The 244,803-nt window shown below is 44.5% G+C and overlaps 11 protein-coding genes across 26 annotated transcripts; 5 read left to right on the forward strand and 6 right to left on the reverse strand.

Moving 5' to 3' along the window:
* Window positions 1–7,143: 7,143 nt before the first annotated feature.
* Window positions 7,144–12,350, forward strand: FAM3D (FAM3 metabolism regulating signaling molecule D). The gene is made up of 10 exons (XM_064723995.1): window positions 7,144–7,274; window positions 7,935–7,996; window positions 8,736–8,843; window positions 9,198–9,218; window positions 9,693–9,816; window positions 10,059–10,117; window positions 10,472–10,522; window positions 11,470–11,554; window positions 11,697–11,823; window positions 12,027–12,350. Exons 2-10 carry the CDS (start codon window positions 7,984–7,986, stop codon window positions 12,114–12,116), a joined length of 678 nt encoding a protein of 225 aa, XP_064580065.1. The 5' UTR covers window positions 7,144–7,274; window positions 7,935–7,983; the 3' UTR covers window positions 12,117–12,350.
* A 3,287-nt stretch (window positions 12,351–15,637) lies between these two features.
* Window positions 15,638–43,374, forward strand: FAM107A (family with sequence similarity 107 member A). 2 transcript variants are annotated; one of them, XM_064724154.1, is made up of 5 exons: window positions 15,638–16,007; window positions 27,035–27,098; window positions 36,438–36,612; window positions 39,624–39,780; window positions 40,184–43,374. In XM_064724154.1, the coding sequence occupies exons 1-5, from the start codon at window positions 15,984–15,986 to the stop codon at window positions 40,289–40,291; spliced, it is 528 nt and encodes a 175-aa protein (XP_064580224.1). In that variant the 5' UTR covers window positions 15,638–15,983; the 3' UTR covers window positions 40,292–43,374. The 2 variants fall into 2 exon arrangements, with proteins under 2 accessions (XP_064580224.1, XP_064580225.1); XM_064724155.1 differs by lacking the exons at window positions 15,638–16,007; window positions 27,035–27,098 and adding an exon at window positions 27,893–28,386.
* Window positions 43,375–46,332: 2,958 nt separating this feature from the next.
* ACOX2 (acyl-CoA oxidase 2) lies at window positions 46,333–63,678 on the forward strand. Its single transcript, XM_064724134.1, has 15 exons — window positions 46,333–46,471; window positions 47,144–47,426; window positions 48,608–48,770; window positions 51,348–51,499; window positions 51,760–51,867; window positions 52,546–52,665; window positions 53,142–53,257; window positions 53,655–53,827; window positions 54,886–55,048; window positions 55,697–55,887; window positions 57,023–57,184; window positions 58,146–58,251; window positions 60,193–60,410; window positions 62,108–62,237; window positions 62,951–63,678. The coding sequence occupies exons 2-15, from the start codon at window positions 47,267–47,269 to the stop codon at window positions 63,011–63,013; spliced, it is 2,025 nt and encodes a 674-aa protein (XP_064580204.1). The 5' UTR covers window positions 46,333–46,471; window positions 47,144–47,266; the 3' UTR covers window positions 63,014–63,678.
* A 955-nt stretch (window positions 63,679–64,633) lies between these two features.
* KCTD6 (potassium channel tetramerization domain containing 6) lies at window positions 64,634–72,614 on the reverse strand. 4 transcript variants are annotated; one of them, XM_064724076.1, is made up of 3 exons: window positions 72,481–72,614; window positions 67,243–67,351; window positions 64,634–66,036 (listed from the first exon to the last, which is right to left on the reverse strand). In XM_064724076.1, the coding sequence occupies exons 2-3, from the start codon at window positions 67,267–67,269 to the stop codon at window positions 65,350–65,352; spliced, it is 714 nt and encodes a 237-aa protein (XP_064580146.1). In that variant the 5' UTR covers window positions 67,270–67,351; window positions 72,481–72,614; the 3' UTR covers window positions 64,634–65,349. The 4 variants fall into 4 exon arrangements, with proteins under 4 accessions (XP_064580146.1, XP_064580149.1, XP_064580147.1 ...); XM_064724079.1 differs by lacking the exon at window positions 72,481–72,614 and adding an exon at window positions 69,201–69,266; XM_064724077.1 differs by lacking the exon at window positions 72,481–72,614 and adding an exon at window positions 67,931–68,227.
* A 293-nt stretch (window positions 72,615–72,907) lies between these two features.
* PDHB (pyruvate dehydrogenase E1 subunit beta) lies at window positions 72,908–78,151 on the forward strand. Its single transcript, XM_064724497.1, has 9 exons — window positions 72,908–73,062; window positions 73,202–73,309; window positions 73,381–73,443; window positions 73,531–73,566; window positions 73,652–73,937; window positions 74,839–74,949; window positions 75,561–75,652; window positions 76,280–76,421; window positions 76,717–78,151. The coding sequence occupies exons 1-9, from the start codon at window positions 72,925–72,927 to the stop codon at window positions 76,860–76,862; spliced, it is 1,122 nt and encodes a 373-aa protein (XP_064580567.1). The 5' UTR covers window positions 72,908–72,924; the 3' UTR covers window positions 76,863–78,151.
* Window positions 78,152–78,635: 484 nt separating this feature from the next.
* On the reverse strand, window positions 78,636–110,962 carry PXK (PX domain containing serine/threonine kinase like). 9 transcript variants are annotated; one of them, XM_064724490.1, is made up of 19 exons: window positions 110,767–110,962; window positions 102,572–102,622; window positions 101,863–101,910; window positions 97,551–97,737; window positions 95,589–95,666; window positions 95,354–95,427; window positions 94,445–94,519; window positions 93,523–93,627; window positions 93,265–93,366; window positions 92,464–92,625; window positions 91,051–91,168; window positions 90,533–90,611; window positions 88,395–88,443; window positions 87,573–87,650; window positions 87,072–87,158; window positions 86,400–86,469; window positions 85,466–85,525; window positions 81,866–81,947; window positions 78,840–78,976 (listed from the first exon to the last, which is right to left on the reverse strand). In XM_064724490.1, exons 1-18 carry the CDS (start codon window positions 110,866–110,868, stop codon window positions 81,892–81,894), a joined length of 1,581 nt encoding a protein of 526 aa, XP_064580560.1. In that variant the 5' UTR covers window positions 110,869–110,962; the 3' UTR covers window positions 78,840–78,976; window positions 81,866–81,891. The 9 variants fall into 9 exon arrangements, with proteins under 9 accessions (XP_064580558.1, XP_064580557.1, XP_064580566.1 ...); XM_064724489.1 differs by having other exon boundaries at window positions 85,466–85,528; XM_064724493.1 differs by lacking the exon at window positions 81,866–81,947 and adding an exon at window positions 82,219–82,253 and having other exon boundaries at window positions 78,875–78,976.
* A 1,493-nt stretch (window positions 110,963–112,455) lies between these two features.
* On the reverse strand, window positions 112,456–116,198 carry RPP14 (ribonuclease P/MRP subunit p14). Its single transcript, XM_064723859.1, has 5 exons — window positions 116,071–116,198; window positions 115,872–115,956; window positions 115,106–115,182; window positions 114,432–114,510; window positions 112,456–113,807 (listed from the first exon to the last, which is right to left on the reverse strand). Exons 1-5 carry the CDS (start codon window positions 116,139–116,141, stop codon window positions 113,751–113,753), a joined length of 369 nt encoding a protein of 122 aa, XP_064579929.1. The 5' UTR covers window positions 116,142–116,198; the 3' UTR covers window positions 112,456–113,750.
* HTD2 (hydroxyacyl-thioester dehydratase type 2) lies at window positions 113,201–113,728 on the reverse strand. The gene has a single exon (XM_064723858.1). The coding sequence runs from the start codon at window positions 113,726–113,728 to the stop codon at window positions 113,201–113,203; it is 528 nt and encodes a 175-aa protein (XP_064579928.1).
* Window positions 116,199–121,316: 5,118 nt separating the features above from the next.
* Window positions 121,317–177,578, reverse strand: PRKAR2A (protein kinase cAMP-dependent type II regulatory subunit alpha). Its single transcript, XM_064723984.1, has 11 exons — window positions 177,105–177,578; window positions 153,284–153,319; window positions 136,996–137,048; window positions 135,327–135,410; window positions 134,045–134,151; window positions 130,464–130,617; window positions 127,342–127,443; window positions 125,523–125,597; window positions 123,051–123,116; window positions 122,180–122,318; window positions 121,317–121,680 (listed from the first exon to the last, which is right to left on the reverse strand). Exons 1-11 carry the CDS (start codon window positions 177,352–177,354, stop codon window positions 121,547–121,549), a joined length of 1,200 nt encoding a protein of 399 aa, XP_064580054.1. The 5' UTR covers window positions 177,355–177,578; the 3' UTR covers window positions 121,317–121,546.
* Window positions 177,579–199,890: 22,312 nt separating this feature from the next.
* SLC25A20 (solute carrier family 25 member 20) lies at window positions 199,891–210,999 on the reverse strand. The gene is made up of 9 exons (XM_064724522.1): window positions 210,865–210,999; window positions 210,116–210,208; window positions 208,112–208,239; window positions 205,938–206,028; window positions 204,898–205,015; window positions 203,664–203,736; window positions 202,980–203,089; window positions 201,553–201,677; window positions 199,891–201,062 (listed from the first exon to the last, which is right to left on the reverse strand). The coding sequence occupies exons 1-9, from the start codon at window positions 210,967–210,969 to the stop codon at window positions 201,000–201,002; spliced, it is 906 nt and encodes a 301-aa protein (XP_064580592.1). The 5' UTR covers window positions 210,970–210,999; the 3' UTR covers window positions 199,891–200,999.
* On the forward strand, window positions 210,852–242,757 carry ARIH2 (ariadne RBR E3 ubiquitin protein ligase 2). 4 transcript variants are annotated; one of them, XM_064724518.1, is made up of 15 exons: window positions 210,852–210,989; window positions 215,048–215,395; window positions 227,832–227,899; window positions 229,572–229,635; window positions 232,244–232,391; window positions 232,887–233,008; window positions 233,900–234,009; window positions 234,827–234,944; window positions 236,446–236,496; window positions 236,597–236,618; window positions 238,087–238,238; window positions 239,326–239,469; window positions 239,824–239,892; window positions 240,815–240,898; window positions 241,371–241,854. In XM_064724518.1, the coding sequence occupies exons 2-15, from the start codon at window positions 215,147–215,149 to the stop codon at window positions 241,440–241,442; spliced, it is 1,473 nt and encodes a 490-aa protein (XP_064580588.1). In that variant the 5' UTR covers window positions 210,852–210,989; window positions 215,048–215,146; the 3' UTR covers window positions 241,443–241,854. The 4 variants fall into 4 exon arrangements, with proteins under 4 accessions (XP_064580588.1, XP_064580589.1, XP_064580587.1 ...); XM_064724517.1 differs by lacking the exon at window positions 210,852–210,989 and adding an exon at window positions 211,299–211,371 and having other exon boundaries at window positions 241,371–242,757; XM_064724519.1 differs by lacking the exons at window positions 210,852–210,989; window positions 239,824–239,892 and adding an exon at window positions 211,233–211,371 and having other exon boundaries at window positions 241,371–241,574.
* Window positions 242,758–244,803: the final 2,046 nt, after the last annotated feature.

Consider the following 244,803-nt stretch of genomic DNA (forward strand, 5'->3'; position numbering starts at 1 on the left):
TTTTGGTGAAGAAATTGTTCCTAATATCCAATCTAGTACTCCCCCATACAGCTTGAGTTCACTTCCTCTTGTCCTGTTGCTCATTACCTGGGAGGAGAGACTGACCCCCACCTGGGAACAATCTTCTTTCAGGGGGCTTTTGGGAGCAGTAAGGACCTTCCTGAGTCTCCTTCCCTGTGGGCTGAGCCCCCCAGGTCCAGCTTAGCCCCCCAGCACATCTCTCTGGGCTGAGCCCCCCAGGTCCAGCTTGGCACCCCAGCACATCTGTGAGTGCAGCACATGCCTGGTGGCATTCAGCCACTCACCACCCCTCAGTTTGTACCAGGGGCAAAGCAAAAAGTCCCAAAGGCCTTGTGCCATCGACAAACAGCAGATTCTTGCCCCTCTCATCATTAATTGAGCAAGCCAGCACAGCAGAGCTGGCATTACGCTCTGCTACCCTTTGTAATGAAATCACTGCTGGGCGCAAGAAACAAATTCAGCGATATGATACTAATAGGGTTAGAAATTTCCCATGCAAATATTAATAATTTATATCTACATGCCTTTTTTTTTTTTTTAATACTGCTTTCAGTCTGTAGCAAGGGAGTGCTGAGGTCTACCAGCCTCTTGTCTGGGGAAGGTGCAGGTGTTAACCTGGAGACAGAGGCCCCCAACACGATTTCACCAGGGGCTCAAATTAGCATTTGGAATCATGTCCTGGCCTATTTCAAAAAGGAGACAATCCTTAAACAGGAGCACTTCTTTCATGGACCAACGAGCACCAGGAGATGGATGTTGAGCCTTGGTGTGCCCAGGGCCCTTCCCACAGACATCTTTGCAACCCCTGCACCAAGAGCCAGAGCTGCTGATGCCCCTGCAGGAGCCCAGGGTGCAGTGAGCTGTGGCCCAGCTGCCACAGAACACACCAAGCAGCCACCAGAATCTTGAGGTAGCTGGCAGCAAAAGGAGCAACCTTTGTGGTACAAAGTCAGAGGGATTTAGGGACTAAGGAGACGACATTTTATTTTAGAAGTAGGGAAGGATTTGTGTTGAATGTCCTTTTTTTCAGTATTAAAAAATGTCTCTGAAAGGAAGGGCAGTGACTGGGAACCTGCAGGGCTGAAAGAGAAGCTAATTCCCTCAGACAAGCATAATTGCTTCAATTCAGAATGGTAAAAATGTGGAATTAGGAATAATCAATGGCTGTTTATGATCTGTGTCTATACTGTGAATTCAGCTAATACGGAGTAATTACGCCGCGCTAATTCCTGGTATTTGTCATCGCTCTGTTGCAGAGGAGTCCTGCAGAACAATAAAAGCAGATTGGCTGTGCTGGGCGCACAGACCAGGGGCTGGGCACGGCACGGGATAATTTCTGTATATTCTGGTTTAATATAACAGCGGCTGTGAGTTCCCTGGTTCCCTTTCCGCGCAGCAACGCAGCCGGGGCTGGGCGCTGGGATGCGCTGCACAACAGCACCCCCGGCAGCCGGCACACCGACCATCCATCCCTGCCGGCCACACAGCTCCTGCTGCCTCGCCCTCCTGCCCGGGATTGTTATTTCAGCCCTCTTTAAACTCTGTCCTCACGCAACCCCTCCCATCCGGCAGCAGGGAGCCGTGCCGGATGCTCGGTGACCCGCGGCACCGGGGATGTGTCACGGTGTGCCGGCATGATTCACTCGCTGTGTGCCCGGTGGAACAGCGCCGGTCCCGAGCTCTGCAGCAGGGCCAGAGCAGAGGCGAGCCCAGGGCGGGATTGCTCGGGGCAGGGTGAACAATCCCGCAGGTGGGAGGTGTGCCTGCAGGGACAGCCCTCCCTCTCACCCATGTGGCATGCGGGACTGCGGGCGGTGTTTAACACAAACACAGGAGGTACAGAGCGTTTCCTTGCCGAGGAGCTACACGTAACACCTGCTGGGCAGGAGCAAGCTGAAACCAAACACCCACTGTGCTTATCAGTGGCCAAACCTTTCCTAAAACAACTTGTCAACACTTTGTCCCAGTGAGCTCACTCCTGAAAAGCAGCTTTTCCTGGCACAGCAGAGCCCAACCAGGGATCTCTGGAGGAAACCTCCTTCCACATCCTGGGAGGGACAGTCCTGCAGCCACTTTCTTGGCACCAGTGTCCCAATGCTCCCACCACTCACTGAGGGTCAATGCACCCAGTGTTGGCACATGGAGCGAGGAGGAGGAGGAGGAGAGCAGCTCCTCACTCACCAGCTCGCTCCTGCTGGTCTACCAGAGTGCTGATCACAGTGCAGTGAGTTTGCACCACTGATTATTCATTCCCCAGTCTGGCAGCTTCTTGATACCACATCTATTATTTTTTTCGGGATTCCTCTTTTTCTATATCGTGCAGAACCCCTTGGGGAAGCCTGTGAATGAGGCTTGGTGCATTTAAATTGCACTGCACCAGTAAATTATTTGCTGAGTCAAAACTAAGCTGTTGCCCCACTCCCACTTGACACATTCCCTAATGTTAGGTGGGATTTAAAAGCCCATTTTTGCTGTGCGCCACAGTGGATGGGCAAAACCTGGGCTGCCACAGGATACAGAGATGGGACGTGAGGGCTCCCCACACCAGGGTGTGCTACAAGGAAAGCCCACAGCTCCCCATCCTTTCCTGTGGTTTCAGGGAAACATCTTGGATGAAATGTTCAGTTCCAGAGAGCAGAAGCATTTCACACACAATTTCATTGTTGGAAGTTCGTGGCTCTGCTGATGGTTTTTGCTCAGTTCTTCTGCAAGCAGCAGAAATGGCTCCATCTCCATGGAGGATTTGGCCTCAGGTCCCTTGAAGGAGGAGGGAAGCTCAGCATGGACCAGGCTCCATGGAACACTCCCCAGGGTGTTACAGTCCCCGTGCCCTGGGGCTGCTCCTGCAGGGCAGCAAGCAGGGGACACAGCAGGGACAGCGCTGGGCACTCCATGGCTTGGGGCACTTTGTTATTGAGCTGAGCTGGTTATTGCCAGCAGCTAAACAAACCAATAGGAGGGATATTTCCCCTGAGAGGCAGAAGGTTTTTGATTTAGACTGTGCTGTTTAAGCTCAGACTCTCACCACAGCTAGAATTTCCTTCCGAGGGCAATAATTATCCCAAGGCAGAGCCCAGGCTTTTCTGTGTGTTTGCTTTTCTGCTTCCTGTCTGGAACCCTGTTTGATTTAGAGGCTGTGATTTCCCCCAGAGTTCAGCTCCTCCTGCACCTCTTGCCCAGCACTGAGGACCAGAACTGGGGGGAAGCAAAGAAAAGCTGAGGGCACAGCTTTATACAGAGATCACCTTCAGGTTTTACACTAATTATCAGGAAACAGCAATGGTCCCACAGGGGCTCTGCTCCAGCCCTGTGCAAGCTGCAGTCCCAAAGGCAGCACTGTTTCTGCCAGCCCCACGACTCCTCCACTGGTTCTTGGATGAAAATTGCTTTAAAAGCTCCAAGAGAAGACGTTTGGTTCTTCTAAGTGGTAAGAATGGAAAAGAAAAAGGAAAGAAGGAATGGAAACACTTCTGTTCTTGGCTGCCAGGTAAATGAAGTGCAACTTTGGAAAAAATAGGGTCTCCCTAGTGCTAACTTCAGGAGTGATTCTTTCCTTCAGAACCATAATAACAACAATGATAAATGATTAAAAAGAAAACAGCCTAAATCTATACCTTGAGTTAACTCAGGACTCCTTTTGAGCTTGGGACTGTTGCTGGATAAATAAATGCTTATTTGGAAAAGGAACCTCCAGCTTCCTACAAATGACAGGCAGAGAAGCAGAACTCAGGGCCAGCCACACACCTGCAGCACAGCTGGGGGGAAATCCCGACAGATCAGGTTGTTCTGGTTTTATATAACTTTGGGGAACACCACTCCTGGCTTCATGCCCCCTGTTCCCATTGCAGCACCCCCGCCAGCCCAGTGTGCTGCTTCGGGGAAAGAGCAGAAAGTCAGGCTGCCCACCCTGGGAGAGGTTCCCAAAAAGGCGAGGGCCAAAGGGAAGCAAACCTGCGCAGGAAGCGCTGCTGGCCGCAGCAGTGAGTGAGTGCTCTGTTCTCCCTGCCGCGGGGAGATAAGGGGATAAGGAGATAAGGAGATCAGGCTCGGGGAGGTGCCAGGAGGGCTGGGCAGGCTGGGCAGGTGCCGAGCACATGGAGCCCCGGCTGGCCGGGACGTGCCAGCGCGCCCGGAGCCCGCCCGGACACTGAGCGGTGCGTGGGCTTGGCCCGTCCCCTTGTCCCCTGGAGCATCACTGAATAACGTGCTTGTCCTTGGACTTGCTGGCAGGTTAGGGGGCTGTCTGGGGGAGGTTTTAGTTGTTCTTCATCTCGTAGGAGAAGGGAGAGAAGGTGAAGGGGAAGCCCTGGGCATCCTTTCCGTGGGGCACAGCTGGGCTGGGTCATGGGCTGAGCTGAGATGGGCTGGAGTCAGCTCTGTGCTGTGCTGTGCTGTGCTGTGCTGTGCCGTGCTGTGCTGTGCCGTGCTGTGCCGTGCTGTGCTGTGCTGTGCTGGCCAGACCATCGTGGCCATGGATGAGTTTGCAGGGTGCTCACTCTGCAAATGTGGGGCTCGTCCAAGGTCAGGCTCCTGCTCAGGGCATTGTCTGTTTTCTCCTGCCCTGCTGAAAGGGTTGGTGTAGGGACCAGGTCTTGCTGCCCACACAGTGCCCGTTACTGAATTACCAGTTACAGAATTACTTCCTTTAATAAACTGATGGCATCATCTGGAATTCTGATAAACCAGGCTAGGTGGAAGGGTAGGAGGACGCAAGGTACCAAGAGCTTTCTGGTAGAAAGCAGCAAAACACCCCAGATAACTGAGGGCTCGTGCCAGGGCCAGTTCTGCCATGAGATGCCCTCTCCAGCCATTTGGTGGATGCAGAAGCTGGCCAAGCATTTTCATAAGCAAGAAAATTTATAAAGCTCTCTAGCAAACAGCAGCCTCCTATTGATCAACTCAGCAAAGTTCAGTCAGACTGATTCCTTTTGAGGCTGGCAATGGCACTGCAGCATCCTCCATTCCTGTGGTGATAAACCCTGAACACAGGGGGGATGTGCTCCCACCCTGCCAGTCCCTCCTGTGCACCCTGCATTCAGCTGTGCAGGAAATCCCTGGATTTTGGATGGGGCAAAACTTGACTCAGGGGCTGTGGGCATCTGGCAGTCACCCTTTTGGGGTTGCATCCCCACTCTGCACCAAAATGGTTTTGTTCACAGTCAGGGACCTGTTGGGAGAGAGACGGACCCGTGAGGCTCAAAAGCAGGGAGGAAAAAGAAGGAAGAAGAAAAGGCAGAATTTTGTGGGGAAGAGCAGTGAAGTTTTCCTGCAGCACCGAGGGAGAACAGGAACACTGGCCGGGTGCATCCGGGAAGGGCTCCCCGGGAGGGCAGGGGTCTGTCTGTGTGTCTGTCTGTCCGTCTGTTCCCCAGCAGCAGTGACTCAGCTCCGCCAAGCGGCGCTTCAGGCCAGAGCAGGCTGGGGTGGAGCTTTTCCTTTTCAACACTGAGAGCCGCTGTAACAATATTTGTCCAAGAACTTTCTTGTTCCCGAAATGTTTTTTTTAAGCAAACAAGTTTGAGGCTTTATTAGACAAATAACTCTGTTTAACACCTATCACAATTCCTTCTTTTCTCCCTCTCCTGCCAGCAGCTCTCTGGCAGATGCCAGAACACAGGTGCCTTTTATTCTGGCACAACGCGAGAAAGAAAAAAAGAATTATCGATGCAAACAATTAAAAAATAATATAATAGAAGTCCCAGGACAGGACCACTCTCTTGTAATGCAATCAGGCTCTAGGAATTTCAGCACCCAGGGACTCCACCCAATAAATTTTATCTGGGATTAAGGTGAAGATAAACAGCCCAAAGAAATATATTACTTCCCTAAAGCACTGGCATTTATTGTTTTATTTTTCCATTTCTCTTCCTCTGCGATGAAATCAATATGTGCAAAGAATAAAACCACAGCTTTGGTGAGGGGGAGGGCTGTGCAATGGGCCCCAGCGAGGCCAGTGTTCACTGCAGGACTGGGCACCCAACAGGGAAGGTTTTGCAAACCCAGTGGAGTTTTTCTCCACTCTATGTTCAAATCCCACCCCAGCTCTGAATCCTCACCAGATCCAGGCTCTGCTCAGTGGGCAGAGCACTTGTGGGGAAAACAGCAAGCTCCCAAGGCAAACCAATACCAATTTTGAAGTCTCCACAACTTGCCAAGGGGGATTGTGAGAAGTGGCCCCAAGTGGATTGTGATGGGGCCCCATTTCCCAGCCCCATCAACAGATCAGGCATGGGATGGGGAGCCAAAAATGGGAAGAGGGTCCCTGTGTTCATAAACTTCATGCTGAAAGGAGCAAATGGGAAGAACCTTGTGCTGCCCCTCCAGATCCAGCCACAGGCAATGTTTGTCCTCTAAAACCTTTAAACTGTCCTTTTTCAGGTCTGTGGATCTTATACCATGGGCTGGCTCATGCCAGCTCAGACACAAGCCCTGAAATCCATTCCAGAGTGGCTGTGCTGAGGGCTGGGGTGTGGGGAGGGCTTGTGGCATCACAGACCCCCTGTCACCTCCCTTGGGGACAGATTCCTGCTCACAGCCAGCCTTGTTCTGGGGGGAGCAGCTGCAGAGAGAGGGGAGATGCTGCTGGGAATCCAGAGTGCCCAGCTCATACACAAACCAAACCACTTTGTCTGGGTACAAGGGGGACACAAATCCCTCCCAAGGCTCCCCTTAATGCAGGTGGGCCAGTCTCCTTGGGGAGCTGGGAGCAGCTTTGGCAGACTGTCCTTGCTGCAGTGTCACAGCAGGTCTGGGGACAGCAGGGGAGTGACACAGGGAGGAATGCCAGGCTCCAGAAACCTCAGCTGAAACTGATGGGACTGCCTAAAAACCCCAGACAGTGATGCTGCAACCACCCCTGGGTGTAGGGAACCACAGGGAGGCTCTCCTCGGGGCACTGAGGGGGGACACAGCTCCATCCACAGCCAGGGTCAACAACACAGCCAGCCCTGGGAGGGGACCCACAGCAGGGCTGGGCAGGAGGAAAAGCTCTTCTCTCCTTCCTTGTGACGCAGCAGCCTGAAATCCACGTCCAGCCCAGCCCTGCTACAGCCCGCTGCTCCTATTTACCCTTCAAACAGGAAGAGCAACTCTCAGCACAGCTCATTGACAAATTCGCTGTCAAACATTACTGAAGGGCTGCTTTAGTTGCTCGTGAACTCTCAGCACCCATCTCACAAGTGACATTTCGGCACAGGGCTCCAGCATTGCCAGGACAGAGGTTCAGCAGACTGCAGCAGCCCCGAATTGCACAGGTAGGAGCCGTCCCAGCCCTGGGGAGCCCAGTGAGGGGTGGCAGAGCCTGTCCCATCGGTCAGGGTGGCACTGGGACAGAGGACAGAGGGCAGCAGGTGGATTCTCCAGGGTAGGAAACAGTTCATGCTCCAAATGACAACCCCTCCCTGTCCCCGGGGTGAAGACTCTCCAGGTGGAAATATTCCTGGGTTTCAGTCAAGTGTCCACCAAGCTGGCTGCTCTCCTCAGCACAGTGGTGCTGCCCTTCCTCTCTTCTCCTTTGGATCTTAAGGAAGACAGGCTTGTTCCCAGCTTGTCCTCAGCATTTTGCAGTGCCCAATATTTGAAATCTACCCTGCATCATCCCGGAAGAAAATGTGATTGAAAGTGTCCTCATTGCTACCAGCAGAACAGAAAAGGCTGCTCCAGGGCATGAACGGGGAGCACAGGGGGCAGCAGACCCGGGGAGGGTTCAGAGGCTCCAGAAGGAAGCTCAGGCAGTGCAGCTGCTCCAGGATCTAATCAGGGTGGGACCTTCTGCGCGGTAGGAATTTGCATTTCTTTGATGACGTTCTCACTATTGCAAATGTGACTGAACATAGCAATCACCTTCTCACCTAGAACGTGCCTGGCTTTGGTGGGTCACAGGCACTCTTTAAGGCATTGCCTTCTTTCCTCAGGGTGACCTGTGGCTGTCAGTCCTTCCCAGCTGTGCTCCTGCCCACCACCATGCGGGTAACAAGTAAGGAGGGACACATTTACTTTTCTCTGGGTTTCTGTGGTTCTTTATGTCTCCTTCTCATTTGCATGGTGCCTTCCAGGCCCAGCAGCCTGCCCTTCCCCTGCCAGGGACATGGGAAAGGGCCTTTGTGTAAGCATCAGGTTTTTACAAGATTTGTGTCTATTTCAGCCTGTTGTATTTTTCCCAGTGAAACCTTCTGTGACTGGGAAGAGATGGCTATTGAGACGTTCCTGGTTCCATAAGAGCCATTCAGCTGCAATAAAAGTACATTTTTCTGCTCTCTTTCCATGCAGGACTGGAACGTTTTGCTCTGATGAGCGCTGCTTTAAAGCCAAATGCCAATCACAGTTGTACCAGCAGCTGCTCTGCTGTAGCTAGTGACTAATTGGGGGATAGCAGCCTTCCCAGCACTGGGAACATAAGAAATATTTGGATTTACACAGCCTTCTGAGTAATTATCAGATTTACTTTAACATAGAGAGAAATATGAATAGTGCCTCCCAGCAGAACAGAAATGCCTATCTGAGCACCACCACATACCCTGGAGATGGTAATTAAGAGATCAGAATCCATTTGGAGGGTGAGGGATTGTGAGCTGCCTTCCCACACCGTGCAGGCACTGGCTGTGACCCTGTGCCTGCTAACCTGGGGACACACGGATCAAATCCAAATAAACCAGAGGGATGATGTGGTGCCTGCCCCTCCTGCAGCTCTCACCCTGCCCCTCTCGCACTCCCAGGTGTGGTCCGGGCCGTGCTGGTGCTCCTCACCCTGCTGGGCACCTGGTTCCTCATGCAGACCTACTTCCAGCACAGCTGGAGAGCCATCAGCCTGCGCAGCTGGCTCGGTGAGGCACGGGGGGCTCCAGAGGGACGGTGGGAGAGGCTCCAGGGTGGGAGCCAGCCCCAGAGCTGGGCACAGCTGCCCTGAGCACTGCGATTTGCAGCCTCTGGATGAGCCTTCAGCCACGAGCTCTGACCATCAGGGCAGGGAGGGGACAGTGTGTGGTGTCGTGTGGTGTGTGGTATGTGGTGTGTGTGGTGTGTGTGGTGTGGTGTGATGTACTGTGTGGTGTGGTGGGAAGCTGCACTGGGGTGGGTGGGTCCAGGGATGCCTGCAGCCATGGGAAGCAGTTTTACAGAGCTGGTGCCTGGACAGCTGCTCCTTCAGGGTGTCTAATCCTCCTGCTTGATACCCACAGGTGCCCCGAAGAAGCCCAGCAGTGAGTATTGCTCTCGACTTCATCACACAACTCCAGGGTTCAGGGCGATGGTGGAAGCCTGGGATCTCCTTCAAGAGCCCCTTCCCTGAGGCAAAAATCCCCCTCTCCCAAACACAGGGGATTTTGTTACTGCACACAGCAGTGGGTCTTTGGCAGGCCCCAGCCTTGGCCAAGAATGGGAAACTTTGGGCAGAAAAGCCCCAAGGCCTTGCCTGGGACACCAGCTCTGAATGGTCCCAGCACACAGCATGTGTCACACCTGGAGCAGCACCTGGCCTTGGCACCATAAACCCCAAACAAGAAGCTGGTCCCAGCCCCAGGACAAGCCTCCTTCATGGAATAAATTGGCCCAGGTGTTGCCCCCTTGGTGGGCCAGTACATCCCAGTCCAGCCCCTCTCAGCCCCCCAGGGACACAGCCAGTGTCCCCCCATGGGGACAAAGCCATGACCTTCAGCTCCACTCCTCCCTCACAGGTGAGAAGCTGCCCCGGCACAAGTGTGGGAACCAGAGGAGCTGCCCCCAGAATCATTTTGCCTTCAAGATCATCAGTGGTGCTGCAAATGTGGTGGGACCCTCGATCTGCTTTGAAGACTTGGTGTAAGCAGCACATGGCAGGGACAAGGCAGCCCTGGCCTCCAAGAGGGCAAGTTTGGCCTCTGCCAAGCACATCAATGGCCATCACAGTGTATTTGTGGTTTAAAAAAATTTAAATAGATTTCTTTGCTCCCACTTTTGGTTACTTTGCTATCTACAGCAACTGCATCCCACCACAGTTTCAGTGGTGTCAGCATCTCCAGGGCATCCCTGCACTCACTGGTGCTCTCTGCTCTCCTTTCCAGCCTCATGAGCAGCGTGAAAAACAACATTGGCAGAGGCCTGAACATTGCACTGGTGAATGGTGAGTCAGAAGGCACTGACCCCCTTCTCCCCACTGCCAGGGTCCTTCCTTCCCCAGGAAAGTACAGGCCACTGAAAACCCTGTCCCAGGCACTGAGGCTGAGCCCAAAGCACATCAACCTGGTGGTGCTTGGGGAGCACAGCCACAATCATGGTGCACTGCCAGTGAGAAGGGAACAGACCCACTTGGGTTGTGCACAACCAGCTCCACAAACTCCACCAAGCAGCACAGTCACCATTGCAGCAGTCACAACACACTGAGGGAACAGCAAAGCAGTTTGCTCATGGCCAGGCAAGGCCCAGAGCCACCCCAGGGCAAACTCACTGTGCTCTGTTTTCAATTTTAACCTTTCAGGAACAACTGGGAAGCTCCTGAAAACCGATGCCTTTGACATGTACACTGGAGGTAAGCTCAGTCACCCTGCCCCTGGGTAGCTCACACCAGCCCTGCTGGCTGCTGCAGCTGCTTCTCTGCCATTTATTTAATGATAAAGTCAAGTGGGCTTTGACCAGTCTGGGTGGTAAAAGCCCAGCTTCCCCTGAGGCCATCAAGCCTGGAGTCCTCACAACGTTTCCACATCCAAGATTGGCTTCTCACTCCTTTTACAAGCATGTAGTAGCCTGGAAAACATGATTTCACTCACCTGAATTAACCAAGGCACTTGAGACTTGAGAAAAGTACTTTCTGAGATCAGGATACACTAATCCTGATACTTTGCAACCTGTAACTCAGTTTTGGCACACTGGTGGCTGAGCAGCTGCTCATTCCCCTGCCTTTCACAGCAGGATAAAGGAGGGAGCTCAGGGAGACAGGGCCCCCTCAATCATTCCGTGGGTTTGCAACCTGCTCTTGGTAACTCTGGTTTTAAGGAGAATCACCAATATAATGAGATCTCCAGCCAAGTTTGTGAGTGAGATGCTCGGGGAAGAAAGCAGCAGTCAGCTCGTGTGCCACTAGATGGGGCCTTGGATTCAAGCATCCCACAGACACGGGATGAGGAGAAATTCCCCCGGTCCAGCCAGAGGCACCATGGCAGGGAAGGCAGCTCTGAGGCCAGGCAGGTTCATTTCTTGTGCTGGGAGGTAAATTTACACAGCTGGATTTTGAAGTTAGCAACCAGAATTTAGGAGGAATTTCCACCCTGCAGTTGTCCCAAAAGAAGGACATCAGTCCTGTGCAGTGCAGGAGAGCCCAGGAGGGAACACAGGATGGGGAATGCATTGTTTGGGAGCCCCCCATTCCCCCAAATCCTGGCTAGCACCAGCACAGTCAGGTTATTTGCCAGCAGCCCAGAGGAGGCTCCCCCAGCTACCATGCAGAAGTACCTCCTAAATCCCTTTTTTCTCTCTCAGATGTTACCAAGCTGCAGACCTTCCTCCAAGGGATCAAGCGTGGCACCCTTGTGCTCACAGCAAGCTACGACGATGCTGCCACAAAGTGAGTTTGCTCACGGAAGCAACACCAGGCTCCCCAAAAACAAACAGCTGGGGCAGCTGGGCATGCTGCTGCCACCAACAGAGAGGGGGAAAGAGTGGACACCCAGCTGGCAGCACAGTGACACCTCTTTTCCCTCTGTCAGGATGAATGCCAGAGTGCGGGCGTATTTCACGGAGCTGGGCAGCAGCCACGTGGGCACGCTGGGCTTCAGGGACAACTGGGTGTTCCTGGGAGCAAAGGGGCTGATGAACAAGAGCCCCTTTGAAAAGGTACATGGCCCTCCCCTGCCAGGAGCTCTGCAGGCTCCATCCTCTTCATGGCACCCCCCGAGCTGCACCTCACCCACCTGTGTGCAGAAGACAAGGAGCAGTGGTATTATCCCCACACCAAACCCAGCTGCAGCTTCTGCCACCTGGCAGACTTGCACTGCTCCAACCTCCTCATTCATCCTCTCTCTCTCTTTTTCCTGCAGCACATTAAAAATGATAGAGAGACAAATAAATACGAGGGCTGGCCTGAGCTGTTGGAGATGGAGGGCTGTGCCCCCAGGAAGATGGACTAGCCCCAAGCTCCAGCCTGCCATGAAGGGCAGCCTCACCAGTCACACAGGGACACCAGCCCCATCCTGGGGACTGCAGCCTCTCCACTGCCAGGTCACAGAGTCCAGCAGCTCACAGGAACTGGCTGTGTCACAGCAGGAGCTGTGCAGGCCTGGGAGAGGAGCTGTACAAGTGCCTGCAGAGCTGAGCAGACACGTGGCCAGGCTGCAGCCAAGCCATCCTAATCTATGGGTCAGTTTCGGGTATTTTATTTTTCTATCTTTTAACTAAAAAAATTTGTAGAAGTTTTTGTAAATTTCTTAAATGAGATTTCTAATTACAAAACACTACCTTCTCCTTTCCATTTTCAAGCATAATCAACACTTTCCCCCACAGGCAGAGCATGCCAGTCCTGTGCCACCAGTCGAGCATCACCCATCCCACAGCCCTGCTCACAGGAGCTCCCTCTCCCCACATGGCACTGGGTAAAGTCATCCCTAGGGATGCTCAGACTTTGGTGGTTTCGCCTTGGAGCTCTTGCCAATGTCCTACAGCACAATAAGGCCAAAAATTCACAGGGATAACACGCAGCAATGAAGGTTAATATTTGCAGACCAAAGTATCATTCCTGGGTGTTACAAACTAGTTTAAACCCAGAAGAGCAAGGAAAACTAAGACTCTGTGTATAAAACAGAAGGAGCTTTGAAGGTTCAAAATATTCCCGAAAACAAGATAAAAACAAACAAGATTAAATGTTGATGCCAAAAAATTGATATATTTTGATTTAATAGTAAGAGAGGCAGAGAGACAAAAAGTCGGGAAAAGTTAGAAAATGCTAGGATTACTTTTAAAAGCAGAGGACAGGTCACCACCTCACTCTGCTGCCTTGGTTACTGCTGAGACAGGGTGGGGGGAGTGGAGCAGGTTTTGCACTGGTTTTTTCTGCTGTTTGAAGAGTCTCATCTGCCCTCCCCGATCCCTGGAGCAGTTTGGCTGCGATGTGGCCGCCCATCCTCGGGATGCAGGACCCCTGCCTGGTCTCTGCAGCCAAACCTTGGTCTGCTCCTGGTGCTCCCTCCCTGCCAGGGGGCACAGGAGCAGGGCAGGGGTCCCACAGCTCCCTCCTGACCTCGGTCCAGGGCTGCAGGATCTCCCCAAGCAGCCAGTGTCAACTCCTGGAGGCCTCAGGGTGTGGTGGAGGTGGGGGAAAGGCAAAGGTCAGGGATTCTGCCCCTCTCTTTCCCCTCCACATTCTGCACCAGTTTTGCCTTCCTTTTTATGGGCCTCAAGGCAGGTTACTCACAGTTCATCCCACCCGTAGTTTTCAAGTGTTTAAAAGTGATTATGATAAGCAGACATAATGACAGAGCAGTTTTTGAAGCCATTCTCTTTTTATCATGTTCTTACACTGGGTTAAATCCAGGCTAAATCCTCTGCGGTACATCCCCATCAAAGGTCACGATAATGCTAGGGATGTGCCAACCTCGAGATGGATGGATGGAGGGATGGATGATGGATGGATGGATGGATGGATGGATGGATGGATGGATGGATGGATGGATGGATGGATGATGATGGATGCATGATGGGTGTGCAGGTTTCTCGGGCAGCTGAAGTTGTGCAGCACAACCAATAGGTGGGAGCCTTTTACCGGCAGAGCCAGAGCCAGCAGCGCTCCTGAGCGCTCCAGCGCGCCCGGGTCAGGCACCACCGGAGCTGCAGCCCAGCCTGGGGCAGCCTCTCCTCAGGGAGAGGAAAGATCCCTGCCCAAAGGCGGGCAGGAAAGCCCCGCAGTGCCCCTGGAACAGCCCCCAGGCTCTGCCCAGCACCGAGCAGGTCCTGGGAGCAGCTGCCCACCTCCTGCTCCTGCCCAGAGGCATCAGCCAAGCACGGTCTGTCCCCAACCCCTCCCGAGCCCGGCACTGCTGGGATCAGATCAGCTGCACTGGGTTTATCTGCCATCAGAGGCAGGGATGAATTTGCATCACGTACAGACTTTAATTTCCGATGACTGTATCTGGTTTTTCCCCATTCTCTGAAGCAGACCAGCAGTTTTGCAAAACATGAGGATGGAGTGTTTCTCCTGGAGCATTTGAAGGATAACAGACTGTGCTGCACAGCATTGTCTGCTTCCCACAGCCCCTGCACAGCTCCTAGCAGGCAGTTCACAGGGTTATGGGAGCCCTTGGGTCACCCCAGGGGAGCAGAAGTGAGGAAACAAGGCAGGACAAGGCCAGGAAAGGCACAGCCTGAAGAATGAAACCCTGGATCCAACACTCAACACCACCCATCAATTGGTTTTCCCTAAACAAGGAAAAATCCCCACATAAACAGTGCCAACACCTCCAGGAACTTCCAAAGGCAGAACTGAAACAAAACCGCAAAACAGCCATCACAGAGAAATCCCCGAAGAGGTGTAGTATTTTATCCCAGTTTATCCTCCCATGCTCTTAGCACACACCTGATGGCACTGAGGGAAACCTGTGCCATAAATCGATCCCTAAATCTGCTGCAACAACAGCAGTTAATCCCAGGAGCTGAATCATCCCTACCCGTGGCACAGCAAGAAATAACACAGACACAACAGCCCTGCCGAGCTGCCAGCATAAATATGCCAACTATTTTAAGCCCCTCAAAGGATCTAGATTCACTCACAAACCAAACTGAAAACAGCCCAAGAGTTGTAAAGGTGGCTCCACTGGGTAAACCAGAGCACAGCATCAACTACAGCCCCAAAAAACAACCAGCCCCATTCAGCTGCAGGAAACTCTTTCTACCCTTTCTCAATGCACATTAGAGATCTGGTTTAAAGCCAAAATCAAGGAAATTTATGGTTCAACATGCTATAGGCAGTTAAAACTAGCTCTGAATCCATCACAGAGCAGTTACTAAGGTACATCACTATTTTCAAGAAATAGGGAGAGCTAAAAGTGCAATTCCTGTGCAGGGACCTTCAGTAGCAGCCAGTGTTTTGAAGAGCCATTCCTGCCAAATTCCCTGTGTCCTGATAAATAAATCAGAGTTTTTTCAATATCCAGACACTGAGAGGCAGGGAATAAATATGAATTCATGAGTCAAATTGAACTTGCTAATTTCTTTAAAAGGATCTGAAAAGGACAGTGGGTGTAGGGACAGCAATCTCCAAATGAGGTTTTGCAGTGCTGTGGCATTTTGAAAGCTGTGTTACTGCAGGGACAGGCGCCTACCTGGCTGCTCTGCACTGTGCCACATCCCCAGAATCTTCACCAAACACGAGCCTGAGCCACCCAGATTCCCTTCAGGTCACCGGGGCTCACAGGAGGCACCGAGGCTGCAGCAGCAAACAGGCAGCCTGGGGTGCCTGTGAGAGCAAAGTTTGCAAAATCCAGGGCTGCAACAAGAGCCAAGAGCAGGATACAGACAGGCAGCAGAGGGATAATCCTCCTTTATTTTTTGGGGTCCATTTGGGCAGAGCACCACAGGAGTCTCTAGGAAAGATGCCACAGGCAAGGACCTGCGGGTGCCGGGCCGCAGCTGGGCGAATCCGCATCCTGTGACATCTTGCCCTGTCAAGTGCAATTACCGTAATCTTCCACAGCCTCTCAAAATACGGATCCCGGCTTAGAAACCGGGCATCCACAGCATGAAAGCTGCCTTTGTGCCCGGGCAGAGCCTGGGTGCGAGCCAGCCGTTAGGTGCATGAAGAAAATGAGTTCTCCACGTGCTGGAAGAAGGGAGGAAAAGCGAGCTTTCCCAGCCGAGCCCGCCACAGCCGGCCTGGAACTGACGCCGGTGTTCCCGCAGCAGCCGCGGAGGGCCCGGGAGCAGCGGGGCCGCCGGTGTCCCCGGCAGTGACGGGGCCGGGCCCGCGGGGAGCGCCGGGGCCGCGGCCGGGCCGGAGCCATCGCGCCATGGGGGCCTCGCACGGCAAAAAGGTAACAGGGCACCGGGGCGGCTCTGCTCGGGCTGCGGCGCTGGCGTGGGCTGGGATGTGGGGTGGAGAAGGCACCCCCGGCTCACGTGGGGCTCCATTCGCCCCGTGCGTGCCGCTGGCAGCCCGGGATTAAGGGACGGACCCGCTCCCACTCGTCAGGGCCGGATTAAGTAATTCCAGCTAATGGGCTCAGCCCCGGGGCCTGCCGGGGCTTTCGGGACAGCCAGGAGGGGATCAGAGCATTCATTGCAAGCATGGCTTCAGGGCAGACAAAGTTTGTGGTTCTCTGGAGAGAAGTGTCAGATTTGTTCTGAATGCCTGCGGCAGCCTCTGGGATGTCTCCTGAGATGCAGGGCACAGCAAGCCCTGAGTGTTTCTTGGCCTGGGAAGAATTGGTGCCAGCTCCCTTCCAGGACAGGGAGGGGCTGGGCCGGGTCCCACAGCACCAATGTGTATCCCAAATCCCCAGGGGAGAGAGGTCAAACAGCTCCAAACTGAAACAGTTCTATGGAGTCAGAGCCCTGCAGAGTGGCTGGAGATGGTCCTGGTCTCACAGCACCAACCGCGTATCCCTGTCCTCCAAATCCCCAGGGGAGAGAGGTCAAACAGCTCCAAATGGAAACAGTTTTATGGAGTCAGAGCCCTGCAGAGTGGCTGGAGATGGTCCTGGTCTCACAGCACCAACCGCGTATCCCTGTCCTCCAAATCCCCAGGGGAGAGAGGTCAAACAGCTCCAAATGGAAACAGTTTTATGGAGTCAGAGCCCTGCAGAGTGCCTGGAGATGGTTGTGCTGAGGATGTTGCATGTCATTTTGCTTCCATGGCTGGTGACATTAGTGCCTAGAGATGCATCATCCCCGCTCAGTTGCAATGCCCTGTCTGGAAAAGGACTTCCATAGCTCATCTCCCAGCTCTAAGAGAAACATATTTGTGCACCACACTAGGTAATAACTTCACTGGAATGGGGACAGCAGTGACCCTTTGCCCCAGCAGGGACCCTTCACGCTCAGCTGAGCATGACTGTGGCTTTCAGAGGTACAGGCACAAAGTACCTTTCAGAATTTTGCCAACTTGCTGGACTTTCTTCCAAAACCAAAGCTAGGCACCCTTGCAGGGCAAGTATGTGAAAAAGCAGCCCAGTGGCCAGTGAGACCAACACCCAGAAGGAAAATCAGAGCTGAAGTGGGACTGGTAAACATTTATCTGTTTTTCTGGGCTCTGACAAGTGCCAGGTGCAGGAGGTGCTGCTCCCAGCCAGCCCCTGGCTGCTCCAGCTCCCATCCCAGGCACCGAGGCCAGGCTGGCTCTGGCACTAACAGGAGCCCTGGCTGTTCCCGTGGCTCAGGACCACCACACACCCAGGAGGAGCCATGCTCTGCCCACAGCTAATCCCCAGCCCCTGCTCACGTGGCCCTGACCTTCAGGCCCCAGCACATTTGCAGAGGCATTACTGGAAGCAGGGAATAAGCTGGTTAGGTCAGGCTTGGCTCAGTGCCACCCAGCTAAGCCCCGCTGCATACAAAGCAGCCCCTGCCTGCCTCCTGACCACCAGACCAGACTGCTTTTGGACAGCTTTCCCCACTGTTCCCTCTCTCTAAAACACCAGGATCCTACCACAGCCCAGCACTGAATGGCCTGGCTTTGAAACGCTGCTGGGAGCTCGGGCTCTGCAGCTTCCTGGCAGCTCCTAAAAGCTGAGGCAGTTTTACTTTCATGGGTACCAAAAGGTCAGAGATGTCTCTCCCATTTCAGCCTCCCAAATGTTGCCTGGCTTGACAAAAGCCTGTGCCACTGCCCAGCTGGCACCAAGCAGGGATGTCTGACTGGCAGCTCCTGCTCCTCTACCCTTGGGCTGATGCTGATGGGAGATGAAAACAAGACAACTCTTTCTGCTGCCTTTCCAGGGTGGGTGTGAACAGCAGGATCCAGCTCTCCTGAAGAGCAGCATGAGTCCAAGTGCCAGGAAAGCTCCCCTTCCCCCAGCCCTTGCAGGACCAGGGCTCAGGGACCTGAGGCACAGCTCAGGGCTCAGGGAGCTGCCAGGGCTGAGCCCATCTGTCAGCAGCAGCCCAGAAGGACTCACAAGGAGCACAGAGCAGGGCTCAGCCCCCTGGCCAGCACAGCCTGCATTAGCAGTCTCAGCTGCACCTCTTTCAGGCTTAGTCCAGAGCAGCACTCCAAGGGGATTACAGTAGTGGATTGTGGAGTGCAAGGCAATCCCCAGCTCCACAACAAAGGGACCGGAAAGGCTGCCAGCATGAATCCAGGGACATTTTTCCTTTAAAAGGCTGCATCTAGTCCCAAAAGCCCTTGTTCTCCTATCACCAGTGTTCTGTGGGCCCAAGCCAACAGCAGGGCTCCAGCAAGACACAGATTTTTGCTGGGCTGCCCTTCTCTTGAAGGGAAGGCAAGGACTTTGCCACAGGCTGGTTCGTGCGTGCTGCAGAGCTGGTGCTGATTGTGTGATGAGCTGGTGATGGTTCCCTGCTGATTCCTCTGCTCTGCAGGGCTTCTGCCCCACTGGTGTGGTTGACATCCCTCTAACCTCAGCAAACATCCTTCAAATAATCTGCTAGCACAGCCTCACCAGCAGCAGATCCCCAGGGTGCCAGGGCAGATGCCCCAGACCCTGTGGCAGAGGAGGAGGTTGTTCCCAGGCACCTGCACCTCTCCACTTGTTTTCTCCACGTTTTCTCAAGGCAGAGTTTGCATAGTGGCTGTTTCCCCAGGGAAAGTTCTCTGTCCCCAAATTCCCAAGAGTGTCAGTTTACACTAATGTCAGATGAGCCTGGATTAGCCCTGCTGCTGAGCAGGGAGCTTTGCTCTGTGGCTGGTTTAGAACAACAAGAGGCAGCACGCCAGTGCCAGGGAGAGAGGCTCTGCTTGTTCAGGCAAACCACAGCACCTGGCTGCCCATGCTGAAAACAGGGCTTTGAAAACACTCTTTAAAACTCCTCCATCTGAGCAGGACAGGACAAGCACTTCTGGGAGCTGCTGCTGGGATTTCCCCACAACCACGATTCACCCCACTAGTGAGGGATCCCCACAGTGTGGCCAGAGAAGTGTTTTAGCCTGTGCCACAGAAGGACAAATAGATCTCAAACAGACAGCACCTTGTGACACCCCAAGAAGTCCCATGGTCCAGCAGCCCCTCAGCTGGGAGGAGATATTTCTCCAAGGCAGTGAGCTGGGACACCTGTGCTCCATCACACTGCACAGAGCAGCAGGCACAGGGGGATTTTCCTGCCTCTCCCTGACAAGTATTTCAGTAAGCTGGTAGCCAGTGTTCCTGCCAGCTCTTTGAAAGCGTCCCTGTGCCTGGGCAGCACAAGATCCCTCTGAGGGACCAACCCTGCCTGCTGTGACACTGCAGCCCTGGCCATCCCCCCCAACAGCCAGGGCTCCCATCAGCAAGAGGGGCTGCAGGTGCCAAGGCCCCTGAGCAGAGCAAATCCCACTGACAGCCACAGAATGCCAAAGGCTGTGTGGTGGCACTGGCCCCAGGAGCAACCCAAAAACCAGATGGCAACCAAGAACCACAATGTGTCAGCGTCCTTGAGCATTGTGCTTCCTGGGGAGAAGGGTTTGCATGTGCTGCCTGCAACAAGCCTTGCTTAGGGGGCAGGGATGAGAGCCACAGAGGCACAGCAGTGAAGTCCCACAGTGCCTCAGGAGTGGGGACATTAGTGATAAAAAATCCATTTCTGGGCAAAAATAACACACACCCAGAAAATAATGGCTCTGCACCATGAGACAGCAAACATCTCTAAGTCCTCTCATCTGTCTGACACAGCACAGTCCAGAGTGGGAGAGCTGGGCCAGGGCTAGGCCCAAAACCTTCACAGAAGCCACCTAAAGTGACTTTATCCTGCCTCTTGCCTTCACTTTCTTCAACCCTTTAAGGTCCCACAGGTAACACATGGGGACTCTACTTAGAGACACTGCTCTGGGTTTTTGCACCTTTTAAAGTGAATAACGTAGCATCCCAGCTCTCAAAAGTCAAACTCATTACTCATGCAGTGGGGCTGCTCCAGCTCCTAGAATGAGATCACAGCTTGATTTCTTACTTCTCCATCCCAAGCACGCAGACAGCACCAGCAAACCAGCTCCAACACCTAACATCACCCACTGCCTGCCTCCAAACAGGCTGGCATTCTGGTCCTGAGAGAGCTCAAATGGGCTCAGTGAGACAGGGAGCTCACTTGGACACAGCTAGCCCAGGCTGAAACTCTGCCTTCATGCATGACAAGCTGGACAAGGGTTTGATCCATGGGTGGGGGTGATGGACAGGACACAGAGGAGTGTGCTGCCAGGCCCTCCAGGGCAAGGGCAGAGTTGTCCAGCACTGGGGCTGCAAGGGAGTCATGGAGAGGGCTCAGACTGAAGGGAGGTGCACAATGTGCTCATGGAGAGACCAAGAGCAGCAATGCATGGGAAATGCTGCAGCTGGCTCTGGGATGGCTCAACAGTCCTCAAATAAAAATGGATTAAAGTAATTAAAGGCTTCACTGGTTCACTCTGCTCCTGGGGGGTTAAGTGGCATCTGCTGCCTCCTCCTGAACCCTGCATTAACAGGGATGCTTCATGTCTTCCTCCTCTGCCTCTTCCATTTGCAGCCCATGGTGGCATTTGCAGCCTGGCAGGTGGCCTCTCATCCCAGACAGCAGCCAAACCTCCTCCCTTTTGGCCCCTTCCCCTGGGCTCTCCTCCACAAGGACCCAGCTGGCACTGCAGGGATCAGACCCCACTCTGCTTTGACCATTTGCTACCAGCACTGCCTGGGGCTGCTGGGGCATTTCTGCCCTTGCTTTTCACAAATTCCACTTTTCCAAGGTAAGGACCAATTGAAGTGACCCTGGGCAGGTGAAGAGCCCAACAAGGGGGTGTCATAAGAGCACAGTTCTGATGGCAGCCCTATCCTTGGCCCCTAACATATGGTCCCTAGTTGAGAAATGGAGCGATGATGCCACTGCAGCCTGGCAGCCCTAGGACAGCATGACACTGTGCCAGAAATAAACACTCTTCCTATTAATCATGTGGCATAAGCCTCACTTTTTGCAAAACAACATTCTTCAAGCATTTTAGAGTGTCTTAATGGTCTCTCTGCAGCATGACAACAATTCACTCCAAAGCTGTTGGAGCCCTTTTGTGCCAGTGACTGATGTTCTTCCTGTGCAATCAGCAGCATCCCCAGAAATAGTGGAGCAGTCCTTCAAATCAGCAGTGGTATCACATCTCCAGCACAGGGCAAGAATAAGCTCCTGAGACACATCAAAAACAGTTCATCCATTGCAGCAACAACTTTTAACCACTGCTGACAACACTGAGGTGGGCAATACAGGAATTTCCAGCAGTGAACAGGGCTACAATTTGGCTTTGTCCTGGTATGCAGAGGTGGTGTGTGCTCTGCACTTTGCAAGGGACCAGATTAAAAAGCACTGAACTGAAGTGAAGATGTCCTTGGGGACCAAGGCAGAACAGCTGGTCGATCGGTGTGTGCTCTGCCCTGCTTTGTGCCAAGAGCCTCTTGGTGCCCTTCTCAGTGGGATGTCAGGCTTCACAGTCAGCTCCAGTGCTGACAAATGAGCCTTGTGCAGGGGCTGCTGTGGGGCTGAGCCCTGCCACTGATTGCTCTCATTAATCTGCAGGAAATTTTCTGCTGAGCTCTGTGTGTCACATTCCACCTCCCCAGCCGTGTGCAGGGAGCAGGGTTAGCTCAGCCATGGTGGGAAGTTCCAGCAGGCTCCCTGCCCCAGGGCTGGCAGCTCCAGCAAGCCTCCCTCCCCATGCTGCTGCCTCCCTGCTTTAGTTGTTTGGGTTTTTTTTCCTTTTTTTGTTGACAGTCAGTGAGATGGGACTCGATTTGCCAGCTTTCACACCACAGGAGGGCTGTGCTTGCCTTCTGGGGCCACAGGGATTTGGGAGGGGGAATGACATTGGTGAAAAAGGCAGGCAGGGGTCAGCACAGCACTCATCTGTGTCAAATTGTGTGTTCTTTATGAATAAAATAACACCAAGCACTATCTGAAGCATTTACAATTTTCTACTCCACTAGGCAGCAAAGTGGCCACCTGGCTGCTGCTCCCAGTCACTGGCACAGGAGCTGAGGAGTGTCAGCCTGACCCCACAGGCAGACCAAGAGCCTGATCCCCTTCTGCAAGCCTAAATTTACAAATTCCTGTGGTCAAAATATCCTTGAGGTTGCTGGCTGCTCTCGTGAGAGTGGCCACACGCATCTGCCCTCAGCTCACATCCACCCAAGAAAAGCTGCAGACTTGTAGAGGTCAAAAGACCAGTAATGAAATCTTACACCAATAACTTGATATTTCTTAGAGTCCTTTGCAATATGATAGTGAAATCAGCTATGGTTGTGGCCAGGGACCAGGAGTAACACAAGCCCAGCTTGGTTTGAAAAGCCAGCTCCCTCTGGGCAGGTGTGCATGGAGGGCTGGACACGGGCACAGGACAGGGATGGGGCTGGGCTGAGGCACACACTGGATGCTGTGGTGGCTCCCAGACCCCTTCCATGACAAGGGCAGTGCTGTGGCAGCAGATTTTATAGCTGCTGGCTCAGGAATGCTGGGATGTGCCTGGACACTGACTCCTGGGAGCTGCCCCTCCCAACTGCAGAACCTGCCAAAGCAGCAGTGTCCCACAGTGAGCTGGGAGCACAGGAATGTGCACAGTCAAGCTCCCTGCCAAGGAGGAACCTCCCAAACCCAGCGCTGCTCTCAAGAGACAGGAACCTGCAGTTTCTCACAAGAATCCTGAGAGCAGCTTCACCCTGACCACCACCAGCAAGGCACAACCAGTCTGCAAGCTCCAGAGGGAGCAGGGTGTCACACTGCCTTTCCTAGCCCTGCCTTTCCTAGCCCTTGAGAAATTTTGAAAATTCATCCAAACTGCAGCGCTTCCTTTGGCCTTCAGGGAATTAGCAGCAGTGTGAGGCATCGGGTTGTGCTGCTGGTTTTTCTGTGTTTCTCCTTACCAAAAACACAGTGTCATCCCAGCAAACATGAGCCCCAGCTTGCTGAATCAAATCAGCCTCAGCACCTCACATGGCAGGACTCTGCAGCAAAACAATGGAGCTGACAGATTTTTGTGCACTGACATCACAGATGGGAAAAAGTCTTACTAATCCTCCAAAGTTCCTTCCAATGGATGACTTCATTGATGTCTCTGGATCAGTTCCAGCTGCTGCAAATGAGTAGAGATAGACCAAAATTCAGCAATAGCACAGGAGATTTGGGCAGGATCAGCTCAGGTGGCATCTCAGAGTCCAGGGGCATGTACAAGATGTTTTCATACAGAGCATTGAAAACAGCACAAGGTATTTGGGGCTAATCAAAAGTAATGGTAGAGAACAGTTTAGTTAACCTCTAAGTCACATATTTTGTGGCTTCATCACAAACAGAAATGCTGGTTTCGATCTCCCAGGCATCAATGAACCTTGTTCCAGGTCATGACAACTTCTTTCAAATTCTCTGACTTCAGCAATAAGACTATTTTAATCAATGGATGTGGTCATTAATTGCACACCAATGTCAGGAGCTGTCACAGCACCTTAGGGACAAAGTACCTTTCTCTGAGTCCATCTACTCCTAAACAGCTTGAGCAACATCTAACCCTGTTAATGGTGTCTCTCTCACAAACCAGACCTGTGGGTTGTGACCTGAAGTCACATCAGCCCAAGTGACATTTTGCCCACTTTTATTCCTCTTTATCACCCTGATCAGATTGCAACAATTTCTTACCTAATTCATTAGCTCAGACTTTGGCTACAGTGCAATACAAATGCTCTGATACTGCCTCTTAATGGCAGCTGTATTGATCTGAGCCTGCCTGAAGCCATTCTCATCACCCTCTCCATGGCTGGCACTCTGACCGTGCTGATGGCTCTTTTCCCTGCTTTGTCAGAGCACAGAGTCCAAAATTACTGTCAGCTCTGCTACAAGTAAACACCGCAGCACCCACACGTGGGACAAATAACACTGATTAATGGTTTATTCAAATTGGCTGGCTTTAAGCTCCAGTGGGAGCATTGCAGTCCCCTAGTGGGGAGCCAGGGAGGAGGGCTGGGGTTAGAGCAGGTGGTTCAAAGCAGCCCATGCTTGTGATATTGCCTCCAGAGATTTACAGCTTTGCTGTGCATCCGAGTCAAGGCCAGGAACAGTCCTGCCAGGATATAGAGGTGCCCAGGATGTTTGGGAGTAACACAGAGTAGTGCATATAAAGCACGGAACTACTTGCTATTTATACCTTGTGTTGTTGTTTGTGGGATTTAACCCACTTAATCAGCAGGCTAATTCCAGCTGAAACAGTGGCTGTCCTCACTGACACGGTCAGAGCAGGATGGGGATCCCAGGCAGGAGGAGCTGCCTGCAGGTCCCTTCAGCAATGTCTCCAGGACTGTCCTGCTCAGCTGCACAGGGGCACAGTGTTACTGTCTGACGCTAGATTTTATTACTGCTTCTTACTCCTGGCAAGATGCAGTCACACTGCACACAGAAGTGGTTTTCACATGGAAATAGAAGGGTTTGGAAATAGCAGGCATTTTGTGCCCATTTACTGCAACACAAACTCCCCATCTGAGCCCTCACTGTGACAAATTAAAGCCGCTGACTGTAACACCTGTCCCTCAGCTGTCTGGGGACTCGGTGCCATACCCTGCTTTGCCCCATAGGGAGCAGGCAAAAGTCTCCATCACCTGGGCAATCATTAACTGCCCTGGAGAGCTGGGGAGGTGCAAGGAGAAGCTGCCCTGCTCTGCAAATACACTAATGGCTCAAGTAGAGATTAGCAGGAGTGTGTTACCAACCAACCTGTGCCAAGAGGTGACAGGGTACCCAGCATGGCCTGACCAGCCTACACATCCCCTGCCTTTGGCTTTGCACCACCAAGGTCACCAGCATAGTGCAACCAGCATGACTTGTGAGGCTGTACTGGGATTGCACAGAGTTTGTGCTGGAAGCTGGTGCCACAGGGTGGGAGGGCAGGCTGGGCTGCACAGCCAGTCCCTAGCACCACCAGCAGCACCTCAGCCCAAATCAAGCATTAACTCAGCAGAGCAAATGTTTAACCAGCCTGCAGGGCCTCCCTGCAGCAGGAGGTGAAACGCTGTCTGCCTCCGAGTCCAGCCTGGGTGACTTGAGCAGAGCAAAGTTTTGTCTGCACACTGGGAGCCTGACCTGGCTGGCAGTGATGCTGCCATCCCAACCCTGCTGAGAGTGGAGATTTAATAAAGATCCAGGCAGAGCTTTTGCGCTGTCTCTCACAGCTGCAGCCAGGCTCCTCAGCAGGCACACACCGTTACTGTCACTGTCACTGCACTCCTATCAGTGGGCAGCACTGCACATCCAGGCAGGGCCAGGGTTGCTGTTGGGAACTGGCCTGACACATCTGGGGTTTTTTAATACACAGGAGACATGTCCACACCAGAAAGCTGCTGGTGCCACAGCAATTGGTTTAAGAGATGATAGCCAGCAGCCAACATCACTAACACAAAACTCAGCAGCTAGAAGTCCATCTAATGAACAGCCCTGGTAACAAGAACCTGGCTGTGGGCTCCTCCAGAACCATTTTCCTGTTTCCAGTATTTATTAATAACCATACAGCCACCCACCAGTGACACTCCAGGTGCAGCACTATTTTCTCTTTACATGCACACTGAACGAGAAAACCATGTTATTCCTCCAGCATCCCAAGTCCATTGGGATGAGCCCTCTGTGCCACACGTGTCAGAGAGTTGTTCCAGAGCTATCCCAGAGCCATGCCAGAACTGCCTGGTGTGCCAGCTGCTGACTCAGGGACACCCTGGGCTCGCTCCTCTGGGGTGATGCTCCCAAAGATCCCCCACAAACCCCTGCAGCATTCCCAGCCACATGGGGCCATCCCATACACAGGAGATGGGTGATGCTGGAATGAGCTCCCCGTGTCACCTTCTCCTAGGACACGGAGCCACTTCCTAAGGCACACAGGGCAGCTGGTGAATGATGCAACTCATTGTCTGCAGAGCCACTCCAGATAAATCTCAGCCAGCAATCAACCACCCCCACAAAGTAACCTTCATGGAGCTACAGGGGCAGCACAAAGGCTTTTTGTTAATCTCAAAGGCACAAGAGCACAGGGGGAGTTCTAACTAATTTTGATAGCAAAGAGAGCTGTTCTGCAGGGAGCTCCAAGAAAAAGAGCTCTGCCATGAAAAGTCCCTTGGCTCAGGAGAGGAGCCCAGATGTGCAAGCTGGTCAGGCACCAGGGTGCATCAGAAATATATCCAGAAAATTTAGCTGGCCTTTTTCTGATTTTACTCAGTTAAAAGCAGATGTTGATGGATCACAGCCCTTTTCCACTCCCACATCCACCAATCATAATCACGCTTCCTTGGGAGCTCAAAACAGGCTTAAATCAACGCTCTTTTCCCCCTTTGACACATCTCCAGTGAACTCAAACCTGAAACTTGTTCAAAGGTGACCCAAGGGGAAGAGCACAGATGTGTATCCATTTCCTTTTCCATTCAAATTGAGCCAAATGGTAATTTTGGAGTGTGCAATGAGCAGCCAGGCCATGGGACAATGCATGATGTGAGGGGAGTCATGGGCCATGAAGATCTTGTGGGGGCTCACACGGGCTGTGAGAACACAGCTTGAGCAGAAAAACTGCACAACCTCCCCACTTAAAGGCCTCTCCTTCGCCACAGCCTTGGTTTAGGTGCAAAAGCTGTGTGGGGTCTTTCAAACTCTGCCTGTGAGTAATCCACAGCTGGACTGGTCAGACTGACAGCACTCACAAGCACACAGGCACACCACACACACTGGAGTAAGGACCAGCCTGCCTCTCCTGTCCTGCATCTGAGGCCCCATGTCAATTAAACTGAGCAGCTCCTGGTCAGGAGGTTAAAAATAATCATGATTTTTTTTTTTTTTAAGTCTCTGGTGGCAAAGGACTGGCAACTTCTCCTATGTTTCATTTCCTGTGATAGAGCAATACCTGTACAGTCTTTTCTCATTTCTCTCTTGTCTTTTCTTCCAGAAAGAATATTCCCTTCAGTCCAAGGGCCCAGGTGGAAGCAAGAAGCCAGGGAGTGGCAGTTCAGGTGAGTGCCAGCAGCCCATGCTGACCCTCAAAGAGCTTTGGAGGCAAACTGGGAGGGGCTGGGGCTTCAGCTCACCCGTGGTGCTGCTGAGCCCTTGGCTGGGATGGGGGAAAGCGCTGGGATTGTGGAGAGGTGCAAACTGTGGAAAGGTGCCAGTGAAAGAGCACCCCTGTGTTGGTGAGAACCCGACTTCTTCACAGGGCCAGGAGTGTCAGGCCAGGACATGGCCTGGACAATGCACCCTCAGGTGCCACAGAGTGTGAAGGTCACTGGGCACCCCAGTGGTGCCCCCCAGCCTTCCCTATCCCCTTCCTCTGTGTGAAAATGGTTTTGCTTCATCCCTGACCCTCCTGGGCCTGGGACACTAAAACCTACTGAAGAGCCAAAAGGAGTTGCTGGAGTGGTTTAACCCTTTCTTCTCCTCCACCTTGGCAGCCTTTGGTTTCCCAAGCTGTGTCAGTTCAGGGACAGCCACCGTGGCACCTTCCAGCCATGGTGATGATGGAGACAAGAAGCCCAGGCAGGGGCTGCCTCTAACAGCATCAGACCTGGGGCAGCTGCTGTGGCATCACAGGAACTCTGATGCCACCAGGACCCCGTGGCCCCGTGTAGGGGCTGCTTGTCCCTGTCTCAGCCCTTTCCCCCGGGCCGTGCAGCGCTTGGTGGATGGCAGGGTGTTGCAACATGCCAGGGAATAATCACGATAGCTGGAGCGGTTGCCCTGGTGCCGGCTTGGCTGTTGCAGTGGTTGCTAAAGAGAGTGGGCGTGCGGCTTCCTCTGGGGCGATCTGATTTCTCCAGGAGTGGTTAAGGCACGCTGAGGAGAAGCCGTCCTCGGTGGAGCAGGGACACGAGCAGGGACACGACCTCTCCTCCAGCAGCAGAGGCAGCGGCTGTGCCGAGCGGCAGCTCGGTGCCCGGGCACGCACAGAGCTCTTTGCTCTGCGGAGGGAAAGGATCAGCGCCTCCACCTGCGCTGGCAAAGCACCTTCGGACAGCGAGGAGCCGAGGGGAGAAGTTCTCAGGGCGGCACCGAGGAGCGAGCAAGGCCGGCGGCTGCTGCCAGCCGAGCTCGGGAGGTCCCGGAGGGTGACAGGAGCAGCAGGGAGGGACCAGCTGCCACCTCCGCGTCACCTCGTGTCCCTGCTGCCAGCGCACGGGCCCGGCAGGAGCGGCCAAAGGCACACGGGTGACTGCCGGGGCAGCAGCAGCAGCAGCAGCTCCATGTCGTGGGGCACAGGGCAGCACCTGCCCCCCGGGCTGCCCCGGGCCTCGCTGCGCAAATCAGGTAAGGGCCGGGCCCCGGGGATCCCCGCTTCTCCTGCACTCCCTCCTATGGGGACGGGCTGCTTCACCCCCTGGGATTGCTCTGCACTGCGTACACAGCTGACTTGGGACCCGGCTTTAATTTTATTGGCGATATCATGCTACTTTAGTACTTCTGTAGCTGTTTGAGAAGCTGCCCTTCTGTTTCTGCCTTTCCATATCTCACAAGTTCTCTTAGAATACCCATCCTGCAATTCAGACCTTTCTGGAGAGGCACTGGGCTGGAGAAGGGACTAATGCAATCCCTACAAATCAACATGGGAGGATATTTTCTCTATTTAACAAAATACCTTTGAACTAACTTGAAGCATTCATTACTGATTGATGTGCATCTCTGTCATTGGCAGGCAAATGTGCAGAGCAAATATTTGGTGAGATATTAAAACTAAGTTTATCATTGTCAAGGGGGACTGCTAAGCATCTGCCACTGTCAAACAAAACTAAACCAGTGCTCCACACGCTGCTTGTAAAAGGCATGGGACGTCTTGGTGATTGCTAACAGAGTAGGATCCCAGCCTTGCTATCTTTGCTTATCACAGTCCAAGGTAATTAAAGGAAATAATTAACCAGCACACCCAGTCCTGCCTGCCAGCAGAGAGGCACTTGCGGCTGCCTGACAATAACAAGCATTTCCAACTAGTAATTTCTACATGCCAGAATGCTGGGCAAGCCTCAGACCTGGTGGGATTTCTCTCTTCTAAACCCATGTGCATGAATGCAAAGTTCAGCAGATGCTGATGGTGACATTCAGAGTCCTTTACCTTTGTGATGGCCGGTGACAATGTGTGAGCAATCTGTGCTCCCTTAGGCAAGTGCAGAGCTGGTGCAAATGGGGACCCAGCCCTGGGGGCTGCGGTGCTGGCAGGGGCTCAGCAAGGGCAAGCAGGACTGGGGAAAAACTGGGGAGATGGGGATAAACTGTGGAGCCTGGCTACACCAGTGAGAGAACACTGGCTGTACTGGAGGGGAGCACTGGCTGTACAGGTGAGCAGCCCCATCCCCAGCATGTGCTCAGCAGAGACACACAGGTAGGAGCAGTGGTGACACGTGGCAGCAGGGCTGGGAGCTGCAGGGATGTGTCCCCCAGCCCTGTTCTACATTTCCATCAGGGTTTTCTCTGCTTTTCTGACCTTGTGACCCCGTGGGGTTTATTTCTGACCGTCAAGGCTGAGTGGAGACAAGGGGACCTGGGGTGTGAGCGCCTGCTGCCCCGAGGCAGCCACTTGATAGCTGGGAACTGCTTCCCACAGCAGCCACATCGAGTTACACTCACCCTATTGCATTATAAATACCAGAATTAGCCTTGCTTAATTATTTAAAACTATAGATTAAAAGCAGACAAAGGCTCTTTGACTCCTTCCCAGAGCACACCTATCATTTATCAGAGGCACGGTCGCCTGGTGACAAGCTCAGGGGAGCGTGCCAGCTCCATTGGTATGAGGAGCTCTGGCACAGCTGGAGCCAGAGGAGAGGAAAATCACAGTGAGGGTGGGAGCTGCTGCCATCACACCCAGGGAGGGTAATGTTTAACATCTGCCAATCTTTGGGCTCACATTATTACTATTATTATCATTATCATTATTATCATTATTAATATCACCCTCCTCCATCTCCAGGGCAGTAAGCCACAGCAGTCATTAGGCTGCTGTGAATTACAGGTATTTTGTTCCAGGCTGTTGTAACAGCAGCACACGGATTACTGGGGTGATAAAGGCACATTTTGTGGGTGTCCAAGCACTGTGAGCCTCCCCATCAAGCTGCCCCCACATCCAGGTACCTCCCTCTGCCCTGAAGCCACCAACCATGCAAAAAGGGCTTCCTAAACAAGTGCCCAACTTTGAGGCCAAACCTCCTGTCCCCCTGGCAAATGATCCTCTGCAATGCAGGTGCACATTGATCATCAGACAAAGCTTTGGGGCTTTCAGGGACTGACATGAAATTCTTTCCCCTTTTGCTAACCCTAGCTATTCTGTATTTCTAAAATACATTTAATTAACCAGAAAAATCATGCACATAGCAAGTGCCGTCAATTGAAGAATCCAAAACCAACGACAAACTTTCAGCTTCATTCTTTGTAGGACTTAACATATAGCATGACCTTTTCTGCCATTACTTTCTCACAAGAAAGCTGTAGAGCCAAACTCCAGCTGCACATCAGACACTGGAAATGCATTGACAGAATGTTCATACTCTAAAATGAAAAAAAAAGTTAAGTTCTGGTTAACAGAGAAGCATGCAAGAGTTTAAAGTAACAGAAGCTGGTTTAAAGATCCCACACACCTCCACCTGCAGATGCAAACTCTTGTGGGGAGTGAGGGCAGGCCCTGCTCCTCTCAGCCTTTCCAAGAGGGGTGAGGGACAGTACTCTCGCCCTGAGGAAAGGAGGGTTCCCAGGAACTGGATGCTGTTGGGATCTGGGGCCCAGAAAAGTGATGGTTTCCCCCCGTAATTGCAGTTAAAAGTGTCAGAAACCTGCATTAGCCCCCAGGCTCAGGCTACTTGTGTAAATAGCTTTAAACTCGCTCTGCTGGCCCACACTGCTGTGTTGGTTTTGCAGCTGCCTGGCTTGCAGGACGTGTATGACCAGCTGCTGTCAGCAGCCCTTCATTAATCTCTTGGTTCTTTAAAAAAGACTCATCCATAAATAAATCCTGGGCATCGAGAAAACCAGAGGTTTTTCCCTGTAACCACAGTTGTAAGTGATCATTTCTGCTCAGGAAGAGGTCTCCTGGATCAGTGGTTTTACAAACCCAAATCCAGGGCTCTGACCCTGGACATCCTGAGGTTTTAGCCCAGCCTTGTCCCTTCTACCAAGTGACAGGGTCTCACAAGGTTACAGCAGCAATGTCCCCTGAGAACAGATCCCATTCCCAGAATAATGCTTTCTCACTGTTTTTACATGGGTGGCATTACACAAAGGCCCATTATCTGCCCAGAAATGGATGCCAATCCAATATTTTTAACAAAAGCAGTTTGGTCATCATCTGGCCCTATTGAGAAAACTCTTCTGAGATGCTCTAGTTCAGTTCTCAAATGACACAGACAGCAGAAATAAAACACTGTGAACCACATTTGCTTTCTAGATTTCAGCTAAAGTTGAACACTGACCTGTGCTACAGAAAGCAGCACTGACAGCTTTGCAATCTTTAAGGATGCAGGTGGCATGGAAAGGGCTGAGGGATGGGCAGGGGAAAAACGAGATGTCACAGGGGGCAGGATGTCAGGAGACCTTGGCAAAACACAAGTCAGGCATTTCACATAGAAACCTGCAAAAAGCAGCTGCTGTCCTGTACAGGTGCAAGTTGACAGGTGCTGGGCAGGACCCCAGATCTCCACTCTGCAGCTTCCTAAATCCAACAGCTATGGATTAACTCCATTTCCAACCTGTTTCATTTTTCCCTTGTAAAGAACAGCTGTAGCCATGCAGGCAGCCTAAGCAGAGCTGCATCCCTCAGGTTACCTGCCCTTTCCAGGACTGTTAATCCCTTTAACATTCCTGGGGATTACTTCCATCCCACAGGAAGGTGGCACAGGCTGCCAGCAGCAGTGCACAGCCCTGACACAGAGAGGCTCACACAGCAATCCACCACCAGGAGACAAATTGCTTAATCCTAAATAAATGCTCTGTGAAGGGCATCTCCTCCTTGTGAGGGAATACCAAAAAGCAGCAGCAGCCAAAGGAGGCATAGCCCAGCTCCAGCTGTGGCCAAACCCTCATGTCCAATGCCTGTCCTTGGGCATGAGCCAGTCCTCTCCCTCCTCCTCTTCCTCCTCTTCTCCAGGAGCAGGCTAAAACCTTGCTCCTTGTTCTGGGGGGCTGCACTAAAACCACTCAGCACCTCAAGCCACACACCCTGTTTTACACTCCTAGTAGAGCATATTTCATACAAATTTGCAGCATTCATGCTTTCAAAAGTATTTACTGCTGCACCAAAGCTGCCTGATATCCTGTTTCCCAGAAAGATTCTGGCTGAGCATAGTCAGAAGTGGAAAAAATTTGTCCCAGGATTGCAGAGTGATGATTTTATTGCACCTCTCCCAGGAACTGGGGGATTTATAAGTGCTTCCAGGTGGTCTGAGCAGGAATTTGGGCTTTGCTTTAGGTCAGAACAGAACAAGATATTAAAATGTAACTTTTCTCCTCCAGTCAGTCCTACACCCTGGGGCAGGAGGGTATCTGCTCTCTGGGGCACCTCAAAGATGCTGAAAATTCTCTGTGTGGTCTCCTGAAAAACTAATGGAGACTGGAGGCTCATTTCACACTATGGTTGAGAGAGGAGAGAGGAGAGATGTGTGATGGCCAAGTACCTGCCAGGGGCCCTGGCATCCTCATCCTGGCAGTCTTGCTTTTTTCTAAAGAAAAGCAGCTGGAAACACACATTCCCTAGAAAGCCTCGAGCTTCTAGAAATGAGGAAAGGGAAAATACCTAAAAGTAAGCAAAAGCCTGAGTTGTTGTTGCAAACAGAGTTACTTTTTATAAGCAACACTCCAAAGCAGACTCATTTAAAAGGTCACATTGTCTTTCTCAGGCAGCAGGGGGTATTAACATCCACGTGTGGTTTTTTGTTTGTATCTTGCAAAGAACAAAATAAAAATGTCCAACACTTTTTGCTGATTTATGATGCTGGCCAGGAGGTGCCAGGGCAGAGCCTTGTTCATTGATCTGCAGCTGAATCATGCAAAAACAGACATCCTGCTGTAAATCCACTGCAGAGACCTGGCTTGATTTACACCTCCAGCACCATAAATAATGACAAAAAGCAGCCTGATAGCACTCTGTCTGTGTTACATGGACATGCATTACCTCAGGTCTCAGAGATGATAGATCTACTCCCTGACAAACATTTTGCACTGGCTCCTATTTGCCGACCTGCAGGAGAAAGGATGCCCCATCCTTACCCTCAGCATGGCCCCAAGCTGTGCTCCAGACATGCCAGTATTTTTATATTCTCATTTTTCTTTTTCTGCTCAGTGTAAATGAAGACATTTCTTGAATTGTTCAGGCTGAGGGCTTCTGAAGGTTTAAATTCTTGTAGAGAGGTTCAAGGCTCCTTCCAGTCCCAGTCAGGGCTTTGACTTTGTCCCCAGGGCAGCAGTACAGACACCCACGGGAAGCCAAACCCTCGAGGTGGGTTTCTGCACACTCCTAGGTACATTTAGTGACATGAAAACCAAGCACAGAGGTACCTGCTGTGTCCTGGCCCCCACAGTTTATTGAGGCAAACTGCACTCCTCATGAGGACTTTCACATGCTGATTCAACAGAACCAGCCCAGAAAAAGCTTCCAGTCCATTTCAGTTCCTCCCACTCCTTCCTTCCCAGTTTTTCTCTTAATTTGTACTAGTTTAAGGGGAAAGTTCTCTATCTGCCTTCAGGAAATAGGTTGATAAATTGCTCTTTCAGTCATGCAGTGTTAGATTACTGCAATCTGGAAATAACCACATTAGCCCATCCAAAACCTCCAGGCTCACCACAGTGCTCCCTCAAAATGCTGCATAAGACAGAAGGGGGGCCCTTCCCTGATGATCCTGGGTGTCTGGGGAAACACCACAAGCCCAGACTGAAGGACTGGATGACACCATTCCATATGTATGCATTGCTGGGTGCTGGACCTGTGTGGATGTGGGGAAAAAAATCTGCTCAAGCAAATCTCCAAGGATCTGGGTCTGGGGGTAGGGAAGAAGGGACTCCTAGTCCTGAGTGGCAAAAGGAAAACCATCCATCATGGAGGCAGGGGAAAACAGCATTTAATAAATAGCAGTGCTGCACCAGTGCCCCAAGAGCTAGCACAGCTTAGCAACAGGACCCAAGAGCTAATTGGTCCAGAGGAAAATACCAAAGTCACTTGAGTTTCAGCCATTTACACACTCAGGTGGGTCCTTCAGGCTTGGTTGGCTGCATAATCCTTCCATGCTGGCTACTCATGACATTGTCCCGTAGCAGAGCACATCAAGTGGATTTGAGATGGACAAATCCAGGAGGGACATGTCCCAGCCCTTCTCCAGACAGGCATCAGGACTTGGTACCAACACACAAGCAACTGTGGGCATCTGTGTCACTGGAGGCAGCTCTGGACTACACAGCAACAGCAGGGAAGGGCAGTGGAATGACAAGGTGACATTGAGCCCAGTCTATTAGCGCAGCTTCCAAAACCTGTGTTTCCATTAAAAACACCTGGCATTTTATTGAAGTTACTCCATGGAGACACCTTTTTGTTTGAAAAATGAAGACATAGCTTTGCCATTTGAAATAGGAGGTTAACCACTTCATTCATGCCACAACAAACCTTTGTTTTTGTATGTTCTTTCCTTCCTTGTCTTTTCTCTGCCTCTTCTGTGGAGAAAGGAAAAAAAGAAAAAAAAGAGAGAGAGAAATACAAGAAAAAAATGAAGCCATTTTACCCCAGTGAAAATCTGATATGTTTTCTCATTGTTCCAAACCTGGCTTTCATCTAACAAAAATTAGCCATGAAATTGCACTGCCTTAACCCTTCTTCAGGCCCTGCATCTCTCTGGAAGGCAAAGCTGAGCTCCCAGTTTCAGCCTGGGGAGTCCAGCCCTGCAAGGGTTTGAGTCAGCCTGGCACTTGCCACCAAACATCAAAGCACACCACCTTCCCTTCTGCCAGCAGTGATGTGTGATCCTAGAGAAAATAATGTGATACAAAAAATCACTGGTTGCAGCTTCCAAGCACCCTCTAAATATTCACCGAACTATTCACCCCAATTACACTCCTGTAATGGGCTCTGATTTGTTTGCCTTTGTTCCCAAAGCAGTAGGGCACTGGCCACATTAACATTCAATGAGAAGTTGTTTGATATTGAATCTTTTCTTCAGCAGTATTATTCCTTACACAATTTTGTTTGATTGCAATCCACTTCACATTTTTAAGTGCTTACTGACTGTGAAAGAATGACCTAGCCTGCTTTCTCTTGGCTTTTTTTATTGATTTCTCTTTTAAAAAGGTTTTGTTCCTTTTATACATGAGATTGAAATACAAGAAAGAGGCAACATTACTGAACAACTGTTTTTCTTCCAGCTCCATCAACCCATATAACTTCACAGTAGGCCTCAAAAAATGCTGTAATAATGAGACACTTAAATACATGAAGCTGCCTACACCCTTTTCCTGGGACTTTTTTGGGTTTTGCTGGTAAACTTCCAAATTGTTCAAATGAATAGTCAGGAATAAATTGCTCTTTCTGAGCACCTGATTAGACCATACACTGAGTAATTGGAGGCAGACCTACTGTGCTCCTCATTTAAAGACGCAGCCCACCACATGCAGTTTGACTTATAACTTGTGCTTTGCACTCACTCTGTATAGGAGTTTTTTGTAAAGAGAAAATGTAAAGAAATTGGAAAACACTAGCAGTGAGCATGCCCTGTGATTTGCCTGAAATCCAAGCTGCCATTCCTTCCAAAACAGTGGGCTCTTGTTCTTACATCCAGAACATACAAATTATTGCAGCATGATCACAGGCTGCATGGGCGAAGGATGCTTTTCTTGGCACTGGACTCAATCCTGATTAATAGGTCAGCAGGATATCAGTAAAATCTTTCCTTGACAAGAGGTTTCAGATACAGCAGGACTTCCTCATGCTAGTGTTTCAGAAACCCCTTAAATCCCACAGCATCCCCTTGTGCTATGGGACCAACAGCCCCATCCAGAACGCCCAAAGCAGCAGTCTACACCCATGGCTGCTTCCAGTTTTACTTAGATCTATCTTGCATTAATTAATCCTTGGCACTAAATTCTTGCAGCCACTGAAGTGAGTGGCTGGCAAGTAATTTAAGTGATCTAATTAATTTGAGTCTCATCAACAACACGAAGGGAGTATTTTTTAAAACCTTTAAAAATCCCACGCCAGCAGATGAAGGCACGTGCACTGTGACACTGACATGGTGTCAAGCATCCAGGACAAACAGCAGCTCCTCTCCTCTGTCTTTCCTGGGGTTCTCACACCAAGCAGGGTGAGACTTCTCATGCAAACACCTCATTTTTTCTTCCAGCATCGATGTACACGGAAATACAGCGGGAGCGACCAGATGGTGGGAATATCCTGACTCACCCAGACTACATAGATGGAAACCCAGACCTCATCAAACCTAAAAAGCTCCTAAATCCTGTAAAAGCCTCGAAAAGCCATCAAGAGCTGCACAGGGAGCTGCTGATGAACCACAAAAGGTAAGGGGAGGTTGCAGCCTGCCACTGGAGCAGCCCAAGAGGTGCTGTGCTGTCAGAGGAGCTGAGGCTCAGGAGCCAGTGACAGAGTGCAAGCTGGAACAGAGGATAAATCCCTTCACTTGCAAACACAGTGTCCTCTCCTCTTTGGCTGCATCCTTTCCTCTTTTCTCTGATGTGACCATTTCTTTTACAAAAATAGAACAAAAAGCCCCCACTCTGCCATCGTGAAGCATTGGCTGGCACCTTTTAGAGTCACAAGCACTGGAAGATGCAAGGCACCCCTTTTTGGTGTCCCTTGGAGGTTTTCTGGTTTTTCTATCTCTGTCACTGATCTGCCAAGTCCCCAGCAGTGCACAGCATTCCTGTGCACTTGAAGGTCAATCCAAAGGCAGGAAGAGGTGCAGGCTGGATGCAGCCACTGAAAGCTGAGGTAGCAGCATGGTGAGATCATCTGCACAAGGCTACTCAGCAACTCCCTAAATATCAAATGGGGAAAGACAGGCTAGAATTCATATTCCTGACTTCCTACCCCATCACCCCAATTTAACTCTTTGGGGGTACAGATACAACATCAGGAAAAGCATACCAATGATCAAGAGCCTACAAAGCCTACAACTACATCATTCCATTGTGGCAACTGTCTGAACATCAGTGCAATAAAATCATATTTGGCTCAGAGGCTTTTAAGCACAACAAAAAATCTGCTGGCTTTTTATTGACGTTTTCTGAACACCCTGAAATACCTTGACACAATAGCTCTTTGGCTGCCTAATTAAAAGGAGCACAGCCTCTGTTCTAAAGGACTGCAGCCATCACAAGAAGCAGACACGGATATTAATTCAGTGAACAATCAAGCCTGCCAGCAGGGTGCATTAATCAATACTGGCACTGGCTGGGCTTGGGTTTGATTTGATTTTCCCAGAATCAGAAGAATTACAGGGACCTTTCTCAGATGTCACTATACCAGCCGGATATTTTTAAAAGCCTCTGGCGTAAGAGTGACCATCTCCTCCCTAGTGATACTGCCCAGTTTAAAGAGTCACCTACCAGCACTGTCTGACCTCACAGAGCATTGTTCCAGTCTAACCATGATGGAACAAAGGAACAAGGAACCCCTGCAATGGAAGCAGCAGAGAGGAATGGCAGTGAGGGAGGTGCAGACCCTGCAGCACCAGATCACAGTGGCAAACACAAAGTACATCATCTCTTTGTGTTCCAGCTCTGTGCCTGCCACGGTGTCACAGCCATGTGGCACCTGTCCTGGGAGGAGGCAGCTCCAGCACAGGCATCCTGCACCACCTACTCATGTGGCCCCTTCAAGCATCAGTTTAAACCTGTTCTGGCTGTGACCTCCCATGTATTTTTCAGCAAATATGTGAAACAAACCCTACTGCAGAAAGTAATCCATTGTTGCTGGTTTCTTGTCACTCTTAAATCTACCAGTTTTGCTTCCTGCTAAATATTACCATTGAGGGAGAGAGAAGGAATTATGACCTGCTCCTGTTTCTGCTTTGGTTGGTTTTCCCCCTCAAGCAGCAGGGAGAAGCAACTGAAATCAGCAGCTTGTGTAACAAAATCCTTATCTTACTCAACACCTCTGGGCACTAACACAGGCTGATTAAATCAAATAGTAACAAATCTACAGGCAACATTACAAGCTGTGTCTCCAGCAAGCCAAAGCAGGTTTTCCTTCTCTCAAGCCTTGGGAAAAGCAATTTTGCAGCATCCAAATTGTTCCTGCTTCAAAAAGCATGATGAAAGCTCTGGGGCCAAGGCTATGGCTGCCTTCATTGATGTTGCTGTGAACTTTGTCATTAAGCAAAAAAAAGAAATTACAATGGGAAGTATCATCAAAAGTGGTACTGGAAGGATGCAAACACTGGGTCCAGCCATGCTGCACCTGGAGAGGGTGGTTTCTCTCTCCTGCCTGCCAGTTCAGCTTCTCACGATGTGAGGTGCCACCTCAGCACCTGCTATCCTGCCAAGAAATCCACAGCCCACAGGGTTTGATGCCTCTACTTTCCAACAGCCTTGGCCAAAACCAGCCAGCCTTCTGGTGCTGAGGAGGAGCTTTACATGAACAGCACTCCCAGCCCAGGGCATCCTGGGCAAGCCCTTAGCACAGGCATGGGGAGGTGCCCTCCTCTCTCAACACAGACCTGCGCCCACAGGAACACCAAACATCCCATAACTGCTTCAGGTATGGCAATATCCAAAGTGTGAGGTTTCTGAAATTTGTTCAGGCAACACCTTCCATCTCTTTGCCACACATTTATGCCCTGCCTGCATGGCCCTGCTGTGTTTCATTTGCTGTGATCCCACCCCTCACAGAACAGGGGCTCACCTGAGATGCATCAGGTGGCCAAAGGAAAGTCAGGCACTGTGCCATCAGCAAATCCTCCGGCTCCCAGAAGGAAAGGACACTTCATTTTGGCCTCTTGATCCACAACTATCCATGTCAGCAGGGGGATCGCCGGCCCTCAGCTCCGAAGCAAAGCTTCAGATGAAGCAAAGCTTCAGAGCTTCAGATGGGAAGCGCGGGGAGGAAGGAGCCGCCAGGACAATTACTGCAGCCCAATGACTACCCCTGCTGGTGGGAAAAGAATCGTCATTATTGCACATGTTCTCAGCGCCGCTGAATCTACACCTGGCACGCTAAAACCAGTAACAGCAGGAGCCTATGGAAGGTCCCTTTTCCACACCCGACACAGAAAGCTGTGGTACCCCCGTGCAATGGGAGCAGCTGAACTTCCAGCACCAAACGGGCCATACACGAACAGCAACATGTGCTCACCCCAAACAGGCAGCCCAAGGAACCATCAAACACCCACAAAACTTATGGATGGATTTGTGGGTCAGGGCTGGGTCATAGATCTCCCATGGATCTCATGGAACACAGGTCTCCTGTGTTTCCACTTAGGACCAATACAAGTTTTGGCGTGCCAGGCTGGCAGTGGTTACACCCCAGGGGTAGATGCTCTGGCTCTCATTTATCTGCTTTTTATCTGCAGAGGTTTGGGTGTGGACAGCAAGCCAGAGCTGCAGCGAGTGCTCGAGCACCGCCGGCGAGACCTGCTCATCAAACAGAAGAAGGAAGAGGAAGAGGCAAAGAAATTGCAATCTCCTTTTGAAAAAGAGCTATTAAAGAGGCACCAGAGGCTGGATCAGGTAGAACTGAGCTCTCAGCCATCCTTGGCTTAACCCAACCACCTGACACAAGGCACAGGGCAGATGGGTGGGGTGAGGCTTAACCCAAGGTATAGCACTGCTACCCCTCCATACAATGTACATCTTCCTCTGCTGCCCCACACAGCTGCAGCACTCCCATCCCCACAGTGGGATCTACCACTTCACCCAGGACCCCATTGCACACCACTCACCCTGGGTCTCCTCTGGGTCCCACACAGTGTCCATGGGGTTTTTTCCCAGTTCAAAGCATCCTAAACTGCATGGGGCAATAATAAACTGCTTTGGGCAATAATAACTGGACCCAGCAGTAATGAAACCTTGTGTTTTAATGTAGCTGATGCCCTTTTGTCCTTTCATGTGCACAAAGAATTCTTTCTTACAGCTGGAGAAGGAGCAGGAGAAGCAGGAAGACCATGCACCAGAATTCATTAAAGTCAAGGAAAACCTGAGAAGAACATCAACGGTGACAGGGGATGAGAAAGCAGCATAGCTTCTGCCAAAACCCAACAGGATCCTGCCAAGGCCAATACCCCCACTGAAATCTCTGTACATGGTGGACATTCCCAGCCACAACATTGGGGCTTCTTGCAGTTATTAACACTTGCACCAGTAGAAGGCACAGAAAAGGTTTTCCCAGACCAGAGGGAATCACTGTGGGAAAAGTGCAGTATTTACCAAAGTACTCACACAAGTGGATGCAGAGAGAATGGTGTTATTTCCCCCCCAGACTGTGGGTGCACACTAACCACCAGCTAACTCTTGGTTAACTCTAGAGACACAGTGAATATTTCAAACAGGGAAGTCCATGTAGGAACAGCTTGGGGGACTCCTGCTTCTCTGTGGAGGCAGGTTTGCCAGGCACAAGGGGACAAGAGGGCAGCTGCAGCTCTGGAAAGCCTCCTAGAAACCTGGTAACTAAAAGGGACAATCTGTGTATTACTGAGAACAGCCCAAGTGACCGTAGTGGCTTTCCCAAGGGTCACTGGCTTTGCACCAGTGTGCCAGTCAAGCTGTGTGTCTGTACCATCAGAAATACCAACCTCTGTGTGCCCTTACCAGAGCAGCACAGGCAGGTGCAGCTGTACTTCACAAGCACCTTTAGACACCATTTCAGCCATTTCAAAGGGGCTTTTTAGGCAGTTCCATGATCAGGCAGAAAATACATTGGGCTGTTCCATCAACTCCCCAGGTGGAAGGCAAATTCTCTGTGCAGAAAGCAAAGGCTGAGTGTTCCCAGCACAGGTGTCCATGGAACTGTGCAGTGACCAGGCAGCAGATCCCTGTGGATGCAGACAGACAGACAGACAGACAGAAACAGCTTCTTGCCCCTGCACTTCTGAGCTTCATCCTCTCTCCCAGCAGCTGGGCATGTGCTACCATAGGGACCCACCAGAAATGCCCTGTGATGGAGAGGGAGTGATGTGGTCATGTCCCACAGTGCCAGGCTGTCCTGTTAACCACCCCGCATGCAGCTGGTACCTGTGGGCACCAGGGAGTACAGGGCATGTAGGTCCTGATGCAAAACCCCTTGTCAGTGCTTCTCATCCCCTTTTCCAGAGGTCAGAGCTGCCTCATTGCAGTTGCCACTTTACAAAGCGTCTTCTTGCTGCTGGTATAGGCAAGCTGAGGTGGATGGTGCATCTGCACCAGGTTTGGACAGAGCCTGTCACACTTACAGGGCACCTGGGATATCCACACCTAGAGCTAGAAGTGTGCTTTCAGGAATATCTCAGCTTCTTGCTTCTCACACCCCTGATACAAAGCCTGAACAGCAAAACTCACCACCTGCCTTTGGACACTGGCTCCTGAACAGCCTCAGCAGAACTCGTCAGCTGGGCAGGTAATACCTGGGTAATCAACATTTATTATCCACATCTTCAGTGGATCTCTATGTAACTTAAGGGAAACTGGGCATTTATACATATTTATAAAAAAAGTTACTAACCCATTCTCTAGTCTCCTGGTGCAGTGGGATGTTTCATTTCAGAGGGCTGTGCTTAACCTGGCAGCTTGAGTAAAACATCTGAGCCACATCACATGTCAAGAGCAGTAACACAGCTATGGAGCTTCTGTGACAGACTGGCCTGTAAAAGCCCTCAACTCAGCCTCAATCCTTGAGCATCCCATCCCATGGCACTGACTCTGCTGTAGTTTTTAAGGGCCTTGCTCATATGCTTGTTCAAAACATGATTTTATTTCAGAAATCCAGTGCATATTGTTACTATGGGCCAAACAAAATTTGAAAGGATATATTAACAGCCTTTCCAACTGTGAAGCTTTTTATACAGGTTATGATTAAAACCATAAGAAAGAAGCAGCATCCAGTATTTTTTCACAGGGGAAAAAAAGCCAAATTTCTCCAAGGACAAAAAACTGTTGCTAAGGATGCTTGTATATAGCTGTAAACAGTGCTGCATGATACTCCATAGGTAACATCAGTGTAAGTAACTAGCCAGAATTACTCTGCTGTGGTTTTGTGAGGAGTTATAGCACAGATTAAGTAACCTTGATCAAAGAGCTCCAAAAAATTCAGCAAATTAATTTGTAATTTTGCCACGGATGGAAATGCACTCCAGGAGAGGCAATCTGTCGCTCCATATGCACCAGTGAAATCCATGGTATCAGCTCACCCTGCCTGGGACAGGGGCATTTATGCAAGTCCTTGGGTGGGAGCCATCCAGTAAGGTCAGCAGTGAAGAGGCAGAAAGGATTTTGCTGCTCTTCTTAAGTATTCAAATATTACCTGGAGGGGAAAAATAAATCAAGGTGTCTCCCTTTGTCCACCAAGCACAGAGAGGGGCTGCACACAACACAGCCATTGTGGCTGGAGGTGTCTGGGTCATTTCCAGCAGATGTCCCAAAGGGCGAGGGAGGACTGGGTCACACTGTCCTAACTCAGGCTGGGCTAGCAGAGTCACCAGAAATCCTCCCAGCAGTGGGGAGACAGCAGAAAGCCCCGACCCAGCTGCCCACCAGGACCCACGGGCTGTGAGCTGGGACACAGCAGGGACAGCCAGCACGGGCAGTGCCCTGGGGCACACAGCAGGGCAGGCAGAGCTTCAGCCCTGACCAGAGCTCCAGGCACATGGGAAATGATCCTTTCCCTGCTGAAGTACTGCCTTAAACATCACAGCATTTTCCAGCACAGCTCTGCTCACGCCTCTGAACTGATAACCCCCAGCTGGGCTCAGACCCAGAGCCTGTACAGCTTTCACCAATGCTCTTGAGCTTCATGGAACAGCAGTGAGGAGATGGCACCCTAAAAAAATCAGTGTAGGTATCACCAGGAAGATTTTGGGCTATCTTTGTGTCTCTATTTCTTTTGCATTATTTTGTTCCCTATGCATCTAAAGCACATTCTGAATAAAACTGGTGTATCCAGAAGGTACAGATTATCAGAGTATTGATGGAAGACAGTTTTTTGCACTGTGTATGTTGGTTATGTGGTATATAGTCTGTATTCTGTGTTGGTGTTTATAAATTTATATTAAACTATATGTCATGCACTTCTGCTGAATTAACTCACTGTTTAATGTGGACACTTCTGAAGAAATAAACTAAATTATGATTGTATATTTTGCTCTTTTCCACAAGGAACTGAAAAAGCTCCAAGGATACAAACAGACAACAGCCAAATAAACTAAATGAACATAAAAAACAGTGAAGTCTGACACCAATTCCTTTATTAATGTTGTGTTAACTCACTCATCAATGAGCTCTTTGCATCATCTGCACCCAACACTGCTCATCCCCAGACATCTTCTCAATTTGATAAAAGTATAGGGGCACACAAATTGTGAATCAGGCTTTGTGCATGAAATTCCAATCTGATTTCTAACTGACTGTGGATGCCCACCTGCCTGGCAGGGTAAAATCCACACAAAGCCAAGGAAACACATCCTTGGATTTAATTTAACAACATGTTTTTGAACTGACAAGTAATCCTTACACTAGTGAGCCTATTTAATTATTTTTAAACATTTTTAAAGTTGCTTTAGCAGCAACCAAAGACCACAGGTTTAGGAGATAAGAAAAAGAGATGATGCTTCACATGTGCAGGTCACACACGCCATGGTTCCTGAGAGCCAGGACTAAAACTGAATGCAGTGAAGCAATGAAAAGGACTTTTCTGTCTCATTAGCAACATCCTTATCAACACAGATGCCAACATCCCACTCAGAACAGGGCAGAGGTGGGGCTTGGATGCATTTCTCTGATACCAGGTATCTGCTGGGGTTGCCACACTGGGAGGTGCTCCCTGTGGCACTGGTGTGGCCAGTCAGCTCCTCAGTGGGGGTGAGATCTCCTCCAAACCTGTTCTTCAGCTCAGGTTTACAAAACATCTTCCCACCTCTTTGATGCTGACAACAACAGCTCCATTGCTACCCTACCATGGCAGGTTGTGTACTTCATTTCCTGGCATAAACCTTTCAAAGCAAATCTTCTCTACACCTTTGGTTAGACATGAGACCAGGGCACTCGTGCAGGACTTTGTAAAATGCTTTATCAACCTTCCCCAGCCCCAGCAGTGAGGTTTCAATGGGCTGTGCCCCAAAACTCCTGACAGTGATCACACACCTCCTTCCATGCATGGATGCCAATGGTAGCTGTTCATTGTGACAGTTTCTCTTCTGTGGAAGAGAGTAAGAACCAATCACTTCTGCTCTTTAAAGATAAAAACCTTTTAGCTATGCTCTAACTGCTCCATTGCCTGGGATTTCTCTTACTGTCAGAGTTTTCAATACCAGCTTTGCTCTTCATCCAGGTCATGCTGAGATCTCTTCTCCTATGCACTCATTCCTGAAGTGCTCCTAGATAATTTGCTGCAGTGAAATTTCCTGTCAAGGAACATTTACATTTTACTGCCTGATTTACTCCTCATGACTGCCTCAGAAATGGGAAGTTCTGGTTTCCTTCCTCAAGCCAGTGGTACCCTCAGACTGGCCCTGGCTGAACACCCCTTCCCAGGAATTCGCCTCTGCCTATCCTAGGTGTTTCTCCATACTTAGATCATTTCCCAAAATGATCTAAAACTGCCATGGACTGGACTTTGTGTTGGTGAAAGCATTATATGAAATCTTGAATTCGTCATGATACTGGTGAGATCCAGCGTAATGAAAATGGGCAAAAATGCAGAATTATCAGCAACATAATAATGAGAGAGTGTTCCAACACACCATGACCAGGTGCTCTTGTGGGTTTTGTTGGTTCTCATCATAGCCCATGGGATCTCTGGGCTTCCACAGGCACTCGGAGCTGAGCTGGGTGTGCTGCTCTGGTGGGTCTCCAGCTCAGACCTCACTAACACAGACTGGCAATGACCGACTCAGGCAGCACCTGAGCCTGCCCAAATATAAACCTGCATGAACATCAGGCTGCAAAAAGATTCAGGGACAGGCTTTTTCCAATCTGTCATCCCACACCCTCCCTTCAGGAGAGCCAGACCCACCCGCTGAATTACAAACAGCAGTCAAGAAGCACAAAGCCGAGCACTTCAGACTCCAGCAGAAGGAAATGTAAGAACAAATGGAAAAATCCCACAGAGCACTTCAGAAGGATGTACTGCCTCCCCACTACTCATGACCCCGAGTCACTGTGGGACAGACACTGTGCAGTACAGAGCAGAAACTGGCACATCCCTAGGACACCCTGTCGCTCTGGGAGTGGGATGGAGCCACATGGCATCTTTAATGCACCAGAGTGATCCCGAACACACCGTCCACTGCCCGAGAGCCACTCACTGCATTGCAGCTGGCTGCTCTCATTGCCTGCTGCTCCTCGTGGCTGCTGGGCTTGCTTCAGCAAACTCAGCTCCAAGCTTAAAATTATCCTTACCCAAAACTACATGTGATGTCCCCACATTTGCTTAACTTCCCATGTTAAAGCAAGCCTTCTGTAATGTGAACCCCAGGCGTTGTACCCCGCTCATTCCCTGACAAAGCAGTTTCCAGCGTGCATCTCAGCGACAGCACAGGCCCATGGATGGGCCGTGCCCAGGGGGGATCCTCTGCTGGATTCCTCTCCTCAGGCTCACCCAGCTGTAGCCATGGTCAGAGGGGTGTGAGAGATGTGAGCTCCCATCTCCTGCCCAGCAGGGACAGGCTAAGTACAGCCGGAGGTGAGGGAGCCCATCCCGTGTCAGACTCCCTCGGGCCCCGGCATTCAGTACAGCCGGAGGTGAGGGAGCCCATCCCGTGTCAGGCTCCCTCGGGCCCCCGGCACAGCCCCGCACCCCGGCCCTGCACCCCGAGCTGCGGGAAGGGCTGAGGGCAGTGTCCTGACACAGCTGGGGAAACGCTGAGCACGTCAAACCCCCAGCAAGGAGCAGCGCCAGCCCCAAGCGTGCTGCTCTCCACCCGGAGCAGGCTAGGAAAACAATAAACCAAATTAAAAACACCAGAAAAAGGGCAGGGTGTCCATTCGGGGACAGAGCTGGAAGAGCAATCTCCAAGGCGCCAGCTGCCCTTAGCGGACACAAGCAGCCCCGTTTGGAAGCGCGGAGCCCTCCGAGCGCTGTGGGATTTTCCTGCCTGCAGAGGTCAGCGCTCCCCGGAACACCCGCGGCCCGCGGCGCCGGCTCCGGGGACAAGGTCCCCGCACAGGGCTCGGCAGCCGCGGCCCAGGCAGGAGGCAGCAGCCGGACGGCTCCACGGAGGACGCCTGAGACGAGGTACGTGGGGGACTGCGTTTGCACGGAGAGAAAGGAATCCCGTTTTCCTCCCGGAGGCGCACGGAAGAGGAAGCTGAGGCCGAGGCGGCCCCGGTGCCCAGCCCCGCGCTCCAGTGACGGCTCAAGGGCAGTCCCCGGTTACCCCGGCCGTGGGTGCCCGCCGCGCTGCCCCGGGGCTTTTCTCCCTGCACCAAGACACCTTGGACTAAAGACCTGAATATCAGAAAAAGCAGGAATTAATAACACATTTGCAGTGTTTTCCAGAGTTTGTATTTCTTAAAGTAATCTGATGCTTGGAAAGGCAGCAGCCTTTTCGAAGGAAAAATCTGATTTGTTTTCTACTCACTACGGTTTTGTTTTTACTAGTGTCCTGCAACTACCAGTCTCACTAACATGGGTTAGGGGTTGAGCCCCAAGGACAGAGGCAGCACAGGCAAGGCCACCAGTGCCTGTGAGTCCTGGGCCAGAAACTCCTGTAAACATTAACACATAGCAGTGGGATATTGCAGCATTAACTTTTCATGGAATACTGGGGACAGACTGGGAAAAGAAAAATATTTTATGTTGTAAAAGATGCCATGAAACCTGCAATTTGAGTTCCTGGAAGTGCCATAAATCTCCACTGTCTACTGCAATGAGGTGTGCCTAAATACTCACACAACCCTTGTGCAGGTGCAACAACTTGGCCAACCTACAAAACCATCCTCGCTGTGCCAACGCCTCCATCAGGCATCCAGTGACGGGTGGCAGTGCCAGAGGAGCCCTGTCCCTTTGCAGAGCAGCGCAGGCTCCGGGATGGCTCTGCTGGAGACCAGCAAGCACTCTCAGGGCTCGGTGCTCGGCAGCGTGAACCCCGACCTCGGCAGCGAGCGGCAGACGGCCTCCTTCTGCGTGGAGAGGCTCACGGCCCTGCTGGACGGCGGCGCCGAGCAGACACGGATTCGGAGGGCAGTGGGTGAGTGACCCTCAGACAGGCCCCTGCTGGGGGCTGGCACAGGCCATGCCTGTGTCCTGCTGCTCTGCTGCTCCTTTGCAGCACAGTGGGGTTTGTGCTCCTGGGCATTTGCTTATCCCCCATCTCTTTAAAAAGTGGGAGTGTGGAGCTGGAGTCTTCTCTTCATGTAAATCAATGCAACTCCTCCGCAGCCACTCCTGCTGTCTGAAGCGTTTCCTCCTGCCTGCTCCCATCCCCTGTCTCTGGCAAGACTGGTTAAACTGGAATACAAGAACTGGGGGTCGGGGATCCATGTGTGAGGGCAATGCGTGCAGGGGTTGGTGCTGCTGTGCAGAAATGCACATCACGTGTGAACCACAGCCAGCTCTCCTCCTTGGCACATTGGGCTCATCCAGGTGGGGAATTTCATGCGTGGGTTGGCTCAACCAGGCTGAGCTGCTCTCACTCGTGATGGGTGTGCCAAAAAATGACTGTTGCTCAGGAGAAATAGAGGGAAAAAACTCTCACTGTTGTCTCTGTAACTGCATCCATATTACACTTACCAGAGAAAAACAACACAGCCACTGGGATTGGCCTCTTCACAGTGCCACTGGAGTTCAGTATAACCTTCCACATCAATAGACTCAAGATTTTAAGGCAAAATGGACAAGGGGAGTGTTCAAGCTGACACAGAAATAGTGACTATGAGTTGTTTTCTAACAGTGCAATGGGCTGGTAACATCCCGAGCAGGACACCCAGCAGGCTCCAGCCATAATCCACCCTCTGGCTAGTGCAGCTCACCACAGCCTGGTCAAAATGCAGCTCACCACAGCCCTCACTGCCCTCACAGCAGTTGGAGGCAGAGGGATCCTTGGCATCTTCTGCCAGAAGTCACCTCTCCCACCCTGACCAGGGAGGGTGCCTTACCCTGCAGGGTCCCCATTTCCACTGAACCACCATTTCCCTCTCTCAGGCTCACTCAGTTCCCCTTGTGCTTCCCCAAACCTGCTGCTTTTCAGAGTTAGATGTGACAGCCATGGCAGCCAGAACTGGCAAAACAAAACCTGCCTGCAAGCACCCTAAAAATCACAGCATCAGTATCCATGAGTCCAGTCCTGCCTGCTCTTCCTGAACATGGCTTAAGGCACTGCCTGCACTTCCCCAGCCCCAGGAGAACCAACTGTTCTGTGTTGCTTTGCAGTGGAAGCCATCGAATCTGACCCTATATTTAGCAGAGAAAATCAGTATTTCCAGACCCAGAATGAGAGGTACGAAGCAGCAGTCAGGAAGGCTGTTCATCTCCAGAAAAAGATGCACGAGATGGGATGGACTGAGAATGGACCTGAATATAAGTACATTTACAGGTGATTTCTTTTTTTTTTCTATGTACAACTAATTTTTTGTTAAATAATCAGCTTTAGCAAATGCTGGGAAAGGCTAACAGCTGACAGATTAGGTTTGGATAAAAATGTGCTGCAGGTTTTTAATTCAGCATCACACTTGGGAAAAGAGAAAATGGGGGTACATGACTGGGAACTTCTCAGAGAGCAGCACATGGGTACAGTGTGATAGATCACAGCAGTTCACAACCACAACATGAGATTTCCACTTCAACAACCTCATTACTTGTGCTGCAGCTCACATACCATCCCTTAGACATTTTTAAATGTATAACTAGAATTGGAAGTGGTGCTGTTTCAGTTACATTACTGACTTCTAAATAAATTAAAGATTACATTTTGTGTATCTAAGAAACACATATTTTATTAAAGGAAAAAAAAGGAAAAAACCCACCTTAGTTTTTAGGTAAATGAGAATAAAGTATTTTCACAGTCCTTTCCTTTAAAAGTTTTCTCAACACTTCATGTGGGGTTGAGCTCCACATTTCCATGGCTTGCCCCTCCTTTCCCCTTTGCTCAGTCAGTTCCTGGCTGGCTGTTGCCCAGGGCACGCTGTCTGCTTGGTGGGGTCACATTCCCAGTAGGAAGGTGCAAGTTCAGAAGTGTCACTCTGAAGGGCAAAGCCTGTCCCTTACACAGCACTGCTGACACCCAGAGCCAATTTTTGGCATTTCATAGACTCATAGCACAGTTAGATTTGGAAAGGACATTTAAAGGTCATCTAGTCCATCTAGCCTTCTGCAATGAGCAACAACATCTTCAGCTAGATCAGGTTGCTCAGTGCCCTGTTCAGCCTGACCTGGAATGTTTACAGAGAGGGGGCATCCACCAGCTCTCTGGGCAACCTGTGCCACTGTTTCGCCACGCTCACTGAAAATGAGCTCTTCATTATGTCTAGTCTAAATCTGCCTTCTTTTAGTTCAAAACCATCACCCCTTGCCCTGTGGTAGCAGCCCTGCTAAAAAGTTGACCCCATCATATGAAAGATGATAATTTTTTATGCTGAGCTCTTCACCACTTACAGCAAGCACAACTAATGAAGGGGGAAATGTGCCATGAAGAGCTCTTGGACCTGATCATTATATTCCCATTAAAAAGCAGCTCTCCACTGCTCCCTCAGAATAAAAAACATCCCGCCCAGCTGTGCTTTTATCAGGCCCCCTGATGGCAAAGGCTGCAGCAGGACCAGCCCTGAGCTGTCCCATTTGCTGGATGCGGAGCAGAGCTGTCTGGCAGGGCAGCTCTTGCCTGATGGAGCTGCAGGTGAGCACCAAGCTCCTATGACAGAACCCTGGCTCCCAGTGCCAGGCACAGTGAATCACTCACACAATTTAAAATCCAGCTTTTCAAATCGCAGCTAAAGGAACATTATTTCTGGCCAGGCTGCCAAGGATTCATTAAGTCATTTTCTGTTAATCAAAGCAATTTTCCTTTAACTTCTTTGTTCATATTTCCCCCCCACACTGTTTCAGCATGATTAATTCTCTCTCAGGGCCAGTATAAAAGAAAGGTCAGAGTCATTTGTTAACAACAGAAGGTATCTATGTGAAAGGAGATGCTCTCTAGAGCATTGCAGTAAAGCAATGTGCTAACATCCACTCAGCTGCTGAGAACAGCACAGGCACTCACTTGCACATGTACCTGTGTCTGTGAGGTGATTCAGCCATGATCTGAGGAATCCCAGGAAGAGGGATATAGTTATATTCCTCATGTTTTCTTATTATTTCTCACACACTAAAAAAGCTTAAATAAATTTCTCATTTGCACCATGGAAATCACTGTACCCAAGTTCCCATACACAGTTTCTGGAATAGTGCTTTTTAATGTATGCAGATGGTGATGGTGAAGGACCAGGGGTTACTTGGATGTATTTTCATTTTTCTACAAGACAATAACATCTGAATTTGGGACAAATCTCCATGAACCCAGTATTGTTCACTGACTGCAAAAGGCAGCAAACAAACAGCAAAAAGCACAACAACAAACCAAACATACCATGGTATTTCTCCAGAATGGGAATGGGAAGGTTCAGGAGATCCAGGTCCCAGATACCTACATGAGTAATTCAGTCTAATATGCCTCACAGGAAATTGCTAGGGTTTGGGGTTTTTCAAGTAGGGTGCTGTTTTGTGCTTTCTTTTTAGTTCAGCTTCAAAATCTGACTTAAATAATCAAGAAAAAAAAATCCTCTGAAGTAAAATAGAAATATGAAATGCTCACAGAGTGTCAGGAGCTCTGGAGCTGGGTTGTGCTTTTAGCTCAGCATCTGCTACTCAGAACAGATAATTCCTTCAAGACCAAGTGAAATGAGCAAGCAACACATATGCAAACTCTGTTATGAAAAAAAGAGACAAAAGCAGCTTGGAAGGGCACTCTTCCTGCAACACTGTGCTGATGCTGGGTGCTGGGCAAGGTATGACAAGGCAGAAAGCAGAAGGCAGCAGGTGGTACTGTCTGGTGACCACTGCAGTGCCACTGCCTCATTCATCACATGCCTGGGACTCCATGCCCTGAAACGCTGCCCTTGTGCCTTCTCTGCAGGGCCCTGTCAGGAGATGTCGCGTTCCTCCTTCACCGCGTCTTCATGAGAAGCATTTCAGTGCTGGGCTCGGACAGACAGGTTGCCAAGTGGATTCCTCTCGCCACCCAGCACAAGCTCATTGGGAGCTACGCCCAGACTGAACTGGGGCACGGTAAGGCTGCAGGGAAAACAGCTTTTCTCTATGACACAAGCCTGCAGCCCAGATTCCCATGGGAATTTGACTCCACACTGTCCATCCTTTACTGGGACAGGGGTAGTTGGGTTCTCGTTCATGGTTCTCATCAGAAGGGTAACCACAAAACCCTGACAGTACCCACAGCCAGCTTCCAGGGATCCTTTGCTCTCTCCATCCCTGTGATATACCAGGAAATAGATACATAGATAGATACTTTTTTATTTCTTTTTTTAAAGGCACTTATCTTCAGGGTTTGGAAACAACAGCAGTCTTTGATACTGCTACTCAGGAGTTTATACTGAACACACCAAAGATCTCTGCCATGAAGTGGTGGCCTGGAGACAGTAAGTACCACACAAAATATCTTGGTTTTTGCCTCCTTCAGTTACTCCATCTACCCTGGTTAAGTTCTGTGTTTGAGGGTCCAGGTGCTAGCAGAAGACTTCAATAAAAGATACTCACATGGACAAGCAAGTAAGAGAAAGGAGGTTGTCCAAGTTCAAACACCACAAAGGAGCCACCATCATCTACAAAAACCTTTGGGTTGCAGGCTGAAGAACTTCACTCAGGAAAGCTTTTACTCTGTAGGAATAAATCTTCTCTTCTTTTTAAATAATACTCAGACAACCAAAAACTGCAGGGAGGTCATCACATAAAGGATTCGAGTCATCAGACAGTCTCAGCATAAAGGATTCAAGTGTGAAATTCTTTGCTCCCTTCAGGAAGGTATTTCACAGAAAATAACTGGAGTCACTGCAACAGCCACAGCACTTCCCACTCTCACCACTACTATTAGCTCAAACTGTTTATTTTTTCTCATATTCTGTTACAAAACTGTTAATCCAAGCCTCATGGGCAGCAAGAGGCAGAATGATGGTGCAACTTCTGAGAGCTAAGAGCAGGCTGATTTAGGTTGTGCTGACCCATACCTAAGACCCAACACATAATTAGTACTCATCTCTCTTAACTGTGTTTGTGTTGTACCTTGTCTTGAGGGAATGGGGCTGTTTTTCTTCTCACAGTGGGAAGATCAGCCACCCACACAGTGGTCTTTGCCCAGCTGTACATCCATGGGAAGTGCTATGGCATCCATCCCTTCATCGTGCAGATACGCAGCCTTCAGGACCATTCCCTCTGCCCAGGTAAATAACCCCAGACACTGCAGCACTTGTGCACGTGCTCTGCCTATTTTGCCCTTAAATGTTTTCTAAAACATTGGGCCCAGGGCAAGTTATAATTGCCAAAACCAAGCCAAGAGAGATAGCCAAGGTGCAGTTATCATTAACCCCAACCTTTTGATCTGAAGGGAAATTTAACATATCTTCAGCCATATCCAGACCTAGCCCTTGACATAACCAGAAGCCTGGGCTGCTCTGAGCACCTCTGCATTAACACCTCAGTTCTGACCCCAGCCAGCACAGATCCATCCATCAATGGATCATGGAAACAAACTACTACAAGGCATTCTAATGCCTGTTTCACCCCTCGGGCAAGATCACCCCTGCTGGGGAAGAAGCAGAGCTGACCGTGCCCTTCTTTAGAGGTCCCCATCCTGACACAAAATGGGAAGGAAAAAGTTCAAGTGGAAGCAAGCAGGCTGTGTTTTCTCCTGCTGCAGGCGTAACTGCAGGAGATATCGGTCCCAAAATGAATTTTGAGCACATTGACAACGGCTACCTCCTGCTGAAGAACGTGCGCGTCCCCAGGGAGAACATGCTGAGCAAGTTTTGCGAGGTATGTGTGGACTCACATCACAAACTTGCTGTCAGACTCTCATTCCACAGCCAGAGAGACAACAGGGACCTGTCTAAATTTGGGACAAAAATCTTCCTTTGAGTGTCAGCAAGTCTCTGAGGTTTTACCAAGGGCACAAGGTACCTGAATCCTAAATGAAAATCAGCGTCAAGAATTCCACATTGAGAAGCTGGGGATCATGGGGCAGGCAGAACATACCTCTGCCACAAACAGTAAGAGTTTGTCTCTTCAAATGGATGTATTTCATCCATCATCCATAAAAGCATTGTTTACATTCAGTGAAGGATTTTTATATCCATTTTATTCCATGCATAGCAATTACACATCCACAGTAGTACTGACTATGGCAGCACCTGACAGCCTCTCTCTACCCTAGGTTCGACCAGATGGCACCTATGTAAGACAGGGCTCCCAGCAGATCAATTATTTCACGATGACGTCCGTGCGCATTTCCCTCATTTCAGACGAGGTTCTGACTCCCCTCCAGAAGGCGTGCACCATCGCCATCCGCTACTCCGTGGTTCGCCGCCAGTCCAAGCTAAAGCCTGGGTAATGCCACACATCCCACTGGGAAGGAGACTGTACCCTGACAGTTCCCCCACACCAATCTGTATTTCTTCTCTTCATCTTATCTTCCAGGCCATCACTGGCTGATTTCCTGGCCCAGACAGGGCATGATAAACATGCTTCCCCAGTATTTACATTAACGAGCTTCAGTCAAAGTACAAGAGAATGTTTACAGTTTTTTCCAAGATAAGTTTCATACTTTGAATAGGTCAGTGGCTCACACAGGCAACTTATTCTAACTGGCCTTCCCCTGTAATCCCATAACTGAGCAGAATCCAGACAAAATGGACAAGTTGCTGAATTCTTATTCCATAGTGCCCTACTAATGAATGCGACATTAAAATACCTTCCAACATCCAGAAATCTAATATTCAAACTTTAATCACTGAATTGTATTCAGTGTTGAATCCCCATTATTTTTAAAGAAGTATGTTAATTTGAATGGATTACAAAGATTTCCATTCAAATATCCTTTCAAAAGCAGAAAGATCCTAGTGATAACACAGTTCGGTTCAAACACAAACCAAACAGAAGAGCACAGCAGAATGAACTATTGTAATAACCAATTCCAGTGATTGAAGTCCTAAATGTACCAACCACAGAAGTGATAAAGAACATCCAAAAACAGCTCAGAAAACTTAAAATAATTCAGACTCAAATATTTTCAGGGAAATATTTCTATGCCACAAAGATTCCATTTAAAAAGGCAAAGTTTATCAGGTGCAATGCCACTGCCTTTTCTGGAGCACCTAACAACTTGCTGTCCTTGAAGGCCTCACTCTCATCCTCTCCTGCAGTCTCTGTTGCCCTCTGTACTGACTGACCACACAGAGCCTTTTCTACACTGCTAGGCTTTTTAGGGGTTGTTTCTCCAACAGCTCAGCAAGCTGGACAGATTTGCTGCCACACTGTCAGCTCAGTCTTGTGCACACACTGCTTCTTGGTAATGAAAAACGCCATTTTCATTCTGCAGCAGGTGAAGTAACAGTAGCTATGCCCATGTCCACACTCCCCCTGCTTCATCAGCTGTCTTCCAACAGGGAACAAGAAGCAAAAATCCTTGACTACCAGACTCAGCAAGAGAAACTGCTGCCCCAGCTGGCAGCAGCCTATGCCTTTCATTTCACCAATGACTACCTGCAGGAGCTATTCGACAAGGGGTACAGAGAGATCCAGAGGAAGAACTTTGACATGCTGCCAGAGGTGAGCTGGAGCAGGATTAACTCATACAGAACTTCTGTTCCCTAAATGTTCAAGGATTGTAGCAAATTGGACGAGCATTCCTCTCACCACTAGAGAACTGGAGAAAGAGGAAGCACTAATTGCTCCAATGACGTGTCCCAGATCTGCAACCAGTCAGCAGCAGCATTCACTGTACCACCCCAAACTTTTTGTTTTGGGAACCATTGCAGAGTGAAAAGTCCTTGAAAAGCATGTCCAGAACCTCGTTCCAAGTAGCTGGTGGCACAAAGTGTTATTACACAACTTCAGCTCCAGCGCGCATGCTCGTACATCTGAGCCAAAACCAAAAATGGGACTTTTTAAACAGAACAGAATATTTTGCAATTAAGTGCTTGAAATGAAAACACATTCTGAACAAAGGTGGCAAAAGCCAGAACTGGCTGAGAGAAATCCAAAAATGCATAAACTGACTACAGTGTGCCCAGCAGGAGCATGTGCAGCATCCCAGAGAGACACCAAAGGTCAGGCTCAGGGAACTGGGTGCTACCAGCATTCAAAGGGGAACCTGACAGGGATTTCATGCCCAGATATTGCACAAAATTAAAAAAAAGGAACTTATTCTGAGGATTCCACTGGTAATACTCTGCTTTTTTTCTCCTTCTTTAACAGCTCCATGCATTATCTTCAGGTTTTAAAGCCATGATCACTCAGCACTGCACAGCAGGAGTGGAGATCTGTCTCCGAGCCTGTGGGGGCCATGGCTACTCCCTGCTGAGTGGACTGCCTTCCTTGTATACCAAAATACTTGCTTCTTGTATTTATGAAGGGGAAAACACCATTTTGCTCCTGCAAACTGCCAGGTAACAATTCAAATATGTTCATCTAAAAGCCTGCCCCCTCATTTATTCAGCCTTTACCACTTCTTCTCCAAAACCAGTAAAACCAGCTACTCCTTTCTCACAGCACCATCTAAAAATACAGCTCAGGATATAAACTATTCATGCCTTCAGTCTAACAAGCATGGAAGTGTGTGGGAACTGGATTATCTCTTCTATTTTTGGTTTGGGGACGTATGCAGGTGCTGTTCTGCATAACCTCATTTTCCTCTTTGCCTGGTAGCACAGCAAAGGTATTGCTGTCAAAGTTTTGTGGGTAATTTTTTAAGCAACCAATGTGACAAATGGTGCCATGTAATGCAATATTGGTAAAGTGGGGTTGATTCAGAGGAAGCAAAGTTGTTGGATGCTGAAAGTGGCTGAGTCATGCTCCAAGAACATCACATTCCTCCAAACACACAGACTCATGATTATCAAGAGTAGATGAAATACAGAAGAAACTACAGCTGCTTGAACTTTTAATAATGTTGGTTTTTACTAGAAAGTGAAAACCAGGGCACTTCCAAGGGTTAGAGCACCACATAGCTCTGTGCTGCCATGCAGACATTTCTGCACTCATTACTCCTTTTTGCAAGATCAACAGCAAAGTCAAGAGAAATGCTGTAACCTTTTAATTCCAGACCTGGTCAGTCTAGCCCATAGCAGAGGTACCAAAAAACTAAGGGAGTGGGGAATGCTCCTTGTAAACTCTCTGCAAGGGTCTCATGTGTTAACATAATGTGACTGTGTGTTGGGGATCACAGAGGGTAAGACCAAATCACCATTAAAGCTCCAGAGCACTGAGACTCAGGTTGCAAAGTTGATAATGTATTTTAATCACTACACTGCTGAGACTGCCAATAGCCACAGCAAGTTTCTGCTGAAAAAAATATCATTATGGATTGCTGTACTATTTAATAAGGCAGACAGACTCACCACAGCTCAGGTTACTGTGAGTAACACACAAAACCAAAGGTCATTACTCGTTCAAGTCCATTCTGGGGCACTCATGGGATGGGTCACACCTTGCTGCTCCTCACCTGAGCCCACTTTACTTTTTGCATGTCTGTTTGCTGCAAGATCAGCACCATGCCCTGCTCTGACTGTTACCTCTTCCCAGGTTCCTGATTAAGTGCTTCATGGCAGCCAGTGCTGGCCAGCCTGTGCCACCATCTGTCACTTATCTGGCTGCAGTGAAACATGGGAAGTGTCCAGCCAAGAACAAGTTGGATTTTCTCAGTCCAGATATTTACACTGAGGCCTATCAACACGTGGCAGTCAGGTCAGTACAGAGGATGGGACACAGAATTTCTCTCTTTGACATCAGAAATGTGTTAAGAGCTCGGCTTCTTCCTTGCTTTAAAGGGAGGTAAAATAAAATAAGTTAAACTATGTTTGGTGCCATCTGTTCCTGAAAAGGAAAGGAAGGCTACACAGGGTTAACAGCCATGTCAGATGTTCAGTATGAAGCTTCCACACTCAGAAGTTTTTAAGCTATGTGCTACCAAACAACTACATTTCACAGAGTTGGTGGCACTATTAAAGTAAATCCCAGACCACATCACTGAGTTGCCATCCAGTAAAATATTTATTGGACCCTGGGAAATTCTATTGGAATCTTAAAATTTCACATACCTGAGAAATCTATGTTTATTTTCAGTTTACACCACAGCAAGAACAGAGCCCCTCATTCTGTCTGTAGCCTTTTAACTACACACATTCAGCAACTCAACATAAACAAAAATCATAACATGAGTGGTCTCAGAATTATGTACACAGTTATGGGCTGTATAGGTGCCACCTCTGAAAGTCAGGGAAAAAGACAACCCTGCTGTCATTGAAACCAGTGTAAAAACAGCCACTCATCAAAAAGCTTCCTCAATGGGAACAGGATTTGAATCCCTGTGTAGAAAAGGAGAAATATAATGTGACAGCAGTCCAGTATTACTGTTTGTTTTGCAAACTCTCCTTACACACAAACAACCCAAGAAAGGCTCAGCCAAACCCCTGGTAAATTACCCTGGAAGCTGAGAAGGCAGAAATCCTTCAGGACCAGGGTGGTCTGGGTTCTTCTCACAATTTATACTTAGATTTTGCATAATCTAAGTTCATTCCTACTGAGTGTGGGTAACTCCAGATGTCAGAAATGCCAGTTTGCACTTCAGTCACACACAACTCCTGAGTGCAAATTCATGCATGTGGGATGCACATACAAGATGCTTTGTGCTTTTTCCATTTTCCAGGCTCACAAGCAGCACAGCAGCAAAACTACAGGACTTGATCCAGTCTGGAGTCAAAAAGCATGATGCATGGAACCAGTGCACAGTGCAGCTGGTGCAGGCTGCAAAGGTTAGCAAAATTTATCTGCTTATCTGATGTTTGTCTTTATGAAACAATATGCAACAGAAATAGCATGATTAGCTTAAAGCCTCAGAGCTGTTTATTGTTTCCTGTTGGCATCTAAGAGACACCACAAACACTGTCACTGTGGTCTGCATGGTGGAAAAGTTGTATTAAGAAGCAATTCCTTACCTGAAAAATGTGCTGTCTGTATAGGCCAGGTAGAAAAAGACTAGGAGAAATGAAAGGGGGAAAAATACATTCACAATTATGCTGCCACTACTGGCAGAATCAGACCTCCCATATCCTGCAACAAAACCCCATCTCCAGCCCACACTCATCTTTTTATAAGAATCCAGCGTTTCTGGTGCCCAGAGGGGTCTTCCTAAAGCCACTCCACTGCAAGCTGGTGGAGTCACAGCAAAGGATGAAACATGCCTGGTACTTCTTCCATCTGCTGGATAGACAACTGCAGGGAAAAGAGTGAAAACCAGTGATAAGTGCACTGTTAACTACTGCTGAAAGATAAATCAAATTTATCTTTCAGCAGTAGTAGATGCTGAAAGAGATGCTTTCAGCTGAAGTAGCATTGGGACAGCAGCATTTGTTCCTTAAAACAAGGGTGAATTAATACAGAATTGAGCAGAAAAGAGGGGAGAAAAGCCCTAAATATTAATGAAAACAAAATCTGTTGATAGTGCTGTATCTCCAAAAACCAAATTTCTTTTTAATATGCAATTAAAGTGCAATTCTGCTACAGTTATGGTGAAGGCCTTCCCTTCCCATCCACAACTTATTTTTAACACCATTTAGCATCCCATGCACAAATTTTAACGTTAACTATTTCTGAAGAGCCTAACATAAGCAGAGGGCTGGCTGTGGTATCATCAGTGCTGCTGCTAAACTCTTCAGAAAATGGGATCCAGGCCCTCAAAGTCTCTTAAGTATTTTAGGGACAGGAAAAGTCTCTGAACCCTTGAATTTTCCCCATAACTTTAATATTTTGATATACTGCTGCCTTCTTGGGGCAATTCTGTATTTACTTCTTATTCTATACCTCCCCTGGAGATTTGCCCACACATCTGGCATGGCAGCTCTCTGAACTGACCCCTGCCAGCTCTCAGCTGAGTGGCTCAGACACTGGGCAGACTCCACTCAGGTTACTTGTTTGAGTTAATTGCTTGAGTGCCCACTCAGGGCCACTCAGCTTCTCAGGCAGGTTCTGCACTCCACACTGGCCTCCACCTCTGCTGCTTCACCAGGAAAAGCAGCAGTGCAGGTGTGCCATGCTTACACCTGCAGCTGGAAGGGAACTGAGCAGTGGGGGAGTGAGCCCACACAGATCCCAGCACCAACAGCCACCCCCAGCAGTGTCAGTGTAGCCAGAATCAGCCTAATTAATTCATCTCTGCACCTCTGATAATACTCTAATATTCTGTTGTGGGTCAGACATTCTGCTGGGGTGTGACCCCAAAATTACCAGTTTACTTACAACTACAAAAGTGGAAGGTAAATCTGGTTGTTCTTCTGACAATGGTGTTTCCAGAGCTGAAGCCTTGCAGACACTGATCCCAAAGTACCATGAGAAGTTTTCTCCTATTGATGTACAACCAACATTCACTTACAACACAAGCACATTCCAAAGTGTTTCCTTCACAGAAACTCTTTGGGATATTGATCAGAACTATTTAGAATAAGTATCAGCATGATTTCTGAAAGAGTTTTCTGGAGTTTACAAATACCATGGTGTTGACTGTTTACACATTCTGAATTCTGCTGTTGCTGTAAGCCATGAATGTGAAAGGCCTGGTCACCCAGCAAACAAAGGATACAGACTGGAGAAGTGCCAGGGAAATGAAAAGGTTTTATATTCTTTGCAAGAACATTTGAGTCATTTGGCCTACTAAAGTGTTTGAGGTGCATTCACTGTTGATTGCATTTGTTTTCCAGGCTCACTGCCACTACATTGCAGTGAAAAACTTTGCAGAAACTGTGGAAAAACTCGAGACCAAGGCTGGCATCCAGAAGATTATGAAACATCTCTGTGACCTCTTTGCACTGCACGGGATCTTCTCAAACACAGGGGCCTTCCTGCATGATGGATACACATCTGCAGCTCAAATGGACATGGTCACAGCTGCCTACCTGGACCTCCTGGCTGTCATTCGGTGAGCTGCTCTGGCAGGACACACACAGCTCTCCAGTTTATCCCTGGGCTGGATATAAAAGGGTGCTGCTGTACCTATGGCAACATCTCCACAGTCAATTCACCTCATTCAGTGTTTATTTCCAGTGCCTGGCAGTACTAGAAATTGATTGAAACATCTACTCAGAGCTTGTTTTCGTGGCAAAACAGACCCCAGTGTCCTCTGCAGTCTTTAAAGTTCTGTAACATAAAGTCTTAAATTATAAATGAAGAAGTCATGAACACTTTCTACCATCTGCAGTAGAGTGAAAGCAGGAAAATATGTAGTCAGAGCACACTGGCAGGAGGCAGCCACAGCAACCCATCACACATTGCAAAATGTGCTCAAGCCACAGCTAATACAGCCTCCTCTGTTGCCATGGCTGAGCTGCAACTGGTACCCAAACAATCCTGCCTACAACTACTTCAGATGCATCTGCTCTACACCATTTATTACCAACTCTGTGAATTCTGAGTTAAGGTTTTCACTTACCACAGCACTCACAGAGGCTTTTTGACAAAGGGTTCAGCTGTTTGTTTAGAACATAGTTACTTATGGTGCAGAGGAGTTGCTACTGTATCTAAAATTCTACCTAAACCACCGGGAAAGAAACAAGAACACACTATAAGCAAGGGCTGAGCCAAACAACAAAGGTTTTCAGACCTGATAACAGAATCTGAATTAAGTGATAAGTTTAATATAACATTTTCAAAAGCCTAACATGTTGTCTTTGGAATTCATTGCAATTTCTGTGTTAGTCCATGCCTTTTTAACAGGATTCAATAATGGAGTATTTACATATTTACAGTTAGTAGAAAGGATATAACCACTTCCTGGTCTGTAGCAAAAACCCAGCCTTTCCCAAACCCTTTCAGCTCTTCCCCAAAAGGAGGTGGAAGATAGAAATGCTGACATTTGAGCAAACCACTTTGCATCCTGGTACCTCAGGTGTGAGGTGCAGCCAGCACAACTTCTAACACCCAAGGATGATGGAAGGATGAGGAAAAAGAAACCATCTCCTGCTTAAGAGGTGCTGCCTGTGCTCTGGTGTCCATACTGGCCCCTGGGCTAGATGGGCCCTTGGATGGGTCAGGGTTGTTTTGCTGTTACAGATAGGAATAGAAGAGCTCAGCACCTCATGATGAGATAATGGAAATACTGAAAGGTGGATGAAGGTTGAAGATCAGCAAAGCAACTTCACATCAATCCAGTAGGAATCTTATTCCATTTATAAGACACACATACAGCATAAGAAAAATGAAAGAAAGACAAAAATCAAAAGAACAAACTGGCAGAGACTACTGAGAAAAAATCTGACATGTGTCCTGAGTTAGGGATGAAGCCCAGGTGATGGAGCCAGGGTGAAGACCCTGCAAACACCCACTCAGCAGTGCAGACAACTCAGGGCATCAGTAGAACATCACAGAATCCCAAAATTATTAGGGTTGAAAGGGACCTCTGGAGATCATCTAGTCCAATCTCCCTGTCAGGCAGGGTCACCTAGAGATGTCTCTGAGGAATCAGAACATGCAGGATCCCCCCCCAGTAAAGATAAGAGGAAAACTGGCACGAGCTTTCCAGCAGACACCTGAAAACTGCCAAGTTTATCTTTGATTTATTTTCCCATCTTGCAAAGCAGCACCTGTCAGTAACAGGAATGTCACTCCTGTGCTCTGCAGGAAGGATGCTGTGCCACTGGTGGACGCCTTTGACTTCACAGACAAGAGCCTGAACTCTGCCCTGGGCAGCTACGACGGGCAGGTTTACCAGCGCCTCTACGAGTGGGCTCAGAAGTCACCCACCAACCAGGTAGGGATGAACTACAGCTGGGCACCTCCAGCAGCCAGGGCAGAAACTGCTTCTCTTCTAACAAAGCAATACAGACAGGAGACAAGAGCTTTTAATTCCTCTTTGTATCACATGGTACAGAATAAGCTAAAATTAAAGTCTGTTTACATATTATGGAACAGCACTGAATGCAGGGTATTTTCTATACACTAATGCTTTCTACTGGTGCAAAACTTGGGGTTTTAAATATGTTTAACCAGAAAGGGTATGTGTTAAACAAGGCAATTTGATCCTTCATGGTCTTTAGCACTTTCCTTTCTCAATTCATCCATACTGTGGAATAATGTTAAAATTTTGTGTGATGTAAATATGTATTGCTCTGTTTGAAAACTCATTTGGCCTTGAGTGGGGTTTTTACTGTGGTAATTGGTATCCCTTTGAAATTCCACACTTGAACACAAAATTTGCCTTCAGCAAACATTCAAGTCCAAGCATATTTTCTGAGGTTAAATAGTATGCTGTCCCCTTTGGGAGGAGTGTGGTGTGCTGGTTATGAAGGACAGCACATATTATAGGAAAAAAGATCTTGCACATAGTTGAAGCAGCTGCTGGTTTGTTGGTTGTTTTTTAAGTAGTGCAGCTTTATGTGTTACAGAGATTGTTCTTAAGAAAAAAACCCAGCCTTTCCCTTCTTAATTGCCATTAATTCCCTTCCACATTCTCTTTCTGAACAGATGAGCCCAGCCTACGAGAGGTATTTGAAGCCACTTCTGCACAACACGCTATCGAAATTATGAAGAACATGTTCAAAGTGAAGGGGACACATTTCCTCCTGTTCTTTGTGCAGCAGTACATTTATGAAGCATCAGTAATGACTAATCAGAATTAATAATCAGTTGCTTACTTGCAGTTACAACAAGTATGAAAGATTCTCAGCCAGCCATTTGCAATTAGACAGATGCCAACAGCGCTGAGTGGTACCTGCTGCTGTGAGACAATCTAGAGGAATGGTCCAGGGTTCACTGTTTTCTATCCTCAAGTGCCTTGACAGCATCAAAACTCTCTGACTTTCTTATTCTCTTTCTAAATCCACTATATGATGATTGAGGGAAAAAAACCCCACCACACTGTGAACCCTCTCTCAGTGTGTTGTATCTATATAGTGCCTTCAGAAAACCCAAACCAACCAACTTTACTGAAAAATCCAGGGTGAAATCGTGATTGTTTGTTTTTAGGAACAAGTTGTTCTCTTTCATCAGAAACTATATTAGAAAATGCATCTGTTTTGATAATTAAAATAGCTCTTGATTTGCTCAGTACTGGAATATTCCTGCCTAATGAAAATGCAGACAAAGCTGATGCCAGCTCCAGTCTGCAGAATTCACCTTCCCATTAATACAGCTGCTCGTTTCTATAAATCTTGAGCTCCAATAAAGTCTATTATTTGGAATACTGCTTCTCTAATTATTATACTTCATAATTATGGAAAGGGCAAGCTGATCCAGGCCAGTCATTAATCTGCTCATAAATTAAGTGTTGCAAAGAACATCTTGTGATTATAATTCAATGCCAGTTTACACAAATATTTCTTACCACGTGTTGCAAGAAAGAAACAACTTTTCCTGAGCTTCATCAGTTCTGCTTCTCTTCCCTCCTTCTTAGCAAGAATAAAGCTCTCACTGCTGCCTCTTATTACATAAGTCAAAAACCTGCAATGTATGAACAGGAAGAGACAAAATATGACAGAGAAATGCCCCCAAGACAGCCTTCAGAACCAGATATGGGATGGAAAGCTTCCCACCTACTTGGGACAAGAACTTCATGGGAGAACAGGATCCACTCCATGAAACAGATACCAACTCCCTTACTCCCAGCTGCAATCAAGTTAGATCATAACCAGAAATTCTATTAATTACTATGACAAAGGGACCAGGATAAGTAGAAATGTCTGTTTGAAAATGAGTTAAGCCACAGAATTTGAGTGCTGTGACTTGAACATCACTAGAAAAAGCATTCTTCAGTAAGAATTTATTTATAAAGTCACTACACAAAGTGCTGACAAACCAGGCAACTCTGTTAGCAGCTACAAGTATTATGCTCTGTGTTCCCTCCATCCCTATCCCTTTAGCCAGTACAAATATTTGCCATCTTTCTATCAATCTAAAGCAGTTTTCAGAACACAAGCTTTGTCTTGTGTCTAATGAAGACATTTGAATCAACTCATTAACATAATCAACTAATTCCATAAAAAGGAACAAGTTACATCATTAGTGGAAGAATTGAGGGCCCTACCAGAACACCCCAACTACTCCACAGCACAAAAAATCAGGATTTGGGTGGGAGGTTTTTTGTTTGGTTGGGTTTGGGTTTTTTAAGTATGACAATTCTAAAAGACAAAAAGAAAATACAAAACAGTATTCTGTATTTCACATTTTTATTAGCTTCTTCTGGCAGGCATTACACTTGGGAATAATATTGCACCAGGCATTAAAAATATGAATTCTACCACAGGGACATTTTGCATTTAGAATCCAATATAAATATTTGTAATCATATTTCCATGGCTACAGATAATATTTGGTTGCTTGATTTATATGCATAGAAAGAAACAGTTGTCATAACTGTAAGAAACTGTACTTATCAAGTACTTTTAAAGGGTGGGATTTGTTTTCCTAGAATATTACAATACTGTTTATTGATTTAGAAACTAAATTAGTCTACACAATAGCAGCTTCTCCCCAAACTGCATTTTAAAATCTTTTTTGTTTCTTGCTCTCAGTGTCATAGCATTAGATGGATTAGAAACCATTTAAACAAGAGGTAATTTTAGCACTTTGAGTCGAGTCAGAGAATTGTGTTAATGACACAAAATACCCTATTGTACTGATTCTTCGGACTCCCTCTTTCAAACAAAAAGGTGTCTTGACTGAACAGGCACATGCACGGTTTTTTTTCTGAACTGGACAAAAGAACAGAGCTGCTAGAGAATGAAACTCCTCCAGTCCTCACTGATAAACAATAAATAGTCGTATAAAAAAAGCCCATATTGTTGCTTTAGTCAAAATCCAGACTCTCTTGGGTTCACTGTCCAATGAAGTTGCTCATCACTGAAGTGGCTCCTGTGGAGTCAGAATCAGTCATCTGTTTTCCGTGCCAGTCTGCAGAAAGTCCAGTTGTGCTCCACTGTGTTCTCGTTGGCACGCTCGCTCATGTGGTGCACGCGGGTGTTCCTGATGGTGAAGCCCTGCTTGGTGATGTACTCCATGAGGTGCACGCGCAGCGACACTTCCTGGTGGTAATCGCACGGCCCGAAGGTGAAGGACACCTGGCAGTCCCTGGTGTCCATCATGTGCTTGTTCCACTTCGTGAAGTGGTTTGAAATGCCTTCCAGCAGCGCGTGGACCTTGGTGGTGATGGTGAGCTGCGTGATGATCACAGCCACCGGGTTGGAGTACTTGGAAAGCTTGCGGGTGCTGGACAGCTCCACCACCTCCTCAAAGGTATCCACAGGATACAGCGGCTTGGGGTCATTGAGACACTGGATCAAGGGCTCAATCTGATAGAAGTCTGCTTCCTTCCGGAGCAGGTCAAACTCCTTGAAGTCCAGTGGCAAAGTGAGCTCTGAGGTCCTTAAAAAGTTAAGAACATAACGGAAAAGTGGTCCATCTCTGTCAATAAAGTAATTGCCCTGAGAGTCCCTGGCAGTGGGGAAGTCTCCCCTGAACATGGCCCCGAGCATTGAGTCAGGATATCTCGTTAGAGTTGTGAGGGAGGTCGTGTACATGTGTCCACCCACATTTAGCGTGACTGGATCAGTCATCTAGAAAGAGAGAAATTGCAGAGTTTATCAAGCCCCAACAAGAAGATTCGATCACCTTGCTGACACACAGAGCAAATACTGCTGGAAAACTGGGAGAATCACACTTCTCCTGTTCAGTGCCTCTAAGGGCTGCTCAAACCTGAACAAATCCAAGGCACCTAGCAACAAGGCACAACTGGCAACTCGACAGGATGATACTTAGCATGCAGAATGCACATTTCCACAATGCTTTAGAAATTTTAACAACTGAGCTACTGTCGCAGGATCAAGTTTAGCATTCGGGCAGCAAGTTTTTTCCTATTCTACAGATGGGGAAATGAGAACAGAGAAATTTCCTGAAGAACAAGTTAGTCAGAATGAGGCCCAGCAATGTTCCTTACTTTCACAAGCTGTCTCTCATTCTAGAACAAAACCAAAACCAAAAAAAAAAAAGGAAAGAAAAAAATCAGCCAAACAAACGTTAAGCCTCTTTTTATCCCTCAAAAGAGGAAGACAATGCAGGTTTAAACACAGGACCAAGAGCTCACTATCAAAATAATCCACACTTTGACTCAGAGGCTTCATTAAACAGGCAAGGAGAAAAAAAACTTTCAGCTTTTAACTCCAAAAAGAAATATTTATTAACAAATTAGCGTGCTGCATAGAAGTGGAGAGCAGAGCACAAACCAGTCTGCATCAGATTCCAGATAGCACATGAGGAAGCAAGAGAGAAAGGAACATAAATCCCATCTGGCCATCAACTCTAACAACCAGGACTGCAGCCAGCCAGAGAAAAGAGACATATGCATGGCAGCAGAATGAGAAGGGGAGGAAAATAAGATGTGCTTGTCTAGTTTGAGATAAGGTTTACAAGGAAAAATGCTTTTCTCGATAAATAAAATGACAGACGTCCTTAAAATAATAAGCAAAAAGCATAAACTATTTTCAGCTTTTGTGTTAGGAAAATGATAACAGTGAGCTCAAGGCATCAGTTCAGTCCTGGCTGATTGTGCCCAGCAAATGTGAACCTGGGCACTCCCCACAAAGTGCACAGGAGCTGTTCAGCACTCCAGGGAAGGTGTGTAAGCTGTTGTACAGCTGTTCTAACAGGCATCATTTCCCTTCTTTTGTGATTGAAGCTCTGGATCTATGAAGGCAGATCTGGAAGGACTGTGGCTGCAAGACCCTGGAAGCCCAGCGAGGTGCACAGTGCACACCTGCACTCACCATATATCCCCAGTCTCCATTATCCATCTGTTCACGTGCTTGAGCTGTGGGATTCCAAGTTTAACAGGAGGCTGCTGAAAGGATACACAGTTCCTCTCCTCTTATCTCCCTGCAGGAAAAAGCACACACAAACACAGAACAAAACATGGCAGACCATCAGTACCTACAAGAACACCAAGGGGAATGCTTTCCAATCAAAGGCAGGCTCTCTGCCAGGAAAGCATTCAGCTACAAAGTCACATTAGCAGGAGAATCTGCAAACCCTCCTTTCCCTCCTTCTCCCATCACATTACCCACAGGACTGCCTCTGGAGCACACACAGCCACTCCACCAGTTGCCTGAACATCCCAGGTTTCTTGAATAACAAGCAATGTGCCTCTGAGGGCAATACATGTTCACAAGCAACCTTTCACCTGGGAAACTGTGAGTACTTTGAAAGACAGATGTCATTTTCCCAATTAAAAAAGTTTATTTAGCCACCTCTGAGGTCACACATGTGATCTGTTAATATTAGTCAACATTCCCATGCTCCAGTTTCAAACTGCTCAGAAAAATAAATCAAGCATGAAACACTTGAATAAAAAAACCCTCACTGCAGAATTAATAATTCAGTAGTGGAGAACTGCAACTGATAGCAAGAACATTAATCTACAGACAAAGAGTATGAAAGGACTTCCCAGACACCTACTCTCAAAAGCAATCTCTGTAGGGACAAGCCAGAGGACATCTAACATGCTGTCAACACACTCCAACAAAAGCAATTTGAGAAGAGATTCATGCTGTGACTTCCCAGAAGATGCTGAACTGTTGACTTGCATAACAAGGAGACTGTCCACAGGAGCACAAGGCAAATCCCCAGCCAGGCTGTGCAGCTCAGGAAGGGGGAAGTGAATGACCTCAGAGTCCAGTGTTGATGTGCCAAAGGTGGCCTGTCAACCTTGTCAAGCGATGGAAGGACAGGGAAGCCAGTCATCAGCCAGCCTTTATCCCTGCCCAGAGCTGCCTCTCTGCTAGAACTGCTGAAAATTTAGGTCAGCCTGTTTTAAGTAGGGTACAGCTTCTCAGCTTTGTTTATTTTTACATCTTAAAAAGACCACACAGTTCCCAAGACTTCTGGTCCCATCCTCTTTACTAACAAACTTCAACACGCAGCCACCCAGCTAAAGGCAGCACAAAGATTTAGCCAAGCCAGAGCCCCACACTGCAGAACTACTCATTGTTCACAGTTAATTCCCAACCAAATAAAGATACCTTGCCCTTCTCATGCCTAGGAAATGAGGTGGGCTTCACTCACCACAGAACAAGGCAGCACATCCCACCTCTCTGTGCCCTGCTGCCCTGCCCAAATCCACAGCCTGGGCAAAACAGTGCCAGCAGGTCCTGGGGACCCAGCAGCACAAGCACAGCCCCAGCTGCATCTCAGGTGGATTAAAGAGTAAAAAAAACAAACTCAGTATATGAAAATAGTGAGGTCAGACAACAGAAGACTAAGGAATACTAAGATACAGAACAAGTCATACCAGGATCCTATTTTTACAAATTAGAGACAGAGTATGCCTCAAGAGAGGACATTAAAGCACATCCCCCAGCAGCAGATAAACCTGGAACACCAGCTCTTTTGCCAACATCTCTAATTATTTTTTTTAACTGCTCACAAATCAAGAACTCAGTTCTTTCAGGGTTTTGCTGTTTGTTTTTTTGTTTCATTTTGTTTTGTTTTTTTGGGGGGATTTTGGGTTTGGGGTTTTGTTTGTTTGTTTGTTTGGGGGGGTTGTTTGGTTTGGTTTTTGCAGGTTTTTTTTTAATTGTCACTCAAGTACAGTTTGTACACTTTGAGCAATAGACCAGACCTTTTAAATTCTAGCACCTGAAGGTGTTATTCTGCTCAAGTACAAGATGAGGATAACATGCAGAGGCATTAAAATCATATGAGACTGGTACAGATTTCTGATACCCACTTGAAAGTGAAGTGATGCAGCCAGCCAGAAACCGCTCCAGTAATCATGACAGAAGAGATCTGCAGTCTTAATAAAATTAACTCAAATTAGACATCCAGAATATTTCAAAGGCAGAGATGTCCATCAGTTATTTTAACTAGGGAATATGATGCTATTTTGGTCAGCATGTAAGTCCAGTACAGATGAATCAAGACTTCATCAGGGAAAGAAAGAGATGACACTGCAAGCCGGTGCAAAGGCATGATTTAATCTTTGATCACAGCACTGCTGTGTAACACCAGAGTGAAAAATTTACAAGAGCAATTATCTGGAACAAACCTAACCCTAAACACAGAAGGGGCATGGAGAAATCTCTGTGACCTTTGTGTAAGGACCCAGAGCCACAAGGCACACACAGACCTCGCTGGCAAACCAGTGCTGGAGCGAGATGTGCCACACAAAAGGAGATACCAGGAGCCCATCCTAAAAAGCCTGAGAGTGATCCCAACTCTTCACTACCTCCCTCATCAGCCTGGGAGCTCTGAATTTACAGACAACTTCACAGGTGAAAGTTTGGGTACCACCTGAGCTAAGGACTCACCAACCACACCACAGCAAGGCTGAGGATGGACACCCTTCATGACATGTGCCCTTTCAATGATGCTTTAAATCCTCCTGAACGGGACACAGTGATCACCAGGGGGTGGGCAGACACTCCATCCACCCCCAGCACAGGCAGCCTCCAGCCAGCTCTGTCCTTGTGTCACACACCAATGGACTGCACGCAGGGACAAGCTTGCCAACACAGCCACTCCTGTCCAGACAGCAAATTACAGATGACACACAGCCATATCCCAAGGCAGCCTACATTTGATAACCACAGAAGAATATTTGAAGTGAAATTCAGTCAGACAAATTGCTGACACAGTTCAGCCAAACGGGATGTCCCTCTCTGGTGGGAGCAGAAGTGCAGGGACGGTGTCAGACCACAGTCCTGCTGTGGTGACACTGCTGTGCCTGCAGGGAGGGGACACACAGCAGGGACACGGTCACTGGGGCTGCTGCCACAGCCCAGCACAGCCACAGCTGGAATGGCACAGTGAGAAGCAAGAAAAGCACTCAGGTCATCACTTTACACTCGACACACCAAACTGGATACCTGCATTTATAAAATGCTCGCTCTTATTTCATTTGTTATGACTCAGAGGATTACAGGGCTGTTTATCAGCAGCACTGCTGCAACAGGTAGTGCTACTAACTCCAGCAGGGCTTCTCCCAGAACACAGCTGCAAACCAGTTTGCAAGCTGAAATTCAAAGAAAGCATTTAAGAGTCAGATGAACGTCTGCACCTGTGAAAACACACACACAGACAGACACACAGACACACACACTCAGGCCAGGGATGCCAGCAGCCCTGCCAGGCATTCATCCACACTGCTGGCACTACAGGCTCCCGCCACTCCTGGAGAGAGCCCTGCAATGGTGCAACATGCAGTTACTCAAAGGAGGAGCAGAAATACACCAAGATGTTGTAAGTCAAGAGGCACAGACCACCTGATTTGCTCTGAATGTTCCTCACCTAGTTTTTCAAATAAGAATTAAGGGATTTACTCCTGGCAATAATCTTTCATGGGCAGTTTGGTATCAATATTACAGCACAGGCTGTTTAACCTCAAGAGTTACTTTTGATTCCTATGTCAATAGAGAGATGGAAGGAATTCTAAGCAATGGCAACTTAAAAAATGAAAAAAAAACAAGGTAAGACTCTGACATACACTTGGCATTTCAGCTACTCACCCCCTTTGTGAGCTCCCTGTCTCTCACACTTAGATCTCACAAGATGAGAAGGAACTCCATCCACCAGCACAGTTTTGCTGTACAGGGACAACCTCTCTCTTTCCCAGGCAGTCAGAAAATTTGAAAGGCAAGTTCTTACTGTAAATTACTGGTGACTCACCTGAACTGACAAACACTGAGCAGCACCAGTGCTGACTGCTCTCCACCAAACTACAGTGAGCTGATGGTCTGCAGAGCACCCCCTGAGCCCCAGCTCTGTGCCACCCCAACCAGGGGAGTGAGGAGGAACCTTCTCAAAACAACCAGTTACCAAATCTTCTGGCAGATCAGCTTCACTAAAGAAAGCACCTACTGCCATCTACACATGTCAAGTTTATCATGACTAATGCAGTTTATTAGAAGTTAACTTAGCTTTTGCTTTTCTTGGGTTGTTCTATACTAATACTCAGTCTTTACCTCAGGCAGGACGGAAAAACGCTCACGCTAGCCACTCAACATTTTCACTCCTTTATGTTTAATAGCTTCACTATAAATTCCAAGCTCCTAAAGTTTCCATCCCTTCCCCAAGGAGCTCTATGACATCCTGTTTTAAGCCCTGATTCCAAACCTGTATTTCAATTGCTTCTTGTTGGAAGAGCCCACATCCCAGTACGACTTTGCTCCTCCTATAAGAGACCCAAAGGAGGACTCTCACATGCAGCCTGGTCCTGCTGAAGCAACCCAGGGCACTCAGGCTTCCAGGACCTGTGATAATAATTGGGGTTTATCCATGTACTTTGTTTCTGTGATATTAACCAGTGCTTTTCCATTGAGGAAACTGAACATGTCTCTGAACAGTTCTGGCGGGGGGCAGGTGTCAGACACACGGAGCATCCCTGCACACAGCTGGGGCTTGGCACACACACGGACCAAGGAGTGACAGCCACACGGGACAGAAACCCCCGGGGAGCGCAGAGCGGGGTCCAGGGCTGCAGCAGGAGCCGGGAAGTGCCCGTTTCCATCCCAGCAGAGCCAACGAGACGGTGGTAGAAGAACTCTCTCCCGGATCACCGTGATTCAGCAAAGATGCTGGGGATTAACCCCTTGTGCCTCTCCCCGCAAGTGACCCGCGAGCCCACGGCCTGACCCCCGCCCAGAACGGAGCCCCAGCGCTGCTCCTCTCCCGCGGAGGAAGCGGGACCCGCTCCCCTCCCGGTACCGAGCAAAGCCCCGGTCCGGAGCCTCCCTGCCAGGGCTCAGCGCCGGCACCCACCGGGCATCCCCCGCGCCCGACCGGGAACGGGACCCGTAACACCCCCCGGTCCCATCCCCATTCCAACTCGGGGCCTCTGCTCTCGGTGCCCGGCCGGGCACGGCCCCGGGAGCCCGGCACGGCACCGGCACCTGCCCCGCTCCCGCCGTGACGCGCTGCCCTCCGCGGCCGCGGCCCCCGCCCCGCACCGCCCCCCGAGCCGGGGCAGCCCCGGGCCCGGCCCCGCGCCCCCCGCCCGCCCCGGCACTCACGGGCGCAGCTCTCGGCGCTGAGGCGGAGCCCGGCGGCAGCAGCGGCGGCGGGGACCGTGCCCGAGCCCGGAGCGGAGCCGCCGGCGCGGGCGGGGACGGCGCGGGGGAGTGTCCCGGCGGGCCCCGCCCCGGCGGTCGGTGACGGGGCGGGGCGGACGGGCGCGCCCGGGACGCGCGTTCCCGCCGCCCAGGGGCCGCCCGGCGGTTCCGGCCCGTCCCCGCGGGCGCGTCCCCGCGGGGCTGCGCGCGCCCGGCCGGGGCCGCGGGCGGGGCGTTCGGGCGCGCGCCACGCGCGGCCCCGCGGGGGTCCCCGCACGGCGCCGGTGCCGGAAGTGGCGCAAGAAAGCCGCGCGCTCCTCGCCGCCGCCCGCGCGCCGCGGAACCTCTCGCGAGAGCCGCGGGGAGGCGGGGCCGGGCGGCCCAGGGCGAGAGGACACGGGCAAGATGGCGGCGGCTGCGGCGGCCCTGCGGCACCTGGCGCTGGGCGCCCGCCTCGTCCCGCACGGCAGCGGCCCCCGGGCCCCGCTGCAGCGGCTGCAGCAGCGCAGGGGCCTCCGCCTGTCCGCGCCCGCCGCCATACAGGTAGCGGGGAGGGCTGCCCCCTCAGGGAAGGGTCCGGCCCCGGGCGGGCGGGCGTTGAGGTGACTGTGCCGCCGGGCTGAGGTGACTCCGGCGTGTGAGGAGCCGGTCCCCGCTCAGCCCGCCCGCCGCTGTCTCGCAGGTGACGGTGCGGGACGCGCTGAACCAGGCGCTGGATGAGGAGCTGGAGCGGGACGAGCGCGTCTTCCTGCTGGGCGAGGAGGTGGCACAGTACGATGGCGCCTACAAGGTATGTGGGAGACGCTGGCGGCCCGGGAAGGGACTTCAGGCGGGCCCTGACTCCTTGCTCCTACCCTGCAGATCTCCAGGGGTCTCTGGAAGAAGTACGGTGACAAAAGGGTGATCGACACCCCGATATCTGAGGTGAGGCTGCCTTCTCTCCTACCCTGGTGATCCATCCCTCCATCAGCTGCTCCCTGGTCCTTATCCCTTGGTTTCCTTCTCTTTCAGATGGGCTTTGCAGGAATCGCTGTCGGTGCTGCTATGGTTTGTACATTTGCATTCCTCTACTTCTGCTTTTAAAAATTGAACCGTTTTTATGTCAAAACCCACATTTCAATACACTTAATAGGCAGGGTTGAGACCGGTGTGCGAATTCATGACGTTCAACTTCTCGATGCAAGCGATCGATCAGGTGATCAACTCTGCTGCCAAGACCTGTTACATGTCTGCGGGCTCCATCGCCGTGCCCATCGTGTTCCGCGGCCCCAACGGCGCCTCGGCGGGCGTGGCCGCGCAGCACTCGCAGTGCTTCGCCGCCTGGTACGGCCACTGCCCCGGCCTCAAAGTCGTCAGCCCCTGGAGCTCCGAGGATGCCAAAGGGCTGCTGAAAGCATCCATCCGGGATGACAATCCAGGTGGGCACGAGCAGCTCATAGCAGTACCTCCCACTGGAGGAATGGCTGGTTTTACCCACAAAACAAAGATTGGTTAAACCCTGGAGCACTCAAGGTTGGCTTACTGCAGTTTTAGGGTATGTAAAAAGACACAGAGGGATTTGTGCTTTTATCTTTCGCTCTGAGGAGAGGCTGACACAGGCCAGGGCTGGGTTAAGGGATGTTGGCTGTGTCTGGTTTGGAGAGCACTCTGAGCATGCAGAAAGGCTTCTGTAAAAGAGCTGAAATAATCCTGAACCTTTTCACTATGTGATGGGAAACAATACCTGATTTTTCCTTACTAGCTGCCACATAACAGTGCCCTGCCATGCTAACAGCAGACTGATTTTGTGCTGCTGCCAGGTGCTCAGTTTTAGTGCTAATTTGGTATCAGCCTGGAAACCTGGGAGTATTTGCAAATCTGTCACAAAGGGGTTAAAAAGGGTGAAGATGAGTTAGGAGAATTATTATATTACATTACATTCCTGCATTTATGGTGCCTATGTAACTCCATTTTACAGATCATGAAATTCAAATTATAAATTCAGAATGTCCTTATTCAAGAGCAGGGCAACTTTTGACTTTATTTTTTCACAAACAGTAATTAAAAATATGAGACCTTTCTAAAACTAGTGATTGTGCTGTCATGTACCAAAAGTAAAATGGCTCACCTCATTGCAGAGTAGTTGTAGAAGTTTTTTAAATAATTCATTATTGAAGGAAAAACTTAGATTTACTCTTTTTTTTTTAATTCCTTCTGCAAACAGTTCTCACTCCCTTGTTGCCTGGGTGGGTTTGCTGTCTTGAGCTGCAGCACTGTTAATGGTCAGTGCAGGCCTGTGCCTGCAGCTGTGCACACTAACCCAAGTCTGTTTCCTTCTAGTTGTGATGCTGGAAAGTGAATTACTCTATGGTGTTCCCTTTGAAATGTCTGAACAGGCACAGTCAAAGGAGTTTGTTGTTCCCATTGGGAAAGCTAAAATAGAAAAGCAAGGTAAGCTGAGAATGCATTTGTTTCCTTATTAATTGACATGCTTGGAGCCTTTTCTTAACCTCTCATGTATTCAGGGTACAGAGAAGTATTTCAAATGTTAAGTATTCAAATGTTCTTTTATCCACTGTTGTGGTTTCATGTTCTGTTGCCCTTACAAGGAAATATGACCTGATTGTCCATATCTCAGCTTAAACCATACCCTTCCAAAGGATTCCATAAAGGATTTGTTCTGTAGTACAGATTGGGTAGGTGATGGCTGAAACTGCTTTTTCCTCACCTAAGTATGTGATTTTGGTCAAAAATGCAAAAAGAGATCACTGTAGTGTTTCTGCCCACTTTTTCATAATTTACCTCTGAATTATATGAATATTTGAATAGGATAATCTGAAAACTCTTTTAAATACCTCTTCAGTTCCCTGAATTGAAGGGCAAAATTTGTGTCTTAACGTGGTCCTTCCTCTCTTCATACTATGCCTGGGCTCAGTATTTCAAATAAATCTAAGAACCTAAAATTTACAAGTGAATCCTAATACTACCTTGAAAGGAACCTGAGGTCTAGAAAAAAGCTTTAAATCTCAAGAGGCTTTTTCTTACTCTTGTTTCTGTTGTAGGAACTCATGTTACATTAGTGGCACACTCAAGACCTGTTGGCCATTGTTTGGAAGCAGCTGCTGTACTTTCTAAAGAAGGTGTAGAGTGTGAGGTGAGTGAGGTTTGGGTTACTTTTCGCTTTCTCTAAAGTAGGGGAAAAAGTAGCATCTACTTGTTCAAGTTCTGCAAAACTTCAGTGTATTACCTACAACAGTCTTAATACTTGCAAGTGCCCTAACAGCATGTGCTGTTCACGTTTCTGAGTTAGAAATTAATTATTAAGTCTTGTCTTTGGAGTCAGAAGAGCTGGAAGTGCTGAGGGGCCCTGTACCTGTACCCAGGCAGTGGTGAGTGACAGGCTCAGGGCACAGCTCTCAGAGCACAGCTCAGGGCACACAGTCAGGGCACAGATCTCAGGCTCAGGCACGGGCACAGGGCACAGCTCTCGGGCTCAGAGCACAGCTCAGGCTCAGGGCACAGCTCTCAGGGCACACACTCAGGGCACAGCTCAGGGCTCTCAGAGCACAGCTCAGGCTCAGGGCACACACTCAGAGCACAGCTCAGGCTCAGGGCACAGCTCCCAGGCTCAGGGCACAGCTCAGGGCTCAGAGCACAGCTCCAGCTCTCAGAGCACAGCTCAGGCTCAGGGCACAGCTCTCAGGCTCAGGGCACAGCTCCAGCTCTCAGAGCACAGCTCAGGCTCAGGGCACTGCCAGGCTCACACCCTCCCTTTCCCCAGGTGATAAACCTGCGAACCATTCGGCCGATGGACATAGAGACGGTGGAAGCCAGCGTGGTCAAGACAAACCATCTGGTCACTGTAGAAGGAGGTTGGCCCCAGTTTGGAGTTGGAGCTGAAATCTGTGCCAGGATCATGGAAGGTACTGAGTTTCACAGCACACTGATCTCATTCCCTACTCTAAATGCTGATTATTCTTGATGAAGCCAGGCAAAAGCAGAGTTAGAGGTTACATCAGGGGAGTGGAGCTGTCTTACTCTGGAGATTTTCACAGGGTGGGTGACCAAACCCCAGAGTGCATGAACACAAGCCAGAACACTGCTTTCTGGAGTATTAGAGCTACAGGAACAACATTGTTTACAAATAGAGTAAGATTCAGCAATTGAATCAAGATAAAAGCATAGTACTTGGCAACCTGACACTGTCTTCTGTTTCAGGGCCTGCCTTTAACTACCTGGATGCTCCAGCTGTGCGTGTCACCGGTGCTGATGTCCCCATGCCTTATGCAAAAATCTTAGAGGATAACAGCATACCTCAAGTGAAGGATATAGTATTTGCAGTGAAAAAAACTTTGAATATATAAGTTGTAAATAGATGTTTTAAAATCCTGCTCTACAAGGCATTCTTGGTGTTGGGCATGTTGTATGCATAATATCTGTTGTATAAGCTCCATGATCTTTTGTACAGTGGGGAAAGTATAGTGACCTCCCAAAATATTTATATGGGGTTACCCCCCCAAGCCACACTTTCTGTCTGCAACCATGTGGTAATGCTTGTTTGTTCAACAGTACAGCTGGCTCAGTGCTGCTGTTTGTGGAGAAACCCTGTTGTAAACTCAGCATGAGGGGAAATCCTCTGCTTTTGCTTGGCTTGTAAGTGCCAGAGGAGCTGTGTTGGAGCTGCTGCAGCAGTGAGTGAGGGCAGGAGCAGGCCTTGAATGCTGCACAGCTGCAGGAGCCTGTGGTTGCAGGGCTCATTGGAGAGCCATGATCAGGCTGATCACTGGAGCCCAGCCCTCAGTGCAGCAGAGGCTGTGGCAGCCCAGGGCTGGGTTAGGAGATGCTGGCTGTGTCTGCTTTGAAGAGCACTCTGCACATGCAGAAAGGCTTCTGTACTAGAGCTCAAATAAAGATCCTGAACCTTTCCACGATGTGATGGGAAACAATACCAATTTTTCTTTACTACCTGCCACATAACAGTGATTAAAAAAATGCCGAGATGCTTTGCTTTTACTATTCAAGTTTTTTGTGTTTTTTTTTTTTTTTTTTTAAACTCCTCATCTGGGCTGACAGCAGCACACTCTTCCTACAGCTCTTGCAATGCAAAATGAGTTTATCCAGCTGCACTGAGCCCAAGCAGCAGGTCTGTGGAGTGTGTATGAAGAGCTGGGACACATTCAGAGCAGCCTTTGGAGATGCCAGGGAGCTCTGCCAGGCCTCCCTCAGCAGCTCCTGGTACAGAGGGAAAGCTGCCTGGAGGGGCCTGTGCAGCAGGGGCTGCTCTGCCCCTCGGCTCAATGGGGGAGAGGATCTTCTGTAAGGCAGAAGAGTTGGGTCCTGTTTCTGCAGAGCCAGGAACACTCCCCAGGGTATTTCCTGTAGCAGAGGTGCTGCTCAGTTCTTGGGAGGTCTGGCTTGGAGGTTAAATCCCACTGGAACATACCCACCACATGCTGCTGAAGGAATTCCATTAACATTTTAATAAAAATGAATATCACAGGTTACATGAAACTTTGTACAGACATTCTCTGCATAGTAACAAACACTGATGTACTTGAATTTAAAAAAATGGATTATCTATAATCCTTTAAAGTGCAATTTGTTTAAGGTTTTAAATCAAAAAGGATCTTGCAATAAAGTTTAAATGATAGAATTAACTTGAAGTAACTTTTCATTTAATTAAATCAACAATAACATCCCAGTGCCCTATAACCTCACACTTCAACTGCTTCCTCATTTAAAAACACTTTCCCCTAGAGTTGCAGGTAGGATGTCCATTTAAACAAGCTTCATGAGACAGCATTTTAACTCCACCAGCAAAACATGGTGGGAATAAGATTTAATTCTCCAGTTCCCTCACCTGTGCAGTATGTTTCAAGGGTTGGATTATGTAAAAAATTGTTGACTCCATGCAGCAAGAATTAAGATGAGTTACAAGTGCGTGAAAAGAGTTGAAAAACTGAGCAGACTAAAACTACATTCCTGTAATTTGAAAAATGGGGTGGAATGGAGCTAGGAAAAATGCATTAATTTACCATCATCAAGGTCATTCCTATTTCAGATTTTTTGTTCAGCTACAGAGGAGTTGCTGTTCCCCTGCAGCTGTAGCTGTAGCACCCAGTTCCTGCAGCCAAGTAAAGACCGGAGTGCCCATCCCGGCGGGGCACAGCAGCTCGGGCAGGCAGTGCTGGAACCGGGGCGAGGGGAGCTGCACTGCTGCTGCTGCTCAGGAGGGGACAGGGAATTGAATCCTGCCGTGACCGGCGGCCTCAGCTGATCCTGGGGGCGCTGTGGTCGCACGTCTGTGTTTTCTTCAGGGTTCCTTTCTGGAAGTTCTGGATGGAGCTGAGCAGGGCTCCTCGGCTGGCGCTGACCTCGGGCCGGGCCGGGGGCGCCTCCGCGCTCCCCTCTGAGCCCGGGGGCGGAGCTGCTGGCGGCGGGGGCGGCGGCGGCGGGGCTGGCGGGATGGACGATGCTCCTGGGACATTCGGGAGAGAAGGTGGAGTTTGGTTATGCCAGGCAGGTCCTGCCCCAGGGGCTGCGTGGCTGGACTTGCTCAGTCCTGCACCAGTCCCATCATCCCTCGAATGCCAGTGAGTGTGAAGAACAGAACAGATGGAAAATGCCAAAGTGATCCAATCCCTCTATCTGCAGGTGAGATGTCATGGCATCTGAGACACCTCTGAAATGAAGTCTGAAGGACCTCAGGACTCAGATGCAAAACATGACTCATGTGTGATCTTGCACCAAGGAAAACAGGGATCACTGAACGGGATTTCCCAGTTTCAGCTGCTCCTACTTGTCCCTAGTGAGGCTGTTCATGTTCTGTGGGACATGAACAGCAACAAGGGCTGGAAGCAAATTTTAATTCCTGTTCTTACTTACATAACTCACTTTACAATCCTATGAATGAAGAACCACATCCCTGTAATATCCGTGATGACCATTTCGCTTGGCCAGATTATACCTCATTTTTAGAGTACTAACTGCAGATAGAGTTTTCTGGAAGTGTTTTACACTTCCAAAGTTCTGTTTGACTTTCTCCAAATATGTTGTAACACATGGTTGTTTTGACAGACTGAATGAATCACAACACTGTCACACACACCTCCAGCCTGCCTCTCCTGTTCCCACCTTTGTACTCTGTCCCTGCCACATCCACTTTCTGCTTCTCATCCAACCTCAGCCTGCACGTCCTGACTCCCTGGGGAGCCAGAGCCCACAGTGGAACGTGCAGCTGCCCCAGCAGTGAGGCCTGCAGGGAGCTGTTCCTGGCACTCCAGAGCCAGGCAAGTGGATTCCCTCATTCACCCAGGCACTCTCCCAACACCCTGATCTTGTGCAGCCCTGCTGCTACACCAGTCAAATAACAATGGGCCATCTTGTCCCATGTTCTGGAAGGAGTAGGGACATAAAGATTAATATCCTGGTACTGCTCAGCAGCGAATTTGAACTCTAATCTAGATCATGACTTATGCCATAGGAAGACTGAAGAGACAAATGGCACCTAGTAACACTTCCTTCCAGTAGCTCTGACCTACAAAGAGGAATATGCTGGTAAATGGCAAGAACTGTGATACTGGGCAAGGAAAACAACATGAAGGCAACCAAGAGACTGTTGTCCCTGAAGTGAACAAATATCAAGTAGAAGTGAGCAAATATCAAGTAATTATGTAACATTATGCCACTCAGACTCAAAAGGGATTTGATGAAGGATAAAGCTCAGCTACAATAAAAAAGCAGACAAAAGTTCTCTGTGCTCCATTTGTCTGTCAATTCCTCATCAACAATTGTTTTTAGGCTAACAAGCAACAGTAAAAACAGAACTGCTGTTATTAAAACAAGCAGTTATACTAGATGAAAGACATAATTCAAAACTCCCTCATTTTCTATCTGTACCAGTCTTTGAAGAAAGACTTTTCCCATATGACAGCAAGCTCAAAATGCAGAGTATTCACATAAAGCATCCAATTTTGGCAGTGTACATTAATGTGTGCTGTGACTGTAGCACTTCCAGCTCTGCAGGAGAAATTCTCATTGGCACAAAAGCCTTCTGTGAAAACAAAGCATTGAAGTACACATTGAGCTCATCTTCACTCTCTTCCCTTCCAGAGGAAATACTCAAGTCCTAATAGAAACACCAGAGATCAACTGAAACAATTTAACCTGCCTGTTGTATGTGAATCAACTGCTTTCTGAGGGAACCAAAACTTCACAGGATGGCAGCACAAGCTGAAATAAATTGCATAGTGGGCCTTCTAACTTATACAAATCTGCTTTTTACACTTGCCAAAGATGTACATCAATTTACTGTTAGAAATACTGACTAAACATTCCCAGCACTAGAGTCCTGTTTCTCTTGTGGATGGATGCCAGGAAAGAAAAACTTGGCACTTGTCCAAAGGAAGAATAAGACCCAAGAGCAGTCCAAGAACTCATTTAGTGGTTGAAGTGGTCAGAGCAGGACTGGTGCACCAACCTAACTCCAAACAGATCATGCAAACTGCTGTGAAAGCACCAAGAGCAGCTCATCACAGAAGAAATGCATCAAAGAGATGCAAGAACTGCAGAGAACAAAGACAAGATTTTGTCTGGAATTGCAAGGTGAGGCTGAAAGAGACTATGCAAGGAGTTGTACAAGATGCAATAGGGAATGACCACAAAAGCAGTGGGCAGGAATACAAATACAATGGTAATGTGGTGAAAGAAGGCACATGTTCAACACACAGAGGGCAAAAAGGACACAAAATGCTTGGATCACTAAGTATTAGTAGGCCAATATTCCACATGCTATCTTCAAATTTTGGTCTGGTTATTTTACAAGAGTAGCAAAGTCAGGGTTGTAGGGGCAGAGAGCACCTTTCTTCCTGGAAATGTGTTAAATTCCTCAGGACTCACTATTACTGAAATTGAGCTGTAGTTGAACTCTTGGGAGACTGCTAACAGAGAATTACACCCTTACACTTGAGCTCTGCTGTGAGACATAAATACACTCAGGGTTCAGAATGACATCTGGCCAGCTATGAGCATTATATATTGAACCTGTTAATTAAGAAATCTTCAAAAATCTTCAAATCCATTCACTTCAGTCAGGTAACCAACACCAAGCTGCCCTTCCCTTCTTGACACGAGTGGTGCAAAGAAATCTGAGTTCACACACATGCATTCATACACATTTACATCTACAGAGGAAATTGTTCTGCCCTACAGTGAAATCTTTTCCTGTATTTACTAGAAAAAACATTTGAAACAAGTGCTTAGCTATCACCAGGCCTTTCCACTACATACATTGAAGGATGCTGCCTGCAAACACACATTTTATTCATTCATGCAGTTGTAAGAATAAAACACTCAAACAAGAACTTACCAAGGGTTTTTACAGGGACATTTTTGTTAAAAGAGTGTGTTAAAAGGAATAGGAAGTAAATCAGATGCTGTAAACTTGATGCCTGAATTGAAACAAAAACTTAATTATGAATTTAAAGTGACAGCAATTGTGCAAACAGCATTAAAAACTTGGCTGAGAATGGGATGTGAACAAAGAAAATAATTTTAGTGATAGTTTTTAAAGATGCTGTATTTCATTAAAATAATCTGTAAGAACATTCAGATTTTTTTTTCTTCTATTCCCTCCCAATACTAAGCAACTTCAAGATTTGCATCCAACTTTCCCATTGAGAAACAGAGCATCTTTAAAGAGATAAATCAGCATTAGCTTACTTTTCCGAAAATTCACGTTCAAAATGATGCATGCTCTATTGAAGACAGCAGAGAAAGAGAGAGGACACAAGTTAATCATCCAGTTCTCGTGTCAAAGTAAGAAAAACAGACACTGTTAGCTGAAAAGTTAGTACAGAAGTCAATACATTCTTACTCACTGACAAATATGAGGACAGCAGATTGACTATTTCATATTACATTTACAATACTTCACTCAATTCTGAAAAATGAACAACAATTTTCCATGCTCTAGGCATTATTATACTTGATAACAAATACAACATCCATGCTTTCAGTTGCACATGCCATAATTCAAGTTCCACAGGATTAAAGTGCATTTAGAGAGATTTAGAAAGAAATCTGCAGGAAGATTGGCCACAGAAGACAAAATCCATTCAGTTCAAGAAACACTTCCTGCTGTACCAACACCTGTATTCACACCTGTGGTCAGAGACACCCAGGAAAAGCATTTCCTAAAGCATTCCACCTGTTTTACAGGAAGTGAGGGGCAGGAAAGATGCACCATAAGGGTGCCAATGAAACACATGTCATACTGAAGGATTCAGAACAACTGGCAAAGAAAAAGATTGTTAAATACAATTCTTTCACTATTCCTGCAGGGAAGTCCAGAGAAGCAAAAGTGACACCCTCCAAATTTGTCTCTGTTGAAAGAGATCTTGCTGCATCTTATGGGCTTATTTGATTTAGAAAATATTCAGTGAAATTTTAAATAGCCCATACCACACTGTTCTGCTCCCTTCTGATCCTAGCCACTGCTCACAGCCACAAAGAAAATGAACAGATTTTCACAGCAGGAGCAAAGAATTGGGAGGGGGGAAGAACCACACCAGGAGAATGTCAGAAACACAGGATGTTACATTAGAGTCACTTGCATGATCTAACTATGTATTTCAAATGTTCTTTAGCCAAGTACCTGCAGCACCACCAGCCCAGAACATTCTCACCAGTGAGAACAGCCAAATCTCCAGAGGCACCTTTCCCCTCATGCTCTGTCCTGCAGCTGCCATCACACAGCAGAACCCAACCATGGTTTTATTCCTGGTTTCCATCCACTCTCCCAAGCTCTCTGCTGCAAGCCAAGCCTCACAAAGCCTTTGTTCAGAGACAAAGAACCTCTCAACACGTGAGAAACCCCTGCAGGAGGTTCCTTCCCCAGGGTTCCTTCCCCAGGGCAGGCCAGCCTGGAGCCTTCCCCTCTGGTCAGTGCCTCTCTCTTCACACACCACACTCTGCATGAACAGTTACAGGCCAGGATGGGAGCAAAGCTTCTCTTGAGGGCACTTTTCCTCACCAGCCTTAGCTCTGTCATGGTATTGTATCAGCAGGATGCTCTGAGAGGCCCCAGTTCTAACACAGCCATTCCAAACCAGACAGACAGACTGAAAGCCTCAATGCCTTTTTGAGAATCATCTCACCACACTGACACCCACGAGCAGTTTTGGTACAGAGGTAAATATCCTTAGTAATACAAGGAAATCAGAAGAGAGAAATGCAAGCTGCAGATGCATCACTTGTCACAAACAGAGTCCTACCATGGGACCAGTGTGTCTCTCCTCAAGGCAGCAAAAGCAGACTTGCCCAGAACAGCTAAAACTTCAACACTGCTGGTGAAAAAAAATCTAGTTTTCTCTCAGAATTAATATCTGGAACTTCTTCTATGAATTCTGCTCACAAAAGCATTCCTGAAAATGTGACACTTGGCTTTACACCTCATAAACAGCAGCCAGCCATCAGCTCACTAAAGCAAGCCCCAGTGTGAGGACAGGCAGGGCCACCAGCACCTTGTCACACAGGGGGGACCCCCACGAGTCACCAGGAGCACACTGGCACAAGATGACCAACAAACACACTGTGACAATATGCCTTGAACTGAGACAAGTTTTGAGCACAAACCTGAGCTATTTTGACCCATATCTGCACATAAACCTGCATCTCATACTTAAAACTTGAGAAAGCTTTCAACCAAGTTCCAGCAAGTCTGAGTCAGAACATAACTAAAGAGTAGTTTCATAGGGGAAAAATGCTTTCTAAATATCTGTCCATTTTGGAGCCACATTTCAGCTACTTCCTTATGGAAGCCCTGGCAGAGCTGGCAACAAATTCTCCAGATCACAGTCAGTGCAATAGCAGTGTTACTGTGCAACACAGTAACAGCCATTATCTTGCTTAGGCTGACTGGGAAAGTTAGCTCCTACAATACACACTTCCCATGCCCTCAGCTTGAAGGAGAAATTACTAATTTGAGTTTCAGCATGACTGATTTGAATTACATCACACAGACTGCAGTGTCCTTTGAAAGACTATCCCCAGCAAAGACAAATTTGATTGCATTGCTTTGGTTAATGAGTTGTGCTGTGGAGAAAGTTCCTGGGACTAGAAATCCTATGGCAAGAGTCACCATAAAAAATGGTGACTTCCCCTCTGGAAATGCATTCTGTTAACATCTTTTGTTATTAATATTGGCCAGTGCTCCTCTTCCAGACATTCAGATTGAAGCATATCCACTACTGCTCAATATTCAGATTTGTAATTAAACTTTCAGAGCATTTCTATTGCCCACTCAAGCAGATTCTTCACCACTTCCCACCCCTGTCTTAAACATTAGCAAAACTCTCTGCACAGAAAGTGCAAACTGAAAAACAGAACTGTCCAAAAATAATAAAGATACTATTTTTAACCCAAATCAGTCCTGTTTCTAGATTTGTTTCTACAAACTCTACTGGGTTATCAATGGAGTGTAGCAGAACTGAGGAGATTTATGAAGCTTAAGCCACCGAATCTGTCACACCTAAAATTCCTGAAAATAAATCACAGCAGTACAGGAACAAAAAGAACAAAGAAACAAGGGATGAACGAGCAGTATTTCAGAGTCAGCAGACCATTAACACCAGAACAAATGCATACTGCAACATGAGGCCCAGAAAATGCCTGGAAATTTGCAATGTGGGTAGGCCTGGAGTAACACAGACTTGAAAGCAAGCAGGTCCACCCTGGGTAAATCATATCATGTGTATCTCAGAAAGGTTATAGTTACAAAAAGGTTCTCTGTGACCCTCAAAAGAGAGCACAAGCCCACACTCAGGCTGCCACAAGGTAACTGACATCTCCATGTTCCATCCTTGAAAACCATCACCTCCTGATCATCCTTGGGAATAACACCACTGAGGGCAGAGGGGAGTAAAAACAACATAAAAAAGATAAAAACTGTAATGATTGTTGAACATACCTGCTGTGGAGGGCGGAGTGGGGGATGATGGAGATGTTAAAGGAGAACTGGCCCCAGAGCCTGCTGAATAAAACAACAGTCAGGTAACTACAGCTGTGGCATGGCAGCTCAACACAGACAAGGCAGAGTGCTGGGAGCAGGCCAAGTTTATTGACTGAAAATCCAGTCCTGCTTCCACACCTTGGGAAATGCACCCACTCATAGCAACAGTGGCTCTACAGTGCAGAGTATGAGAGAAGCCCCAAAGGCATAGGAAATGCAGCCAGCATTTCTCAGTGGGAACATTTCTGCTGCTCAGGCTGTTGGGTACAGCACACAAATTCTGTTCACCCTAAGAGCTGTGCCAATGCATGGGTGGCACCCCATCTCCCCTAAGAGAGGATTTTCAGTCAGTGCTGTACTCCACAACAAGCTGCTTTTGGACACATTTTAGCCAAGCAAATCAACTCTGGCAATGTGTTTGATCCATAGTACCAACCACATCTTTTAACTAAATGAAAATTTGTCAAAGGCTCTGTTGTTTTAAAATTTGGCACTGAAGCAGCAATTTAGCACATAATTTTCTCATTCATCTTAACACCTTACTATGTAACACAGATCACCAGAGAGTCTCCCTGAAGATTGCATTATTTGATGGTCCGAGTAATGGATGTTGTTGTTATTTAACTCAAATATCAAACAGAATGAAGAGACTGATCAATTTTTTGAGGAATGGGTCACAGAAGAGAGGAGATATTACTTTAAATTTGTCAACTGAAAATATAACATCAAGAATTTTTTTAAGCCCTCCATTTATTTATTATTAAATACCCTAAACAGTGGTACCAGACTTTGTAAAGTGTTGGTAATCCCAAATCTTTCAGACAGAAGATGACAGGAATAACAGAAAACCTGACACAGCTGTGCAGAAGCAAATCCCCCTCTCTGTAGTTACCTGAGTTATTTGAGTTGCTGTATTTGGCTGAGTGTTCTTCCCCACTTTCATTGGCAGAACGTTTTGACTTCTATAAAAGGGAGCAGAGGAAATGGAAGATAGGAATGAATAATCACTTCCTATGAAAGGTAAGGACTGAACTGACACACAGATCTGTAACAGCCCCCCACGGTCTCACACAATGCCTTTCAGTGCTCAGCATCCCCTCCCCACAGCCAGCACACCCTGATGTGGTTACAGGAGCTGCAAGGCTGCTCCGAGCTCAAACATCTCCAGCCAGGCCCAGGGAGCTGCAGTGCCCTCCGACCACAAGGGAAAGGAAGGAAACTGGCACACACACCCCTCCCAGGAAAAAGGAGGAACAGACAGTGCTGCAGGCCCCAACCCCTCCCCAGGGCACAGCAGCTCCTCTGCGTCTGAGCTGCTAACCAAGACAGGTTGGTTCAGCAACATCAAACAGGCTGCACCAATGTGCAAGTCAGCTACCACTGCAATTTAAACTTTTTAGTAAACCTATTCCTTAGCTAAAGAAGTGAAAACAACCAGGAAGTAGTGCAGAAAAACACAGGAAGGACTAGAGTCATGTACATATGGATAAACCTGTGCATGGTAAACATTACAAAAACAAACACATCTTTTTCTGTGGGAGAAACCTATTTAAAGATTGCTTACTTTTCGTGCCAAGATCTTCCTTTTCTTTTTTTCTTCTTCAGAGCCATGATGAGATTGAGCTCTTGTCAGCCTTCTGTGCTGGTGAATCTGCAAAATTAAAGAAAAAACAGAAAAAGACCATAGTAAGATCTCAAATGTTTGAAAACAACGTTTGAGCTACAAGAAAACACATTGTAGTCACTTTGTGAATGTTTGGATTCCCTTTTTCATTTCTAGTTTTTCCTTTACTGTTTCTGGTAGAGGATGGAGACTTGTACTGAAGTTAAAATGATTCTCTAACTTGGGAGCCACTACCTGTGAAACTGCAACTCTTAAAACAGTGAAATGCCATACAGTCAACAGCTGTTATACAACTCCTGATATTGCATTTTTGGGAAAGCAAATCTGCTGGTGAAAATATTTATTATTCAAAATCACTTTTGAGTGAAACTCACTTTCTGCATGTAAAAATGATAAGAGGAAATTAAATGTCTGTAGGAAATAAGGAAATGTAGACATTACCAATTTCTGTTCCTCTGTTAATCGCTTTTCTATGCATTCCTTGGAGATTTTCAATGCCTCTTTTAGCTTAGTAGGAATCTAGTACAGAATGGGGAACAAAATCATAGCACAAAATGTGATAAAGGAAAGCACAACTTCACTGATCAAAACCCACCATCCATCCAATGACATTTCTCATCTAAAGCCCCAAGATGTGACACTACTCCTTTAGTGAAGCAGAAAAGAAGACTCTAGATGAATGTTTTTCTACTCAAATCTACCTACAGATCAGCAGGGACAAAGAAACACCAAACCCTGGCAGTGATACTCTAAAAGCAAGGACAGATAACTACTTTGAGGCTGCAGTCACATCTCCAAATTTCTCTGAGGCTGACAACACAAGACTCAGGGCACAAATCCCCAGGAGAAGCCCCTGGGGCAGCTCCCCAGTGGGACCAGAAGTGGTCCCTGAGTGCTGGAGCTGGCAGCAAGGTGCTGAAGGGCTCAGAATTAGCAGAATTAGCTCTCACAGGGGCTGGCCATGGCTGTGACGTGGCATCTCCTCTCACTGCAAGGGACCTGCAGGCCCAGAGCCTCTGCTCAGACAGAGCATCACCACCAGCCAAAGGGGCTCCAGCTCAGCAGCTGCCCCTGAACACCCCTGGGTCACATCCAAGGGGTGGCACAACATTCTCATAGGGTGGCAAAGGAATCCAAACACTGATGGCAGCAGCCACAGAGGCAAATCAAGCCAGATCTCCTCAGCCCCCTCTGTCAATTAATATGCAGCAACCCACATCCTGGCACTTCCACAAACATCAGCAAATCAGTGTTCAACTCTACCTTAAACTGTGGCTTCTCAGAGTTTGTTAGCAGGACATCACTGAATAATCTGTGAGTTGATAAAAAAAAATAAAAAAGAGGAATATTATTCCCAAGAGACAGGCAAAGCCAGAACAAGAATTCTATTTGTACTGTCCACTTTAACCCCTCTTTCTCCTTTTGCTTCTCTGTCCTCAACCCTTGGTCACAGATTTCTAGGTACTGCTTCTTATTTTCTAAGCATTGCTGTAAGATTAGCAGCACCCAATCCTCAGAATGTAGCCACTACTTATGGCTGAGAAAACTGGTTTGTGTGAGCTATTCTGAAAGTGGATAGAACAGGTACAGCTATCAAAGGCAGAGAAAGGTTCCCCCAAAAAGAGAATACCTTTTCCTTAAAAGAATATAGATTTTTTTATTTAAAAAAAATCCATGGACTTTATTTTAAATTTCACCAAAACAAAATCATAGCTCTTGTTAAAAAAAAACTTCTCTTAGCAAACCCTTGTCTTAGAATTAACAAGGAACATGTGAAAGATCAAGTGAACTTAACATTTGAAATATCTGAATTCTTGCCTGTCCTCTACAAAAGGCAATTAAAGCAAATATTGTAATATTTTCTCTCCCCTCTATGGTATCAGCAGAAACACAATAAATGATTAATCCTTTTCCATCCAAAACAAAGACACTAGAGGGCAATGGTAGTCTGAAAATAAACTGGTTAGCCCATTTCAAGATACTCTGTCCTGGAGAACATAGTAGAAAATTGTCACAGAGAGACCTCAATCCTGGCTCCAAAATAAATATTTCTGAGTTGCTGTTCACTATGGAAAATTATCACAGGCTTATGGTAGAGAAAATGAATTCACATCTAGAATCAAGTTAATTCAGGAGAATGAAAAACTTAGAAATAAAGCAAATTTTAAAGTACTTCAAAAATCCATGAAAGTTCATCCTTGTTTACAGGACTTTCTGACCCTTTCAGATTACATGTTTTTATGGTTATAATAAATATATATTTCAATTATATTAATTGCTTTAAATTACATTAATTGCATTGCATATCTATGTAGAAGACTTTTGTAAAGAGTATTGGTATGAAGGGAATGTAGTCTAACATCTTCCATATCAAATGCAGCTGGGCATAGATTGTTTATTCAACATCTTGAAACATCTGAATATTTCTGTATTCACAGAGCTTTCCTATAGTTTTTCTACCCTGCTTGCATTGTTCTCTCCACCTCACACCATAAAAAGCAGAGGAGGGGAGGGGAAGAAGGAATTGAAGGCTGCAGTGACTCTTCCCAAGCAAGGAATCTGAACCTCAGAGCAGGCTCCCAATGCACTGCAATCTGTGCTGTGAGAGCAGACCCACATTTAGGTATGGACAATCTGCCCCAGCTACAGCATCTCACACTGAGAAATAACAAAAGAACCTCCCACCAGAACTGTGGTTCCATGCTGAGCATGCTGCTGGCATGTCCCAATATGGGGACAGCAATTTCCCTGGAATGCTGTGCCCTAAGTGCAGGCAGGGTGGCACTGCAGGCTGGTGTGGTCCCCACTCAGTGGCACAATGACAGCGCTCCCTTTCTGCATCCTGGCCTTGCCCCCCTGCACTGCATCACTGAAAGGCAGCCTGTAAGGACATTTATTCTGTCTATGCTTCAGAGAATCCCCAAGCCAGCCCTGCAAGAAACCAGAGAGAAATCCATTCTACATTTCAGACCCAGAGCAGCTCTAAATGTCACTGCCGAGCAAAGCAAGAGACATATTTCACCAGTGCTAAGTGAACTGACAGCAGAACCTTCTGAAGTAGGCCTGAAGGCAACATGCAAAAAGACTCCTTATTCTAAATCATTTAAATCAATCTGTACATGATCTCAATCATGCCTGCATTACTTTAATGGCTGGATTAATTCAAACCATGCTAAATAAAGTGCATAAGTAACAGCTCCAACACACCGAGAGACAAAGAAATGTTAAACACACATATTAACAAGGGGTGGGCTCTATAAAGTCTATCAAGCTTCACTTGGGATACATCCCTCAGAAGAAGGAGCAAACCTTTCTAAAGAGGAACAAGAGCAGAAAGTTTCTTCCTCCTGAAATAATTAAAAACACTTCTATGAGTATAAAACAAGTCGAGCAGGACTTACGGCATCTGTAAGAGCCGTGAGACAGTTGGCATCCCATTCTTCAGAGCTTCACAAGTCAGAATGGACTCCAACACTGACACTGCCAAAGAAAGAACAAGAATGAACACATTTTTGCACAGCAGGACAGCAAATGATTTAGAATGGACGTTTGGCACGGCTTGTGATGCTCCCCTAAGTATTGCATCAAGCAAGCAGTGATGAAGCTCTGTGGCATGTGGTTTTTATTATAGCATTACTATTACACATAGAAGCTTTTCAAGAATGTTAGACATGAGGCAAGGGAACCCAGGCATCTCATTACTTGCTAAACACTGCTTTGTCACTCAGCTAAAAAAGTTTTACTCATGCACTAGATATATTTGATGAAGAACACATTTTCTATTTGACCAAATTGCTAATTCTTTCTGGGCACAGGGTGCAAAGATCTCAGGCTGCTATTTCACAGCCCTTCAGCTTAGGTAAAATCTAAGAGTGCACCCAGGCAGCTGTGACTGAGATGTTCTGCACTGCATACTAACCAACAAACACTGATGGAGCAGGGGGGAAGCTCTCCACTGGAATGGTGTCTGGAGGTCTTCCATAGGTCATTTCATACAGTAAGTGTCCAAAGCAATGAACATCAACACCCTCTAAAGTCTGTGGGAGAGCAAAAAAATGAAACCACAACTCGTTAGTTTTTCACAACTGGTTAACCCAGTGATCTGGCATGTGAAGACAGAAAAGAGGAACCAGTAAGGCAGCTCCTAACCACAACCATTTCCCTGCATAACTGTAGCTCAGATGAAATCTTCATGCCACAAGCTACAGCAGCCTCTGTTGCCTTTCTGTACAAGATGGTACAAATGGGAGAGCAGTGTAGCCATGTTCTGTAAGAAGGTGTGAAGCAGTAAACTCTTCACAAAGCACTTTAGAGATCTACACACCCAAGAAGTCCCAACCAAGCACACTTTCCTGGCTAAGTCAAACAGCAAAGAATGAGATTCATAAAACAACCAGCTGTCACTTTACAGGGAAGTAGATAAAAAGATGGGAAAAAAATGCATACCAAACAAACCCAGGAGAGTCTCTGTTGCTCCTCCTTAGGTTTGTGCAAGCTGTACATACATGCTGAGCTCCCAGACAGCATATTTCCAGGATTTCTGAATCATGTTTAAAAAGAAGAGGTTCCTCTTACTGTAAGAGGCTTTGATGGCACTAACAGATTTGGACTAACCATGAACTTGTGACCATTTCTTTGACAACACAGTAGAACTTGTTTAGCAAGGTCAGCAAGCAGCTCTCTCGTGATGCTGCACAGAATTTACTACAATGAGAGCCTAAAGGCAGGGAATGATGTTGCTGCAACAGGACAAATTTGTTTTCATATTTTTGCAGTTAGATAAATATTTTGCTTTGCAAGCCTGCAGTCAAACAGACACCCCTCAAACAAATAAAAATAACCTTTTCTATTTGGATAGCTAGAATCTGCAAGCATCTGATCAATTTTCACAGTCTCCACCAAAGATAAGGCTGATTACTGCTCCCAGCTAACCACAAGTAAATAGCTGTGCTCAATGTACAGACACAGAAGTGAAACTGTAGTAGACAATATGCAAATTCCTATGAAATACAAACCAGGGTGAAAAGAGATCTTAAAACAATTGCACTTCACCTCTACATGTGCTGGCACTGTTTTCATAAAAACTCTCACCTGCACTCCCCCTCTACCTGCCCACCTTTGGCCTCAGCCTCACTCCAGTGTGCTGCAACAGAGCTGCGGTGCAGCCAGACAGGGATTTGGGGGAAGCAGAAAAGCAATTTGATGGAGCAAAGCTCAGATTAAAAAAAAGGGGCTTGAGAGAGGATTTTTCATTCTAGTCAGTTCTCCACAAACAAAGGTTGAGAACAAAGATTTGCATAAGAGTCAGATGAATTCCTTGTCTGAGCCTTACATTAATTTTCCGAAACTGGGAAAAGTAGGATCGATAAAACGATGGGAGTCCCAACAAGGAATTTTCTAGATCCAGTAACTTGCAGGTATCCCCATCCAGCATCACATTGGCAGAGTGAAGATGGCCATAAGGAAATCCTTTCTCATGGAGGAATTTTAATACCTGAAAAAAATGGAATAGAGAAGACTATCACAAGATGCTCTGATGATCTCAAGATTGTAAAATCATCAACTTAAATGCTCCAATACTAAATACATAATAAATAAGGCCCTCATTTGGAATGCTCACTCAACTTGATCTTCTATCTACATCCTCTTTGGCTGACTATTCATTCCCATTTCACTGGTAGCACTTTTCACAAAACAAATATTTGATGCTGATCCTCAAAGCAGGCTTATGGACACCTCCCAAAGAGATCTGGAAACTAAAATTTAAAATTCTACTGAATATGACAGTTTGAGTTAAAAAAAAATAAAAACACACTAACAACTATGAATTTACTGTACATGTTCTGCAGGCTATGAGTTACTTCTTTCCCTTTTTACACAAGGAACAGACTGTATTACCACCTCTCTTCCATTTAAGCTCCACACTTACCAACTGTATTTTTTGGAGGGGGTCATAAATGGTCTCACACAAATATATCTAAATTCAACTCAGCAAATATCAATTTACATTTAGCTTTAAGTCCGCTTATATAAAGCTTGTATACTCAGAAATTTGTCCATTTTCTGTAGTTAGACCAGTTGGACTCCAAATTAATAAATCAAAAAAGCTGGTAAATAAAGAAAAACAAATTACCTCTAATATTTGCCTTCCATATGTTTTTATTTGCTGAAGTTCAAGACCTTGAATTTTTTTAGGATTGCAATACTTCTTCAGGAATGGGTCTTTTGGCTTTGCCTTTAAAAGAAACACACAAATCAAGTACCACACCCAAAAAAGTTATTACTTGTCTTAGCTTGCTTAGTAATTGATGGCAAACACTTTATAAAAAACATTATGGTCATTCCAGCATAAGTTGTGCCATTTGACTTGGGGGTAGGGGGAAGATGTTACCTTATAAATAAGGTCCTTTAGTGTCCCTTTTTCACTGAATGGTCTAATAACCAGCGCTGAAGATTCGTTGGCAGTGGCAAAAGTGATTTTGTAAATATAGGGATGCTACCAAAAGAAGAAACTGAAGGTAAATTTTAGATGATGGATTTTTTTTTAAATCATTTGTGTTCAATTCATAAGAAAAGATCAGTCTGAATTGTATATTTAAAGTAGCAAATTGGATTCTGTCAGTGGCATGGAATAACTCAAGTTATTCAGTCTTAACCTGGAGTAAATGCTAAGAAAACTTCACAAAGACATTATTCAATTAACATACAAATTAAAAACAAAAAAAAAATTCAGCCAGTCTTTCACATGCTTAACATCCCTAACGAGAGACTCCAGAGACTCCTTTTGTAGTCAAATGCCAGTTTTTCAGGCAGAGATGTCTGCTGGATTTAAAATGTGGCATTTCACAGGAGCTTAAATTGTACACCCTCCACTGCAGCTCTACTAAGATGCTCCCACCTTGAGTCCAAAGAACTGAAAAAATAATGATACTTGTTCCACTGCCTCATCCACTGCTGCCTGAGAATATCCCAGCTCACAGGTTGGCAATTACACCTCACAGCACTATCCTAACAGCCTGAAGGTGTTGAGGAGATTAAATAAAAGCTCATGATCTCACAGCACTGCACAAGAAGAAAGAAATCAAATCAACCACAACACTGAATCTCCTGTAATAATCCTGCAGGATTATTACTTGTGCTGAGAACATGTTACCTCATAGTATATGAGAAATGCAATTAAAGGGTTTGCAATCCTTTAATAAAAGCAACTCTAAAATTACAAACTATGCCAACTAGGCTATATGTGCTTTTCCAAGATCAGTCCTTGACACACACTTTCAGGCTAGCACAATTTAAAAATCTTCAGTACTCACAGAACAGGAAGAAAGAAGTTTCACAGCATACTGTAAGTCTCTGTCAGACAAGTATTTATCAGGGCCAAGATCAGCCTGGAAGTAAACAGGAAAAGAATGGCATCATACTACATGGTGCATCCCATACAGAAAATGTGATCAATGTTCTACCCTGGCAAATCAGGACACAAGTTTGAAGGCAAATTTTGAAGAGCAAGCAAGAAAATTACACATACAAAATGAAACCTGAGGAGGCTGAGTAAGGCCATACAAACATCCTGACCATAAATTAGTATTACTGCCTCTTTCCTCCCACAGACCTGACATGCATTACTACCACTGAATGAACTTTGCCAACCCTAAACTGGGGGACTGTGTACATTAGGAACTGATAAGGCACCTTCTTCCTCTGCAGCAAGAAAAGCTTCCCTCCTCCCACTAGAGCCTCCAGGCTTTGGTGACCTCCACGCTCCAGTGAAGTGTCACAAACAGCTGTGCTCATACAACCAACAGGGCAGCACATTCAGCACAGGAGCAAGAGCAGCTGTCATTAAGGGAGCAATTCACGCCCTCCTCACCTATTAGTTTGTCAGTACAACTAAAGGTCTGAGTAGGAAAACCCATGACTTTAAAAAGTTCATCTCATTATTTTTAGTGAGCACATTTATATTATGACCAACAGCCACATCATGACAAGTAAAGAATCCTGAGGTGCAGGTTTGGGAACAAGTGACCAGGCACAGAAACTTCCAAACTGGATTTGCCACCAGAGGAAAGAAATACAGGAAATTCCACACCACACATCTACCTAAGGGCTCCCTCAAAGTCTGAGCTCTTCAATCTCTCTCCCCATCACTCAAACATGGTAGCCAAAATCAAATTTTGAGTGAAATTGAGAAAGACTTAAGAATGAAATTAAAGCATAGATACCCAGCTTAACACTAGCCGTTCCTTTGGTTGATTCTTAATTTTCATTAGGAAATATTTCTTACGTATTCGCCAACCTACAAAAAAAGTAAAGAAAAAAGTCAGCAGGGGCTTTAATTAAACACAGCTAAATCACACAGCTTACAGGCAGGACAAGGTCTGTAAGCAAAGACAGCATTGGAACCTCTCATAGTTGGGGAAACAATCAGAGAAGTTTTCATGACACATCCCTTCTTACCTATATCTTTTAATGGTTCAACTACTTCCCACTTTGGCTCTGATCGGAAGAACATTGAAACATGCTGTAAGGCAATTTCTGGAAAGAAAAACAGGAGACAGAGAGGGAGAAAAAGAAGAAAAAAATTTAATGTATTTAAGACTGTATAATGTAATTATCCACATATGAGGTAAGGTCCAATGCCAGAAGAAAGCCTTCAGGAATTTAGACTAAAAGTCAGCAAAATCAATTTGAAAGGAAATCAGATAAACACACAGAGGGCATTTGCATTTTTAACCTGATAACTCAAATCCAGAGAGAAAACAGAGAAAGCACTGCTTGGAAAACTTGGCTTCCCAATCTCCATTCTATCTGTACTGGATCTACATTTCCAAGTCTAAATCACAACTCAGATTTCCCACACTAGGTGTACACAACATTACAACATCAAATGTTTCTGCTGCATCTGTAAAAGTGCTTTTATCTCTTTGACATCCATCTACGTTGCTAAGCATAGTTTATGTAAACTCATTAGTTGTGTTTCACTAAAGGTTATTGTGCCCTTTTCTGTGCAGGCAGAGGTATTTGGCCAGCTACCATGAGTCTCCATCCATTTTGGGGGCCAAGGGGGAGGACACCCATCTGGTTAGTGAATTCTCCCACAGCTGGGAACACAACTGGTTTATTCATGAAGTGACTTGAGGGGAAATCTCAATGAGAAGTGAGGGGGAGAAAGGGAATCATGCCAAGGGAATCATGGTATAGAAACACAGCAAAAAGGTAAGGATGTGATGATCTCTCTGCATGGTATCTTCTTCCTTTAGAAATATGCTAGAAAAAAAGTGTAATAAATATCATCTCTCTGCTCCAGTATTTAAGAAATGAAAAACTGATGGTGTCTCTAAAGACCATAGGCAATGATGTGTGTCACCAGCTTCCCAACAACTTGCAGGAAAAAACAATCTTGATGAAAGTGCTCAAAATTAACACAGAAATCACAACACCTCCTTGAGAATTTAAACAGCTTGCTCAGCATTAGCCAGACAAACTGCATCCTTAAAGAGTCACTAATAATTTACAACTCTTGCACAGCTAATCATATTGGGAAATGTTCTTTACACTTTGAAGCTGAAGACACAAGAATGTTACATAAAGAGAGAGAAAATAGACAAGTGAAAAGGAAGCAGTGAGTTCCTGCTTCAGTAGGCTCTGCTTCTAAGAAAACAAGCTTTGCATTTTGCAAAGAGTTGGTTTGCCTATGAACTAAATTTGTGGAGTGGGTTTCATCACTAAGAGGAAGTTTTTTCAGTCTGTAAGACAAATATTTATTGATATCCAATGGCTGAAGCTGAAGTAAGACAAATTCAAAGAAGAAACAGTTAGTAATGAAGAAACTGATCACTGGGACATCATTTTAAGGAATGCATTGACTTTCCAGGATCTGTGGGAAGAGGGTATCTGGCTTAGTCTAGCCTTGAAAAAGTACTCAACCTAGCTCAAACAATTAGTTCTAAATTAGCTCATACCCAAACCAAGGGCAGGAGCTGGACAAGATAACCACAATTCTTGAAAGATTCAGTGTTCAGAAAATGGGCAGTTTTAACAGAACACTAAGCTAACAAACTTATTTCCACCTTACACTCTGACAGAAAAATTATCTCCCAAAAGCATCTCTTTTCATTTATTATGAATTATGAAAAGTAGATGTCATTCTCACAAACCTCCCTCCTCCAAGTTCTGCTTAAACAGATCTTGACCCTCTTCACTCCTCTGTGAAATAACTCAAATATTTATATTTGACAATCCCAGCAGGATCCATGCACAGAGCTGGAGAAGCCTTATCATAAATAATCACATGCACAGTAGGATAATTTTGAATATTGTTCCCCCCGTGCTTCAGTGTAGATGCTGGCCAGCATTCACACAAGATACACAGCACCCACTGAAGTCAAAGTGAAGCACAGATTTTTATTTTCTACTTACCAGTGTAATTTACAGAATAGCTGTTTGGGTCCAAGAATTTCTTTACCAGTTCACAGTTGGACAGTATGTGATGGGTGGTAATTACATCCAGGTAGGCCTGGAGGCCCTTCTGTCTTTCAGCAATGAATTCACGCTCCATATTTCCAATCAACTTTTTTGGAGGAAGAGGTAGACTTAGAGTTGAGATCTTAAAAAGAGAGCAAAAATTACTAACCTTGCTCTCAAAATAAAGGATATAAAACTAGCAATCCAGAAAGCAAAAGTTTCTCTGCAGCAAGCTAACTACTGGATAACTCTCTTTGTACTGTGTATGTACAAGCTTTTCTATTTTTCCTAAGCACTGTTATCAGAGTCAGATGACAGCTCACATCCCACTGTGAAGAGATTAGTAAATGGAACAACACTGAAAATACAAGGAGACAAAATTTTGCTAGTGAGTCATACATTTAAGATCACTACCCAAAACTTTCATATATTAAATAGCTACAATTTTCAGCCAGGTTCTTTTCATGATGTACTTCTAGCAAAGCACAAAAACAATTCACACCTGATCATTTTTTCTGGGTAAGATTTATGCTTTCTTATTTCATCAAGTGCAGATTAGTAACTTCCATCTGCCTCTATGTATCTGTAGGTAATGTTAAGCCTTACTAGTATTTTAAATATGTAATTTCAAATACAGAGCAGATTTCCTTTTTATCTTCTGAATTTGTTCCTGTACATTTTTTAAACATCTATACATCCTTCAACCCAGAAATAGCTGCAATCTACCAGGGGATGTACACTAATTGTATTATACTGACACAAGAGATCCAAAACTTAAGGGAAAAAATCAGAGAAATCCTTCAAAATAGGACAAAGAAAAAAATTCAAAGCCTTGTGTAACTCAGATCAAAGAGATGATCTTCAGTGTTTAGATTCAATTACGTCATGTGAATTGCCAGAATACCTTTTCTGTGCTGTTAACACATCGTTGTCCTGCAGATCAAAGCACCTGCCTTGGGTAAGCTGAATCTCCCTGGGAGTTATCTCTAAGAATTGTGTGTTGCAGGAATCAATTACACCAGATGCAATAACCTCATTTCTAAAGCAAACAGTTCACCAGGGAGAAGACTGGGACTTCTGGTGTTTGAACAACTTTCATTTTAACTAGTGGAAAAAGTAACAGATTAGCTCAACAAACTGCGGCAGAAGGAGCATCCCCCTTCCTTTCCACCTCCTTCATTTGAACACAGGAGTTGTCCTCTGATAACTTTAGCACTTCTCCTACTTCTCGTTTTCTGACTTCAAATTATGGACTGGAAAAGAACTATAACTATGTCTGAATTACAGAAACTATTAATAAAAACCAGGAAAAAACTAAAAGCAACCATATATCACTTACAGCCAGTAATTCACCAAATTAGTTTTAGCACCAGAGGCAAACAGAACTCTCTTTTGGCAGACCACTCCTTTCAATTAAAAACTGAGTTTCTAAACAAGAACTGAGTCCTTTTCTAGAATCATTCACTTAAAATGCATGCAAAATCATCACCTTTACCTAGACCTGACAGCTAGCTACCATCAGAGAGAAACCGACTCTAATTCACATGTTTTCCAACCACTATAATTTGTTTTAAAATTTATAAATCAGACTTCTACTATTTTTCAACACAAAGTAACATTCAGGCCCAGGTTTTTGCAGCTATCTGCCAAAACACACAGCACAGCACAGCAAGAGCACTCGAGCACAGAGGAGCACCTCACTGAGGGCCTGACCTTGCAAAGACCTCACAAGCCTTCAGACACCACTTCTCAGCTCACCACTGGAGCCAGGATGGGAAGAACCTGGGAATTAACATTCTTATCTTCAAACCACAGCCTGCTCAGGAATGTCTGTTCAAAGGCTGCAATAAAATGCTTCACAAAAGCCAGATATCTTGCTGTGAATTCCAGTACTTCCAGTACCAGCACTTCACTTGACAAAACAGAAGAATGATCTCCACTGAGCTCTGTCAAATAAGTCAAGAGGAAGAAATGCAGAACTGACTGGGAGAAGCTTTTCAATCTGGTACAATTGAGAGTTCAGGGAACCTTTCTTGAAATTTTCTGATACAAATCAGTTACCTATCTATATTTCATTTTTTTTCCAAGCTGTTTGGCAGGACAGCATTCCCTAACCTAGACAATTTTTAAATTATCAATTCTTACTATAGGTAGTTCTAGATTAAGAACAGAAAAATTGCATCCCAACTCAACTGCAGCTGTGCTCAAACACATCCACACAGACAGAGAAGTCACGTATGCCACAAGAACTTGGAGAACTTCTTTACACCCAAAAGAAGTTCCATCGGTTCTTCCAGCAGATCTTTAGCTTTGAAGGAAAAAGATTAGGGTTTGGTATCTTCTTATTTGTTTTGAGTTTTGTTTGTTTACTCTAATTTCAATATTCACAAGATGAGAGCTTAAAGAGTTTTGAAACATGTCACGGGACCTGAATACTGTGATGGAATATTGTTGTTTAGAGTTTTGGATGGAAACATCTGAGAAGTGTTGTGTTGTCTTAATGGATGAGGAAAGTTCAGCTCCACCATCACAAAGAATAATTTGTAAAAAACTCTGAAACAGTGGGAGAAAAGAGTCACTGGAGGAGACCAAATGCTAAAGCACATGGCCTGCTAATTTAACTACCCTCTCATATCCTCCCATTAAAGTTAGAGGTACATTTTGATAATTCTTTTTAATGTTTTCCAGTCATCCAAGCAGCTGATGTTTTTGTCCTGGATCTTAGTTTCTCTTGTTTCAAATTTCCCTTTTGTCCCACTCTGCAAAGTTGCTCTCAGATCATTTCCTGGACCCTCCACTTTTACCATTCACCTCTATTTCAGATAACAAGGCTTTCCCTTTCTAAACTCCATCACACATAACCTATTTACCTTCACTTAATAGATTTTCCACATAGGCCTAACTTTGCAGAACCTGTCATTTCTGGATTTTAAGTCTTAAAAGTCCATTGCCTCCTCTACTAAAGCTGCCTCATTTGAAAGGTAAATGAGAAGGCAACAAATCCTTTTCCTGCCTTAACACATTCTGTTCCCCCATGGTTAAGAGCAGCTTGTTATAGGTGGCTGCAAAATGAACTCTTCCTTCTTTTTAAACCTTTCACAAAATTTTTTCTCTGTGATTTCTATCAAAACTATGGTTGGATCACAATGACCCCAAGCTACTCTGATGACCAGTACCAACTCAACTCCCTGTGTTCCCATGGGTCTTTGTCTAATTTTAGATCTTGGATGTCTCTGGTGCAGGAGACACCTCTGTATTGCATTTTTTCAGCACATCACAGAGCAGGTTTCTAGGTCATGATAAAAGTTCCTACGTGCTACTGCAGATTTAACAGAATAATTCCACAAGGCAATAATAGGAATAATTCCACAAGGCAGCCAGGCTGCATCTGTTGAATTATGACTGATTTGCCCCAATCCACCTGCAGCAGAGGCAGCAGTCACAGTGGGCTCTCAGAGCACACAAATCAACATCCTTGCAGGGTTTTGCTCACGAGGTTCATCAAGCAGAGAGTTGATTTGATTTGGGGAGGAGGGAGGAAGTGGAAGCAGCATTAAGCCCTTGAATTCTCGAAACACTTAACAAGGAAAAAATTTTAAAGTCACAAAAATCTATCCTCAAATCATATCGTTCACTTTTTATCCTCTTTGCCCAGTATGGAAATCTCAAGTAATGAGTTTGTCCCCTGTAGATGTTAATCACTGCTGCTTCCCCCCTGTTCCCAAACACACTCACACTTCTGCTTTTTCCCACACAAACTAAAAAGAAAGAATTGTCCTAAAAAGCAGAGGAAAACACACAGTAAGTCCAGTGTCTGACCAAGGAACACTCCTCAGTGACACAGAAAACCATCACATGAGAAGCAGCATCTGGTAGTGCTTTTAGAGGAATATAAATAATGAGACACATAGCACTTCAATGCTGAATTTATAAGGTTGGTATGTGCCTTGGCTTTCTCCAAATCAAAGGAGGAACAAATAAAAACACATAAAACCGGAACAAGTCACAGGACTGAAGGGAAAGATTCAGTATCTGCCAACTTCTTCCATTTCTATATAAATTGATCCTGTTGATGTTAAAAGTCAAATTTTACAAGAGAAAACTTAAGGGTGAATAAGTACACATTCATGTTACATTTGAAGTCACAGTTTCTCTTTACAGCTAGGCAAATTCTTTTATTTCTTCACCACAATATATAAAAATATCACAATTCTGAATATATTCTTCTAATGACATTTTTTATTCATATATGAAGAGTGAAAATTACCTGCAGGCTATTATTCAACAAGTCAAAGTCACTATATCGCCTCACAATCTGTAAAATAAAACACAAAGTTCAGGAAACAAATTACTTTTTCCATTAGAATTTTACTCCTCAAAATTCCATCAGAGAAAATTAATTCCCATTTACGATCATCTTCTTTTGCAATTTTTTGTACAAATGCCTAACTGCTGGATTTATGACACATTGCCAGAGAGCAAAAAGGGGTCTTTAATCACAACTTGATCTGACAGAAAATGCATTTCTAAAAATTATCTTAAAACAGTACTTGTGAGCAAAGCTGTCTGCAAAAAAGGCATTTTTGCCATATTAGATGGAAAAACTTTTCACACTCGTCTTTATTACTTCTTGGTTTCATTGGTCTCATAAAAGCAGAGCTGTGATTTTAGCACTGAAAAGGCAAACTGGAATTTCAGATTTTAAAACTATGGTTGTACCAACACACAGTAGAAACACATGACAGGCATTTTTCCTGGAATATTCAGAAGAGCAGCAGACAACATTGCCTTCTGTAGCTGGCAGCAATACTGTTTTTCTCTTAGTTTTGACCAAAAGAATTCAAGCACTTCATGTTCTCAATTTCAAATCAACATTTCTGTTTCCAGCTCAAATTTTAAAAGCTAGGAATAGGCAATTTTCAAACTTTTCCTAAAAAAAGAATCCTGGTCACATGAACTACAACTTAAGAAATTACCTGCCAGCTGTTTTCTGTTGAAACTCCTCTCTGGACACGGATTATGTATTCCTAATAAAAGGAAAAATCATTAGAAATGAGAACTAATGAGCTGAATTAAATTATAAGGTACTTCTTCAAATAAGACAAATTCAAATGCAGAAAATTCAGATCCAGCACCTTGGGGAAGGTCAGAGCTGGGTTTACTCAGACCATCCCTAACAGTTGCTCCGCTCTGCTTTCCCAGCATAGGAGACAAGGAGAGATCCAGGAGCTTGCACACCTGTGGAGCACTGCAGTGGTTTAATTTAATTTAGTTACAGAAAAAGACAGCAAACTGAAGATGCCACAAACCAAGACACATAACTGTTAAATTAGAACTGAAGTGTCTATTTTCAGAAAGTCAGCCTGACATGGTCCCTCGATATTCTTTCCTCTTAACCATTTGAAATCACAATTTTGGTATCTTCCTGCAAAACAAGAACCCAAATCCTCATAACTAGTAACATAAATCCACAGAGCTGATAACATTGAATCAGTGTAGTTATCTTTGAAAACTGTGTAACAGAAATCAATTAATGGGACACCTGGAAACCCATATTCACCAGTGACTTGGTTTTACTTGTTTTGTGACCATTGCTGCATTTTGGGAAGAGGCTACTTCACATACAGACAAAAAATTGCAGCAACTGCTTATTCATCAAGTCTCAAAGGAACATTGGCTGTTCCTCTGAAAAACCACACCAGTGATGATTCACCATGTGCAGTCATTCATCTTTTCTAGGATTTTGGAAGCAGCTGAGTTATTGCTCAATCCCTTGTAGCACTTGCTCTTATCCAGTGATGGTCATTTTCTATTGAGCACCAAGAGAGGCAGAACACAAATTCATTAAACAGCCATCAAAGCATCTTATTGCACACAACCACTCTGGTCAACACAGCTCTTCTGGAGACCCCCGTGATAAACAACTTGGGACACAGATCTTCTCACAGTAAGATTATATTTAAAAAATATATATATATTTGGGCCACAACTATTTTTCCCCACACTTACTTGAGCATTTTCCTATCCCATCCATATCTGCTTTTGTGGTCTAATGCACCAATGAAGTTTCTTTTTTATGTCACAGGGTTTGCAGGTGGAAAGAGAAGAGCAAACACAGTCCAGGTGTGGCCATTAGCTCTGTCTGTAAGGAAGAGCCAAGTCCCCACCACAGGCTCTCCATCAGCACTGACCATAATGAATTACTGTCCAACTCAGCACTGCCCTGTCAATACAACTAAGGAAAAAGCCTAAATGGTCTTCTGAGTTGGTTGAGGGCCTTTTCCCCCAAAGCTGGTAATGAGATTGAAAGTCAAAGAACAGCAATAGCAGAAAGGCCAGGATAAGAAATGCAATCCCATTCCCAGTATCTGCCATGGCTACACATAATCAGCAGAGCACAGGATGCTGAGTTCCAGTGAGCAGCTGACACTTCCTATTGCCTTCATGTGGCAACAAGCTTGTCCTGGGATTACAATTAGCACCACTGATATATGCTTCCCATAGGACCAGAGAAGAGCTTTCAACTCTTCAAGTCCAAATGCACAAAAGCCTTTATTTCTCTGCCAAATTCTAGTTTAGTTAGGGAAAAAAATTGAATTACAACAATCTTCTTCTGAGACAACCTGATAGTGGGACTGAGACTGTGCCCATAGGAAATAAATGAAAGCATAAGGAAAACAGAGGCACACTCAGGATCATTTCTGTTTAGCAGCATCATCAAATGTAGGAAAACAGGGTGGAAAAAAGAAAAAGCTAGTAATTACCAGAGTTCACTCCTGCAAACAATTTTAGGCATGCATCAGCAACCAGGCTCAGGGAGTCTATGTTAGCTACACTCACGTAGAAATTCCCATGGCATCTTTCACTCCTACATGAATAGCTCAGAATTTTTCCTATGACTCAGTTTACCAAATAACTTCAAAGGAGCCCTAACAGCTGCTGGTTGGGAAAGAAAGGTCTCAGCTTGCAGCAGAGAGATGACCTGCTGCTCTGTTTGCCCATGGGCAGCAAGGTCACTGTCAGCAGCAGCCTCCAACAGCACAGGCCACAGAACCACTCCTAAAACACAAACCACACCTCCACAGAACCATTCCTAAAACACAAACCACACCTCCAAAAAACCACTCCTAAAACACAAACCACACCTCCACAGAACCATTCCTAAAACACAAACCACACCTCCACAAAACCACTCCTAAAACACAAACCACACCTCCAAAAAACCATTCCAAAAACAGCTTCCCTGGCTCCCTCCACACAGGTATGGTTTGTAGATCCACTGCTCTTCCTATCAGTACTGCCAAACCACTTCATGACACAACCTTGAAATTCCTGCAGCAGCTCAAAATACTCCTTAAAAGAAGCCAAGCAAAGCAGTTTTACCTATGGGATCATTTCCTGGCTGCTTCAATTAGTCAAAAAAAGCTGAAATGGGTGCTGGGAAGAGGATGTCAGGAGCAGGGAAAGATGTGTGACCCCTGTTGCACACTGTCATTTCCTAAAATCTCTTCCTAGTACTACAGAGCTCTGGATAGAGTTTCTGAAAAGGAATATTTTCCAAATAACCACATGGATCAGTGACAACCACACTGCATTTCTCCAACCCTTTGCTGATAACATTTCACACTCACTGCGTGGGATTAATGTTGTCCTGAACTTACCCATTTTCAGGCAGAGCCAAGATTTACGTGGTTTGGTTTTTTGGGTTTCTTCCTCCCCAAAATTCATCACGATTAGTCCCTGGTGCTCCAGCACTTATTAAAACACTATCAACAGCAACTCAGAGCTACTCAGCAAAATTTTGTTAACATTCCTGGGTGAAAATTGCAAAGCAAAGCACTCCAAATGTTTACCAATTGCTCTTTATCACCATTCCTGGTTTTTGAAACAGGAAGCAAACAGGAAAGAAGGCTTTTGCAGAGACAAAATAGGAAAACAAAAGTGGTGAGTTAAGAGATTCTTATAATAAAATGTAGAGTCTCAACAATATTGGGAAATACATTCTGTTTTCCCAAGCAAATAGTCTAAATTTCCAGCTCAGGATAGTCAGTCTTTTTCCACAGATTTCTGCTTTACATCTGTTTAATCAACGGGCTTGAAAAGCCAACCATTATAAAGATCCAGGTCACCTTCAGGTCACATCAACTAAAAGTTTGAAAGGGCTTTATTTTATAAGCATTAAAGAGAGGAAAGCCTAATTAAGCATGAATACAATCCCTGCTTAAATAGGCTGGATTGAAACAATTTCTAGTAAGAAGCTCTTTTAAATGTTTATTTAGAAAATCTCCCATGTGAAAAGCAGCAACAACATCAGGAGAGCTGCTCAGCCTCAGAGGCCTCTCTGTTACAGGGCCCAGCACTTATTTGCTATTGCTCAAGTGCCATTGAGCCCATCTGAGGCAGGAGCAGCAGCAGTGGTTGGTGTTTCTCCACTTTTAAACAATTCAGGTGTGTGTGTCTGCTGCACCATTCACACTCTGTACCCTCTGTAGTAATGAGTCAGCCATTCAAGAAGTGAAAGCTATGAACTAGGACAACTGCAGGGAAAAAATAGGACACACATCTACATGGAATGAAACTTAGTGAACATGAAAAGCTTTGGAGAGAGATGAGAAATCACAGATTTTCAGCGCTCTGCATTACTGTGACCTTCACCAGAAAGGCAAATTACTCACTGTTTTTCAGGAAATACTCAGTAGCCAACAAAAATATTCTAATTGGGGTTTACTAAAGTACAATATGGAAACTAATATTTTGACTACAATGTTGACAGGACCTACAAATGCAATACTAATTTAGTAAGATCACCAGTGGAAACCATAAGTTTGGAATATTTAAAATTAAGTGTGATGAAAGAGCCATCTTTTGTAAGCTCAGGCTGGAGAAGAGGTGGGAGGTAATCGAGTTTACTGACTAAATCCAGGGGAGGAACTGCATTTCTGAAACCTCAAACAAGTGAACTAAGACAGTTCCCTGTGTAATGCCATGTCTATAAGTAACTTCATGTTTGTTTTTGTCCAAAGTGAATAAAGCCTTGAAAAGACTGAATTCCTTGTAAAGCAGATGTACAAAATCTTTTACAAGCTTTTAAACTAAACCCTACAGTCCTAGAAATATGTGGCTCCATTTTTCCATTTGGAACAATAAAGGAAAAATATAAATGCTTTTTCAATGTTTTTCTAATCTAGCAGCCATGAGTGTCAACATTCATCATTGCTTAAAGAAAACTAAAAACCCTGAAAGATTGTTAGGAGAGGGATTTATTTCAGCTGTTCATTTCCAAATGCCTTTAAGACAACAATGTACTGAATCAAAGCTGGCTGTTTCACTATTTCAATTTCAAAATATGAAACACAAGAAAAAGGAAAATTACTTCAGAAAAGAATTGAGAAATGTTCAGAAGAACATGTACAATTCACCAGTAGTTTTAGTGCTGAACAGACTTGCAGGTACAGTTCTTAATAAGGAAAATGTCAGATTTTCATGGAAGAAAATAGCATCCTATTTTAAGGCTTAGAAAGAAACCACTGTTAAATGGTGAACACACAGATGAAATATTGCAATATGAGGCAAGTTAAACAGCCAAAATTTATTAAAGCTTTAGTGAAATTGCCTCTGTTGTCAGAACACAACATTTGGCATCAAGATGAGACACTTGCAAATGGCTTAGTATATTGGATGTAATCCTGCTCCTATTGAAGTCAAGGAATGCAACAAAACTTCATTTTCTGCAGAAGGGTTGGTACCCAGACCTACAAAGGGACTGACTCACGGCTGTGGAAAGGTGCCCAACACGCCCCTGGGGTCACACAGTTACTCTCCCTGATGCACTGCTGGTGGCTGAAGCATACAAAGGAGACAAAATGAAACTGACTGGGCTTGCTCTTGTAGTTTCAAATCCCTTAGGTGAGGTGCCACTGGAAGGCACCTGTAATGTGTATTTCTTTTTGGCTTTCAAAATGAAAAGGACTCCATAAACACCACGCTATAGAATTAATTGTATTTAAGTGCACATTCCAACAAAACTCAGACTGTTTGTAACACACTTAACCAGGGAAACAACTTTTGCAAACATAGAAAGGGATCATTTTCCTCCTCCAATTATGATTGGAAATAAATACACGGAAAGAAAACCTCAGTGAAGAATTTCTTTGTTGCAATGCAAAACCACGGAGGTTATGTTCCAGCTCAGATGAACTAAGTCCAGTAAGAACTCCTGAGCTCTCTGACTTGCACGAAGCTTGCTGAGCCTGTGAGCCTATCAGATAATTTGGCACTTGGCTCCCTAACAATCTAAAAACCCATTTATGGGGTTGACATACTCTTACTAAGCAAAAAGTGCAAATCCTCAAAAGTCCATTTTCAATAGTAGCTTAACCCCTTCTGAGGTTTCTGGAGAATTCAGGTAAGAACATAGTGGTCTCAGGTTTTGTTTTCAGTTTTGTTTCTTTTAGTTTCACCTTCAGCCTCAGGAAACAGAAACTCAGCCTCTGCCAAGTACAGCCCTTGACTCAATGCTATGAAGTTTACACTTACCCAGTCTGTTGTACTAAATTTAAATTAACAGAAACTGCTTAGAACAATACACAAGCAAACTATTCATTAGACACAAGCTTTGGTCTTCTGTGTGATACTTCACCATGTCTACAGAGCTTTTCCTGAAATTCTTCACCTTTTCCTTAGCTGTTTTTTCAGAAGACTGGCTATTTTCAGCACCAACAGAAGGTTTACATAATTAGTAGTTCAGTTGCCATGTTAAAGTTGCACCTAAACTCAGCCTAAGCCATCTTCATATGAGTGCTTTTAGAAGCTATGATCTACAGGAAAAAAATTACAAACCCAAGTTTAAAACAACTCTTTCAACACTAAGCAACATTTTAAAATCTTAGTATATAATGCTGACAAGAGAATAAAAAAAAATTCATGGCTGCCTTTGCTTTAGAACAGGCCTAGTTCTCCAAACATTAGTTTGGGATAAAGGATTTTATAGATCTGCATCTTTTGAAGATACCACTTTAGGTGGAATGAAGAACAAAACTGAAAAGCATTCATTTAATGACAATCTATTTTCTTCTAGCTATAATTTAACAAAGTAAAATACAGTTTTGAGGCCCCACACAAACACTTCAACCCTTATTTCTTAAAAGGGCTTCATTTACACACTTCTTGAGAGACAAGGATTTATTTCTGCAGCTTATTTTGAATCAGGAAAGTTCAAATCAGGGACAGCATCACCCACCAATAAACAAGCTATTCACGCACCAGGGACATAAGATGAAGTATCTGAAATGACAGAATAGGCCACTTACATCAAATAAGAAACCAAGTCTCTGCTAATGGCTTCCTGTATTTTGTTATCCCACACTGGCTCTGTATAAACCATCTGTGCTGCACACACTTCAAGCCATCTTTCAGCTATCAACGGGCTTCTGCAGTAAAACAAACAATTACTAATAGATGTATCTTAGAGACAGATTTTAACTCAAAAGGCACGGTGCTCCAGCATTCTGTTATTAAGAAAAGATCAGAAGAAAACAGCAGAGAATTTTCCTACACAACTGTTAGTAACAGAATACAGAGATGAAAGACAGGGCTATCGCACTCCCTCACACAAGATGACACAAGGAGAGTCTGGATTGCAAAAGTTCTTCCAAGTGATCATTCTAAAAGAATCTTGTGACTTTTCCTTTTCCAACCAGAACCATGCAAACCAAAGGAAAGAACACAAAACGCTATTGTCATTTGCACTAAGGAAAAGGCATAATAAGGAAACAAGCTACTAATGAAACATAATCTGGTCTGCTGGGGAGTATTAGGAGTTACACAACTTCTCACAGGACTTGGCACACCCATCCTTCAGCTATTGAATCAGGTAAAAAGCATCACACTTGCCAGGAAATAAACCTCTTTAGTCTTACTTATAAGAAGAGGAGTTGCACCAATTGAGAGCCACAGCCTGTTGGATTCACAAGTCCTCTTAGACAATTTCTCATAGTTAACTTCTGTTCAGAGAAAGACTGGAACGTCAAGAAATGTGAGCTCCTCAGACAAAAAATAAACCACTTCTTAGTGTGAATTATTTATATGAAGAGTATGTAATAAGACAGTCTGTAAATTAGTGTATACCCCATGGTGAACATGCAGTTATTGTTGTTCAGGTTAAGGGTATGCAACAGATGCAGGAACCAGGAAGCAATCCACAATGCAGGCATCAGAGCTGGGTAAGGGACATAAGGAAACCCTCTCTCCATTTAAAGCAAGCTTCCCACTGGAGTACCTGCTGCTGAGCTACCTCTGGCCTCCTCTCCAGCATCCCTGCTCTCAGCTCATTACAGCCAGTTCTCTGATTCATGCTACTGCTTGGTCATACTATAATGAAACCCGGTTTTCAAAGTGGAAAATAACTGCAGACAGGACATTGTAGAATTTGCATTATTGCTGCATGCTCAAAGACAGTTCTTATGGAAGCACTGTGCATGTGTCCTAGGCATCCCAAAGAATTAATCCGTGACACCCAAGTCACGGCAGGGTTTGTTCTGCTGAGTGCCACCGCTCCCCGAGCTGGGGCTGCGGGGTCCCTGCGGTTCGCAGCCGCCGCTCGGCCCCACGGCAGGACCCGGAGGCGAACGCAGCCCGTTCACGTGTAACTCCATCACCGCCACCCGAACGCGGCGGGCAGAGCCCATCTCTGCTCCGCGGGCTGCACACCCCGGGGGCAGCAGGAATCACAGGAACGCACAGGCCCGCTCGGAGCGGCCGCGGGGCAGCCGAACCCCGCAGCGGCCGCCCCCGCAGAGCCCCCGGTCCTTCCCGGGGGTGCTGCCGGCTGTCCCCGGGAGCCCCGCGGGCAGAGAGGGGCCGAAGGAGCCGAGGCACCGCCGCTCCCCACCGCGGGGCTCCGGGGCGCTGGGACCCGCGCCGCCTCCCGCCCCGCTCCCGCTCGCCCCCAGCGCACCCCGCAGTGCCCCGCCGCAGCCGCCGCCTCCCGCCACCCCCGGCCCCGCAGCCGCGGGCTCGGCTCAGGCCCCCGCCCAGCCCCGCTCCCGCCGTGTCCCGGCCGGCCCCGCGCACCCCGAGCACCCCCCGGCGCCCCCCGTTACCGGCTCCCTCCATTCCCTCCCCCGCCCCGGCCGCTCCCGCCTGCCCCCGCGGCCCGGCCTGCCCCGCTCACCGTGTGCGAGTGCAGGCTCTGGCTCGCCTCGATCTGCGCTGTCAGCGGCACCGTGTCGTCCAGCAGCACCTTGCCGGCCGGCGGCTTCTCCATGAAAGCCATAGCGGAGCTGGGAGCGGAGAACCGGCGCCGCCAACCCGCTTCCCGGGGCAGCTCCCGGCGCGGCCGCCGCTGTCAACACGGCAGCGCCGCCGCCGCCGCGGGGCCTTAGCGCCGCCGCTGCCACCGCCCGCCGCAAGGGGGCGCCGCGGCCGCCGCTCCGCGCGGGTCCCGCCCCGGGAGCGCGGGACAGGGAGAGACGGGGGACAAGGAGGGATAGGGGACACGGAGAGACGGGGACACGGAGAGACGGGGGACAGGGAGAGATGGGGACAGGGAGAGAGGGGGGAAACACGGAGATGGGGGACACGGCGGGGATGGGGAACAGGACGGGATGGGGGACACGAGGAGGTTCGTCTCCGCGGGGAAAGGGGCTGGAGGGGAAGCCATGAGTGTAGTCGAGTCACCCCGCCACCCAAGCCTCCCGTGCCTGACAGCAGCAACAGCAGCTGCAGCCCCGGGGGAATCAGCCCCGAGACACGGCTGGTCCTCCCAAAGAGACCAGGAAAATTATTAGGGCACTTGCTGCTCTTCACCTCTCAGGGGGCTTTGTGTTAATAAAATAATCAGAATATACTGTATATTTTACTCAATTCCTAGAATTTAAGGTTTGGAGTTGATCTTTTGTGGGGTTTTGGTTTCTGGTTTGGTTGTTTGTCAAACACAATTTAAAGTTATTAACAATTGAATTCCTCAACATGACTGACTGCAGCAGCATAAGAAACTTTCTATTTGAATACTGCTTAGTGCTTGAGAACCTACAAGTTGGGCACCTGTCTGCATTTCCTCTTTTTACACCATACACAGGAATTACTCTCACTTAAGATGCTGTAAGACTGCAGAGCTGGGGTTTGTCATACACCTGGAGCAGGTGTCATGAGCAGATTCATCTCTCTGTCTTGCAGCTCCATGATGAGAGGAAAATGGGCTGTGTTGCTGTGGTTCAGCAGCCAGGCTGGAAGGCCAACCCCAACTCCCCAAACTACTGCTCCTGCAGTGACCCAGGAGGTCAGGCCCAGATCTGATTCATTTTGTTAATAGGCCTTAACAAGACAACTTCCACTTGGGAGAGGCAGGGGAAGGAGGGGCCTGCTTGGATGAAGTGCTTTGTCCAGCAAAACCAGTGACAGGCAGTGACCTGAGGCAGAAGGAAAGGAAACTTGAAGTGAAACAGTTCCTACACACAAGAGATAAGGAAACCTCTTCCTAATTACTGCTTCCAGGTTGCACACAGGCCAAACTCCAAGCTTTGGAAGGAGAAGGTATGGAGTCAAACACCTGACACATCACCCCTCCCTCTGCTCCAGTGACTAACACCTGGGGTTAGAGTGCAGCACACTCTGGCAGGGCAGCTGTTTTACCAGCAGCTTTTCACCACAGGCTGAGGAGAAACTCTCTTTTCTTAGCAGACAACTCCTGAGGTTATTTGCAGTCAAGGAAAGTTTCAAATGCATTTCTGCTGCAGAGAAGACAGGGGGATAACAGACACTTTGCCAGGAAGTTATATGAGCCACCAACTGACTCCTGATGGCCTCAATCCTTCCTAAAAGAAGTTCCTTAGTGTATAACAATCTTATGCCAGTACTAAAATAATTTAACCCAGATGATTTACTAATGAATTTGCCAGAAGTCTACTCTACCAAGGTACTTTTAGTGGACAAAGAGAAATCCATGTTCACACATTTAAGCAAAGAGAGAGAAGCCATACAGTTAGTACTCAAATCATCTGCCCTTGTTTGTCTTGCCCTCAGGAGCACAAATACAGTCAGTACAAGTTGTGACAATACATTTTTTTAAAGCCTTCTTCACTCTCTTTCTGGGAGGCACGTTTCAGAAGAAGCACCAGCTGGAGCTGCCATGCAGATTACAACACATCTTGCAGTACATGAGTGTCAGCACCTCCACTTCTGTTTCTTTTGAACACAGCACTGTCCCCTCCCCAGTGCTTGTTGGCAGTACAGCTGCTTTGTACAGAAGGAACAAGTTTTAACTGAACTTTGCTGGTGTGGACTGCAATTTTACCAGGAAGAACAGCCTCAGTGTGAGCCCCACCAGTCCAAACTTCCCACTGTGGCAGCACAAAGGCTTCTCTGAATGTGCCACTTTGTCACAGCAAGTGCCTGGTTCACCTTGGCAGAGAAACCCACCATGGTGAAAAAAGGAAAAGCTCTAATTTCAATGCAGTTCTAGTAAGGTTAAGTTTGTGCACTTTCAGACATTTTGAAAGGCTTTTGTTGCAAATTTACTGGTTTTGTGATTTCACATAAAAAGAGACTCAAAACTAAGTGTACATTGGTTCTGGCCTTTATGCTGAAGTTGCACATGATGAACAGCTCTAACTCTCTGGCACCATGACTTTCACCATCCCTTCCATAACAGTTTTCCCACTTTCTCTGACCTGACATGATACAGAAATGTGTGCAACAGAACCCTTCAGTCGTTGCACTTCTGCTGCAGCTGTGACTTCTTCACCAACATACAAAGGAGCTGGAAAACGAATCTCCTGGGAGAGAAATATACATCCTTGACCAGGCATTTTGGTGCCCAGAACTGCAGAAATAAGTCCATTGATCAGAACTCCATGGACAACGGTTCTCCCAAACCTAGACTTCTTTGCAAACTCTTCATTTAGATGCAAAGGATTTGTGTCACCTGTCAAATAAGAAAAAGTAACTACATCATTCTGTGTAAAAGCCTTGCTAAGTTCAGCTTTGTCTCCAACTTTTACGTGTAAGTTCTGAAATGCAGGATGTCCAAGCAGTGAGTTGATAAACATTGGCTTTGTCAAGGCTCTTTGTTGGAAAATCCCTCCAGAAATTCCACACCTGAAGGGCCACAACATTTCCAGGAACTTCTCCTGCATGCAGCTGAACCATCAATTGCCTTCAGTCCAAGACTAATTCTCTACTGTTGCCAGATAACGCAAGCAGAAACGGAGATGTCTGGTTTGGGGAAAGAAAAAACAAACAAAACTGAACAACTAAAGCCTTAAAAAAACCCACCATCAAGTGCTCTCAAAGTTAAAAATACTTCAATTTTCCTTTCACATGATAGATTAAAAACTTAGAGTTATGCCTGAGCAGACTTTTGTCTAGCCATGGCTTCAGAAACAAAGAATTCTCAGAACTCATTTTATTAAGCAGCATCCTCTGGAAAAAAACAAGCTCTGGAAATGCATGTTAAACGAGGTCAGTTGACAATAATCATTAGAAAGGCAGAAAGCGAACTAGGGAAAATAAAACCTGGACCAAGATGTGGGTCATGAACAGCACTTGCCAGAAATTATTTTCTTGCAGATTATTAATCACATCAGTACTTGTCACTGGAGTGAAATCGTGAAGTTATGAGACAGCCACTACTGTCACATTGTACAAGACTCATTTTAAGATGAGAACTGCTCAACCAGGGGCCCACAGACCTGCACTGAAAGGCACATCATTCCCAAAGCAAGGCAGTTTGGCATCTAGGCCATCTTTCTATGAGCAGGCAATAGGCTGAGGCAGCCTGCCAAGCTTGGAGCCAGAGCTGACACGTGGGGGAAGGCACCCAGCCCCACAGGGCTTTACCTGCAGCACCCGGAAGGCACACCTCCTGTTCTGGTAGAAGCCCAGCAAGGTGAGAGCACTCCACAGCTTGACAAGGCCACTAGATAAAAAGAAAACAAAACATATTAATGAAATTTGAGGTTTTCTGTTTTCCTGCAGCATAGACATCTCAAATAGAAAGTATGTTATGCAAAATGTAACAAACCCTTAACAGTTCAACAGTTGGTAATTTCACTAAAGAATTCTAGCAGCAAAACTGCATCTTGAAGGATTACTGCAGTGGCTGCAGTCTCTTGTCTTTGACACAGACTTATGTACTGCAACCTCAAGTTCACTTTACCAGAACTGTTCTTGTTCTCAGTGTGCATTTAAGTCCATTCTTCACCCAAATCACTTGCAGTTGTCATCACCATTTAGAGTAACCATTCTCATCTTTACTACAGAAAGAGATTTAAAGTCACTACCTCAGCAATGCTTACTTCCTGTCTTAAAGCCATTAAAATCATTTAATGTGGTTTAAAGCAGGAATAATGTACTGATGCACAAAGTTACGAAGACTCAGTAATTATTTTCTGCATGCTGTATGCAAATATCTGCAGGCTAGGCTTAATTCTTCACAAGCCATTCTTAGTTTAAGAGTTCTATTTTCTTGCAAAAAATATTTTCATGACATGGAAGCACAGACTGCACCTTACCTGCTAATGACTCTTAATATGGCAGACAGAGTTTTTTCCTCGTATGTTAAGACGTCAACAGGCAAAGCTGCTCCAACCTATGAAAACAAATGTTACTTAGTAACTATCACCCTATGTTCTTATCGTGGTTTATAAGCAACTGATTTCACCCCCAGCATGTAACATCATTAAAGGTGTTATAGTTACACTCAAATCTCATACAAGTGTTTCAGTCACATGACTGGATATTAAACAGCACCCTTCCTCTCGGAGTTCTTTAGAAACCACTTTTATTTCCACATTACAGCCAAGAGGTGATGTGACCTGCCTAAAGTCAGCCAGCAATAGAGTAAACAGAGCAAAACCAGTGCTGTGGGCTTTCCCATCCAAAAGCTGTTCCCTTCCCACAATTCCTTTTAAAGCCTCTGTCCAGCAAAAGCATCAATACCACAAATTCTAAAAACAAGTACCAAAGAGCGGTCTGAGCTGGAAGGGACCTTACAGAGTTCCCCCAGCTCCAGCCCGGCTGCCGGGTCAGCGGTCCCTTCCACTGGAGCAGGCTGCTCCGAGCCCGGTCCAACCCGACCCTGAGCGCTGCCAGGGATGGCTGCGGGCACCGAACCGAACCGCACAGCTCCACTGGCAGCGAGTCGGGAGAGCGGCTGCTAACCGGGCACCGGCGGGTCAAACCCGGCCCATCCACCCCTGGGCTGTTCCGGGACAGCACCCCGCTCCCGCAAGGCTCTCCCGGCCCGGGCCGGAGCCGCAGTCCCGGTACCGGTCCCACCTCTCCGTGCAGCTCCCTCAGCGCCGTCACCACGAGCTGCTTGAACTGCGCGGCGTTCGGCCGGGCCCCGCCGTCGGGCAGCTCCCTGCGGGAAGGAGAGCACAGGGGTCAGGAGGGGCCAGGAGAGCTCTGAGGGGGGCTCGGGGATCCCGGCTTGGGGGTCCCAGTTCTGCGGTCCCGGTTCGGGGGTGCTGCTCACAGGCGCACGCGCAGATAGTGATGCTCGGCCGCGCTCCGCAGCACGCGCCGCTCGAACGCGGCCGCCGCCATTCCCGGCCCCGCCAGACCGCGAGCGCCGCCCGCCCGCCCCTTCTACGGCAGCCGCGCGGGGTCACTGTCGCCATGGCAACCGCGCAGCGCCTCCGGTGTCGCCGTGGCCCGGCCCAGGCCCGCAGCCGCGCCCGTGGCACCAAACGCAGCCCTGCGGAAGGGAGGAGAGCCAGAGCAGTGTCTTGAGGCTGAGACGAATCTCTGGGAAGCGGCGGGAACAGACCAAGCTTTAACTTCGCGAAGGCAAACACGGAGCGCCGCAGCACAAACACACCCCTGCAGGCGGGCACGGAAACGCGGCTGCGCTGGGCCTCCGAGCTAAGGGGCTGTTCCCGAGACAACTTCGGGGAAAGTTTACAGACACTGAGGAGACTCTGCTGCCCCAGACTCAGATTTGCAGGGACACACAGCTGAAAGGAATTGGAAAGTGCACAGAACGATCCTGACAGCCTGTCTGCACTCACCAGTCAACAGCTAATTGAGATGATAAAATAACACAATTTTAGTAACTTGTACCTGTTCTAAAGATTGCCATTAAATGTATCCTTACCCCAGAAACAGCAGAAAGGATGGAAGTACCTTTGCTCTGCTGAAATAATTAAACATTATCCTCAAAAGAACCTCACAGAATCGTCCTTCTTTTACCAGAAGGTTTATCCGGGAATTAGCATTGACCCCAGCAGGGTAACACTGCAGAGCAGCCCAATGTACATCCAGCAGGCTTGAGTCAAGGCCCAGCTCACAGAACACCTTTTGCCTGCACCTTCACATGGCTCAGTCTGTGCAAAAGTCCTCATTATTCCAGCAGAGCTTTCTCAAGCCTAGCACCACAATCTACCTGAGCTCCGCTCCTGGACTGACTTAAAAATGGTACATAAACTGTACCAAACATACCAAACTGAACCAAACTCTGCCAAACATTCAGAAACCAAACTTCAGCAAACGCAAATATAATTTCACATGTACCAAAGTAATTTTTGGATTGTTAGTTAGTTTAAAGAAAAGGTAGTTTGCCACATAATGTTCAGTAGCTGTAAGTGTAGGCTAACAAGATACCTTCAGGAATACTGTGTTTCTCTGGGAACTGATCACCAGTTAGTGTAGTGCTCAATAAATCAGTTCCACAATAATTTTGCAAACCTATCAGAGCAGCCAGTTTTACTGGGACCAACACTACCTACAGTAGTTTGTATTACTTTTAAAATATTAGTAAAATTTCATCACCAAGCAGCAAAACTTGGGAGGTGAAGTGCTGTATAAAATGTATTTTTGTTACTGCAGTGGGGCAGGTGCTGCAAGAGGAACTCACTCAGGCACTCCCAGTGCATCCAGGGAGCTGCTGGAAGGCTGGGGCTGTGTCAGCTGCAGCGAGTCAATAACGAGCACACACAGGACTGTACAGGAAGGCTGGACACAACAGGTCAGTTTTTTATTAACCAAAAGTGAAGCTGAACCCCAGAGTGGTTTAACTTGTTAAAACCATATGTTTATATGGCAGATATTTTTTTTTCATGTTCAACACTACAGTGCAAGAATCAAACTTCGCAGCTGTTCATCCTTTGAGAATCAAGTAGTAAAATGAATTAAAATAAGGGTCCCTCAATGAATCAATTAAAAAAACCCATTTAACTCAAAAGAACAGACCAATTTTAAGAACTGTCTTATTAAATTCTCCCAAGTGAAAGACCTTTAAAAGCATTGGAGCCTTGAGGTAGCAACTTTATGCAGAATTTAATTCCCCTCCTGCCCCACAGAGGAAAATTAGTAGCGCATCATTAGCTCCAGCCAGCTAAGCTGTGTTGAGTGTCTCCTGTGAGGTGACTTTCTCTTGCCTCTTGAAAGAGCAGTGTAGTGCTGCAGAGCACCAGGAGGAAATCCACAGGGAAGGCCTCTTGAAATAAAATTTATGGTTTGAAAGAAGTTGAAATGATCAGCAACGACTGTAACAACAAAAATTATCTGAAGTGAAAAAACCCAACGTGTATTTTGGCAAGACTAGTTTACAAATACAAGTCAAGAACAAGAGTCTGCTTTCAGCAAAAGAAAGGAAGAATGGAAGTGACATTCAAAGGAGTTTCAGGGGTTTTTTGCCCTCTGTGCAAAATTGCACTTTGTTTTCAAAGTTTTATTTTAAGTTCTGCACTTTTGTTTCTAAGAAGGGAGCACTTCCACACTTTTTTGTTCTTTTACATTGTTAAACCTGTGCTGTGACATTAGACATAAATACCAAGTGCCAGGATATTTAACCACTGAAAGCCCCTCTCACTGACTTCACAACAATCACAAGAGCAGGGAATCACAAACAGGAGATGTCTTCCTCTGAGCCTCAAAAACATGATCCTCTGTGCCCACTTTGCTGCTGAGTTGTTTCATTAAAAACTAATCTCTCTTCACTGCCAATTTCAGAGACTCAGTGGCAGATTTACTGAACACTGAGTGGTAACAAAACACCTGGGCTTACAACATTGCAACAACTGCAATGAACGGAGTGCAAAGGAACGAGCTGAGATACAGGGGTGGGGCAGATGGTCACTAACAGGTGCTGTACTTGCTCCCTGGACTCAGTATCAGCACTTGCACATCGCCCACTTTTGCTCACGGCTGGTGCTCTAACCAGATTCCTGGCAATACTGAGTATCTTACTAAAGAAGCTTTCTTTCCACTACCTTCATGCTCCAAACCCGTGCAAACAGGTTGGTTAAACCAGACCAAACTAATCAGGCACATTGCACATTATAGCTCTTAAATGGATGAGCCTTCTTAGCAGCTCCTTTTCTTTCAGCTCAAAGCCAGCTGCCTCTCTACAGCACAGAATGATGCTGCACAGAGCCTGGGTGCAGGATGGCACTGCCCAGTCTGCCATTGCTCCAGGGAGCCCAGAGAAAGGTAAAACTTCAAAAGCTTGTTCTTGTTCACATGGGATCCCAATATTTTGATTTTATATTCTTGTCTTTTCCTTTGACTTTCAGAAGCCATCAAGTTCTGCCTTCGAGGCAGAAACATCTCAAGAATCTGAGATCAGCCTTGCCTGGGTTTTGGTTAAGCTTTGGAGCAACTGCCAGTGTTTGCCTGTGCTGAGGTTACAGCCCTGTCCTGCACAGAACCAAAGGCATTACAGAACCCATCTGTAAGGCAGCCCCACCTGCCAGGCTCCTCTGGATAAAGGAGAGGACATTCTGCCTGGGAGCAGCAAAGGCCAGCTGGTGATTATTCACAGCAAGTTTCTCTTTAGCTCACATGACAGTTTAGGCAACACAGAAATTCAGGCTGGTTTAGAGACCAGTTCCTGTTTGGTTCACAGCACAGTCATGAGCTGGCTTCAGAAACTCTCTTTGTCATGGAGCCCAAAGCATCCTAAAAGTTATATCTGCTATCACTGCAAGGAGCTGATGAGTTGGTGGGGTTTTTTTTCTTCTTTTTTTTTTTTTTTTTGTTGGCTTGGTTTGGGTTTTGTTTGGTTTTTTAAATTCTGTGATGAAAATAATTATTTTTGTCTTTGGTGTTAAACCTTGGAAGCATGAGTGAAGAGTACCTGCTGCTTCTTTGGCTGTAACTTATGACAAAAAAACAGCCCAGGAAAGCAAGTGAAATTCACTGTTCTAAAATACATGCAGTTAGAACAGCCACTAGACATCACGACCAGAACTTTAATAATATGGAAACACCAAGTTCAGTGGTGTCCATTACAAATCATTTGCATTATATAAAAATATGACTGCAATTACAGTAACTGGACAACAGTCATTCAAATTTATCAACTTTCCATCTTACTCATATTGCAGGAAATGGGAGGAGCTCATCCACTGTGGGGAAAAAACTGTCCAGAAATCATCTCAGAGTTGCTGCTAAGCATCTCATGCCTTAGAGAAATGTCCACTGTGATAACTAAAAAGCAGGAATTCAAGATTAGCATCCTTCCATTCTTGCTTACATGGCCATGAATAAAAAGAGCAAATTCTGTTACACTAGTATTCACTATTAAAAATTTATAACCCCATAAAACACCAATATGCTTTGCATGAGCTGTGGAAGAATGCAAACTCAAAGGGTCACTAGGTTTATTACCTCCAAATTCAATATCTTAATATATATAGTCTGTTTGAACACCATAAAAACATCCTTCTCATGGTCTGATTCTTATTTAGATAATACCCTGATAAAATCTCAGCCATATGCCAATTAAGGTCCTTAAAGCTATAGAAACAGAATCTACCTAATAAATGCTGCAAATTTAACAGGTATTTTAGATAAACATCATTAGCTTAGTTATCACCTAAACCAAAAAGACTCCTCAAACACACCAACTGCGTAGTTAGCAAAGACATTTGCTTTACAAAGTCAAATGTTGCCAACTTTTGAAAAGTTTAGCAAATCAACGTGGTATTTGGAAGCATTCAAGTGTCTAATGAAGTTAAAATACTGTGAAATGTTAGGACTAGGGGAAGCTCCTGTAAACAAGTACAGAAGTAGTCTTCATTTAAATTACAAAACATTCACCTCCTTAAAAAGCTTTAAAACTGACCCAGTCAACAACTGCACCCTGGGAAATGTAGCAGTATAAAGGATCTCTGTAAGCAAGAGAAGGTCATATATTGTTATCTCACCACCATAAAATGTACTCAGTGTCAGGAATAAGGAGCAAATTTGGGGAGATGACAATTATGACACTTTCAGGCCATTTGATCTGAACCACTGCACTTTGTTGGACAGCATAGAGTAAACCAATTTTCTTTGCTGCTCAGAAAACACTTAAAATACGTTTTCTGCATCTGGTTGCTAAGCAGACTCTCCCATGTCCCCAGCTCAGTTTACTTGGTTTAAAGAGTTCTCTGTATTTATTACCTGCTGCTTTCAGCAGGTGGACCAAAACTTCAGTGCCATCTCATTCATTGGCTCCATTGATACTTTAACTTCAAACCCAGATGCTACAATTAAAAGCAAATTTGACATTGTGTAAGGAAAGCATCAGATGAAGGTAATCAGCCCATAAAAGGCTTGTATTACACAGGCTGCCTCTGCAGAACAGGCAACCTCCCACTAGAGAATGTGAAGGGACAATTTACCCCAACAGTGACACCCAGAAGGAAGGAGGCTCCTATGTCTTGCACACTTTGGGTTTCGTATCAGGCACTTGAACTGTTGGACAGACGCCATTCTGAACCAAGTAAGTGAACATAGGGTTAGAATCATCTTTAATCTAGGTCTAATAATGAAGTATCAGCAGCAAAGTGGAGGCAGGGAGGAGTGAGCAATCCATCTGTGCTGAGACTTGTTTATGGTTTCTAAAATGCCCAAGAAAACAGCAGCAGTAACTGTTCCGTAGTGTCCGTTGTCCTTGTGAGTTGTGTTGCTGATAGGAGGCTTTTCTGTGTCTTGAACTAAGAAGGCATTGAGGTACCCTGTGCCTAATTCCCTGGATCCATCAGGTCCATGCTAGAGCCAAACATTGCCACCAGTTGCTCCTCATAATGTGTAATATTCCTCTTCATAATGTCCATGCAGGGTCCAAGCAACCTCTCAAACGCTTGCACATCCATGACTGTAATGGAACAGAGGTGAAAACAAGACTGTTAAAAAGGACACCAAATACCAATCTGCTTTTTGAACTCAGATCACACACCTTCAGTTCAACCCACTTAAGGCTTCAAAAGAAACCACAGAAACAGATAATCATGTTTGTGATTTCTCTCTGTACTGTTACTTGGTGAAACAAGACTAATGAAATACAAACTTGATCTCAAAGATAAACACAGAAGGCAAATACACCCCCACAGTGGTATTAAAAGATGACCTGAAGACTGTGTGACAAACCAGTACAGGCCACACACACAGAACATAGAAAATCAGCCATGAGGAAGCAGCAGTGCTTCTCCAGCTTCCACCTGGAGCTCCCCTCCAGCCCATGCTCCCAGCTTCTGGAACCTGACTGCCAGTTACCAAAAGGCTGCTGGGTTTTGGATGGCTGCTCACTCAAGCATGGTCCATGAGACAAGCAAAGAACAGAAAAGGATGACTAGAAACACAGACCACCTGCTTACCTAAACATTTGACCTCCCCAACAGCATAGGCAGAGGCTGCTCTGGGTTTGTTGGTAACGAGTGCAAGCTCTCCAAAGTACTGCCCTCTGTGACACCGGGCAATCTCCACCTCTTGATTGGCTTCTTTACTCGTCATGGTCTGTCAAACAGTGCAGTTGCATTATTTGCACACAGCTCTGTCCTTGTACAAGCCCACAGTTAATAATCCCAGACACTTTACACCTGTCAAAGCTCCTTGGTTTCAGGCCTTCAAACTATCAGCTCCCAAGTCATGGTAGAACAACTCAACACCGGGTTCAACTGGAAGAAAATGTGTGCCAGCCCACAAGTTCTGAGACAGGCAGGTATCTACTGCTACAGCTTTGGGAACTGCTGCTGTGCAGCCTAACACAGACTTTGCTTTATCATGCACCACATGCTGCTCCCCTGGCTGCTTCAGACTGCACAGAGACCCAGGCAAATGCCAACACCTAGTGTGTCACTGAAGATAACAGACCCCACACTTTGTAATGTGCAATCTTCTACAATCATGGAAGAAAAGTTCCATCTCCACCCTTAAGGCCAGGGAAAATGTATCAGTGTGGGAAGGGACGGGATGGGTTGAGCTGCAGGCTCTCTCAGTCTCTCACATGTCAGGTCAGTCTGCAGAGAGCAGACAGAAGCAAAAGACCTTGGCACTTTAGTAAAATGACTTCTGACTGCTTCAGAGCAGGTATGGGATTTTACAACCTACATCACACTAATAATGATGATCAACATCATAAAATAATATATTAAAATAACTCAGGGTGGGCTTTTTCACATCTCTTGTATTAATCAGTCAAATCACAGATTGATTAATACAAAGCCTAATCACTCAATTTGAACTCACCTTGCTTTTAATCAAGATTTTTACTTCTCCAGATTCTACAATGTAAAAACAGTCTGCTTTGTCACCCTGTGAAGAAGAAAAGCTAAAATAAATTCTTTTTTACTTGACTGTGAAAGTATGTATAAATGGTATTCATGCATTCAATTTGAACCAGGCCTTCTGCAGAAATCTGCTAGAATTGACAAACACTCAGATTCTTAACATTAAAAGGTGACTGGCTGGGTAATACAGCAGAGGAGCCCACAGGGAAGGAAGCATTAGTGCACATCATTCAGTAAGGGGGCAGGAGGAAAGGAAAACACAAAGGAGATTGATGATATATAGCAAAATCACTTAAATGAAAATCTTCTGATCCTGATGGAAATAGGCAACAGCTAGTGAAACTAAGCAGAACCTAGAATTTTCAGAAGCAAATTTTAATAAAACAGGGATTTTATTTAACAGTGACTGTTTCTTTCAGTAGGAAGAAGGTGCCATTAAACTCTGTGGCCCTGCTTGAGCAGAGGGGTTGGACAGGGTGACTTCCAGGAGTCCCTTCCAACCTCAACTATTCTGTCATTCTGTGAGAGGACATTTTTCTAGAACATTTTTCACATCTCCCTCAACCTCATCATGTTTAAAATCTTCAAGTGATCCCAGTTTACATCTGCTCTGGAGAGCTCCACCAGCACTTTATAATTTTATCTGTGACAGGAAGGACATTTCCTCTCTATCTTTGCCCCTGTGGGCCTGGCATAGGGCTGGAAGTCAGAGTGGAGATCTGCAATGTGCCTCCTGCTACAAACCAAAATCCAAGGGACTAAAGGCTTCAGGGAGACTAAGGCTGGAAAAGGAACTGATAAGGGAATGGGAGCAGCTCACCAGAAAAACCTGAAATGAAGTGAGGAGAGAGAGAAATCTGACATTAAGTCAAGTGGTCAAGGAGATAAAGGTGAGGGGAAGGATGGAGAGAAAGGGTTGTAACTTGAGTGTGAAACAAGGCTGGGAGAAGATGATACAAGATTTAAACATGGAGTTACAGAAGAAATTGGGCCTTTAGCTAAGCTTCCTGGCAATGGTCATAAGCCATGCAGTGCAAACTTTTCATTCACCACTGCCAACCATCACAGCGTGAAATAATGCTCTGTGCTAACTGCTGAAAGAGTATTTTATTTTTAAAAAGAATGGAAACAAACTGAGTGGGAGACACCCTCATAACACTACTAACAATTTTCAAGTGCTTTAAAGCTTACTGCCCTTAACTGAAGGGTCACATTCCAGAAAGGTAATTAAAATTTTAAATTACTCACAAGGGAAAAGAGGTTCCTGGTATTGATGCAACTGCTTTAATTTAAGAGTTATCATATCTTTTCCAAGCACAGAATTTCATCATCTCTAGCACTGTACTGCCATCACCCAGACCTATCCAAACTATTAATCCTCCTTATAAGGATAATTACATCCTTGCCCTTAATTCAGTTATTAAAAAAGAATAAAACCAACTGTGTAATTGGATCACTGATGGTATGAATTCCCAGTTTTGATACTGATTTATAAGCTCTGATTTTGTTGAGAGTTCAGTTTTCTCAGGGTCTTAAGCAAAAGGAGTTTCAACTTTAAAAATTGAGGGTATTTTTGGAGTGAAGTAATTTGACAGTTATCACCAAACTTGCTTCCTATATTCAGTTATGTGACATTCAAGATAATTAAGATCAATTATTCAAGACACTATCAAGGAACTGTATTCTGTCTATACAACAAGAACAACATTGTAACCAAAACCATGCAGTTTCAGGTAAGCCTTTCTTGCATTAATTTCTACTTGAACTGGAACACTTTTACAACACAGTAACCTACAGCTAAATCTGATGCATAATTCCAGTGTCTGTAACAGTGTTCAAAAAGTTGTTTCTGTCACAGCCAAAAAAAAAAAAAAAAATCAAACAGCTACAGCTTGAGTTCATCCAGCTTCATGTTCTACCACCCTGGCCTTGATCTACTGCAGCAGACAAAACATTCCTCAGTCACTGAAGGACTCACCTGAAACCAGACCACTGAAACAGCTCAGGAAAGCACAAGAAAAAACAATGGTTTCAATTAACCCTGACAGTTTCTTAGAGCTAGTGAGTCCCTGTTTAATCTGGCCATAGGGGCCTAGGAAAACTCTACATGGGGCATTTCATGGAAAACTGCATAGACATTTAATTTCAGCTCCTGAAGGCACACTCATCTTGAATCCTTGCAAAGACTACTTAAAAAAACATAGATGAGAGAAAAAATACCAAGAAGCTAAAGTAATAGAATAAATTTGCAGCAAAATACATACTGTCTATTCCCCAAACATTCAAGAAGTGGTCAAATAAATCAGAAATAAATATTAAAAGAATAAATGCCAAGTTGGTCCAAGTAATACAACTCTGCAAGTCAATTCCAAACAGAAAAAACAGAAGCACAGAAAGGAGAATGATAAAGAGAACTTGAGATTTCAAGTACCTGAGAAATGATACGTTCCCCATCTTGGTACACCTTCTCTCCTATAACATCCACTATCTTCATTCGCTCTGATGCCTGCAGCAAAGAGGAAAATTAAAAACAATAATCAGTTATAGTTTATCTCTATGAACCTTTCTGAATCTCTATGACCCCTCCTGAAATGAACAGACATTCACTAGACACACAAACACACAATTTATAAATATAGCCCCAAAATGACATTATCATAGTACTGCAACACAGGTGTTAAGACTACATAATCAACAGGAAAATAAAATTGTCTAGTGTCCCATCCCTGGGCTTGTCTGAGCACTCAAAAAATATCTGATTTGGCTGGTGTAGAGCAAAGGGGGCGAGGAAAATCACTTTCTTTAGGATTCAGTTGAAATTTGAAAAAAACACTCTGAAAAATGTTATAAACTTCCTAAGAACAAACTCTAATGAGAAATACCAGCAAAACATTTCAAAAATATTTTAACCACTATATACTTAAACATGTGTGGGGGAAGAATTGTGTCCAAGAACTCATTCCTAGAGTGAAGAGGAAGGTGACATGACCAGGACAAGGGCTTTGCACTGGGAGCAAGGGCAGGAGCAGCACCTGCCATGCCAGGACACGTCTGAGTCTTCACAAACAGGAAGGGAGAAAAGAGTTCTCTCCAGTGTTTCCCACCACCCATTTAGAACCCCACAAAACAATTTCACTGCTTCAGAGCAGCACAAAAAATCATACCAAGAAAGGAATAAAAGCCTAACAGTTAAAATTCAGCAGATGATTCAGCTGCAATCAATCCATTCATTCCCCAAGTGCACCTTCATCTTGCCTATCTTTGAGAAATCAAATTCTGGTCCATGCATGATTCAACTGCAATGTGTCATGCAAAAAGCCATCTAGTGCTAATGAGTTATTTTGCTGTATCTTTAAATATTTGAGTCATTTCTGTGCTCAAAAAAAGTCACATTGATGGAACCAGTTTAAGCCAGGCACTGAGAGAGAAGGTGTCGTAATTTATCCCTTCCACAGCTACAATGTACGTCCAAAATAATACACAGTAGAGGCTGCTGTTCACACCTAATGATATTTGCAATTTTGTAAACTTCTCCCAAGGGGATTAAGAGCTCAAATACTCAAGATTAATGCTGGAAAGCATTTTTTTATAAGGAAAGTTAAATTATGGTTTAAGGCAGAAACAGACTAATATAAAAGCAGGTTGGTGAGTTCCAAAAGCCCTCTGACAACACAGGGTGAATCAATGGAAGTGATAATTTCCATATTGTTCCTATATTCAGGCACCACACACCCCAACAGGGCAGTGTGACTGCATTCTCAAGTCACAGTGCTTCCCTTTAGCAGTTTAACTCCTGAATATTAAGTTAAGCTTAAAGCAAGACTTTACAGCTCACACCTTTGTATCAAATTTAAAACCATTCCTGGCTGATAAAAGGTCAGGTGTCCACTGACTGTATACTTACTTCACTATCACACCCTCTCAAGAAACCACAGCCCTGACTACCACACTGTATCTTGATACCTGTTCCCTGAAATACCTATTTTTGATGTGGGGTTTTTTTGTGTAAAGAACTTTTTAAAAATCAGACTGAGATAAAAATCAGCAAATCGCTATTGTGAATAAAGGATCCGGGGAAAAAACCCTAAAACTATTTCAGCAATGCAAGTTAATTTGTGTAATGTATGTGATACCAAAGCAATATTTTGTTCTAAGCAAAAACAACAGATTTCTGATATAGATAGCAGGAGCACTGACTGGAGCTGCTGCTAATGCAAGAACTTGATGTAGATGTCTCTGAGAGGTTTTACCTCCAAGGATTTAAGAAGGGGCACAGACTCAATAAATAATTCATAAGTCTTCCTCTTCTTTGCGTTGTTTTTCAGTATAATTCTTCTGAATGTCACTCGATCCTGCAAAAACAGCACAGAGAAATTCATTATTCCTCTTCACTGAAATGCTCCCTGTTTGAAGACCTGACAAACATGAACCAGTATTTACAGCAAATGCCAGGGCTGGGAAAGCAGCTGCTGAAGTGATACCACATCCACTATGACTGCAACAGCTCCTGTTAAGAGTACTTCTGGCAATAACAAATTAAAAAACTGGGAGCTGTAAGACTTGATCCTTCTCAGACAACTACTCAGGGATTCAATTTTTATTCTGTCTTATACAGTTTTTTTGGGTTGAGTTTTGGGGTTTTGTTTGCCTGTTTGCTAATATATATATATCATGCTTCTGCATCAAATGAAGAAGTTTCGCTCTTCCTGCTGAAGCCAGTGAAAATTGGCATTTCCAGCACTTGTTAAGGCAACTGCAGAACTAAGTCTGATGGATTCTTCTCTACTTGAGTCACAGACTTTAAAAGTTGAAGATTTATACTGCTCTCAGGTCAGGAACAGAGGATCAAACGCCAAGGGGGCAAAATCCCCCCGGCCCCAGCGGCGCTGCGCCCCGCGGCCACAGGGCGGCGCTGCGGGGCCGGCGGCTCCGCCATAACCGAGCGGAGCGGGAGCGGCACCGGGAGCGCGGCCCGAGCGACACCGGCACCGCACGGAACCGGCACGGGCACCGGGCACCGCAGGGAACCGGGCTCCTCTCAGCGTCTGCCCCACCGGCATCCGCCAACAGAGCCACAGCTGAGTTCGCCGTGCACAGCTGGGACCGTAAGCGTAAATAACCAAAAGAAGTCAGAGGACAGGAGCAGAAATTTGGTCAGGAAAACGGTACCGAAAAACAAAACAAAACAAAACAAAAACAAAAAAACAAACCCAAAAAAACCAAACCAACCCCCCCCAAACAAAACCCAAAAGTCCCAAACCAAACAAACAAAACAAAATACCACAAAAAACCAAAAAACAAGCAACAACAAAAAATCTCTCACACCAACCAAAAAAAAAAGAAAAAAACACAAAAAAAAACCACCCCAGAAACATCCTGAGAGCCATTCCTCCGGTTCCGTTCCCAAAACCATCTGCTGGTACCTAAGCAGCAGCATTTTGAGGCGAAGAGGTATTTTCAAGTAAGTGGACATCTTTAAGGGATGCAGGCTGCAAATAATTATTTAGGTATTTGTATAATAAGGACTAATAGAGATGATATAGTATATATTATATTATAAGTATAAAATATAATGATATATATATATTATATACTTATACTACATACTATAGTATAAGTATAATGAGGACTAATAGAGTTGGTATCAGTGGAACATTAAAGTTGAAGGATGAGGAAGATGAAAGGCAGGATGGCATTATTGTTATTCAAAGTAGAAAAACAGATGATAAAGCATAAGCATTTTTCTGGTTTTAAGGAATTCTTCAGTGGTAAAAGTGTCCTCAAATGTTTGTGTTTGGAGAAGCAGAAAGATGCAGAAACTGGGGGGAGCTGTAAAAGCATAAAAAATCAGAATTCACCTGCTTGAGAGCATCAGTGAGGGAGGAAAAGCAGCAGTGTTTGAGCAAGAAAAAGCCAGGCTGTGAAGGCAGCGAGTGTGACCGTGAGGCTTCCCCAGACACATTCAGCAGCAAAGGCTGAGGACATTTCCCTCCTCCAGAAGGGACCCGCTGTGGTAACTGCTTTGTGCCTGAGCCTTCCCTGTTTCTGTTGGCCTAAGCCTGCAATGCAGCAGGAATAATCCACACTTCCCAAAAGGCAGATAACCAAGAGCTTAAGCAATGACTTCTGCATACTAATAAAAATATGTTTAAATTACATTAAGGACAAAACAGTACAATAAAACATGGCAACAAACAGAGTAACTGGAAGAAATAACTGAAGTTTGAGATAAAAATGCAGCCTTAGTTAATAAAATGTTACAGAACAGATGATTAGCAAGAGGTCCCTATTCATCTACACCTTGCTAATTAATTGAATATAATCACAGAAAAACTAAACCCAAAATTAACCCAATTTCTGCAGTTCTTTGCAAAGGCAAACTGGAACAAAGAATCATCTTCTCATTTTCTTCCTTTTATGAATGAGCTCCGTTTGTAGCTAGCTGCTTTGTTCTGTCTTCCTTCAGAAATGAGATTCTGACATTACTCCCTGGTTGATTTACCAAACTCTTTTCTTTAACATCACAAATAGAAGGGAAGTCAGATCCCGCAGCAAGGCCGGGCTGGCAGGAACAGCCACAGGCAGCAGCAGCTTATCAGCCCCACAATCAGGGTCAGAACAGCGGCCAGCCCCCAGCGAGGAGCCCGGGGCTCACAGCACTTGTGGCTTCAAAGCTCTGCTGATCGCACAATCCACTCATTATGCCAACCTCGGAGATGAGTAAGAGAGCACTGGGAAAATAACCCCATCCAAACAGTGCAGAGAAAAGAACTAAAAAAGGAAACTAATGGCTGCAGCTTCACATTCAGCACTGCTGGGCTACAGACAAAGCAACACCATCATTTGGCTCGAACCTCATAGGTCATGCTGACCTGAGAACCTCTTCCAAGGTAACAGAACCACAGTTTATTGTGAAGGAAAACAAAGCTTTGGGCAATTTTCTGGCCTCTTTAAACTACAAACATCCTCAAGAAGATATTTAACACATTCCCATTCCTTTAAGAGACAAAATGGTAGGAAGGTGAGTTGAAAATAAAGAACATAATTTAGATATGGTACTTTAATGGCTCCACTGTCCTCTGCAGGATGAAAACAAAAGCAGGAGGTTTTTCTTCCCCACTAACAAAAGCCCCAATTACAGTAAAAGCAAAACTATAAAGGGACAGATAGAACTAGTGATATAGTTTTTATAGACAAGTTGTTCCAGAAAGTCAGCCAAAAAGATTTGCACAATGGACCTGTCAAGCCAGGAGATGAGATAGCAGGTCCTGATAAAATACCTATGAGCAGAGGAGCCATATCAGGAGGAGCTCTGGACACGCTGAGGTACTCCTTAAAATATTATGATATGAGAGCAACTTCATTTCCTTACCAGTCCCCAAAGGGCTCCTTCTGTTGTGGCAACAATGGTGGCAGCTCTGGGAGTGTTGTACATCAGTGCCAGCTCCCCAAAACTGCCGTGGTTATCGTAGCGGCCCACACAGCGAGACTGGTTGTCTTTTGCTACAACAATGTCATACAACCCTCTGGAACACAACAGAACAAACACTTTTTATTAGACAACATCCCAGTACAAACCTTGAGAACAGCTTTTTGCTGTTATACAAATAGTCCTTTTATTGCTGTGTGAGATGGAACTTTTTGAGCTTTCCAACTGCCTGATTCTCGGCTGCTTCTATCTACACTATTTTCACAATAATTGTCTCTTACTAAAGCATTTCTATCTATACTATTTTCACAATAATTGTCTCTTGCTAAAGCATTTCACTCCTGATAGACATGGGCAGGATCTACTTGGTTTCCTCTGCACAGTATTTTGATGTTGCTGTTCTGGCCAAGGTGAGAAGCATTTTCACCATCTTTAACAGTGACATTTCACAGCACGTGTGTTACCCAGTGAGGCCTCTAGAGTCACTCAGATCCATCTCTACCCATTTTCTCAGTGCCAGCATTGCTGCAGGACCTTTGGGACACACTCAATCCAACTGCTCACCTGCTACTAATGGGTTTGCCACAACTCCAGCTTCAGGGTATATCATACCCCAAGATGCCTAAACCCACTGATATCTAGGTAAGATCTCTGAACAGAAAATGGTAACTGGTATTATGAAATACCAAAAATGGTATTATATATCCCATAACATCACTAGGCACATAAGTAAAAAAGAAAATGAATGACCAGAAATGGTACTAGGTGAGGAAGGAAGGCACATGAGACTGCACAACAACCCTACCAGACACCTTATACTCTGCTGCTTACTCACACCTAAGAGAGTAAGAAACCAGCAGCATACTAAAAGTAAACCAGAAAAGGATTACTATTGATGGAAAGTGTCACTAATTCTTGTAATGTCTGATATCTATTTAATGACTCTGAGAGGCACCAGAGACAACAATCTTCAGAGTTGGGTTTTTTTTGATCTGGAAGAGCCAGATGTGAACGCCTTAAGCAAAAGCAGCAACAACTTCTTCCATCCTTCAGCCTGAAAGTAACTTACTAGTGCCATTTATTTCCAAATAACTGTAGCCATGTAACAACCTTCAGTCAAGCATTCAGCTGTCTTTGGCCCAAGGACTAATCTGGTGATGCAACACTGGGTGACCTTGGCTCAGCTTTACTGAGAAAACTGTTGCTGAGCTGTGAGAGTGTCCATGAACTAAAGCCCTGCAAGATAAGAAGAATAAAAACAGGCCCAAGTGTAATTGTTGAGAAGGTAATCGTTACGAGCCCAAGGACTCAAGTGAAAAGTACTGACATGAAAAAATATAAAACCCTCAGGCAGAAAAAGAAAGCAAAAAAGCAGAAGAGGGCAGCTCAGCAAGATTGTGGCTCAGTGTGTGCCAAGAGGCAGCAGAGACTGCCCCTCCTGAGCGATGAGTGCTCAATCAGCACAGACCCTGCCCTGCAGGTGCCTCCTCAGCAGCAATGAGTGTCCCATGTTCAGCCATGCAATAAATAAATCCCTCTGAGCTCTCCCCTCCCTGTACAGGGCACTGAACTCCTGCTGCACCCTCAGGCTGTGCCTCCCCTGCCTGCTGCCCCTCCGTGCATGGTGAAAGACACTCGGACACCTGGTGAGGAAGTACTGCAAGCAGAAGGCTTCAGGAAAAAAAAGCCTGTGCCAGAACACAAAGTCACTGCTCACTTAGACAGAAAGAAACCAATCCTCAGGAATATTTAGGCATTAATTACTTGGGAGTAACAAGGCACATGGAAGAGCTGGAGTCCTCCAAACTTGCACACAGTGGAAACATTGTGGTTTCCATAAGGACCAAGACTCTGCTATTCTTTTGCATGAAAAATTAAGTGTGGGGGAGATGTAGGAAGACTGGAAAGGGAGAAAGGACTGAAAATTCCTTCCTGCAGAAGTTATTCCTAATGACCAAATAGCCAGCAAAAGAGTTGCAGCCGAGTTACTGCTCACAGCAAAGGCTGCCATGGTGTCACTGGACAGCACCAATTTAATCTCCTTCACTGTACGACCTTTCTGTCACATACTTTTAACTTGGGAACAAAACAGAACAAAAACCTAAAAGCCTGAAAACTTCCAATACAACAATCTATTGACAGAAAAAACCTGTTGTGAGTAACACTGCATCAGTAGAACAGAGACCATAAAAGCATTTACCTGAGTGTCTAAGTTAAGGTTCCATTTCACTTCTTCATTTTAGGTTAAAACTCATAGCAGAGAGCTTTTAATAACCAACAGGGTAAGAGCCTTGCACAGAAACAAATCAAGATAGGCTGATAGCATCTAACATTTCTGAGAGGCTCCCAAACCGAGTTTAAGGTTCCTCAAAATCAGGAACCACCGCTGTGCACAGATCTCATCTCTGCAGGGCTGGTGGCTCTGCTCCCACAAGCTCTGATCTGCAGGACCTTGCTCTTATCTGTAACAGCCTCATCTCTCTGCTGAATGTGGCAAGAGAAGGAACTGAGCCTGCCTAGCCAAAGACATGGGACTGGATGGAGGGAGAGCAGTTGAGGAAGACAACAGAGTGCAGAAATGGGGCACTGGTTTAGCTAATGGGGTGGGATAGCAGAGGACCGGGAATGGCTGGAATACGTTTGATGCAGCCCTATGTTTTGTAATTTCACTAACCAGAAAGGGAATGTCCTTAAAATGAACAAAAAGCATTTCAAACAAACAATTTCTAACCTAGAAATTCTTCTGCAATTCAAAAGGCAACAACCTGTCTCGAAGAACTATTCTGAAAGCATTTCATACAATATTAATGGTGCCATTATTTCAGTGATAAAAAGATAACAGTGCACCAAAAAAGCAGTTTGCTAAGAACATGTTCCAACAGACATTTGTAAATCACTCAGTAATATTCTGTTTAACATTACAGTTTTGCAGAAGGAAATAAAACCATGTTGTTAATTAGTCTTTGGATATGGTTACTCAAAGTAATATTAGCCAGATTTTTTTCCAAATAATGCCCACGCACACAGGTATGTACTATACGCCTGTTACACATATATGTGATCCCCAAAATTATGATGTGAATTTGCTTGATGGAAGAAATTCCAAAATGGCACCTTAAACTCTGCAAATACAAATCACAACCAAGAGAGGCAGAGCACCCCCAACTCTCTTTGAAGTCAGTCATCAAAACTAATTGAATAAAGTCCAGGTTTTTCCATGGTGGCCACTACCATGGATTTCTATTTCCTATATTCTCCTTCCTGAAAATAATGTCCTACCCCTACCCCTTACCACAGAGCTACTTTGCTGCTTTTCCCCCTCCTTCCTTCAAAAAAAAATTTAACCTGGTCTAGAGACAACATGTAATATGGCTGGTTTTAAGCTGTGCTTATGCTGACAGGCACAAAACCTAAACTGAACAAATTATTTTCCTTCATAAACTGTCCTGTAGTAAACATTCCTTGCCATTTCTAAGAAACTGAAAAGAAAACATCCTCTACATTTCACAGGCACAGCTGCTTACCGCTCAACGACATAGAAGTTATCTCCATCATCCCCTTGGTCAATCACATGTTCCTGAGGTTTCACCTTCCTCTCAAACATGGCATCAAGGACCTGAGACAGCTGCTCCTAAAAAACAAGCAGGAGTGGGGGGAAAAAAATCAACTATCAGAAAACACACCTTAGTGTTACTGCTCTGTGGGAAATGGATTTATAGAAAATTCTTAAAGGTCAACTTAAAAGTCTGACACTGCTGGACAAGGGTGAGCTCATTTCATTTGGTGGGGATAGTGAACTGGAACTTTTGTACACTTGACTGTACAAAAATACAAGTAATACTGATGTTACATGTTGATTTCCACTGGCAGCTCACTCCTTTCCAGCTTATTAATATAAGTTCAGTAATGCAGACAACCAGACACAGGCACAGAAGAGCCATTATCTCAAATATATGTCCAAATGTCTCAATTTTCACATTTCACTGCCAAAGCACACACCTACCTTTGGTATAATCTGACACAGCTTCACTGCAATGGACACACATCAATTCAGATCAACAGTACATTTATTTCATTCATTTCATAGAAATGGCACCATGATCTATTCTATTCACCTATATCTATTAATTAGTAAATTATCTGTACTATCATCATCAAAGAGCCCCACTCATGATCAGGACTGTACTGAACAAGACTCTCCACAGACTCATTTCCCTGGATAGTCTGTTCTCTTAGAGCAGCTGCAATTCTGGCCCCAGATGAGACAGGACAGGTACAGAAGTGGAGCCCAGACAGAAAATGGGATGAAGCTGGTCTGCACAGCAGGCTCCAGCTGGGTTTCCCTGTTAAACCATGACTAAACTTCCTTTTTTTGCAAGCAGCACAGCCAGGGAAACTGTGAAAGCCAAGAAAGATGACACCATATAAATGCCTTGCCTTGGTGCTGACCTGCTTTACTATCTTTGCTATTCCCAAGCCCATAAACAATATACTTCCACTGCATTTTCAATGACCAGATGTTCAAAGTTGAAGATGTAGATCACAGCTGAGTTTCTAAAAATACTCTTCATCAACACACAAGCCAATCTTCATGCTGCTGATGCACTTGAAATATTTACTGCACTCCTGAAGTTGGGAATTATCACTGCAGCATCTCTTGGCACCACTACACTGAAAATATTCCTTATCTTTTAAACAGAATCCTATTTTCTTGTCTTTAAAAACCATGTCTGGACTTTTAGATCATAATAACTGTACATAACAAAAAAATAAACTCCATTTAAGATTTCCTTAAAATGCTATTACCTGATCTAGGTTTTTGAAGAGCAGGATATCTTTACATGCTTCCTGCAGTCTGCATCGCTGTTCATCAGTTTTTGGATGAACTACCTTTAAAACAAAGTAGAACAGAACAGTCATGACAACAAAGAAATATGATTACAGACTAAACCTTCAGCATGTAAAAGCAGAGCACAATTTAAGTGTCAAAAGTATACAGTCCTTTTTGTTTGCATAAACAGTATTTATATATAAACATACAATGCAAGACAGAATGAAAGACATGTAAGAAAAATACTATGTTGACAATTAACATCTGAAAAATAGCAGTGAAGAAAGACAAGAAAGAAGAGCATGCCTTTTTCCATTCCATTCCCTTTCCTTCTAACACAGCCACAGTCAAAGCTTGAACATCTCAAACAGGGGAAGAAGTGAACAGTTTTCTTCCTGAACTCTGGCTATGTTAGTCCCAGTGTAACTACTGCTGGCACACAGGCAGTTTATATCCTATATCAGACATCTATCCAATAAGAAGTTATTGAATAAGCATGGCTTCTTTCTAACAAAATTATTTAAATAAAAGCTTTGTTGTTTGAGATATTTTGTTACTTCCTTCTATTTATAAGCATCAGGTTAAAGGAATCAATACTCACTGTATCACGAAAATGTTTATATATGTGCTTGTTAGGGGCTAATAATGAAAATATATTAAAAAATTAATTACCTGACATGCACCACATTAACATTTCTTATTTCTGGAATAACAAGGATTCCAAAAATAGTTATATCAGTAGGTACTTCTAAAAAGTTCTTTCCATAGTTAAAAAGGTCACAAGATCCTTGTTTTAAAAGAAAACAGAATATTGAATCATCAGCCAAGAAAACTAAGACCTTTGATGGAACAAATGTGTCCAAGTTTACAAACATTTGAATAATCTGACACACTCACAGTAGTTTTTTGTTCTTTTTATAGCACATAAAAATTATTTACAAAGTATATTTATTAAGTATCTCTTCTTTTTTAAGAGAAATTACATTAGACTTAGATTTTCATTGCAGAAGTGTAAGCATCCTTTGCAATGGAATCTGGAAAGGAATACCAGAAGTCCAGGGAGAAAACACTGATTCTCACCAAGCAGGCTACAAGATTTGCTCACACAAACCCACCTCTGAAGAAATACCATTACAGTATCTGGATTTGCAATTCCTAGAAATTCCCAACTTTCAAGAACAAGAGAAAAAACAGGTGTCCACAGACTTAAAATATTTCAACCAAGCATTTCTCCTACCCAGGCAGAACTGCTCTGACAAGACAGTAAAAAGCATGTGAGGAATTTTAAGCACCCATGAAGAAACAGCTGTGGTAAAGCTTAACTAATTCTTCTTAACAGCATCGATGATCTAGGAATTGCCTCAACAAGCCTTTAAGAGAATTAAGAAAGGAAAATAGCAAAAATTTTAAAGATGGTAGAGTTAAGCACAGCTCTCAAAGCCTTTGAAGCAAAACTGTATTAAAGCTGTAGTGACTAAAAAAGTCCATGAGACAAAGTGGCTCTGAATTTCAAAGCAATGTCACTTTGCCAGTGTCACCACACCACGCTCAGCAGGGAAAGCACAAGTGGTAAGAAAAGGCAATGTACATCTGCCTGTCAGTCTGCAGAGAGACCCATGCATGCAGTGATTCCCTCACTCTTACCCTTTGCTCTGTATCTTCCTCCTCCTCATCTGGATTGAAAGCTTCAGCACAAACTTGGAAGAAAAAGAGAGAGGAGATAAGTAAAAAGAAGTAATTACATGAGAACAGCAAACAAATCAGTTTAAATACTTTTCTTCTATCTTCCTACAGGAAAAACAAAATCACTTTTCATTTTGTCATTATAATGTCAGAGGCTCAAACCCTGTCTGCTCTCTGAGCAGGCACAGCACGGCTGTGCTCAGACTCTCATGTAAAAATTCTGTGACTTACTAAATAATCTTGCCTAGCAAATACTCAAGCATGGACACAGATTTCCTTTCAACTGGTATCAAAGCTTAACAACCTCCATTCAGATTCATTTACAAGCATCTTCTCTAAAATGCAGGAGAAAAATACTGCTGCTCCACTGCTTTGTTCTTTGCAGTGCCATGCACAGAGCAAAACACAGAGAAAGGAGCACAGGGAAGGATGAGGCACTCACTCCACCTCAATTTTGATTTGCAAATGAGTATCTATATTTTGGGAGGTTTTTTGATACAGAGAAATCATGTTTTCACAGAAATTAACCTGGGAACTTAAGCATCAGCTTAACCATAATACAGTCCAGGGAAAAACAGTATTTAGTCCCATCCCCCACATGTTCCTCTATCTTACTACATTTTAACCAAATTAATGTCAACTGATGATACAAAAACAACTCTAAAATTTACAGGTTTTTTTGGTTTTTTTTTTAAAGGATGAGAACAGTTGTGGAAAAGTGCACACTACAGAGCACCAGGACAAGGCTCTGCCAAACACGTCATTATCCCTACAGGATCAACTGAAAGAGAGGCAATAATGCAGAGCTGCTGAAATTTCAAACCCTTTTTGTTCAGTTTTAATTCTTCAGAAAAGGCTTATCTTCAGTTATCTTAGCATTTACACACAGTCTTACAACACTAAACACAGACACTTTGGCCACCAAAAGCCCACAGCTCTAGCTCAGATTTTCTTATAAATTCATGGATGTTTACAGTTCTCGCATGTGGAAGGGATCTGCACATTGTAACCACCTGTACTGACAGCCCTGTTTTCATCTAGCTGTGCTCTTACCTTCATAAGGGTGGTCTCACTTCTGAGGTTATACATTACTTATAAAATTTTACAAGGAAACATAGACAAGCATTTTCCTTTGTACTTTATCCAGCATCCTGACAATAGTGAAGACTTGGCAGAATGCCCAGAAGCTCACTGCAATGACATCTAACTGCTGAATGGAGTGAGAAAGTATAAATAAAAATCCAGAATGTCTAGAATTCAGCAACTTGTAAATAATTTGAAAATGCACACATCTATTGACCCTGTCATTGTGAACTCATTAGGACAATAAAAATGCAAAACTCTAGCACAATTTACTAGGAAAGATTTGTTTGGTTTTGCGTGTCTTGTTTTTTTTTATTTAGTATTTTTTCTCTCTAACTAAAAGATACAAGCCTTTCCTAGGAAATTGGATTTTAATTCATTTTTTTTCCTGGAGAGAACAAGGAGACTCAGATACAACAACAAGCATTCCACTTCCCAAACCACAATGTAAAAATGTAATCATATAATCATCAGGCATTTCGGGAGTAAGTAATGCTCATACAATAAATCCATTTAACAATACAGAAACAGTTTATTGACAGTGCACCTACCACACACATGCTTTTAGTTTAACAGAGCCACCCACACTTAGGGCAGACACTTGACAAAGGATAAACAGAATTCTTCCCTAGCTGAAAAAGAAGTACAGTCCATGCTAGAGTCCAAGGATGGCTGGTTTATAGGAAAGTGGATGCCCACAAAGCTACAGAACTTGGACTGATAGGCTGATCCACTTAATATGCAATACAAAGGCACTAACAAAGAGAACATTATTAGCATTTTGGTGTGAAAGCTTCCTCCTCCTTCCATTTTACAGTAAAGATCAAAGTCTATTGTGAAAGCTTAGGATTTTCAAATAAGGAACAGTTACTAAGAAGAAAGGCTCCGTGGTTTCAACAGAATGGTGAAACTGGAGATAATTAACTCTCTCCATTTTTTACAACCACTGAATCACAGAACTCCAAACTGGAGTCCAATTCTCTATTAAGTACAAACATCTATGAATTCAGAGATCACTGTACAACTAGACCATTCTATTATTCAAATTTTAATATTAAGCTGCAAATTTGATTTTGTTCCCACCTCAGCTGCAAGGAAGCTATTTCTAAGAATGCTTCAGAAAATTCAGGAAATTTTCTTTAAGATTTCCTTGGGAAAACAAGTTTTATTGCCACAACTAAAACTAGAGCATCAGAGCAAAACCTTATCTCAAAACACACATCAAAGCAACACAGTCATCTGTAATTTCAGTATGAAATGGCTTTGGTTATGGTTTGTAAATGCAGGTTTCCCCTATTGCATCTTACCCATTAAGGGTGAAAACAGGTCCCAAAGCCCACCAAGGACTTAGTGCCCTTCCCTTACATATGGAAATCTCTTCTGTAATGCCCGTGAATGGGCACCACAGAAATACAATCAAAACATGGCAAAATACCACTTCTTCCCATGCTGTCACATAGAATGCCTTCCCATTATACTTTCCATTCTTGAACCTCCTGCTGGGATTTCTTTTTCCATGCAGAAGAGCAGGCCAGACGTTTTGACTCCAACCTTGGGCAGCTCTGACTGACAGGACTCTATTTACTTGCAGGCAGAGCTGTAACACTTAACGTAACATTTCTGTTGTGGTATACTTTAAAAGGGGGAGAAACACAAAATTCTCAAGCTTAATTAACATTGTGATACTCTGGAAAGCCAACAGAAAGCTTTTCAGCCCACTCCTAACAACCAACAGTATTTTCCAAATACTTTAAAACAATGACTAATGAAAAGAAAAAGCAGCATTACATCAAACCCACCCCATGTTTTATGGTGCAGTATGACCAATTTTTCTTTCCACTATTGTTAATTGGTAAATACTTGGGGAAATATGTGCTGTTGAACATATGACCTGTGTGTCGGTCTTACCTGCAAAATGTTTCATGTTATCTGCGCTGCTTTGCTATTCTTCTAGCTGTAAAGGACCCCCATAACTAAACTCTGCCAACCCCTGTCAGAAATCCAGGGAATTTCAGAACTCCTGAAGGTTATTCATTTGTGCATTACAGTACAGCCAGTCCTAATGAAAAAATATCTGATCTTTCATCATGACAGAGTGAAAACAGCCTTGACCCATTATTTGATACGTGACTGAATTCACATATTAACTATTAGTGTCCCAACAAAACACACTCTGAGGCAAGCTTGTTCTCACAAGATTCTCCTGAAAAGTGCTGTTTTACACACTCAGTTTAAAGGCAGTTGGAAGGGATCTCTCTCTGAAGATCATCCAGTCCAACCTACCCCTCCAAGAGGAGCTATTTGGAATTCTGGGCTACTTTGGGGCTGAGCTGGAAACCTCCTGAGGCAAAGATGGCACTTCTCTCTGTTAACCTGCTCCAGCACCCCTGGGGGAAGAGGTTTTCTGAACGTGCAACCTAAAGCTCACCAGTATCTCCATATAATTTGAAGTGACTTCTGAAATCACACCTTGCCTAGTTGAGATTCTCAGCACAACTCTGCCCTTGAGCAAGTGCTAAGCAAGAATCCATCACTGGAAGTTACACAGCAGTGTGACACATCTACAGCTCTATCAGCTCACACCATGCAGACCAAGCTTCTTTCCAAATCCACCCATACATAGTTCAAATAGCTTTGGAACATAAAAAAAACAGTTTTCAATTTTATGAAGCTTTGAGATAAAAAGAAATTCAGGCTTTTATCCTACCATCTACATTTAGTCTCTCTTAGCTTCTGCAGCTCTCATGCTGCACCTTCTCTGGCTTTCAAGAACATCTGTTAACACTTCTGAAGGCTCAGAAATGATAGAGCTCCATGGCTGCTTTGTTATGCAGGTGACAGCATCTGAAAGCAGCCGAGATGTGTGGAGCTGCAGCAATGACATCAGCAGTGGATGGGTGAGGGGGAAGCAGGGGTGGGGAGAGAGGCAGAAGTAGCAAGACAAGTTTGCCAGTACAAACACCACCTTCGTTTATGCAAGTTTTAATCACTCTCAAGATAATATTGTTCTGCAAAATAAGTGTTTTGTCAAGATCAAAGTCCTTGCATTCTATAGAAATCTGTATGCAAATAACAGTTGAGCTTTTAGCTCTGGCAAGTTAATACAGCCTCCAAGAGAAATGCACACCATCCCTGTCCCTGAGAGATCTCTGCTTTTTGCAAAATAACAGCCAAGAGGCTGATGCCTGAACATCTTCAAACACACACAAAAGAAGGAAATTTAAGTTCTATGTTTTATGTAAGGTGAATGCATTATTAATATTCCTGTTGCTACTGAAACAAGTAGCAAATAGATGCCCTGTCATACTCTCTTTTCAATTTTGGATCCCACCTGCAGAGTGAAATCCTATTCACTCTTCCTTACTTATTAGGGTGCATCATCTCCAATTGATCCTATCAGACCCATTACTAAAAATCCACTCAGAGCAGTACATGTAGAACCACTTTTCCAGTTATTTATTCAGATGAGTAATTTCAAACTCTGTTTAAGGCAGCGTTCTTAGCATTTGAGTTTGTCAAAGCTTCAAGCATTTTTTGAGTCTGTCTCTCAAGGACAGATGCATAGGCTGTTCTGGGAGCACCATGCCAGCTGGAAAGATGACCACTGCCAGTGGCTTGTCATTCCCTCTGACAGCTGAGCTGCACTTCAAAACCGTGCACTCAGATGAATTAGGAAGCCTGAACAGCACTTACACACAGGTCTTTGCTGGCACAGCTAAATGTGATTTTCCACACTTGGAAAACAACTCCAAGTTCCCTCTCACTTCTGTTGCTGGTTAGCTCAGAACTTTTTGGTTTAGAAATTGCACTTTGTTTCTCAAGTGAAAGATCTCACCATGTCAAGGCAGACGACAGATTCGTACCTCGATCCAGCAAGTGGGAAACAGAACCTGCAACCATTTGCACCACCTGAGCCATTTTCACATTTATGACAGTTGGAAAGAAAAGCAACACTGAAACTCAAAGAACAGTTAATATGTTCAGGAAAATCAGCCACTTCAGCCTTCAATTCACTAGTGAGAACTGACTGAAATCAAGGGTAAATTTTTTGTTAGAACCAATGTTATTGCATCAGCCCAAAACTCAGATCTTGGGTCTTAAAAGACTGGTCTGTCACTTCATGTGCCACATGGCAATCTCCAGATGCAGGACAGCCCACAAGAACACCACCTCCTGACTTCACTCTTAATTCTCACAGAGGTATAACTGAGACATGATTTACAATTAACCAGGACCTGAGCAAAAACCACCCCATCAACCCTTAGTCAAATACCAAAGCGGAATATTCAAACACGCAACCGCTTGCATGATCATGTATGTCAAATCAAGTGTCAAATTTTTTTCAGTGGAGAAATATTTAGAAATGATTCATTTCAGAGGGAAAGGAAAAGAATGGATTTTCAGTTCTTGTAACAGCTTCAAATGTCATTTAAAGTTAAAAGGAAAGTAAATGAAGTAGGATCTTCACAGGCAGAGTTCTTGTGTGTTACAGATTAACTCCAAAGGCCCTCAGACTCAGCACAGCTGTGCCAAACCAGCTCTGTCCAGTCAGGGTTCCAGGTTCAAGCACACTCCACACTTGGTCCCACAGGCTGCTCAGGCTGGGAAGCTGCAAAGATCACTGTGTCAGGAAAAGAAGCCCATGAGCCACTGATGGAGCCTGTAAAACCCTAAAACCCTGCACTGCTTCACCTAGACCTGCAGAAAGCCACTCTTGCACAATAGGTTGAAGTGTTCACCTGGCTCTACCCAAAGCCTTGCCTACAGCCCAGAGTAAACCTGAAAATGCCCAACTCTGGTGTGGACATCACCTATGTTCCTCAAGGGCCATTAATTTAACAGAGCAACAAAACTGAGGACCAAGGTAGAGCTCGGAGAGATTTTTTTCTTGTTCACCATTGGATAAACACTTTTAACAGAGAAGTGCATGATTTATTACAGTGCTTGCTAACCTTGCCTTTAGAAATCTCTGATAACCATTTCCTCACCATGATTATGTACTTCCCAATAGCATTATCTAAATCAGCCTTCTCCAGCTTGTTCTCTTTCCATCAAGAGAGAAATGCGACACTTCCGGTGACAATGGCTTGTGACATTGTCACACACTCCCACCTCATACTACTCCTCAGTAACAAGTTCAGCACAGACTGCACAATCAATTATAAATTCCACCTTTTATGATAATGGGTTTTTTTCTTCGCAGGAAATCCAATTTTACATGCACAGACACCTTTTCTCCCAAGATGCCTAAGTACAGGCAATATAATAAGCCCTTTACAATTATGACAATTGGCTGACAACTATTTCCATAAGTGCATTTGCTTTATGTATTCTGAATAATGCAGTTTTCACATATTCTTATTACATTCATACAGATTAATACAGATCTGATTTAAGTGTTTCTTTAAAAGGCTTTATCATCATATGTACAGTAAAACAACTGGGACAATGCCTTACAGCAGAATAGCCATTAAAATATTTTTTTTCTTCTACTACAGCAAGATTTGGCAAAGTATTTAAAATTACATTTCCCTAGGGGCAAACGAGAACTTTGATGATGAAAGAAGTAGAATAATAAACGGAAAGTAAATAATCACAGTCTCTTTTAGATTCATATCTTTACACACATATAATGAAAGCATTACAAGCAGACAATACTGCTTCAACTAGATTTTAAAGACAAGCATAAAGCACTTTTAACAAGATACAATGTGTTCCTACTTAACTATTACTCCTAGGTAGGCTTTGTTCAGGGTTGTTTTTTTGTTTTGTTTAACTCCTTCTGCAGCCTGCAGGATCTGGCCTGGAAACCAGCCCCAGCTCAAGTGATTCAGGGACACAGCACCAGACAAACCACAGACCAAAAGCTTCACAGCACCCAGGAATCTGCTCCAGGGATCTGGGAGGAAAAGACTTTCCCTATCATCCTAAGAGGCAACTTGTTGGGGGTCTTACTGAACTGCAACAAAACTTCAGAAGACAATCCTCAGCTTGTGTATCTTTATTTAAATCCTCCTCCAACTCAGGAGCAATTAAAATAAAATACTTGTGCCAATGCAGGACTAGAGAGAGAATTCTCCTAAGCACTTCTACCTCTCTGGCATAACCAAATGAACATGACATCTGCCTTTTTTTCTTTTTTTTTTCAACTAAACCAACAGCTGTTTATCATTGTATTTACTTCATATAGTTGCCTGTTTAGTTGTATCAAGGCACAACTTTTACTTAATGCTCTTATGTATGAGTTATGTCAAATGTTTTAGCTTTTGCTTCCACTCTGCATGCTCACACATTGGAGGGTTATATTCTCTCACCTCACTGAAGCCACATGCTGCAGGAGAATAATGACAAACCCATGAGGCTATAAATCCTAGCCTATAACTTTTGATAATTGAAAATTTACAGTTTCCAGAGGACCTATGATGAAAGCACTCTGGTGATAAAATAAACACTCTGCAGGTCTCTCCTGCCTGATTCCACAGAATCATCTGCTGACTAAACCACACCTGGGACTCCTGCACTTGGGGCTTCCATTTCTCAGCTCACAAGAAGAGAGCCCAGCATTCCACCAGACACTGGGACTTGCAGTAAGAGATAAGTCTGCATGAAAATTAAAACAACAAAAATACTTCCATCATGGTAGAGGACTAACAAAAATAAGGTTTTCCATGTGGATGCACATTGGAGTAAACAGCTCTGACACTGACAGTAACTACCAAAAGCAAAATACTGCTCTTTCAATCTTAAAACAGTAATTTACAATTCGCTACTTCTGTTTCCAATTCCCTTTACTACATTTAAATAGAATGGAAGCAGGTTATTTTGGAGTTATACATTATTCCATCTGGTGAAGCCTGGGAAATTCAAATGGAGCAAGCTTTATTCTTGCAAGTCAAGAAATCAGAAGACTGCAATGGATAAACATGCTGCTGACCTTGTTCAAGCCTTCTAAGAGAGCCTTACTGATGAGATAGTCAGCCATAAAAAAGGTCTCCTGGAAAACATGATGCTACTACTATTTCAGAGCACACAGATTCACAATTGTAGAAGAAAGCCTTCTGCTTTAATGATCCTGGTTTAGCCCATCACATAAATTTTAACACATTTCCAAATGTGTTACGTAAGCAAGGCATATAGAACCAGGAATTCAGCACCAATAATGCTCATGTGCCTGAAACAGTGATACTTTCTCTGAGTTAAAAACAGCACAGAGAATGTTCACTTTCCCTTCAGTTTACATCAGAACACCACAAGTTCCAAGAAATGGCTCAAATATATACCTTCCCCCCCAAAAAAGGCATGTAGCTTACAGGCTTTTAGTTGCAAACTGTCGATAGAAAAGAGAATTTAGCTGATAAATAAAACAGGAAAAGAGGTTTTCTAGTATAGAAATAGGAAATTTTCTTTCAGCTTACAGATCAAGGCATTTTTTTAGTTTTCTAAGTGCAATTCTGCCATATGAACTGCTAAACCTGCAAGAAGGCAAATAGTATTTTAAAATCATCTTGAGAAAAGTGCAGTAAAGCACTTTTTGCCTTAAAATTTCATTTAGCTACTTCTTTCTGACATCTCTTGTGACAGAGAACCAAAGCATGCCAAAATGTTAAAAGGCACTTCTGAAATCAATTATATGATATGATTTTCAAAGATTTCTAAAAAATGTCCAAATATGTTAAAAACCCCATTATCCTGAATAGAACAACAAACACCTATTTACCTGTAGCAAACCAGGAACAATAAAAAATTAGCATGGCTTGACACAAAAGGATTGTGTGCAGAGGAATGACGTGGAAGCCCCCAGGTCCCTGTGCCTGGAAACTGCTGCTTCCTTTCCTGGCACACTGGAAATCAGGAAATGTGGGAAGTTACTGTTGGAGCCCTTGAAGAAAAGCCTGGCAGCTCCCCCCATTCCTGTGGGGCTGCTGAGCAATTCCAGTGCCCTGGTGAGCACCAGCCATGGCAAAGATGTGACTCCTTCACTCATTCATCTCCAACTCTGGATTCAGCATCTCACTGAAGAAATGAATTGTCTTTGCAGGAAATACACAAAATACACACTTGAAGTGGTCTGGCAAAATACTAATACTGGGTAGAACTTCATCAGCTGGAACCTGTGTGCCCTATTGCTGACCAGTTTTGTGTTTTTGCATCAGAGAAGATTAGGGAGCTTAAGAAAATTGGGGTCTTTCCTCTCACAAATTTTGGAGACATGGGAAAACCACACCAAATCAGGTAAGTGCTTCAGGCAGCCAAGTACCCACACACAAGGCACCTCCCAAAGTCAAGCCTGACTCAAGTCTCTACAAATGAGGGCTCACAGCAGCTCCTTAGATACCTTTAATATTTCCTGAAGTGGGCTTTCATAATGCCATTATATTCCTTACACTGAGTTTTTTGGTATTCCTATAATGTTTTCTTTTAACTTGGGCTACACACAGACTCAGCAAGGTGTTCTGGTGTTAAAAATTACCAAGTAGAGTTCCTGAAAATACATCCTTTCAAATTTAAATCAAGTCTGTTTAAACTTTTCTGTTCTCCATGGATGGACTATTTGATCTATTCCACATTTAAACTGAAATACAGCAACCTAAAGTTGATTGAGGGTATTAATCAATATAGGAGCATAACATCTGTGACTTTGTCTAAAACTCTATATTAAAATAGGGATGAAATGCAGCCTTATATATTGACAAGAAAAATGCAAATCACATCTGACTCCGAGGTCACTCTAAAGATACATCACAGCACCAGCTTTGGCACCAAGTATAAAACTCTCTTTTTTAGCCTGTATTGTGACAGGCATTTTGAGATTTGTGTGTTTGACCAACAAACCATGATGGAATATTTTCATCTGGGCTTTAATTCCCATGTTAAAAATCATCCTGAGTTCAAAACAAAAAACAAAAACAAAACAAACAAAAAATTCTCCATCACACAAAAGAGAAATGTTTAGTTCCAACCTATCAAAGGGAGAACTAAATTTTATTTCAATCATCAGCTGAAGGCTGATATTTTCAGAAGTATTTATGTATACAAAGATATGGACCAACACTTATGTAGGCTTGTTAAAGACCTTTAATGTAAAACAATTAATGGAAGTTAATCACTTGCACCTTTTGCTACCTGAATACTTTTGGAAAACTGATCCATACTGTATTACTTGCTTAAAAATGTACATAGCTAAACTTATGCTCCCAATTCCTAAGGGCTAATTTCAGTTAAAACATTTGACTTTGGACAAACAACTTCTAATTCTTATGTTACACTCTGGCCATGAACTATTATTAAGAAAGCATAAATAAAAAAGATGAAGGAGTAATTGATTCTACTCCACTGCAGCACTTACGTGCATTAAGCAGACTGGATCAGATTTTTTCTGACCAGGAATTGCACTAACTTAAATTTTAAGTACAGATGCTCCCAGTGCTGTATTTCTCTTTATGTCACAAAAAAAATCCTGCAGAATTGTTCACAACACTGTGAAATCCAAGTAATTGTGAAGTCATGACTATTAATTTCCAAAAATAAGCATTTTATTATTCACTGAACGTCAATCACATGCCAGGAATTTTTAAATAAGTCCCAATATTGCAAACAGAGAAAACAAGCTTTTTTTGTTTAACGAATAATGATTCAGACACTTTCTTACAGGAGAGCACCCACACAATTTATCACCACTTTCATCTGTCATCCCACATGCTTGGCTTCTGCTCATATCAACATTTTTTAAAATGAATTCCTTTCACTGTAGTTATGATACTGGTTTTGCAATCATTAGGGCTACCAAAATCCACAGGAGCTTCAGGTTGTTGATACAGGAAAACTGTGCCTTTTATAAAAATGTGGATTTTTGAAGTTTCTTATCATTTATCACATGCCTGAAAATCTATCAGCAGAAGTTATTATGCTATCAGTGTTGTAAGATGGTGAATAATCAATATAGAAATTAATTAAATATCTTCAAGAGAAGAAACCAGATCATGATTTTCAAGTCAACCTCTGATAATCAGATAAATACACAGAGAAGAGAACAGCACAGAGAAAGTCAGTCATCATTCAGTCTTCCTCCCTTGATGATTTCAAGTGCTGAGATTTTTATCACTGAAGTAGCAGATAGTATTCTGCAAGAGAAATACTCAAAACAACCTCCCAAGAGAAGCACTGCCTCTTGCTTCATAGCTGCCATTTAGATGTCCTAATTTAACAGGGTCCCAAAACAGTCTTTCTTACCAAATACTAACATGCTGTGTGGCAATAATTAACAGAACAGCTTTATTAGAAAATGATTTTTGTTAAAGCTGTCATGTTAAAGCACTAGAAGCTACTAATAGGAATTTACTATGTGTAATATTATCCTGACATCTCAACTTGCCAGGGTGTGAAGAAAATGCTGTATTGCACTCAAAAGCACAGAGGAATATCACACTTTAGCAACATATGTACATTATGAGATGATTGCTCATTTTGGCAGGAGCCAGACTAATGAAGAGTTCAGGGGAAGGAGTCCCCACCACCATCAAAATAGAGAAGAATCAGTGAGCTGGAAGAGCCAATAGTAAAGGCCTCTTATAGAAGCTGATGTGATGAGAAAAGAAAAAGCCAAAAACTGACAGAGAATATTAATTTATATATTGTTAAAAAAAAAACAAACCAAAAAAAACCAACACAAACCCAAAAAAACTCCACAACACCATGCCATAGTGTCACATCAGATAGCTAGAGACAAGAGAAACATGCAAAGTACTGATTCTGAACCCAGCATCTGCTGGGGACACTGACAATTGGCAACTGTCAGGGTTCCACACAATGCTCATGTTTGTTACACACAGGAAAAGAGGATTCAGGAACATTTCAACAAAATTACCCTCTACACACGAAACCTTTATTCAGCAGCCCCATCTCAGGGGTTTAGCACCCAGAATTTGATCCTTCTCACTCCACTGAGTCTCTGCTGAAAGCTGCCCCACCAAAAGGACCAACTGAGGCAAGTCTTGTTAATTTGATTCTTTTTTACATTAATATGAAAACAGGCACAGATCCTGACAGCAGTGTTACTATTAAGGAAATAACTATTATATATTGCTTCCCTTGATCATATAGCTCAATTATTCTGCTTACAGTTGTTGAATGTGAAAATTGTAATTTCATTCCATTGAGGCCAAAGGAAGGCTCAGGAAGGAGTACAGGCACATGCAAAAGAGAGATATTACACCAGGTCACTCAGATAAACTGAAATAATTGTAGAAGAAAGATGGAAACTTTTTGTGACACATGTATAATATGGGTGTTATTTTGTCAGATTATCCTATCCCAAGAAGAAATCTGCAAGTCTGCTGGAGAGTGGGTGTTCTGTGGAATTAATCAAAAGTGTCTAGAAATGGCAATAGAAAAATCTATCAAAAAACTTCACTTTTCTGAAATATGCTACAACTAAAAGAGGAGGAACTATGCACAAGAGAGACTCTAGTGGGCGTCACACTCTCCCTTCCAAAAACACAATTAACTTTTCATTCATATCCTGCCAGGAGCAGAATTCTCCTCAGGGTTATGTACCAGTTCTTATAGTGGGACAAATATCAATGCTCTCTTCCTCTAGCATTGAAACATCTTTGATACAACTGAGAAAGGAGGTACCACTGATTTCTGCCACCTCCCTGCACTGTGCAGTCAGTCCCAAGCCAAGGACACAGATGCTGGCAGGCTCTGCAGCCTTCCATGACAGAAAATGAAGTGACCAACATAATTAAGTTGGTCAGGAACCCCTATGCTTGGAGGAAGATCAAGAAATGTAATGAAGCAAGTATGAATTTCAACCCAGTCCAGTTCTTGGGAGGAAGGCATCCATAAGGGATTCAGGCCACTCCATCCAAGGCTGAGTCAGCCAGCAATCCATGGACACAGGTTGGTTACCCTGGCAGAAGGCTCAGACTCTGCTAACTCAGAGCAGCAGCAAGACAACTGCTCTGCTGGCTAATGAGCACTGAAATTCCATCACAGCCCATGGCACCCCAGAGCCAGGAGGTTTCCAAATCAGTGAGCTGGTTTTTCCCATTTTAGTTTCTACCACCAAAATAGCTTACGATTTTACAAACAGGATTATTTTAATGAAGTCAGCTCAGATACAAACTAGAGCTGACCAACTGTTTGTGCGCACACCATGGATCTCAACACGTTGCATGGCTAAACATGCCACACACAAGCCAGCTATTCACTAGATTAATTTCTAGAGGAACATCAAGCTCTCATTTCTCCTTCTCCCTCTAAGCATTCTGTGGAAAAGGCTGTTTCTCTTCATGAGAACATTACCACTCTGCACTTCTATAAATAATTACATGAACATGATTAGATAAATCCCCCTCTTCCAGGATGACCCTCCTGCACAGTCCATTTTGAGTAAGTCTTAAAGAATGACAGCTAAATATTTACAACATTGGTAGTATTTGCCAAAACAGTTTAGATGTTTCATAACCAGAAATAAACACCTAAATGAAAATTTAGTAATCATTAGAACAGATTTATTCTATGGGTTTATGTATCTCTAGAATTTTCAATAATGCACCAGGGGAACCATGATCATCCTGTTATCTGTAGGCAACTAATCCGAACCAGCCAGTAGAAAACACTTCAAGTTTAATATTGAAAAATTAATAAAGCAACTAAAAAAAGATCCTCTGACTACTATGTGTAAGAGAGCCTAATAACACTTGTTAGGCTCCAAGAACACATCTGTAGTTGAATGGTTTACCAGAACAATTATTAGCCTGTCATAAACTGCACGTAATGTAGACAATCACTTTATCAACTTTAAAAATTATAAAAAATTATATTTTTCTTTTATTTTTGACCTAGTAAACAAGGACAATGCTGTAATTCCCTAGGCAGCCAAACACTTCAAAAGAACAATGCTTGCTTCAATTTACCTCAATACATCCTGTGTTAGCTTTTAAATGCTCTGTAAATCTATGATTTTGTGCATGCAAATGTTGATAACAGCAAGCAACTGAGCTCTGCTCTTCACTCCCCTTACAAACACACACTGCACTGGAAACACAGAAATATTGGTTGGATTGACAAGGTTCAACATGGACTAGCAGAAAGCTCTTCTGAAGAGAAGACCACAAAATGCAATTACAAAGAAGAATTATGTGCCAGGTTTTCTATGGTTCACTCTGCTTTACTTTACAAGTTAAATGCAGAAACACATAGCTACTACGCTGGATAATCTGTAAGGCAACAGTGGTTTGGTGTTTGCTGTTATTTTTTCATTTATAAAGACAAAACCTATCTTACAAAAATTACAGAATGAAAACTTGCTGAAAACCTAATGCATCAAACACAAGTCAAACCAAATTCAGAGCAGCAAACCCAGCAAGTCAGTCACTGATTTTCTGCAAGGGACTGTAAAATGTGGCTGCCTGAGATGGCAGGGGGCTGCGCTCAGTACCCAGCCTCATTCCTATGCAGTTCTTGAGAGAAACAGCAGATATGGAGTGGAATAAACCACCCCAGCAAACAACCCCCACCCCAAACCAGCAGTTTCTCTGCTTTTCCTGCCAAGAGAAGGAAAACTGCATCTCTTTGTGTGCATATGGATGGTGTTTGCATTGCCTTTGCATTTTAACAAATCCCACACTGATCATGACCTATACAGTGTATACAGAGAGAAAATTGATTTTTTTTATATTCTGGAAAGTATTTAACATAGCTGTAATATACACATATTCTGTTATTGTTTGTCTCCATGACAATTCTAATATGAACTGTAAACTCTGAATATTTCTAGCTCTTCCTGAAGCAGGAGCATTATTAAGCAACTAAAGCCCTCCTTAATCTAATTGCACAAGTTAGCAATTCAATTTTACATTTGCTTTTTAGTTGTTCACATTAACCTTTAGACCCCCTAAATGAGAGAATTGTTTTTGAACTAAGAGCAGCTCAGTACTGTGTGAGCACCAACACTGCATTTCAAAAAGATTCAAAAAGTCAAAAAGATTACAAACACTTTCTGATTAAGGCTTAATTTTTTAACTTTGGGAATAACTCAGTCTTTATTTAAATTTAAATCTGAGATTTTTTCACTCCTCATTTCTAAGATTTTTCTCCATCAGCAGGTTCCAGGATGGATTAGTTTAATTAGCAGAGAAAGTGTCTTGGGCCTCTCCAGATACTCTACAACATATGACTCTCAATATTTACTATCAGAGCATCAAACTCCACCATCCAAGATAAAATTCTGTCCTGCCTAGATTTCTCATGTAATCATATCTCAAAACTAGAGCACTGTCAACCTTTAAGAGTTATGAAATTCTCATTATACTCAGTTATTTGTTTGTAGTGGCATAAATAAACAATCATCTCCAATCATATCCAAGCAACCAGTAGGAAAGCAAATGAACTGCATGGGTATAAGGACATTTTGCACATAAACACATATTTATCTTATATATATGTGATATATAAATAATGTATTATCAACAATGCCCCACCATAACTAACATACCCAAGAACATGTCAGATCATCCACATAAATTACAAACTGAGTAGACTTGAAGTCAAAACTGGAGAGAAAACACTGAATACATTGGCATTTTCATAAAGATATTTGTTAAAGCAGAATTAAAACTTTCTAGACCAGCTAAATGTTAGTAAAATATTTGAAGACAAAAAAAAAGTACCACATACAAAGCAAGTCACATTGCACCTCAAATGAAAAAACAATGCAATATCTTCTCATCAACACATAACATTTTGTTCATGTGATACTCTTCAAAATCAACTTGCAAAGGAATTTTTTGGGAGTTAAAATTCCTCATTAAAGCATTTCATATTGGTTGATATAGAAAACAAACAAATAAATAAATAAATAAATATAATCTGTGTCTCTAGAACACTTGAACAGCCACTAATTCAACAACTATAAATATAAACTGCACAATACAAAAAGGGAGCACCCCCCATATTTCTGTTTTCTAACTACTCTAAAGGTGTTGACCATTGGCATCTACAGTGAATTAAGAAACAATTCTCATTATTTCAAACACAAACAATGCCAGAATTATGAGACATAAGGCAATAAGAGAAAGGTAATATTTAATGTACTTCCTTTAGTCAGATATACATTTCAAAATTATTTCAGATACTTTAAATTCTTAAAAAGAAACCATACCTGATACTCTTCTGTTGTATCGGTTAACAACTGGAGCTGGAAAAAAAGAAAAATAAAATTACACATTTGTATTTATTATTACAAATATTATTAACTAATTGCATAATCATTATATACTTCTAGTACAGAAACCCCAAATGAATCTCTTTTTAAAATGATCCAGTATAAAGCTTTCATCCATTTACTTGCCAGCTGGTAAGTTTTTATTCAAAATGAAACTTCATATTCCTGAAGGCCATTACATGCTAGGATGGATGGTAAGTAGTTTTGGGTTGGGTTTGGGTTTTTTTATCTAATTCTGAAAAAAAACATACCTCTACACAGATTATCCAATCCTAACCTATCATCAGCCAGCAGCCTCATTTATTTGGTATTATTGCCAAGCATTGCAGCACTCTAGGTCAGCTGCACCTCCTCAAGGTGGATCGAAGGCCAAAGAAGTTTTGGCCAGCCCGTTCTGAGCCCCAGGCAGGGCAGCCCTGAGCAAGGCTGCCTCACACCAGGGCACAGGCTCGAACTGGAGACGGCTGAGGTGCAGCACCCACTGCCTCCCTGCTCATGCTGTACAAGGCGCCTGGATTTTGGACTGGGATGAGCTGCCTGAGCTCCACCGTGCACACCCATTCTGACATTACCTTCAGCAAACAGCACCTTTCCCCCTTTTACAGTAACCAAGGCATCATCTTTGAGAGATGCTTTAGTCTCAAACAAACCCAAAACAAAATCTGCCTGTAAAGTTTCGCCCAGAACAAAACCAACGCACTCTCTTCTCCTTGACCTTTAACAACCAACATCATTTTATTTTGCCTGCTTCATGTTTTCCCACTTTTCTTCCCTTCAATAGGTAATTCTATTTTTCCTGATACAACCTTTCTATTCCATTCTTTCAATATTTAAGAGTTAGAGGAGCCTTTATACCCCATCAAACCACATGCATCACCAGAGCCAGATTTATTAAACACCCATCACAAAAATCTTAATGACCCCATCATTTCTTAGAAACTTTTGAGTATCTCAGTACCACCAGAATACAGAGAACAATGATTACATAGCAAAGCCAGAAGAGCTCAGCTTCTTTGGAGCACTTACAACCACCCTACATCTATATGAAAACACAAAACTGCAAATAATACCACAAAAATGAGATCAAAATTATTATTGTGTATTTTTTCTTTAAATAAAGGAATTCAGAAGAGGTTGGAGGGGAAAAGAATAATCAGGCTAATTCCATAGTTTTCAGCTAAATCTATTAACAGGGAGACAATGCTCAACCTCACAAGAAGCTCAGGATTAAATGCAACATTATTATGAATTTTACAATTTAGATCTAAACGTCTATAATATGACATAATCCTTATAAAAATAACACTGACACAGTGTTTCATACATCAAGCTTGAAGAGGTTCAAAAACACTGAATAACAAACCTGAGAATTCAAGTAACTTTCTCTTCAAACCTTCCAGCAATTTACGACAGCAGGGACCCTTCCTGCAAATAAGGGCAGGATTTATCTCACTTGCCAAAAGACACCAGGGATGGGAGAAGTTTACCCCACCTTAAGGGGAAACAGGGATTGGGAATACAGATCCATGCAGGTTTATTAAACAAACTCATGCATCTGAAAGTGTTCAGACATTTTGCCCTTTCTTAACTTTTCCTCGTGGGTCTGTCTGCGACTACCAGGGGTGACACAAAGCTGCTCTGGACAGTAATTTGCCCCAGTAATTACACTCACATCTGAGTAACTGCTAAATATTGACCAATTTGGACCTAAAGAAACAGAAAAATTCACTACTTTTCTCCAGAGACCCAGTCAAATGCCTACCAGTTCTCTAAGGTTTTGAAGAATGGGAAGACCGAAACAAATTAGTTCAGTTTCCACTACAAAGTCATTTATTACAAAAGAAAATACTAAATTCAAAATGTAATTTGATATGTTTGCTGTACAAGCACCTCATCAAGGTCATAACAGTTTTCAGTAAATGATTAACCAGTCTCATGTACGGATTTAGATACTTTTAATCAACACCGTTAGTGAGTAAATACATTATTTCACTTTCTATCTTGCACATACAGAATTTCTTCTCCGTCTTATGACTTCTACACCCATTTCTTGCTCATATTTAAGAATAACATTTTCATGTCTTTGAACAGAATTAATATACTACAGAATACTCTGGTGTACTTTGGGTAACATATAAAGAAATGCAACAGCGATGTCTTCTTTTGGAATCTTGATTATTTTATCCCATAGCAGGGTTCAGTGTCATCAAAACTGCATCAAGTTTTCCAATGTTAAAAATGAGCAAAACACATAACCTTTTAAGGGCAGTTAAGAGACGACTATTATTCTGCCTCCACAAAGCTTTTAAGATTAAAATGATAGTTTGCATCTCTTACACCAGTGACAGTTCTAACATGTATAAAATTCACTTTTACGTGTTGTCAGATGACTATTTTTATGCTAAAGAGATAAAAATCTGACATTTCCTAGTAGAGAAGACTGGTGAGGTTTTTTTTCCTTCTGGCTTACCAATGAAAAGCTCTCTTTGCTTACGACTATTTTCAGTATTGCACAGTCATATTGCCACTCCTATGGCACCCTTGTGTTTTGCCATTGGAAGTACACGAAGGAAAAGCCTGGCATTGAGCACTGCTAAGAGAAACAGCTCCTGAAGGTCCCACACACACCTACACTGGTCTGTGGACAGATTCCAAAAAATCAGATGGGGTGGAAGGGAATAATACATTTACTGTTAATAGAGCCTAGCTCCTAGGCTGAGCACTAAAGGGCACCTAATTTACAGCAATGGTGATGGACACACCAATAACAAATTCCGACTACACCAGAGCAGCCCCCAGAGCACAACCCTGCCTACACTGTGATAAAAATCCAGTGAATCCAGCACTGCAGGACCTGGTACCACTCAGAGATCTGCAATCTACAGAAACAAGATTAAACTATAGCTTTGAAAGAGGAAACAATTTTTTTTTTTTTTAATCTCCAGTTAGAACTCCCCCATGCTGCACACCCATGGGCCACATTCAGTTTGAACAATGGCCCACGTCTCTGGTAATGATATGAATGTTATTATACTTTAATTGCAAAAACCATAATGAGATTAGAAGATTTGGTTGTGAGATGATTGCATTGTAAACTCCCCATTATGTCAAAACCTCAGGTGCAGCAATATTCGAGTTCAAAATGTCTCATACCTTTGGCACAGCTCCTGCTTTTACTTGGCTCATGGGAACCAAGACACAGTAATTGGGTAAACACAACAAAAACTGAGGTAAATTAAACCATTGTACCAGAAGAGAGCAAAACGGCCCAATTTCCTCCCTGGCAGCCAAAGGCAAGTGATTCTGGCACTGGAAAGGCAGATCAAGCTGTGCATTCCACACTTCTGCCAGAACTGACTCAGGACAATCATCCCACTCCACTGTTCAAGGAAAATCAGGAATGTCTGCTGAACATGTACGTGCTCTCCATACTATGAGGCACAGACTGAAGTAAGCACTAGATAGGAACACTTAAAAAGCTGCTTCAGATTGTCATTATATTGATTTAAGAAAAAATATTTTAATAAATTGCATAAATAGGTCAATACTGTACATTCCAGAACTTAAATTCAAAAATGTGCATTACATCAAACAGCAGCAGTGCCATGCAGTTAGTGGCTACTACTAACTGTACTGCCACTTGCTAGTGGCTCCATTTCACTGGGTTTTCTCACTTGAAAAATCAGGGATGTAAATCAGACACTGGGATTTTAATTTTTTTAAAAATACTTTCCATAAGTGACAAAACATTAGTTTCTCCAATATCCTTCAGTTTGCTTTGGCATTGAGATTTACTTTGAAATACCTGATGCTCAATTATGGCTCACTATATTTAACTCACAATAGTTCTGACTGTGGTTATAAGCAGGTATAAAAAAATACATCCCCTTAGATGAAAAATGGACACAGATATTATTTTTCTTACTGTTTTTAAGCCAAATCAAACCAGCAATTGCAATATTTAAGGCAAACAAGTGACAGTAGAACCACTCTTTACAACCAGACCTAAAAGCACACTTTTCCTACAGTGCGTGGGCTCCCTTCTCTGTCATTGACTTTGAAAGTGACTGGTAAAAAAAAACCATCAGGCTTTTTTAGATGTACACTACTACCATAACAGGGAAAGCTGTTTCTCTACACTACTCACAAGCCTGAAATGAACAGAAGTACAACCATCATTCTCCCAGCTACTGCTACCCACTTATTACACATACTAATAAAAATTCTTATAGAAAAAGACAAAACTCAAAAGACCAATTCAGGGTCACAGGAAAAAAAAAATTCTGGGGCAAACAAAGCACTGGCATTCCAGGCACAACAGCAGAGTACAAGGTGCTACTGCTCTGTACAGGATGTACCTTGAAAACTTACTTCTCTTTCTTCACAAGCACTTTGCTTTTCACTATGATCTGTCAACATTTCCTAATTTCAACTAGGGTGGAAAAATCACACTGTTTGTGATTCTGAATACCATTTACAGTAGCATACTAAGTTAAGCTATTGTGCACACAAATATTTAATACAGATCTTCTGTGTAATCTAATCAACAATTCCTGAAGGTTTCCTGATGAAAGATGGAGCAAAGCTCATAGTAGGTGGCATAAATTTAGTATAGCACTCAGAGTTCAAAGAGCATAAGCACAAAATGCCAGCTTTATTACAACCAAGTAGCACAAATCAGTGATTTACAGAGTACTTTCCCATTGGATCATGGCACAAAATCATCCTGTGGGAAGAGAAACAAAAAGAGAAACAGAATGTAAACGGTTCTAATTTAACAAGTCAATTAAGTTTATCCAAACAACACATGAGTTGACACTAAAAACCATTAAAGCTGAAATAGCAGAAGCAGAGTGGAGTATAAATCTGAGGCGTGACTATCTCTCTGGAATGCTGTATCAAGTTACGATAAGGAAGTGCCAGACTACAGCTGTCAAACTGTTTTTCTACACACCAAGATGTTAATGGACTTACATAAATAGGAACCACCACAACTCTGAGAAAACTCATCAATTCAAGATCAGCTTTTTTAAGATTCCTGGCAATTAAAAAGTAATACTAGAGCAGAAAGAACTTTCATCATCAGATATGCAACTGTACTTCAATAAATACCAATCTGAATCTTTTTTTTTCAACAGGTAAGTAAAACAGAATTCCCTCTGACTGTTACCAATATAACAGTTGCATATCCATGATTTCCTTCAGGATGTCCTTGCTGGATAGTGGCAAATTCTCAATTACCCCTTCCACATTTCTACTTTATAAGGTGGGGACCACAGGTAAGGCTACAAACTACTTAAGATTTTTTCAGCAGCAGCTCTGGAACCCAAGAGATCGCCTCAGAGCTTCTCTCAGAAAAGCAGAACAGACAGAAATGGATCAGTTTTATAGACATCCTTTTATTTTCCTTTCTATTCCCTTTATTTTCCCTCCTATTCCTCTGCCTACCCACCCCCATAGAGGAGGATGGAAACTCAGAGCCCGGTTAGACAGGCACGAGAGACCCTGATGGTGTCGGCTGAAGCATGCCAGACATTTGGAGGAAGACAAAAGGTCAGGGAACATTGGGAAGAAGTGAGTTTTCAGAGAACAAACAGAGGGAGGACAGAACACACAAAGTTAAAAAATTAAAAATGGAAACCGTGATCCACGATTAGGTACACACAGGCTTTGCTTTTCTGTAAAAGACTTTTACATCTATTAAGTTGGAAAACAATAAAAATTATTACATTGCTATTAAACATTGTTTTCCTGGCTGCTGCTGTAAAAATAACAGAGATATAGACACCTTGTTATTTCTCAGTATTGAAAAACAGCTGTCATCAACAGCAAGAGAACAAAACATAAAAACAAAGTTGCAACATATCCTGGTCTCCAATTTAATTGATTTTCTTTTAATTTGTATTTAAAAACTACTGACAAAGTGGAGAAACACTGTCTGAAAGCCTCATTTTAGAAGAGTCTCTGACCCTGGCTTTCCAAGTTTTTTAGAGCCCCTCTGATAGAAAGAATGTAGCAACTTCTGAAGGGAAAAGTTGAGTCAACAAGCAAAGCATTTATGTCAGTGAAAAAAAGATGTTTATGAAGTTAAAACTGTTGTGCTATTTTGAGTTGGCTCTTTTTTGGTTTTCAAGTACAGTAGAAAAATGAATATGCACTCTGGAATGGACAGACTTTAAACAGCTGATCAATTCAAGAAAGAAATCATTGCTTGAGTAACTGAAAGGAATCTGGTGAATCTTTGGTTATGATGGCATTTCTTGACTAAGGCCTCCAGAGTGTCGTTTGTTTTTAAATCAAAGATCCTTGTTTCTAATGCATCCCTGTTTCAATATTCCCTTTCCACAACTGAACCTGAGCAGTCATGCATGGCACTGCTTTCATTCAGAGATATTCATTCTCACAAATAAAGGACCATCACCTGCTTCAGAATTCAGGAGCTGGTACAGCCTGACTGAAGCCTGAGCCCAGGAGAACAAACACCTTCCAAGCAGCACTTCACATTATCTGACATTGCCATGGCATGACCCACACAGCCCTCTCCTATTTCTTGCTGACACGTCTCAGATCAAGCCAAGCACAGCACTTTTTTATTTTTTAGGAGTGTAATCTATATTATGAAGATCAAAGAGATAACATGCACTTGCTTTACAGACATGAAATTAGAAAAACTCCCTGTGTTGAGGTACAATCTCAGCTAAAAGAACACATTTCACAGTGATTAAAGATATAACCATATGCTGATACTACAACAGAGATTGTCAGGGACTGAAATGAAAGACTTGGGAATGTTTTCAAGTATTAGAAAGACAAATCTATGCGCTGCACAGAGAAAGAAGGATGCTGCAAAAAGCCAGGAAAGTTAAGAAGCAGCTGACAAATCTTCAAAGCATTGTCAGAAGAGGCAAGACACTGGAAGGTACAACAAAGCAAGTGAAAAATGGAAATTTGCTTGGGCTTTAGGAGTATGCTTAGAGAAGAAGGCATTTCAGAGAGAGGGAAGCTAAGGAGCCACATTAGTAATAGCAGAAAAATTAAGCTTACAAACCAAACATTAAGTAGATGATATAAAGAAAAGATCCTAAACATATTAGAATGTGACTTTCACTGGGATTGTGAGACAATGGAAAAGCCAGAAAAGGTCAAAGATGAGAATGAGACTGTGGAGAAACAGAAATACCACATCAAGAAGAAGTAAGTGCAAGTTTCCTTAAAATAAATGCTTCATACAGAAAAAGATATTGGCATCTTATGTGGGGAACCACATTTCCCAATCAGTAAGAAACATGGGCAAATCACCCCCATGACCAGACGCAGTGGCAGAGAACAGAAATCCTCCTCCTTTTCCAAGGCTCCTGACTAATCCCTCCTATTCTACCAGTTCTGCTTTCAAACCTCACCTCTTTATTCACCAGTCTCCTGATCCACCAGAGATCAGAGATGGATGAGGCAGGAGGATTAATACCTCAGGGTACTTAGGATTTTTGAAACATCATGAAGATAAATTTTCTCTGAAATCTTTTCATTAGAAACTTCAGAAGTGCTGTTTAAAGCAACATTTGGCTCTGACACACACAGTTCTTTCAGAGCAACACTTTCTGTATTTCAATTGGTTTTTCACTATGGTTTTGATTTCTAAGGCTTAACTCCACATCCTCATACCTTTTAAAACATCAAATCCCAAAGACTTTTTATCAGATTTTTATCCTGTGCCTGGTTGAAAGGTGCAATCACTGTTACAAACTAACAAAACTTAAACCTCTTTCGGGCTTTTTGGAAAGCTGAGTTCCACCAAACATACTTGGAAGTCATGGAGATAATTCCTAAATGAGTCATAAAAAACATCATTTAACTATATCTAGCACATCAGTCTATTTTTATTATTTCCAACTGCGCTGCTTGCATAAATCTCTTTCTACAAAATAATTAACTGTATACAGGTGAATGCAATCTGAGTAAGCTCATATATGTAAACAAACAAACAAAAAAAATTCCCAAAACCACAATAATGGAATCAGTCAAGGGAAGGTGTTTTTCCATTTTCAGAAGCCTAGTTAAAAGTCCCACCATTATTCTGAACATCTGAATGCAGAAAACATTGTAAAAACTAATAAGAGCAACAACTCACTGGGGGCCTCTCACAACAGGAGGTCAGACTCACCACAAAATTCCAAAACTCCTCCCTAAGTGAGATGGTCCCTACATCAGCAGTCTGGGACATCCCCATCACACCCAGCTTCACAAGGTCTGTTCTCAGTCCTAATCTGGTCTAGATTTTCAAAACACTCCAAGCAAATTAATATTATCCTCAGGAATAGCACAGAGCCAACTTCTCTGAAGTAGGCATGTATCAAATAAATTCCATCAATGAAGCCAGGAACGTTTTCTTAACAGTCTGGCCAGTAACTTTCAGAGAGTATTAGCCAGGCAATATAACTGTAATAGACAAATATAATACAAATGCAGATTATGGGAAAATCTTCATAAGGTAATAGGGATGAAGTGGAAAATGCTATCACAGGCACTGGCTGTAGTGTTTATACAGCCTCAGGAATAAGCAGCTGTAAAATTAAGATTGAAAAGAGTGGAAGACAAGCATGTGACAGCTATGGTAATGGCACAAGTGAAGCAGTGCATGGCTCCAGGTGTTTCACACCTCCTGCCACTGCCTTTTCTGTAACCTCTTCCCCTGCACCCTCCCCTCACAACCTCCATTCTGCCCCAGAGGAGAAGACAAATGCAGCTGCAAAGAGAGTTACAATTCCACTCCCACAGAAACTCTGCTACTTTCAGTTTCTGTATCACACTTACCCTGCTTGTTTTTAAGGCCTTTAACCAATTCCTACAACCAAGGCTTTGCTTTGTGTCTCCTGCATGCCACAGAAGCATCACAAATACTTCAGCAACTAATACACACTTTCCCAGCTGGATTGCTGCTCTCTCCTGACAGTGAACTTGGGGGTTACAGTGCACCCCTGATGTCCTTGTCATTCTTACATTCCCCAGTTTTGTTCTACCCCACCTGTGCAGGATGGACTTTTCCTGATACACTGCACAGAACACTTCCAAATCCCAGTTAAACACACATACACCTGTATATACACTTTTACAGGGCCTTTTCCAGTGAGCAACTCCTCAAATAACTCATAGACATTCTATATTGCAGCTATTATCTGTCCTCTAGGCAGAGGCATATTTTAAGGCAGGGGAAACGTTGCATGTACTCCTAATATTTTTCTAGGTACATCTGGCATTTGAGAAAACTTCAATATGGCATAATTCTGTATTTTTATTTGAATGTATAATGAAGAGTTGATTTCCTCCTATATGTAAAGAAATATGATGATGATGCACAGATATTCTCGTGGGTTAGCAATGAAAAAGAGAAATAAGAAAATTTTTGACTGCCTATCAGTTTTCACCAGAAACACAATTTTACATTCACTGCATTGTATTTTAAAGAGATTCCATCTGCTCTATCTGTAGCGCACATTAATATTCAGAAGACATCTGCAGTGTGCAGACCAAGCTTTTAATTGGAATCATGTCACAGCTACCATCACACAACACAGAATGTAAATGTTGGCTATCTGCACTTGGCAGCTGCTTGGCAGGCTCAGCATAAAGTCCTACTGAGACTGATAGTGTCTTTAAATAATGCAGTATCAGGATATAAAAGCTATCTTGAGAAATCAAATATTGACTATCATATCCATAACTAATATCATTTACTAGCACCCTAAACTACTCATAAACAAAATATGGTTCATATTCAGCCATCATTTTCAAAGAGAGACAACAAATTGACACAACTGAGCACTCATATCTTTCACTAGGATAGATACTTAAGCAAATTTAACTTGTACACAAAAGGGGACAATGACAATTGAACCTCAGTACAAACAAAATGATGTAATAAAGCTCAAAGCATTTATAAAAATCTAAAACTCAAGCATTGCTAAGGACATAAGAGCACCTGAATAAAAATTCAATTAACAGGTGCACTCAGTGAATTAAGATACTTTCCTACAATGTCAGACTAATTATTTGAGAATGAACAATATAGTTACCTTTTCTTGGAATTAAAAAAACCCACCCAACCCTGAGTCAACAGCATTATCATCTGCTTCAAATTCTTGCCAAACCATGGTAACACAAAATTACATTTTCCCAGTCACCTGCATATTTTCTGCTGGTACTCTGCTTTAAATTTCTGACAAATGGAGCAGTGAGCAGCAATCTGCAGACAGAGAAAATTGTATGTGTGTGTGTGCAGGTTTATACACACAAACCAAAGCTCTGTCCAATACAAGCAACTGGTTGTTACACTGACAAACTGGTCTCAGGTAAGCTGCAAGAAATTTCAGTCTATCAGTATGTAAGAATGACAAAGGAACTCTAAGAACAGCAACACTTGCTTTTCATGAAATACACATTTCCTTGGGGAATTTATATTCCACCACCTTTGCCACTGTACTGTAACAAACACAAAGCCAAAATTCAAGACCACAAGCCATAAAGGTACACAGTTATACCACCACAAAAATAATTATGCAAGTAGAGGCAACATCAGAACAGAGTCATCATGATCCAGTGTCCTCCTCTGATAGACTAATTGGATTACTGGATCCTCTTAGCTTCAGAGCAGCTCTCAACACAGATAAGGGAGTTAACAGAAGGGGAAGACACAATTGTTTGTGTTCAGAGCATGCATACACTCAATGTGTACGCTCAGTCTCAAGCCTGCACTTGCAGATCTGCCACCATTTGATGGAAGGGTGGGAAAGTAAAGAAACTGAGAAGGCAGAGCTGGGTCTCAGTCCCAAATCTGAGAACACAACAAACCCATTGCTGACCACTGATTGCAGCAGCGCTTCCAATCTGTGTCAATGCCAAGGAAAAAAGGGCTGGGCTGGTCTCAGCCTTTTCCATCAGTGATGTGCAGCTGGTCTGCTTAAGTTTGGACTACAACAGAAAAGAAAAATTATCATGGGCAGCTGCAGATGAGATGCAGCCTAAGAAGCTTTTCCTTTCACCTCTGAGCTGTTTAGTCTCAGACAAAATAGGCTGGAGTCACCCTCACAGTCAGGTGTATCTCATGTGACAGTATGAAACAACTGAACTACTTCTACAAAAGAGCAATTTATAAGAAAAATATGGAACAGGAGATTTGAAGCTCAGCAGAAACAACCAGCAGCATGGAGAGAGCCTGGTGTGTCATACCCAGCAGGCATGTTACATCTGCCAGGTCAACCTGAGTTCAGAACTGATTAATTACAGGGATCTAGGTAAAATTTAAGAATAGCATCCTACAGATACAACAGGCACATAAAAGCCCATTGTTCTTTGCCTGGGTCACTCCATTACCAATGAAGTATTGGTATTTCATTACCAATTCCTGCTGACATTTGAATGATGAAACATACTGTGTTTTTACATAAGATAAAACTGCAATAGGTCGTGCTGTCATATGATTTGATCTGAATAAAAGAGCACAAGGAATTTCAATCAAGTGTCACTTCAAGCTGATTCAGAGCTTAATCTCACACATCCACATTTAACTCAAGGCATAAGCACACATTTATGTGCCAGGGCACTCTGGACAGCTTCTGATGCAATGTTTCTGTGTCAGAGATGTGGTCTTTCCCTCCTCTGTGGTATTTGCAGGGGTCCCCAGGATGAGGTGAGAGAGGAGTGAATCTGACTCCATGTCCTTAGAAGGCTAATTTATTATTGTATGATATTTATATAATATTAAAGAGTACTAAATACTAAAGCTATACTAGAGAATAGAGAAAGGATACAGACAGAAGGCTACAAAGAATGATAATGAAAAACTCGTGACTGACTCCTCAGAGTCCAACACAGCAGATGGTGATTGGTCATTAAGTAAAAACAATTCACATGAAACCAATCAAACATGCACCTGTTGGTAAACAATCTCCAGCCACATTCCAAAGCAGCAAAACAGGGAGAAGCAAATGAGATAATATTGTTTTTTCTCTGAGGTTTCTTATCTTCCCAGGAGAAGAAATCCTGGCAAAAGGATTTTTCAGAAAATGTGACAGTGACACCTCCTACTCAGCCCTGGCGAGGTCACACCTGGAGTTCCCTGTCCAGCTCCAGGCTCCCCAGAACAAAAGCCTCATGGAAATACTGGACAGAGTCCAGCAAAGGGCCATAAAGAAGATGAGGGGACATGAAGCATCTCTGGTGTGAGGACAGACTGAAAAAGCTGGACTGTCAGCCTAGAGAAGATAAGGCTCACAGGAGTTCTTATCAATACCTGACGGGCACTGAAGGACAATGGAGGCAGTTTCTCCTCACTGGCACTCAGAGCAGGACAAGAGCCAGTGGCCACAAGGTTAAATCCACAAAGGGTCCACCTGAACATCATGAAGGACTTTTTTACTGCCAGGGGGGCCATACACTGGCAAAAATTGCCCAGAGAGGTTCTGGAGCCTCTATCCCCTAAGAAGCTGAAAAGCCACCTGGACGTGGTCCTGGTGGATAAAAATAAACCACTACAGGCAGTCCTGCCTCATAAAAGGGGCCAGGCAAGACCTCCAGGGGCACCTTCCAAACTCAACCATTCTGAAATTCCACACAGATCCTCAACAGCTTATTAAAATCCATGCTGTGCTTCCAGTTTAACTTCCAATGCAAGTAGAAGTAAAATTCATCTGCAGGTAGATGGATCTAGTTTCAGGTATCCTTTTTCAGGTAGATAACTACAAATTCTGACACGGCCACTGCACAGATTTTTGGCTGTTGGGGCTTAATTTGTTTGGCTGAGTTTTTTTTTAAGGGAAGAAAGGTAGGAAGAGCAAGGCTGAGAAATAGCCTGGGCTTCTACAGGTTCTTACTATGGGCACATTCTTTACAACTGCAAAGTGAGCACTTTCTTGGGCATTTTTTACAATGTTCAGTATTGACATACTGCAATACCAAACTACTTCTTATTCTAATAATGCCACATAAAAATCAAGGTGCATCCACATCCTGGACAACCCTCAGCAGGAGTATCAGCCAGCTTAGCCAGTGTCACAAAAGGCATCTATTATCAGCTGATCAGCTACGACCTTTCTAGGATTTAGCACTCTATCCTGCACAAGTAATCACCTCTGAAGGCTCATTCTTGCATGAACAATTTCTAAATCACCTTTCTCAAACCAGTCTTTCTCAAAAGAGCAACAGTATAAAAAGCTGGCTCAATTCTTTTGCAAGTCTGATTTTTACCGTTTTGGTGGATTTATATTAAGTGCTTAAAAAAGACTGATGATGTATTGTTGATCTCTGAAACTACAGAAAATTTATTCAAAGAACTGGAGTTCCTATATGATGATACATTAAAAAAATTGTAGAAAAAAATTTGTATAATATATCACACCACATTTTTAATAACCCAAACCAGAAACCAGTTGCTTATAAGTTCTACATATACTTGGAACTGATTTGCTCTCCACTTAAAAAAAAAATAAAATAAAAAGGCAAAGCAAAACCCAACACACCAGAACCCCCACACCAACTCACAGTTTGTGTCCTTGCTATATACAGATTTATCTACAGTAGTGATAGAAGAGGTACACTGGATTTACAGGATTTTACGCTGTAGTGGGAGTTTCAGAGTCACAACACTGGACACACACCAGGTTTTCTGCCTTGCTTTCCCTCATCCCTAAGGTGCAGGATCCTCCATGTGAGCACAACTGACGCTACAATTGATGATCATTTTCTTGTCTGGTGCTTCTCTAGTGACAAAATGTGAATTGCACCCAGTGCCTCTCCAGGAGCCAGCACAGGCTCTGCAGGAGGGCGGCAGCCTGAGGACTGAGGGGTGACACAAACTGATCAGGCAGAATGTACACAGCAGAATGAGAGATTCTACAGAAGCATCATTAACATCTCTGGCAATTTTGTGATATTATGAGCACAGAACATGAAGTACTACTTCACTGCCAGTACAATATATTCATCAGTAATTCACAAGTGAACCTTGTTTCATTGAGATATAATTTGGTTACAGCTTCTTTTAGTAAATAAAGCATAAATAAATTTGAGTGGATTATAAATATGTATGTTTTAAAATTTAAAACTGTTTTATCTCCTAATGTGGTCAATCTTTAGGTTATGGTACAGAACCAAATTAGTAAGCAAGAACAACTTCTGTACTGCATCTCAAAATAAAGTGTTTCATAGCTTTTCTTCCTTCAGATTTACACTTCTAACAACATTATATCAACATTCAACAGTTACTTACAACATATAGCTGTAAAAAGAATCATCTCCATGTGAAAATGTATTTTGACAAGACAGCCCCCCACACACACTTCCAGTAATTGCATCCTGTGCACTTTCACAGGAAGAGGATTTTTGGGAAAGAGGAAGGGTGAAGGCAGACATATGTTCTGTATCCTAAGCAGGGATAATAGTAAAAAATATCACTGTGTTCTACCCAGACCAAGGAAAATCCTCTTTATAGAGTCACTTAGGTTGGAAAAGACCTTTAAGATAATTGATTGAGTCCAACCACAAACCCACCACTGCTCCATCCACCACTGAGCCAGGTCCCTGAGCACTGTGCCAAATCTGCTCATGGATGTCCAAAGTCTCAGCAAGAGCCTTGGACAAAGAACATTCATTCTGACAATTTTTGGATGCAACGATAAAAACTTCCTTGACCAAACTGAGGCACAGCAGGTGGCAAGTGCTGCATGGTTCAGCTTCCAGATGAATTGATTTCTAGGAGCAGAACTTCTAGGATACAACTCCCCCGAGTCACACAGTGCTTCACAACAAATGTACACACTGCAGATCTTCCAGCTATGGAAAGCTAAGAAAAGCTAAAACCACTAGAAAAATCAGTACACATCATGCAACGTTATATTATTTCACAGTGCTATGAAATAATTGGTTAAACAGTTAATAATTATGTTTCCAGCAGTAAGAAATTAAAATTACTTCACAGGGATTTAAGAGATGCTCATAAAAAATACAAGTCATGTTTGTGGCTTTTTATCATAAAGTTACAGGATCTTAAAATTAGAATTACAAACATGGTATCCAGGAATGTTTAACACTACAAAAATTGGTCTCTGAATATCCCCGCTTCGAATATAATTAATTTTTAGCATTTTATAACAAAACTATACATGGAATCTTTCCCCATCCCTCCCCAAAGGTGTGAAAGACAGAAGAATAAATATTAATCTATTCTAATAAGCCATCTTTCATAATTTATGAACCTGAGAACCCTGTGAGTCTTACAAATACTTAAACATTTTAATCAGAAACACTGGTAACATCAAATGTTTGAAAATTGTTTCTGAAAAAATACTTTTTTCTGAAAAAAAAAATTAATAAAGGGGCAACTAAATCTTAGCATTTTCATTCCAGGGCTGTACAAGAGAAATCTTTCAGAGAGGGGTACCCCCATACCCATGAGAACCAGCTCCTTCACTACAAATGTCCTTGAGGAAGCAATTCTTCCTGAACGATCATAATTAGCACAAGTGTTGCCACGAAAATAAGTGTTTACTGGAGCCTCACCAGGAAAAATAACACAAAAATATTTGTGTCTTTTTTTTTAATTTCTTCTATGGAACACAGTTTTCTCAATAGGAAGCAGAAAACAATATGCTGTCCCAAGGGAGGAAGAACCAAAATGGAAATGAAGAGCCATTGTGACATCCTGCTTTATAGCAGTTTGTCAATATGCAATCACCAAGAATGAGGAAATTGGCACCACAGTTGATTCAAAAATACAGAGGAAAACTACAAAGCAGTTTCTCATCCCTCATCCAAAACCCACATTTCATTCCCCACACAGGCTCCACACGTTTTCACAATGTTCTGCAATGACAACGCTCAGATCCAGAAGGACAGAACAGGGACTGCTGGAAGAACATGCATTTTCCTCCAACCTGCAATCCTAATCCACACAACAGCTCAGAGTGGGATTCTGTGACAATTTGCTCAGCTCTGCTGGTCAGGCCCCTGATCTGACCATGCCTTCACTAACTCCCAAAAAGGAATGCAGGGTTCCAGACTTCTGTAAGATGACCTCACACCAAAAGCTGACATCATGCCAGCCCCTGCAGGCTGGAGACCATTTCTGAACAGAAGCAAAGCTGTTCTGCAAGCCACCAGGAAATAAAAGGAGAGAACAGAGAGTGCCTTAGCATTTCTTACAAAATAAACCCCAAAGTGGTTGTTGGTTTTAAATGACAATAAAAACAATGCTACAGAAGGAATACCTGCAAGTCCCTACCTCATGCCCTGAGCTGTTCCTAAAGATGATTTCTCCCCTAAAGGGAATTTCCACATCTATGCACAGAGAGCTGCCACTCTCAATCATTTACCATTTCTACAGAGAAAAGAAATGTATGGAAAGGACTAGCAGCAAAACTGCTACTAATAAATGCTGGCCTTTGTTATACATGATTTATTGTGTATTTATGAGACAGAGGCCAAATCCTAGCAGTGTGAAAATTCTAAGACAGGGTGCTTTCCTCTAAACCTCCTCTCTCTTGTAAGCATCCTTCCCACTACAGCAGACAACATTGCCATCACCTCCACAATTCTCATGGTAAAACACCGTGACCACAAAACTGCTGCTTGTTCTGCACAGTGGATTTCTGGAGCTTCTATCCAATGGCCCCTCTTTCAGACCCATATTTTTAAAAGGAAAAAAAGCTTTTGCATTAAAGGATCTCATAAGCACACAACCTTTATTAGTATTACTATCATAGTAAGACTATGCAGATCTTCTATGCAAGAGCATTTTGTCCAAACTCAGATTTTCCAGATTTCCCCCCAGCTGCTTTTCTAACCAATGTTTGTTTGATTTATTATTTCCCTTCTCTGTTTCATATTACAGTGAGGTAGAAAGACATGAAAACTGCAGACTGGAGAAGAGTGCACACCATTTGCTGTGGAACTGACAGTACCTCAGGAAAAAATTAAATCTGCATGAATCAAAGAATCTTGATGGATCAAAAACCACCAAACAATTGTTACATACCACAGAAGTACTGATGCAAAGACAGGCATGGAACACAAAGAACCATAACTAAAGGAATCTACAGGACTATCACAGAGGAAGGAATAACATCACTCTAAAATAGGAACCAGCACGTTTGTTGAGTTATATTCATTACTGTCTCCCTCTTCTTTCACAAGAAAATATGAATGATCATTCATGAAGCTGAAAACGTTACTGAAGCCAGTGGGAAACATTCATAGCTCATCTTGGCTACATTTCCAGTCTTCATTTGAATAATGAGCAACTGCTCTGTCAGACATTAAGGTTTTTAATGACTGACTGGTGAATAGCTCCGAGTGAGCTTGTTCTCTGCTGTCTCCTCCTCTTCCCTGAGATCTCCATTGTTCTCTTTTAGGTAAGAGGGTACAAGAAAATTTCAGTATTAGCATGAGGGGAATTGCCTCAATTCTAATATTAGTTTATTAAATGAACAAAAAATAGCAAAGTTAAACAGAAGCTAATGTTCAGTACCATGTCTAGTACTGATATCTTCCTTTGCCTTAATTTTAGAACCAGCTAGAAAAACACCATTTTATAAGTTTCTTACAACTTTTCTTACAATGAACTTCTTCAACATGAAAACAGAGGCTTTTAAGAATTCAGCAATTATTTCTAATGGCTAGTTACCCACTTCATAGTTAGTTATGCTCTTTTAGAAGCCAGTACACAGAGTAACTGCAGGATATCAAGAGAGCAGAAACAGTCAAGAATTTATCTGTACAGTTATAGCAACTATCTAAAGCTCTTTCTGAAAATAACAAGCTTAAGAGTTATGTGAAAAGTGACTGGTATGCAACAGACTACAAATACAAATTAAAAGGAAATTTTAAACAAACAAAGAAAATACTGCATGCTTCTTCACATTTTAGGACACACTGATCACTTCAAGCAGAATAATTATGTCAAGCCACTAACTACAAACTGAAGTAAGAGGGCATCTTTCTCAAGAGATTGTAAGGAATATCTAATAGATGTTACAGGAATATTAACAGTTCTGAGGGCAAGACATTAAAAACAACTCCACGTGTACTATGGCAAAATTGCAAGAAACTTAGCTTTGATAATTAACATAGAAGCTCATCCTTCCTGATGTAAACCAATACACATTTAGCAATATCCAGGGATATCTGAATTTCAGTCAAACCCATTATAATTCTCTGTTTCTCAGCCAGTCAGGACCTTTTAGCCCTTTGCTTCACACTTCTAGTTCTTTTACGTCTCAGGTAAGGATGTATTACAGACACATTCTCATTAAATTTCCTTTGTATGAGGACTACTGATGAAACATTCCTTCAAGCCCCATGAGCTACAATTGGTGGCATCCTTAGAACTACATTACTTAGTTCAAAAAATTCCTAGTCTAACCTTGTAATACAGTAATTGCAACCTTAAGAACAAATGCTGAAAAGCAATTTTATTGTGATAAACAAATACAGAAACAAAAAGGCCTCCGGGGAAAAAAAAAAAAAAAAGTATTTACATGCTCTGTCCAAACAACTAAAAAGAAGTAAAATCAGTCTCCCTTAATACTTAGTTTATCTTCAAAATTCCCCCATGAGAACAAGATAAATAGAGGGAGTGAAGTTCCATTAGTACTAACAGCAGCTACTCTACTTAATCCTTCATATTTAAGTGATGCAGAACTGCCTCTGTAAAAGCAAAGACGTGCAAGTACAGCAGCTGCACAACAGTAGTCCAGTTCATATTTATGTTAAACACATTCAAGATATTGTGCTGCCAAAAATTAATACAATTAGAAAATTAAATGCAGAGATCTATTCCTCTTAAAACACAGGTGCATCACTAATTCTTTGCTTTACAATTGATTTCATGTCATTGAAGGAGACCAATGAATAAATAAAACTCTAAAGCTTCTTCTATACCTTCTGGTCACTAGGCTTGTTTGAACATACCTTTCAGAACATAAAGCAGGAATGTGCATTTCTTTCCTTTGTATACCAAATTCAAAGGTTCACTGCAATCAGATCATAGAATTGTTTAAGGTGGAAAAGACCTTTAAGATCACTGAAGCCAACCATTAACCCAGCTTTTTCCTCTACCTCCCTAAAAATCTAGAGGCTACTGATGGAGAGCACAAAACACTTTTGTTATAACCACTATTTTAAAAAAAGTATGCAGAACTAGTAATTATCAGATTATGAGAGTGCTCACTGTGCTGCCTAGATTTTAAATACAGTAGCTACTCTTTGGATTTAATTTATATTGCACATTTGAAGAGAAAGCTAGTGTGCTTTATTACCAGTTAATTAACAGTTCAGGATGAAGTAAGTAGGTGAAAGCACTGGTAAAAACTTCGAAGTACTTTAATTTTAAAGATGGTATCTCACAGCAGCATGTACAATCCCCATGAATATGATTTATATCTAAAAACTTGAACAGTATTTTTCAAAAGGACCACTATTCTTCTTATGCTATACTGCAAAAGTTTTAACATCATCCAATTCCTGTAATTCAATAAATTTCATTGAATTATTTCAGGGAAACAGCAAGGAGTTATGCCTAACCTGTGAATTGATGTAGGCAGAGCATAAATGCTTTGTGATTGATATAACACAGTGATTTCTGAGGAATTCCACAGGACACAGGTTCAGAATAAGAAAGCATAAGCAAATGATGCTTAAAAATAAGTAGATAGGCAACCTAAAACAGGTTTAATTTAATACCAAGTGTTTCCATTAGCAATGAAATAGTTAAATATTTCAAAGATGCACTGAACTCTTATTCTGTACCACATTCAAGATCTAATGATGTAAACGAGCATTTCTCTACTCCCTTCTGCTCAGATATTCTACTGATGTTTTAAAGATGACATTTAGCAAATCCTCGAATTTTAACTGAGAAGCTCAATGCAGAGCTAAAGAATCTTTTCACCTGCCCATCCAGATTCATATGCACCATTTCCCATCACAACAAGACAGCATACTGAACAGGATTATTTCAAAAGCAAAATACTAAGAAGGGCTCTGTTTTGCTCACGGAGCAGCTGAAAAGCACATCATCTTTCCTTCAACATCAAGGCAAAATCCTGAGAAGGAAAAATTCTATTTGCAATAAAATAATTGTAATTAGTTGAAACATCTGAGTTGTTCAAATTAGTGTAATCCCAAAAATATTTCAGTGCCACTGTTAGTTATACTTAATACCCCCAAGAACACATACAGGTGGTTTTATTGTCACAAAAAATAAGACAAAACAGTAAGTTAACCGTGTAGCACTTTGCACCTTTGTGCAACAGCCTCAAGGGACAGGGAAGCAGAGCCTCTGCCTCCTTCAGGTGTGCTCCTCAACAGGAGCTTTCCCAAAGCAGTAATTCAAACAGTGAACAGACCATTTCTGTGGCATTAATTTCAGCCTCAACACATCCATTCAGAGCCTGCTTGTTAGAAGTACAAGTGTCATGGTCAAGGACACACTTTAAGAATATGTATCTGTCCTTGGTTACGTTCTCAGGCTGATTTTTGAAGGTCTTGCTTTGCACCTTTCCCAACCCTCCCAACGTCTCAATTTTGCAGTTATACCGAACAAATCAAGGCTCTGAGGAAAGTGTGGTATCTCTTAAATTCTCTGCCACAGCCCAGTGGATAAATGTTTTGGAGGCTCCCTCACAACTATCATCATCATTTTATTTTCACGCATGCCTTACAATGCACTCTGCTGAACAGCCACATCCTGATGCCCTTTGATCACACGTACAAAACCAGTTAAAACCAAGGATGAAACTCCAGGGGGGTCAGACAGGAAACACAAACCTGGAAATAATTTCCTAAGCATCACCCAAGAGTGATCATCCTAAGAGAATCAAGGTTTGGGAGGGTTTTTTTGTAGCCTAGCTAGTTTCAGTGACTTTTACCACATGGATGGAGTTCCACTGTGGCATCACTATGGCTACTTGAAGACATTTGCCACAAGGCTTACACCAAAGGCCAGGACCTCCTTCTGACTTGTTTCTGTTACCATATGCAGTCAGCACACAAAAAACCCCACATAACTTATCTGCAATGTTATCTCAGCCTGAGCGTGCAGATGCAGCCCAGTGACATACACAGATTTCATACTGGGCCAGACACACACACACGAAGAAAAGCACATTATTTCTAAAGATCTCTCCTATTCCCAACATACACAGTAAGGGTAATTGTTTAAACTAGCTTTTGGTTTCCTTAACGTAGTCATTTACAAAAACAACTGGTCAATTTCATATTTTTATTTATAAACAGGCATGGAAACATGTTTGAAAGATCCACGTGACCTGTCGCAGCAAATCAAAGGTAACAAAGCATAACCTAGGGAAGAACAGTGAAATTCACCAAAGTCTTTCCTAAATTGCCTAAAATGAAAAGCTGCAGTTTTTACAAACAGTATTCAATTCAATGAGATTATGTGGCCCTGTCATTGTGTATGCTTCCCCCATCTCCACATCATTAAATATTAAGCAGATATAAGCACCCAGGATCTTGTCTTCCACAAGGCCCAAGTACTGTCCTACCTATGACAGTGATCAGGAACCAGTACCTCTAAATTAACATTTTTCATTGATGGAGACAATATTACAACAGAAACCTAAATAAGACATAGCCATGGATGACTGTCACTGTTAAACAATGAAGGAAAGAATCATTTCCCTGACCCTCCAGAGGGATCCTCACCTGCTGTCACAGAGAACATGGCACTGCTCCTGGGAAGCCACAAGGGGGGAACAGCTTGGGTTTTCAGAGAGGAAGCAAACCAGCATTACTGACAGTGGCACTTGCACAAAGGGCTCCACTACAAGAAGTGACAGTGCCCAGCCTTGTTAATTTAATTTTCTCTCTGACTAAGATAGAAAGATGATAAGCAGAAACATGAAGCAAAGGAACCACCCTTCTGCTTTGGACAGCCTCGCTATGGAAAGCTGCATTTAAATAGCTGTATGGCACCATTAAATTTCTACATTTTTATCTAAAAACCTTTAACTTCACAGGATCCCTCCAGCTGCAGCTGCAACATTCAAAAATATAATTCTACACTTCTTTCCCTGAAGGCAGTATTTCAAACCCCAAATCTAGGTAAACTGATCACAAAATAGCAAAACTGCACCCAAAGACATTAGAATTTCTGGTGGAGTGGGTTTTTTGATTGGTTTTGTTAGTTGGGGGTTTTTTTGTGTTTTGGGTTCCTTTTTTTTTAAGGAAGATATTAAATACAAAGACATTGCACATTTTTAAGAATTACATCCAACTATCTGACATTTTTCTCATGTGGAGTTTAATTTTAAAATACATTTCACAAGAAAGTCTAACTTCTTTCATATTTAGATGTTTGAAAATATTGCTGACTTGGTTGCAGGGCAAAAAATCACTTGTAATTTCCATAAATCTGTGCTCATATTTGAACATTTCCCTAAATTCAATTCAGTCACTACCAGCGTCCACACCTTTACCCTTCACCTTTCATCTATTATTCTTTATGCCCTAAACAGAACTTCTGTCTCATGAGTAAAAACATCCAAACCCAGACACTGACGGCAAACTGGTTTTCAATTCAACCTGACTGTCCATTTCACTCTCGTCCTCTCGCACATTCCATGTCCTGTTTGTCTATTTTCATGAGCTTAAGATATGTTTCACTTTATGAAGTTCCCAGCCTAAAAGCGCTGCAAAAATAGCTGGTGTCTCAATGCTTCCTTAAAAAAAAACAATTATTTGTTCCATAGCATAATTCCTTCCTGCTTCTCTGAAACTGTTAACCAGGGAGTAGCTGTTAAGAGCACACTGCATCCACAAGGTGACATCCAGTAATTGGTCTAAAAGAGGATCCTCTATCAATAAAAGTCAGAAACCTTTACGTTATAGGTCAAGGGCACAAGACCTTCAATCGAGGGCACTGAAAGTTCAGGGAAATCACGCCTTTTCTCACCTTTCCCTCCCCTTTAAGCTACTTTCTAATAATGAGAAAGTATTCAGTCCAAAAATTTCTGGGTGTGCCAAGCACCACCATTCACTGGCATTTTAAATAACTTCTCACACTGAGGCTCGATTACAAACACTCTGCATAGCCTAAAACACACAGTACAATTCTGACAGAATCAAAATTTCAGTATCACAAATGGCATTTCATTGTCCAGCTCAGGCTAAGTATCTTTTCCATCTTCGAGGCTGGCAGTATAAACAGCAATATACAAGTGGCTTAGAATTTTAATATGTTGCTAAATAACGAAAGTTATTTCAGTGCTTTATAACAGCCACTTTAAATACACAACAGCGGCAATAAACCACCCCGGTTTCTGCGAAAAAATCCCAACCACACTCGTCCACAACGATTTAAAGACAGAAATGTAAAGATAAGTACAGAAGAGGTTGCACAATAACACATGATCTTCCCTATCACATGCTTGGCAGCGCGCTCGCTGCCCGGCGATACCCGGTCAGACCCCGGGGCACTCCGGCCGCCCGGGGCAGCGCCGGACACCCCCGGCACGGGGCTCCGGCCCAACAGCCGGGGCCATCCGGGGCTCCCGGAGCCCGGCCGGAGCCCACGGGGAGCGGCGGCAGCGGGAGCCGGCGGAGCCTCGCCCCCATTCAATCCCCGCTCGCTGCCCGCCCTGCCCAGCGGCGGCGGCCGCGGCACCGGGCACGGCGGGGAGGCGGCCCCGGGCTGGAGCCCCCGGCAGGACCCGCGCTCCCGGCGCCCCCTCCGCGACAGCCCCGCACTTACGCTCGAAGTCGGAGTCGGACTCGTCGTCGCCGCGGTCGGGCTCCTCGTCGCCGTTGGACTCGGTCTGCATGGGCTCCCCGTCGAAGCTGACCACCCTGCGGCCACCGCCCGCCTCCTGGTCGCGGGCATCCCGCAGGCGGGCGAAGTACTCGGCGGCGAAGCCCAGCAGGTCGGACGGCCGGTGCCGCAGCACCTCCACCGTGTAGCCCTGCAGCAGCTCGGTGAGGCCCGGCGGGATCTCGATGCTCATGGTGCCGGACACCCGGGAGGCCGCCTCGCCTCCCTGTTTCCCACCCTCCCTCCGTCCGTCCGCCCTTCCCCGCGTCCGCGGCCGGCGGTGGCGGTGACGGTGGCGGTGGCGGTGCGGGCTCAGGGCCTCCCAGACGGGCGCGGACCGACTCCCGCCGCTCCGGTCACACGAGCCGCGGGGCGCGGAGGGGAGGGACGGGACGGGGCGGGAGCGGCCCCGAGGCGCAGGCGCGGAGCGGGCGCGGGAGCGGGCGCGGGGCTGCGGCCGCGCGTGCGCGGGGGCGGGGGGGCTCATGCGTCACGGCGGGGCATGGCGGGGCCGGGGCGGGAGCGGGGAGCGGGCACCGTGCACCGGGAGCGGGCACCGGGCACGGGGAGCGGGGGAGAGTCGGCAGGAACGGGACGGGGTCACTGCGTGCGTGCCTGGATGGTTCCGCTGTCTGGAAAACTGATGGGCGCCCGCCGCTCTGCGCCCGCCGCAGTCGTTAAACCCCGGTCACGGCGGGTTGGGCCGGCTGCGAGCGGTATTGGGAAAGCTCCGGGCCACAGCTGGCGGCGGCGTGTAGGGAGGGCGCAGGTCAGGCGGGTGCCTCCCGGCCGTCGCTGCTGCGTCTTTATTTTTCTCTGATTTCACATCAGTGCCCCCGTACGCTCATTCCTTGTCAGAATCACGGAACAATTAGGCTGGAAAAGACCTCTGAGATCAGTGAGTTCAGCTTTGACCAAACACCGCCGTGTCTAGACCATGACACCGAGTGCCTCATCCAGCCCTTAATCCTTAACCACGGCCAGGGACGGTGACTCCATCCCTAGGCAGCCTGTTCGGATATCTAGTCACCCTTTCTGTGAAAGAATTCCACCTAATGTCCAGCCTAAACCTCCCCGGCACAGCTTGAGGCCACATCCTCTTGTCCCTTTGGCTGCACTCTCAGCTGTGTCTGGAGAGCAATAAGGTCCCCATCGAGCTTCCTTTTGTCCACGCTAAACACCCCCAGCTCCCTCAGCTTCTCCTCACCAGATTTGTGTTCCAGACCCTTCCTCAGTGCCGGTCCCTTCTCTGGGTCACTCCAGCACCTCAATGTCCTTCCTGAACTGAGGGGCCCAGAACCAGACACGGCTGTCAAAAATTCAAAGCCACTTGTATATTGCCTCACCAGTGCCAGAGACAGAGGTTCTCCTTCCTCACAGAGCATGTGAGGGTGTTCCAAAGCTCCCACAGCAGCAGGAGAATGAGGGGTTTTTTACCTTGGTTGGATTCAATCGAACTTCCATCCAGTTCTTGGTTGGAGTTAGATTTAGGACCTATGACCCCCAGGTTCTTGTCAGAATTATGTCATTAGAGAACAGTTAAGCCAGTACAAGGTCTTCAGACCTTTTGGTAAACACAGAATAGAGCCATGATATAGTCTGAAAGGGTGGCAATAGTATGGATCTGATAATAATAAAGAGTTACAGATAAGAATTGCAGACATAAAGGTCACCTAGTTCCAAATCCTCTGCCGTGGTCAGCAGCACCTTCCACTAGACCAGGTTGCTCCAAGCCCCATCCAACCTGGCCCTGAGCAGTTCCAGGCATGGGGCATCCACAGATCTGTGTCAGTGCCTCATCACCCACATCACTGCTGATATACACGAGCTTTGGACATACCCACTGAAATGCCCTTAACTGTGCTTTATTCAGATTTTTGCTTGTGCTTGTTGTACAGAACCTGTTATCTGTGTGTACAAGGGAGGTTTGGCAGATGCCCAGGGCTGCGTGGAGCGGAGCCATCGGCCCTTAAGGTTTGACGTTGCTGGGAAGCTCCTTGTGGGACAAAACAGACCTGTGCAAACATGACTCGAGGAGAATACGGATGTTGGCTTAGTGACTCCGCTGCGTGTTGTCACTGTACATATTTTTATTTTATTCCTCTTTTGTTTCAACAATAAAACAGCAGAAATCAACTCGTTCTCAAAATATAAAATTTCACTTAGAAGCCCAGAATTGGCTGAGGCAGCGTGCTGTGTGTTTTGGTTTTGTTTGCTCGTGTGCCAAAGAGTCCCCTCGCTCATCCAGATGGTTCTCACTGCACTCCCAGAGAAAGGCAGCCTGTGCATCCCTGCTGCAGGAGCATGGCAGTGCCAGAGCACCACATCCAGGGCTTTTCCTGGTGGTGCTCACTGAGGGAGGCCACTTGGAAATCTCATGGCACATAAAGGTGTTCTTTGTAATGCAGCTCCCATATTTTCATACACGGTAAGACTACATTGTTCATCCATACAAAGTGAAAAATTTTTCAAAAAGCACAGAAGGTAGATTTGCCACATCTCAGCAGTTTATCCAAAGATTTTGTATGAAGTTGTTGCTCTTAATTTCTGCTACTCTACTGCCTTTTTCAAAAGATAATTGATACTGATTTTTCGTTTGCCATTCCTACCATTATTATCTGTCTGATGGTCTCAAACATTACAAGAGCTCATCTCACTGCTCAATATATGTGCTTTAGCTATTGACACAACTGGTATAGAGAAAGATTCTGATCAATGAGAAAACTATGGTTAGTCCCCCCAAAAAATTAAGATTTCTAACAAGATCTTCCCTTTGCTGATTGAGTGCTGAAGATATTGCTGGTGATGAAGAGGTAAAAATGAAATTTTAAAAATTCTGTAAAAATAGTAAAACAAAATATCAGTAAAAAGCAAGAAGGTTCAAAGGAAGAAAGGGAAAGTCTAATTCCAGGGGAGTACGCTTATTTTTCTTTCCCACTTTTTTGCACAACAGCTTTACAATTGCCTTCTTTTGGCATTAGTCAGCTCTTGTATTAACTTTTAATGTTTGTTGATAATTTTGTGTCATTTGTGTCTGTGAATATTAATCTAGTTATTTATTTGAAAGAAAAGTGTTACCAGTAAATATTGTTAAGGCTCTGAAGGGCTACATTGTATTGGCCTTCTGATATTTATATGTCCACACACAGCTAATCAGCTTCAGGGGAAAGTAAAGAGCACAGCTCTGTTTATTCTCTTCCTGAAGGTCAACGGACAAAATCAAAAGCATCCAAGGTCACACAAAGTGCATTTTCAAGTTGATTTACGCCACAGTTTATCCTGTTTCTTTATATACCTTTTTTTCTTTTTGGTAAGCATCAGAACTGAAGGCACAAATATGCAAGAAGCTTGTCGGCAATGAAGTTAATTGTTACAGTGCCTGCTGTGCATTCAGAGAGCACATCATCTGCTTTCTTTCTCCCTGAATTTGCATAACTTTTTAAATTATTACTATAATAAGCATTCACATTAAAAAGAATGTTAGAAAATAAATTAGAAGATGCACTTGCAGCCTTAATTTGATCCCCTCTATAATAACATTTTTAATTCAGGCAGCATGACCAATGTAATTTCTTTCCTCTGGCTTCATGGCTTCATGTTCAGCAGCCAGTATGGAGTTAGATAAGACTTGTGTAGCTGATGAAGCTGGTCCCCACAGCATTCCTATAAAAAAAATATATATCTTTCAGTATATAGTTCTCCTAATAATTTCTTAGTGGCTAAAAGCTATTCCCATATATACTACGTGCCTGTGCTCCCAAATGGTGAAGTCTCTCTTCCCTTTACTCTGCCTGTTCTACCCAGACTTTGTGACTTTGATGTGTCATTAGTGAAACTGTTGTGGAGCTCCAGTGCTTGTCCTGCTCAGGCAGGAGCTGCAAAGTTGCCAGCAGAAAAAGCAAAATGGTCTGTGTAGTCTTGCACTGGGGAAAAATAATCAGATTAAACTTCCCGACTGGCTCCTTAAAAAGTAAAATAAATCCTTTTATAACAAGTAATAATTCACTTCTCATAAACCTGTCAGCACCAGCCAGAGCTCAGACACTACATAAACATATGTACATCTTGGATTAATTACACTTTCCTTCAAATTCCATACAAGGATCATGCAAGAAAACACTAAATATTCTGATGACAGTTTTTAGTGAACACAGCCTCACGTTTTCCACATCCCCCTGGTGCTGAAGCCAGCAACCAAGGTTTGTCCCAGCAGCAAGTTCCAGAAGTTAAATACCTGTTAGATAAAGCAGCACTTCTTTTTCTAAGATCTGGAGCACTCTTCCCAGATTTACCAAATTCCTCCTACTCCTGGTATTGCAGGATTTGGCAAATTATGTTTCTGCCTGTGTTTTATTTGCTAGTTTGTAATTTTATAAACCTCGATCTTACCTCAGCCCTCTCAAAATTAAGGTCTGACAGTCCTGCTGGTCTCTCCTCCAAAAGCAGCTCCTTCCCCAGGATGACATGAAATGCTCCTTTCTGAGGCTACTCAGCTTCTCTGTGCCTTTCATGAGCTCTGTGTGCAGTTCTGGTCTCCACAGGCCAAAATGTGGGCTCACCCTGGTTTTACATAGCAGGAAAATGGCTCTGTCTGCTTTGTTCTCCGACACTTTTCCTTAGATTTTTTGGCTGCCACATCATTATGAACTGAATTTATCCAGTCTTCATTTTAAGATATAAAGAGATGAAAAAACTCCCATTTCCCTTGCTCTGTTGCTCCCATAGCTGACCACCCCCATTGTAAAAAACATGCTGAGTTATGCAATTTAAGTTTTCTATGTTTAACATTCAAATGTTTTTCTACCCACTACTCTCTCCAGTTGCTGCAAATGTGCATAAACATCATGTAACTTTGTGCATAATGTACACAAACCTTCTGAGTTTGCATTTTACCAGGAGTAAAAGTAACAAACTAAAGTGATCCTGCCCTTAAAAACCAGGATGTGGAGACCCTTGAACACCATGTGCTAGATGAAACTGCTGCTCCTGCCTCTCTGTGGTTCCTTCTCAGGAAAGTGCTAAACCTCAGAAACCAAACTTAGGTGCTCTAAGGAGTAGGTTTGCTTGTGACAGTAAGCAAGATTTAGTCTGTATTTTGTTAGCCTTTAGAGTGAATAGCTTGAGTACTCTATACTTCAGCAAATCATGTGGGACTATCAATAGTGCAAAGACAGGAGAAAAAAAATCAACTTTTTTTTTTTCAATAAATACATATAAATACTTGTGTCAACTTGAAATTTTTTACCTTGACACTACCTTTAGTCCATTAAAAATATTTTGGATAATTTTAAGAAAGATACCTTGCTGCATTTGTTGATAAATGTCAGAGTATCAAGTTGGGAGAAACATCTGTATAAATGTTCAGATTTTCATTGGTATATTTTAGTTTATGAACACAGAAAGCACTGATTCTGTTGGTAACAATTACAAATTTCAGGCAGTATAAAACACCAGCCTTGAAATACCTGATTTTGTAAATCATTTGACCTAGATGTTACCTAGATGTAAAAAGAAATCCCTCTGACTATCAAGTCAGACTTGTGATGTAAAATGGCACGTGTTTGAATCTAGATAAAAGTAGTACCTGTGACATAAGCCGTGTGGGATGACCATGTTGTTTAAACTACCCTGAGCAGCACTGAATAGCAGATGTAGAGTTTATGGTTGCCACGTCAGAGCAGCCCTGAGCAACAGCCCTGCTGTGCAAACAGGGGATATTCAAATAAGGACTTGGCTAAGCCCTTGCTTCTCTTGCATACAAAGTGGTAGCTGTACCCATTTTGGTTGTACTTTCGTTTCTGGCCCCAGCACTGCAAAGATTACATTAAGACCTCCTCCACAGAGGCTGGTGTGAGTTCTGGGCAGGGGGAACTGCTGGGAACAGACCTTTGTGTGCGCCCTGTTGTAGCCAGTCCCCCACTGGGCAGCCCTGATCCTGCTGGAGGATACAGACATCACTGCTAAATAAAGATAGAAGGTTTTCAGATTGCTCTGTTTTAAGAGAAGAAAGAAAATTAACCTCCCTGTGACTTGTTCAAAGACTAATCTGAATCCAGACTATCAATTGCTGTCTGTGTTTTCCAGCAGAACCTGTTCAAACACAAACTGGTTGATGTTGAGGGGTTTGTCATAAAAAGAGCTCTGAAATTTATTTGCTCCTTAAACCTTTGCTTGAAAGTCTGGAATAGTCTTCTGCTGTATGTACAAACTTGTCCCCTCCCCATCTTCTCACATTATAACCTGACACAGTTCAGGTTATGAGCATTTCTGTGCTAGTCCCAACCTGCCACTACCCAGACATTTATGGCTTTGTCACTGTTGCTACAGCTCTTGTTTTCACATCTTCTGTTGTCCCCTTTGTAGACTGAATGTCATTAACCATTTATCACACTTGGCATTTGCCCATTTGTCATGTATCTTCACCAGATGCTTGTAAAATAACAATTTCCTTTCCCCTCATCTCCAAGTTGTACTCTATATCCACAATCTATCCCTCACCCCAGGTTGCTTATCTCCCCTGGGGGACACCTTGAGCCTCCTTCCAGATCTGTCTCTCCTCTTGCAGCACCTGATCTCCCACTGAGACAGGAGCCACAGCTCCTTTGCTCTTTGGCCATGTTTTCTGGTGTCCAGCAGAAGCCATTGACACATTTCACTGTTCCCAGTGTTGGTGTCCTGCCCTTTGGTGTTCACAGACCCATCCCAGGCACAGAAGTGCTGTACACAAACATTGGGCAATATTATGATGAAGGGCTCATTTTTTAGGTCAGTATGGGGTGTTAAGTAATCCCAAGTGCTGAAATTGCAGTATTAAATTTAAGTTACAACAGTAAAAATTAGCTTTATCCACCAAATCCCCAAATTTTTATATTTGCCTCTGAAAACCCTTTTGTTGGCCTCATTACAGCTGTTAGCACTCATTTTAATTAAACTCATAGTGCAGTATGAAGATGAGTTAACCAGTTTTCAGAGAAAATCAGTAAGCAGTTCCTAATCTGTTTTACTGTCATTGTTCACATCCTGTGCTTTGGTGTGTGCATTATGAAAATGCTGGTAGAGAATTCTGTATCTCAGGGGAGGATAATGGAGATATGAAACTTCTCACTTCTAGGCTGGTTTTCCAATTCAGTTTAGGTTCTTAAGTTTTATGCAAGTATTTGATGTTTGACTGCAGCTTGGATGTCTTCATTCAAGGAAATAGGAGGTCTTATCATCCAAGGCAGAGGATTATAAGGCCACCTTACCATGTCCAGATCCCTCTTTGTCAGTCTCAGCAACAAATGATTGCTTGTAGAGCTGAAAAATGCTTGCTGCCTTCCACTATGACTTAAATCATGCTGCATATGAAACTAACTGAATGGGTGTTCTGTGTAAAGTGCAGCTCCTGAGGGGGTTTTGGCTTTAATTCCAAGGCTATCATCCCAGAAGAGTTGCATTAGGAAAAGAGGTAAAGAAGAATTTTAGGTTTTAGAGAATGCAGCAGCACTGCCTTTTGTTGCAGTTGCTTTGAAGTGTCTCTCCATTGACATCTAGTGTCCGTGCAGGAAGGTCTTTAGATTCCTCACAGCAGTGTTGACAATATTTATCTATAATTTTTTAAAGAGTTTTTCCCTGTGTAGTTATTAAGAGCTCTTATTGATCATACCAGGTCAGCCAGTATGTGATGGTGCAAACACTGCAATCTCCCCCCTCCCGACAGTGACATCAGAGACATCCCTGTATGTCTATGTTCTGAATGGCTCCAGGAGCCCTTTTCAGTGCTTTGCAGTGCAAAATATTATCCCTTTTTAATTTTTTCTGTAAATATCTGCAAAATATTTTAAATCTGTATCCCTTTCCTCAGAGCATGCAAGCAATTGGGAAGCAATGAATATTCAATACAGATTTTATGAAGTATTGTACTTTGTAGTCAGGCATTATTCTAATTATATTTAATTAAAGAAGAGTCTTTTCAATGATAGAAATCTCTTTTCTACACTCTATTTTTTCACTGAAAGTCACTTAATAAAGAGGTGTCTTTATTCCTCAAATGGTGAGAGTTATTTTCATATTTATTTATTTATACTGTAGAAATCCCAAGTTTTTACAAAAGCATTTGTTATTCTGTTTTGGCAAAATCTTGAACAACGGCAGTGAGCAATTAATCATGTCATTGCTGTACACTTTGCTCTGTGAGCAGCTCTTCCTTTGCAGTGCTTCCTCCTGCTCCTCCAGTCAGCCTGAAGTGCTTCTGTTGGGCTGTGCCAGAGTCACAGCCACACCATGCTTGGTCCTAGACTGATGTGAAGTCCTCCCCTACTCTGAAAACACCCTCTACATCCATACTTGGATCATCTGCATTGTTACCTGCTCACAAAGGCAGTTATTCCAAATAAATTATATTATGAAAGCTTGACAAGATATATTATCCTATTATTTGTGTTGCAGCTTCAGGAAAAGACAACTGGATCAAGGATGCACAGCAGACACAGCTTCTGTCCATGATGGACTCTGTGTATCCAGGGGTTCCATCATTTCTTGGAAGTGTTTTTGTGATTCATCCCTTTCCAGCCTTTCCTCAATGTCTCATAAGCCCTAGGTGAGCTCTCTCTTGAACTGGTGATACCTGACATGGTAGGGTCCTGTCCTTGCTGGCTGGTGGAAGTTACTAGTGTGAAAATAATAGATCTTTGCCTTGGAACAGCAGGAAACCTGCTGGAAAAGAGCTAGAACAGCCTTGAAATTATCCTTTGAAAGTCAGAGGAGAGTGAAGCAGTATTTTCCACCGTTTCTGGAAAAGGAGCAGTCATCAGTTTCTATGGATGGTCACATATTTTTCCTCTTTCTCCTTTCAGTGTTCTGTTATTTAAAAATTCTCATTCCATTAACTGTCAGAGAGTCTGTGTTGAAAGAACCTGCTGAATCAATGCATCCAGAATAAGAATGACAGCATCATTAAGATGTATCCTGCTTGGATTATTCATAATTTAACTATAAAGCAAAACATGTGATCATGAGTAATAAAGGAATGTGACATAAATTATTTCATTCAGAGCAGTGCATTAATGCAGGCACTGGCAAAGCTGCTGCAACAGCAGCTGGAGCCTTTAATTGCAACTGCTTTAATTGGGGTTACAGATAGGTGTTAACACCTGGTTTTGCCATGATCCTTTGGCCACCCCAGCTTTTCATCCCCGATAGGACTTGGTGCTTCCAGCAGCCCCACATTTCCCTCCATGGCGTCAACGGAAGGAGGCAGGAGCCAAGAGCATTGTGTTGCTATGGCAACGCATCCCACTTCCCTGGGGATGCTGTTGCCTCGGCGACACCGGGCGGGCAATGCTGGTGGATGAAATGGCCTTGGAGCAGCTGCCATGGAGAGCAGGACAAGCCATGGAGAGCAGGACAGGCCATGGAGAGTAGGACAGAGCCTGGAGAGCAGGACAGAGCCTGGAGAGCAGGACAAGCCATGGAGAGCAGGACAGGCCGTGGAGAGCAGGACAGAGCCTGGAGAGCAGGACAGGCCATAGAGAGCAGGACAGAGCCTGGAGAACAGGACAGGCTGTGGAGAGCAGGACAGGCCCTGGAGAGCAGGACAGGCCATGGAGAGCAGGACAGGCTCTGGAGAAACAGGACAGGCTATAGAGAGGAGGACAGGCCATGGAGAGCAGGACAGAGCCTGGAGAGCAGGACAGGCGCTGGAGAGCAGGACAGGGCCTGGAGAGCAGGACAGGCCATGGAGAGCAGGACAGGCTCTGGAGAGCAGGACAGGCCATGGAGAGCAGGACAGGCGCTGGAGAGCAGGACAGGCGCTGGAGAGCAGGACAGAGCCTGGAGAGCAGGACAGGCCATGGAGAGCAGGACAGGCCATGGAGAGCAGGACAGAGCCTGGAGAGCAGGACAGAGCCTGGAGACCAGGACAGAGCCTGGAGAGCAGGACAGCCCCAGTTCAGGGAGCATGGGAGCCCAGAGGTTCCTGGCTGCTGCTGTAGGACCCTGCATCCACAGCAGGCTCTGGGCAGAGAGGCTGGCTCCTGTGTGTGCTCCTTCAGGTGCTGAGACAAAGCTACAGCCACAAAGCCACAAGGAGCTTCCCATCATCAGCTGGTGTGTTAAAATAAGATGGATGGCAGGAAAGGCAGTGTCATTGGGAGGGTTCTGCTGAGGGCAGGAAATGCCCAGTGCCACTGTCCTTGCACCTGCAGACATATCACAACAGCAGAAGTCATTGTTGCACAACCCATCTGTGAATGGAGGTGAACTTGTACATTGATTTTAGGATGGTCCAGTGCTGCTTTTCACTGTGTCACCTCCAGTACCCAGCACCAGGTAGGCAGAGGATTAAAGATCAATTTACATAGGCAAATGCCTTTGTTAATGCTGTGAGCACAGAGCCTCCCTCCTGTGTGCCTGCAGGCACTCCAGGCATCAGTCCCAAGCCACAGGAAAGCAGTGACAGGATCTCAGGAGCCCCCAGAGGTTTGTCACAAGAGAGGTATTTGATAACTGCACAAAACCTTCTGTGGGCTTCACTGGAGCCTCTGTGTAGCTGCCAGGAAGAAGAGGAGGTTCATAGCCCAGTGCATGGACTCCAGTTATGGACACCAGTCATCCAGAGCTCTTGGAGAGCTATTTGAGAAGCAGGGAGATGATAAAGGACAGACAAAATTGCACAAGAGAGGTAAATTCCTTCTAATTTGTCTGTTCATACAAGAGTCTATTCTCCCTTCATGCTGTTGCATTAAGGAGCCTCTTGCCTACTGTAATTAGCCCTTGAATAAACACCATGTCTGCAACACAAGCCTCTTGTCCTGATTTTGTGAGTTAACAGTGTTTTGCTTGCTTTTTAAACCTTACACTAATTATTGCAGAAGAGCAGAGGCTGCTCCAGGGAGTCTGGTGTTACTTTTTGCCTGTGGAAGTATTACCAAATGCTGCAGAACTGTGCTCAGTGGTGTTAACACACCTGGCTTTAAGCAGATATTGTTTGTACTTGAAGCTACACCCTACTACTTGCTCTATCCTTGTATTTCTGTATTTTTTACTCTCTCTGAGCCATTCTGTGTGCATTTTCCACACAACATTAACGCTCTTTCTTCTCACAATCAGAGCTGTGGTTAATTGTGTTTACAAAGGATTCCTGAACTGTGGGAAATATTCCTCAGAATGTGCAGTTTTGCATCATTTAGCCTTGAAAGGATGCTGCTTCCCCTGACCTCTTGTTGGTTTTTTCTCAATGACTCTGGTAATTACATCAGTAGCCTTGGGAGTCACATTTTCCTTTCACATCTAGGAAAGATCCAACCTTTCCTTACCCTTTCTCAGTGGAATCACATGTCCAGCCCCTCCTGTTTTCTGTGCCTCAACCACACCAGCTCTTTTTCTGGCTTCTTGTTTCACCCTTGTCCCAAATAAACTCTGCCACTTTCCTGGGTCATCATTTCCACCACTCTGTATTTCTATGAAATTCTCAGTCTTTCTTCTCCTCTCCTGCATCAAACACATTTCTTATCTCCTCCTTTGACTTCCTTTACAGCCAATCTTCGGTCAGGTCTGTCAGCATTTGTTCTGACAGCACTATCCCCAGAACTCTAGCAGCATTTTGACACCACATCAAACAGATGTGTCAGTGTTTTTCTCACACCTCCCCACCACAGCTGGGCAGAAACATCTGCAAAGAGGGTTTGGGGCACAAAGACCAGCATGGTGCCACATGCTCCCTCCTGTTCAGAGGATTTATCTGCCGTGTTTTACTTATGCTTAAAATCAAACTGCCTTGAGAAAGGGCTTTTTTTGCTTCAGCACACTGAGAAAGTGAAAAATGGCAGCCAGGAGTGCCCCTCAGACCCACAGATGTCAGGTTCTGCTGTCACCCACAGCCCCCCAGTCCCCACCCTGCTGTCCCAGCTGTCTGCAGTTGTGTGTGGGGTTCCCTTTCAAACACACACAAGCACTGTCAGGTCCTTGAGGCCAAGCTGCACTCAGCAAGAAGCTGCAGGCACCATGCAGAGAAAAAACCTGTTTCCTCTCTCTCTTCACACCTCTTTAAAGGAGACTGGTTTTTCTGAGTCACAGCTAATGCAAACCTGCTGGAAAAGATTCAGTCTAGATTTACACCACGGCTCAGAGGAACATGAAAGACCATTTAGTGTTCAAAGTATTATTTTTAATTATTAATCAAGCTCCCTGTCTGGCTGTGCTCTGTCAGGCCCTTCTTTGGGTTTTGTAGAGTTTATTTCTCTTGTCATCCTGAGCAGAACAGGGGCTTGCTGCTGAAATGAGAAGATTGCTGGCAAAGTTTGGCTCTGTCTGCATTTGCAGCAGGATCTCAGTGCAGGGGATATGCACTGCAGCAGTTCTTTTGTTCATATTTAATCATACAAGAAAGAAGAAAATAATTAAGGCCTGTCTCCCTCAATCTCCTCCCAGCCTCAGAGTATTTCAACCCTTTGAGATAAAGGAAATGGAGCTTTTTCTGACAGCAAAGTGCAGCCCAGAGCATATCAGGAGTGATTCTGCCCCCATCGCTCCACAGTTTCCATTTGACAACATTTTCCCTCTGAGCAGTTTCCTGTATGAAGGAGCACAGCCATTAGAAACAGCACTGCAAGCACCAAAACCTGATCAAAGCTGGAAGCAGAGTGTTTGCTCTTGGTTTTCTTTGCACCTTTGACAGCCCAGCTTGATTCACTGTCCCCCTCAATAGCTGACTGATTTCTCTTTAGCTGAAAACACCCTTAGGCAGTTACTAGATTTCAGGATGCAGCATCAAAAGGGGTCTTGGCTCAGAAATAGACTTTTTTTATATATATATTTAGCTATTTTAGCTGTTTATTGTCTGCTTTGCTTTGTATCTCAAGTTAAAATCACTCCATTTGTGCTCTAAACCCACCAAATGCTTCAAAGCCCAGCACAGGCTTATGAAAAATTTACTGCTGAAGAATCCTGAAAATTGGAAATGCCTCATTGAAAAGGGTGTTTCAAGCCTGCAATTTTGGTTGGCCTTGGGCTGAACTGAAACCTTATCAGCAAAGACAAGAAATGGCTGGAAGGGGCAGAGAAGGATGAGGAGAGATTCTGGCCCAGGCTGAGGAGCTGGGCAGGCAGCAGGGAAGGTGGCCCAGGATGGGGAGGGATGGTGTTCCACCAGACCAAGGAGAAACATCCCAAGCCTGAGTGAACCCTGCCAGAGAGCTACAAAAAACAGTCAGTGAGAAGACTGTTGATTGATGAAATTGCCTGAAATGAGGAAGGAGGGAGGAGGCTCTAATATGTAAACACTTTAATTGCAATGTTGTTTATTCTGAGCTTTCCTAAGAGCTGTCAGGGTAAGTGCTATTGCTGCTTCCCAGGCTGTGTAACAGGCACAGAGACTGACAGAGAAGTTTTCCACGTAGTGGCAGGGTTATTAAATTATAAAAAAGATAAGAGTTTATCACAAAAGCAATAAGCTGCTATTCTCTCAAGATTTTGCTGCTGAACTTTAGAAGAAATTCTGTGGAAATCAAAGCAGTGCTCAAAAGAGAGAAATCTGCTGCAGAAAAAATGCTGATTTAAATCTTGTTTCAATTTGCAAAACTGCTTTTACCTACAGAGAGGCTTTAAAAAAGGGGAAAATATATTCCAGCAGCTTGGGATCAAAATCCAAGTCTCAGTAAGACAAAGACTAGTCCAGAGGGAGAAGCTGCTGAAAAAAGCCATGGCAAATGAGGGACTCAATGGGCATGTAAAGTGAAGGGGGAAAAAGGACAAAACAATAAAAAACGTTCTTGCAGTAGCAAAAGTGCAGCTAAAACCTGAGATTTGACTATGTGGGGAAGAAACAAATGGTTATATGGGAGGATTTCTTGGAAGTTAGACAGTCTGAAGGCTGCACAGTGGCAGTGCTGGTGCTTAGAAGGAAAGCTGCAAGAAGGTTGGTTGGGCTGGGAAGGGGCTGCTCCCGTGGTGGAGGAACACAGACAGGATGAGCTCGGGAAAGATGAGTTAAATCAAATGGAAAGGATAAAATGAAATGGAGGCAGAGGCCAGTGCTGGGTGCCTGCGGTGGGAATGTGTGTCCTGCTGCCCCAAGCTCAGGCAGGGAGCAGGGCCATGCCTGGCTCTGCCTGGGGCAGGGGCACAGCCCAGCATTGCAGGGGTGCTCAGGGAGCTGGGCCAGGCTCTGCTGCTCAGCATCCTGCCATTGCCACAGCGCTCTGGCTGCTCAGAGCCCCCTGGACCCCCCCACAGCATGGGGCAGCCCCTTCCCTCACAGGGGTTGTCTCCATCCAAAGCTGCACACCTGAAGCTTTAAAAAAAAAAAAAACCAAATAATCATTAGTTACCTTTAAACTTAGATATTAGAAGATAAAAAAAAAAACTAAAGCAACAAAGGCAAAAATGACAAAACTGAAAAGCTGTTACCCTACTTCAGGAAAGTATTTGATCAAGTGCCAGGCAAGGAAGGTCTGCTCCAGCTGCTGTTTTCTGCAGCTGGAGCAAAGGAAAGGCTTGCACTGTGCTGGTGGCCTTCACACTGAGGCTGTGTGTAAGAGTAGTGATGGTGTCTCTTGTTAAAGGACACAGTTTCTTTCCCAGTTATCCCTATCACAGGATTCAGATTCTGCTCACAGTCAAAAGCAAACAGTTTAAAATACGCTTTAAACTAGGCCAGTACTTTGGGAAAGGTCAAATTCTGTTTGGAATTCTGAGGAGTATATATATTTTTACAGGAAAAGACCCAATGAAGAAGGAAAAATAGAGGAGGCAGCAGGCACTCAGTGTATCAGCAATTCAGGCTCCCAGACTGCTGAGGCAAACTGCCTTCAGGGAAATGGGATTATACTTTACCTCTGACATATATGGAATAACAGATTTCTCATTCATCTCTAAATTCATATTCAAACCGATTAGGCAAGAGCTCCTGGAACAGGAGGAAAATCATGACCAAACCTTAGAAGCTGAATTTGTTTGCCAGATGAAGTCTCAGGGAACATTATTTTGGAAATGAATGCTGCAGTCCCTGGGAGAAGTTAGACAAATTAAGGATGACTGCTTCATGCTTTCAGTAAATGGAAGCCTACTTATTTACTCATTTTTATGAAGACAAATTGCTTAAGCAATATTTGGGGTAAAGAAGGTCCTTATTTATTTTAGAGAAAAAAAATAAGAGTAATCAATAATAAATAAAAAATTACATAGTAAATAAATTCTTAAAATCAGAATTGTTTGAAGTATATTTAGAATGAATTTAATTTGAACTTCATGGCATATGACAAGAAAATCTGGTCTCTTACGAAAATGGAAATCAAGTGGTAAGGATCATTATTGTCAGCGCTGAAGAGCACCAGTGTTTTCAGTAACATAGTTACATTTGTAGCAAAATGTGTACTGGTGTTGATTGCTTCCTCAAAAAAAAGTTTATATTTGAGATATTTTGACACAAACAAAAAAGATGTAACAGTTTGTCAACTGTTACATTAGTTAAATGCACAAGGAATTAAAAAAAAAATCTCAGAGGAAAATAACAAAAAAAACCCCCAAATTTAGAATGCTGTAAGAACAGAGGATGTTATGAATTATGCCTTCCCAGCTAGATTCTACCAAGCATTTTAAAGTTTAAGGGGCACTTGAGTTGGCATCCTGTGTGCCACAAGCTTAAGCGTGAAAATGACCCTTTCCTCCCCATCAGTAAATGATGCAGACAAAGTGGGTGACAGGGCTTCGGCCAAATGCTCTGTGGATTTAAGGGTTTATGGATCCCAGAGTTATTGTTCATCTGTGCACATAACAAAGCTGGAATTCCTGTTTTCATCACCAGGTCACCCAGGTGGGGTGGGCACTGCAGCTCACCCTCACATTCCTGGACCCATGCATCCCAGGATTCCAGGGACTTTGGAAAGATCTGTTCCTTAGAAGCTAAATTGCAGGAAATTTCAGAAGTGACATGCAGTTGCCAAAGATCTTGGGAAAATACTTGTGGGCAAATATTTAACAGTTCCCAAGGCTCCTAGCAGTGATGTTTCAGGGAGGGTAAAACAGCCATGTGACAAATGTGGTCAGCAGCTCTGCCAGCAAGTAACACATGAGAGACATGAGAAACAAGATGAGCCTTTTCCATGGACACCTCACTTCAGGATCTTGCCTTTATTCTGAGCAAAGCTTTAGCAGGTGAGTTGAAGTGTGAGTAAAAGGGACACAAAGCAAGAAGGAAGCACCCTAAATGCAGCAGGCTGGACACTGTCAGTTTTGCCATCACCAACAACAGTCAGGATGGAGTAAGGCCAGGCAATCTTTTGTCCAGAAAACCAGAGCTTGTTTATTGATGGTGTAAATGTTGCTAAGCAATATGGATTAAATTAAACCCCTCATCCTTTCCCAACATGTACACCACCTTCAGCAAAGAATGCTTTGTGAATATAGTAAAAGTTGGGGGGTTATTCCAGTCAAATTTAATTATAGAGGAACCTATAGAAGACAGATTATCAGCCAGCTACTCAATAAAGAAACTTTTAAGCATATTTAGAGATCAATACCCATTTTGTTAACCAGATGCGCCAGTGCAAGGGGAAACTAGCAGAGAATAGAATAAAAATATCAATATGGCTGGTAAAAGCTATCTTTTATTTTAAAATTGTATGTAGAAGAAATACGCAATAGGGAGAAAGGCATTATATAAGGATAGGCTAAATAAGACATCAGCTTGGAAAAGAACCCAAAGGAGAAAGGCCCAGAAAGTTAAAAACTATTGCAGGAAAGACAAAGGGGAACAATATGTTATTATTTCTCACAAGACAAATTTAAGTAACATCAGTGAAACTATTCAGCCAATCTGGAACAAAGCAGCACATAATTAAACAGTGCTGCTCACTGCCACCAGACACTGGGGAGGCCAAACCCAGCAAGGTGTGTGGAAGGTAATTGTATTTAAAGCAAGCCCAGAGCTCTGGGTGTGGATTCAGGCTGCAGCCCAGTGACTCCCAGCTGGTGGCTGCAGAGGGCAGAGCCGATGGCAGCACCCGAGAAAGGCTCAGCTGGTGCTTTGTGCCCCCTGCTCTTCTCTCTGCAGAGCTTTGGGCTGAGACACTCGGTCTGAGGCCCAAACCCATTCTTAATGACACAGCCTGCTTTTATCTTTCCCAGAAAGAGGACCCTGAGCTGTGCTAAATTCTGTTTGCTGAGGGAGGGAGGTGGAAGAGCCGTGCTTCGCCCCCAGCTCCCTTTGGGACAGGTCTCTGCAGACATTCTCACCAGCCCTGTGCCCGGAGGAGCACGGAATGAAGCAGGGGAGAGGGGAGAGGTCAGCACAGAGCTGTCCTTGGGAAGGGCTGCTTTTCTGGGAAGGTCTGCTCTCCCAAAGCAGCAGGCAGCTCTGGCATCTCTGGACATGCCCACACTGGAGAGCAGGACAGCTGCAAGCTGCATTTTGTGAGCATTCATGAGAGAAATGCCAGGAACAGTCTGTGCCTTTGGGGCAAGCCCTGTGGATGCTTCATCCTCTGAGCTGCACCCATAGGGAAGGAAATGGGGAAACCCCCAACAATTTGTCACCAGCACCTCAGAGATTCATCCACACCACAAGGAATTGCTCATGTTGGGAGAGAGGGACATTTCACAGCAGCGCCATGTCACTGTGCCTCATCCATCGTCCCCAGCAGGCACAGAAACACCCACAGGGGCCTCCCCAGCCCGGGCAGCCAAACTTCCCTCCATGGAAGTCTGATGGAGTTTGGGTGGGGAATCTGAGCTTCCCTGTCCAATGGAGTTTGAGGGAGATCTGAACTTCCCTGTCCAATGGAGTTTGAGGGGGATCTGAATTTCCCTGTCCAATGGAGTTTGGGTGGGGGAATCTGAACTTCCCTGTCCAATGGAGTTTGGGTGGGGGATCTGGGCCAGCCTCTTTCCCCTGCAGCAGGTGGGCAAGGACAGAGATACCCAGAGGTACCCAGGGCTGTGCCCACTGACATTCCCTATTGGAATATTTACCAATATTGCCGGATGGGACGTGTCTGAGCTTGTCTGGCCCTTGCTGCTGTTTGTTTTCACCCCAATGACACCTTTGGCTGGCTGGGTGCTGCAGCTGGGCACTTGGGGACAAGGCCAGGCTTGCAGGAGCTCAGGTTTGCCTTGGTGGAGAAGCTTTAAGGTGATGGTGAAGGAAAGGAGTCGGTTCTGATGGAGGGTTTGGATCCAGAGCTTTATTCTGGCTCACAGGTCTCTGAATCCAGCAACAGCTCCAACAGAACTGCCTGACTGTGTGGTTGCTGTTCCTTTTAACCCTGGGGAGAGGAAAGGGGTAAGGAGTCACCAACCAGGTACACAGAAGGAGGTCTAAAGGAACAAAGGACACCTCGATGGCACAATATCCCCCCAGGGGTAGGGGGCATCCTTTGAATCTGCCCAATCCCTTCTGGAATGCCAAGACTGACAGACTGTGCTGGGAGAGGGCAAGGGAGGGGGAAGGAGAGGAGACTGACCCACCTGGCAGGGAATTATCAGGGAGGAACCTGGAGTATCTGAGGCAAACCACGACATCACAAAGCAACAATTCCCCATCCCGGCAGATCCCATTCCCTGGGATGCTGGCAGAGCAAGGGGAGCCCCTGCTCGGCTCCTGCCCACCGCACTCCAGGCTCCTTCCCGGGAGAGGCTCTGCGGCAGGAGCCGGGGCAGGAGCCGGGGCAGGAGCTGGGGTCAGAGCTGGGCTCGGCTGCTCCCATGGGCGATGGGTGCCCGCCCGGGAGAACAGCGAGTTCCCTCTCCTTCCATCTCCTGCCGTCCCCTGCCAGATCCTGAACTTTGGCTCGGGCCAGGAGGCAGCGGAGGGAGCAGATAATTGCTTGGCAGGGAGCGATAGGGAGCCAAGGGTGAGCGGGCAGGCAGGGGCGGGGGATGAGCCGCAGGATTATGTTTCAGAGGGAAGTATTTTTTTAGGATTTGTCTATGCAGGCATTCAGGAGCTTTTCTGAATCACATGGGCTTAGCCCCAGGAGAAGGAGGACTCGCTGTAATTTTACACCTTTTCAGCGTTTCAGCTGATTCTGCTGAAATCTGTGTAGGGATTAAAGATGGGAAGGGACAGAGCATTGATTTCCTCGCCTTTAGTCTCCAGGACAAACCTTCAAAGCTAAATCACGGTTTAGAATTTTTTGACGGCATGAGTGGAGAGAGGAAGGAGCCAGCAGCTGACAGTAATAAATAACTATTAGGAAACAGTATTAGGAAATAGTACCAAGGAGAAATGTCTCTGCTGGGATATGCTTTCAGCCTTGGGGAATCCATATGCAGGCAGCTCAACATTCACTTCAGCACCCAGAGCTTGTGTGCAGCCTCTGTCAGGCCCAGCAGGGCCGAGGGAGCAGCCTGAGCTCAGGGCTCCAGAGAGGGAGGGAACTCAGCTCACTGCACACACAAACATCTCAGGCTTCCACCCTCCGTGCCAAGGGTCAGCAACAGCCCCGTGTCCTTCAGCAAACCAACACCCAAACTGTCACCTGCAGAGGGAAGTGGAGCTTATCTGGGGCCTATTGCTAAAGCTTTGATACTGATCTTTACAGCCATGTAAGCCTAGGGACAGCCTGTGCATCATAAACTGCTGAAAAGGATCTGTCTGAGCGTGAGCTGAACTGTCTGAACTTCAACTGGTGTCTGAATTCTGAGACAGATGTTAGTAAAAATCCAGTCCAATGTCTCCTTAGTGTTTACATTTTACCAGGTTTGAGACACATTTGCAGAACTATTCTAATACATTGAGGTAACGGAAAATGTCCTCGGTTTTATACACAAATCTCCCTAAATTAGAAATGGGTTTCCATTTCAAGCATCCAGCACCAGGCAGCCTGTTTCCCCCCTTCCCTGGACAGTTTTCTCAGGGCAGGGTCTGCTGGGCAGAAAGACAAAGTGTGGTAAAATGGGGTCAGACAGAGCCTAGTTCAGAGCCCAGTGTTGTGAATGAGCACAGCTGCCTGTGATCCAATCACCCTAAAGGCATCCTGGAGAGCAGAGACGAGGCAGAAATCCCAGCAATCCCTACACCCACCCTCCTGGGAAGCCCCCAACTCCAAGGCAAGCATTTCCCTGTCATCATCTGAGTCAGGAGCAAAAACCCCCAGGATGCAGCTGCCAGGGCAGCCAGGTCTATTTTCAGCCAGCACCATGGAAAGCCTAGGGTGCAGAGCACCCCGGGTGCCACTGTCACAGTGCCACTGTCACAGTGCCACAGCATGCATGGCTTCATGCCACTGACTCAGCAGGCATTCTAGCCTGTGGCTGGGACAAGCCTGGACCAGCAGTGGGGTCACACCTTCCAGCTGGAGCAGGATGTCATGAGGAGAACACAGGCCACCAATGTGCCCTTGTGCAAAGAATGTCACCAACCTGCTGAGCTGCTCTAGGAAAGCATCACCACCAGGCCTGGGGAGAGGAACCTTCCCTGCTGCCAGCACTGCTGGAGTGCAGGGCCCAGTTCTGGCTCCCAGCACAGGAGAGGCATTGAAACACTGGACAATCCAGTGAGCCCTGCAGAGAAGGTGAAGGAACTGGAGCATTTGCAGCATGAGGAGACCAGGAGAGATGGAATTGTTCAGCCTGGAGGAGGCTTCATGAGGATCTTACTGATGGGTATGGATCCCTGATGAGAGGTTTAAAAGGTGGAGCCAGACTCTTCTCTGAGGTATTTAGTGACATTGAAATACGTCAAGTTCCTCTTAGACATAAGAGAACTTGTTTTTTTGTGGAGCTGGAACTGGTTGCCCCAAGAAGCTGTCAAGTTTCTATCCTTGGAGACATGAAGAACCCAACTGAACCTGGGCAACCTACACTAGTGAGCCCTGCCCAGAGATGCCTTCCAGCCTCAACTGCTCTGTCATCCTGTGAACTGTGTGCTGGTGAAAACCACTTTGTTCAGGCTGTGCACAAGGCTGGTCTCTCACTGGCACAAACAGGATATTGACATAGCAGTCCTCTTGTCCAAGAGGCAGCAGATAAAAAGAACAACATAGAAATGGAAAAGTGAACCATTAGAGGCCAATTGGGCCCATGCAAAGCTATAGGTGGTGCTGTGTCCTAGTGTATGTTGTTATTTGAAGGTACATAGCAGCCTAACCTCCTCTGTGCAGACCCCACAGAACTAGTCATTGTTTGCCCATAATTTTGTAAAAACATCAGCCAGACTGATGAAGATCAGATTGGAAACCTGTCTCTTCCTGTGCCCAGCAGTGTCCAGCAGCAGATGCTTACAGAAATAACACAAGAAATAAAACACTTGTGCCTTCCCTAGCACACCCTCCAAATCCCATCAACAGCAATTCAGGAACACCCTGTGCCAAGGCTTTGCAGCCCTATCAGTTTTCAGTAGATCCTGATGAACTCTTCTTCTGTGATTATTTTTTGCATTCTGTTTAAATATTGCTTGATCTCCTCATTGTATATCTTGTCCTGTGAGAAATATGAGTAAATGCACTCTCTTGACATTGCTCACCATTTGTAAGATCTACCTTGCAATGCCCTTTTCCAAACTGGAGAGTCTGTACTGAATGTGCCTCCCGCAGGCAGCTTCCTTTAATTAGACAAATTTGATCAAGACTGACTTGTCAGGGGTGTTCCAAGGACCTTTCTGTCACTGTAGCAGTGCTGAGTGTGCACAAAAGTACTCACCCACAATGGGCAGAGAAATGCAAGCACAGAAGATTTATCTATCATGGAATACTTCCAGACACCTTGAATCACCACTGGAAAAATCACTTGCATCAGGGGCCAGGAGGATGAACAGCACAGGAGTCTCACTGATTTTGATACAGCAAACCCAGATGTTATCAGCACAAGGAGCATAAAGAAAATTATCACTGGTATCACTGGCTGGCACCAGTGTGCCAGCTGCTGCTGTGTGCCCTAAACTGCAGATACACTGCCTGAATTCCCACAAGAACCTGGGCAATTAGAAAATAACATTTGAATGCAAATCCAGGCCTCTGAAAGCAAAAGAGTCCTCAGGGTATAGAAAATTATGCTTGAGCTAAAATCCTTCTCTTTCTGAGGCTGCACACATTACAGGCAAGGAATTGGCAAATTTTGTATGGCAGAATCTTTAGAGATATGAGCAGCTTTTTAAATATTTCCAGGGTGCCTGGGTTTCAGTTTTTGAATAAGCAAGCAGATGTGTCTGATGAGCCTTTGCAAAGCTCTTCCTCTCCTGCCATTGCTGTTGGAAAGCAGCCCCTCATTCCTGATTATCTTTTGCCATATTTTACTCAGCTAAAAGCACCAAATGAAACCAACCATGGTAAACAACAGAATGTTGTCACACAAAATACAAAGCTCTGCAAAAACCTTAGAGTGGGGAAGATATAGAATTAGGATAAGTCAGGATCTGAAATGTTTAAAAAGTGTTAAAAGGGATAGTTTGGCAGAAGGAAAAGAGTCTACAGTTACTGGTAACAAATGAAGTAGTAGAGAGTGAAGGGAAGTATGTGTTATTTGTTCCAAAGTATGTGTTATTTGTTCCAAGATGTGCTATTTAGTGTGTTGCTTTATTGTTAAAAATTTGCATACACAATGCAGCACCTAAAAGGACTTGTATGGCAAACATGCCAAGTGCAGAATATTCCTTTCCATAGCTCACATCAGAAATTAAAAAGCTAAGAGGCAAAGGGTTAGCAAAGACAGCACAGCACAGCTTATTTACCAACCAATCTGGGAATTAAGAATTGGAAAACTTTTGCAAAACTTAGCATGCATGACCATGCAAAAAGTAAATGAACCAAAGCACGCATTCTAGCCAAGCAGCACCTAGTTTTATTGAGTTCCAGTAACACTGCATCACAACCAAAAGAAATTAAAATTTGCTATTTGCTTCTCAGTATTAGTCACTTCTCAAATGAAAATGTGATCATGTTTAATAAGAGTTACAGAAAACCAAGGAATAGGAGAAAGAATAAAGTTAGACAAAACTGCAAAGCTGGTGTCCTCTTCATGTGTCCCCTTCATGTCAGAGAAATTCAGTTCTTGGACGTGCTGTTACATTTTCTCACATCAGTGTCAGGGATTGAATGCCAGGACACAGCATTTGATGAATCAAATATATCACAGATTGCTATGAGCTGTGCTGTACTTTTGAAATCACATTTGGACTCTCTTCAATGGGACAGAAAGGATCTGAGAGAAAAGTTCAGGTTAAACAAACACATTTCCCCACTGGCTCCCTCAGTAAAGCTTAGTACAAATGTTAAACATAATGCAATTTGTGTCCTAGTTCCACAGAAAAGACCAGTGTGCAGGACCTGATATGGAACCTGCAACACCCCTCAACCCACTGGACATAGCTCTGCCTCCCCTGCTGAGCTGTGTTTGCTGCTGCACATGCACAGGAGATTAAAACCAGTGTTAATACAGAAACAGCCACAAGTGACAAACTACAGGAGATGAGAACATTGCCTGACATTGCCTGCACACACAACCATGTGCAGCTGCTGACTTATGCCCTGAGAGTTAAGTACATGCTGCCAAAAAATTATTTTAAGGAGGTTTTTCAGCATTAATGCTACATGTTTCTTCAGCAAATAAAGAACTACATTTTAAGATGTGTCCCCTTCTTCCATGAGGAAGTACTTAAGGTAGCACGTGTGACAGTGACAGCTGTGTGTTAGCAGTGTCACTGCTGTGGTTGGCTCAGATTTGTCACCCCTAGCTCCTCACCAACTCTGTCAGAGTTACAGCTTGCATTTCTGACTGGCACATAGCACCACCTAAAGAATGTGAGAAAGGCAAAAAGGTATTAGGCAAACAATTAGTCCTGAAATTTTAAGTGATCAATAATTTATTCCTGTGAGGCAGATTTGCACTCTCTTCCTTCTCCTCTCTCGTTTCCAGACTTCCCAGTCCTCAAAGACCAGGTGCAACCCAGTTAAGAAACTTCATAGCGACTTCAAAACCGAGAAAACATGCCTGGAAAAGAGAACACAGAACAAATAAAGATTCTAAAAATCTCTTTCAAGCAAGGCTTTTGAACTGCTGCACTATGAACACCTAATGTGGTTTATATGGAAGGAGGAAGAGGACAAAAAAAGTCTTGACCCAGAAGCAAGAATTCTACTGTATCCCTCCACACAAAGGCTGAGCTTTGGCTCTTTTAGGCTCATTATTTATTGAAGGGAAAGTGAGTCCAAACTTATTCCATCTTCTACAGTTGGATGTACAACCAATAGCTAAAAACTATCAGAGACAGTCAACACAGAGCTTTCAAGCAAAGCTTTGAAGAAAGATTTACTTGTTGCTCCTAGATTAAAGCATAGTTTTACAATCTGGACACCAACAATCAGAAGCACCTGCAGTGACAAGAACCTCCCTGGAATGGTGCAGTTGTGTCCCCTCCAGACTGCAAGCAGTCTCTGTGAGCACCACGTCCCCAGCCCAGCCGGGGTCCCGGCGCACTCACCGCGTTGGCAGGAAAGGCCCTGATCATCACAGCTGTGAAGCCCTTGTACAGAGATGCAACTCCCTCCTCTCTGATGAGCTCCCTCAGCACATCTCTAAAGCCATTGGGGTATTTTCCTGCAGGAGCTGAAAGGGATGCACAAATGTTAGCCCAGAGGTGTGGCAGTGGCGAGGGCTGAAGGATGGGCCACAGGTAACAGCGCAGGGTTTCCTAGAGGTTCACACTGCTACAGCAAACAGAGCTCAGCAAAGACTCAGTGAACAGAAATTAGGTGCTCACCACAACCACATCATCAAGTCATTGCAGGCAGGGAAGAAAGGAGAGTAACTTTTGTCAGGGTTGGAATTCTGAGCTGTTACTTGCACTGCTGATCACAGCTCTCCCAGGAGCTGCACTTAGGTGATAGGAATGTCAGATACAAAAACTGATGAAGCTGGTTAATAAGAAAATGATCCTATCACATGCCCCAGCCAACAACAGCAACAGACTTCAAAAGAAAAGCACAGGATGTTCCAATGCTGATGTTACATTATTATGCTGAGGTGTTTTTTAAAAGCTACTCTACTCAAAACACAATTTCTTCCTTCTTCTGACACTGCCCTGAGAAATATTGCCTCTGCCAGCCCTCTGAAGAAGTAGTCCACAGATCAGCCCAGTTAAACAGAACCACCATGAACCCACATCATCCACACAGCAGCACTGGGGATTGGCTCAGTGGAACAAAAAAGCTGTGACGTGTCTCCCTCTCAGCCCTTGGTATGGTACAAATAACTACAACAGCCATTGCTCAGAGAAAAATAAATGAGGTTTCCTGCACTGATTATCATGATTTGTGACTCAAGAAAAATGGTCACTGTCCAGTGGAGAGCTGAGTCCACAGAGACCATGGGGAGCCTTAACAAAAATATTCATTGACAGGACTGGCAGAGAAACCAAGGACAAACCTGTCAAACTCTGCTGAAGTACAAGGTCTGGGGTCATCCTAACTGTAATTAGGCCACAGACATTAAAGAGCAGAGCTGCCAGTCCAAAAGCAATGCTCTCAGCAAGTCACACCCTGTTACTATAAACTGCAGACAGCACAGGCTACAATTTATACAATTATGTCTGAAGTGAAATAATAAAACCTCTCAAAGAATTACATTTGTAACAAAACAGCTATGACAATTCTATTATTATGAGTTCTATGCTTAGGTTTCAAATCAGGTACCTCAAATCAAGACCATTATATTACCAAGGAGGCAGAAACAGAGCAGTATAGCCTGATGTGACAAAACTTTGTGAGGCAACCAAGTAGAATGCCAGGAACACCCTTGGGTTTTTCATGCACTTGTCCCAAGCAGCACTCAAGATCTTCCAATCCCTGCCCAGGACAATCCCAGGAGCACCACAGGAGTGTGGCTGTGACACCCTGGAATGCAACTCACCAGTCTGGAAACGTGATTTCAGCACGTCTGGTGGGATGGCAACTGCCCAGTTGAAGATCCCAGCCAGGCCTCCAGCAAAGAGGATCCTAGGCACACTGAGGTCACTCACACTGTGGCAGGATCAGAGTGGGGTGGGAGGAAAAAGTGAAAAAAAGATTTAAAAAGGAGAAAAATGTCAAACTCGTTGTTTTGACTAAGGTGACAATCAAAAAGACAGCCTGGCTGGCAGCCAGAAGGCAGCACAATGCTGCAGAGACAGTGCAGTATCTGAGCAACCTTTCCAAGATGGACCAACTCCACTCTAAAGATTCAAATGTTTTTGTTCAGCAGCACACACACACATATGCTGTGGCAAAAAAAAAACAAAAACCAAACCAACCAACCAAACCCCCAAAAAAATTCAGCAAAGCCCCCCAGCACTTTGTGTGCATACAGGGTTGAAACTACTTTAAGTATTCCTTACTTGGCTAATAAGATCCAAACTGGAATCTGAGGGAAACTTAGAATATTATTTTAATTGTCAGCTAACCCCAGACCAAACCAGTTCAACTCACTAGATGAGCAACCATTCTTCTCTTTTTTAAATTAGTTTTGATGATCCAGCTGTAAATCTCTTTGTAGCTGGGAGATGAATCAGCAGTGCCTGGGAAGTGCAGAGAGTGGTGCCTGTGAGATTTCACTGACCTCTTTCCCTGCGGGGTCAGAATGTTCTTCAGCCACTCGTACGTCATGAAGTACATTCCGCTGGCCGGGACGTCTGGTGGGTAAACAGCAAAGCCTCTGAGGAGTGGGAAACCAAAGGAAGCCCAGAGGCACCCCAGCCCCATGCCAGCCCAGCAGCACCACTAAGTACATACATATTTTTTTCTCTGAACCCCTTCTACAAACAAAATAAAAATCTTCTGCTGCCTCAGACAGAGGAGGCTGAACTTTCCCATGGAGAGCAGGTGCTAACGGCGAGAACTGGGAAATAACTTTTCTGTCAGCAGCCTTTCAAGCCAGGCTGTAAGCTGGTTACATTACACTAATGATGAGACAGCTCTAAACTGTCCAAATTTCTGCACAGCACATCACAGCATCACGGGAACTTCATGAATTTTGCACACTATTAGTTCTAATGATTCTATTTGGGGATTTTTTTCTGCACATGATGGGTCTTGTTTTGGTTTTTTTTTAAGCTACTCCCACAGCCTATTCTTATCCCATACCTAAACTGGAGAACCAGCCCCTATCTAGGGACACTGCCAGAGCTACACTGCAGGCTGCTACACTTGTGTGAGAAGCAGAGGATAGAATCAATTCCTAAACTGAAGTAACAAAATACAGAAATTTCAGTTTTTCAAAGGGGAATTACTAAAATACATACAGGATTCTGAGTCTGGCACAATTACTTAGTTGTTATTGTATTTGAGAGAGGGGTCATGACATCCCAGTTCAAAATAACCCAGACTCAAAAGGGTAGAAAGCATAGCTGCTGCCACCACATATTTTAAAGCAGTCAGTATTATACAGCAACAGTAACAGACAGGCATAATATTTCTCTCAAGGAGAAAAAAAGAAGACAAAAAGAAGAAAATAATTTTTTTTAAAAGCCCACTTCTGCATTTTTCTCTTCTCTTTGTTCTCTCTGCTCCTCTCCTGAAGTCTCTCATTCCTCTTGGCTTCTCAGATCTTAATTACTTCCTATATCCCTCTGATCCTTGTCATCTAATCTCTTCCTCACCCACTGAGAATCTCATGTTTATTTCTCAGGCCCTTTGAGGCACTGGAGTAGCTCTGCAGACTGAAAAAAAAAAAAAAAGGAAAAAAAAAAGAGAATGGGTGACACAACCCCTCCAACTGCCTAAAGGGACAGTGAGATCTCCCATCCTGTGTCAGGTTTGTCATCCAGCAGGGATGGGCCAGCCCTGCCCCTCACCTCGCATGAGGGTCAGCACGGTTCCCTTGTAGACGCCGCGGATGCCGGACTCGCGGTACAGCTGCTTGGCACAGTCCAGGGAGCCGCTGTACTTGGTTTCACCTGTAGCTGCCTGGATCTGCAGGGTTAAAGTGAGAGTTTCTGACCACTGAAGCTTTCTGCTCGATGCAGAATCATTCCTCACATGTGTTTCCAGAGGGGAAGGAGCACACGCTCCTGCCTAGGGAGTTCTGCCTCACTTGAGCAGCCCTCACATTGAAGCTGAGGCTGTGGTTACTGTTCCATGCAGAGAACAGATTCTCCTTTATTTTTCCACAGTGTAAGTTTGAAATAACTCAAGTCACTTAGGTAATTCCACACCGACAAAAAGTAGTCTTCAAATAGTGAAATTCAAAGCATTTGTATGTGTATAAAATCTCCCATGATAACATCCTGTCTGTCAGAACCAACATGTGACCACCCATCACTGTATTAACAGAGTTCAACACAGTCTGAAGCAAGCAGAGCTTCCCACACCTGCTAAAGATGGCATTTCATTTGTTCAGGTTTGCATTTTCCAACAATGCTTTCAAACCCCCGCAGGAGGTGCAGAGCTAACAGCCACCCAAATGTCAGAACACTGCTTGGAAATGCATTCCTTAGCTCTGCATGGGAACTGTCAAGGTAACAGGACTTTACACCAAAAAGAGTCTCATGATCTAGCAGGTTTACACCTTCTTTTTTTAAGGAAAAGTTTCATACAGAAAATATTGACTTTTCCATACTTTAAAGTGGACTGAGGCACCCATGGATGCCTCATAGAGTGGCCCACAGCACAAAGCTTGGGCTGTATAAAATGAATAGAGCAATTACTGCTGTGTGTACTGATACTGTCATGGTGGGTTTGTTTAATGCTTCTTCATGACAGCTGCATTAAATGATAGTTGTCTCAGTCCTGTCAAAAACTAGAACAGAGTAAATGCACTAACCAAAGAAATTCCTGCTATGGAAAGACAAGACCCCTAAAATTAAATTCCCATCACCACCATCCAATGCCTTACCTGTAAAAGGCACTTGATTCTCTCTCCTGGAGCCATGATTACTGTTGTGAACACTCCTGACAACATGCCAGCAGCAAACAGCTGAGGATATCTGCCCCAAGGAAACAGAAAAGACCCTAACACAACACAGCACACAGGAAATGAAGGGCAGAAACACCTACATCCCCAGGTGATGCTGTTCCACATCAGTGGAACTTGAAATGCAAACACTGCTTTTATCAGTGCAGAAGTGCCTTGTCAGTGCAGAGCTAAACATTTAATATCTCCAGGACTCAAAGCACTGGTTCCTACAGCAACCACAACTCAGCTCTTCACATCCATTCTATTTGCTAACACCCCTTCTACTTACATTTATTGCTATAGCATTTCCCATTCATTTTCATTCCCTTTCACTTCAGTCTCTTCCTCCTCCAGTCCCCCATATTCTTCTCAGTGACCCCAGATTCCACACAGATTCCTGCTTGTGCAGCCAGAAGCCTCCTTTCCAAAACCCTCCCAAAGTCGAGTCTGTCCTACCAACCTGTCATTATCCCACACATTCTGCACCTGCTGAGTGGCAAAGTCTCCATGACAAAAATCCCTTAAACAAGCTGACTTTCTCCATCACAAAACTATCTTTACATCCAGCCTCATACTACCTCCCCTAGTAAGATGACTTAACATCTCAATTTAATCAAATTCCACACCTTCCACTTCTCTCCACTTGCCCAAGAGATGGCATTCTATTCCAATCCTTGCACCTTTCTCTACTCTAATTCCCATGATATCTTCCAGACCATTCAGACCTCCCTTATCACTCCATACCTCCTACTCAAACTAAGTTTAGAGGTTTTTAGCTCACCTTGGGATTATTCAGCCCCAGAAAAGGCAGGATAGGCTCCTCAGGTTTCTCTCCATCTTCTTCCTTCCACAACTTCCCTTCAAAATCAGCATGGGAAATACAACCATCCAGCCTGCCTCTACATCCATAACCACAGCACTGGGAGTCTGACCTTTATTTTTGGGTCTCACTGTACCTTCACTGTGTCAGGTCTGCACCCACAGAACAGCACAGCTGAGCACAGTGACACTACATACACTATTTTTTCTTTCCCACTGCTCTGCTTGAGAGGAATTCTACATAAAGACTCAAAAAACTACACTGTCCTTCTCAGCTTGCACCTTAAAACTTCCTGTTGGCACCACGTGTATAAAACACAAGGCACTCAGGTGATGAGGCTGCTGGGAATAAGTGCATGGTGCACTTGTTGTTCAGTCCCTACTGTTTCCCTGGCCTTTCCCTTCAGTCTAGCCTGCATGGGGACACTGCCATGGTGTGAGAGAGGGCAAGTGAGAGTTCCCCAGCACCTCAGCACTGCTTCCCCCTGAGCAATGGGAGCTCTGTTGGCAGCAGCTCGTGTTGCAGGGCCAGCTGTGCTCACACCATCCCTGTGCAGACAAGGCTCCAACAGAAACCAAAACCACACCACAGCTGGCTCCACAGGATGGGCTCCTACCTAGCTCACAAATAATGGGATAAAATCTTGCTAAGCTACAGCCCAGTCCCTGTGGAGCTGTAAATCACAGCTCGGCAAACCCATTACAGGAGTACTTTATGGCTGGGGGGCTCTCCTCATGCACAGGTTAGCTTGTAGAAAGCCCCACCAAGTTTTCTGAGCTTCCTATTGCTGTTTCTGAAGGTCAGACACGCCTGAGAGGAGGGCTGCTCATAAACACCTCTTTCCAGAAATAATAATAAAACATTTTTATGGCTGTTTTCACATCCTAATGAAGGGCCACAAGAAGACTCGTAACTAACAGGGAAAGGAGAATCAGGGCTGTGAATGCTATCAATTCATGCTTGACCATGAATTTATTGCTCCCATGGTTTCTGTTAATAGCATCCTGCTGGCAGGCAATCATTACATAACTCTCACTGTGCTCATCCACACCGGAATTGTTCCTCCGTGGCTCCTTCTTGCGTAGAGAGGGAATTGCATCTCACCTGCCCACACAGCGCCTGTTTTAGCCTGTGCTATCACTCCCACGCTTCCAGAAGCATTAAAACATGAGTGGTTTATCTTTCAGAACTATATTTATACCTAGGAGAAGACACCAATTTACACCACAGCTCAACGTGTGACAGTGCAGCCTCAGGATGCCTTTCCCAACCGTCTGATCAAGCAGGAACTCACGTCAAAACATCGTCAGGATTCCTCTGCTGGAGTCTCTTCCCCAAGCCAAACCCAAAGAAGCACACTGCAAACATGGGTGTCACCCCAACGATGGGAGCTGCCATTCCTCTGTATAAGCCTCGGACTCCCTGCAAGAAACATTATCACAGGAATTACTTGGTTTGGCACAAACTTTGCACACATTTCAGCTTGTTGAGAAGGGAAAGACAACAATCCAGGATAGGATCTATCTAACAGTCAAATTGATCAGAGGAATGAAGGGGCTTATTGCTCATTTGCAGTTATACATGTTTAGCTGAGGCTCAGGGACTGCTGCAGAGGAAAGTTATCCTGCCTGGGAAACCCTGGCACCACTGATGCCCTTCTAGAGCAACACTCATCACCTGCACGTACATCTCAAGTAAGGCAAGTGAAGGTAAAAGCCCCCTGAATAAGAGTCTTAATAGATTATGTCAGAGAGAACAATGTCAGCTGCACACAGAAATGCACCTGTGTTTTATTGGTAACTTGTTAAATGCAGTAGTGTAAAATCCTGACACTGAACCTGAGAATGCTGAAATGAATTCACTCTTCAACTAAAGAAAGAGCCAGGGAGAGCAACTGGAATTCCTTCACTCCCCACATGAATTCACTTTGGGACAGACTCAAGAGCAATTTTTTTTTGTTTCCTACCCTAAATCCAAACTTTTCTCCCACACAACATCACATTCCTGATGTTTCCTTCCATAGACTCCACATATGAAAAAGTTCTAATGCAGACCCCAGCAGCTGTATTTATTTCACTTATCTTGCCTTTAAATTGAACTTTGTCCAATAAAAAGGAGAGTTATCTTCCTAGATAAAGGCTAGGCACATAAATTAAATATTTGCTGGTCTCTGCACCCCTTTCTTCCCCCTGTCCCAATAAACCAGCTCATCCCAGTACCTGCTGAAGTCTTACAGGCACAACTGGCTCTGCCATGAAACTGCACCTGGCTGAGAGATCAGGCACTGCTGCTCAAGCTCCCCTTGGGCACTGGGAAGCAAAAGGCTTTGGCAGAGAGGGTCAGTAGTTTTCCTCACAGGAATGGATGAGTATTGAGTGGGAGTGGGGAGGCAGCAGTGCTTTTGAACTCCCCATCACAAGGCTGTTATTACGGCTCAGCTCTGACGTCCGTGCTGCAGCAGGGGTGTTAAAAACTGCCAGGGATTCAGAGCTGGCACAGCATTCCACTCCTTTGTGGGAGAGACCAGGCAAACAAGATTTGCTTTGGTTATATAACCACCTGTTAATACCACAATGGAAGGAGATTTCAGATTTTGAGGCAGATCTTTCATTCAACAGGGAGTTACCTAACAAGATCTAGCACTTAGAAATGAGACTTCAGACAAGCAGATAAACAGCTGGGCTTTACAGCCATAATTTTCAAATGGTAAATAGCTGCTGAGAAAACTTAAAAAGCAGAAAATTTGACTATCTGTCAATTAAAAACTTTAAATCAAAGCTGTGTGCCTTTAAAAACAAAACAGGCTAGCTCAACAGCATGATCATGATAATTCAGGAGTAAAAACCACTGTCCACCTTCTAGAGAAGGTTGAACAGAAGGTTGACACTCTGCTTTCAAAAAAAAAAAAACCCTACAAATTAAAGATCCTCTGCCTTCTCATAGGTGGCATAACACCTTATAGAAGAAAGTTGAAGTCATTATCCATTTTAGAATTTCCAGAGATGACTCCAAATACCTGAAAAATCCAAAGGCCAAAAAACAACTGCCAACATTTAATCCAGTCTAAGTTCAGACAGCAATATCATGCTATTTTGAACCCAAAACATTTCTTAGCAAAACAAAGATACATGTACCAGGAGCACATGTATGCTAACTATTCCCCAAACTTTGTAATCTGCTTAAAAATATTAATTAGAATCAATTTAACTGACAACCCAGGAACTGTAGGGTTTCTCTGTAGGTTTCCACACAGAGAATGTACAGAAACAACTGATGTATCTGGCAGGTGTCACAGTACCTCTCCAACAAGAGTCTTTCTGAAGCAGTCAAAGGTCCCAGAATAGAGTGGGGGCTGGCCAGGCTGTGGCTTAGGCTGGGTTTGCAGTCTGACCTAGCAAGAGGGAAAGGAAAACATTATTTGATTAAATATTACAATCTCAACTTTAATTGACAGAACACCTCTGGCTACTATGGAGTACGTTCTGTGACTGGACCTGAAGATCAGGATAGAAACACTGACATCATTTTAGCCCTTTGCAGAAGAGAAGAGATTGAATTTTAGTGTAATGAGTAGTGAATGTATTTAACTAATTAATTGCTGGGACAACGTCCGGATGAGGACCCCAGCTCCGTAGACCCCATAGGGTCACTCCGGGCCTCCCCCTGGAGCAAGGGCGTGGGGTCCCGCCGCGGGATGGGGCTGGCGGGCGCATCCCAGCTCCCATCTCCTTCCAGCCCCGGGAGCACCGGGGCTCTTTCCCCGCCGCTTTTTTCCCGGTTTTTCACTAGAACCGGCACCGCCACACGCCCGGCCGCCGCGCCACCAGGGGGCGCCCTACAGAGGCCCGGCGCAGCCTCCCCGCGGCGGCACCGAGCCCCGCCCCCCGCGCAGTGCCTGCCGGGAGCTGTAGTTCTGCCATAGCGCCCACCGGGACCCGCGCCGCTCCCGCGCAGTTTCTGCCGGGAGCTGTAGTTCCACATCCCGGTGCCCCGAACGCACCGAGCACCGGCCGCCCCATCGTTCCCGGGCGCCCCGCACAACTTTACCTTGATGGTGTCCAGCGGGTGCCCCACGAACACCAGACAGACACCCCCGAAACCGCCAGCGAAGAAGTTCTTCAAGGGGCTGATGGGCTGCGGCTGTTTTGCCATGGCGGCGGCGGCGGTGGAGGGTGAGAAGCGGGACCGGGACCGGGACCGGGGTCGGGACGCTGCGTCCCCGCCGAGCCAATGCCGCCCCCTCCGCGCCGCGACCTTTAGCCCAGTGCGGGGCACGCCGGGAAGCAGGCGCGGGGCGGGCCGGGACGGCGGCGGTGCGAGGGGCCGCTCCCGGCGCGGCCACTGGGCGCTGTCACCGGCCGCGCCCGGCCCGGGGGCCGCTCCTCAGTCCGCGGGGCCGCCTCCCCCCGCACACCCGCAGTGGTTCGGCCGCTCCCCCCCGGCCCAGCGCCGTGGCCCGGCCCGGCCCCGCCCCGCCCGGCGGAGGTGACGCACCGGGCCCGGCGGTTCCGGCGCGCAGAGGGAGCCCGGGGCGCCGCTCTCGCCGCCCGCCCGGTAAGTGCGGGGCCCGGCCGCGCCGGGGCTGGGGCGGGCCCGGCGGGAGGGATGCGGGGCCGCTTATCCGTGCCCGGTGCTGAGCTCGGCGCTCCGCCCCGGCGGAAGCCGCAGCCCGGAGCTCTCGGGCTCCGGGCGGCCGTGCGGGGGCCCCTCCTGGCCCCGCCGCCGCCCGTGCTCCCCGCACGGCTCCGCTCCCGCTCTGCCCTCCCGCGAGCCTGCGGCGCTCCGGTGTGCGGGACGGGCCGGGGGCTGCGTTCCCTCCCATTCCGAGAGAATGGAGCCGGGGTAGTTTAAACGCGCTGGGTGCCCGAGCCCGGAGATGCCCTGGAATACGCAGGTATCCGTAAAACAACTTGGTTAGGAAGGGCAGGAGTGAAATGGGTAAGGTGGCAAAGACAAGGCAGCCGTGGGAGCGTGAACCGAAGCTGGCAGGAGGAAGGAGAGCGGGTTTGTCCCTGGGGAAGTGTGGCACAGCTGCAGGGGGTCCCTGCAGAGTCATCTGTGGTGAAAAGGGTCGGGCATCTTGTGGTTTCTCAGTCTTGGATGAAAAATTCCTCCCTAAAAAACAGTGGAGAAAGAACAGCGAGGTGTGCACTGCATATGTGAGGAAGCCGCTGGGGATGATCCACAAATTACGGGTTTGGGTGGCACAGATGAAGATGCAGTTAGCATTGATGGCCAGCATGGAGCTCAGGCTGTGATGGTTTCAGAGAAAAGGAAGAGTGTTAGCCTGTCTAAAGGTTACACGGATAAGGAGTCCAGGAAGCAGACTTAAGTTGCACTTTCTCCGTTTCAGATAAATAAAGAGGTGAAAGAAGATAAAACCGTATGAAATGGTTGTGAAATATCAACAGAAAAAGAGGAGGAGCATTCTCCAATTGGAGGAGTCTCCACCAAAAGAGTTATTAGAGGAATCCCACAGGGATAGGAATAAGAAAAGAGAGATGTAGTTGGACTAGGAATGAAGTGGAATCACAGTGTAGTTGCACAGTGGAAGGCATTTTGTTTCAAAAGACCTTGTTAAGAATTGTGTTGCCAAGCAGGAGTCAGGGAAAGGGCACTGTTGGAGGTGATAGATAGCAGAGGGTAGGGGTGGGTGTGTTTAGGAGTTCCTGCAAGAGAATGGAGCAAGAGAGGTGACTAAATTGTATCAGTGTTAGTGAAGATACAGGAGTATCTTGGATTAAGGTGGCTAAGGAGGAGATCATCCTCCCTTGGATTGGAAAGTGATCTAAGTATGGTTTAAAATTTTATAATTTTGTCTTGGGAGCTATGGTCATTATTTAATCTAAATAAACCTGGCTTTTTTGACCCTATCTTTTGAGCTTAACATCTTCATTGTCTTAAAAATTAGTGCTATCAAGTAGTAGCTCTGCCTTGTCTTTGTATTCAGAGAATTTGATTTGAGCATTGGGCTGAGCATAGATGAGGTGAGTGTTGTTCCTGGTTTTCCAGGGACCCTCCTTTGCTTTGTCCACAGGGCACGTTCCTTATGCTTCCTTTCCCTTCACCTGTGTCAGAGTGGTGTCTAGTTGTGCTGGAAGTGAGCTCTTTCCCTGAATCTTGGGACAGGAGTCACAGAAGTCACCCAGTCCTGCAGACTGCTTGATAAATCCATGTGTCCCTTTCCTGTGCAAACAGTTCCTCTGTTTGCTCACAGAACTGTGCCAGTGGCCCAGAGAGACATCCCTGCACTCCTCTAAGCCCTCCCCAGGGACTGGTGTGCAACTGGGAGCTACTGGGCAGCCCCTTATTCTACAAACATCTCAGTGCTTGGGTGTGACTTGCCATGTGTTGGAATAGCAGAGGGCCCAGTGTTATGGGTTTTTATCTCTAGAGTGTGGAATGATCTGAGTGAGTTTGAGAAGTTCCCTGGCCTGTGGTGGCTGAACAAAGTTGTTGCACTCTGGGCTGTTGATGGCTCACACTGGGGTTACAGGCTCAATAAGGAATTATTTTAACATAAGTTTTAGCAGGTAAAGATCATTACTCCTTTTATGCAAGAGCTCAGTGTCAGTGCAGATTAAGCCCAGACTCGAAGCAGAGTAGAGGGAAGGATGAGGGTTTGCCCTGTGTCTGCCAAATCAGATTCCACATCTGTCTCCTTCCAGTATGGAGAGGCTGTGTCTGTTCCTCTGAAGTCCTGTGGAATCAGTGCTGTAAATTGTTTCTGTGCTACATGTGCTGTGGATAGCTAAGGAATCAAGAGGCAAATGAAAGGAATGAAGACCAGAATTCATGAGGAAATTTAATTAGGTACTAGTCTTCAGCCTCTCTGGAGGTTTGTATCTCCTGAAATCACTGAAGCCCCTCAAGTTAATTGTACATCACATCTTATTGTACATCACATCTCTTTCTGGTTATTCTCTGCTGCCTGGTCAAGTGACTGGAAACAGAAAAAAAAAAAAAAAAAGAGTTGAGGAAAAATAATGAAAATTTGTGGTTGAGATTTCCTGTACTCTAAAGTCAGGATTATCAAAGCTTGATTATGGTTTCCCCAGCAGCTACAAATTGCAGTACTGAGGGAATATATTTGAGTGGCAGAGCTGACAACATAGTCATGCAGAATGGGAATGTTTTTAAGGAACCAAATACATGCTGTACATGCTGTTTATGGAAAACAGAGCTTTGATTTTAATATAGGTTTTTATATGTAAAATGTGGTCACAGCATTGTTTTAATTCTTCTGTATTTAATATATTCTCTCTAAACTAAATAATTTGGTTAAATGGAAATTTACGACTAAGTATGAGATGACCATAATTCAAGGTTGATTCATGCTTTACTGCTGAATCTTTTAGAGCTCAAATTCATATGGCTCAGTTACACAAGCAGAAGATTTGTAGTTCAGATAAGTATTAGATGTGTGAATTTTCCAAAACAAGTGAGGATCTTAAAAAAAAAAGTTAGCTGTTCTGATTCTTCTTCAATAACAGCTATCAACACCTGAGCATAAATTTGTACATTCAAAAGGTAAGAAGTATATCTTGAGAAGGCAATAAATAATAATTTTATTTCCCCCTTCAGATATTAAGTCCAAGCCACATCACATCCAGTAGAACCAATTTAAAGGAATGAACTAGCCTCACAATTTCTTTTGAGATGATATTGAAGACTGTTAAATTGTGTGCATGTGAGAGATCTGTTTGCTGGTCTTATTTTCCTAAGTCTCACTTAATGTCTGTGTTTCTGGAACAATATGGATTTGTACAGAATATCACAGGTTTGTACAGGACATCATAGGTTGCCTTTCTAGCCACTATAGCCATAGGTAAGGGTTTGTGTTTTCCCTGTTAATTAAATAGAGAGGATGCTGCAGCATTTCAGGCTGTTGATAAAGAACTTTGTCATAAATTCAGTTTTTTCCCTGAGAAGATCTGTAGTGAAGGTTGTGCAGCCAGTTTCCAAATGCCAGAGGTCAGGGGGCCTGCACTGGGGACTGGGATGCAGTGTAATAACCCAATCTCCAAGGACCTGACCTGTCCTGTAGGAGCAGCCTTGCTTTGGACTTGCAGGAGTCACAGTGGATCCAAACCAGGGACATGCACAGCAGAATCCTCTTTACTGGGCCCTTGGGTTGGTCTGTTCCTACCTGCTTGATCACCTCTTTGTTGTTGACGTGGCACCTCTTGCAATTTCCTAGGCACAGAAAAAACTGTTTTTCCTCCCTTAGGAGACAGAGCTCAGATGAAATCAAAAGAACGATAAAGTTTGGAGGAAAAACAAGAAGCTGCACTTGCTTTCCTGGTCTGCAGTTGGGCAGGGCATTAAGATGTCCGTGGACATGAACAGCCAGGGCTCTGACAGCAATGAAGAGGATTATGACCCTAATTGCGAGGAGGAGGAAGAGGATGAGGATCCTGGGGATATTGAGGATTATTATGATGGGGTAGCTAACGACGTGGAGCAGCAGGGAGCAGATGCCTTTGATCCAGAGGAATATCAGTTCACCTGCTTGACTTACAAGGAGTCGGAGAGCACTCTCAATGAACACATGGCCAGCTTGGCTGCCACGTTAAAGGTGAGGAAAGGTTTCTGCATTCACACAGACACGGCTGTGGTTGAACAGGCAAACACTGAGAATGCAGTTCTGATGAAAGCTGTGGCAATGTTGCTGTTATGGGGGGTTGGAGGAACATTGTTGAAGGTCCCTTGTTCGAAACTGCCTCAAAGGTTTACAATACAATTGTTACACACTGAGGCCTGAAAAATCTTCCTTGTTGAATGTTGATTCTCTTTTTTTTACAGAGCTGAGCTTCATGACCAAAATGCCTGAGTTATAACTCTGCATTAACACAATGCAAAGAGGGTATATAGAAAAGAAACAAATCAAACCATAAGTGGTGCAGTTTGGTACACCTGTGTTTGAGGAGATAACTGACAAATAGGAAGACATGCTAAAACTCTAATTCTAACAAAAACATTTTTCTTGGTTGGTTCTGAGAGAATAATCAGTTTTTCAAAGTCAGATCAGCTGTCATGCCAGTTATTAACCCTGCTTTTGCAATGACAGTTCAAGTTCTGTGAACTTGCCACCTCTTGGAGCAAGTGTGACTTGACTTAATTCATCACAGAAAAATCTCACTCAGAGTCAGCTCCATGGAATTACGCTCAATTAGACTTTTGTGATCTCTTCTTTCTCTTTTTGTAACCAGCTACTGTAGTGTCAGTCAAAAGAGGAGGCAGGCCAGAGGAAAGCAGAGTTTTCTAAGCTCTAGATGTGGACACTGGGTTGAAATTACTACTGCATCTACTTTGTAGCAAACCAGGTCTTCTGGTGCTTGCTCTTGTCTGGAGCAGGACAGGTGGTGACTGCAGCATGTTAAACATGTTGGGTAGGTTTTAATTCCAACCCATTCTGTCTGAATCAAATCTAATTTTAAAAATGAGAGGGATCTCTTGATCTTTATTTGTACGTCAATGTCCTGAAGAAAGACTATAACCAGGAAGCCTGAGGACTGTGAACCATAAAGAACAGGTTTTAAAAGGCACTCATAATTGGTGATTTTGCCACCTGTTGTACTTGTTCCCAGCATTTACCACCTCAGAAAATGAAGTTGTACTTTTTCTTGCTCTTAAACTTGTCTTTGTAATTACCTCAAAATGTGCATTCTGAGCTCTGAATGCCTGCAGTTCCCTACAGATGGTCAGAAACTGGAGGCAACAGAAAAGTACAAATGAGAATAGTTGGTCAGCACTTCTGGTCCAGCTGCCTGTTGCTTTTGGTTCTTAGCAATTAAGATTTAGAACAACTTTTCTGTGCCTGATTTTCTGCCTTCAAATGAAACACCCTTCTAAAAGGTGACCACTTCCATATTGTTCTCTTGAATTAAATTACAGAAAGCCATACTTTTAGTCCTTAAAATCAGGCTTCCAGTTAAAAAAATTTTCAGGAGTTCTGAAGGTCTCATTGAGCATATATTATAGTTGCCCAGACTATACCAACCTGCTAGCTCAGATCGCATCCCAAGGAGAGAAAAATCTAATTTTTTTAAATATCAAAAATATGCCTGCATATTTGCTGTTACAATTAAGTGCTACACACTTGGGTTGGTGCATAAGAAGATGAAATTGAATTTGAGTAGCAGTTTGGAATGATGTGAACTTGTAAGCCACACTCTCAGGCTTCAGCCCTTGAAGTGCCACATTAACTCTCTTTTCTTCAGCAACAATAGTCCTACAGTTGCACTTGTATTGGATTTCTCTTGTGTATCTGCAGCATTTGCTTTTTGCTTCCTGGCACACTTGCTTACAACTCTTCAGCAACCCTGTCTTCCTTCCCCTCTCTCTCCCCCAAGGAAACTTGTGATTTTGTTAGTTTTAAGACAAAATGGAATAGAAAGAATTAGTATGGAATTAGCAAGCATAGAGAAGAAAGAAATGGAATTGAGCATGCTGAACTATTTACCATAATTATTTTCAATGGACTTAATGAATATGAGTAAACAGGGGTTTCACAATGTCTCAGGTTTCCTTGGATAGTGATGATTTGTCTTCTGAAACATCTAGTTAATTTTGATTTTAATTCCTTTATGATAGATACTGATTACATGGTGCTTTTCAGCACTAGCCTTTATTTAAGGCAGAGTGGTTGCCCCAGCAGGGAAGGTTGAAGGTAAATGAAAGATTATCTTCAGGAGGTACAATGTTGAAGCCAATGGATGACTTGGTGTTTGAGTGATTTACTATCACAGATTAATAGATTAACACAATTCCCTAAAGGAAATAAAAAATAAATGCAATGAAGGGCTTAAAGCTGGGTTGGAATGTTCTACCAGTGTCTGTTCTCATGAGGTGATTCACTTTCTGAAGGTTAAACTCCAGGACACACACATGTGTATTGAGTGGCTTTTTTCTTTGTGACATATTGTCTGCACACTTTAAAGACCAGAAACAGAATTTCAGATCTTTACATCTTCATATTTGCTATCTGTGCTTATAGTGGCTAATAACAGTTTAAATAGATAATATTTCATTTGCTCTGCTCATTAACCTCAACTTTTGTTTTTCAAACTGTTTTGCTCAGCTATTTCAGACTGATTGCTAAAATCCTATTTTATTTTAAAGTGTTGTAGGGAAGGGTGGTCTTTGGAAACCTTCTTGGCTGTTTGCATTCCCCATGAGTTACAGCTGACCTTGTTCTCATTCTTGCTGAAGGCACTGAACTGAGCAAACCTTGCACTGGCTGGTTAATGTCAGGCCAGGTGTGAACACCCTGCACATGTTTAAAAGTTTTCATGAAATATTGGAAGAGAATCTCTATTAAACAAAATACTTGTGTTTTGTTTACCTTGGTTAGAAACAACACTCAGTTAAAATCTGAGGTCTGATAAAAGCATATGACCCTGCATGTAGGTAAATGTATGTCTTTGTATCTCTTACTGTTGTAGGAAACTTTTGCCTCAAAATCTTCTGCCTTTTTTTTGTTAGTGGGGAAATCTGAATAGGAACATTGGTGCAAACAAGGCAGCAGGAGACTGAGCCAGCTGTGCTGTGTGACAGGCCTGCAGCTGCATTAGTGGTTATTCCAGAACCATACAGAAGCTGGAGAGATTTAATAAGTGTTACTCTGAGAGTTTCTCCTTAATTTTGGTTTTAGTAAGAACTGTGAGTTCTTTGGTGTTCAAGGAAAAGAAGAGGAAATCTTTGCTCCTTGGTTAGTGCTGTTAACAGGAAGATCTGAGGAAGGTTCTGTTAATACCCTGACTAAAATTAGGACAGGCTATCTCTGTTGAAACATACCAGAAGAAAATCTTGAATGAATACCCAAAACTGTGCTTCTCAGACCAAAAGGTCAGTGAATTGAAGCAGGTCCCTTTTAATTCCTCAAAAGGTCACTTGCCCACAGTCAACACTTGCAAAGGACAATGCTCTCAAAAGCAGAGTGGCCTGCATTGCCTGCAGACCAGCAAGTGAATTCACAACAGTTCTTTTTAAGAAAGAAATATAATTATAAGATACAGTATCTTTCAAAAATAATGAATTAAAATGGTATAGTAGCAACTGTACTTTCGAGATAACTCTGTCAGTTGTCATTGAGGGATTGTGGGTTCTGGAGTGGCTTATCAGTACATGCAAACAGTGTGATACTCAGCAGTTGTACAAACAAAGCTGAGCCTGTCACTGGCAAGCAGTAAAGTGTGTGATGATGTCATATTGTTTTTGTTTGCTAATGATGCTTCCTGGCTCTGCTGAGGGTCTCCATACATGCCTGCAGTATCTAATGTTTCAAATAACTGGCAGTGGTTTCTGTTTCAGTGATGAGGTGGATTTTTCTAGTGTTACTTTTTTTTTTTTTAAATAAACCACTAGATAAAACAATTGCAATTAGAATTTATGAAAAAAAATTTACCTTGACTTTAGGTGTTAGCTGATTGTCATGAGGAAGCTGTGATCTTTCTGCAAATGCAAGCTAGCAAGGGGTTAGTCATGTGGTTCTACAGGCAATTGGAACTGATGTCTTTCCACTAAAACCAAAGAAATTGTAAGACTGAAGAACTTACACTTTTCACTTCACTAATTTGAGTGATCTGCTATCTTTCTCAGAGAGCAAAAAACTTACTTCCTGTGCTTCCTGAAATTATAGCTTGTGATGTGAGTGTTTTTAGCTCTGTCCCTTGAAGAGTAAATCTTGGTAGATGCAAAAAGTACTTGATATCGTGACATAATTCTGTTCATCTATGTTATCTCTACTGATATTATCTTTCAGTGATAAACCAGTTTTTCATATATTGTGGCTCACCATACTGATGTTGCATCTTTTCATGGAACCAGATAAGTTTTTACTCACGAGGCTGCTCCACACACTCGAGTTGCCCTGACACAGAGCAGTTGGTTTGTGAAGCTGCTTGGTGAGGGCTGGCAGTGCCCCTTTGGAAATGCCATCCCCAGCAGAGCCAGGGCCATGTGCATGGGGCTGGCAGCCGTGGGAGCAGCCCTCCTGAAGGAGCCTGTGCCTGCAGTCACAAAGTGTCTGTGAAGAGCCCTGTGCCAGGACCCTGGTCTGTCTGTCTGTCTGTGTGCCCTGCTGTATTGCTGTTCAAACCATGCCCCAGAGTGTGCTGTATCTGAACCAGCCTGCAGTGCTGTCCTTTCAATGCTTCATGGAGCTTTCTGCAATGTAAAATGGCATTGTTAAAGCCTCACTGTGCCTGGGTACCTCAGGTGCAGGAGGGGGATTAAAGGCTCTTAACGTATTAAAATGCATGTACATAAGAGCAGCTTTTCAAAAATTTATGTTCAAAGTTTAGGTCCATTGGTAAGCATTAGTAAGCAGTAAATATTTAAATATCATTTTTTTATAAATGGCAGAACTTGATAGGCAAATTTGGCTTTTTCACAGAACCCCTGTGGTGCTGTTTGGCAAAGATAACAGGCTGTATCAAAGTACCAATAAACCCCCAGATGAGTCAGAACGTGCAGGTTTATATCTATACTGTGTTCTTTATTTAACACCAAGCCAACATTATGTGGGACATCCAGTCTGAAGCTGCAACCCTTAGGAGCACTGGTGTTTGAGACATGACTTTGTCCTTTACCTGTTTTTTGTTCCTGAACAGAAAGATCCTGGAAGTTCTGCAATGCCAAAGTTGTGGATTTGCCTACCCATTCACAGTGCCTGTATTTCAGTAGTGTCAAGAGGATAGAAGTGTAACTGTCTTCAGTGTGTCTTGTTTTGGCTCATAAGAATATTTTTGTTTTTAAAAAATGTATTAAATTTTTGTAAACTTCCGGTCAGCTGAATAAGAGAACTGGCTGGAGAGCCCAGACCTTGCAACCTTGTGACACTTTCTGGTGTCATTTGAGGAGAGAAAACAATTTTGTTACTTATTGCCCAGGAAATGCTGAAATTCTCAACTTGACTGAAAAAATGAGCCACAAATGTGGAGGGTGATTATAGCCCACACATTTCTTTGTGATTCACACCTTAAGTGTATTTTAGAGCCAGTGTGACTCTGCAGTGAGGAGAATAATCTGTTCACAGCTGTTGATGAGTGTGATCTTGGTGGGAGGTAGAGGCAAGACACAAGTCAATAAAAATGCCAAAACAATCTTTCAGTAACTGTTTCATGTTGCAAGCTTACAGCTGGACATCATGATCACAGAGCAGCGTGGAGCAGCTGAACACTTTGCCAAATTTGTGCTCTGCCTGTTAAGGGTGGTGCAGCAGAAAGGAGCTGTGCTGTGCACTGTGAAACATGGTTGTGCAAAGCAGATATTCCTCCTCTTCAACTTTGTGTAACAGCAGTAAAATGCCCTCAGAGCTGGGCTTGTTGAGTGAAGGGCTGTGTTATTTGGGGCTGAGCAGGGATTACTCACTGCAAAGTTCCCTAAGCCCTGCTCCACTGTGGCTGTGTGCACACACCAGTGCTCCCAGTTTGGAGCTGGCTGCCCAGTGTTCTGAGCCACAATTCTGTGGGTTCAGGTTATTACCAGACCTTTGCCTCTTCCCTGTGCACCTCCTGAATCCTCCTCTCTGGCAGCCAGAAGGAATTGTCCCCCTGTGCTGTGCTGGAGGGCACCTGGGCAGGGGCTGTGCAGTGGGGTGAGCTGCTGGGTTGGCAGCACTCAGGAGCTCAGTGCAGCTCTGCTGGTTCCCACTGTGTTGCTTTGGGAACAATAACTGCAGGGAGGACAGCTGGGGAGTCTCATGTCAATCTTGTATCCGTGTGCTGTCTTACAGCTCTCTTGCTGCATTTCTCTCGCTCTAAATCTTTCAAAGAAGGGATCTCATAGCTGTTTTGTAATAATGCCTTCTGGCATACCAGCTTGCTTCAATGTTTCTGTTCTTTTAATATTTATTTCTGAATTTCCTCAGGAAGAATAGCCTAACAGCTTGAGAAATACGTATGTTGAGATTTCCTAGCTGAGTCCTACTGATCCTGTTTGCTGGCAGCTGCAGCTGAAATTGTTGCTGTCCTTGTGTAGGAGAGCAGATGGATTAAAGCCATGTGTAAATGTGGGGAAAGAGCTAGAATTTAACCCCAGGTCCCCTTTCTTCACTCTGTGGCCAACTAGGTTATGCACTGACAGCTTCACAACAGTGGTGTAACACCATCAGAGTTTGTCATCCCCAAACTGCACTCTGGCTCCTAAATATGCTTCTAATCTTGCAGACTGGCACCAGGTCTCTGCATGGCAGAAGGTGAGTGACACAGGGTACAGATTAAAACCCTGTGATGAAGCAAAGCTTATGAAGTGCTGGTTGACAAAACCTTTCCATGGTACTGAGAGTAGCAGTTGCAACTACAGTCTCTTAAATGGCATTTCTTACCTGCTGCAGCCTGTAATCAGGAGAGGGCCTGAAATGTCAGACAAATCATAATCTATCCTTTGTGTGAAACCTAAAGGTGGAGGGCTTTTTCTCACTTTTTAAAAAAACTTGACTGAACACAAGAAATAAAGAAATGTAGTATATATGTTTTTAAGACTGTCTGGTTTTCCTGTTAGATGAAAATAATTTGCGTTCAATTTTGAAAGCAATCTTCCTATGCTCAGAATGTTCTAATAGATATGAATGATTTTGCTTCAAGACTGAACACATGGGGTGTTCATGGCAGGTGATGTGAATCTTCATGAGTTTTCTACTAGGATTACATATTGGAAGTCTGCTTACAAGAGGTAGATCAAAGGACAAAGTGTGGTCCAAAAAAAACCTTCAGGTTGCCCTTTCTTAATTCTTGATACTGTTTTTGAGAAACCCTCCAGTAAAAACAGGGCAGTCACATAATTTTTCCAGTGGGGCATGGAGGGAGTCAGATGTACTTTCCACAAGAAAAACAAGTATAAAATGAATTTTTTTTTCCATTTGTGGGTTACTTTCCTTACCTCAGCATACTGAAGTAAAGCATGTCTGAAGGGATTTTTTCTTCAGTGAAATCACTCGATACAAATTATGGTTTCTTTATAAGGTGTTACTCTACTGCCAGCTTAGCTCAGTCTCTATTTTGCCATAGTTTCTCACCAACAGAAACAATTTTAGAGGCTTTTGCTTTGTATGCCTTTCCTGTTGTAAAGAATTTTAGTGTGTTTTTAGAGGTTTGGATGCAACACACAAACTAGTATCTTTTGAAGTTCATCCTTTCATTGTAGAACTAACAAAAACTATTTGTGGATTAAAACAAATGCTTCTCAAGATTAATCCTATTTGTTTAAATCTATTTGTATAAAAACCTTTGATTAGGGAAAATAAAAGAAGTGGAAGCTACATTTCTTTATGCCAGATTTGTGTTCTTCTTGGGCAGACATTTCAGTGCAATCCTGATCTAACAGGAATTGTCAGCTTGGTGCAAAGCCGTGGGATGTCAGCTCCAGCCAAACTCTATCATCTCCAACTCATTCTGAATTGAATCCTTTTAAAAATCATGTGATGATCATTGTTTTAAATTCCTGATACCATATCTCTGCAAAAATGAGGATTGAAATGCACCTCCAAAAAATTGGCCTTCCCTTCGAGAAAAGTTAAATGAACTGATGAGATATGCATGTGATATAAATATGCTTGGAAAAATTTCTGTAGAATATAAGCTCTTCAAAAGATGGTGGTTTTTTAGCTTTTAGAAAACATTTCTGTCTGAATTAGCAATTGTCAAGGTGGCATGGTTGAAAAGATTTTCTGCTGTAAAGAGATGAAACATCAGCTCTCTAAACACCTTGGCTTATCTAAGGCAGCAAGTTGAGACAATTGTTTTAGAGCCCTCTGAACACAGCAAGGGACCTGCAGAAATTCTTTGCAAACTCTTTTGATATTGTCTTATCCTAAAGAGTGCCAGACTCTCTTTCACACTTCAGAAATGTGAGAATTTTGCTTATCTTGGAGACTAAAGAACCTAGAAGATAAATGGAGATGGAAACAATAATGAAAAAAAATATTGTGCACTCTTCCAGAAAATGGATACATTTGTGTTTGATGCAGTGGCATTATGATTTTGTTGCACTTTCAGAATCTGATTTTGTTCAGCACTATGTAAAATCTTCAGACTTTTTTTACAATTCCTGTAGAGCCTTTTCCTTATGCAGAGCAGCTTCCTCATGGCACCCTTGCTCTGTGCCCCTTTCCCAGTGCACTGATCAACATTTGGTGCCATTCCTGGCAAACAGCAGCCCTCCATAAGTCAGAGTTAAACTGGTGGAGGTTTGGAAGAGGCTTTGGAGGTGATAAAGTTCCTGTTTTAAAATAAAGCTGGAAATGGCAGATTGGATGAGATTCTGTCTGTTCAGCTTTGCTGCCACATCATGGAGAAAGAAGTTTGGTTTTCAATCTGAAGTGTTCCAGGTTCAGATTTGGACTGGGCTTATCTTTGATATTAAAGTTTTAAGCTGTTGGTCCAGAAATGAGAATGAGGAAAAGTAAAAAAATTAGCATGACTATTGCTTTCAGCTTCTAAACTTAAATAAATTTAATCCCAGACAGAGGAGTTTGGGAGAAGTCAGGCTATATAGAAGCACTGGCATAATTGATGGGTTGCAGGCAAATACTGGAAGAGTGCAACATATAGAATAAACATTCCCCTTTGCACTGGGGTCTGTAGAAGTATTTCACTGAAAGAAGCTGCTGCCAGCAAGACACCAAGTGGGCTGTGTTACTGCCTTTTTTGGTTCTTGGGATTCTGAAATGAGAACAGGAAAGTTTAAACAAAGCAGACAATTTATCAGAGGCATAATTTTTTTTAATGTGTTTTGTGTCTGAGACAAAGCATTTCTGTTCCTGAGATCTTGTGGCACCCAGTGATTGATAGGGGACTGAATCAATGCTCTTTCTGAAGTGTTTTGTAAGTTTGAGGTACTTCAATGAAGCATTTCCCTGACTGAAGTTTCACCCAATGGACAGTGTGCCAGCAGTATCAGCTTCTGTACATTGCTTCTTCAGAACTGTAAGATACTGAGTATGTACACATGGACCAAACTTCTGACTGGAATGGTATTTTTCTGTGTTCAGCATGGTTTTGCTCCTGCTTACAAAGAAATACTTCAACTGCTCTGGGGTGTTATTGTGGAAGAACTGGCTGACTTGGTACAATCATTCAGTCATTGTGAGTATGCAGTCATTGAAGAGAGGCTGGGGAGCGCTGCTAATCAATAGAAGCAGGCTTTTGTTAGACATTTGTTTTTCTTCTCATGCTTGTTTTCTGGAATCTCCTCAGTAGTGTTGGCCCCTGATGGTATTTACATTTGTAAATTCTTCTCAATTCCCAGCCTTGTCAGTGAGACTCCACTCAGCAGGCACAGCCCCAGCCTCATCAGCTGTTTGCTGCTCTCCCATCCCTCTTCCTTACAGTGTGAATGTTACCTGTCTTTAATCTGTAAGAGCTGGTACTTTGTGCCAAGGACACTGAGCATTTATTGCTGCGACTGTCTGGCTCTGGGACTTCTGTTTTGCAAGATCACATACACTCCAATCAGGTAGTATCAAACATTTTTCTGCTTCAGGGCTTTTATGAAAGCGGTCTGATGTCATGGATCAGGCTTTATGAATTGAGAATTTCTATTTTTTATATTCTTGTGTGCTTTGTATTCTTGTATGCTTTTATGATGAAGGTACTAAAATTAGCACTAGAGCTGATCTAGTCAGTGCTTGTAATTGGAGTTAAATAGGAATAGTCACAGAAGCTTTGTTATTCTTCTGGATCTGTTAGTCTGGCATCCTTCTGGAGCATTAATTCCACACTTTGCCTGATGTATAATTTGGCTCAAAAGCATTTGATTGTGTTAGGATAGTTTGTTAAATTTCAGAAATGTCTGCTGGTATTTGTCTTTCTCTTTCCATACATCTTCAGTCTTGAATGTACTTGACTCCTCCTCAGGGAACAACTACCTCCATGGAATTGTGATGCTGCAACAAATGCTATACCTCAGGCTCTGAAAATCCAACTGAAAAATACTCATTTTCCTATGTTACAAATCAGCTTCCCATTTAAGTCCAGCAGTTTGTTTTCTTCTGTCAGTTCTTCCTTCCTGCTACTGAGAAATAGTTTCATTACTGCTAAAGAATGATTCATTAGCATGTGGTTTGCATTTGTAGGAAGCCAGTCTTGTAGAGACCACATTCCTGGTGCTTGTTTGTTTTACAGACTGAAATGCAGATGTTTTCCTTGTACAGACAAGTCAGAGGTGTCTGTCTGGGTCTGCCAGGCTGGGGGCTTAGGATAACAGCCCATCCCAGGCTGGCAGTGTCCCTGCAGCCATGCAGACTGTGTGTGTTGGCAGCAGCAGCCCTGTGTGCCACGCTCCATCTGATCACAGGTTCTGTGCTGGGAGGGAGGGCAATGCTGCCTGGCAGCCTTTGCTTTCAGAGGGTCACATCACATTGCTGCTAAAGTTGAGGAGGGTGACATGTCAGGTCTTGCACAGCATGAGCTAGTGCATTGGTTCTCCTAGAAAAAGGGTTATTTGTATATTGAAAATTGCTCTTTTGTTAGTGGGATTTCTTAGTGGCCAGCAAAGTGGGCACATCAGAATGTAGAGATGGATAGGAGTCAATTAAACACCACATCTGCTTTATGAATTGGTGTTGCTCTGATTTAATTCACTGACCCAACTGTCCAGCACTGAAAAATGCCAGTGCAGGATCAGGGCAGTATCATGTGGCAGCTATAGGTCAGTTGTGTTGTGAAACTGCACCTCTTGAGCAGGCTTGACTTAGGAGAGCAATGAATATGCTGCTTCTGGGTGTGCAGAGCCTGACTCTCTTTGTAGGAGTGACCATTGCTTGTTTTTCCATGCAGGATTGTGTTGGTGTGCTCTCTGTACTACATCACATGCTGTGATTCACCTGTAGCAGGGTTCAGGAGGGCCTGGGGCATTTCAGCCAATGATTGGGACTGACAGCTTCTCTAGGAGAAAAAACCACAAAAAGAACTTTTCCTGCAGCTAGAACAGAAGGAGTTGTTTTCTGTGAGCAAAGTAGAGAGATGCCTTGGTGATAGCTCGTCTTGGAGTGAGGGAGGCAGAGCCCTTTGGTGTCAGAGGGTGTTTGAATACAGAAGTGCAGACACTGAACTTGCCCAGGTGCTTCGTAGCACAAATAGCAGTGAAGAGACAGGCATTGTCAGCCCTGAATTCCCCTGGAAAAGGTCTGTTGTTTGGAGGACACCTGCCTTGTTTGAGTTCTAGGACCTGAAGGGCTTGAGCAGCAGGGTGAAGGTCTATCAGCTCAGCAGATGTCTGTCCTCTTGGTGGGTAGGAGTCTTTTTGTGCAAGCAGAGAGGTCTGTTTTCTTCTGAAATAAACTAATACATAAAATGGAGGAGAACTTGTTTGCTTGTACCCTTGTAGCATGACTTTAAATGTCACATTGCATACTCTGGTGGTGCTCAGGCTAGCACGGATTGTGCCACCGTTTGCCAAGAGTCCACGTAATGCAAGCAGCTCTCATGGAAACAGGGCCTGTCACTGGAGTTTTCTATCTCCCTCTCCACTCCAGCATGTAACTTTCTTCTCTACAGTGAAGGGCTGGCAAAATGTTTTGTATTTTCCCCCTACCCTTTGCTGTCCCAGTTTGCCTGTTACATTTGCTGTCACATTTGCAGCTTGTTGCTGCTTCTCCACCTCATTAAGGGGTATCTGTCTGCCCTGGGGTTCCTATTTTGCATTTCTTGTGAGGACCCTGATTGCAGTCTAGTGTGGCTCTCTGGAGTGGGGATGACAGTCAGGACTGCATGTGGGGCTTCCTTGAGCAGTTAAGCTACTCCAGTGCATTCTTGATTCCTTCCTCTCTGTGCTGTTGTAACCAAGTACATGAGTTAGTTTTTGGTACACCCATACTTCATTCCAGCTTTTGTATTGCAGATGTACTGGCTGTGAGCATCATGTCCAGCAATTTAATGTGAATTGGTTATCACTGGGATGTTGTACTGAGATTGTACAATTTTTATATAAAAATCATACTCCTAAGCAGAGGTGTGGCTTCCAAATGTGTAAAGTTTGACCTTTTTTTTTTTCTTTTATTTTCCACCTAGGTATCACATGCTGTTGCAAAGCTAGTATTAGTTAGTTTCCACTGGCAAATCTCAGAGATTTTGGAAAGGTAAGTGTAAATAGTCTTATCTCATCTGTGCTTAGTGCTTTCCCTCCTGGCTAAGCAGAAATGCTCAGGGTGCTCCATAGGTATTTTTGGCAAGTGTCTTTGGACCTGGAAGCAGGACACACAGCCCATTTTAGGGAGCAGAGGAAAGCTACTGATTTGTTGAGGCTACAGTGCCTGTAAGAAATTTTTAAGCAGGGACAGGGTAGTAGTGGTAAATGTCTTTCAGTTTAGGAATTATTATTATGCTAGGAACCCTCTAGATAGATTTATCTTAAATTTTGAGATAGCAGATTGACAGCGCTGCATCTATATTTATTTAATAAACATATGTTCTGCTTTGAACACAGGAGCCATAAATCATAAAGGAGCACTGACCCTCTACTGATGTAGTCTTTAGTAGTACATTCACACTGCAGTTTTTGTTCCTTTTGACCTTAAGTGATTTTTTTTTCCCAAGCTGGCCAGCATTTGGAGAGCAGGGGAAGATAAAGTGAGAGATCTGAGCATTGCAGCTCCTTTGTTTGGTCAGTGTCACTGTAATTAACAAAGCTCTCCAGCTGATTTCAAAAAGAGGGTTCAGACTGAGCCCAAATGTATGTGGGAAGTGCATTGGGAGGCACTGCTGGCTGCAGCCCCCCCACAGAACACTGGCTCAGAACTGAACATTGTCTGAAAATAGAGCATATCAGCTTGACTCATTCTGCCCAGACATTTTTGGCCCTGTAGCCAGCAACATTATCCAGAGAATGTATGGAAAATGCATCCTGTCTATGGATGCTGTTGCCTCCTTGGTTACCCTGTATCCTGTGAAAGCTTTTCCCTGGGGTTCAAGGAGGGTGAGATTCCTGCATAGCAGCTCTGGATGATCCTGCAGGTTCACTGATAAGGTTTAAACAAGAAGAAATTTGGGGAAGGGTTTACTTCTAAAGTGATGAATTTGCACATTGTTCTCCTGTTGATCTAGTCCTCAAACTTCTCTCTTGATAAAAAATGAAATTGTCAAAAGAAGGTTCACTAGTACAATTAAGAAGTGCTGATGAGGAGGGAGGACTTACAGCAAGGCCACAGCAGTGATGCTGCTGTTTCTGCATTCAGTGAGATATAAACATTTGTCTGCAAAGGAAATCACAAACAGCAAAATGTGTTTAATTATATGGCTGCTGATAGACAGCTTCATATGCCCAAAGGGTGATAATCTGTCACAGAGTAATCACTTAAATAGACAATAGTCTGGAGTTAAGGTGAGACTTAGCCAGGACAGCTTAATTTTACAGAGGAATAGGAGATGGTCCAGAGCCTCACTGTGTGTGTTATTATGGACAGTGGCTTAGGACTGCTCTAGGAGTGTGGATGGAAAATCTTAGCTTAAAAATAATTTTTCAGGGGAGAGAGAAAGTTGTAGAAAAATATTTATCAAGATGTATAAGGGAAATGTTAATCCATTACCAGAAGTAGTATTTCTGGTTCTGAATAAACTCTCATAAGGTTTTGTTGAGAGGAGCTCAGCTCTCTGTATGAAGAGCCTCACACAGGAGACATTTCCACTTTCCTTGTGGAAACCTACCCTACTATTTGCACAGAGACAACTGTTTATTCAGGCAAGAAGGATCAATTTTAACGAAGCAAAATGTATGCAGAACTTGATTTGATCATTCTTCAATTGCCTTTTCAGGCACAAGTCTAATCCTGCCCAGTTGCTAGTAGAAGCTCGAGTTCAGCCCACCTCATCCAAACATGTAAGTATGCAAACCATCCCGTCTGTTCCCTTGGCAGACACCTCTGACCCCCCTCCTGGGGGATTGCATTACCAATGGCATCCTCTGCCAGTGTTAACCCTTTGCAAGCTCTGGTCTGACACCCTGATTCATTGCTGGGTTTATTTCTGAAATGAGAATGCATTCAAGAAGGCTCTAATATTTAAATAGCAGCTTTGCTGCTGGCTTCAGGTAGTGTTCAAGAATTACTTTCTTCAAGAAAATTAAGATCATTTTTTGGCACAAGTGATGGCAGACAATGGAAGGAACAGAGTGCAGGGGCTTGGCTGCCTTTTCCAATTCTGTAAAGACACTGAAAGGAAGTTCTGGCTGCACAGAGTGAGCAGAGCTTGTCTGTGTCTGGAACAGATTTTTTAGATTTTTTTTTTTGTCTTTTCTTTTATCTTTTTTATCTATTTGCACTGCTCAGCTCAGGGGTGCTTAAGCTAAATTTCCCAGTGAATTGTGTTGCTGCTGAGTCAGTCAGTGCTGATATTTGAACCAACAACTTGTTTTTTGTAGCCAGGGCTACACAGATCTTCAGATGCTTCCCACCCCCTTTAAATAGAAACTTCCTGTTGCATGCTTATGGATTTCATTCACAGTGGGTGTCTTGGTACAATGAAGAATTACCCTAGGAACACATTGCCATGTGTCAGATTATGGGTGATAAAATACTACATCTGGGAAGCATTCAGGGTTGTGGGGGAGAGGAGATCTTGAAAGCCTGGTTTGACATCTGTGCTCTCTTGTAACTAGTAGATAGTGAAAAAGTTAAGCTGACAGAAGTGTAAGCTTCATGGGCTCAAATTATCTGCTTAAAGTCCAGAAAAGAAAATCTTTCTTTTTCAAATCCTTGTGTTTCATCCTCCAATAGCTTTATGCTGTCTCCCCCATCAGTGAAATCCTCCACACATCATGTTTTAGTTTCCTTTGCATGCCTGCTGTATTTTTCTTGCAGCTGAGCCAGCTCAGTTGCAGAATAAGGCATTTGTTTAGTTGTTGCAGTGGGTGCTGCCTCCTCACACTCCATCTCATAAACAGCGTCAGTCTTTAGAAGTGGGCAGAGTTTAGGGAGAGGTTGGGGTCTGGCTTTGCTGCATCAAGCTCCTGCCAAGGACAGTAAGGTGCTCCTCTTAAGTGGGTCTGGAAAGCCTCAGAGGCTCCAGGCTCCAGTGGGTGGGATGTGAGCAGTGACCACCCCACACTCACAGAACTTGTCCTGCCCCACCCCAAACACACACTTTAGTTGTTTTGAGCTATTCATAATTTCTCCAGTCTGCTACAAACTGTGATTTTATTTTAGGGAGAAAGATGATATGGTTAAAAGGTTAACTTAAGCTTGATTTGCTAGGCAATTCATGACAGTCTGTGTGTGCTAGAGCTCTGTGCTTCAGCTTGTAATGCAGAATGATTCTGGGGACAGATGCTCCTAGTGAGTGTCTGTAGAGGGGCTGACCCTGTAGGGAGAAGCTGTAGAGGTGAGCTCAGGGAGGCAGTTGCAAGGGTTGGAAGTAGCACATGAGCTTTTCAGGCTGAGCAGCTGATCCAGGCAATCAGTGCAATTACAGACTCAGTGAATCTTGTTCTGGTCTGGAAGTGAGGCCACTTAGAACAAATTTGCATTACTTCCTCTTTGATGTGGCCATGCCATGAATCAAGCTCTGTCAGTCATGGTGCTGCTGCTCCACGTCTCCAGCACAGAGGTCAGCCTGGAAACTGATGGCAGGCTGGCACCAGCTCCTCCACCAGTAGCAAAGTGGATGCAAAGTGATTATATGACTTCTCTGTGAAAGAAAAAACTGGAACATAAACTGCAGCTGACAGCTTTGTAGAACCTTGGCTTTGATGATGCTGGGCTAGACCTAGTTCTGCAGGTCCCAGGGGTGAGTGGAGATGTGTTGAAGGCTGGATCTGTTGTCTAGGGATCAGCTCTGCACTACATAGGGGGAAACCAGACTACTTTCAGTGGTTTGGTGAAGCAATAGCAGTTCTGCCTGATTTGAAACAAACCCTCTTAACCCTTTTCAGCTGAAGGGATGATGCCAGTTTTGCCAAATGTAGCATAGGCAGAAGATAGGAGATGGGAGGTGATAGTTTGTGAATTCCCTTTCCTCTCCATATAAACACTCTACAATTATGTCTTCCATTACCCTAAATTACTGTCTGGTAAAAGGGCACTGCTAAGTCTGTTTGCAGTGACAGCTGCTCTCCAGAGCCTGTGGAGATAGTCTGGCCCAGCTAACAGAGAATATCAGTAAATCCAGGGAAGGACTAACACAATGACATATTTCAAACAGTGACCAGAGTAAGAAACAGAAAAGCACAGGGGGGTTCTGGGCAGCACTAGAGGAGAGGCAGGCACTCTTCAGTGACTGTCAGCTTGTGAGATGAGAGGTTCTTGAGAAGGACTGACTGTTTGGGGCAGTGCAGCATTGCAGCACCCCAGCTGCTCATGAACCTGTTCTGGCCTGGACCTCGCTGGAGACTGTTGTCACAGTGAGGGTGATGCAGGTGTGTGAGGATGAGCTGAAGATGCTCTGGGAGGTCTGGGATGCTCTCCCTGCACTGCTGCTGTGTCTCTCCCCAGGCAATGGTACATTCCTCCCACCACTGCGCCGTGTGCATGCAGTTTGTCCGCAAGGAGAACCTGCTGTCCCTGGCCTGTCAGCACCAGTTCTGCCGCAGCTGCTGGGAGCAGCACTGCACAGTGCTCGTCAAGGACGGTGTTGGAGTCGGTGAGTTCAGGCTGTGTCTGCCCCACTGGCCTGCTGATGAGTCAAGAGCACGACTGTAACAAGTCAAAAACTGCAAATCTGTTGAAGAGAATTTGCATCTATGATGATGTACTGTTGCAATGCCCCTGGAGTGCTTGTGGATGCAAACATCTGTTCCCTTTGTGTTGGGGAGAAGCCAGTAGTTGCCAGAGTTGCTTTGGGCTTTTCCAAGCCTGTTTTTCATGTTGGCATGGCAGTAACATGTAATTTTCTAATTTAAGTATCTGACCTTGTGAATACTGGCTGAAGCACTCACTGGTCCTGGATGCACATCTGCCCTGTCATTTTTTGGTGAAGACAGTTGGGCTTCAGCTTTTCAGCAGCCCTGGTTTGGTTCACAGTTGTATCCCTCTTGCCACAACAACAGATGGCACTGAGGAAACTGTGCTGAGTACTCTGTGCATTCACCCCTTAGTATGAGCTGCACTGTTCTGTGATGTTGCTTTCTCTTCTCAGGGGTGTCCTGCATGGCTCAGGACTGTCTACTCCGGACACCAGAAGACTTTGTGTTTCCATTGCTGCCTAGTGAAGAGCTGAAAGACAAATACAGGCGCTACCTCTTCAGGGACTATGTGGAGGTAGTAGATTTTTTCAGTTTTAAAATACCCTGGGTCAAATCACCAATGACTTGCAGAAATTTTGTTTGAAGTGTCTTGCATTTTTGATTAGAACTGCAGTAGCTGCAGCAAAATTGTCCTCAATAGACATGATGTGGCTGCTTCTGTAGGACAGCCTCCCTGACAAAATGCTCTAGCAGGTTGCCAAAGTAAATTCTGCTGTAAGGTCATCCACTAACTCCTTGGCTGGGGCTTCAGAATTCTCAGAGTGGTGCAGCTGAGAATTTCAAAACTTCAATCTGATTATTCTAGTCCTTCTTGTTCTTACATAAATATTTTTAGGTTCAGAAAAATAGGTCCCTCAACTTAGGGTAGTCCAGCTGAATTGGCTTGCTCAATTACATTTTATGTGAGTTTTTTTGAAATTAAAGCAGCAGTTGTTAAGGTTAAATATACAGGAGTATTCTGGGAACAGACAGGGAACACTAAAAAAGCAGCAAAACAATATGAAAACATGGTGTCACCTCTTCTCAATAAGAGGCCCTTTGAGAAGAAATGGCTACCACAGGAGAGCAGCTGAATAAATTCTGGGAGATAAGGAGAAGATGGGGAAAAAGCTCAACTGGAGTAAAATAGTTTGTTTAGTGTCATTGTGGGGTTTTGTTTGTTGTGCTTAGTTTTTAACCATCCATTTGAAATCCCTGTTCTAAAGAAGCTGTAAGTAACTAACAAACCTCTTCCATACTTGGAAAGGCAGGATCTGCTCTGATAGCCAAGACCTGGTGACACTTTCCACTCATTTTTAACACAAAATAACTGCTTTGTATGTTTTTGAGGGTAGGAATGGTTAAAGTTGAACAGATAATGGTCTCCTGCACCCAGTGCTGATCTCACTCCTTGCTGTGCCCACAGAGCCATTACCAGCTGCAGCTGTGCCCTGGTGCAGATTGCCCCATGGTCATACAGGTACAAGAGCCAAAGGCCCGGCGGGTGCAGTGCAATCGTTGCAATGAGGTCTTCTGGTAAGAAACAGAGAAGGTTACAGCTCACAGGGAAAGTCTGTGCTGTCCTCAGGGCCAGTACTTTTGCTTGCCAACAGATTGGGTGTGTAGAAGGATCTGAAATGCTTTGCTAGAGTTGTTTGTAACTTGAGTTAGCCTGAGTAATTGGACACTTGTGATCTGACTTCTGCAGGTGGTCAGACGTCCCCTTGCTTCCTAAACTCCTGGGAACTTGGGTGTTCTGACAACCAGGGAGCACAGCTTGAGTAGCCAAGGGGTTACAAATTTACCATTCTCACGTTTTGGCTAGGTTAAAAATTTTCCTACAGAGAAAGTGATTGATATAGATTCTGGTAGTAAACATAGAGTCCTTCTTGCTATCTGCTGGTATTAAGTTTGTTAAAAACATTTGACTCCCAGTTTAGAGACCCAGCTTTCTGGTATCTCCATGCACATGGCCCAGGGTATAAGCAGGTATTGTCAAGTTATGCTAATACAGGTGCCTGATATCAGCCACTGGGGTCAGGCTACTTGTAAGTGACTGGTCCACCCCAGAACTCTGTAGTCATGTTAGAGGAGACATAGGTGGGCTCTAGGAAGGGACAAGTCAGCCCTCAGACACATGATTTGTCAGGTGTGGGTTCACTTCCATCCTCACTCTGCCTTTACAGAAGAAGGGAGAACTGGAGTTCAGTTTTGGTCTTCACACTCTACTAATAGACAAGAGCATTTCCATCCCTTACTGGGCCCCCAGATTTTGGTCAGGAAAACCTCAATCCTTGAGTCATTTCCATAGAAATTGATATGTTTTTTTCTTTTTTTTCTCCCCCCTTTTAAGCTTTAAGTGTCGGCAGATGTACCACGCACCCACAGACTGCGCTACCATTCGGAAATGGCTCACCAAGTGTGCAGATGACTCTGAAACAGCCAACTACATCAGTGCTCACACTAAAGATGTAAGGACAGGCACCTGCATGTTATTTCTTGTCCTCTAGCCCTGCCTGGAAGCCAGGATAGAATTCTATACACACATAGCATTGTGTTCTTCTTTTTTTGCAGACTGCAAATCCTTACAGCTCCCTAGGGACTGTCAAGAAGCTTCTGTCAGAAGCTCCTGTCATATGTGAGCTAATTACATCCCTATGGCAGTGGTGTAACTCAACTGAGTGCCTTGGGAAAGCTTTGTGTGGGAGGCTCAGTGCCCTCCTGCAGTAAGGACCTGGTGGTCCTTATTCCAGACCTGGTGTGAATGTCTGACTGCCAAGTGTGCTGTCCTCCCACAGGCAAAAGAATTGTGGGTACTCTGAAATGATCAGTGGAGATGTATTTAAAATGGAAGGAGAGGCTGTGCAAAGTCAGTACCAAATAAGGCTCCAGTGGTGTTTAAGCCTGCAAAACTTTGTGCAGTACTGTGAGCTGGAGGGCAAGGGAAAAAGTCTTGATTTGGCAAGGACTGCAAAATGGAGCAGTTGAAGTCTGTAAATTAGATATTGCAGTACTTCTAGTAGGTTTAGACCCCAAGACAAAGAAATAGTATTACATACTGTGCACACTAGCCTACCTACTATAGAATTGTTGAATAAATGTACTATCTTTATCCTCTAAATTACCTGTTTGAGATTGGAACTTTTGATGTCTTTTGGGCATTTTGTGGCCTGACTTCAAAACAGTTCTTGGCTACATTTGTGCTGCCATGGCCAGTGGCAGTTGTGACAGTGGTGATTAGCTGCAAGCTTCAGTTATGTTAGGAAAGGGGGTACTTAGGTAGACCAGAGATTTCAAGTTCCCTTCCTTCTCTGGAGAAGGTGTCAGCATGGTGATGGTATTGTTTCTGCTATGCTTATTTGTAGAATTTTTATTTTATTGAGCACTATCCTGGCATACATTTTGCCTGACATGAAGATTTATACAAAGTAGCAAAGCTCACTTTCTCCTTTTTACCTATGCAGCCCAAAAAATGTATCTGGACACTCCAGGGTATCTGTGGAGTGGGGATATGTGCAGCTTTCCTGTGGTTGGGCAGATTCTCTGCAGGTAGCTGAGATATCATTTGTTAGTGGCTGCTGAAGGCAAAATATAATGACAATTATCTGTAGTCAAATGATACACTGTCATACATGAACTAATTGTGTCCCTGTGCCTGAGGAACTGCAGAGGGGTAACTCAGCAAGACCTTCAGTTTTACATGGAGTAACAACAGTAAATTTGTTTTCTTGAGCAAACAGTCTAGTGCTGCAGTGCAACTTCCTGACTTTGCCTTTCTGCCATCTTTTAAGTGGAGCTGTCAGGAGCTGGTGGGAAGCAGGGTGAAAATGCTAATATTCTCATATGAGAATATTTCTCATACATGAATGCATATTTTTAAGAAAAAAAGGCAAAGAGGAATAATCACACAAGTGCTGTCATTCTTCAGAAGGCTGCTAGAGTTGGATCTAACAATTGTGTCTGTTTCCTCAGTGTCCCAAGTGCAATATCTGTATTGAGAAGAACGGAGGCTGCAATCACATGGTGAGTAATTCCCTGAACACGTCAAACCTCCCTTGTTCTAAGTGGAATTTTTTTCCCACACTTTCTGCTAACCAAATGCCTCTTGTCTCTTCTTTTTCAGCAATGTTCCAAATGCAAGCATGGTAAGTTTGGTTTGGAAGCTGTTTTCTCTGCAATATTTGTCAGTGGTGATGATCCCTTCTCTTTTTTCATGATATTAAGAAAAATTGTGAACACAGGCTGAAATATTTTGTCCCTAGTAAAAGCTGAACAGGATATTAATTACAGATTTCTGTGTGATAGCTTTTTTTTTCCCCAATGGCTGTGTTCTCAGCTGAGTTCTGCAGTGCTGATTTGGCTTTTGCCCCTGACATGTCTATTGGATAGAGAAGTCTCCAGAATATTAACAGTGCAATCCATCTCACAGGAGAGCTTTCCATATAATTGTATTTTTAATCAGCTGAAAATATTGTCAAACGTAGCCATTTACTCAGGTCAGCTTAAGTCCTTCTGCTTAGTGATGGAAATAATGAGCTTCAGCTTAAACTGCAGGAGCTGTGAATTGTTATATGGGGCTGCAGATGTTGAACTTCTCAGTCCACTCCCGTGCAATTAGCAGCCTGAGTGTCTTTGGCCCATTGTGTGGGCCCTGTTCTTGCACTTACCTTTTCATGGCAGAATTAATTTCTGTTGCCTTGGAGTGAGATAACTCAGAGGGCTGAATACAACTAAGTGTACCACTAGAAACTATTGTGATATCAGAACCTTATTGGGAAGGTGATTAAAGATGACTGTCCTCTCATTTCCTTTGGGGTTCTTGGCAGCACTGGATGTGCTTTGATGGAGCTTTGTGACAAGGGGGAGGAGGCAAGCGCCAAGATACCATGGTGACTTAGCACTTGAGAAGGCTGATGAACCTGGGAATTACAGTTTTCAGTCTCATTATCATAAGTAACACAAAAGGGATTCCTATTGTAGCAACTTAGTCTCCATCTTTTTTTCTTTGCAGCAGAACACTCACAGCCTCACTCTGAAATCAGAAAATTGCCATGTTTTGCTATTTTTATTATTGCTCTCTTTACTCTGCCTTCTTCCTATTTTAGCAGCTTCTAACTCGAAGTGTCATAAGCCAGTGACATCTGACCTGGGTTGTTCCCTTCTGGAGAGAACTGAGGGCAGGCTTTCTTTTGCATCACTTAGTTCACTTTTGGATCCAATTGTTTTATTCAGACTGAGGTTTGCATGGGGCAGTGTGCCCATGGTGGGGAGGGGGCAGCTCACAAAAGAGACTGACAGCCTCTTCTCTAACCTAGAGTGACAGTCTGTGCAGGGTGCAAGTGCAGTTCTGCCCAGTGGTTTTGGTGTACAGGATGCAGAGCTTCAAGATTTACTGTCCATAGTTGAATGAGAGGCTATGGAATTAAAATCTTCAAGACAGGCTGGTATTTTTGGCTCACTGCTGAGTTCTGTTTTGCAAGATGACACAGAACGTGTGTGTTTCTTGGCTTAGCAGAAATATCTGAACACAGATGGGCTCTGTCTCCTGAAGTTTTTCTTTCTCAGAGGTTTTTTTCCTGTGCATCACAGTGGGTTTTTTGCTGTTTTCTGCAGACTTCTGCTGGATGTGTCTGGGAGACTGGAAGACTCACGGCAGCGAGTACTACGAATGCAGTCGGTACAAAGAGAATCCTGATATTGTAAACCAGAGTCAGCAAGCACAGGCCAGGGAGGCCCTTAAGAAGTACTTGTTCTATTTTGAGAGGGTAGGAGACATCTCCTTGGCCAGAGCTGCTGTAGCCTTTTAATGCTCCCTGCCTGGTGCAAAGGTCATTGCCAGCAATCTCCGTGCAAGAAAGTGCCCAAAGAGAATCTGTGCAGAATTTTCAGGCCCTGTTGTTTTTCACTCAAAATCCTGCCCTGGAAGTCCCATCCAATCCAGTGATGTCATACCCAAAGCAATTTGTATTCACTCCTATATTCCCTTGTGCTAGAGAAAATCAGAATTATCTGTGTGCCACTGTACTATGTACCTGCAGGCTGAGTGCTGCTGCAGTAGATAGATATTGCTCCAATCATTTCCTTTCAGGACTGGGGAACTTCTGTTCCTTGCAGTACATCTTTATACAGATAAAAACTAAATAAATTGTACCATGTTCAAAGTTCCATTGGCTGTAGCAAGCTTTTTACTAAAATTTCATGTAATCACATTTTTTAAAGCTGCTATCAGAGCATGTCTGTCCACGCAGCAGGCTCCATGCACCTGGCCATGCAGAGCAACTCCACAGCAGTGTCTCTAGAAGAGAATGTGGTAGATGTTAAATACTGCTGCATTTCAGTTTCCCCATTAAAATGAGTTTATTCTTCACAGCATGAGCCAAGTCCTGTAGTAAAATAAATGCCTTCATTCCTGGCTCTCCAGACCAACAGGCTTTGGGAAATAAATGTGCACATGGATACTGGAGTTCACTGAGCCCATGTCAAATGTTAATTTACTCTCTTGACCTTCCTATAGAAATCCTTTAAGTAGAGGAATCACCATGATTACATTTATTATATTATATTTAAGTCCTTTCCCACTTGTTAGACACGAGGTCACTGTGTGGCCAGAGGGCATTCCCACTCGGAGGAGCTGGGTTTGCTCCCTGTTCTTGCTGCTGTCAGTCTGTTGTCTGCAGCCTCTGCCACTTGCTTCTGGAGGTGCTGCCTTGCCATTCTTTCCCACAGCATGTCTTGCCTTGCTGGACTCCTGCCCCACTCCAATTTCTGCTTGCTAGAGCTTGTGCTTTTACAGCAGTAGTACTCTGTTCTCATGCTGGTTTTTTCCTTTCCCTGTCTCCCCACCTCTTGCAGTGGGAGAATCACAATAAAAGCCTACAGCTGGAGGCACAGACATACCAACGAATCCAGGAGAAAATCCAAGAAAGAGTTATGAACAACTTGGGAACATGGATAGATTGGCAATATCTACAGAATGCTGCAAAACTACTTGCAAAGGTGAGTAATTGTCTCTTGTTTAGCACAGTGAAGAGAATACATGCCAGAATGCTAAATTCATAACACCAAGTAAGGAAGGAAATTTAAGAGTTCTGGTTATGTGGGACAGTACTTCTGGTATAGGACATGAACAAACCAAAAATCATCTAGGAGTGACCTCTGTGAAGTCATGCTCCACAGTACACAGACCTGCACAAGTTCTTCCAAGGAAGGTGTAGGAAATTCTACCAGGAAGTCTCCAGTTGTCAGGAGGGAGCTTCTTAGCCTGTAGTGGTTGCATAAATATGACTGTGCTGACTTCCAAGACTGAGACTCCTGTCTGTTTCTCTCTCTCTCCCTCCCACTCTTGGACAGTGTCGTTACACCCTGCAGTACACATATCCCTATGCCTACTACATGGAGTCTGGTCCCAGAAAGAAGCTGGTAAGATGCTCTGCTCTTTTGTTTGCTGGTAACTTTTTGGGGTATAGCTGGCAGCATGCTGGGCTGAATTCCAGAGCTGGGCAGTGTCTGAAATATTAGTCCTGAGTCTGAGGTAAGGACAGGATAAATAGGTGGGTTTGCACCTTTCTTCTTCACTTCAAGTCGACCAGCAGCTCTGTCCTCTTATACATTACATTATTTTCCCAGGGCACTTCACTGCACTTTCACTAACAAGCCATTTATCCAGAATGTTTTGAGGCTGGAAGTGTGCATTTATTTCTTGGTAAGATTTATCACAAAGCTGTGGGCCATATTTCCTGTGAAGAGCTGCTGGAGGAGAGTTTTTCCTTGGATCAGGGTGTAGCTTTGCTTTTTATTCCTGCTATAAGTTCCTTACTGGCTTGGTGCATCTCATGGACTGAAAAAGTCCAAAAACATTGAATTCAGGAAAGAATTTTTCTTTGACTCAGCTGTCCTGTAAAACCTGTTATAGAATCTTTCTTCATGGCATCATGTGTTCTCTAAGGCTGTGGGCAGATGTTCTCTTCTGGATCTGACTGCCTGTGGAACAAGTTGCTGCTCCCAGCAGTGGTTAACAGTCCCTTCACTCTGCCTGCAGAGCTACTTAGGAGAGCATCTTGTGACCTGTTTATGGCAAAATAAGCTGAATTAGGAGATACTTGTCACGTGCAGTGTTTTTAGGCTGACTGGGTTAATTTTGAGTGATGCAGGTTGGGGAGTGCTTACACAAGAAAAGCCCAGAAGGGGTGATCCCATCTGGGTGAAGGTGGATGAGGAGGAGACACAATCCTGCTCTGCCAGCACTGCTGACAGCAGGACACATTTGTCTGCTCCTCAAGTGTAATGAAACTGCTCCACTAAACCAGTTTCTTATTGATGTCTCTTATTTTGCTCTTTGCAGTTTGAATACCAGCAGGCCCAGCTGGAAGCTGAAATTGAAAATCTCTCATGGAAGGTGGAGCGAGCAGACAGCTATGACAGAGGGGTGAGTGTTCTGCTTGCTTGAGCTTGTTGGCTAGATTTTGTTTGTTGGGCTTAACACTTCTGCAGGAGCACTGAGGCTGTCAAGTGAGGGTTTGAGAAGCTAGATCCAGAAACCACCTTTAGCCAACAGATGATGTAGATGCAGAATGCTCACTGCCTTGTGGGAGAGGAGGGAGGGCTGCAGGGATTCCTGCAGAATTAAACAAGTCCCATGGAGCTCTGGAGGAGACTGCATGCAGCCTTCTGATGAAAAGTAGGTTTCTTAAGTGTGTAGCATTTTAGACAGAGCAGGTGCTGGGAAACTGCAGAGGGAGCCCACATAAAAAGGAAGAGGATCTGGGATCTTGTAATCCAGAGTGTGCATGAAGTGTGTGATGGTTGGTGCTTCTCAAGCTGGAGTTCGGTGTCCCTAAGGAAAATGAGGTCTTCTCCAGGGATTTTATGCTAACAGTTTGTACCTTCTCTTTTACCAGGACTTAGAGAATCAGATGCACATAGCAGAGCAGAGACGGAGGACCCTGCTGAAAGACTTCCATGACACATAAGAGAGGAGGAAGTGACAGTGCAGGGGTGAGAGCAGCAGTGAAGTGATGGTAGCTTCACTGGGATAAGCAGGCACTGCCTCTGGGAGAACACGGCCAAGGACAAAGCCACCCCTCCCCTTGCAAGTCAGACACATGCAAACACCACCTTTTAGTCCAGTTTGTTCTCTTATCTTTCTGTTTCTGTTTCTGCCAGGCTAGAGGCCAGAGCTCAGATTGGCATATTTCCTGGGCCATTTCCCTCCTGCCCTTGATGGTTTCAGAAGGGGAGGGAGTTTTTTTCTGAATGGCTGTTAATAGTGTTAGATCATTACAGTTTATGTAATTTTCAACGGTTGTACAATTATACAGACAAACCTTAGAATAACACAAAACCCTTTTTAAAAATAAATTGGCAGTGGAGTGTTTTTCCTTAATCTGCTTGTAAATTTAATGGGCTTTTTCCCCCTCTCCTTCTCCCTTCCTCTGACCCAAAAATCCTCCTAGTCATTGAAGGAGGTTAAAAAAATATCTCAGCTAGATTTTCCAATGCTCCTTTAACCAGGGCGTTGCAGCATTGGCATTGCATGAGGAGAGTGGCTGGTGTTAAGGGTGGCTGCTGCTGTGCCTGGCCTGACAGTACCAGCAGTGGCTGTGATTCAGTATGATCACATGTGACATCTCTTTTTTCTTGTAAGTCAGCTGTGCAAAATCCAGCTACACAGACAAAAGCAAACAGAGGAATTGTAGGGGACACACCGGGTTAACACTGGGGGATATGCTTGAGTTTGAGAGAAATTGAGAGAAATCAGATTCTGCATTTGATGAATTTAGGTCTTCCATGTAGATTTTTGCTTTACTTGTTTTTGTGGGGAGGATGTTGTATTGCCAAAGTGAGTGATGAGGGAGTAGTAGCATACAGTTGTTAATCAAGGCTTGGGGCTTTTGCAGAGTGAAAGAATCCATGTTATAACAGTGCCATGCAGCCTGATAAAGATTATTTGTGCCTGCTGGGTAGCATGGCTGAGAAAAATTGATCTCATTCATCAAAGTGAGACTGAACACCACTACATTATGAGGAGGAAAGATTATGTACAACACACTCCCTGGCACGTGTTGGCAATGTGGATGGGCACTTGAATACAGGTGCCCTGCTTGTGCAGAGCCTGCACCAAGCCAGGCAGAAAATTAACTAGCAAAATTAATTTATTTGTATATTAGTATTGATGCTGGTGGGAATTTATCAGAAAATTGATTGTTAGGAGCATGTGGAGCTTTTTTATTAACATTCTCTTTTCTAATGTAAAATATACACTAAAATAAAAATATGAAAAACCTAGTTCATCTTAGTAGGGGTTAACATAAAAAAGGTTACTTAAATGCTGACTCTTGCCTGTTTGCTACAGGAAGCAGGCCATATATTAGGATTTCACAGATATCTGTGTCACTTGCACCAGGAGCTTCTTGTTTGCAGCCAGGTGCAGCTGGAGTCTGATCCGAGGAAATTTTCACCTCTGTGGGGAACTCATGGGATTCTCTTCTATGCTGTACTTGGAAGTGTTGCCTTTGATGCATCCCTGTATTGTTCTTATGCAATGTCATTTGATAAAGATTAAACTGGAGGGGGGAAAAGTGCTAAATTCCTCGTGTCAGAATAAGCTAACTCTGCTGTTGGAGCCTCTTTCATGTACCTGAGACGTGCCCCAGGTATTTGCAGCAGGTGTAATTGGGCCCACAGATTTTATCAAGACTGATGCATTAGTTTAAACAAGGAGTAGCTGTCATAGGAGCTAATCCTGTGGCCATGATTATTGTACACAGCAGAAAATTTCAAACTGAGAGGCCTTTTCCTTCCTCCCTCCCATCCCTGGTGTGGGATCTATCCTCAGGGAACGAGGGGATGCACTGCGAGGAGCTGCTGGCCTTGGAGTGGGTGTTACAGCAGAAGCAGCTGAGGTAGGCAGGTTGTGGAGGGATGGCTGGAGCCAGGGAGCAGGGCAGGGGCTGTGGTTTCTGGGAGCAGCACTGCTTGCTGTGCAGGAAATCTCCATGGCCATGGCTCCTCACATTCCTGCTCTGTCCCGCTCTGGCTCCCCTCGAAGCTGGAGCTGTAGAGATAGAGCTGGCCTTGCTCCAGCCACTGTCTCTTCATTTCATTCCTTACTCTGAACCAAGCAGCAGCCTCTCTGTGCCCTCCTCATGATATATCCTAGAGGTCAGTCTCTCTTCCTGTCCCCTTCCCAAATGATTGTCTTGGCATGCTGCTTCCACAGGAGGGGATAGTGGAGGGAGGAAGGTTTGCTGAGACCCAGCAGTTTGCAGTGAATACAACGAATGTTTGAACTATTCTTTAAAAATGTAATGTGCAAAGTACTGATTAGGATAAAAGCTGGTGTTCTTGTTGTCTAAACACATAACTATTTTAACACCTAATCCCTTTGCAGAGCAGGTATGTGGAGTTTCCTAATCCCAAAAAATTTTCACTTCTGTTACATAATTGTCCAGCTTTGAGCTAAATGAGAATGAGGTTTTGTCTCTCCTTCCTTCACTCCCTCCCTCTTCTATGCCCCCACAAAATATTTTGCTATGAATTCTTGTTTGTAGACAAGCCAGACCATATAGCTGTGGCGAGGCTTACTGAACAGGCTGCTGAGATGCTTGGCTGAGGAACAGTAATAAAGATTGCACAGTGCACCCACTAATTCTTTCAAATTTTCTGAAACTAGAGCTTTGTCAACAGTTCCATTTATTTTTAAACAAACCATCCTTCTGAAAATGGTGAAAGCCCTGGGTTGCACCCACAAAGCCTGTTGCCATACTCTGGGAAAACAACAGGAATTGCTTTTGCAGCCCAGGCAGGACCACTTCTGTGTTGGTGTTGTACAGAAAGCCATGGCCTTCAAGACAAAGCGTGCAGGGCATGGGGCTGCTGGCTCTGTGTGTAAGGTGAATGACACTGCTCAGGAGGTAGGTGACAGGAAGGAAATGAGGGTTCTCAACACCAGGAGAAAAGGCCATTTCCCCCTCTGTTATAAATACATGGCCTTCTTTGAGTTAGCAAGGTTATATGGTTGTAGGTAATAAAAAGTGGCTCAGGAGTCATTAATTCTGAGGTACAAGTTTCCCTTTGATGAGTTAACTGCTACAGACGTGGAATGTTTGCTCTCTTTTTTCTTTTTCTGCACTTGTTTCCAGCTCCTGCGCCAGCCCGACACCTCTCCATCCTTGCATCTGGTACTCTTTTATTTGGGCCTCGCTTGTGTTAGTGCATTGGCTGCCTCATCTCTGTTCGTCCTCAGGCTTCCCAGACTGTAACAAAACGTTTTCTACTGACACCATAAACTGCATGACTGCTGCCCCGCGCAGTGAAGTCTCTGTGCCCGCC

This window comes from Zonotrichia leucophrys, chromosome 12, assembly GCF_028769735.1.
Source record: "Zonotrichia leucophrys gambelii isolate GWCS_2022_RI chromosome 12, RI_Zleu_2.0, whole genome shotgun sequence".
In the NCBI taxonomy this organism is placed as follows: domain Eukaryota; kingdom Metazoa; phylum Chordata; class Aves; order Passeriformes; family Passerellidae; genus Zonotrichia; species Zonotrichia leucophrys.

Coding starts and splice junctions, on each gene's coding strand:
- KCTD6 (XM_064724076.1), bottom strand. CDS start 67,269: ATGGATAATGGAGACTGGGGATATATG. Junction 66,037..67,242: donor ATGGAGACTGGGGATATATG/GTGAGTGCAGGT, acceptor CTCTCTTTCTAG/ATGACTGATCCAGTCACGCT.
- FAM107A (XM_064724154.1), top strand. CDS start 15,984: ATGGGGGCCTCGCACGGCAAAAAG. Junction 27,099..36,437: donor GCCAGGGAGTGGCAGTTCAG/GTGAGTGCCAGC, acceptor TTTTTCTTCCAG/CATCGATGTACACGGAAATA. Junction 39,781..40,183: donor GGCACCAGAGGCTGGATCAG/GTAGAACTGAGC, acceptor TCTTTCTTACAG/CTGGAGAAGGAGCAGGAGAA.
- PDHB (XM_064724497.1), top strand. CDS start 72,925: ATGGCGGCGGCTGCGGCGGCCCTGCGGCACCTGGCGCTGGGCGCCCGC. Junction 73,310..73,380: donor AGTACGATGGCGCCTACAAG/GTATGTGGGAGA, acceptor CCTACCCTGCAG/ATCTCCAGGGGTCTCTGGAA. Junction 73,567..73,651: donor TCGCTGTCGGTGCTGCTATG/GTTTGTACATTT, acceptor TACACTTAATAG/GCAGGGTTGAGACCGGTGTG.
- PRKAR2A (XM_064723984.1), bottom strand. CDS start 177,354: ATGAGCATCGAGATCCCGCCGGGCCTCACCGAGCTGCTGCAGGGCTAC. Junction 134,152..135,326: donor TCTTCAAAAACCTAGATCAG/GTAATAGCATTT, acceptor CTTGTTTTTTAG/GAGCAGCTGTCTCAGGTCCT. Junction 125,598..127,341: donor CCCTTCTTAAATCCTTGGAG/GTAAAACCTCTC, acceptor TCTTTGCTGCAG/GCATCAGAGCGAATGAAGAT.
- ARIH2 (XM_064724518.1), top strand. CDS start 215,147: ATGTCCGTGGACATGAACAGCCAGGGCTCTGACAGCAATGAAGAGGAT. Junction 229,636..232,243: donor AGCCCACCTCATCCAAACAT/GTAAGTATGCAA, acceptor GTCTCTCCCCAG/GCAATGGTACATTCCTCCCA. Junction 232,392..232,886: donor CAAGGACGGTGTTGGAGTCG/GTGAGTTCAGGC, acceptor TTCTCTTCTCAG/GGGTGTCCTGCATGGCTCAG.
- SLC25A20 (XM_064724522.1), bottom strand. CDS start 210,969: ATGGCAAAACAGCCGCAGCCCATCAGCCCCTTGAAGAACTTCTTCGCT. Junction 206,029..208,111: donor AATCCTGACGATGTTTTGAC/GTGAGTTCCTGC, acceptor TCCTTGGGGCAG/ATATCCTCAGCTGTTTGCTG. Junction 201,063..201,552: donor GGGCCTTTCCTGCCAACGCG/GTGAGTGCGCCG, acceptor TCTCTTTTCCAG/GCATGTTTTCTCGGTTTTGA.
- RPP14 (XM_064723859.1), bottom strand. CDS start 116,141: ATGGCGGCGGCCGCGTTCGAGCGGCGCGTGCTGCGGAGCGCGGCCGAG. Junction 115,957..116,070: donor CACTATCTGCGCGTGCGCCT/GTGAGCAGCACC, acceptor TCCTTCCCGCAG/GGAGCTGCCCGACGGCGGGG. Junction 113,808..114,431: donor GTGCCTTCCGGGTGCTGCAG/GTAAAGCCCTGT, acceptor TCCCCAAACCAG/ACATCTCCGTTTCTGCTTGC.
- FAM3D (XM_064723995.1), top strand. Junction 8,844..9,197: donor CAGCCTGCGCAGCTGGCTCG/GTGAGGCACGGG, acceptor TGATACCCACAG/GTGCCCCGAAGAAGCCCAGC. Junction 11,824..12,026: donor ACAAGAGCCCCTTTGAAAAG/GTACATGGCCCT, acceptor TTTTTCCTGCAG/CACATTAAAAATGATAGAGA.
- PXK (XM_064724487.1), bottom strand. CDS start 110,868: ATGGCTTTCATGGAGAAGCCGCCGGCCGGCAAGGTGCTGCTGGACGAC. Junction 97,738..101,862: donor TGTTGAATAATAGCCTGCAG/GTAATTTTCACT, acceptor TCTCTTTTTAAG/ATCTCAACTCTAAGTCTACC. Junction 95,667..97,550: donor CTATTCTGTAAATTACACTG/GTAAGTAGAAAA, acceptor TTTTCTTTCCAG/AAATTGCCTTACAGCATGTT.
- HTD2 (XM_064723858.1), bottom strand. CDS start 113,728: ATGCAGGAGAAGTTCCTGGAAATGTTGTGGCCCTTCAGGTGTGGAATT.
- ACOX2 (XM_064724134.1), top strand. CDS start 47,267: ATGGCTCTGCTGGAGACCAGCAAGCACTCTCAGGGCTCGGTGCTCGGC. Junction 55,049..55,696: donor ACTTTGACATGCTGCCAGAG/GTGAGCTGGAGC, acceptor CTTCTTTAACAG/CTCCATGCATTATCTTCAGG. Junction 60,411..62,107: donor GACCTCCTGGCTGTCATTCG/GTGAGCTGCTCT, acceptor TGTGCTCTGCAG/GAAGGATGCTGTGCCACTGG.